At 39.5% G+C, this 279,010-nt stretch overlaps 4 protein-coding genes and 2 pseudogenes across 11 annotated transcripts; 3 read left to right on the forward strand and 3 right to left on the reverse strand.

Moving 5' to 3' along the window:
• The first annotated feature begins 26,257 nt into the window (after window positions 1-26,257).
• Window positions 26,258-84,368, forward strand: KIF2A (kinesin family member 2A). Of its 6 annotated transcripts, none has more exons than XM_074932755.1 (21): window positions 26,258-26,278; window positions 49,401-49,495; window positions 50,772-50,891; window positions 51,332-51,386; window positions 53,397-53,519; window positions 54,108-54,208; window positions 56,502-56,597; window positions 57,372-57,426; window positions 61,273-61,435; window positions 64,788-64,878; window positions 65,047-65,110; window positions 65,534-65,625; window positions 65,866-66,008; window positions 66,728-66,932; window positions 72,215-72,325; window positions 74,119-74,186; window positions 75,865-75,978; window positions 77,079-77,229; window positions 78,847-78,948; window positions 81,199-81,334; window positions 82,839-84,368. In XM_074932755.1, exons 2-21 carry the CDS (start codon window positions 49,418-49,420, stop codon window positions 82,922-82,924), a joined length of 2,154 nt encoding a protein of 717 aa, XP_074788856.1. In that variant the 5' UTR covers window positions 26,258-26,278; window positions 49,401-49,417; the 3' UTR covers window positions 82,925-84,368. The 6 variants fall into 6 exon arrangements, with proteins under 6 accessions (XP_074788856.1, XP_074788855.1, XP_074788853.1 ...); XM_074932754.1 differs by lacking the exon at window positions 26,258-26,278 and adding an exon at window positions 26,895-27,261 and having other exon boundaries at window positions 53,397-53,462; XM_074932752.1 differs by lacking the exon at window positions 26,258-26,278 and adding an exon at window positions 26,896-27,261.
• Window positions 84,369-86,277: 1,909 nt separating this feature from the next.
• Window positions 86,278-92,234, reverse strand: DIMT1 (DIM1 rRNA methyltransferase and ribosome maturation factor). 2 transcript variants are annotated; one of them, XM_074932758.1, is made up of 12 exons: window positions 92,133-92,234; window positions 91,804-91,877; window positions 91,229-91,315; window positions 90,787-90,848; window positions 90,585-90,678; window positions 90,446-90,495; window positions 89,498-89,621; window positions 89,297-89,389; window positions 88,466-88,530; window positions 88,110-88,173; window positions 87,508-87,614; window positions 86,278-86,772 (listed from the first exon to the last, which is right to left on the reverse strand). In XM_074932758.1, the coding sequence occupies exons 1-12, from the start codon at window positions 92,191-92,193 to the stop codon at window positions 86,730-86,732; spliced, it is 924 nt and encodes a 307-aa protein (XP_074788859.1). In that variant the 5' UTR covers window positions 92,194-92,234; the 3' UTR covers window positions 86,278-86,729. The 2 variants fall into 2 exon arrangements, with proteins under 2 accessions (XP_074788859.1, XP_074788860.1); XM_074932759.1 differs by lacking the exon at window positions 91,229-91,315.
• Window positions 92,235-109,012: 16,778 nt separating this feature from the next.
• On the forward strand, window positions 109,013-229,851 carry IPO11 (importin 11). Of its 2 annotated transcripts, XM_074931550.1 has the most exons (32): window positions 109,013-109,153; window positions 109,805-109,880; window positions 119,395-119,476; window positions 119,764-119,907; window positions 134,806-134,906; window positions 140,355-140,427; window positions 143,638-143,841; window positions 148,017-148,149; window positions 149,099-149,157; window positions 149,970-150,018; window positions 151,750-151,820; window positions 153,186-153,378; window positions 154,801-154,953; window positions 155,217-155,260; window positions 156,139-156,229; window positions 157,686-157,733; window positions 158,368-158,473; window positions 162,305-162,431; window positions 163,536-163,569; window positions 163,752-163,792; window positions 164,864-164,980; window positions 166,381-166,494; window positions 170,322-170,437; window positions 171,971-172,047; window positions 184,301-184,380; window positions 184,963-185,043; window positions 187,959-188,054; window positions 190,353-190,466; window positions 191,346-191,467; window positions 211,052-211,147; window positions 214,594-214,678; window positions 229,542-229,851. In XM_074931550.1, the coding sequence occupies exons 4-32, from the start codon at window positions 119,770-119,772 to the stop codon at window positions 229,704-229,706; spliced, it is 2,928 nt and encodes a 975-aa protein (XP_074787651.1). In that variant the 5' UTR covers window positions 109,013-109,153; window positions 109,805-109,880; window positions 119,395-119,476; window positions 119,764-119,769; the 3' UTR covers window positions 229,707-229,851. The 2 variants fall into 2 exon arrangements, with proteins under 2 accessions (XP_074787651.1, XP_074787652.1); XM_074931551.1 differs by lacking the exon at window positions 157,686-157,733.
• On the reverse strand, window positions 121,111-121,845 carry LOC141973178 (uncharacterized; annotated as a pseudogene).
• On the reverse strand, window positions 122,240-123,752 carry LOC141973179 (uncharacterized; annotated as a pseudogene).
• On the forward strand, window positions 202,198-204,239 carry LRRC70 (leucine rich repeat containing 70). Its single transcript, XM_074932877.1, has one exon. The coding sequence runs from the start codon at window positions 202,198-202,200 to the stop codon at window positions 204,121-204,123; it is 1,926 nt and encodes a 641-aa protein (XP_074788978.1). The 3' UTR covers window positions 204,124-204,239.
• Window positions 229,852-279,010: the final 49,159 nt, after the last annotated feature.

Genomic DNA, 279,010 nt, shown 5'->3' on the forward strand with positions numbered 1-279,010 from the left:
AACTATCAGTCTTTGTATTTGTGTAACTGTTATTAACACCTTAAGCACCATTTCTCCATTCCAGAGTCCTGCAGGTTGGTCACTGAGACTTCAGAGCATTTAAGAGAACAGGAATGGATTTTTACTAGCAGCAGAGCACCTGAGGGGCTTGGGAGAGAAAATGTGGCCAGAGGGAATGGGAGCAGCCTTGATTTATTAGTGCATAATGTGTTTAGTCCACTGCCTGGTGGCCTTTAACAGAGTCCCTGGAGTCACAGACAGTCCCTGGAGTAAGTTATTTTTTTAAAAGGCACCATATATTTTCAGTAAAGCTACAAAGCATTGCTGCAGGGCCTCTGGTTCCCTCTTTCCTAGTGCCAGTAGTGATGCTGACCAATAAAGGTGAGAAAGTAAAGTACTTAAGAGAAAATTTAGGACCCTTTTAAACATTATTATACGCCCATATTAAAGATGATGCTACTTTCAAATCAAGCACATGCTTTATTTATATAAAGCTGCAGCATCCCACTGTGGATATCGGCCCATCCCCAGGGAGATGCCCAGTGCCCAGAGAGGGGGCTGCCTCATTGTCCCCCCATCCTGCATAGCTGCTTGGATCAGGGTGGGACAGCCCCCTGCTGCTCATGGGGAAGTCCCCCGCAGGGAGCTACCATACCCTGCAGTGCCCTGTTACAGGCAGAGCACAAGAAAAAAACCCCTTCTGATAACCCACTGGCCATCACTGACCCATGTCCAGCACATCCAGCCCAGCTTTCTAGAAGCTGAGGTATGATGAGGGTCACATGCAGCTCGGTAAGCCCAAGCAAAGTACACTGAAAGGAGAGGAGAACCCGCTCCTCCGGAATGTGCTATACAGAACATCACATTCCCAGCACTGCTGCTAATTCCTGAAGAGCAACTAGACCCTCAGTAGATCAAAGCAACAAACAGGCATGGGGAAAATGCTGCTCAGGAAACAACAAAAAGTCACAGGACCCACATTGTCCTCCATATGCACTTGTCCAGCCCCTTCTCAAAGGAGATTTTATAGCACTCAGAGATAGCCCATGTCAATCTTTCACTGCTATAACTGATGATCTGCAATAAGTTATGCAGTGCCAGGTAATATTTATGGATGAATTAAGAAAACTATGGGCTAATTAAACCACCTATTCACCTCTCTCCATCCATAACTTCGATAACAAGGAAACAGAAAACATCTAGGCTTGGTCCTTTATTATCATTTATCTTGAGCAGAGCCTTTTGCAAAGGATTCAGAAGCACATCCACACATCTTTCAGATTTTTCACTATTGAACAATATTGTCCAATTTAGTGTCACAGGTTTACAGTCTTGTTTAAATGGTGGTAGTACTCTGACAAAGCTTCTGTGAATGTTATAAAATATGGATTTGTTAGAAAAATAAAATAGTTAGCATTCCTTTCTCTTTGCTGACAAATCACAGTAAGAAGGAAGAAGTAAGGATTATATTCTCAAAACTCAGACAGAAATAAATCTCCATGAGAAAATACCAGAAATCTTCAAAAAGATTCCACTTGGGGCATTAAAAAAATCTGACAACCTACAGGGAGTTGCAATGCATATTTTATTTTTGTGCTTCTGAAGAACACCTTTTGTTTAAGATTTTATCGATGTACTGGACCCTTCTGAAAGGCATGGACAACCTCTGAAGGGGTGTTACTCAGCACACCAGAAAGGTTAGTGTCTGATATCAGTACAGAGGCATAAAAGGAGACAGTTACCAGTACTGCCTCCTCAAGCCTACCAAGTATGGCAATTTACCACTTGCAAAACAAGAGAGAACCTCATTGTGGCTTTTCACACTGAGTCAGCATTGGGGAGTGATGTAGGGGAACAGCCTTCTCATGCATCTGCTGGTGCAGTTCAAGGAAGGCAGATGTCATCCACCCTACAGCTGCTGAACTCTGGTGGTGACAGCAGTGACACAGTATGGCCCTGCTCTTGAACCTTTCTTCACTGGAAAGTAGACAGTAATGTTAACAGGCAATGCAGTCCTGCTGTTCCATGCAGTTGTTCTGGACCCTTGTAAGAAGGCATAACCCAACAGGTAGAGCTTTCCTCCCCAGACTCCCTGACCTAAAACCCAAGTTAATTAGGGAAAAGACTTCAACTGACTATACTGCATGCTGAATCACAGGCAGGTATGCTCAGACATCAGGACTTCAACTCTTCTGGACAGGCCTGAACCTGGGAAAGATAAACTGGACATCAGCCTTTCTTAATGATAGGTTCTCTCCCAGTAGATGTACAGAACAACCTCAGAGCCTTACACTGTTACTGCCAGCAGAATGAATACAGCAATGAGTGGGGGAGGAATGACTACAATCTTTTGTCCACATAGGACTAAAAAGACAAGTGTTAAACTCTTAGCTTAATCCTCTTTCTACCACAAAACCAGTCTGTCAGTCACAGTTTTGGAGTCCTTTTACCTTTATGATAAAACAGCAGTTGGTTTTTTGGCTTTTGTAAGAAAAAAATATTTCTGCCCTCTATCCCCTCTCTGGAAATTGTCTTCATTTACAGCAAAAGAGACTCTGATTGTGCCTGTGGTAATAAATGGGGTTTCCTGCATCGTTAATGTCTCCGTCTAAGAGATTACCTCAACAATCAGGTAACAGTTTAGTCCAGGAGAGGCAACAGTAGTACTCACATAGATTAGGCATCACAGATTTCATCTTCATTCCCTTATACTTATGATTTTGGAATTTTTCCATATTAATCCCAAATCTGTACATGTTTTACTTTGAACTCTGTCAGAAGAGAGCACATCAGAAAAAGAGAATAAAAGACATAAGTGAATAATCAACTTCATTAAAAAATTTTTTAAAAAAAGAGAACTGAGGCAAGCTGGAAATAAAACTGTGTGCAGGACCATGTTACTTGAAAAGTCCTAAGAGAGCAAAAACTGTTAATTTGGCAGTAAATCTCAGTGAATCTGAATAGTAAATAAGCTTTAGATAACACTAATTACAAAGATGCTTCAAATGCTACTGCTGCAGCTGCCAAAACACCTCCTATAGCTCTATTCTGTGACATTTTTATCAAGCATTTGAAATGAATAGCATCATTTCAACAGGCTGACTTCAATGTTCATGTGGCTATATTTAAACAGATTTTTGTCAAACCATTCCTGTAGAAAGTCAAGTATACTACAGACTTCTTGAATGAAAAAAAAAATGGAATGTATAACAAAAATCATAATCACAGTAGAAAATAAAGATCTTTTTATTAAAAAATACTTGGTCAGTAAAGATCTACTGACATACATAGGCATATTTTTGAAATTCTTGGTCTGAAGAATATCTGCCAAGTTAAAATATTCTACCTGAATGCATGTGAAACAGAAAAGTCATTGCAAAAATCCATCTGAGCAACTGGGGGCAATTTCAGCCATGGGATAAGCAGGTTCACAGTGCAATGGGCAAAGAACCAGCTGAAGGCAGATCTCAAAGGGTTGTGGTGAATGGGGCTACATCTGGCTGGTGACAGGTGACCAGTGGTGTTCCTCAGGGCTCAATCCTAGGGCCAGTCCTCTTCAATATATTTATCAACGATCTGGATGCAGGAGCTGAATGCACCATGAGCAAGTTGCTGATGATACGGAACTGGGAGGTGCTGTTGACTCTCTTGAGGGACAAGAGGCCTCACAGAGGGATCTAGATAGATTGCAGGATTGGGCATTGATTAGTGGGATGACATTTAACAAGAAAAAATGTCCGATGTTGCACCTAAGATGGAGTAGTGGCAGGCACAAGTATGAACTGGGAGAGGAGTTGCTGGAGAGAGCAGCCCTGCAGAAAGGGATCTGGGGGTGCTGGTGTGACACTAAGCTCAGTGTGAGTCAGCAGTGTGCCCTGGCAGCCAAGAGGGCAAACGGCATCTTGGGGTGCATCCAACCCAGCGGAACCAGCCGGTCAAAAGAGGGGATTATCCCGCTGTATTCAGTGATGGTGCAGCCTCACCCTGAGTGGGCAGTGTGGGCAGTGCTGGGCCCCAGGATTTAAGAAGGATGTGAAGGTCCTTGGGTGTGTCCAGAGGAGGGCAACAAATGTGGTGAAAGGCTGGAAGGCATGTCCTGTGAGGAGTGGCTGAGGACTTTGGGCTTGTCTAGTTTGGAGAGAGGAGGCTGAGTGGTGACCTCGTTGCTCTCTACAGCTTGCTGAAGAGGGGAAGGGGAGAGGGAGGTGCTGACCTCTTCTCCTGGGTATCCACAGATAAGAAGCATGGGAACAGTTCAAAGCTGTGCCAGGAGAGGTTTAGACTGAACACTAGGAAGCATTTCTTTAGCAAGACGGTGGCCAAACTCTGGAACAGCTTCCTAGAGAGGTGGTCAATGTCCCAAGCCTGTCAGTGTTTAAGAGGCATTTGGACAATGCCCGTAATAACATGCTTTAGCTTTTGGTGAACCCTGAAGTGGTCAGACAGTTGGACTAGAGGATCATTGTGGGTCCCTTCCATCTAGTCTAGTCTAGTCTAGTCTAGTCTAGTCTAGTCTATCATTTCATTTCATTTCATTTCATTTCATTTCATTTCATTTCATTTCATTTCATTTCTATTCTCCTCATTCTCCTCATTCTCCTCATTCTCCTCTCCTCTCCTCTCCTCTCCTCTCCTCTCCTCTCCTCTCCTCTCCTCTCCTCTCCTCTCCTCTCCTCTCCTCTCCTCTCCTCTCCATCCATTCAGAGGTTAAATCACCTCTTTATGCATGTGCTTAACAGCAAAGCATGCATACAAATCTGTATTAGAATATAATGCCCTCTTAGAATGCTAACATCTGTAGTTTCTTCCAGTATTCTTTTTCTTGCCATGTCCTGAATGGTTCAGAAATCACATGAATCAAGAAAGATGAAAGTGTATTCCAATGTATTCCTGTCTCAACAGTATTTCAGCAGCCACAGGCTGAGAGAGTTGGGGTTGTTCAGCCTGGAGAAGAGAAGGCTCCAGGAAAACCTTATAGTGGCCTTCCAGTACTTAAAGGGGGCTACAGAAAAGATGGGGAGGGACCTTTATTAGGGGGTGTAGGGATAAGATGAGAAGTAATGGTTTTAAATGGAAATAGGGTAGATTCAGATTAGATCTAAGGAAGAAATTCCCTGTGAGGGTGGTGAGACACTGGCACAGGCTGCCCAGAGAAGCTGTGGCTGCCCCCTCCCTGGCAGTGTCCAAGGCCAGGCTGGACGGGGCTTTGAGCAACCTGGGCTAGGGGAAGGTGTCCCTGCCCAGGGCAGGGGGGTGGAACTGGATGATCTTTAAGGTCCCTTCCAGCCCAAACCATTCTATGGTTCTGTGACTAATAAAATAGTATTTCCAAACTTGAAAGTGATACAGTAGCATTTTTCCAAAAATTAATTATCAAAAGTCATGCATTCCTGACACTAATCTGTCATTGTACTTTCTTTCACTAAGCAGTTACTTGCATCAAAATGCATTGGAATAACTCATTGGTCTCAACCATTTACTGTATGGAGTCCTGCCATGGTCTAAAGAGCACTCTCACTTAAAAGGCTCCAGAATAACGGCAGCACATCCACAAGGGTCTCTCCTTCTCCAGGCACTAATCCCTGAACGTTTCAAAATCTATGGACTGACATTGTGTAACTCCTAATTATCTCTGACGAGGGTAACTGTTCATATTTTTTTCATATCCTACAAAAAGATTAGGTTTTGACTAATATTAAATCTGTTATAAAAATGGAAAACCAACTCAACCACAGTGACATTTTTATTAGACTAATACTTTATTTGATTATTTTTTCATTTGCTAAGAAATTGCTGTGCCAACGGAGTTGTTATCTACAGAGCTTTAGAAAAGAAGTGATAGGGCAGCTTTCAAAGTGTTCTTCCTCCACTTTTATAGGTTCCTTGTTCATTTTTCTTTGTTTACTCTAAATGAAGACAGTAATAAAATAAAGCTTCTCAAAAAATTCTTTATTATATTTAAGCAAAACATTATTTCTGGATTGGAAATTCATGGTATATTAGTTATTTAGCCACAAGTTTTATTAATTATTATGAGACAGCTAACCAGGGGCAGAAAGCAGGAAATGGAACTTTCCAGGCTTCACTTTGAAGATTTTTTTTCCTAATATTGTACAAAACAAATTAGCTTCATTCTAACAGAAACAGAAATAGACTCTTGACTATAGCAATCTCATTGTGCTGTGCTTTCAGGGAAGCTTGTCAGCAGCTGTCTGATCAGCTCTGATCTTGCTTCCCACTGTAAACATCAAAGATGCTTTTTGTGGCTTACCATAAAAATAAGTGTCAGACTCCAGCATGGGGTCTTTTTGGTTGTTGTATTCTGGGGGACAACAAACTGCAGAAATGCTGTCTGCAGAAATGCTAGAAGAGATCCAAACAGTTTCTACAGTTTCAGTTCATCCTCTTCCAACAACTCTCCTTTGCCCCTCTTGTTTCTCTTACAAAAGTTGTATCATTTAGTCTTCTACACAGACAAATTATATGAAAACCTGTATACTGTGTGCCTTGAGTGCCAAACTTAAAATATTTAATATTAGACTTGTCAGCATCAGTCCACCTTTCTTTTTACATACACTAGACCAGATCTTCTACAGATCTGAACAATGCAATGGCTCTATGGATTTTGTGTCAAATTCTGTACTTAGTTACCCTGGTAACATTCACAATGTTAATTCATCAGCATTAGAGAATAAGATTTATGCTGATAAGAACAGAATACTTTCCACAACAAAACACCATTTTTAGAATTTCTGAAAGCCTCAGTTTCCTTGAATGTCTCTTTAGCAAAGAATGATTTTACTCCTATGCTTGATTTAGGCAATAGTCCCAGTCCCTACTGTTGACATTTGATTCAGTCCATAGAGAAGTCAATTAGAAGTCTACTTTAGCTGCAGTAGTATCATATGTCTGTTGAAAGGTCTGCCTGCAGATAATTGTCTAGGATGTGCCCTGCTCTCTCTCCAGTCACGATGAAGACATCAAGGCCCATTACTTATGTGCAGAACCCTTAGAACAATACATAACTAAATATCATTAGATTGTTCTCAAAGTAGTAAAAAAAGCTGTTAGCATCACAGAATATCAAAAGTTTTTTAAGAAGATTCATGGTATATGTAGTCCACAGACCTGCCTCAATCGTGATAAAGGATAGTAAAAAGGAAGTTAAGAAGGGATTATCCTTTTTAAAAACATTCTAATGTGCACTTACATGTAATCAATTTATTATTGTGATACAATTGACACTTGTATTAAAGATTCACATTCTGTGTTCAACAATTGAAATATTATATACTATGTATTATTGTGCTAAACTGTTGAGAAAGTAGTGACTGGCACTTGGCCAATATTTGGTGATTTGTGACAGCAACATACAAATATGAGTGCATTTTACATACACAGTGAATTTGTCAAGTTCATCTGTATTCCCATAAAGCATTTAAAAAGTAAAACCCATAAATAAATGGCATAGATTTTAGGTACTAGTGAGCATAAAGATCTTCAAGATAGACAGAATTCACACATAAAGTGGACAGAGTAGTCAGTGCTGGTTTTGGTGGATTAAAAGTCAATACACCTTTTTAGTACAGCGAGCACTTAAAATAATGTGATCCAGATAATCATGATGTCCCAAAAATATAGATACTCTAAGGGATCCAATGAGTAAGTGTCTCCATGAAAAAGCTTGAACTGAGATCAATCATGCACTGCAGTGAAGGAGCAGTTTAAACACACTCCCTCTGTCCCAGAGAGGATGGCTGTGAGCCAGGGTCACTGCTAAATCCCAGAGTGATGGGGTGCTCTCCAGTGTGCCTGCCAGAAACACCACTGCCGTAACCACCTAGTCCAGGAGGCTCCCCACTCAGCATGCTGTCCTGAGCTGGAAAATTTGTGATGAGCTTCTGAGGTAAGCAGTAAAAATGGGTGGCTAGCACAGGATTTGAGGTGTCACTGTTGGGCCAAGTCCCTCAAAGACTGATATGGCAATGACTAATTTCCAGGCACCAAAAATAATGCCTTCTATTATATACACTTGTAGGGAATTAAACGTTAAAAAGCCCGTACAGCCCATCAACAGGCAAAATAAGGCAAAATGCAAGGGGAAGAAATTAATCTTCTTCTGTACACTTCATGGTATTTTTTCCTATTTTTTTTAACAGTTTTTGATGTTTGGAGTTCCAAAGTACTGCCAAAACTAGTACAATTACACTGTATGAAGATACTGCAGTTACATTCATTATTTCTGATTATAAAAAACAACAACTTTAATCTCAAAACATGTATGAGTGTTGAAGAAAAATCTAGGGCACAAGAATATTCAGAATAAGTTTAAGCTACGAGGCAATGACAGTTTCTTCTTCATCTATGAAAAAAAGGTTTGTTTTCATGTATCCAAGATGATACCATACTGTTCAGCTTTAAAATTCAATATGGTTTTGCTTCTCAAAAAGTGTAAAACTCTCAATTCCTTCCCTAAAATATTAACTAGCAAGTGGACTGTGTTAAGGTTCCCTGAATCATCTCTTGGAAGAAGCCATGTCTTCCTAAATCACATTGCTTCCAAATATATTTGCCAAGTTGCCCAGACTCAGTAGAGGCATTTCATCAGAATTTATCAGTGGTAGATGTTGTCACTTTGGTCAAGCCTACAGTATATTGTAGTTTATATATTTCAAACTTCTAAAACTTTGAACATGGATAATTTTGAAAATTCTGAATTTTTATTTATTTCCTTAAATTACTTAAAAATACATTCTTTACACTTTTCTTCTACATCTCTCACCTATTTTGGCTTCTTATATTAAAGCCATCACTATATCACCTCTCTATTAAACAAAATTTTCTGCTATAAATTGTATGAACAAGGACCCTAATTCTGCTGTACTTCTTACAAATTATTTTTCTTCCTCTTTTTGCCTGTTAATGACACCAAAATGGTATGCAACACAGACATAAATTGTCCTCAATGGCTGCAATTACAGATTTTATACTATTCAGAAGTTAAATCTAAACACTTTTCAGTGTAGAAAGATGATGTTTAAGGAAGGCTGATTACAAATATATTACTGTTTTAAACTGGGTATCTGGAGAACTGAACAAATTAATCCATCTTTCCTTATGCATGGAAATCACTGTTGATTTTAAATATGAAACTGTTGGTATGGTTTGAGTTTATACTGGAGTAAATAGTTGTCATTCAGCTTGATAAAATCCTTCTTGTTTTATATTAAGAGATATGTTGGTTTTTTTTTTTTTTAATTTCAGATAGGTTTTTTGTTTAATAGTGCTTAGACTTTGCCATGCAAGTACTATCAAATTCTTTAAAAGACAGAATTAGCACACTTCAAGGATTAAGTTTGAATTTAAATATTTAGCACTTCTCATAAAACTGACCCAGTTTCAAAAATACTATCAGTAAAATTCCACATATGGCCACAAAGCTGCAATCACTTCCTATGCATGATTATTTATATGATGAGCATTTTCAGATCCTATTTTAGAGAATCCATGAGAAAAACTAGAAACATGTTTCTCCACATACAGCTTTTAGGAACCAGTTTAGGGAATTTGAGAGATGTGAATCACACAGGAAAACTGTCTTTAAAAAGCTTATGAATTCTGAATGATCCTGGGGATTAGACATCTCTATGTGACTGGAATTTCCATTTTCAATGTGGTTTGTGATCCTTTCAAGGACTTAAATTTCAGCGGATTGTGATACGTGGCTCATGTATCACTGTCATCACCATGTATCACTAACTTGGTTAGCAGTTAACCAGGAAGACTCCCATTCCAAAAAAAAGCATCTTTGATGATAGCCTGGCTGAATCTAATAAAAACAATTTTCACTTTGAGTAGCTAGGTTTGAGACTGAAACATTCTCGAATGACAGGAAACAGAAATCATTGCTCTATTCTTTAAAAATGAAGATACTGAAGAACATTACAAAACTGGAGTTTTAAGGAAGTATGTATTATATTATTACTGCTAGGGTCTGGGAACTGAATGGAGCTGCATCACAAGACAGGACAGGATGTCATTCAGAGGGACCTTGACAAGCTCAAGAAGTGGGTCTATGTGAACCTCAGGAGGTTCAACAAGGCCAGGTGCAAGGTCCTGTATGTGTGCTGGGCCAACAGACAACAATCAATCCAGGTTGGGGGATGAGGGTATTGAGAGCAGATGTGTGCAGAAGGACTTGGGGGTACTGGTGGATGAAAAACTGGACATGAGCCAGCAATTCACAGTGCATTCACAGCCCAGAAAGCCAACTGTATCCTGGGCTGCACCAAAAGAAGTGTGGCCAGCAGGTTGAAGGAAGTGGTTCTGTCCCTCTACTATGCTCTGGTAAGACCTCACCAGGAATACTGCATCCAGCTCTGCAGTCCTCAGCACAGGAAAGGAGTGGGGCTGTTGGACCAGGTCCAGAGGAGAACCAGGAAAATGATCAGCGGGATGGAACACCTCTGCTATGAAGAAAGACTAAGGGAGTTGGGGTTGTTCAGCCTGGAGAAAAGTCTCCGGAGAGACCTTATAGCAGTCTTCCATTACCTAAAGGGGGCTACAGGAAAGGCAGAGAGAGGCACTGTAGTGACTACGGTTACCAGGGCCTGTAGTGACAGGACAAGGGGTAATGGTTTTGAACTGAAAGAGGGTATATTTAGGTTAGATATAAGGAAGAAATTCTTCATTGTGAGGGTGGTGAAACACGGGAACAGTTTTCCCAGAGAGGTGGTAGATGCCCCATCTCTGGAAATATTCAAGGCCAGGCTGGACGGGACTTTGAGCAACCTGGTCTAGTGAAGATATTCCTGCTCACGGCAGGCAGGGTTGGACTAGACGACCTTTAAAGGTCCCTTCCAACACAACCATCTATGATTCTATGAAGAGAGGGGAACAGGCAGTGCCACAGCCCCACCAGAACAAGCTTCAATATGCACAGGTCCAGCAAATGGGGACCCAAAGCCACCAGTCTGGTAAGTGCTGCAAAGGGGAGATCAGCTGCAGGTGTGGAAACCTCTGATCTGACCTACAACTTGTATGAGCAGTATGCACAACAGTCACCCCAGCAGGGTTCCTGGAAGAATCATGTTTGAGGATTTAGCAAATCATCGTGTTTCCTTAATTAATGCAAAATTACCTGGACTGACCAATAACAAGGTGGTATGTTATTGAAAGGACAGGTTGCTGGATCTCAGTCACACTTTTTCAGAGAGGGAGAAGGCTCTAAATGTGCATGAAATAATGACAGACTATAATGAGAGCAAAATGAGTGAAGAGCTGCTCCCTGTGCGTGTCACAGAAAAGGACTGGGGTGACTTCTTGATGGCATTTCAGGACACTTTAGAACAAGAGTGAGTCTGCCACACTTCACACTGCAGAGGGGCTTGTAAGCTGAGAGAAGTGGAGCTAAGAACTGAGAAGTAATATGTACTGAATCTCTGATCATTTACTTTCATCTGTTAGGAGCATATCATTAACCTCTAAGTTTTTCAGTTTTATTACTGGTATTCCATAGATAATATGTTCTCTTATCCAATACCAGTGGCTTTATAAGGGTTGATAAATGTTTGTACTGTACTTCGGTTACTTATGATTCTATGAAAATACTAAGTACTAGTACAAATATAAAAGCAGGGGAGCAACATGTGTTATTTTATAATTATTTTTCCTTTACATACTTAAGTCCAGGAAAGTAGTTTGTAAGGAAAATCCTATATATGATAGTAGTCACAATTAAAAGAAGATCAAAGAGTTGAGAGCCCTGAAGTTATTAATTTATTTTTGATACTGTTTCAACAGAACGAGTGAGTAAAGAAAGATGTGAGAAGAGAGATAGAGTCCCTTTAAGACTGTTTTAGAGTATTTCCTAGAAAAGGATACAGTCGATTTTAGGAGTAAATCAGGTACATATAAAGATGGAGTAGTGGCTAAGATAATACCATTCTGATAATTCCCTTCCTTTTCCTTGGGGAAAAAAAGTCAAACTTGCGATTCTTTATTCTTCAGATGACAATAGCTCCTTCTGTTATTATTTCTGCAGTGCTCTTACATACTTCTGTGCAATCTTCTCAGTGATTTTTCCAAATCTGTTCCCGAGCCAGTTGTGCAGGTAAGTTAATGTCCTCTTCATACCTCCTGTTGTGTTAGTAACTGGGCTATGAGGTAAAGGAGAGGCTTGAAGAACAAGACTAGAGACTTTCTTTCAAGGGAGGAGTCACCTTTTCTTTTTTTCTGTTTGGTTGAAATCTACATTTTCTACAGGAAAGTGCCATCACTTGTAAATGCATTCCTGCTGATGCACCCTAGTAGCAGTGAGAGAAATGAAAGCCACAAAGTTCAGATGAGGATTAAGCTATAGGTTTATATCTACAAAGAGTCTGAGAAAAAAATGTCAGAAAAAGCAATTTGTCTGACAGAAATACATTTTTCAGAGAAATCTCTGAAATGTTGACAGAATTGCAATTAAAAGGAAGGATCCTATCTTACCTAAATGATACAATATGGCAATGCTCAGTACAAACTGCTGCAGCTCTTGACAAGAAAGAGATGGAAAATATGAAAAAACTCTCAGGTATCACAGCCTTGAACCAACAGAGTTACTACATTTATCAACTGGGACTAATGAGGTTCCTTAGTACAACACAAGACTGTGATATGTGAGTATTTATCTCAGCGAATAGTGCTGCACTGTACTATTTCAGTTACTGACTGTGCAACGTTGGTTATATCATCACTAGGACAATCACAGTCTTTAACATACAACTTTACATACAATAAGAATTCCACATATCAACTGGTAGATGAAATTCTGTGGTTTCTCAGTGCTTGGGACAAACCCACGTAGCATAAGGTATATGTGAAAATCTGGCCTTCTGCATGTACAAGAATTTTTCTTCTTCCTTGGTGTATTTAGATTTGTGGGACTTCTCATCAGGACTTCTCATGCCTCAGGTTTCCTGGGATACAAGAAACAAATTTGGGCCACAGAAACTAATTTAATAATTAACTTCATTTTTCCAAATGCCAGTTTAGATTAGAAACTGAAGTTTCTTCTTGCAGAAACAGGACAGTAGAGATAACACTAGTGTTAATGGTCTTGTGTTATCTAGCTCCAAGGAGGTCTTGTTGAATGGTGATGTTCTACCTGGGGGCCATAACTCTGTAGAGTCTTCATGTCCTAACACCAGTTAGCATCACTAGTCTAAGTGTCATTGGTAAGTAAAAATCAACTTATTGATGATGTCTTAATTTCCTGTTTTACCCAGGCCTAGTAAGTGAGCACTCTCTTTCCACACAGCAACAATATTTAACTAGGCTTATCTACCAGGCAGCTTCCTGCTTCTGGTGGTGTTGAGCCATCACCTTAGTACAACTTCACAGAATCACAGAATCATCTAGGTTGGAAAAGACCTTTAAGATCACCTAGTCCAACCATCAGCCTAACACTGACTGTTCTCAACTACACCATATCCCTCAGTGCTATGTCAACCCGACTCTTAAACACCTCTAGGGATAGGGACTCCACCACCTCCTTGGGCAGCCCATTTGAAATGCTGGGGTTTCAACCCCAAGCCCCAGATTAAGGTTGACATATGGGTGATTCCCACAGCCCTTCCCAAAGGGGGGGTGAGTTTGCCTTTAGGCTTCCCTCCAGGGTGCAGCAGCCTTGCAGACAGAGCCATTGGGTAAACGAGCCCCGGGTGTCTGCAGTAAGTAAACAAAGGTCCGGTGTCCCACTGAGGGATAAAAGCTGGGACCACTTGCAGGAAGGGGCAGTGTCTGTCTGTGAGGGGGATGCCCTGTGCAGAGTTCCCTGTTGGGGAAGGACCTCCCGCCTCCCTGGGACTGGGCTCCAGTCAGGTCTGGCCTTTGTAAACACAGGCTGTGTAGAGATTCAGTGTGTGGCTTCCTTGGTCTTATGTATTTGGTTGTTGACTTGGTTGTCTCCTGTCCCTTCTATGGGAAACTGCATTTCACCATTTATTCCATCCATTGTTGGTCGTGTGGTGTTGTTATTGGGGTCAGTGGGATTGATGTCGATTACGTATAATCTGACTGACTTGTCTGTACCCCCAGCGCTCACCCATGCACTGACCTTTTTGTATCAAATACAATTCGGTTATTGGTTCATCTTTATACTGGCTGTGTCCTTTATGCTAGGCCTAACAATTGGCAAAACACCATTCCAACACCTAACAACCTGTTCTGCAAAGAAATGCTTCCTAATATCTAGTCTAAACCTTCCCTGGTGCCACTTGAGGCCATTCCCTCTTGTCCTATTGCTTGCTACTTGGTTAAAGAGACTCATCCCCAGCTCTCTGCACCCTCCTTTCAGGTAGCTGTAGAGGGCGATGAGGTCTCCCCTCAGCCTCCTCTTCTCCAGACTAAACACCCCCAGTTCCCTCAGCCGCTCCCCGTACGACCTGTGCTCCAGACCCTGCACCAGCTCCGTTGCCCTTCTCTGGACACGCTCGAGTCATTCAATGTCCTTTTTGTAGTGAGGGGCCCAAAACTGAACACAGGAATCGAGGGGCGGCCTCCCCAGTGCCGAGTACAGGGGTCAGATCCCTTCCCTGTCCCTGCTGGCCACGCTATTGCTGACACAAGCCAGGATGCCATTGGCCTTCTTGGCCCCCTGGGCACACTGCTGGCTCCTGTTCAGCCGGCTGTCAATCAGCACCCCCAGGTCCCTCTCTGACTGGCAGCTCTCCAGCCACTCCTCCCCAAGCCTGTAGCACTGCTGGGGGGGGTACTTGCTTCAATATGTCATTTTGTCACTTATTGGAAATAAGAATTTCCCATAGTCCTACACTGTTATTATCACCATCCTTCAGCATAGCAGGTACTTTGCAGTGACCCAAAGTGTATTCTTTACAAATTATTCCAATGCCAGTGCTTTATGCTTGTGTGTGCGGTGACAGGTCATTATAAAGGATTATTACAAATAAAATATATTTGTGTGAAGAAAGTGAAACTTCATGCAAAAAAGCTGTATGTTGTTGACCATGGGTCTGTCATGGTCACCATCATACTCCAGCATCATTGTTTGCCTCTTGTTTGGTGAACCCTGGGACATTGTGGAACGATGGCTTAATAAAGATGTGACAAGCTATAAGATAGGAACATAATGAAGTTATGAGATTTTTTTTAACTCTGGGCATTTAAAATTAAATATCTAACTACAACCCCTCATTCTCACAGTGTTTAGTGCCCACAGTTGCCTTAGATCTCTAAGAATTAAATACTTAAAAGACATTTTAAAAATTTATAATAATTAATGTAAAAATAATTTTAGTAACAGCTGAGAACAAAATGTTAGAGTTCCTGTAAGCTAACACATGGAAATTAAACACAATTCTCTAATATGTGTGCCAACTTCATGGGTTGTAACCTGCACAGTGGAAGCCTGTACGTCCCTCAATTCATTGTTTCTCACGGTGCTGGGTTTTTTCACTTACTCATTCTTCTCTGAGGATGACCAATTTGCAAAAAACTTCACCTCTTCCTGTAAACCTCTTTTAGAAGGAAGTTGATATAAATAATTTGTAAGTTATGAAGAAAGGAAAGTTACAGGATGGGGATTTTATTCTTCTTGTAACTGGGTCCTGTTGTTTCCCTGTTTGCTTTGTATTGATGGCCATTGTCCTGTGAGCAATAGAAAACAACTTGTCAGGAAAGTCTTGGATATAGGTGTACATGTACTGCATATCCTGGAATTGCCTGGATTTGTCTGGTTTTGTCTCCTGTTTCTCGTTTCCTTAGTTGAGGTTATAACCTCAGAATTAGAAAAGAAAAATGATAGTAACTTTAATAACCTCAGTAATTATCAAGTAACTTTATTTTAGTGCCCCTGAAGGACACTTCAGTGGTTTTGTATATATTTATTCAGAAAAAAAGCCTCATCCTCTTCTGCCAACATGTGGAAAAGCAGGGATTCTTCCTTCAGATGCCTTAGTACAGTCATGCCCAAGTTATCAGGTAAATTGTACGAGTTGTGGTTGAACACACAGTAATAAACTCATCACTAAAACTAGAACAACCATGAAGTTCACATTAAATCTCTTAATTCAGGTGGGAGAGAGGGTTTAGGCAGGAGGAAAAGGATTTGTCATAAGTACAATAGAAATGTAAGGCTGTGAGGATCTGAGAGAGGTCATCTAGCCCATCCACCTTCTCAGAGACAGGGTATATACCGTCTCTAAGAGATACTTAATCTCTTCTTGAATCACCTTCACTGGAGAATTATGACAAATGCCCTGTATAATCTGATCCAGTGCTTAACTACACTTAAACTATGCTTAAACAGAAAGTTTTTTTCTTATACCATACTTCACAGTACTCTTCATGAACATATTGAGCCTGCACTGGCTGCTGCTTTTGCAAGAGCATGACACCAGGTTGCATTCAGAGTGGTTACTGTATAAACTTGGAGAATTTTCAGAGCACTATTATTGCATCCTAGAGTAGTATATTTGAATACCTGAATTCTCATTTGTGGGTCTAACATTCTCTTTATTACATTTGATCTTGATGATGTATTAATTTTCAGGAATTGTAACTTACTTACACACACCCACTATATTAAGAGGCTGCTTGTGCCAGACTAGCCTGCCTGCCAGGCCAGCCGATGCCGTCCAAGTACCCTCATTTCAGCTCCTGTAAGAAGCAGTATAGAACAAAGTTCCTCAAGTTTGGAAAAGCTGCTCTTTGAGGTTACATTTTTGAGGTAATCACAATATTATCACACTTGTATGTCTCTTTGAACTGCTCCCTCCTTTCTAACAGCATGTTAAGAAGAAGAAAGAATGTAACTTTTAAAACAAAATTTTGAAAAAAGAAGTCTTATGGATGAGCTCTTCAAGGCACTCTACAGACTATCTTTATGAGCAAGTGCAAAGGGAATAAAATGAAACTTGGTTATCTTTCACAAGCCTTTCTACTATTTGCCTGAATTTTCATCAATGCTGCACTAAAAAAGAGAAATTTAGTTGTACCTTTGCGAGAGGAAATAAGTAAAGGAATTAGCTTTCTTAGGGAAGTCTTTGGGACTCAGATGTCAGTCTACAGCACTCCACAAGTATAGATCCAGAAGTTCAGTAACCAGGAATTAATATGAATGCATTTCTTTAAGCTAAATGAAGAGAACAACCTCAAAACATTGCCTATCCCCTTTCAGAGCTAAACATAAAAAGAAGGGTTTTTTCCCAATATACTCTCACTCTGTGTGTACTGTTTAGTACAAGTGTAAAAAGTTTAAATATATTTAAATGTATTCCAGTAGTTGGATCCAAAATATTCTACTCTCATTTCTTCCTTCAAGCACTTGATCCAATGAGCTTGGAAACATTTTAATTCCATCATGAACATTAAGGTGAAAGAACTGTACACTAGATTCACAGTGTATTGAGGCACGATGGTATTTCCAAATAATTCCTCTCCCCTCCAGCTGTCTTTGACTGTAGCCATGCCATGAGTTTGAGCCAGGCACCACATCTTCTTCGAAGGTGCCTCTGTCCTCAACTCAATATGGGAGCTTTTGTGCCTCCACCTTCAGAGAGACCCAGGGCTCCTGCCACCTCCTCTGAACAGGAAAGGACTTGCCCAAGCACTGATGCCTGCTGGAGCCCTTCCACACCAAAGTGCAATCTCACTCCATCTGTATTTTGACCCCAACAGATGTCTGTGCCACAGAATCCATTCCAATGCCACTCATTTCTTAGAAATAGGTAGGATTTCACTGTTTATCCATGTCAACTGTCATAAAGAGCCCAGGTTCTTTCAGTGGCCTTTGTACTCATCAAATGTAAAGGAATCCTTGATTTCAAATAAACTTGAAGAGCACTACAGCTGTACCTGTACTGAGGTTAAGATCTACTTTGACAGGGAACTTCTGCAGTAATTTCTGCCAATTATAATATTTCTTTCTCCTTGCTTTGGCCATGTAACAGGTGGTAAGACATTTGCCTAGGGACTGGAAGACAGTGGGGTTATTCAGTTTTATAAGCTTTAGCATTTCTGAAATCCAGGAAAAGGGAACACAGTTTGACTATATCCCTTATTTACTGTATAAAAAAATAAAGTATGTCCTGGCTTAGAATAGAAGACAGGGCATTAATAACTTTTAGCTTTTCTGGTTATTACAATAAGTAATTACCATGTCTGGGATTTTATTTTTTTTTTACTTTAAGCAGAAAACATTAGGTTTGCTGTGCTCATAACTCATAAGAGCTCCATAAACATAAATAGTCTTTGTTATGATACTTTTAAAAATCTTTATTATGATAAATGCAAGCAACTTAATTTGTCAAATGCACAACTGCTCAGAGTAATCTGCATATATCATTTCTGTCTAGTTTCCAAGGTGAATGGATAGGAAATGCAGCCAGATTTGGAAGGGTATAAAAACTAATAAATCTTTTCAATTTTTTTTTTTTGTTATTCTCTGACGTTAATGGAGATAAAAACATGCATTAATCCATTTGTAAGCAAATTTCTTAATTTTTCCAAGGAATCTGTCAAGCAAGAGTAAACATTTAATGTAATCAAATTACCAGACACAATTACATTTTAAGAAAATAATTCTATTTAGTAGTGAATTTATTAATAAAACAACCTTTATTATCTCTTATTGTTTGAGAAGATTTCATGGAAGTTTGCTATATGGAAAAACACAAAGAAGAAAAATGCACCTGACTGCACCAGCTTCTCTCTTGTAGGATGGTAGGGATGAATAGTACAGTTTTAATGACTTTGATCAAAAAAAATTTTCTTGCTATTTTTACTTCTAAAAGTATGCATCGTTATAGTTATAAATGTGCTCCAGTTGCATATGCAGAAGGATGTCTACTCTCAGAGGTCTTAGAAGGAAGCTTGGGATTGCTGCATCATCACATGTATTTCAGATGTTATCTTCCAGCATATGTCAAATCAAATCCTCTGACTGTCTTCTTTTAGAATACCCTTTTACCTTGAATTTAGGTCCTGACTGCCTCATGACAGAAACAGCAAAAAGTTCTCTTTGCAATTTATATGTATGTTGATGAATGGGCATATTCAGGACTGAGTTCCATGTCATCTGGGTGCAGCACCAAGTCTAGTGGCCGCTTGGCTGTTGCCATAGTACTGTGCAATGTAGTTCTAGCTAATTACACAAAAGTTACACTGGGTTTATGAAAGGTCATTAAAAAGGAGTAAAATCATAAACAAGCACATTGACAATCTATGTGAATTCAAATTTCAACATAAAATTTGCTAAAACACTGTGTGTTAAGACAAAAATACCTCAGGGATGACTACCTGGTTTTGCTAGTACCAGGTACTAATGATGAAGAAATATGTAGGAAGCTACAGGATAACTTCTAAAAACAAGTAAAGAAACTATGTGATTTTGACAAAGGCAGATTATGTCTACATGACTTGCTGCAGAAGCCTTACTGATGGGGTATGGACAGGATGCAATTATTAGATGAAGCTAGAAAGCAGATGCATTCCTGCTAAAGTTATTTTCATGGGTAATATGATACAAGATATTTCCTTCTGACAGAAAAGTTACATTGGATAGCAGAAGGATGTACGAAATGTCAATTTATCACTCAGCTGAACAGCCTGACACTGTTTTACTACAAACCCTCTGAGATTTTCCTTGAAGATTTGGAAAGAGGAGAGAAGGGAGAAAAGAAAGAGGAAAGAGGATGATGAAGACTACATATAAATATCCACAGTATATAGTTCTGGGTTTACCTCTAGGCAGCAAGTGGCTTGGACAGAGATTGAGTTTCATCTGCTTTTGCTCTTTTTGTTTTTTCTTTTTTTTTTTTTTTTTTTTTCTGAAGCCGTTTGCTATCTATCAGGAATTCTGCCTGTGTTTCATACAATCAATAGGAAAGCATAACGAAATGTGACCCCTGATATATAGTTGCCTTGGGCCAGACACTCAGCAGCAGCATATGGAATGAATAAGAGCATACGTAATGTATGTGCCAGAGCCAAAATGACCATACCACTGTCTACTACAATAAGCACATCCAGCTTTGCTGTTCTTCAGTGATTCTATCATTTTGTGACTTTTGAACTACTGAGATTTTTCTGGACTGTCATTTTAACTTTAGCTACATGTTATGACTAATCCAGCCAATAAGCACAAGTAGCTACGAATACAGGAAAAAGCAAAAGATGTTGTTACCGTGGCTACAGATGTAGCATTGGAGTGAAGGGCATGATAAGAGGAGAAGAATGTGTGCTTTTCCCTAATGCTTCTCTCATGTCTTCTGCTTTGAAGAGACTGGAATACATTCACATCCTTCTTCACTTTTTGATTCTTTAATTAGTATCTAGCAATGCTCCACTTTTCTGCAAGCAAAAGTTCTTTAGAAGCGCAGCTTATTCTGGAATAATAAAGCAATAACTGAAATAATTTTATTTTTATACTTGCACTTGCTTTGGGGGAAGATTTGCTCAATAACTACTTTTCTCCATGTTTTTAGCTGACCATCCAAACCAGCAGAAGTGTACCAAAAGAGCTGTATGTAGAGGGATGTTCTTCACAACAGCAGAGGTCAGTGAGCCTCACATTTTCTTACTATCTTTGGCTTGACCATGCTGGTTTTATACCAGCCCTTTTGCACACTGCTAGAAGGATTCTTGTAAGACAAGATCTAGAATTACCTTGAGAAGCCACATGGAAATATACTAATAAAAGAAAAGTAGCTAGAATTGTAAAAAATGTACAAACAGCCTTGTTTATGCAGACGAGAGGCTTTTAGAAAACCTGAGCTTCTTAGGAAGCATAAAGTGACCAGAAAAGCCATGATAGGAGTTATCAGTGCTGTGTGTTGACACTAGTGACCAACAGAGAGCAATTACAAACTTTTGCTTAAATTTGGTCTGTTAACAAAACACTGCTGAAGAACAACTTAATGCTTCCAGTTGTCATGATGGCATGAATAACGGTAGCATGCTGACAGCTCTGTTAAGGTGGACATATGACAAGTGTGTTTGAGTTTTACAGCAACAGTTTCAGCACCTGCATTCTCTAATACTGAAAAGCCTACTATGCTTAGACAAATTTGTTTAAACCTAACCATCCATGTCATTTCTAGTATATAATTATTTAATTATAATCCCAAAAGCATTGTTACTCAAATGAGTCATCAGTTCACTTCCTGCAGGTAATGAGCAGAATTTGTAGACATTTAATGTAATGGAATCTAGAATACATTTGTGGAAAACAAGAGGTTAGTTATGAAGCTTTGAGTGCCTGGTTTAAAACATTTTGATTCTCAGATAAGGCAGCTATGCAAATTTATGAATATCACAAGAATTTATTATTCAGAGGTAGTTACATGAAAACCAGATTTTTATATCTAATAAAGCAGTGGGAAATACACTAAAATATTTCATCTCTAAGTAAGGCCGTTCTCCTACTTTTATCACTGATGGCATTGTGTAGGCTATTACTCATGAAGTGCTGTGTCCAGCAGGGGGTAGTTTTAAATAGCGATACAATGTAGCTGAAAAGATCTTTAAAAGGAAAAAAGAGCAGGAAGGGATCTGTGAGACAGCTCAGCTGTTACTGTTTTCGCAAAAGAATCTATCAGTGTAAGTGGGCAACTAGGATCTCAAACTACTTCAGCCACTCTTTGCATATTTACTGTTTCTTCAGTGGAAGAAATCATCTATTATTAATTTTGCAATTCTTTTATGTGCTGCAACAGGTTCTCATGATGACCTGAGAAGCTACAGTACTATGATGGTTCCTTTTAAAAATTGTTTCTATGTAATAGATACGTCGATGATTTTTTTTAATCTTACAACCACATGTTCCTTTAACCTCGCTGTTGACTGCCCTCTGTACATATTCAATACTAGTTGCATTCATGCAACTAGAAAATTATTTCTCAAGTTGAGTTTTAAAAACATTTCATATCAGTATGATTACAAACATGTTCTATTAATCATATTTGTTTACTAGTGCTGTGAAATAGTTCAAATACTTAATAATCAATAACTTTTAAGTTATAGAGGAGGTATTCATGAGTTGGTTTTGACATCAAAATTTAGTGAATTAAGAATTTTATTTAATATGATGATGTCTGTAGGAAATGCAAATAGATGCTCGTGTTTATTGAAAACCAAAGAATTCCTGCCAACAGTTGAAACATAACTGGTGTATGATCATTTTCCACTATTTTTGATATCTTACTAATCCAAAAGCAGCCTAAGTTTTGAACTGAATTCCAAAGACTCAGTAATTTTGTTTGTCTGTATTGTCAAGAGCAGCATGCATAAAAAGTACACATGTACTGCTCTTTGAATTTTGCAGTTATTATTTTAGAAACCATAAATATACTTTCTAAAAAATGGTCAGAGAAAGTCTATGCTAGTGGACCAATAAAATGGAATACTGCATATAATAAAATCTTCCCATACTTCAGTTAAAAAATATATAACTAAACTGTGGACCTCAAAGCTTTTGTTCTTCTATTTAATGCTGGACTGAATATTGTTAATGAAAAATGTGAAGAGACATATATTTAGAATATCAGGTAAGACAGACCTGGTACTCAGGAGCACAGTTTTGCATGCATTTTCTCAAAAAAAAAAACCCAGCACTTGCTTAAAAAGACCCCAATTATTAGAGATATTTATTTGTGTAAGTAAATTTCCTATAATGCTTTGCCATATTTTAAAAATATTTCAACTTATTTACTACTAATGTTGTTCATTTTCTAGGGAAACACAAGAGATTTTCTGGCCATTGCTGACTTGCTCTATGAAAGCCTCCATATATGCTTTATGACAACAACAAAAATCAAAGAGCATAAAACAAAATAATTATTTTGGCTCTTATCTTCATGAGTCAACTTCGAATTTGTATTTAAAGTTTAGAACATTCTTAAACATTCTTAAAAAGCCAAAGCATTTCAAAGATTTCAGGATTAAGTCCAGATTGATAAGTATTTAAGTTCTATTTTATTTTAGAGTAGCACCTGATTTTGTAAATTCTTATGGTTGAGTATATATTTCTAAGATATACCTTTACCTCAGTGAGACCATTTGTGTGAAAAAGTAATTATCTATTTCTGCAACAACAGGACTCAAATAATTTTCCAGAATATTATATATAATTTGTGTCTCAAATTTTTCAGTTTAACCTTTATGGAATAGACGGAGCAAATAGTATGAAAAATAATCACTTTTAATTTAAGTATTTCAAATTATATGCTTTTTCTGCAGATCATAGAATCTGAATGTTTTTATTTTCACATTACATAAAAACATCAGAAAAGGTTTAATCAAACTGATCACAAATATAACAGTTAAACAAGACCAAGCAATGGCTATCCAAGTCTATCTAAAGTACTTCTCCAAAACAAAGTTGAACTATGACAGGTATGTCTATGAGTAGAATTTGTGTAAAAAGAACATTATAAAGTGTTCAGTTCAAGTCACTGAAATGACGTGGAATTTTAGTGAGTAGAAGAAACTTTTTTTTAATTCAAAGTTAGTCCCAGCCTAATTCTTATGTAAGTCAGAAACATTTATTGCATTTTGGTTTTATTGCAAAAATATTTATAGGATAAAGAAAAGTATCTTTAATTCTGCTACAATTAGAAGAGACCTTTTAAAGGCACCAGACTCTTCATGGTATTAATTGCATCAGATCTTTTTTCAAAGAGATATTTCTTCCCAGAGTTTGTCAGTAGTCTAAATGGACAGTGACTAAACTAGAAAGCAAAAGTAGTTTTGCTGGACATACCTTGATACCTTTAATATTACAATTCCACCATAACCATAGTAAGCAATACTTTCCATGAATAATGTGATTAAGACATAAATTTCTCATGAAAAAATTGTTGGGCAAGGATAAGAAAGTAAGACCTAGTTTTTTAAAGCATTAAACTTTCATTTAATTTTTCCTTCACACTTCATTAAAGGGGTGGTTTATACCAGTTAGAGTCAATACAAGTAGCAACCAAGCCATGCAAGGTGGTTGTTGCTGTTTGTTTTAACTTTCTGTCAGTTCCCTCTCTGACTATTTTGTGTGTGTGAATATAGAATCATAGAATGGTTTGGGTCAGAAGAGATCTTAAAGATCATCTAGTTCCAACCCCCTGCCATGGGCAGGGACACCTTCCACTAGCCCAGGTTGCTCAAAGCCCCGTCCAGCCTGGCCTTGGACACTGCCAGGGAGGGGGCAGCCACAGCTTCTCTGGGCAGCCTGTGCCAGTGTCTCACCACACACATCATAAAACATTTCTTCCTTATATCCAATCTAAACCTACCCTCCTTCAGTTTAAAACCATTGCCCTTTGTGTACTGGGTTTGCATGGCAAGGTTTTGGTAGTGGGGGGAGGGCCGCGGGGGTGGTTTCTGTGAGAAGATGCTAGAAGCTTCCCCCATGTCTGATAGAGTCAGTGCCAGCCGGCTCCAAGACAGCTGGACAAGGCCGAGCCCGTCAGTGATAGTGACACCAGTTCTGTGATAACATATTTAAGAAGGGGGAAAAAATACAGTGCAATTGCAGCTGGAGAGAGGAGTGAGAACATGTGAGATGAACAACTCTGCAGACACTGAGGCCACTGAAGAAGGAGGGTGAGGAGTTGCTCCAGGCACCAGAGCAGAGACCCCCCTGCAGCCCCCGGTGCAGCCCCCGGTGAGGCAGGCTGTGCCCCTGCAGCCCATGGAGGTCCACGGTGGAGCAGATCTCCACCTGCAGCCCCTGGGGGACCCCACTCAGAGCAGGTGGATGCCTGACGGAGGCTGTGACCCTGCGGGAAGCCCACACTGGAGCAGGCTCCTGGCGGGACCTGTGGACCTGTGGAGGGAGGAGCCCACGCTGGAGCAGGTTTGCTGACAGGACTTGTGACCCCATGGGGGACCCAGGCTGGAGCAGCCTGTTCCTGAAGGACTGCAGCCTGTGGAAGGGACCCACGCTGGAACAGCTCATGAAAAACTGAAGCCCACAGGAAGGACTTGCGCTGGAGAAGTTTGTAGAGAACTGTCTCCCATGGGAGGGACCCCATGCTGGAGCAGACAAGAGTGAGAGGAGGAAGAAGCGGAAGAGACAATGGGTGATGAACCGACTGCAACCCCCATTCCCCATTCCCCTGTGCTGCTCAGAGGGAGGAGGTAGAGAAATAGGGAGTAAAGTTAAGCCCAGGAAGAAGGGAGAGGTGGGAGGAAAGTGTTTTAAGATAGTGTTTATTTCTTATTATCCTACTTTGATTTGATTGGTAATAAACTAAACTGATTTCCTTAAGTCTGTTTTGCTTGTGATCTCTCCCTGTCTTTATCTTGACCCATGAGTCTTTTGTTATATATTCTCTCCCCTGTCCAGCTGAGAAGGGGAGTGATAGAGCAGTTTTGGTGGGCACCTGGGATCCAGCCTGAGTCAACTCACCACACCTAGTCCTGTCATTGCAGGCCCTGGTAAAAAGTGTCTTTCTTATAAGCTCCCTTTAAGCACTGAAAGGTTGCAATAAGGTCTCCCCAGAGCCTTCTCTTTTCTAGGCTGAACAACCCCAACTCTCTTAGTCTTTCTTCATAGCAGAGGTGCTCCACCCCCGACCATCTTTGTGGCCTCCTCTGGACCTGCTCTAACAGGCCCATGTCTTTCCTGTGCTGGTGGGGTGCAGGTGGGGTCTCACCAGAGACCACTGAGAGCACTGCAAGGTGGGGTCTCACCAGAGCAGAGCAGAGGGGCAGAACCACCTCCCTCGAACTGTTGGCCACACTTCCCTTGATGCAGCCCAGGATACAGTTGGTTTCCAGGGCTGTGAGTGCACATTGCCAGCTTATGTCCAGTTTTTCATCCACCAGTACCCTAAAGTCCTTCTTCACAGGGCTGCACTCTTGGTCGCTCTGTCTGTCTGTCTCTCTCCTCTGTAGGAATTGCCATAATTTCTGGACTCTGACTTGCTGGGTATCATACTGATTTCAATATGAAACTGGCAGTGGAGGCAGGTAGAAGATGTGAGGCAACACTTGTGAAAGGCCAGGTGGGAGGGCACAGCTCTCAGGGGGGTGGCACGGTGTCAGCTGTCATTATGTATTACCTGTTGAAGTATGGATTGGGAGATTATTTTTAATAGACTGGCTTTGCCAGGCAAGAAGAGGCTCAGTGTTTAGGGTATTTATTGTGATGCTACTCAAGGTGACTAGGAAGCTGTGCAAGAAAGGAGAATTTTGGACCGGTGGTGGCTCCGTGTCAGGCAGAAATTGCCCTTGGAGGAGAAATCCAAGTGACAGCGTTTAATGAAATGGCTTGACTGAGGTACAGGAGTCATTACAGGGAAATCAGGAACACGAAGCATGTTTCGTTTTTTATTGAAGCTGTACAAAGGCACGGGCCAGTCGTGTGGCAAAGATGGATGGCTGCTGTTGACAGCACAGCCTTCCCTGGACCTGCGGGCTGCTGGAAGGTCGGGGAGCGCGAGGAGTGCTTCTAAGCTGCTCTGCTTGGCCCACGGCAGCCGTATGAGCAGACAGTAGGTAGATAAACCTAAAACCATCTGGTGCCAAACGGGCGCACGTGTGCGTCTCTCAGTCGGGGACAGGACCAGAGGCAGAGGCTCGCCCAGGCGGCCTGCGGCTGGGACCAGCCTCTCCCGGCCCGGGCCCGGGCCCTGGCGAGCGGGCAGGCGGCAGGGCTGTCAGGAGCGGGGCCACCCATCTTGTGATACCCCGGCTGAGGTGCCGCGAAGGGCGGCCGTGCGGGCACCGCCGCGGGCAGCGCCACCGGGGGCAAGGGCGGGGCGGGGCTCCCAGATGCCGCGGGGGGTGGGCGCCCCGGGCGCCTCCGCGACGGCGGGGACACCCGCCTGGGCCTAGCGCCCCGCTCCGCCGAGGCAGGAGGGGGCGGAGGCGGCGGCGGCGACCGCGGGCGGGCGGCCGGCGACAGCCGCGGCGCCTCCGCCCCCCACCCAGCCCTGGGCCGGCCCTGCCGTGACGCCGCGACGAGAGGCGCAGGCGCAGCAGCCCCCAGCGCCTGTTGTATCCGGCCGGCGCCTTTTCTCTCTTCCCCTCCTCCCTCTCCCCTCTGTCCCTCCCTCCCTCCCTCCTCCTCCCCTCCCTCCCGCACTGCCGGAGCCGTCGCGGTCGGTGCCGGTGCCGGTGCCGCCGCGCAAGCTCCCCGCCTCCCCCCTGCGCCCGGCCGGCAGCGCCTGCGATCCCCCCGGCAGCCCCATGAAGGGATGGCAGCGGCCAACTTCGGCAAGATCCAGATAGGGATCTACGTGGAGATCAAGCGCAGCGATGGTCAGTGGGGCCGTGGCGGCGGGAGGGGCCGGCCCGGCAGAGCGGCCGCAGACCCCGGCCGGGCGCCGCCGCCGCCGCCCCGGAGCGGGGCGCGCGGGGGAGGGGGCTGCGCGCGGGGCCCATTGTGTGCGCGGGGCCGGGGAGTGGCCGGGCCTGGCGCGCGCTGCGGTTGTCGGGGGAGCGCTCGCGCTTGGCGGCGCAGCGCTCGCGCTTGGCGGCGCAGGGCGGTTGCGCGGGGCGCGAGCGGCGGCGGCGGCGGCGGCTGGGGCCGGGGAGGCTGCGGCAGGGCGGCGGCGGCGGGCGGGGCGGGGGGAACGGGGGCGGTGTGCGGGCGGCGGAGAGGCGATGCGGGGGGAGAGGGGCGTGGGCGGGCAGGAGAGCCCGCGGAGCTTTTGACGGGGGGCGGGGATGAGGCGATGGAGGGAGGAAAGGCCTTGAACGTAAAGAAATAACTTCTGGTTGCTCTGGCGTACGAGCCGCGCTCTGAAAAAACGACACGACAGTATGGCTTGGCAGAAATGCCTTTGGACACTTGCGTCCCTTGACACAAATCTCGGTGGTGTTATTTCGCATGTGCTTTATGACTAAAACGTGAGAAGAGCGCTCGGTGTTTGTGCCTGTGGGTTGTTATTTCTCCGTTGGGGATCCAGTGTTTCACATCGTGCCCAGCATCTCCTGGTGGGAAGGATCTTTTGTGCTGTCTAGAAATACACGTGAATAAATGAGGGGTGTGTGTGACAGGTTTAGGGTGCTAACGCTTCAGATTTAGCCGGTAGGAGAGAACTGAAATGGGAAGTTCACTGGCTGAAGCAATGGCAGGTCACTCATGACTTCAGAGAATGTCATCTGTTCTTGGCCTCTGTGAGGTCTGTGAAGCCTGCTAAATCAGGGTGGGGTTCTGCTGGGATTTTCTGGAAATTTTTTTTTTTTTTTTTTTTCCCCCTCCAGGTTTCAGGAACTTGCTAAGGAATAAGCAGATGTTTCTAAGGGAAGAAAGATCTGGAGGTCAAAGACACTGAAGTTAGCATGGTTTTGTCATGAGGCAGGAAACAAGCAGCCAGCAAGCTTTATGCAGCTTGGCTTTCTTGTGTCCCATACTGTAGTTCAACCCTACAATAAAATAATAGTTGGTGTTGGCTGGACACTGGGCTAAACCTAAGCCCTCAATTTGTGCTTAATGGCTTGTCTGTCATGTGAAGAATCTGATAGGTCTGGCAGTTATTTGCATAACTCCTGCAGATCTCTGTCTGGGGTTTCAGAAAACCTCACTGTAGCAACTTGTAAAACTGTTTTTCTGAGGTCTGTGTGAACTTCTAATAAATGTTACTGCTTGGTTTGTATGCCTTTGGAAAATAAGCTGTGAGAATGCTTTGCTGCTTTTTTTTGCACCTTCTGCAGGGTTCTGCTCACATTTAATGTCAGAAGTGAGGACAGTATCTCTTGACTGTAACAATACTTATTTTTGCTACTGTTAGTGGTTTACATATTTTGCTGTATCACACATGCTATGCAGCACATTTAAATATATTTAACGCATGAGTAATATACTATAGGGGGGATGCCTTCACAGCAGTTCCTCAAACTACAGGGTTTTGAGTATTTATGTTAGCTTGGTCCTTGTGTGAGTAACCAGGCTGCAGTGTCATACCAATTAGTGGGTCCTGGTTACTGTGAGGTTTGCTTTCTTTTTATTGGGACAGGTGGAGGTGATGCCCCATTTTGGCTCAGGCTGCTGCAGCTTTGTGTCATTCTCTTCCTATGAAACTGTAGGAGAAACTGTCCTGGTATGTGTCAGGGAGCATTTTGAGAAAGGTATCAAAGGACAGCCAGCACTAGACTGCATTGTCTTTCAGAAGGTAGGTTTCCAACATAAGCTGTGGCTGCACAGGCAATCGAAATTGATCTAGCTACTTCTAACAAGGGGAGCGTCTTGCTGTCTGTGCCTCTGTCAGCTGTGTTGTTCCTACAAACTCTCCCATCCAGTGTGGCCAATGTTATTTTTTTTTTTCTTTTGATGTTTTAATACATTAATAATTTGATTCACTAAACATGATAGAAAACTTTTGGGTGTGCTAGTTAGTGAGTTCCAATAGTTCACAGAAGGATCTGTGACCCAGACAGTATTTGTGTGTAGGAAATGTGTAGCCAGGATGAAGTGAAAGTCTTTACATATGATCTTCTGGTTCAGTAACGGGGAGCTACCTGAATCTGCTCTACCCAGAACTGTGTCCTGGGTAGAATCAGGGCTGTGTATCATACTAGCTACCCTTGCACAATTAAAACTGTTTAAGAAACTGTTGGAGAAAGTGGTGTGTTGGTCTGGGCTTTTTTTCTACGTGTTGTCGGATCTATAGGGAGTCTTTTTTTAAAACTAAATATTATTTTGAGAGGTAGGTATAGTAATTCTTTAAAATGTCCTTATTTACCTATTTGACAAATCCAGAGAAGAATAAAGTTTTACTTTGTTAATGGGGTCATTTGGAAAAGTATGCATTTTTTTTCCCATCCGTTTACCAGTTAATGTTAAACACTTTTCTGAATACAGAGTTTTATTAATTCCAGATAACTCTGTTTTCCTTTAAATAAAATGAAAACCTAACTGAAAAGCATTCTTTTTATGAAACATCAATGTTAACAAGTCATACTTGTTCACTACAACAAAATTGCAAAGACATGCAAAACACAATGAATGTGAGAATGAGATGAGAACATTCTGGAAAGAAAAGTTACATATTCTTTCGTTTTGATGAGTTCTAATTAGTCTTAAGTGTTTCATGAGAGATTTCTTATAGGACTGAATAGAAAATAGATGTTGTACAAATGAAAGGCATTGTTAGAAATCATGGCCAAAACCACATGAAAATCAGTGTTTGGATTAAACCCAACATTTTCAAGGACTGACGTTGCAGAGCTGCTTGCTGTGTATCTGTTTTTTCTCAGTGGGTAAACACTGAAATAAATGTTATCTAGAGTTGCAAGTATTATTTCCAGTTATAATTGGAATAACTAGTTATGTTCATGAAATGTAAGAGCATACTAAGTGGTCAGCTAGTTTGACTTTTTATAATAATTTCTGTTACTGAAATTTACTACTTATTTCTGTCTTGGAAATGGCAAAGAACTACTTGATTTTAGTTGCAAATTTCTAAGAATAGGCTGCATTTCCAGTCTTGAAAAATGTGCCTTATCACATGGAAGCTTAGGGAGGTGGTGAAGGAGTCAGAAGGTACCTTCAAGACCCGTTGTAATGCTCCTGTCCAGAAGATGCTCCTTATTGAGGTCTAAATACGGGCATTTGTCTGCTGGCAAATTCCTTTTACTCAAATAATAATAATAGCCCACTGTTTTATGCATAAACTTATACCTGTATCTGCACTTCTTGTGCATTATCCCATTAATGAGGACAGAGACCTATATAACTGTTTGGAGAAAGGCTGTCTCACATTTTTTCCCCCATAAATTAATTTTTTGCTGAAATAGGATAAATATCTTCTGCCTTGCAGCCCTTTAGTAGGTTGATTGGTGTTTTTACTTTACTTTTTGAGTCCAATTGGGTTCTGTCCACTTCCTCCTCAGGCTCTTACTATTCTCTCTGTCTTTGCAGATCTGAAATACTACTTAGAAAGGCAGAGAAACTAATTATATATTTGCTCATTTTGAAAGCGGGAGCAAGAATACGTATATTCTGATCTCACTGTGTCAGAAATAATGTAACAGGCATGAGGAGAAGAGACATTCGTGTAATTGGAAGGGTGACTCAAGATTTGACTGAGCTAGGAAAGGAAAAATGCTGAATTTTTAGGGATTAACAATCAAATGGTGTAAAAAAGAAAAATCCTAAGATAAGAACAGGAGAGCTGTTAGTGAAGGAAGAAACTTAAAACTCATAAAGGAGAATAGACTAGGTACAGTTGTCATGTGGAACTTGTTACCAGAGGAGATGGAGGCTGGAAGCATAGCAGAATTTTAAGAAGGATGGTAGGAATATCTAGTTTTACATTAAAAATTTAAAAAAACACCATCAGCAACTGTAAAAGGTAGTTTCTGTTCTTCCTAAGTCTGTAGTTTAAATAACTTCTAACTCACGGGAGGTAGGAAGAAATCTTCCCTGTGGCTGTGTTATTTTTAATTGCCTACTTAAGAATTTTCTTCACTTGTCTCTGAAGCATCTGGAACAGGTCACGGTTGAAGATAATCCGCCTAGTCCAAAAACCTACTGGCAGCTCCCCTCTCCTTGGGCTTGCCAAAACATCATGGTAACTGGTTCACCTTCAAACACAAATGAGACTAAATTTTTGTAATGATCAGGGCTGTAATTTTTTTCTTTAAAGCCCAGCTTCTGTGAAATTAATGTTTCTCAGAGTTGAGATGTCTGTAGCACCCTCTGTCCTCTAGGTAATCCTGTGTGATGATCTTGGCCTTTATGTATAACTCTCAATAGCAGCAATGATTTTATAGCAGGTTAGAAAGTATAATGACACTGTAAAAATTCTGTTCAGGTTTGAATAGTCACCCTATTTTACAACCTCTTGAGGATATATTTAAATGGCAAAGTGCCTTTATTCTTTCCTTTGGTGATGTATATCTGTTAGTTCCCTGTGATTAAGACTTTTTTGTTACCCCATTTAAGTCATTTGACTCAATTACCAAATCCCTATGTAAGCCATATGGACACAATATGTCTTTGTCCTTCCACAGTGGCAGATCACACGCAGGGTTTCAAGTCTGCTAATGCTGATCAAGCTGATGGGTCCAACGCTTAGGCTACTTATCCGGTGTAGGTTCTCGTAGTGTTACATTGTTTCTGGGGATTGTTTCTAGAGAAGTGTTGACCAGGAGGATGTGTGAAATTTTCTGTGTCCTTTTTGAAATCACTTTTTAAGCATTCAGCTTTTGTTATGCAGTAAGTGGATTTTTACTGTAAGTCACAGATTCTCATATATTTATGTGGGCCTTCTGTATTTTGTATAAATAGCTTTTGAATGAAAAGAGTTGAGTCCTAATCTTTGTAGAATCTTCTCTTTGTTCCGTAAGTGCGTTTGATACAGTATTACATACTGTCAGTAATGTCTAATGTGGCTGCTAGGATTACACAGCTTGTATTGCATGTTTTTTTCCCCTCTAATCATGTTGGGGGAGTGGGGAATCTATCCTTCATTTCTGTTTGATAGGTAAGTTATTGCACTTTCACCCCACTCTCTACAGTGGCCTGTTGCCTGGGCCCAGTTTCGTTTGTCTTTTGTTCTTATGTCTTTATGAACTGAAGACTTTGCCATGCTGCTAGGGCACCAAGCATGGTTTCCCACCTTGTCAAGGTGGGAAGAGATGATGAATCGTCAGGAAGTGGTCATGCCTGACTGAATAGTAATTCATTGCAAAAGTATCTCTTTTTATTTGATTTAGAAAGTAAATGAGCCTTTTGAGTTCTAATATATTTACTTACCATAGGACAGTGTTGAGAAATGAGTATTTACCAGGTGAGCTCCTTTTCTGGAGAAAAAAATCTGTAGTATATGTGTTGGCTTGACCTGTGGGATGTGCCACTGTGATTTTTTTGTGCTTGAGGCATAAGTAGCGGAATAAATTTGTGTCATTGCTTTGTTCTTAAGTTCTTCCATTGTAAATGTGTACTGCTTATATCATAAAGTGTGTTTGTTCTTTTCAAAAACTTTTTTCCCATCTTACTATCTGTTGGGTTATCTTGTCTTCTTCACTGTACTGTATGACCAGACTCGAACAGGATCAGGAAGAGAATGCTGTGGTGAACCCATGGTGAACTCCAGTATGTAGTGTCACTGTAATTGTTTGCAGTATGTTTAGCTCATAGAGGAAGAGAATTCAGTGACTTTTGAGATGTTAAAGGTTTATGCTAGCTTTTCAGAGTTAAGCTAAATTTCTAATGTAATGCCAAAAGTAGGCTACAGAAGTCTACAGTAAGGACTACCAAGCAGTCTTGACTTTGTCCACTAGGAAGTATGTGTAGTAAACAGAATATATGGCCAAGCATGACGGTGTTTGTAATTTAAATTGAGGAGTTTTTAAGAAGACGTAGGCTTTTAATAGCCAGTTTCTCACTGTGCCTCTGTAGCATAGTTAAAATTATTTGGAAGTGTAAATACTTTCAGCTGTAGGGTAGAAGTTTTTTGTGGAGCTCTAATAGATTTTTTGTTGTATCTGATAATCTATTTCAAAAACATGAACAAACCCTCAGGTATATGAACAATTCTTTTTACTTGCTTGAAAGCTTATGTATGTTTTCCAGTTTTACTGCATGTGTCTTTTCAGAAGTATTTAGGTTTTTGAAGGGAATAGATATGGTTTCTTCTAATGTAATTTAAAAAAAAAAAAATTCTTGCAGTTGTATATTCCAAACTTTTATTGTGACTTGGTATTTGGAGCTTTATTTAAATTGTTCTCAATACTGAACAGAACATAGACACTGATAGAAATGTTCCTGGCTGTACTGTTTGGATCAATTTTCCCTGGGTCTTGCTAGAGATTTTTATACTTATGCAAGACTGCTAGACAGTCATCATAATTAAGTTGGCTACAGTTAATTTTGACTATTGGTATGATTTCATAGCTGTTAAACATTTTAAACTCTGGGCTGCTTTTGTGAGTCCACTGTGTTAGTTTCTAGTTAGATGTGTTGTAGGGAAGTGAAGAAGGGAGAGAGAGGGTGGGGAACCAAAGCTATTGCAATCCAGATGTAGATTGTTTTAAAATGCTGTTAGCTATATCCTCAAACCTGTTCATATTGTGTATGTGTGTACACAGGTATGTGTGCTGTCCCTTCTTTTTGTGTCATTGTTCCTGTCCTTAAAACATTCATAGTTTTATATTGCTGTTAGAGTATTATTTTTTTTATTTCCACCTGAAGAATTAAAAAGCCTATAGTTTCCTATAGTGTTCCCAGTATAGAGATAGTCAGGTGATTGACATGATTTTCCTACACCTTTGGCCTCTGTAGAGGGACACTTTGAATTCTGTAGTAAGTTTAGCTATAAGACAATACTGACTGTGTCTTAAACCCTGGAAATTTGTTTTGTTCTTGTCCTCAGAAGGTATCATGATAAACAGGTCACTTGTGGCTTCAGACATCCATAAACCACTGATTTACTAGGAGTCAGCAAAGTACACCTGCCATGTTACATGCTTTTCTCAAGTAGACCCACCATTGGAGGTAGAACAGGGAGGTAGATGTTCTTTTCTTGTGCCATTCTTCTCCAGGCCTGGTAATTGCTCCTAGGAAACAGAGCAGTCACAGGTAGTAGTTCTCTGGGAGGGTGTTACAAAGATGGCATGCCATTTCGCTGTTACGAAGTGTTCTGTGGAGTTAATTTTGCTGTCTTTGAATTTGGTCATAGCTAAATATGTAAAACTAGATTTTGCATGTTAGACAAAGGGTAATTAAGCTGTGTGAAAAATTACATTAAAATTCCTTTCCTGGAAAAGAGAATGAATTTATCAAGCTTATGCTTATCAGTTTGCTGTTTTGTTTTTTGTTTTTTTTTTTTAATGTGTGTACTGCACTGAGTTATTTACATGAGTAGAACATGCCTAGAAGGCTTTTGATAACTACTATTACAGTCCAAATTCAGTTGTTTCCTGTTGCTAGGAACCCAAGTTAATTTTGGAATTGCTTAGTTAAAAGGAGTAGGTAGAGGTTCTTGAAGATAACTCTAAAACTGTGTGTGTAGCCAAAACTTAAAGTGACATTTTAAATAATGTGAATTATCAGTTAGATTTAGTAATTAAGCCACCTGATTTTTTTTTTTTTTTTTTTTTTTTAAACGAGATCTTGTTTAGCAACACTGAGTCTGATCTTATATTTGACTCTGGAGAAAGAAGAATAAGAGATTTTGCTGCTTAAAGGCTTCAGTATGGTAGAAGAGTTTGTTGGTGGTTTGGTTTTTCGTTTTGTTTTGTTTTTTTTTCTTAATTTGAATAATATCCTTTTAGTATAGCTTATCGTTTTTACCTAGTGGCAGTTCTAGATGCATCAGGTGTAAGATGAATTTAAGTTTCCCAGACTTGTAAAGGGAACAGTTGGCTGTATTCCTTGCCACTTCTGCAATACCAACACTGTAAAACTAACTGTCTGATCCCAAGCAGTAACAAGTGACTTCAGGTAACTTACAGATAACAAAAATCTTTTACTTTGGTTTCATTTTTATGGGTGGGTAGTTGTGCTTTTCACATGTGGAAAGGTTAACCTGCTTACAAGTTATCAGTAATCCCACTGAAAATTTGTCAAGTGCAAGTTTGAGTTTCTCATGGCTCTCATCAGGCACTGACAGCTCTACAATCCTGGGCATCAGAAGTGTGAGTATTTTTGGTCTCTTTTGTTACTTACCGGATAGCATGTTAGGAGTTGCCTTCTATGGATGAACACACTGAATGTGTGATTGGAGGGAGGTGGGCTTTGTTTAAAACTTTTTCTTTAGAAGCAAGGTGGTTGCATACTTGTGGCTTTTTAGAGCTTGGCTCTAGGGTTTTTGTTGCTCAGTACTGCACATTTTGTAGTCAATAAAATGTGTTACTTTATATGTATATAAAATAAGTTTGTACTTCATATGTAGTGGCTGAACTACATATGGACTTTGAGGTGTGTTTCCGACCAATCTATAGAAGTGCTTGCTAGAGATGCAGGCAGGCATAGTGATGCGGTGATGAAGATCTCTGGCTCTAGGAGGAGGGCGGTGGAAATGGATTCAGTCTGAAAAGCACATGCGCACTTAGGTTTTGGAATAATCCAAGTTTCTGCTTTGATTTTGGGTTATGTTTGTATGTTTTTCTATACTTTTATGAATTGAACTTCCTGGTTCATTCTGACATTTTAATAGGATAGAAAATCAGGTGGTGATGAATGAGGTGTCTATAAATCACAGCCTGATGGTTTTTTAAGTTACAATAAGCTTTCATTAAACACAGAGAAGAATTAAAATATTATTTTTCTTGTTGCTTTGTGCTTTTAGAACCTTGTTAAGATAAGGGAAATATACAAGCTATAAACTCATGTGGGAATAAAGGCTTCTGAGTATTAATCAGGAGCAACAGTTAGCAGTTCTGTAATAAATTTATGTTTAGTAAGAATATTTACCATTATATAGTAAAGTAAGGGGAAAAAAAATCAACAACAAAAAAAACCAACACAAAAACCAAAAAACCAAACAGCAAAACACTATTTGACAGAGTGGGTCATGAAGGACAAATGGGTACCATTTGAAAACATCTATAGAAGGTGCTGGTAGAAATTTTTTGTCTGATGCAGTTAGCTATTGTTTCTAGGCAGCTACTGTCAGCTTCTGAGAAAAGTAGAGAAAATAATGAAAAGGAGGTCTCTGCCATTTATTCAAGCAAGAAACAAAATGAGAATGGGGGAAGGGAGGGAGGAGACTGGCCAAGTCATCTCAATCTTTTGGCAGAGGGTATTCACCATGCTACAGGAATCCACCACAGTCTTAAATCCTGTTACTAAAAGAATTTCAGCAACCACTAAATGCCAGTGCTGTTTGAAAGATACAGTGGACTGAATCTAGTTTTTCTCCTACATATCATAACTGTATTGAAATTTATACTGAACACAGAGGGCTTTGATCTGCAAAAGTATTTAGTAAAGTATTCTGGAGAGGGACTTTCAGAAACATTTTAAAAAGATGTTACAGAAGCTGCCTGCAAAATTGTCTTAAAGGACTCCAAGGAATTGCTGACTAAATGTGCAAAAAGGTGTCAAATTATGCTCAATTTTCCAAAACTAAAAAAATACATGTAAGGAGACTTTGGACTATTTCTGCAACTTGTTTACAAGTTGTCAACTCATAGGGAAGATGTGAATGTCATTACCAGGAATTGAATGAAAACCTTCACTTATGCAGTGGCAGTGAAAGAAAAAAGTGATAGAGGACAGAAAAATACTATTGTGGCATACGTTAACATCTTATTCTAATTTGAATAGTTTGCAGCTCTGATTGCTTAATCTTCCTTAAATCTGAGAACTGGAGGGGGTTCATATGGGCCATGAAAGGGGCTGGTGGGCAAGGATATTGGACCAAACCCCACATTATGAAGAGAAGTATAGAAAATTTATTAGCAATTTGGGGGCAAAGGAGCAGAAAGACAGCTCACAAGAATTTTGAAAATGGGTAGATTATTGTTGGTTTGGTTTGGGCTTTTTTTATACTTTGGAAGGTAGATTGCTATCTGAATACATGACAAAATTAAATTTACTTTATGAAAAGCAAATGAAAGCTTTTTTCCTCTTTATAAGACTTTTAGTGACATTGGAGAAGGTGATTTTTTTCTTTAAGAGCTTATGAAGTGTTTCTGCCTATTTGGAGGTTCCTTGAAGTACACTCACGACTACCATAAGTAGTACCCTGGTAGATCACACTGATGGTTAATCTAGCCCAACAGTCGTGATGGAAGCTATTTAGGGAAAGCAGGTCAGCCTTGCCACAGTCCATAGTCTTTGTCTTCCCCTAGTATCCAGAATTGTATCTGGGATATCAGAAGTACAACTCTGCCTAGTCCTACTAAATATCCGTTTATAGACCTATTGTCTGTGAATTTATATTGAATACCTTTCTGATCCAACTTATACTGTTTGCCTCCAAACCTCTTGTGGAATGGAAGCAAAATCAGGAAGTTCCCTGCTTGCTGCATAGAAAAGTACATTGCTACTTTTATGTGCCTGAAGAAACTGTGCCTAGATTTAGTGTTGCAGGATTTGGTGAATAACGATTTCCACTTACTTTGGCCTTTATGGTTGTGAAGTGCAACTAAATCTACCCGCAGTCTTTTCCTCAAGGCGAGCAGTTTCACCCACCTTAGTATCTTCGTTCTCTTTGTCTTCTTGGTTGTCGTTTTCTTTACCTGTTCTAATTCTGCTACATCTTTTTTGAGGTGTGAAGACTAGTACCACAGTACTTGAGATGTGGGTGTACCAGTGTTCTATTTATAGTTTGAAAATGACACTTGCTTTTATGTTTTACTGTCTTTTTTTGTTGTTTCAGCTGCATGTTGAGTTGATGTCTTTAGAGAGATGTGTTAACCTAAGGATATCTCTCTTAATTGAGTTGCAACTTCTAGTTCCAGTTTCAGCATTGTGTGCCCTTAATTTAGATTATTTTTCTCTGAAGGCATTATCTTTCATCTACATTGAAGATCACTGGCCACCTTTTTGTGTACTCCCTTATTTTTGAGAGGCCCTTTTGAAGTCATGGCATCTGACTACTGTTCTGCTGATCGAGGATGCCAGTTAAACTTGGACACCAGAGTGAAAAGAGTGGGCTTACTGTTAATAACTGAAGGATATAACCAAGTAATACAGAAAATAGGCAATAAGAAAAATACAGAATAGTACACTTAATTATTACTACATACAGTTAATACACCTAATTATTACTACACAATGGGAGAATAGTGATTAATAAAGATCCATCACCACTTGCATATGTTACCATCATCCAGACCCGCAGTCGCTGGGCAGCCCCGGCTGCAGGGAGGGTTTGCAGAGCCTGTCCCGGCCAGTGGGAAATCCTACACGGTGCGTCCATCCGTAGGTGAGGCTTCCAAAGTCCCTGTGAGCAAGTCCAGCCTTATATACTAAAAATCAACAAGCCAGAATAACTTGCACCTTTGTTTTGAGGGGAAACATCTGGTTTCACCCTCCTGTTGGATTCCACCCAAAGCGTGGCCAGGGCTCAGAGGGGAGAACCAAGGCCAAACAAAAGAAGCTGGATACACACCCTCACAGCATTTCATCCTCACTACTGGTTACATTTTGTCTAAAGCTATACCTTTCAGTAATGAGCATGCGTATTTCGTTAATGATCAGATACTAATAATTCACACTAATGGTAATAAGATTTTAGTAATTAACAGATGCTAATAATGGATAACTTTAGTTGTGAGGTTCATCTAGAGGTCAATCAGAGTGTAACTGAACACCAAGCTGGAAGATGATGTGCAAGTTTCTAGCTAATGCTTTGGAAGGCCTGTATCATAAAAGAAAACAGTGCTTCACTTTCCCAGTCCCCTCTTTCATTAGTACTTGTATATATGTAATCTTCTGTACAAGGGATTAAAGGGTTTCATGGTTTGGATGGTTGTGATTGTGAATTTACTGTATACCTCATTTTAGTCTAGTGTCCTGGTACTGTGAACATTCTCATTGCATATGTGCTAGTTCACTTCCAGGCTCTCGTCTGGAGTGAACCAGATGACCTTCCCCCAAGGAAACCTCAACTTTCTTGTCTGGTTCTTGAGAAGAGACCTGAACTGCATAATTTGAGCAATCACTGCTTGGAGAGACCTTCTGCTTTTTAGTAATCCTCACACTTTCATATTTGTGTGCATGTCCCTGGGCATGCAGCACATGCTCCTTTTCATGCTCTAAAAGCATCATAGTGGGAGACTGCAATGCAGTCTTCTCACTTTTGTGTAGATGTGCCAGCACAGGCCATGGACAAAATGCAAAGAGCAAATTTATTCTCATTACCCCGTGACCTGGGGGATCTCTGCAGCAACACTTGGGTAGAGGCATGAAAGTGGGGACACAGGCACCATGGAGCTCTATCCTTTCTAGCCAGAAAGAGACGAAGAAAGAGAAGAACTAAGGCCTGCTGCTTTTTCCTGAATATATCCAGGATTTTTGCAAGCGTACTTTTCCACCGTATTTCGATTTTTCCCACAGCAGGGCAGGAATCTTAGAGATGTTCAGTAAGGTGCCTCTGAGCCTCTCACAGGCCTGTGTTATCACAGTGCAGACATTCTACGTGTCAAGCACGCAGAGCTAAGCAACAATTGGTGTGATAGATGTGTTTTTTGGCACCCCAGCTGCAAGTCACTTGAGGATGTTTACAATTCTCCTTGCCAATCTTCTGTTGTATTCCCACAGTAAGTTATGGTGAATAGCCATAAAAAAAATAATTGAGAGGTCTTAGGTCTGTAGGCATCCCACTTGGGATCACAGGGGTGCACCTGTACAAGGATTTCAGTTCAGATCAAGAACGGACTTTGAACATGTATTGTCTGATCATCCCTTATGTCCTCATGCTATGGTTTAGCTTAGTTTGAAAGTGGCCTTGGAGCACCCTAAGTTCCTTTTGTATTAAATTATGTACATGATGCACTTCAACAAGCAATGTTCAGTTTGCAGCACTAGACACTTCCAAAACATGTGGTATAAATGTCTCATCCCCAGCACCACCTGCTTTTTTCTGCAGGGCTGCTCCAGTTGCAGTATGCTACTTGCTACTATAGGCACAGCTGAGGGATCTAGGTTGAACACTAAGTGCTGTAGTTGTGAGTAATGTGCCAGCTGTCTCAGGGCTGTTGTGAACATGAACCAACTTGTATCAGTTGTCTTAGGGTTTCTGTCCATGGTGTAGTCTAGAAAAAAGACACAGGGGTGATCTCCAGGACTTGAGATTTTTCTATTGCAGCATAATACTTGCTGCCTGCTGTTTGAGGATGAGAAGTTTGGTCATGGGTTATGCCATGTTTCAGTAAGAACATGACACAATCTAACTTGACAGCAAGTGGTAGATCCTTGTAGAAGTTGCCTCACCTCCCCATCAAAAAAGGGGCAGACTATTGCAGTTATCTCAGTGACAAAACCGGCATAACTGAATAAAAGGGTTTTAGGTCCTGGAGCAGTTTGTCATCACATTAACATCAATTTCGGAAGTGATTACAGCTCATCCTGCTTGATTTTGCACTAAAACAAGGGAAAAGTAGAAATCTAATGGAAGCATTCTAGGAAAGCACAGTGCCTCAACTAATAGTGGTAGGAAACGGTGGAAGACTATGCTTCTAGTCTCTGCATCCCAAACTGGTGTCCTAGAGGTGGAGCAGGTAAATGAGGTGCTGAATCCTGGAGCTGAGTGTTGAGTACCCTTAACTCTTGGCCCTGATAGGGTGTCAGGATGGGAGAGGCTTTGCACAGCATTACCAGTACCGACCTGTTATGAGGGTTAGCCATAAATTTCTCTGAATTTTGGTAAAATGTTTCATGGAGTATGAAAAATGATTCAGATGAAGTTTAATGTAGAAATGGTTATGTATTTAAGACAGGTGATGACAGCATACCTAATAATTTCTACCTTAGAGTGTGCCTTCTGGGATCAGTTTTAGGACGGGCTGGCTTTTTTTCCCTATCTATTACAGTTACTCATTCCTGGTTGTAACATAGACAGTAACACTGTTTTCAGGGAAACTTCGTTACTATGCTGAGTGGGAGTATCATCTCTGTGGTGATGTGTATCTTGCAGGAAGATTAGGAAGCATGGAGTGAAACAGCTGGGGTAAAATGTACCACAAAGTAAATGTGCCACATTTTGCTATAGATTGGGAGATCATAAACTGTAAATGACAGGAGAAAAACCTTGATATTCTAATTAATCACAAAGTAACTGTAGACTACCAGGGTGAAGACAATGGGAAAAGTGAGTGTGGTTTCAGAATTACTGTTACTTGGCCATGAGTGCTTCTGTGGAAAGCAGTCCTGGAGCTCCTGTGGGATATTGCACCTCGTCTTGATTGACAGTGTTGAAAAAGGAGATACCCGTAAAGACTGCAACAGGTAGAAATAGGCTCACTGCTGTTGTACGGGTGTGTTCGTACAAACCATAAAAGAAAGTACGGAGCGCTAAATGACTACGAATGCATGTAATCTGTAAAAAAGTTTATATCTGTTGACAGTGGGGTGTTAGTGCAGCTTTCTGTGGCTTAATAACATAAAGGTAAAATGTGTTCAGTTTTTTGAAGGGTTTCTAGGGGACTTATGGTAGTATGTATTAGATATGTTTGGACAGGTGTTTCCTTACAAATACCTTTTGTGACTACCTTATGTGTGAAGAACTTACCCCTCCTAAAAATGATAGGATGACTGACATGGTACAGCTGAAATAACTTGCTGATAAATATCTAAATATCAGTGCATCTGTTGCCTGTAGTGATGTGATACTTCTTATTAATTGAGCTGCTTTAGAAACAGGTCTCCTCTCTCTCTGACACTGACACCTACAGAGGCAATATGTAGCTGTAGCTTTTGAATGCTATGGTGGTGAGATGCTCTTGACAACCTTTTATGAAGCCAGTGGGATGACTGCCATTGATGTCACTAGCAACTGAAGCTTCTGAAAGCAAATAAAGAGAAGATATTTTGGGAGGAGATCACTAATGTAAAATAATGCCCTTTGAAATGTGCTTAAAAGAGTATTAGCTCCCCACCCCCAAAAGGAACTGGACCTGCCTTGAAGGGGAGTAAAAGACCAAAGTGTTCCTCTAACTGGGGGAACCACAGGAAACTTGTTTTGAATGTAAAGGGAAATTTTAGAGATCAGCTTGCAAAATGAAAGGTCTGCAGTAATGACAATGTGAAAAGGTTGGAGATTTTACAGTTATTAGAGAAGAAAAAAACCACAACAGCAGTGCTTATATGCAGCTCTAGGCAACTGCTTTAGAGAAGATGCAACAGTATGGATAGTTAACAGGTTCAGTTAAAGTGAGCACAGTGAATTATAATTCAATGGGTTGGAGTGGAGGGGCTTGTTGTTGGTGTTGAATTCAAGGGGAACCAAAAAGTCGCTTGTGTCCAGTTTGCTGTATGAGGGACGTCAAATGTGCTGTTTGTATTCTGAAGTTAAGTACTGCACACATTTCAGGGACATGTCCATACGTTGGGTTTTTTTCCCTCTCATCATTTGTTAGTGGACTGTCAGTAAGAGTTGGTAGCTAGGGATAATTCACAAAAATAAATATTAAAATTTATCTTTAAATAAAATTATTATTTTTTAATATGTAAATCTTGCTTTAGAAAGATGGCAGGTACTGCATATGTTTAAGGACCCGTTTGACAGTGTGGTGACAGTCTAACTAAGATAACAGAAAAGACAATAAGGAAGGCAGGCAAAACCAAAATACATCTCTGTGATTAAGTAAACCAAAACTAAAATGTAACTGTGGTACATACAAAGAAAATAAAAGGCTACTTGCTTGTGGATAAATGAAACTTTAAAACAAAATAAAATCAAGCTTGTTTAATGTTGTGGAGAAAGAAATATCTGTCACTAGTAACTGCTGTTTTTTCCTTGGGGGATTAGCAGCAGGACTTTCTGTGTGATGTGGACCATGACAAGTGCTGGTCGTCTGAAGAGGGATGTCAACACAGTTGGTGGTGCTGGAGACAATGAGCCTGGAATTATCTTTTTCTCTGGGATTTTTTCCTTGAAATTTGGTGTAGGCATTGTTTGATGAGTACAGGATTATTTTTCACCTCCCTGAGCTCTGTGAGAGCAGGAAAGCCTTTGCACCAAAGTCACCAGGATTGGAACCTGTAGTGCAGGAGACAATTTTCTGGACCACAATAAAGCTGGTAAATGATGCTTCTGGATTTGCAGCCTCATGTTTCTCTTAAACATACTTTTTTTGTCTATGTGACTTGGGCTTCGTATTATTCTTGAAAGAGAGTGAAGAAAAGTCTGCTTTTCGTAGTTTTAATTTTTGAATATCAAGTGGCAGAGGGTGCAGGCCATTCCTGTCCAGGTGTCTCGAGATAAGATAACATTCATGTTAGTCCCTCATGAATGTGATTAGGAAAATCATGGCTATTTCACAAATGCCTGTCATAATCCTTGGATAGCTTCTGTTATGTTGGTTACCCTCAGCAAGACTCTGTAGCAGATGTAAAGTTGTAGTATAGTTCACATTCATCTATGAAACATCCACTGCTGATGCACTTAGAAAAACTAAGTGCTTGGCTGACAGACCACTTCCTGAGATAAAATAGCACTCCTTTACTAAAGGAGTGGCAAGTTCAGAGGATGTAACATAAGCTGTGTTTCCTTTACTGAATGTTGGCTCTGTTAACATTGCTATGGCCTGGTCCTGCTAAAAATCATTGCCTGGGTTTGAGCTGACAGGGTTAAACTGTATGATGGTCATAGGATAACACTGCTGGGCAGGGTCCTGTTACTGTTTTTGGGGGAGAAATGAGAGGGTCGTAGTTGAAATGATGAACCTTTCTAAACCCAGAACCTGTGTGTAAATTTTTAGTTACTATGACTCAAAGATACTTCTAAGACTTCACAAAATAGCATGAGATGTGCGAGTACAGTGTTTTGGGGCACATGCACTTCAATTATTTAGAAGGGTGAGGAAGGCTGTGGTCTTCTCTCAGCCTTACTTCTTGAGTCACTTGGGAGAGCACAAAGGGATTTGAGTCACATATCAGCCAGCGCTGTACCCAGACTGTAATTTAGAAAGCACCAGCCCGTCTTTAACACTGATAACTTATGTTTCTGAAAAGTATTAGGAAGATGAAAAGGTCATGGGTTTAGTACTGTGATGACTGCTTCAAAATTGTGGTGGTTTGAAGTTTTGCAGGTAGAAAATGTTTGGTTTGCTTAGAGGTAAGTATTTTAAGTACAGCTTGGTATTTGCGATCAGTTGACACTGCTACCTAGGTTGAGGATTAATTAAAATGTTTGGTTTATTCCTGGTTATTTGCTTTTACTGCTGACTCCTGAACCTTTTTCTGCAACAATAGCTACCCTAAGAACTCCTACAATAGAGAGGCTTTATCTGATATTTCTGCAGGTGTTTATACTTGCTTCCTTTTGTTTGCCAAATGTTTGTCAGATGAATAGGAAGAGAAGGAATGGTGAGCGGATGTTATTTACTTGTATTGATTAGGGTGAGAACATTGTAAGGTGTATTTAAAGTAATTGTAAAGTGTTGACTTCATATATGTTTGTGTTATATTGCTGTATTTGCAGCAGTATTTTCTGCATGGTCTAGCCAGTAGGAGATAAGCCAGATGTCACATGCTGTATGGCAGAATACATTTACACAAATAACAGCCTTTTCAAACAACTTCTCTATTAGTTTTGAGCCCTATAGAAATGTAACAACTTCCCAGAAAAAGTTTTGCCTGTGATGTGAATTCTGATCATGTGAGGAGAGACCAAGTGAAGAGCCGCTGTATCAGCACTGTGTCTCTGCCTTCTTTTGTTATTGAGATACATGTGAAGGTAGTCTTTCCTGGATCACTGAAGTGCTAAGGCTTGGACAACTGGCCCAAGCCAGAGTTGACCTATAGATGAATCCTGTATATTTTATAACTGAAACCCATTGTGCCAGTAGATATTCTACTAAGTTATAACAACCCACTTATGCTGATGTAAAAAGTGCTAAAGCATTGAAATACTGAAGCCTGAGCAACGGGCCCCAAGCCGAAGCTGCTAACTTAGTCTGTAATCATTAACCAAGTATGTAAGGTCCCTAGTGAAAGACGCAGCTTTGATAAAATATAATCAGTAGTGAGGAGAGAATGTATCCAACTTCCCTTGTTTAGCCTTGTTCAAGGCTGAGAAACCAAGTGTCTGGCCTTGTTAGAAACTCCCCTGGTCTCTCCCCCTGAGCCCTGGCCAGGCTTTGGATGGAATGCAACACGAGAATGAAACCAGAAATTTTCCACTCAAAACAAAGGTGCCAGCTATTCTGGCTTGTCGATCTCTGGTATATAAGGCTGGGCTCATTGGCAGCAACTTTGGCAGCCTCACCTACGGATGGACGCACTGTGTAGGATTTCCCACTGCCCGGGACAGGCTCTCCAAATCCTCGCTGTAACCAGGGCTGCCCAGCCACTGCGGGTCTGGATGATGGTAACGGATGCAAGTGGTGATGTATTTTTCTTAATCACTATTCTCCCTCTCGTGTAGTAATGATTTAAGGCATTACCCTGTATTTTCCTGTTTGCTGCTTTAAGTGCACTATTCTGCTTTTTCTTACTGCATGTTTTCTGTATTACACTGTTACATTGGTTATCAATAGTAAAATACACCTGCTCTTTTCACTCTGGTGTCTGAGTTTAATTGGTATCCTTAATCAGCAGAACAATCACTTGTACCTTTTTGTTTGTCATAATTCAGATTTGTGTTTACATGGACATGTTTACATTTCAGATTTTGATACCAACTCTAGAAAGTCCACCAGAAAGGAGGGACATTGCTTTTAACCCCTCTGCAAATTGATTTGGCTCTTATGCTTTAGCATTTGCAGCTTGGTCTTGCTTTATATGCTAGACAAGGTTTATGCCAGCCTAATTGGTTGCTGGCATTCCTGAGTTGCACAGCTGCTGTATTCAGCTGTGTACTAGAAAAATATAATGGAATACTGTTTGTGGAGAGCAAGAGGCAATTGTAAGGATGTAAATGTACTTTCTGGCACTTCAATAACATGTAAACTTCTAGTAACACCAAGAATTTTTAGGATCAAATTGTATGGGTACACTGCCAGTTTAAACATTATAGTATACATTTTATGTTTAAGTTGAGAATATTTGGAAGATGGACATAAGTGGGGGTTTTTTCAGGGTTGTTTTTTTTTTTTTTTTATTCAGCCCTGACTTTCTTGGCCAGGGAATGGATGAAATCTGGCACAGAGATGGAACATTTATTGTGATTCTTTTGTTATGGCATGCTGGCTTACTCTATTTGTGAGAGTGTTCAGTATTTTCTATTCATTCACCAACCTGCTTTGATCTCCTTTCATTTGTTATGGCAAAGATTAAAACTTTTAAAAGTTATTATTCGTTCTCTGTCAAAAGTAATAGAACATGGGAGCAGGTAATAGGACTTGCATGATGGTTCTGTGACTAATACAGTGTCACAGGTTTCAGCTGTGAATAGTGCTCTTAATGTATAAAATTTGGTAACATACTAAACATTATTATAGTATTTTATAGAATATGTTTCACTAAACTTAGGGTTTTCATGTATCATTTTTCTCTTGGTTGTGGATTGACAGCTGGGCCAAGACCTAAAGCAGTAGCAGAAGATTAGACCAATATAAGCTTGAGGAGTCTTCCAGTTCCCACAGTTTTTGTGTCCTTGTGGTCCCAGCATGCTCTCTGTAGAAGTGGCACTGCTAAAGGAAGACAGTGGCTTCTGTTGCTAATTTGCTGATGAAGCAGATAGCTAGTTGAAATAGTTTTACCACGGGGTGTTCTTGCACAAAATTAAGTCCCTAGAGGTTATTAAATGTAGAGAAGTTTGTGAAGAGGTGTACTGAGGACCTTGTGAAAACAAACCCTTGCACAAAAACACTTGTCCAAGGAAATAGGTGTAAGAACATTGTGCTCTGAGTCTGCTTCAGCCCCATCACCAGCAGAATTCGGGCAAGGTCCTGAGGGCAGGACACATACCTGCTCAGTGTCCTTTGGCTGAGGGGAGGGGGTGCGGCAGTGATTCCTGCCCGTGCATCTCCTGGCAGTGCCTCTCTGGGCAATGCAGGCCAGACGGTCTCTGCAGAGCACACAGCTGGGGCGCCCAGGAGAATGGTGCTCAGGAGGCACAAATGGAAGGGCTTGTTCAAGACAAAACACAAGTCAGGGAAATAAAAACTAGTGAATGCTAGAGGAAAGGAACCAAGTGAAGCGAAGGGAGAGGCTTTTTTTTTTTTTTGCTTTTTTTTTTTTTTTAAACAAAAAATACCAAATCTACTTGACCCGTAGTGGTGGAGTGAATCTTAGGCTTTGGGCAAGGACAAGCAGAGAGGTTATAAATGTGCATATGTAATATGTGTTGCCATTGTTGCAGATGTGAAAACACTGGTGCCCAGGAATGCAGGCTGCTTTGTGAGCACACCGAGCTGTATGCTTTGCCTGAATTTCAGGTAGTCTCTTCCTCTGCACATTATACTAAAGTACACAGATTTGGTGTTACCTTTCATGATGGTTCCCTGTAGTCTCTATTCTTGCTTAATTTCAACTAGGTGTAAACATTTAGGCAGCCTTTGAAATTAACAGTATGCATTAATTACTTGGCACTACTTGCACAGTGTACTTTGTTACCTGCACTGTTAATTGAGTTAATTTATGATATCAGTCAAGGTTTTTCTTCTTTTCTGTCCCTAGGAGGCTTAGAATGTATAGAAACAGTAACTTTGGAAAACTGTCTAATTAGGACTGAAATGGCTAAAACAAGTCTGAAACAATCAACAGAGAGGAAAACTGAGTGGATTTGGGGCTGGGAGCTTTAGGAAAGGAGAAGGGAAGGTGCAAGGTGGAGGAGACCCAGACCACAGCAGATGCATAAGGACCATGTGGTGTTTTGACCCAGGTGGGTGCCGGGCAGCAGCAGCAGCACATGCACGGGCTGCTCATGGTTGCTCCTGCCCTGGGAGCTGCATATGGCCCTTGGGCACATGGTGGGTGGTTCAGAGCACGTGAGCAAGAGATTGCTCATTAGTGCTATGGCTTGTTAAAGGAGAGTGTTAGAGGAGAAGTTGCATTGGACTCATGTTTTCTTGGTACTCTCACTGACGTGAAATCAATGTGACACCTGGGTTTTGATCCACTTGTGTTGGTGCATGGCTGCTCTGCTCTTCCAATTGCTCCTTGCTACTGTGCATTGGAAATAGGACATAAAAAACCTGTGGTACGCTACATGTTTAAGAAGAAAAATCCTTATTCATACTGAAAGTTCACTAGTTTTATTGTACTTTATGGGGGCTTGCTGGCTTTGGGTCTTTCACTGGAGAAGCCAAAGCAACGGCACCTTAATTCTTGAGCTCAGCAGTCTGTGTAAGCAGCTGTTTTTAAAATGGTGATTTGTATTACTGTTGCAGGCAGTTTAATTTTAGTTGAATTACCAAATGATTGGGTGCCTATAAGAAATGGGTGTCAGAATACAATTTCAGAGGTCTTCGCTCTTGTGTTGGGACATAAAATGTATCAGCCTAGAAGGTAGACAAACTAGACTTTGTGAAGTGTACCTCAGGAGACTTTACTACCCATGGGAGACTCATGGTATTGGAGTTTTCTTCTCTTAAGAAAAGAGAGTCTAAGTGGTGTAGCTTTCACATGGTGTTTTTTTACTTACCACTCAGTTTTCTGTTCATTGAGCTTTTCATGTGTATGCCAACTGTCCATAAGAGCCTCCACTGGTGGATCAGGTCTGAGCTGCTTTCCAGTGTGTGGCCAGGAATCATCTTCTACTTATCACCTCAATTTATTTTTTTTTAATCCTCTTCTTCCTGCTTCTCTCTGCATGTCTCAATGCAGGGATGAAAATAACTACTGGAAAATTTTCTCACCAGTTAATAAATGATCATTTGTGTTTACTTTCTAGGTCGAATTCACCAAGCTATGGTAACATCCCTCAATGAAGATAATGAAAGTGTAACTGTTGAATGGATTGAAAATGGAGATACTAAAGGCAAAGAGGTAAACTTAATTATTTTAAAACTTTTATCTTTTTAAAAAATACATAGTCTACATTAATGTTACTTTGCAATTTGCACTGGAAACAAAAAGGAGATATAAATCTTAATTTACTTGATGATTTTTGGTTACAGCCTGTTTCGCATGGGAGCTGTTGGGCAAATGCTGGTTTCTGTTATATTAGATTTGACTTGCTGATCTCTGGTTCATAGATTTTTAAATAGTTCTTTTCATCTATTGATTTTGATACAGATTACAAAGGCTGACCTTGTTACCCTCTTTTGACAAGTAGAAAAATCAAATTTTTGAGACGGAGAATGACTGGCAGTTCAGAGAGGAAACTAGTGGGGGAGCTAGATTAGAAATCTTTTTGTGTTTGTATTGATTAATTGAAATGCTAGTTTGATTGTTTATTTATCATTAGCAATAATTTTCCAGCCTTGCTTTCTTTGAGAAACTCTGTGTGTAATGCTTTGCTGTTCCTTCTTCCTTTAAATTTTGAACCATGTTAGCCAGTTTCAGCTGAGATTTAGAGAAGCATCTCAGAAATAATTACACTTCAGTAGTTTTTTGAAAGAACAGGAAAAAGGAAAAAAAAACCCTGTGAAAAAGGCCTTGTGACCTCATGTGCTGAGCTCATCCCTCTGGACATGCAGAATCCATATAGCAGTGAGGTCTTTGAAAGGTCCAGCCAGGGGAAATGGCAGTCAATAGAGAAAAAAGCTGTTTAAGATTTTTAGGAAAACAAGTTTCAATAGATCTGAAGCCAGCTATTTTACATTTTACAGCATTTTGAATGAGGAACACTTAGAAGAAGAAAAACAGCATGATAAATTTAACATGGTTTCAACTGTGCTTTTATTTTTTGGGTGGTTGTAATTTGTCTGTTTCTCTTGCACTGTCTGGGAAATTTCAAATAATTGAGATCTTTTTCTTTTTATGTTACAGAATGTCTTTCATGTTTTTCAGTGACTGTCAAATTACTACAGTAATGCTAACTACTCTGTTTTCATTTAATCACTTGGCAAAATTATGAATATCTATTGGTCATTTTTAACGCATCCTTTTTCTGAAGAGTCTGTTTTCAACTCCTACAAAGACCAAAGCTTATGCTGGTTTTAGTGAACATAAACCAAGATAATTTAGATTTTAGAATTAACAAATTATGGGGTAAAACCACTAAGTGTATTTACTGTTTATTCACAAACATAACAGGCTAAGGGGAGAGGGTAAGTGCTGTTTTAAGACTCATAAATGCTTTTTATATTCTCTTACACAGATTGATTTGGAGAGCATATTTTCACTTAACCCAGATCTTGCACCTGATGAAGATATTGAACCTGGTCCAGAAACAGCACCACCACCTACTCCACCAGCCAAAGTAAACAAAATTGTGAAGGTTGGTAATAGCTATGCAACGTGTTCATGTTAAGCTTGCAGTACTGCTATACATGTTGTTATGCTTGAATTTTTAACTTTAGCTTTTGTGTCTGTGGAGCTATTTGATAACTGTGTTCCTTTCTTTTTCCTACAGTGAGTAGGGGTCTAAGAATTTTTTGAGAATGGGTTAAGCAGAGAGGGAGTTGGGAACTAATATTTACGTAACTGAATATATATCAAGGAAAAACAGAGAAAAGGTTTTGGAGGTTGTTTTGAAACAGTGTATATAATTTGAGTAGTCTTTTCCCTAGCCTCTTCAGGGAGGGATTTGGCAGCAATCACCTCTCTGTATTGCTGATGAAGTGTTATTTTCATTCACTGGAAAGAAGCAGAGGTGGAGCTGCAGTTTAGATTTTCAATAATACAGTGATCAAATAACATAGATTTCTTTCCCTATAGAGTCGACGATATACAGCAGCTGTTAAGAATGATGTCCCTGCCAGAGATAACAGAGGTAAATGTTATCTCTTTCCATTTCAAGGAAGTAAAATATATGGGAACATTTTAACCTCCTGTTCATCTAACATTCCTTAATAGTTCTGCATTTCTCAGTCAGTATGTATGCATGCTACATGTAAAAGACATAGTAGTACATCATTTCTAGAACTAGTTCTATGTGTGTTTAGGAATCAATACTATACAAATAGTATTTATATGCAAGTTTAGGCAATGTAGCATTAGGAAAGTTAAGCTGAATGAACTGAAGGTACATAAAATTGAAGTTAATTAATTATGCTACATTAAACTATGTGTGGACTTTTCCAAGTAAAAGCATCCTCAATTTGCTTTAGTTTAATTGAGCAATATACACTAAGTAGTGCACTTAAAAAACTGAAACCTTAAGAAATTTAACTTAGTTTTGTAACAGTCTGTGTGTAAACACTTATTGAAAGAGTACTTAAGCCCTATGAGTTATTTCTCACCCTACAGTTAACAGCAAAAAATGTACAAAAAATGCTGAAATACCACAGGAGGATAGATGAAAAGCATGTATTGGATGAGTGGAGATGTAATGCATCTCATGGAAAAGAAGTTAGTGCTTATTGTTTCGTTTTCTTTCCTGCGTTAAATTTAGCTAACTTGTATTGATAATGTTGATGATTCTTCTTCCAAACATTAATCTACCATCATTAATGCAGACTAGATTCCAGTCTATCTGTTTAAACTTGAAAAACAAGTGGGCTTGTGTATCTTTGCAAGCACTCTTCAGACTCTTCTGATGGATGATTTGGACCACTTTAGCCTTTCAGCCATTTGTCTCTGGGGGTGTTAAATGAAAATCTCATGAGGAGAGGATAATTTTTTTTTTAACTAATATGGTTTAAGTTTGAGAAATCTCACTGATGGGCTCTCCTCACATCCATACGTGCTGTTGTTTGTAGTTCATGATCTGTTTGGTATGGAATAACCCTGTTACTTGTATTTTAATAGGTCCTCTGCATCTTACTATTCACAGCCTAAGTATTTGTTCTTTGTTGGCCTTGTAATTTAGGTTTTCTCAGCACACTGTCATATTTCCTGTAGTGCATTTGTGCTATAAACTAGATCTCCTATCATATTTGGAATGATCTGAGCATTTGTCTTGTCTGTCCCGTTCAATAACTGTTTACATAGCTGTCTCCATGTTGCACGGTGAGCTGGCCTTTCATTTGGAGTGTCATCTCTGGTTGCTAATCAAAGCTGATACCTTCACTTTCATACTCTTCTGGTAGACTGTTAGGAGCGTGTGCAGGAAATGGGCCAGCTGCAGCAGAGCTGCATGAAGCAACTCTTGGAAAAAACAATTTAAAGCATTCAGGTCTACCAGAGCTGCTTGCCTCTCACCAATCCCACTACATTCACTGGGAACAGTCACTGCATCTTCAGAAATTGTCATCGTTAGCATGTATAGAATCAATGCATAAGTTTAGACATACTGATTGTATTTGTATCTTTCAGTATAGTGTCAACAAGGTTGTTTCTTCCGCTCACAGATTGAGTTGCACTTTTCTGCCTTTCATTTGTATCCCTTTGCTTCTCCAGAGATCGTAGGCTCAACGGGATTTCATAACATCTAGAGAATGTGAAACAGCAGGGCTTCTTTTCTTACTTGTTTTTATTTCTTTTGTGATTATACCCCAAAAATTTCAGCACTTTAAGCTTCAGGACTGCATATGTCAAGTACACGCTTCATTCTGTACACAAAATAAGTTGTACTAATTCTTCAGTAGACTGTTTAAAAATATGCACATGCAGCACTGGTACTTAACAATGTTGTGTTGGTGTATAACACTGGGATAAAAAAGGGTTCATACCAAATGTCTTTATTGATAGACTTCCTACATGTGTGGCTCCTTCTCACCCCCAGTACATTCTTGTGTCTGGAAGGGGACCTCATTTTATCTCATCATAACAAAGCAGGTCAGAGTTGTGTAGTAACGTTACTCTTCCATGTCCAGATGAACTTTGTGCTTTTCCTTTGCAGTGGTTGGTTCTGCACGTGCGCGACCTACTCAGCTTCCTGAGCAGCCTTCTTCCTCTCAACAGAATGGTATTGTTTCAGATATATCTCCAGTTCAAGCTGCAAAAAAGGAATTTGGACCCCCTTGTATGTAAAACATGTACCAAGGATTCATCCATTCTGGGCGTTACATGTACATTCTCTTGGATTATGTTGTCCATAAATGACAAATGGTCTACATGCACAGTTGTTTGTGGGCTTCCTCGAGGAGCTTTTGCAGAGTTGTGACTAAACAAGGGTTCACTTTCATCATACTTGTGCTAGCATTTGAAATTAGTTTTTCCTTTATCATTTTCTAACCATGGCAGTGTGGTTTGGTTTTGTGTGTTTTGGGTTTGGTTTTTTTTGGTTTTGTTTTTTTTAAATTTACCTGGACTTTCTTTTAATTCAAACCAAGAGATCACATGTATCTGTCCAATTATTTTTTGAGGGTCATTGTCCTTATATTTTTGGTCATGTAATTATTGTCCCATTCCCATGACTTTTTTCTAATTCATTATTTTATGAATTTTAGAAATTAAATTGCTGTAATTATTCTATACTAATGCTGATTTGCTTGAAAAGATAGTTGATGTAAATGCATTCTAATAAATTAATATAATCAATGTGTTACAGTGTATATACTAAATCCATGCAACACTGAAAATATTTTAAAATTATATCATTTTCTTTAAGCACGTAGGAAATCTAACTGTGTAAAAGAGGTTGAAAAATTGCAAGAGAAACGTGAAAAAAGAAGGTTACAGCAGCAGGAACTTAGAGAAAAAAGAGCTCAGGTTAGTATTTTTAGCTTGGATGGAAAATGTATGTCATCAAGAGAAGTTTGCAAAATCCTTGTGCTTTTTTCAGTCTTTAATAATTTTTATGAACTGTAATAATGTTGAAATCAAATGTTTTTATCCTGTATGCAAGTCTGAAAAATATTTTGGTGCTTGGGTGTATTGCTTTCATAACTGTTACTTTAGACAGTGACAGTTTTCCCCTCGTTTTCTTCCTACAGTAATAATGGCTTACAATTGCTTATCTTGCCATGTGTTCTTTAATAATCAAGTACTGATGATAGCTATTTCTTAGGAAAAATCAATTGTTGAAAATAATCAAACCTTTGGCTTTTAGATAGGTCTGTTTTTCTACAGGAGATGCTACAACATTGTGATAAATTGTTCTTTATGTTCTTTGATGCTTTGTAGGAATCTGTTTGAGACTCAAGTTCGAACAGTGACTTTTAATTTTTTTTTCTTCAAATCAATCTCTTATTTATAATTTAGCTATGCATCATGCAAGCAGCTTGACAACAAGTTGTTAGAAATATGTGTGAAAGAAGTGAAGTTGTTAATCTTGTGAGAAAAATCTCTTAATATTAAATGACTTTCTGTCACAGTGGTGTAAAAGCTTTACCAAACTAGTAGTGTAATCTTGTTGGCAGCCCTGTGTGTATGTGTTAGTCTGTAAAGAGATACTACCAGTCCACTACTGACATGACAAGTGCCACCACCAAGTAAATAATTCAGGCAATTTACTTCATGGTTTAACAATGTTTCCAGGTTGACCTAAAATCATCTATGTTTAATTAATTTTCTCTAATTTCCATTGATCTACACAAACGCAAAACAATACTATGCTTTTATGTGTGAGGAACGACCTTTTTTTAAAATACTGCAATGTGGTACTACACCTAAAATTTTTTTTTCATCACTCATGTGAAGACTCCCTTTGCATCTGAGTCTTAAACTTCTGTTTGAGTAAGCTGCGTTTGTCTTAATGACCTGTATGTAGCTGTGTTTCATGTTGGTTTGTGTATTCTGTTGTCATTCTTGTGAAATACAGCAATAATTAGCTAAGCACTGTCTTCTAGTGGGCAAGATCTTTAAAAAGACTTTGAAGAATATTAGGCAAATACTTTTTCCACAATAAGCGGTACTCCTTTCTGGATGTTAGAAAGAAATATTTCACCAGGAATATATTTTGTTTGGACCTACTGTCAGCAGTTTTTAGTTCACTGTAGGCAGCGTGAACACCACCAAGGTACAGTCAACGTCTGATTACTGGGACACAGTTTTAGCTGTGTCACAGGTGCAGAGACATGAGCTGGCTCCCTTTCAGCCTGTTAAGCCCAGTGCAGTGCTTTCTGAGAGTGCCTATGCTGTTTTCACAACCAGCTGTGATCCAAAAGGAGTTTTATATCATCTGGGGGGAGCTATGCAAAAATTAATAAGATCTGAGCACCAGAGATGGCTATGTAAGGCATCAAGAGCAAGGTGTGAAAACTGACAGCTGCGGGGACAAGTGACGGAAAGGACGTTGACATTTGATGTTTGACAGATTCTGCAGAGAGCCAGCTCAGCTCACAGGAGACTTGGGCTTAGCAAGGCTTGGAGGGGCTCCATGCATGGCCTCTTATGTGTCCATTCACTCTGGGACTGATGGCTCCAGGTTTAGGGACAGGAGGTCTTCTGAGCCTGGAACTAGCCTACTGTATATCCTTGGGATTGCTTCTGCTTTTTGGGGAGGGGGTCTAGGAGCATTCAGAGAGTTTCCATGGCATCTAAGTAACTCAGGACCAGTAGTAGGATCAGGCTTCTTTAACCATCTTGGATCCAGCAGGGTTGTGTTTAGACTAGCTGGGGTGCCTGTCTTGTCCTCTGCAGTGTGTGTTATACCTGTGTGATGGAGCGTATTCATCTGCCTTATCTCTGATTAAGAAGCATTGACTGTGTATTTTATCTGGTGTTCTGCAGCAGTTTGAAGTTGTTTCCTTGGTGTGCAGATTCAGGCAAAGGTGGGAGTAATTTATCTTTCCTGAGTAGACTGTTAATGAGTCCTCAATTAAGTGTTTTCTATTACATGCCAACCAAAAACATGAAATAGGAAGCATGTAATTGTAAAGCAAATTAGCTACATCAGAATGGGAAAAGGCATTAAGCTTGCGTTTGAGACATATCTGGCATTTTGGAGGAAAAATAAGGTTTCAGTTAATGTGTACTTTTCTTCTCAATATATACGGAAGATGCTGAAGTTAGTCAATTTCAGGAAAACGTGTATTAGAAATTCTGTTGTTTAATTTCCTAGGATGTTGACGCTACAAACCCAAATTATGAAATTATGTGTATGATAAGAGATTTCAGGGGAAGTTTGGATTATAGACCACTGACAACTGCAGATCCTGTAAGTACCCCAGCAACATGGAAATTTTTTATCCTTCTGTATTTTTACAATATGTTTTCAATTTTTTCGATGTATACTTCTATCTGCAAACATGAAAAGTAAGTACTTTAATATATATTAGTATTTATTATATCGTGGGGGTTTTTTTCAGCAATTGGATGATACTGAAATTAGTAGGTATTGAAAATCCTAGGTTGCAAAATCATTAATTATTTTATGTCACTTAAATTTCTTTTTAGTATTGAATCATACCAATATGTACTAAGGAGTCAGTCAGCCTCTGTATTATAAATTCTCCTGGGATGCTAGGGGATGTGCACACAAAACCATTAAGCTTCTCTGAAAAACCCTGTTGAGTGTAAAGATTAATATTTGACCTTTTAAGGTGATATAAGGGCCTTTGGTTTGCAGAGGTCAGAGGAGCAGAATCCTTAAATGATGATGGTTGTCAGATCTCTGTAGAAATTGGTGATTGTGACAATTTCTGTCAACAGTGTTTCTACCCTGTTAGAGCAAGATTTGCTTGTGATATTCCAAGATGTACCTGGTTAGTCTACAGGATTAGATCACTGTCTGCAAGGAGTATTGGTTCTCCCTTTTGGGTTCTTGGCTATTGTGCAGACACAGGGGGCTTTTACATATCCAGATGACTTGCTGTCTTGGAAATTTCTCTTTGTTTAAACGATTGGTTAATTAATTCAAGAACAGAACTAAAATAAAGTAAAATATAACTGGAATTGGGGTATAGTTCACTGAAGATTGTTTCCTTTGTAGATTGATGAGCACAGGATATGTGTTTGTGTACGAAAACGACCACTCAATAGAAAAGGTATGGCCATTGAAGATTTTGCTGAATATTTTCTCTGACAAGTTGATTCTGATATTAGTATTATTTGTGTTAAAGATGTCTAAAAATACTGATCAAAGGTCAGACTGTTATACTAGACAATATGTGTGACAGACCCAGAAAATTCCTAGACTTGTCATAACCCGGGGAGAAAAGTAGTTTAAGTGTCACCATTTTATGGACTGGGAGCTGAGGTAGAGAGACTGCAGTTTTTTTCCAAGGTCATCTAGGATGTATTTAGTTGATCTGGGAATTAATTCTACTGTAACTTCTTCAGTATTCTTACATTGCGTTAGGATCACCATTCTTTTAAACTGTTCTTCAACTGATCTCCTGAGCAGAGAGCTACCCAGTGAAAACTTGCATTACACATTTTTTGTACTGTATTTTTACATTTTCAAATGGTCTTGAATCAGACATCAAGGTAGCAATTCAAATGCCTAAATGCTGATGTTTTATGGCATGTTAGGTGCCCAATGGCATCCTCACAGGGTTAGTGGATTACAAACAAACTGGAGACTTGTATGCCCTGGAGCTGCTGCTCATGGCTGGGCAAGATACCCTAGGGCCTATGAAATGCCACTTAAAAACTGTTAGGTACTGGAATGACTCCCTAGTGGCTTTTTTATGTGTTTACTATTACAACTTTTTTTTTTACTGCCTGCTCATCAGACTGGAGTCTGTATTACAAAAAACACTTTCAGGTTTTCAATTCCAGTTGAATCCCAATCTTTCCATGAAGTTCATTACTTTCAGCAGGAAGTTAAGCGTGCAAACGCTTCTGGATTGCAGCCTGTCTAAATCCAGCATTTAAGTAAGATGACTTTTGTTTTGAAAGATGTTTCTTTTCTTCTCTTTTTATTATATTTCGTTTAGGTAAAGGACTCAAAGAGCATAGCTCTGACTCTGAAATAACATGAGATACATTTCTTATTTTTGTATTGTCAGAAATACCCCCTGAGGATTATCTGGAGCATATCCAGAGGAAAATAGGAGAATTGTATGGGAAAGAGAAAACATATGTTGATACCAATACATAGTTAGTTTTTGTCTTTTTTTTTTTTTTTCTTCCACATTGCTGATTCCCCTACTTTATTTTTTTTGTTACTTTTATTGTTCTCTTATTCCCCATAATTTTTTCTTTTGTTGATCTTGAAATGAATGCGTAATCTAGATGTTGGTTAATTGAAACTATTTTGCACAACCTATTTTGTAAGGTCATTCCATGTATAAATCTGGTAGCAGTTGAATTTCTGTTTCAGCATTGGAGGTTATCTATAATAAAATATGAATTAGAAGTCTGATATATCTGGAGGAAATGTCACCTTCTACCTGTGCTGAAGGTGTAAAAAGAAAAATTACAGTAAATGAAAGCAAGTTGTCATGGGGCATGAGTTAGGATTCAGAAGTAGGATTTGATTTTGTGAAAGTTGCATATCTTAGGTATTAATGATTTGGAGATATTAAAAAAAATAGTTAGGAGGTATTCATAAGAAGATGAGTGTCTAAGTAAAAATGAGGTTGGCACTAAATTTATTTTGCAGTTTTAAGAATAATCTATAGTAAAAAGGTATCCATGAAATAATCTACGCAGGGATGAACCACCAAAATAATCTAGTACCCACATTGTACAGTCTTCTGAAAACACACACTTCATAAGAAACAGTATTTCTTATGCCACATTTTAAAATTGAAGAGTATAAAAGAATCAAAGATATTAGTGTTTAGCCCCCTGAAAAGAAAAAATTTAGTTAGTTAGTTCTGTCAGTCTCACAAACACAGAACTATCACCAAAATCTTTAGGTGTTCTCAGCATCAATTGTTCTGTATGTTGACTTTGCAGGAAGTAGGTGTTCAGATTGACATTTTAAGATGTTATTTCAGTGACATGTATTTATAACTGAGAAATGTATGGTGGGTTTCAGAGACAGTATTCCAAATTTTTGTCAAGCAAGGAATACAGGTTGTCATAACAAATAGCTGGGAGCAATTACATGTCTTATTCCAAACAATTGTTTAAGAAAAAACAGCTTTTGACTACTTAAACTAAAAAAGCTTTTGCTGCACAGGATTGACTGTCATACATCTCTCTTCATCACTGTTCCTTATTTCTTCTCTGTGATTACTGCAGAATACTTAGATTTTATTTCATTGCTGTGCAGTTGAAAAATTTGTTATAGTGACTTGAATGCATATTTCTGTTGGTGTGTAATGTCATACAATGGTAACCTTTGTACTGGTTTTGTACATTGTACTGGTACATTGTACCCTTGATCAGTATGTTAACTGATGAAAAGATTTCTATCTGGTTGTATAAAGCCACATCAAGTTCTTGAACTGTATGCCTTAAGTTTTACATAGAAATGTAAGTAGGACACATTAGTGATCCTGACTGTACACACAAAGGATCTTTATTTTTGTGCATATCATGGATCACTGGGTTCTCTGTTTTGCTGACTCAGATCTAATACAACAATTAGTAGTAAATTGTAGTGCTGTGTAGTAATTATAACCTGGGATTTCGCTGCTGAAATTGCATCTAGATGGCTGTTGTGGTTTAACTCTGGCCAGCAGCTAAGCGCCATGCAGACACTGTCCCAGTGGGATAGGAAAGAGAACTGAAAAAAAGAACAAAACTTCTTGAGTTAGGAACAGTTTAATAAATAAAAAAAAAATTTAAAAATATACTAACAGTAATGAAAAGGAATATAATAAAAGAGAAAGAAAATAAAACCCAAGAAAAGACAAGTGTTGCACAATGCAGTTGCTCGCCATCTGCAGTTCAATGCCTGAGCTGTGATGTGCCCCCCTGCCCACTCCCCCCAGTTTATGTACTGAGCATGACATTCTATGGTACGGAATAGCCCTTTGGTTAGTTCAGGTCACCTGTCCTGGCCGTGCTCCCTCCCAGCTTCCTGTGCACCTGCTTGCTGGCTGAACGTGGGAAACTGAAACATCCTTAACTTAAGACAACTTTTTAACAACTACTTTGCAACAGCTAAAACATTAGCGTGTTACCAACATGATTCTCACACTAAATCCAAAACACAGCACTGTACCAGGAACTAGGAAGAAAATAAAATCTATTACAGCTGAAACCAGGACAGTAACTTTTCTGCATTCCTAGTGATAGGAAGGATCATTAGCTTTTTCTGCTTTCAAGGTAGTTTTTAGTAAGGATTATAATTTAGATAAATGCTATATTAAAGATGTATACTTTAGGTTCCAGGAGGAATACACAAATGAAAAAGTCTGTGTAAATTAAAAGCAAAATAGAAAGCTGTGAACATTTGACTGTAATGTTAAGGATTTGGGGAAAATAAAAAGATACAATTTTAAAATAGAGCTGATTATCATAAGAATATTAATTTCTTTGTTTTTTTCAAGTTTGACAGTCCAAGAAGTATAGGACTTTCAGTATCCAGCTTCTCCAGTAGAGATATTATTTATGAAGACTCAAAGGATATGGCAGTAATCTGTAAAACATATAGAAGCCATGGGGAAAAAGAACTCAAATCCATGCAAAGTGTTATTATAGAATACATGACAAGCTACAATGCTAATGCTGTAATTAATGATCTTAGTTTTCCTTATCAGCTTTGTACAACCTCTCATTTCTAGCAATTGGTAGGACAGGATGACTAGACTTCTGAAATGAAGTCTTTTACTTAGCAGATTACTATCTAGTCATCGGAAGCCCAGATCCATTGCAGTGTTGTTACCTGGAGGAGCTGTGTTATCTGAGATGTTATAAGAGTGTGAACAATGAAAAAATGTAAAAAATAATGATGTTTTGCTAGTTAAATATATATTTCACTTATTTTATAGAAACTTTAATGAAAGACCTTGATGTAATAACAATTCCTAGTAAAGATGTTGTGATGGTACACGAACCAAAACAAAAGGTGGATTTAACAAGGTACCTAGAAAACCAAACTTTTCGTTTTGATTATGCCTTTGATGACACGGCTCCTAATGAAATGGTTTACAGGTATGTGTATATGCTTTATTTTTTTGTGAATCTTTTCTCTCATGTATCTCCTGTGTGAATACATGTGGGCTCACTTTGGTCATAGACTGTTCTTATTCTCTCTGTTACCAGATATGTATATGGCTACCTCAACTTTTTTTGCCTGTTTACTTTTGTTTTAACATCCTGAATTCTTCACCTGCAGTGTCATCTCCTCCGCCCTTGACCTTAGTCCTCCTCTAAGTCCTGCTGCTTTCCAGGCTTTAGTGTTTATTGCCTGCTTCCTCAGCTACTGAATATTTGAACAACTTCATGAGCTCTCCATTTGCCTCAGGGTTATTGTCTTATTAGTTATTGTATGTGCAGCACTTGAGGAACCTGAATCATGGCTTCTGGTCTTCAGGAAACTTGGAAGAAAAGGACAGCCTAACCCCAAAAGAGCTTGCAGTTTGAATATAATATAATTAAGAGATGGAAACAAAGCAGGAGAGGGTGGGGAAATAGTACAAAGAAAGCAAGAGAGGTTATCTTGCTGTATTGTTGAGATAACTGAGCTTGCTTGGCTGCTGGAAGCAATCTGTCTGGGGTAACATGAAGGTGCATGGAGCTAAGTTACCTTGCTCAAAATGCTGAATCTTTCTGATTTAAAACCAACAGCAACAAAGACACACATCTGTTTTCAGACCCAAGGTATTTCAGTCTCCATTTTCTCCTTTATACTTCTGTTTCACTTCCACAGCTGGCACAGAATAATTCACACAGCACTTTTAAAAATGCATTTAGAAGTAGCTCTTGACCTTGTATAAGTCAATAAATGGAGTAGATACAGTGTCAGGCAAGGATAGACACCATGACAGGTCATAATCTTTGTACACAGTCTAAATACTGTGAAGCTTTTTTCAGGGAATATTGGTATTAGAAAATAATTTAATGAAGATAATTTTCCTTATGCTTGTAAAGTGCTTCCTGTAGCCTTAAGGAGTAGTGACAGAGAAATACCTGAATTCTTGTTTTTAATACAACAACTAGGAAGCACAAGCTAGGATCGTGTCCTGATAGATGTTGGACACCAACATCCTGTTGGTGGATAACAGAAAATTCATAGTAAAATAATTACTAAAAGGCCTTGAAAATTAGAATTTCTGTTTTATGCTTGATATAATTTGGAGGAGAAGGGTGACAAAAGGAAAATCTATAGGCTGTTATTTTATGCACACAAAAGACTTCTAAACAGCAAAGCTGTGCGCTTGGAGATCTCTGTCTCTAAAGATTGTCTACTGGTAGCATCTTGTCTTTCTTGATACTGAAGAGCTTCAGGAGAGCAACCTAGCTGGTGAAGTGTGCCTCTTGAAATTGTTCACCTCCTGCTTAACAATCAGTTCTTCTAATCTCCCTCTTTCTTGTTACTGAGCTTTATGAGCATAGCGTTCAAATGTGAGGGATATTTTTGGCATACAGTCTTGTATTTTTGTATTGAGTTTTCTGCAAACAATTTTTATTAGTTACATAATACATTAATGATAATACAGGAAGATCTTGAAACGTGATTGTACTTACACTGACATGGTAAATCTGTAGTCTGTGTAGCAGTACAGACTTTCTCCCTTATATGGCATAATACTGATTATTACTTGAAGGGCAATCTGCTTCAAGGCCAACTGCAATAACAGAAGTAAGAGCAAGATGGCTATTGTCATCTGCTCTCACCAGAACTTAAGGGTCACGGTGGGAGGAAAAAAAAGTGTAGCGAGTTACTCTAGTTTTCTCTTATTACGCTAAAATGATTCAGTGTATTTCTATACTGAAAAATGTTGTTCAGTTTGAGAGAGAAAAGTACATCATCATTGTCATTATTCTTGTTATTACTACTGCTATTATTAATACTATTATTATGTTTAAGCTATATTTTAAGTATTTTTTAATCTGTGAGTCACAACATTAAGTTGCAAGTTTTTGTTAATATTTAAAAGCATGCACTGGTTTGAATGGGTGTGCCTTTTGAGTTTTAAAGGAGAATCAGAGTTTACATTTCTGAAAGATCAAGATTGTAAATAAAGGTTCTAGTAAAAGTAAATTGGACTGTTCTGGCATGGTATCATTTGGAGTCTTATAACACTTTATAAAAACTTTTCTAAATATGTTTGTATTTTGCCTTGCTTTAAAATAGGTATATTAAATCCCTTTTTTATAAATCAAAATAAGGCATTTCAAACTCCGTTAAACAGAGATAATCAGAGTGCTCCTTAGGTGGATGGACTTTATGAAATTTTGTCTTTTATATATATAAAAAGAACAAATATCAAAATATGGAAATATCCTCTTGAAGACAAGGGAGGTATATGTTTAGAAACAGCAAAAAAGAAAGACTGTGTCATCAGGAATCGTCTGGTATATTTTTGATGAAAATTCATGATTCAGTTAAACTTAGATTTTTTGCCTAACCCTTGGCTGCTGAATGGCTTAGTCTTTCCTGTAGTATTTTTTAAGTGATCTTGTGTTTGTTCGAAAGTAGAATGAAAGTAAGTTGTAACACCTCCATGTTTCTGTAAACAATTGTTCCTGTTTCTGTTACTTAAAGGTACTTTATGTGTAAACACCTGGAAAAAGTTTTGAAAGAGATTTTTGCAGAGTCTTTTACCTCTATTGGTAACCCTTCATCAATTTACCCTTTGCTTTTGGAGTTTTTAATGAAATAATGGTGACAAGCAGCTGAAGTAGGAACAATAATTGTGTTTTTTAAAGTAAAAATTAATTCTCTAAAATAGAAAAATGATACTTTGGATAATATTTTTTTTAACACATCAAGTAATACTCACGATAACTAGATATTTCCATTCTGAAGAGCTTTTCTTGAGCCTTTTTTATGTATGTTCTCAAAATACTAATGTGCAGTGAGTGTTGTTTTGGCCACTTGTCTTCTAAATTTAATCTTGGAAGCTGATTTGGGGAGGTAAAAAAAAAACAAACCCAAAAATATAGCAGAATTTTAGTATTGGCAAAGCCTAAGTATTTATCTGCTCTGCCGCTCTACTTCTAATTCTGTGTTCTTTAGGGAGCTCCAAACTCCATGTAGTCAGCTGTGCTTTTTACATTAAAACAAAGGAAATTTTTTTCTTAGGGTTTAAAGGACAATAATACTACAGAATAAATGAAGGCAAGTTCATAGGTTTTATGTGATTGTTTGTGTTGTTTTAATGCCTTAGCTTTAGCTGGTAGTCTCTCCAATTCAGCAATTAATGTAGACATGTCCTGTGGCCTCTCAAACTACGGGACTAGTTTTGTCACTTCTGGCCTTAATATTTACAGCAATCTTGTGGTAGTGGCAACTTAAAGTAATTCAGTGTCTTAAGTACTGTTGTTTTTTGCATTTAAGGTTTACAGCTCGACCGTTAGTGGAGACCATATTTGAAAGGGGAATGGCCACTTGTTTTGCATATGGGCAAACAGGGAGTGGAAAAACCCATGTAAGTATTTCTTCTACATGTCAGCAATACACTACTTCTCATGTATGATACACTTACATAAGTTTTAATAAGGAACAAATACAAATGTTACAGTTCTATGATTTTTACAGTTCTATGATTTTTATAGTGTATTTTTGACCTTGTTTTGTTTTGTTTTTTTAAATTTAGACTATGGGTGGTGACTTTTCAGGAAAGAACCAGGATTGTTCTAAAGGAATATATGCACTTGCAGGTGAGATTTTATTGGTTTGTTGTCTTTTTGTAATCTAGTTGAGATCAATAAATTTTCTGCTCCCTGCCATACAAGCATCAGGGTCTATATATTTTACTTTACAGTGGAGCTTTGGTAACATCAAAAGTAGTTCCTAGATGTGTAGTCTTTGCACAGTAAAGTAAATGTATATATAGATAACTTCAAAAAAATGTAATAAATGTAACAGAAGGTTAATTAAGTTTATAATTTTGGGGTCTTTTGCATCTTTGGATGTAATGTGGCCGTTTAAACTGCAGTGTTTTAGACTTGGTTGACTGACCCTATCTGTTATACATGCAAAATATGAGAGATACTGTAAAAGAGACTGTTATGCATTAATGAGTCTTCACTAAATGCAGATACGTAACGAGATTTCTTTTTATTATGGAAACATATTCACAGCTCGAGATGTCTTTTTAATGCTAAAGAAACCAAACTATAAGAAGTTAGAACTTCAAGTATATGCAACATTTTTTGAGATCTACAGTGGTAAGGTAAGTACCTGATCTTTCTCTGATGAAGGGGGAATTTCTTTCACAAACAAGAATTTGAGCTTGTTACCTAGAAGAATTTTTTCCTCTTTGTACAAAAAGCTTTATTTCAAATAATTCTTTACACTTACCTTCCGATCCTGTTTTTCCATGGAATGCATTGCATATTTTGAAACGGGATTTGAAACAAAACTGTCTTTTAAAGCTCCTCTTTAACTGTTATGTTTTCCCCCCTTCCTTAAGGTTTTTGACTTGTTGAACAGGAAGACAAAATTAAGAGTGTTAGAAGATGGTAAACAGCAAGTCCAGGTAGTGGGATTACAGGAACGGGAAGTCAAATGTGTTGAAGATGTTCTTAAGCTTATTGAAATAGGCAACAGCTGCAGGTACCTCCCACAGCTTACACCAGTTTTTCATTGTACATTAAAGAATCAGAACAAGATTTTTTGGTGGGTCTTTTCATAGTGATGGCTTTTTAATAATCAGTGGTTTTATTGACAATGTTGGTTGCAAATAAGGAATCCACCTGTCTTTTAAATAAAGATGTTTAGAGTTTCTCTGTCTCCTAGAGAGAGATAACTGATTTTTCTACAGGATGTGAACTGAATGCATTATGTAAGCATACTGATTTAAATTCACATCATTTGTAATCTGGAATACTGCCAGATTCTTCAGCTCTGAAAGGCCTTGATATATAGTGACAGAGGTTAAGCATAATTTTTAAATTTTTTTTAAGAATCCAGCTTCATTGTTTTTAAAATTAGCCTTGTGCATAGACTGCTGCTTGATCAGATAAAAATGCCATCAGCATTTTACATGTAATCTTTGATAATCTCAAATCTTTGAAGATCTGATTATTCTTGCTTTTAGAAGGGAGGTAAAATTTTACTAATATTCCATTTCTCCTTGAAGACATGGAAAAAGAGGTACATCCAATTATTAGGGTTGTATCTCTAGTCTTCACAAGAACATTAGATATGCTGTCAACACGTGAGAAAATACAGGACTCTGCCCTGAAAAAACTAATGTTCTGAGGGTAGTGTGTTTCACATGTATGGTCCTTTGCCTGTTCATATGTGCTTCTCTTCTCTCATTTTGTTTAAAGGACATCTGGCCAGACATCTGCAAATGCACACTCATCTCGAAGCCATGCAGTGTTTCAGATTATTCTCAGAAGGAAAGGGAAATTGCACGGTAAATTTTCTCTGATTGATTTGGCTGGCAATGAAAGAGGAGCAGATACTTCCAGCGCAGATAGGCAGACACGGCTGGAAGGTGCGGAAATTAACAAGAGCCTTTTAGCACTCAAGGTAACTGAAATTTTTCCATTGTCTTTGAGGAGGTGGAAGCCTTCTACATACAATAGCAATGACTATTAAAATGAGTTTTTTTGCAGGCTTTGCTTGTCTACCTTGTCTCCTGATGTGACAGGTAAAATAAGGTATTGATTTTTCCTCTAAATGCCTGAAGGAATACTTGGTAACTACCAAGTAGAAACATTGCAGAAACATTGTGCTATCAACTTGCATGAATTTAAAAAAAAAAAACAAAAAAAACATCAACAAAAAGTCCTCAATGGTTGAATTTTTGAAGACTTTTCTGATATATCTGTAAAATGGGAGGACAGATGACTTACTTTAGTACTCAAGGTCTGAAATACTAACTGGAAATACTCTTACTGATCCCAGTATTTTTTTGTTTTCTAATAAAAAATGAAATTATGTTTATTTACTGCTTTTAATTCAGTAAAGCAACCCAACAGCAACATATACAGAAAAAGCTACAAGTAAAAAGTTGGAATCCATTTTTAGCCAATTGTCTGATACAGTCACTTTACAGTTTGTTGTTGTTTCAGTGAGGATAGAGGTAATTTTTCTTCTTAGCTAGAATAGTGCTGTGTTTTGGATTCAGTATGGGACTTGTTATGAGAAGACTGTTGATAATGCATTGATGTTATCAAGGACTTTCCAACTTCCCATGTCCTGCTGGTGTGCAGGTGTACAAGAATCTGGGAGGGAACAGAGCCAGAGCACCAGACCCAAACTGACAAATGGAATAATCCATATCATACAACAATGTGCTCAGAGAAGAGTGGGCCAGGAAATTGGGGATGGGGGTCTCTTCTGGGATCTTTTCCAGAACTGTTAGCCAGGAATGGCCTGGGCATCAGTAGGTGTGTAGTAAGCAATTGCAATGTGCATTGCTTGTTTGTGTATTCTATTATTACTATTATTAACATTATTATTTTAATTTTACTTCAGTTATTAAAGTTTTCATCTCAACCTATGAGTCTCCTTACCTTCACCCCTCCAATCCTCTCTGCCACCCCCTGGGGCAGGGAGGGTGAGCGAGCAGTTGAGTTGTGTTTGACTGCCAGCTGGGTTTAAACCATGACACAGATTTTCATACGTTAAGCCAGGACACATCAGGAGAGTTAAGAAATATTACTTAAATATTCATATGAGCTTTTTTTTTATTGTTTTAAAACTCTTGGAAGGTGTTCAGCCTAAGTAGGGAAAGTAAGGTTTTGGTCTCAACTGGGTAAACTGTAGTTTTGAATGTCTCAGAACTTATCTCTGTTGTTGGTTAGTTTTGCTTAGGTTTGCTACTCTCAGCACCAGCACTGTGGTTTTATATAAAGAATCTGAACCCCAAAATCACTGTGCTTACTTTTTAATTCTCTATATAAACTTGGGAGAATACTTTTATCTATCTATAAGCAGATCTCACAAAACACCATAAAACTGTAATTTACAATGCATCATTACAGAATTGTATGTCATGTTGAAAAATTGCAAGCAACAGTTTCAAAACTGTGGCCTGTTTTGATTTAGCATCAAAGTAAATAATGCAGGCAACACTGTGTTGACATTATCGTTTGTTTCCAAATGTAACTGAATAAAGCTGGTTTGTTCTTGGTTTGTTTTTTTTTTTTTTTTCCCCATATGCTTGTTGATTTTTGTACTGGCTAGTGCCTTCAGTGCAATACTCGTATGACATACTCAGTTCATTTTCATACAACTTGTCTTTTTAATTACAGTGAGAGGTTCTGCCTGCTGAACTAGCAGTTGTGATCTAAATTACATGGGTGTCCTGGTTTCAGCTGGGATAGAGTTAATTTTCTTCCTAGTAGCTGGTGGTTTGGATTTAGAGTGAGAATCATGTTAGTAACACACTGATGTTTTAGCTGTTGCTATGCAGAGTGTCCTAAGTTAGGAATGTTTCTGTTTTCCATGCTTGGCCAGCAAGCAGGTGCACAAGAAGCTGGGAGGGTGCAGGGCCAGGACAGGTGACCAGAACTAGCCAAAGGGCTATTCCATACCACAGAACATCATGCTCAGTATAGAAACTTTGGGGAGTGGACTGGGGGAGGTGGATCACTGCTCGAGCATCGGTCAGCAAGTGATGAGAACTTGCATTGTGCACCATTTGGGGTTTTTTGGGTTTTATATTCTCTCTCTCTTTCTTATTATATTCCTTTCATTGCAATTATTAATAGTAATAAAAATACAATAGTGTTGTTATTGTAATTTATTTAATTTTAGTTATTGAGAGGGACCTGGACAGGCTGGAGAGTGGGCCCATTCAAACCTCATAAAGTTCAGCAAGGCCAAGTGCAAGGTCCTGCACATGGGTCAGGGCAATCCCAAGCATAAATATGGGCTGGGGGATGCGTGGATTGAAAGCAGCTCTGTGGAGAAGGACTTGGGAGTAGTAGTGAATAGAATACTGACTATGAGCCATTAATGTGTGCTCACAGCCCAGGAAACCAACTATATCCTGGGCTGCATCAAGGGAAGTGTGGCCAGCAGGTCAAGGGAGGGGATTCTCTTCCTCTACTCCTCTTTTGTGATACCCCACCTGCAGTGCTGTGTCCAGCTCTGGGGCTGCCGGTAGGACATGGACCTGCTCCAGTGAGTCCAGAGGAGGACACGAAGATGATCAGGGGGCTGGAGCACGTCCCGTATGAGGACAGGCTGAGAGAGTTGGGGTTGTTCAGCCTGGAGAAGAGAAGGCTCCAGGGCAACCTTAGAGTGTCCTTCCAGTACTTGAAGGGGGCTACAGGAAAGATGGGGAGGGACTCTTTGTCAGGGAGTTTACGGATAGGACAAGGAGTAATGGTTTTAAACTGAAAGAGGGCAGATTCAGATGTAGATAGATAAAGATTCTTTACTGTGAGTGTGGTGAGACACTGGAACAGGCTGCCCAGAGCAGCTGTGGCTGCCCCCTCCCTGGCAGTGTCCAAGGCCAGGCTGGACGGGGCTTTGAGCAACCTGGTCTAGTGGAAGGTGTCCCTGCCCATGGCAGGGGGGTTGGAACTAGATGATCTTTAAGGTCCCTTTAAAGTCAAGCCATTCTATGGTTCTATGATTAAACTGTTCTTATCTCAACCCAGAGATTTTACTTTTTTCCAGTTCTCCCCATTCTACTGGGAGGGGGTAGGAGTGAGAGAGCAGCTGTGTGGTGTTTAGCTGCTGGTTGGAATTAAGCCACACAGTGGTGAAGGAGAAATAAAAATAAGTGTAGGTCTTGCAGAGGTGTAAACAGTAGTACAAGAAGATACAAGTTTCTCAATGATATGTTAGTTTTCATTTTTTCCTTTATGCCCAAAAACATTACGCAGCTTTTTCCATTTGTATTCAAGACCCTTGAAATTATTGTCAAGTTCAAATCAAACTCATATGTTTAGAGGACTGGTCTTTGGTGATAATCCAAGATTTGCTGATTGCATCTGTATATCAGTTCTGTCTTAACCCATTCAGATTTTTGGTACAGGAAGTTATTTCTGTAATGTCTCTACATGGAAGTAGTGTTGTCATTTCATTACCTTGTTTTCTGAGCTGTTATGAAAAGCAAAAGTAGTTAAAAGCTCCATTAACTTAGAACCTGGCAGTGTCCTCCTATTTTTCCAATTCTAATTTTTCAGGAGTAAGCAAACTAAGAATCATTATAGTAACTTAAAATATCTTAATTAAACTTGTTGGTTGCCATATCAGTAATTCAACATACACATTTGTTACTGGTTTTAGTTTCTAATGTCACTTGCTGAAAACCTGTTGTCCCTCTTCCTGTCTAATCTGCTTTTCTCCTTATGTAAGTATAGTATTAATGTACAAATTCAAAAAATTCAAGGAATGCACTGCCTTGCTTACCTGTACGTATTGAGTCCTTTTTAGCATTTGCATGTGAAATTCACATTCAACAAGCTTCAGTCTTTCTGTTTATATGAGCTATGTCCATTATATAAAATTCACCTGGTAAGTTTTTTAAATAACCACCCTAGTTAAGGCCAACTTGCCCTTGTGTTTCTTCTGTATTATGGCAGTCTTATGCTGAATTCAGTTCTAGCTCTGTTTTATGGTGTTTCACAGTTGCAGTGCTTTCTTGGATTATCATCCCACATTTTGTATCCTGGCTTTTGAAAGAAGCTGTTTCTAGGAAATTTCAAAAGACCACAAGGATATGGCTGCAGCTGTAGGATTAGCTGAAATACTGTAGAACCATTTATGTAACAAAAAAGCCATTCTGTCTGTTAGTGGTGCTAAAAGCAAAGCTCTAAAGTGAAAAGCTTTTGAAGCATGGTTGTTTGAAGAATTTCTATGTGTAGATGTGTTAAAACTGTACCCAAGGAAGCCATGAATCTGAAGAGGTGTCTGTACACAAAGTATTAAGGCAAATCCAGAAATTGGAATTAATGATCAAAATATGACAACGACAGTGACAACACCACAGAAATGTGAACTTCCTTTGTGTAAGAAGTTATTTAAGCTGAGGTTAGAGCTCTGAGTACACAGAAGTGATGTAGATTAGTGTGATCTTGGTTTGCATTGTTGTGCTTAGTTGCTGCTGAAACTTGTGTAGTAATTTCATAATATTTACATCTGTACAGCATTTCTCACTGGAACTCTCCAACCAATTGCAAATATTAGTTACCCCATACCTCTGTGAGTGAAAGAGGAGATCTTATCCCTGTTTCTCCACATGAAGAATATTTTAAAACAGGGAATGACTTACATTTTCCAAGTGTCTTCCAATACTGAGTACGTCAATAGAGAGCTATGCTTCCTAGGTTTGTGACCTCCGAGTGGAAGCTTTCAGAAAGTTTTTGTTTTCTTCTGAGCTGTAAAGAATGTCAGTGGTAGAGCCAGAATGAAAGCTACTGCTTTTAATTGATAGAGTTAATGTATGTCCCTGTCCCCGCTGCTTCTGCTGGTGGAGGTTGTAGATCATTCAGGCTTTTGCAGCTGATAATCAGAAATAATTGCTAGCCTGGACATTTAACATCAACACTGATTTTTTGTTTGTTTTGGTTTGTTGTTGTTATTGGATACAACAGATGTAAACATTTTGGATGATATTCAGAAAGTTTTTAGGCTCCCAAATCCTTTTTAAGTTCTTACCTCTCAACTGAATTTAATGAGAGGTAAAAGCCTAACACTTCTCAAATCCAGACTTTAATGGTAAATTTTAATGATATTTTAGGGGACAGCAGCATAACTAAGGCATTGATTTTCTGGTTTTGAATTGCATTTATATTATATTTATTCAACCCACGTTAAGGAAAAATGCAGAAACCTGTTTGTTCTTTCAGGAGTGCATTAGAGCCTTAGGCCGAAATAAACCTCATACGCCCTTCAGAGCAAGTAAACTTACTCAGGTGCTAAGAGATTCATTCATAGGAGAAAACTCCCGTACCTGTATGGTAAGTTGATTTGGTTAACTCTTTTAACAATTGCAAGAAGAAAAGACACTGGGAATTTAGGCTTTAATGCTTAAAACTAGTCACTTGCTACTGGGAATGTGTTGGACTTAAGTTTATCCACTACCTGACACTGTATGTGGAGTGAGAGTTTCAGCCGAGATGTTCCAGTTAACTTGCTTCCTTCTCAGTTTTTACTGGCCTTTCTTATTCTAGTTTTCTAGCTAGGCACTTAACTAGAAACGCTCTAGCTTGAGAAGTTTGTTTGTTTGTTTTTAATAATGTCTTAATTATATGAGAGTATTGTTTGTTGACTCAGAGTTTTGGAAAAGGCGGTGTAGACTGGAAGTACAGTGATGAGTTACAATCTCAAAATCACAAAGACAAATTTAAAGTTGGTATCAAAGGCATCAGAATATTCTCTATGCTGTTGAGAAGGGAAGTAATTGGCATAGATAAGATGAATAGTTGTACAAATATGCATTTGCATCAGTCTAAAAAACAGAACTCTTCTGTCAAATGGTGAAAAAGACAGATAAAAGCACTGACGTCCAGTCATTTTATTTGTGCATCATTAACATTGTATAGAAATGCAAACTCTCTGCAGTAGACACTGATTACTAGGCTTGTTTGTGTTGGTTACTTTTCACAGACTCCTTGGAATTATTTATTTTAGAGGCCAGAGAAGTCTGCAGACCACAGCATGAAAACCATGGTGTTAGGACAGCCTAGTCTTCCCTTTAGTTGTTACGTATGGTTCTAATTTGAAAATGGTGGTGAAATATATATTTTTATTAATCTTTTTATTTTCTTTAGCTTTCTGATGAAGAGACAGGGTTGTTTTCTTTCCCACTGAGACATACCCGATCTAGTTGAAGATGTTCCTGCTCACTGGAGCAGGTGACCTTTAAAGGTCCCTTCCAACCCCAACTATTCTGTGATTCTGTAACTTCATAAATCTTATGCAGGATCAAAAACCTAAATCGTGCATCTCTAGCTAGTGTATCCACACTGCTGAAGGAGGTTTGAAAAGTTAACCTCTTGAAAATTACTCTCTGCACATAGAAATATTGTGAATATTTCATGAAGTTCTCACCATCGCCCTTACCTCCTTAAAGTGCTAACAAGCTGTCTTTGTTTTAGTGAAGCTTTTTTATTTAATTATTACTCTTCTCATAGAGTTGTAACATTTTTTACCATTTAAATGTGTGAGAATGCCATAATAAGTTAGTTATCAAGTATTGCTTACAGATAACTTACAATTGAGAAAAAAAAAATCTTTACTTAGGAAAATAATTAAACACATGCTTACCCTTAATATTATTAAGTAGTTTTGGACTGTGACCAAAATAGATCTCTCAAATCAGTACACGGTCTGCTTGAACAGAGAACAGCCTACAAAGATAGATACATACATACATACATACATAAAAATCAGGTATTTTTTTGCAGGATATATTAGATTTACTTTCTACTGAGTTGCATATTTCCCTTTTCAAGGAGTCTTTATTTTCTATAGAGTTTTGCATTTACCAAGATAGTGAGATGGGGGAAACTGACTGAATTTCTATGAATTCTTCGTGTTCCAGGTGTGGTTAAAAAAATTACATTGAAGCTTGCACTTGACATCTGTTTCCTTGAGATGTCATTGTATAAGGACAGCTGTACATAGTAGGCAGTTTTTGTGGAAGATCTCAAATGAAGCTGAAAATGAGATGAAAAAAATTAATTTAAATTCATCTACCCTTTCATCTGTACAAAATGATTTATTAATGTGTGGCTTGTGTTTTTTCCAGATCGCTACAATTTCTCCAGGGATGGCATCATGTGAAAACACTCTAAATACACTGAGATACGCAAATAGGTATGGAAAATGTTATTGCTTATAGCCATGCCAGCTGTTGATCGCTGACATTTGCCAGTGTTGTTATGTATAATTACTTGAACTACTTGAATAATTTTATCATACTTGCATTTCTCAGTAAGATTAAAACCAAATTACTGATCCAGGCTCACATTTAATGTAAATTGTCACTTTTTACAACTGTTATAATAGAATCAATAGAAACTACATTTAAGCCATTATCCAGAGATGGATAATATGGATTGTGAGGAATGTGGGAGATGCCACTTAGTTTTGCCCCTGCTCTGCAGGCACCATCTCTTGCATTTGGGGTAGTCAGTATTTGTAGCGATTCTCTGGGGTGTTAGCTGTAATACCTTTTTTTTTCCCCATTCCTTGGTGCAATTTCATGCAATTGCCAGTCTGTTTCATACATTTATATGAAATTTTTTTACTTCCCAACTTCAGGCAAATATCTGAGATCCCTAAGTAAAGAGTCAGTTAATCCAACAGTGACTTTATGATCACTATAGAGAAATTAGCACCTCCAGAGGTTGATGCAGCACCTCTGTACTGCTCTCTGAAAGTGTTTGTCTCTCTTCATTGAGTGTGAAAGGAGCCTTCTCCTTCTGCAGTTCTCCTTCGTTTAATGTCTTTGGAGACAGGATCATTGGGTCCTGCTTGTCCCTGCAGTCAGACCTGTGACTCAGAGAACCCTCCGAGCTTTGCTGCAGAGAACAAAGGAGGCAGACACGCCTCTGGGCCATCAGAAACCTTAGTTTTGCCAGAAGAGGCTACCATCTAGTGGTCTGCTTGCCCCAGTGAAAGATAGGGCAAAACCATGTCTGCTCCTGCTTGGCTGGGCACCCTGGCCAGTCACTAAGTGGGCACAAAAGACTGCAAGGAAGGCTTACTGCTCACTCCTCTTGATATCCAAATGTCTCTGTGCGTAGATCAAGGGAACTAGTAGCATATCTGCCTGTCTTGGACCAGTCTGTGTGATTTCCTTCCTGGCAAGGAGGAGGCATCTACGCCCCTGCTTACAGTAGCATATAACAAATGATCTGGCACGTTCATCAAGACTCATTATGTCTTTTATCTCTTACATAGAATGCGTGTTGCTGAAGTTACTCCAGAAAAAGACACTATGAAACTAATTAAACACCTATTTCTAGTATAGTTGCACAAACTGTTTCTTCCCCTTGGTGTTGAATTTGTATGTTGTTGATGGAATAAATGCCTGTCACTGTAAAGATGCTTTGTGTGTTTTCTGTAGTATTTTAGTTTCTTCTAGCAATAGATCATTTTCATAGTACAGTTAGTTTTTAGGTGCTGGACACCATTTGTGCAGTGTGGGACAGGGCAGAACAGAATTTTAACATTTTGTAGCTGTAGTGGTTTGATATTTTAAAAGAAGACATTTAGTGGAATTTTGAATGTAGACCAAATTGAAATCTGGAATTACTTTTCTGAAAACACTGCTATTACAGACCCCTGCAAATTAGAAGCACTGGTTGTATTCAGTCTTGTTAGCGATCTGTAACTGTTTGCAGAAGGTTTAAATATGTTAGCACACTTGTGTTTTAATATAAAAATAATTTTAAACTGTTAAAGTAGTACACTAAACAAAGAGTTGTCATTTTAACTGTGTTTATGAAAACATTTTCTTTTAATTTGCTGCTGTATTTTGCTGCTGCAGAGTAAAGGAATTTGGAATTAGTCCTTCGGACATTCCCTTCTCACAGGGTAGTGGCAGTCGCTCAGATCTCTCTCCTTCCTATGAGTATGACGACTTTTCTCCTTCAATCACCAGGTCTACTTCATTCTATACATGGAATCTTTATTTTTTAAGTTTTCTTTCTGGCTATGTAATTTTACGGACCAACCTTTCATTAGTCCCCTTGTCTTGAGTCACACATAGTTTGTTTTTATTTTGTTTGGCAGGTGATGGTTCTGCATGATCTGCAATCATCTTCCCAGTATTCTGTTTACCCTCCTTAAATACCCACACTCCATATCCAGGCTTGCTAAGTTTCCTTCATATATTTTTTTTTTTTAAAATGGTGATGTCACCTTTATACATTTAGTGGACCAGATCTGACAAGTTGTGTTTAGGGTAATTTGAATATCTCTATTTAAAAAAGAAACCGTTTTCATCACTCTGAAGATGAATGAAAAACCGTTTCCATTGTAGTAAATAAGTGCTACTTTTTCCTTTAAAAAAAATAAAGAATATGTTCCAAAACTTGCTATACTTGCAGATTTGGATGTGTATGTTTCATAAACTTGCTTTTAAATGGGCTTTTTTTTTGACAGAATCATTATCAATCTTTTAAACTATTTGCATGCTGCAAGAGTCTAACATTTTAATAAGATATTTTCACTTTAAAAATTATCTTAATTAAAGGATCTATTACTTATCTGAGATACTTGGTTGCAAATTATTATTTTCTACAGAATGGAGAATTTGCTTATAGCAGCTAACGGGGTACTGATTGGCTAACTTCTTTAAAGCACAGTTGAGTGTACAGAAAAAGAAAGATGGTCACATTTAGGGTGCAGAGTGAACTTTTCTCTCAAATACTACTCATTGTTAAGGAGTTGATATTGAGTGTTTGGAGATTTTTGCCCTCATAACTGTTAATTAGTAAGATTTCAATCAGAAAATGCCTCTTGCCAGAAGATGGACTGTGATCCACCTGCTAGTAGTTGAAATTCAATGGTCCATGCTTTTTAGGAGTTGGACTAACATCTTTTTGCCACTGAAAGTACATTAAATTTTTGAAGCTGACATTATCATCTTTGTTAAATGAATTAATTGCATATAAATTAATGAAGGTTTTCTTTTTTTTTTGGTTGTGACTCTTTTGCACAGGAATTTACTAATTTACAAATGACTTTTTCTGCTTGTAGGGTGAAGGAGCTGACGGTCGATCCTAGTGCTGCAGGAGATATCCGTCCCATTGTACACCATGCTTCCAATCAGATAGACGACCTGGAAACACAGTGGGGCGTGGGGAGCTCTCCTCAGAGAGATGATCTCAAACTGCTTTGTGAACAAAATGTGAGTGTTTTACAGCATTACATGGAAAAAGTTGAGGATAAATACAGTAGCAGAACAAATCCAGAGTAGTGTGTATTTATAGCCTGTTGGCAAGATCATTAGCAAGATCATTAAGTAAATACAGCATGCCTCTTCACTTTTTTACTTTATGGTATTGTGTCCGTTTCCATAAAAAAACAAACCCAAACAACCAAAAACATTGAGAGGAGAATGTTTTTCTTGTCTTTATCTCCCTCACTGATTAGGGCTTTTAATGTCTCGGCAGGGTCTGCTCTAGGCTCTGACATTCTTTAGTGTACATTTTTTTCCAGTATGCCTTTATATATATTTAGGCAGTTAGAAGTATCCTGGGATGCTCATCCATTTTACTTAACACTCTTGTGGTTTTGAGCATTATTTTCCCTGCATACAACACCCATTTCAAGGGAGTTGGCCTTTCTTTGCATTTAGATATATGACTACCCATCATTCCTCTTCCCAGCATCCTGATTTTCATGGGGTGGAACCCCAGTTCAGGAGAGAGCCACATCATGTTCCCAGCATGTCTCCCTGGGCTGCAGGAGTGGGGAGCTGAGAGGTATCTTCTAAAGGGCATTTTCCCCTCATTGCTTATTTTTAGCTATAGTCCTGGTTCCTCAAATTTACAACAGGGATTAAAACTGGATTTGTGAAAATGCTGATGAAAGACAGAAGAGAGGAATCCTTACTATCCTAAGGTGGTTTTTTTTTTTGCAAGACTGTCTGCCTTCTTAGAGACCTCTTCATGGTGGCTGCTGTATTTTTCATCTGAGTGACTCCAGTACTATTTTATAAGAACATGCTAGTGATTCCTAGAGCTTCCCACTGGACAGTTCTTCCAACCAGATATTCTTTTATATATTTTTTTTAATTGTTTATATAAAATTAAATTAAGCTTTACAGTATGTTTTTAAGAAGATTTCAAAGGCATTGTATAAGGAACTATACTGTCTTGCTAAATCATTAATTACAGCCTACCTAGTGCTTTTGATTGGAACTACTCACTTCTAAAGAAGCACTTTTTGCCCCAGTTTGTAAATCCACGCTGTACATTCTTCCAGTGTATTAATTGCTATGTATATTTTAGATTTCTCACTTTACTTTTATTCCACTTTTTCCCAAAGGTTTAATTTCATTTTGATTTCATGAAATGTATTGAATGTAACTGCTGTTGTCTTTTTTTGAAAATGATTCTGTCTGTTGTGATACGCACAACAAAAAGCCCTGACAGAAAACCAGAGTTTCCTGTAGGCATTAAAACCTGCTGGAAATTAGCATTCTTCCCTTGTGACAACCTCTTCCCACTATTTTAATTTTTTTTTTTTTAATGTAGAATATTCCATTTTCCGGTATTCACTAGGATTAGTGGCTGGAAATTTTTAGTGAATATGAATTAAATTTAACTCTGAACTTTTTAAATTTATTGCCCTCTCCACTAATTTCTTGAGATTTTCTTGTTGGAAGTACTAAATTCTATTTTTGACAGGTTCTGCTTTATGCGTATTTCTTTTTGTGTTCCTTGATGAGATGGATCACATTCAGTTTATTTTCTGTAGCCACAGTTCTTTCCAGACTAACAAGTGTAACTATTGTTTCTAGGAAGAGGAAGTTTCCCCGCAGTTGTTTACTTTCCATGAAGCTGTGTCACAAATGGTAGAAATGGAAGAGCAAGTAGTAGAAGGCCACAGGGCTGTCTTCCAGGTAAAAGATGGAGCTCTACTTTGTTTTATCCAAATCTAGGAATTAAGGTTTTCCCGCTGTAAGTGCATGTTGAAGAGGCAGGATATCATCTGGTCATTCTGCTGCTGTCGGAGATTTCTAAATTGTTTTATTATGTGAAGCCTATTGTAGCAAACAAATAGGGACAGAGCCCGTAATGATTAATCTTTGTCCCCATGATGAAAGAGAAGCATATTGTGATATCATCCCAGGACTTCAGTAAAATTTTCCTTCTCAACAAACATTACTAAATAGACTGTGTTCATTGTAAGAATAGTTGTTCTCTTTTTACTATTCTTACTGTATTTTCTGTTGTATTCCTTTTCCAGCATTAATGTTTTTTGCCTAGTTGTAGGGAGTTTGTTCAGATGGGTCTTGAAATTTTCAATTTCACTGTCTAACCTATGCCAGTATACCTATGCCAGAGCTGGCAATTAATGGTAATGTCTTTATCAGCACCATTTCTGTTTGGTCACCTCCCTCTAAGGTACTGCAGTACTCCCTCCAAGTATCTCATCAGCATACCCTTTTGTGACATCTCCCTCTGAGATACCAAGATCCAGAATAGACACATACATTTCTAGCTGCCTGTTTACTTCCTTTTTACAGATACATAAAGGTTTTCAATAGCTATTAGTCAGGGTCTGTGAAAGCTATTAGTCAGTATAATGCTGGTCAGTGCCATGGAGCCTTTTACATTCACAAAATAAATTGTAGTAATAAGTATGAGTTACTAGTTCTCAGATAGAAATGTGAGTTGCTTCTGTTCATAACCTCCAGGCAGGCTGTCTGTTTGGCACATCTGCTGCAAGAGAACAGCAGAGCATTAAACCTTTAGGGAGTACACACATCTCCTCAATTTAGGTATCTTAGTGGAACACTGATGTGTGTTTGTAATACAGTAGGATGCTAAACAACACATTTTACAACAGATGTATAGAGATTCAGTTCTTGTGAAAAACATTAGCCCTGAAGTAAAACATGCAGAAGTGTAGTCGTACACCATAGCTGTGTCCTAATGCTTGCAACTTCTGCATTAGTTTAAGCTGTTACTGCCTCTGTGTGTCTGTTTGTCCTTCTGCTGGAGATTACTCTTCCGCCCAGCAGTCACTGGAAGGAAATGTGGCTGAGCCTCAGCTCCCTTTGTTTGCAGCACGGCTTGTTAGTTCATGCTGTGGGTGGAGATGGGCTGCACCAATACAAAGCCTACCAACTGTACCAGGCAGAAGTTGTCTTCTATCAGCTCTCTCCTGGAAGCTGCTGATCAAAACATCCTTTCCTAACAAAAATGTCTGCAATAGATCAAGGGAATGAATCGTGCTCTAGAGGATTTGTCTTCCTTTGTGTCTTGGATGTACAAGTTTATATTAGATGAGATGAATCCTATCCCAGTGTGAGCTCCATCTGTCCTGACCAAACCCCCCTGTACATGGGGTTTGAACTATACTTTCAATATTACTTGGGCTACTGAGCACAGAGGGAAAGAGTTAATTTTAGTACTTCAAGCCCAGCATGCCTAGAACCATCAGCTGCTTTCTTTTTCTAAATCAAAGCATTTCCAATGGGATCAGTTCTCCTGAACACAGCTTTACATGGTTCTGTAAGCTTTAAGCTTTGGTTGCTTTCTTTTTTGCTGCAAGATTTTTTTTTTTTTCTCTTTTCTTTTTTGGTAATTGGAGTGCAATGATGCCCAAGAGGCTGTTATAACCAACCTTTACTCTTACCTATCTGAGGAGTTAGCTCATGCAATAGTGAGCTTAAAATAGCTCTTCTTTTACACAGCTTCTCTCAAAACTGGCTTTCATTATGGACAGAATTATCTTGGCTCCTTGACTGTACTAACGATGCTATGATTATAGTCAGTGGTAACCAGCCCATACTTAAAATTGAAGCCTAACTTCAAAGTTTGATACTCACCTAAGGGGACATAACTATGAAATAAAGTTCTATTCTCTGAGTTTTGTGGCTTTACAACCACCTAATGTTCTGAACTTGAAGAGAACTGGGATAGCTGGAGTTTACCTGTTGCTGATATGACCACTGGAATTAAGAAACCATGTAGACAACATACAATTTTGCTGACATAGGAATAAGGTTTAATTTTAGGATTCCAATGTTACATTGAGGTGATGAGACAGTAGAAGTGTGGTCATCTTGAGAAAAGGTCAAATTCAGCTCTTGTCTTGAAACTTTGCTAATGTATTTATTTGGGGTTTTTAAACTTTTACCTAGGAAACTATTAGATGGCTGGAAGATGAGAAAGCTCTTATTGAGATGACAGAAGAAGTAGACTATGATGTGGATTCTTACGCTACCCAACTTGAAGCAATTCTAGAGCAAAAACTTGACATTCTGACTGAACTCAGAGGTAGTTTGATTTTAATCACTTCTGTACGTATTATTAGCAGTGTGTTTTCATATGTCATGAAGACTTGCAGTAATAATGAGGAAAAAAAAGTGTGGTTATGTTCTTTCTTAAGAGTGGCACTGAGCTCCAAGTAGCTTGGTTGGTAGCTTACTTTTTCTTCAGCAGCCTTTGTCTGAATTTTGTCAGCCTTTCTTTGTTGAAAAACAAACTACAGATCATTCTTAGTGGCCAAATTTGACGACTCCTCTTTTAAAATCAGCTTGTCAGCTTGGTACTGCATGAATTTTTCATTTTAGTTTCTAGAACTATTTGGACTTCAGGAGACATGCTATACTGGTAAAAATTCAAGGGTGGGGTTGGGGGCTGAGGGGTGGGGTGTTTTCCATCTGTGTTGGAAGATTAAGATAAAATCTTACTTTTTATTGTCTGTGTATTTGCTGTAAGTTAGAATACATTAAGTAAATCAGATGTGGCTTGTTTGCCTTGCACCAGTATACTTTAACAAAGAATTGAAGGTATGTGCCTTTGCTTTTTATGAATGATGGCTTCCTCTTCAGAATACAATTTGAGACACCAGCAGTGAAAAAACACATTTTAGGTAAAACTCGGCTCTTTGAAAACTTACTAGATACTGCTTTTGAAACAAGCTACTGGAGGTAAAGGCTATTCAAGAGATCCTTGCATCTTTACAGGCAGCTTGAGACATGTATAGTATTACAGGAGAGAACTGTTAAGTCAAAAATTCTTTCTCCCAGCATCTTCTGTGTTCTGCTCATGGCATGTAATGGTCACTGAATATTTCAGCTTTTATTCCAGTCACTCTGGGAGTGACATCTTCATGCTGCCATTTTGGTTTATTTCTTACCATTCTTGGGCATACCACGGGGGAATGGGGAGGGACAGGAATAGAAAAATGAAAGGATGCCACACTTCGTTTCTCAGGCTTCTCCCATTCTTGGTATAGTTATGATAAAACCAAATGAATGATGCATTTATCTATTTATGGTAACTTACAAAATTTAATCACAAATGCTTTTCACATTCATAGAGCAACAGGGGGAAATAGAATTTACTCTGCAGGTTTTAAAACGTACAGAAGTGACTGATTGTACACTCAATACAATCCTTAGAGACACATAAAATTGTTTGGAAGGCGATGGAAAGGAAAAGGATATATGTAGTGTGTATCTGCCAATACTCTTTAAGTTAGAAGCAGAATTGAAGTGTGAACAGGTTACATGCTGGGAATGCAATTGTGCAGTTTCCAAACCTACCCTGCCTAGAGACAGGGGCAGCATCTGAGAAGGGACTAAGTTGCTAAGCAACTTGCTTGTATGGTGAGTATTGAATTTATGCTTATTTCTATCCTCTTGTGGTTTCTAGTGTCAGCTATTTTTGTTCATTGTGCATTAGGGCTGGGATGTGGAGCATCAGGGCTTAGTTTCAAGATCTGTGTTGAGCACAGACAGGCGTATCAGCACTCATTCTCTCTTTTTCATTAAAGATAAAGTGAAATCTTTCCGGGCAGCTCTACAAGAGGAGGAACAGGCCAGTAAACAGATCAACCCGAAAAGACCACGTGCCCTTTGAAATGGGCTTTTGCTGCTAAAAGAATCCACGAACCCATACTGCTGTAGCACACATTTGTTACAAAACCCAGTGGCCGTAAGAACTCAACTACTTGAAAGTGTAAAAATGTTAGAAATGTCTGTGGAAATGTCCTGTTTCTTATTCCTGAATGGCATTTTCAGTTTTGTGTGAAATGCTCCTATGTCTACAAAATGCTTCTAGACCAGACAGCACAACCATGCGGGTTTGGAAATAGTTGCCATGTTTTCCATAATGAAGTAAAACTGTGGCCATTAACAGGTCACAGTATATCCTTTTAACTCTGTTCAGTTTTTATTACAAAGACCAGCTGTGCTGTTTTAAATTGTGTTTGCGTGCATGCACACCTCACTAGTGGTTGTACATAACTTCTCCTCTACCAACAGCTGTGCTTACCTCTTCCCATTCTGTGCCTTGATGAAGGCTACGTAACCCTAAACATCCTCTTTCTGAAGCACAGTGTTAATAAAACAACATTCCTTATTTGTCAAGATAAATTACTTTTAGTATGTGTACATTTTTAATGTGTTGAGACTTCATTTTTGGTGGCTAGTTTAATCTCACAAGGATGTGCCATATCATTGAGCAGGAACTGCAAGAGCTGTTAAGAGTGGACAAACAGCTGGACACTGCATCCTCCTTATCTAGATTTATTTGACTACCATAAGGAATGGTTATATAATTTTAACATTTTCTCTGTAATAAAAAAAAAAAAAAAAAAAGAAAAAACCAAAAAATACAAATTAGTTGATGTATAATAAAGGGTAATGTTGAAGTACTGAGGAGAATTGTATCTTAGGATAATGCAGATATACAGTATGTGGTATGGTGTGATAATGCTGTAAAAGTAAAGGTACGACCTGACCTCTGCATATGTATAGAATAACTGTCAAAGTTTGGGGATAAAGCTAAATACTTAATGGCCTTTCATATACTGTTCAAATTTGGCTTTTGATGCATGACACACTTACATGTACATTAACAGTAGCTTGCAGTAGTTTAAGTAGCTCTGTTGCTTTAAAAAAAAAAAAAAGTAGCTAATACCTATTTTTCCCTTTGTACAGTGCCAGCACCTGAAAAGTGGGTGAAATTGCATCATTTGAGGATTTTGCACAATATTTCTACCTAGCATTAATAGAAATCCCAGAAATACCTGAATTTTCACAAATGGTGCCATGTGTATCAGCACTTTTTAGGTGGTGGCACTCAAGTTATTTTTGCAAGTCAATATCCAGAAAAGACTGACTTTTCATGTAAGAACTTATTGTCAAATGAAGAACTGTAGACCTCTCTAGGAGTTCTCCCTGTTTCCAGGAGTTCCTATCAGAAGACTTTCCCTTGGAACTGTTCAGAAATTACTTTTAGAATACAAGCCTGTTTGTTTATGCCAGGCCTGGAGGGAAATAAAGGGAAGGCAATGAAAAGAGAGTTAAATGAGCCCAGAATTCTTGTGGTGTTTAATGTTTGTTTCTCCCATAGGAAGGTAGGCTATGGGAAGCTGTTGTCGCATCATGGTTAAAAATAAAAATCCTCCTGTGTGTAAACATGAAAACTGAAACAACAATGTAGATTTTACATAATGTGTTTAATAAATAAAGCTATTAAATGAATTACAGATGAGAAGTTACGTCTATGAAAGCTCTGTTGTGCTTTGGGAAGGGTTTCACTTTGTAAGCACACCAGAGTTACGCTTTTGAAAAGGTTTCTGTTTTCCGACTGAGTATTTCCTTCTGTCATGTAGGTTCCCCAGAGCACTTGTCCTGACTTTAGTTTTGCAGCAGGTCTTTGTAAAGAAACATGACATCTTTCTGAGCCTTTGTTCCAGACTGTCACCCATCACCGTTAAAAGAAAAAATGAATGAAACAGAAGACAGCAGCTTTTGTTAGCAGGTGGTAGTACAGGTTACTGTAGAATACCAGAGGATTTCTCTGAAGCTGCTCTAGAGAAATCTTTCTTTCTAAAAAGCCTCTGATGACTGAGACAGACATCCTACCTGAGAAACAGTGGCTTCCCTACTCTTCCTACATAAAAGCCTAGAGCAACAACCAGGTTGTGGTTTACAGCGGGTGCCGAAGAGGACAGAGGCATTAGTATTTCAGCAGCTTTTTACTAAGCCTTGTAAATGATGTGTCTGTCAGGTAGCAGATGCAAACTGGAATGGTGTCTACTGTGGGGAGACTATTAAGAGAGTCTTTGTGACAGAGCCCCCTGTAAAGGTCGGGTCTACAGAGAGTGAAGGAGAATCAAAATAAACTGCTACAGCTGGTTGCAGCACTGGAATTCCTGTAGCCCATTGTTGTGATGGACTGGAATTACTTGAACAGGACTCAAGACAAGCTTCTCCTCATTTCTGTCTGGTAAAACAAAATCACTGAGGAGGTGTGACTGTGACACAGAACTCCAGCATCTGCTCTTTCTGTAACAGTCTGAGCATATTGCTGTGGCTACTTACATCACTCATAAATTGGTTCTACATAGAGTGAAGCAGCACTGGAATCATTAAATTATAAAATAACTGAGTAACCCAGTTTTCCAAACAACCTCTCAGAATGCCTGCAAATTCAAGTGCATATTTCTGTACATGCTTCTAAATCTATGACTTTTAGAAGACTTGACATTGGATATATATAAAATGAAGTTATAGAGGAGTTTTTTTCTTATTTGCCATTGTCTCTATTTACTGTGGTCTTACTGAAAGTAATATGCTATATATGGAAAAAATGACTTAGGGTAGTTAATACAGAGTCATGCCTTCACCCTTGCATGATGCTACAGTTAGTTAATAGTTACTGTTTTCCCGAATCAGAAGACAGACCAAAGTGGATTTTTCTTTTGACAGCTGCTATGCAGAGTTAATGCAAGCCTCCTTGGGAAAACTCTGCCTTGTCCTTAATAACAAACATACATAATCCAAACTATATTAAGACACTTCTAAGTCTGTCAGGACACAGGCATGCAGTGCTCTAAAACTCACTGAAAGCTTTGATCTATGCTCAAATTTGTTCTTGCCTTGAAGGGTGATGTAGTTTTCTTGTAAGAACAGCTGCCTGAATTTACAGTTGACAGAAAACCCCCTTCTGTCTCTGCTTATGAGGGGTGCCCTTTGGAAGTTTTCTGCTGGTTCCTACAGTGGTCTGATGACAATAAGAAAGGGTTAAAGGAAATTACACTGGTAGTTTCAGGTGCCTCAGTGTTTCTGTATGTTATATCAAGCCCTCAAGATAAGTGCTCTTGTTACTGAGAAACAGTTACTGCGATTTCTCCAAGAGCAGCAGATTACTAACAGACTTGGAATGCAGGTAGCTACCAAAGGACAAATGGAAGAGACTGACAATTCAAATCAAAAGCATTTAAATACTCTTTCATACAAACAAAAATCCCAGACAAATGGAATGACTACAACTTTTGTTGCCCAGACCAAATTTCTGGGTTGTACTGAATATATGTATAAGAATATACTGAGGTGAAGTCCATGATCAGAGAAAAATCAGAGATTTCAATTATGGCTGTATCAGTCCATGTTATTTGGCATATTTAAAAATACACTGAGATATGGAAGTCCAGCACTTCAGTTGTGAAAGAATTTATCACTCTTAAAATACAGAGCAGCAGCTTCTTCACCCACGATCTGTGATAAAATTGCATATAAGCTTTCAATAAGAACCAGAGTACGTATGCTGCATTCTGCTCATTGCTTTTGTGAGAACTCGTCCCATTGCAGCCACTCTGGCTTAGGTAAGACTTTGGTGACAAAATACAAACCACCTTTCATTCTTCTAGTGGAATCTATGAGAAATGGATGCCTTCTGAATTGAAGCCATGCAGCAGTCTGAAAGAGTGAAATATTTGTGTTACCATTTATACTTCAGCTTAAGGCATTTCTGAGACATGCTACTGGCAAAGAACACAGGAAAATAGCATGAAAGCAGCCACCGCTGTTCAACTGCCATAAAGAATTGTTACAGATCTTAAAGTAGAAGTTAGCAAATTTGCCATTTTAGAGATGCAGGTGTATTTTCAGCACAGTTAGTTACACTGCATCCTACCAAGTTTACTACATTTCTGTAAAGGGCAGTAACTCTATGAATTGTCACACTGAGAAACAGCTAGGAATTTTTATCTTAAATTGGGAGAGGATTCATGTTGTCACTCTAATTAACTGACCAAGAGCAGAATATAGTAGTTAATTACTCCAATTTCCAAATCATGCTATAGACTACAGTCTAATCCTCAAGACAAAGAAGGACTATGTAAATCTCCAGGAAAATTACAATTTGATTACTAAAGCCACTTTTAGAGGAGAGATAGAGGGGTCTAGTACACAAACAGCAGAAATAGGGATCTTTAGCTGGTTGTTTCTCAATACTGTAAGCAGCAGTTAAAATATAAAGAGTTTAAGTGTTCATTCATGCTCAGGACTAGAAGCAAGGAGTGCCTGGTTTTGAGAGGAAAACAGTTAGTACTATTCCTCTGTAACCCAGTATTAATCTGTGCTGCACAGGGACAGATGCAGATAGAATTTGAAGAAGCTTAAAAGGAAGATAAATAAAGAGAAAAAAAATACCTAATGAAGTCATCTATATCCATTGAACGAGCTCGTTTTTCAGAGTAACCTGTATTTTTTAGGACTGTCTGTATTTTCTCTGCAATTTTGAAGTTTTCGGGTATTTCCTGTTAATAGAAAATAAGATACAAATTAATTCTCTATTCATAGCATAGAGAAAGGTTCATTTAAATCACTTATTCTTTTCCTGCTTTTAGAATAGTTCTTGTTTGACATGAAGTTGTCTTTTTTCTTGTATGGATTATTGAATTCTTCTGTTCTTGCATCTGAATCTTTGTACCTGAGCTCATTCACTGTAAATGAATCACAAGAGCATTGCTAAGCAGACACAAGTTTTCCTACTAGATTGTCAGATTTACTAGTAAAAGTCCTTGAGACATGTACTGCCAATACAGTACTAACATACTCAACTTTCAGCTTTTTCACTATAATTGACTCTTTTACAATTTTCTCTAAGAGGGAAGTTCCTTCCTCCCTCAAACTCTCTGAGAAAAACTTTTAACATGTTAAGCTTTTCTGTGTTGATTTTTTACTCTTACAAGAAAGTCAGTATGCAGGTCAATACACAGAAACAGAATTTAATATATTAAAAAGGAACTTACTGTATTATGTAAGGAACAATGAATTCGGTAATTATGGTCCAGCAACTGCTCTACAGCACTTGACCTGAAAGAAATACAAGTTTAGAATGAAGACTGATCTTTCACTCATTTTTTTGGCTGGACTGCTTGTTCACCTTCACTATAAGAAACTCTAACGACTACACAGAGCTATTCTTTTTAAACAATTGCCTAGTTTTCTTCTAAAAGAAAAAACTTGTGACCTCAGCATAAATCTTCCATCATGGTTTATCCCAGACTTGTGCTGGCATGCATGTAACACTGCTATGCATTTGCACAGAAGAAATGGCTAACCCTCAAACTTTTGAGAATATTAACCTTTAGCAGAAGTTACTTACTTAAATGCTGCGGAGAGTGTCTTGTTTTTCCTAACAAAGGCTATCCTTACCAGACCATCCCACTCCTGAAATGAAAAATTTGAGAATTTACAGAAAGGAACACACAGCTACTATTAACAAAAACAATCACTACTGACAATTTCACAATATTGAACACAAAGAAACAATCTGTCAGGAAAATACCTTTCTCAACAATACAAAACCAGTCCTGTCTTGGACAAAGCAATACAAATGGAGGAGAAAATACCCCACCCACAAAAACTTTTGAATTGTTCTTTTTCGTGCCTAGACACTACTGGACAGATCTTACGTGCTGAGAAGGCAGGCACTTGAAGAAAATCCAGCTAACCTTGGGCAAGGCTGAAAGGGTCTTGAAGATCAAAGTGGTTTAAAAACTAACTTTAAGAATACTATTATGTAACGTCTGTCTTCTGAGATGATACATACTCATTTGAAAATAAGGCTTCTCATAGATACCTCTTTAAACATAACGCACACAGTCATCAAGCCAGAACAGTCTCTGGGAGATATAAACCATGATGAAAGGGACATTATTACTAGCAACTCTTCCACTGAGATTGGAGATGGTACCTCTATCTTGTCACACACACTGCAAGCAAAGCTGCACCCCAACAGATGGTGGTATGTTCAGGTAACGTCCTAATGCAAGGCGGATCAATAAAGGAATGAGTACTTCGGAATTACATAAATGCCAATGAATAGCTGGTACTTATGAGTGAAAACAGCCCACAGAACTGAGTAATAAGTGAAAAGAAAAATTAGGCATTACTGCTAGTATGTTACGTTGTTATAAGCGTATACGATGCTCACCTGAAAGTTGATAGGTGGTGGTGGGTTCTTTGGCTCTATTCTGACAACACTGGATTCAACTTTGGGAGGAGGCCTGAAGTTGTTCTTTCCAACCTGTTAGTCAGAAGTCAGGCAGCTGTATGAGTAAGCAGCAAATCCTCACATTCCTAAAAACATTCTTCTATCTTTGATAGCTCTGTCAGCTAATGCAGAATAACATACCTTCATCAGATGGTCGACTCGAGCTAGTAACTGAGTATTAATAGAGAGTCTGCAGTATAGTTTAGTTCCTGGTTTTGCAACCAGACGAAGTGCAAATTCCCTTTGAAACATAAGTATTGCACACCTGAGAAAAACAGAAATGAGAAAATGAATTCTAAGTAATCAATTTTTACATCAAAAGCCAACCAACACACTTGGAAAACACAGGATTTGCCTCAATGCTCAGAAATGATGTCTGTCACAAACAAACTCTGCCTTAACTAGCTCATAGTGTGTTACAAAAAAAACCCAACATGAAACTTGGTTAAACCATCTAAATCTCCTTAAAGCTACAACAGAATCTGATTCTTTATACTGCTAACTGGATCAGGATCAAAGAGACAGAAGCTTGTCTAAGTTATGTGCCTGACTAACAAATCATTTTGAGTAATTCTATGATGAGTCCTTCAAACTCTCTATCTCCAAAAACTGACCCGTAATGTCACTAACATTAGCACTTCAGTGAGAGAAATAAAGAACTGCTGACACACTGAACAACATGGAGAAGTACCTGGGCTGTTAATATTTTTAGACCGGACAACAGAAAGTGCCTTGGCTTTGATCCTACCGGTGCCACCATTCCTTTATCAGGTAGGAAGGCATTTGAAATGCTATTATGTCCTACTTATCCCTGGAATAACCATTAAGTTATGAAACGAGTGTGAAGAGGTGCAACTCCTTTTTTTCATCAGCTGGACATTCACTGATGCCAAGACTAAACTTTCTTCTCATGCTTAACAGACTGACATGAACTAATTTCAATGCTCTGGCAGGTTTTAGGTTACAAATTTTGGTCTGGCTCTGATCCATCAAACTGATATTTTAAGAACTAAAAAAAATGGTTTGGGGATATTTTTAAAACAATTTTTTTTTCTATCAGGTCATACAGAGCTCTATTCTTCCACGTACCTGAAAAAAGGTCTATGAAGCAACAACTTGAAAACAAAAGGTGAAGAAATCTGAGGAAAAGAGTACTAGTGTTAGTACAATTTCTGGGCAATTATAATTTAAAAAGAAAGAGGGTTTTGCCATGCTGTTTAGCCCATACCTGGTAAGGCAAGTTAGCCACACACGCATCAAAGAATGGCAAGTCTGTTTTCAAGATATCTCCAACCTTGATCTCCAGTTTGTTTGCCAGACATCTGAGGGAAAATACACTGTGGTTATCGTCAGAGAAGCACATTGCCCAAGTTTTTGCCAAAGCAGCTCTGCTTCTTTAAGCGCTCGCCATTTCTGGAGTTGATACTCACGTGCCCTGGACTCTCTTCTGAAGCTCACCAACAAGTCTAGGGTCAATTTCACAAGCAATAACCTGAAAACAAAGTATATATTTGCAATTTGGTACAACTTCTCCTACTGGGATTATAATTTCAATTATCAAAAAACTTCCATCTCTATTGCTACAGATTTAAATAACTCTTAAAAATTCCCTATCAAACTATGCACCTTCCTTCCTCCAACAAAACATGCAAGCCTTACCATATAAATGGATAACAGCAATATAGCTTGACAAAACCACACAAGATTTACATGAACAGCTAAAAACTCATTGGAATTATGCAAATGTTAAGAAAAATATCCACAGAGTAATTCTGCTTACTGGAATCAAGCAGATTAAGCTCCTTCTGTTAGCCTCAGTCTAAGACACAATGTGGTTAGAGCTTGGGAAGCTGCAAGGAAATGTGCGCTTACTTTTTTGACTTTCTCTAACATCTTTACTGTCAGGTTACCAGTTCCCGGGCCTACTTCCAGAATGACATCTGTGCGTCGCAGGGCAGCCTAAGAACAAATGGTTATTTTTCTAGAACCACTTTTAAATTAATTTTCATTAATTTTCATTAAATTAATTAATTTTAAAGCAAAACGTATGTGCAGCTCAGTAAAACGCTGAGATCAGCTAGCAGAGGCATGTGTCGCTTAGAAAGGGATGAGAGGAAAATACTGAGAACAGGAACGTCTTAAAGCTACTTTATGAAAGATATTTGGCCAAGTACGGAAAAAAAGCAAGCGGCCATATTCTTGAAGAAACAATCAACATCAAGGCAGTAAGTGCTGTACAGAAGGAAGGAAGGTCCCTCCTCGACCAGAGAAAGGCCACAGCCAGGAGAGAGGACCGTGCGTGGGGGCACGGTTCCCAGAGAACTTTCAGGCAGCTCTGCCCGGTGCAGCGGGGCCGATGCTGCGGCGCTGGGCCCTGCCGCCGCTCCCGCTCAGCCGCCGCCGCCGCCCGCCGCCTCCCCAGCGGCGCTCCCCGCTCTGCCAACCACCTTCTCCACGATGCTGTTGACGACGAGGGGGTTCTTCAAGATGTGCTGGCCGGCCCCGGTGTTGAAGAGGATGCCTAGGGCAGAGAGCGCGGCGTTACTCTAGCGGCGAGCGCACGCCGCGGAAACGCGACGACCAGCACTGCGGCCTTCCTCTGCCGCCGGCATTCGCGCCCCCCCCCGGCTCACACCGCGCTCCCCGCCGAACCTGCCCTCACCCGGGCCGCCGCTCCCTGCACCGAGGCGTCCCCCAACCCCGGGAGAGCGCGGGCCGCGGCGGGAGGCAAGCCCGGCCCCGGTCTCCACTAACGCTCAGCGCGGCCCGCACTAACCCGTAGCGCGGCCCTCCCGGCGCTCCTGCCGCGGCCGCTTCCCGGCCCGCGCCTTGGGCATGGCGGCCACCGGCCCGGCCCGGCCCCGCTCCCCGCGCACGTGCCGCCGGGCCGGCGCAGGCGGAGCGCGTCACGGGCGGCGGGCGGGGCGCCGCGGCGGACAGCGCCCCCCCGCGGGCCGGAGGACTGCGCGGGCCGCCCTCCCGCGGCGCCGGGTCGTCACCTGCGGCCGCGGGGTGCGACGCAGTCAGTCAGTCAGTCAGTCAGTCAGTCAGTCAGTCAGTCAGTCAGTCAGTCAGTCAGTCAGTCATCCGGGGGTGCGACGCAGTCAGTCATCCGCGGGGTGTGACGCAGTCATCCGCCGGGACGGGGCGCGGGCGGCGTTTGTGGCCGCTGTGATGGACGGTACACTGCTTGTTCATCAAAATCAGCGAAAAGACAATGGAAAGGTGAACTGTCATATGAATTATTGCACATTATATAGAACTAACAAACATGATAGAATGATATTGTGTAAAAGAGTGAAAGAAAGGGGGAGGGGGGGCAACTAGAGAGCGAAGTGTCTGTACTTTATAAAGCATGAACAAGGACGTCCATAAATCTCCTTACTCAAGACCGGTAACGAGCCTAGACTGATAAGAGCACTGCAAGCTTGTAAAATCATCACATTCCAGGCGAAGGGTGAAAAGTACACTGTGAGGAGGACCTACGGCCTTCCTCCCGAAGACCACCGCCCATGATTTGAAGACCCTGGCCCGTAATTTTCAGCAGCATCTGCGCAAGCGTAAAGGACTGATAAGCTAATTACCATACGAAGCGGGAGTAGGCGGGTTTAGGTAATGTATATGTATAGGCGTATAATGAATATACAATGCTTTGTAGTATAAAATTAAGACAAAATTCCTTGAAAGCAGCGGGCCGTTGTTGGAGCAGGAGACTCTCCGGCTGCCCAGCGCTGTTTTGCTTGTTGCCGCTTGCTAAATAAAGAAATTGGAAACTCTGACTCAGCCAATTTTAAGAAGTCAGTTTATAACAGCCACCAGGGCCCGGTGCTGCAGCAGGGGAGGAGCAGGCCCCGCGGTGGCACCATGCTTGGATGCGGGGGACCATCGGCTCCACCCTGTGGGTGCCATCAGGTGCTTTTTCAGTATTTTTTACTCCCCAAAATAAACAGACACCTGACATGGCATAAAATGATATAGAAATATTTATGTCATACAATTCATGGGTGTGAGAGATTACTTGTAAAAACAGGTCCTGAAAGAAACAGGCCTGTGAGAAACGAAGACTGAGAAAAACAGCCTGAGAAACAGCTAAAGGATAGCGGGGGGTGGGGGGTGGGGGGAGGGGCCCTCTGAGCTAAGGAATGACTCAATCACTCACAGAATCACAGAATCATTCCGGTTGGAAAAGACCCTTGAGATCATCGAGTCCAACCATCAGCCCGACTCTACAAAGTTCTCCCCTACACCACATCCCCCAGCATCTCATCTAAACGACCCTTAAACACATCCAGGGATGGTGACTCCACCACATCCATGGGCAGCCTGTTCCACTGTCTGACCACTCTTTCTGTGAAAAATCTCCCCTGTTGCAGTTTAAAGCCATTCCCTCTTGTCAGTAATTACCTGTGGGAAGAGACCAGCACCAGCCTCTCTACAATGTCCTTTCAGGGAGTTGTAGAGAGTGATAAAGTCTCCCCTCAGCCTTCTCTTCCTCAAGCTGAACAGTCCCAGCTCCTTCAATCTCTCCTCATAGGATTTATTCTCCAGGCCCTTCACCACCTTCGTTGCCCTCCTCTGCACTCGCTCCAGCACCTCGAGATCTCTCTTGTATTGAGGTGCCCGAAGCTGGACACAACACTCCAGGTGTGGCCTCACCAGTGCAGAGCACAGGGGTGTGGGAGAGCTGAGCACGCACACGGCCAATGTGATCAAGCAGTGCCCTTTTATTGTAGCTAAGAAAGCCCTTTTATAACGTTCTCCCGCACACGTGAGTAACATGCAGTACAAGTCCTCAAGACTGGACAGTTAACTTAGCCCGCGCTTTAAACCTTCTCATGGTTGGATAAAAAGTGCCACATCAGCCGTGCCAGGCTTCCTGCCTTGTGGAACTTCCTCTTCCACCCCAACCCCTTCCGGGGGTTGTTTGTCTCATCGAGTTTCTCCCCCCTCATTCAGGGTTACGTCCTTATCACATTCTTGCTCAGGCTGAGGCTCTCATCAGTCTTGTTCTCATGCAGGATTGCTCACATGTCCATTCTCTTGCAGAAAGTCCTCTTGAATCCCAACATATCCCTCTTATTGGTTTTGAGCAATCCGAATTTCTTGCAGGCCCTTTTGTACCAAATGTCTAATACAAGAAACTAAGCATGGCAAAATAACAGCCAGCATGATAACTACAATAATTACAACAATTCCCCTTTGTAACAACTCTTTCAACCATCCTGTGATTCCCAGTGAAGCAAACCATTCTGATAAGTGTGATGTTACAACAGTTAACTTCATCATGTTATCTTTTAGTTTTCTCAGATTCTCATAGATAGGTACCGAATGACCAGATAAATTCATACAGCACATTCCTTCAAACTCTTCACACTCATGCCCTTGTGCTAAAAGCAGAAAATCAATGACAGCCCTATCTTGAAGTACAGCATGTCTAAGGCTCTTGACATCAGTAGTCAAATCACCTATTATTTTTGATGTCAAGTTCAAGTACACAAGCAGCTACTTGATTGCTAAAGCTGCTTGTCCATGCACCCTTTTGCCCTCTATGATTGGTCCTGGTGTGGTGTCCACGCGCAGTTCTCCTGCCAGCAAACATCTTGTTTTCCACAGTCCAGCTTCCTTATCTTCTTGCTCTGCACGCAGTTTCTCAGCCCCTTGGCTTTGCAGTTGTTCTTCACAACAGCTACAGCCTGTTGTTACAGTGAGGCCACTCGGTCTGGGTCGCTCATAACATGTCCGTTGTTTTCTAACCATTCCACAAATCCCTCTTTTTGTTTTTGAGTGATCCAGACCCCTTTTATTGTTCAGTCTGTCATTTTCATAGAATACTTTCACACACAGTTTAACATCATTAAAAGATTACAATGACAATCAAAACTGTTATTCCATATAAAACCAAATCCTTTAACCATCCAGTAATTGGTAATCTTTTAGCTGAATCATTATTAAATACTCTTCCTTCTTCAAGATATAAACTCATTGTGTAAACATCACTACAAAACCAAGTGTCATCTACTGGTACTGCTGAAGGAGTCATGTTTTGCCATCTTAGCTAGACTGATTATATCAACCATGTGTCAGAGGTTGTATAAGGCCGATGCCTCCCACATCTCCACTTTCTTGGTTTTGCAATGGCATCTGCAAGACTTGTTTGAGAGCTGTATCAGTTAAGGGTTAGACAAACTTCAAAAACATAACGTACTTGGAATAGTTCCACAGAAGGCTAAAACAATACAGCAGTTACAATTACTAGTTAAAAAAGTAGGCTAATTTCACTGCCTATAATTAAGGGATATGACTAAATACTACAAAAATAAACAGTAAGAAAAATATTGAGTAGCACACTTACTTAATGGGGTACTAACATTCAGATCCGCAATCGCTGTGGAACCCTGGGTGCAGTGACAATTTAGACTGCCCTTCCTCGCTGTCCTGGTTCAGCTAGGATTGGGTTAAGTTTCCCCAGCAGAGAAGGGGGAAGGGATCTCCAACCAGGTTATTCATACCATGCTGATGTCAGGTCTGGGCGCGGGAACGCGGGAACTTTTTCTTTGGTGGCTTTGGTGACGGGGAGCACACGGCGGGCTTGTTCCGTAACCATTGCGATGTTTCTCTGTATATCTTTTGTCTTGCTTACTGTTATTGCTGTTTATAGTTTTTATCATTGCTACTGTTGCTGTTCAGGTTGTTATTTATCACACTGTTGTACTAAATTTCTTCTTATTTTACCCCGGGGTTTGTGCCTCACTGCCAGCCCGACCGGCTGAGGGTGGGGGAGGGACAACGGCAACGTGGTCTCTGGTCCCGGCAGGGCTTAAACCAGCACAGACTTTTTGGTGCACCAACGTGGGGCACAAATTGGGTTGAAATAAGAATCAAAAAGGGACAGACCCTGACCAGAGTGTGATTGAGCAATCTGTAGGGTGTAATTTTTCTGTTTGTATTTGTATTGTGTAATAAGAAAATGTTTGCAGTGCCGGCCCATTTGCTTGGGTGGTGGGGCTGGATTATTCCTTATATCCACTGTGTGTTCCCAGTGCTGGTGTTTGTTGTCGGTGGAAAATGTATAGAGGGGATTGTTTTGTTATACGGGCTACTGACTGCTTATAATGCCTTTGTATTGCTGTGTGTCAGGGCAGGCCAGTACCTGTTTGTTGCCTGGGCTTTAGTTAGGGGTCTCACCCCCTCTATGGGTGAGCCAGGGGAAGAGATCCTCTCGGCTTTGGGGAGTTTCAGTTATCCTTGGAGCCTGCAGGCCAGTGTGATTGTGGCACAATGCCTTCTGAATGCCTGCCTGATTTCGGTTTTGGCCATGCAGCACTTCTCTAACAATAGCAGTGCCCGGAAACCTGCCCCGAGGTCAGATAATAGTGAGTGGCAAGGGGTGTGGGAAAAGATGGGCAAAGGCCTGAGTCAGTGGGCACCCCCAATGCTTTGGAATTTCACTTCTGAGCAAATGCAGAGCCCTGATAAGCTGATGGAGTGATTAGAAAGGGTGTGTTACCAAGCTGGCAAAACCCAGGAGACACAACTCACTGTGATGTGTTGGGGACCTGCCCATGCCTACCGTGTCCTCTTTAATACCACCCACTGCCCTCAAGGGGGAGAAAAGGCTGCAGAATCTGAGAGTGAAGTTACTGGAACAGTATCTGGACCGGGGGAACAGGCAGAGCCAGTATCAGTCACCTCCACCAGCGCAGTGGCTGAGCCAGAGCCAGCCAGTGCCAGTGTCAGTCGCCCCGATATAGAAAACAAAATATACCAGAAAGTCAGCTCGCATAGGGATGAGGATGAGCCAGGCCCATCATGGGAACAGGAGGAAGGGCCAGAGATGATCATCCGATCTCTATCCCTGAGTGAGCTGCGAGATAGGCAGAGAGATTTCGGCCGCCTGGGAGGAGAGCGGATTTGCACCTGGCTGCTCCGATGCTGGGACAATGGAGCCAGTGCTTTTGAGATGGAGGGGAGAGAGGCCAAGCAGCTGGGATCTTTGGCCAAGGATGCTGGCATTGATAGGGCAATAGGGAAACAGACTCAAACCCTCAGCCTTTGGAAGCGACTCCTGCTCAGTGTAAGGGAGAGGCACCCCTACAAGGATGACATCCTATGTCAGCTAGGCAAATGGACCAACATTGAGAAAGGCATCCAGAACCTCAGGGAACTGGCTGTGTTTGAGATGATCTATGGTGATCAGAATGATGAGCAGTCACCCATGGACCCAGATCAGGCCCCTTGCACACACCTGATGTGGTGAAAGTTCCTGAAGAGCGCACCAGAAGCACACTCGAAAGCATTGGCAATAGTGTCCTGGTGGACAGACACCCACACTCTGACAGTGGATGGAGTGGTTGGGAAGCTCCGGCAATACGAGGGAAATCTCCCTTCATCTCAACATTCCCGGGTCTCAGCTGTGGAGGAACTGTCTCAGAGGGTCCAGAGAGTGGAAGAGGACATGTCCTACATTCCACCTGCACGGGCTGATGTCTCAGCCATTAGAAGTAAACGTTTCCCCACCCAAGAGAAAGGCAGCAGAAGGTACACACCACGAGGCACCCTGTGGTTTTCCCTCCGCGACCATGGAGAAAACATGAGGAGGTGGGATGGACAGCCCACTGCCGCCCTAGCTGCACGAGTAGAGCAGCTGAAAGGGAAAACCATCACAAAAGGGGAGTCCTCCAAGAAGAGCGCAGCTCCAGTGTACAGTCAGAACAGAATGGTGAACGTTATGTCTGACCCTCTTGAGGGGACCAGTAAATCATTCTTGCAAGAAGTGAGTGATGATGAGCAGGAATAGAGGGGCCCTGACTCCAGCCAGGTGGAGGAAAGGGATAATCGGATTTACTGGACAGTGTGGATCCGATGGCCTGGCACGTCAGACCCACAAGAGTATAAGGCTTTGGTGGACACTGGCGCACAGTGCACCCTGATGCCATCGAGCTACCGTGGGGCTGAATCCATCTGCATCTCCGGAGTGACAGGGGGATCCCAACAGCTGACCCTACTGGAAGCTGAAGTGAGCCTGACTGGGAAGGACTGGCATAAGCACCCCATTGTGACTGGCCCAGATGCCCCGTGCATCCTGGGCATAGACTATCTCAGGAGAGGGCACTTCAGAGACCCAGAAGGGTACCGGTGGGCTTTTGGTGTAGCTGCCCTGGAGGAGGTTGAACAGTTGTCCACCTTACCCGGCCTCTCAGAGGATCCCTCAGTGGTGGGGCGGCTTAAGGTTGAGGAGCAGCGAGTGCCGATTGCTACCAGGACGGTGCACCAGCGGCAGTACCGCACCAACCGAGATTCCCTGGTCCCCATCCATCAGCTGATCCATCAACTAGAAAGCCAGAAGGTGATCAGCAAAACTCACTCACCCTTCAACAGCCCTATATGGCCAGTGAGAAAGCCTAATGGCGAGTGGAGGCTAACTGTGGACTCCCGTGGCCTGAATGAAGTTACGCCAGCAATGAGTGCTGCAGTGCCGGACATGCTGGAGCTCCAGTATGAACTGGAGTCGAAGGCAGCCAAGCGGTACGCCACGAATGACATTGCTAACGCGTTCTTCTCCATTCCGATAGCGCCAGAGTGCAGGCCACTGTTTGCGTTCACTTGGAGAGGCATCCAGTACACCTGGAATCGATTGCCCCAGGGGTGGAACCACAGCTCCACCATTTGCCATGGACTGGTCCATACTGCACTGGAGAAAGGTGGGGCTCCAGAACACCTGCAGTACACTGATGACATCATTGTATGGGGGAACACAGCTGAGGAAGTCTTTGAAAAAGGAAAGAAGATAATTGAAATCCTCCTGAAGGCCGGCTTTGACATTAAGCAAAGGAAAGGCAAGGGGCCTGCAATGCAAATTCAATTCCTAGGAATGAAATGGCAAGATGGGCGTCGCCACATCCCAATGGAGGTGATAAACAAGATAACAGCCATGGCCCCACCAACCTCTCAAAAGGAGACTCAGTCTTTCCTGGGCGCTGTGGGGTTCTGGAGGATGCACATCCCGAACTACAGCCTGATTGTGAGCCCTCTCTACCACGTAACCCGTAAGAAGAACGATTTTGAATGGGGCCCTGAGCAACAACAATCCTTTGAACAAATTAAGTGGGAGATTGCCCAAGCAGTAGCCCTCGGGCCAGTCCGGGAAGGGCAGGAGGTTAAGAACATGCTCTACACCGCAGCCGGGGAGAATGGCCCTACCTGGAGCCTCTGGCAGAGAGCATCTGGGGAAACCCGAGGCCGACCTCTGGGCTTTTGGAGCCGGGGATACAAAGGCTCTGAAGCTAATTACACACCAACTGAGAAGGAGATACTGGCAGCGTACGAAGGAGTGCAGGCTGCCTCAGAAGCAGTCGGCACTGAAACACAGCTCCTCCTGGCACCCCGACTGCCGGTGCTGGGGTGGATGTTCAAAGGAAAGGCCTCCTCCACGCATCATGCAACAGATGCCGCGTGGAGTAAATGGGTTGTGTTGATAACACAACGGGCTCGAATAGGGAACCCCAGCCGCCCAGGGATACTAGAGGTGATTACGAACTGGCCAGAGAGCAAAGATTCCGGGATGTCACCAGAACAGGAGGTGACACATGCTAAGGAGGCCCCACCATATAACGAGCTGCCGGATGAGGAGAAGCGATATGCCCTGTTCACTGATGGGTCTTGTCGCATTGTGGGAAAACATCGACGGTGGAAGGCTGCTGTGTGGAGTCCCACACGACGGGTCACTGAAGCTGCTGAGGGACAGGGTGAATCGAGCCAGTCTGCAGAGGTGAAAGCCGTCCAGCTTGCTTTGGATATTGCTGAGCGGGAAAAGTGGCCGAAGCTCTACCTCTACACCGACTTGTGGGCAATTGGGAATACCCTGTGGAAATGGCTGCAGCAATGGAAACAGAACAACTGGCAATGTAAGGGTAAAACCGTCTGGGCTGCTGAAGTATGGCAGGACATTGCTGCCCGTGTGGAAAACCTCGTTGTGAAGGTGCGCCATGTGGATGCCCGTGTACCCAAGAGTCGGGCCACTGATGAACATCGACACAACCAGCAGGCAGACCAAGCTGCTCAGGTTAGAGTGGCTCAGGTGGACTTGGACTGGCAGCCAAAGGTGAACTGTTCATAGCCTGGTGGGCCCACAAGACCTCGGGCCACCAAGGTAGAGATGCAACATACAGGTGGGCTCGGGATCGAGGGGTGGACCTCACCATTGACACCATTGCAGAGATCATCCACGGATGTGAGACGTGTGCTGCAATCAAACATGCCAAGCGGGTGAAGCCCCAGCGAAATGGAGAGCGATGGCGGAAATATAGATATGGAGAGGCCTGGCAGATCGACTACATCACACTGCCACAGACCCGCCACAGGAAGCCCCACGTGCTCACAATGGTGGAAGTAACCCCACGCCACTGCCCGAAACACCATCCTGGGCCTTGAAACCCAAGTCCTGTGGCGACACGGCACCCCAGAGAGAACTGAGTCAGACAACGGGACCCACTTCCGAAACACCCTCATAAATGCCTGGGCAGAAGAACACGGCATCGAGTGGGTCTACCATATCCCCTACCACGCACCAGCCTCTGGGAAGACCGAGCGCTACAATGGACTGTTAAACACCACATTGAAAGCACTGGGAGGTGGGACCTTCAAAGACTGGGACATGCATCTAGCAAAGGCCACCTGGCTAGTCAACACAAGAGGATCTGCCAGTCGAGCTGGCCCGGCTCAGTCGAAACCTCCACGTGCTGTAGATGGGGATAAAGTCCCTGTGGTGCGCATGAGGAATATATTGGGAAAAATGTTCTGGTTTAGTCCTGCGCCAGGCAAAGGTAAAGGCAAACCCATCCACGGGATTGCTTTTGCCCAAGGACCTGGGTGCACCTGGTGGGTGATGCAGGACAATGGAGAGGTCCGATGTGTACCACAGGGGGACTTGATTCTGGGTGAGAACATGCCATGAATTATGCTGTGCCTTTGTTAATTGTTATTTTGTTATTGTTAACTGCTAAATGGCAGCTGGACATGACGCAGCTGGTATAGAACAAAGGGGTGGATTATGTCCTGGTTCAGCTAGCATAGGGTTAAGTTTCCCCAGCAGAGAGGGGGAAGGGATCTCCAGCTGGGTTATTCATACCATGCTGATGTCAGGTCTGGGCGCAGGAGTGCGGGAACATTTTCCTTTGTGGCTTTGGTGGTGGGGAGCACACGGCGGGCTTGTTCCGTAACCATTATGGTATTTCGCTGTGTATCTTTTGTCTTGCTTACTGTTATTGCTGTTTATTGTTGTTATCATTGCCACTGTTGTTGTTCAGATTGTTTATCACACTGCTGTATTAATTTTCTTCTTATTTTACCCCAGGGTTTGTGCCTCACTGCCAGCCCGACCGGCTGAGGGTGGGGGAGGGGCAACGGCAACGTGGTCTCCGGTCCTGGCAGGGCCTAAACCACCACACTCGCAAACTGGAAATCCTGTACGATGTGTCCATCCATAGGTGAGGCATCCAGCATCGCTGCAAGCAGGTCCAGCCTCTAAATCAACAGGCCAAAATAACTGGCAATTTTCTTTCAGCAGGAACATCTGATTTCATCCTCCTGTTGGGTTCCACTCAGAGCCTGGCCAGCACTCAAGGGGGAAAACCAAGGGAGTTTCTAATAAGGTTAAACACTTGAGCTCTTAATTCTTAATATTGCCAAACAAAGAAAGTTGAATACACACATTCTTAGAGCATTTCATCCTTATTAAATAACTACACTTCATCTGAACTACATCTTTCACCAGTGACTAGTAAGCCTATATATTTCATTAAGGATCTGCAATACTGTTAGCATTTTCTCTTAAAAGAATTGGCAGCTGTAGTGTAGTTTGTTCTGTTGCTGTAGCAAACATTACCCAGACATTCTGCTTAAATTATCAGTCGAAGAGAACCCAAACTGTCGGTACAGGGGCACTCACAGCACTCACAGCTGGATCCTGAGTGTTGGCTGCCTCTCACGCCTCAGGTGTGGCTGCACACACCTTGCCAGTAATCACCAGGGACTGTGACCTGTGAAGACACAAGCATAACCTCTTCCCAAGTTATTAAAGGAAATGGTCCTTCCCAGTTACCCCTTTCTAGGTTTTTTTGTTAACACTTGAACTTTGCTTTGGACTTCTTGTTGATCTGGTATCTGTGATGAGAAATGACACAATATTGGTGGCACCTGTGAGACGGGGGAATGTTTAAAAGTTCATGACATATAATGTCTTATTTAGCCTTTCGTGAGGTGTAGATTGGTACCGTGCATCTCCCCCTTTTTTGTTGTTGTAACATACGCTTTAGCTCTCCAGGTATACACTCCACAATGGCCTGACCAGCTGGTGAGTGGGGAATCCAGGTCAGATGCTTGACTCCCCACTGTATGACAGGATGCAAACAGTGCTTCAGAAAAGGTGTTAACAGACACATGTACATATTTTAACATTTGAAATGCAGCTAAGTGAGTGACAACAGATTGCTGTCATTAGAGGAGGTGAGTCCCCAAGGGTCGACACCACTTCCCTGTTGAGGAGATGGAGTCTTTCTGGTATTCAGGGCAAATCACAATGATGTCTTTACATGTAAAAGTCACTATTTATCACTATTCTTTAAAATAACAAACTTAATTGTGTCTGAATTAAATCATTAAGGTGGAAGGACTTTTTCCTTGGCAAGGAGCACTGACCCACCCGCAAGTGACTCTATTTTCCAGGTTAGTTTCAGGATGGGTTTCAGGGTGGGTTGTGCTGCGGTGGTGATTAAGACAAATTTGATCCAATTTGAGTTCTCCATTGAGCCATACAGTCACGACCCCAAAACATAATAGGGGTTTTCCAATATAAATGGATGAATATTTGCTACCCAGTTTTCTGGGCCCCTTACGTGAATGAGATCCTTGCTTTGAATTGCTACAGCATGACCACTAACCCTGAAAAGCATCTGAGTTACCGGAGCTAACAGCCAATCTGCTCACAGATATTACGGTCACATCCACACTAGTATCTAAAATGCCTGTCAGTTCAACAGATTGTTTAGCTTTAGTGAGAGTACATTTTACTAGAAGTCAATCTTGTGTTGCTGTCTGAGCCCAAAATATTTAAGGGGTACCTGCTGATCCAAATCCTGAGTCATTGCGGCTTCTCGGCATACTATTAGGGGGAGCTGCAGTAAAATAAGCAAGCTGAACAATTTTTGACCCTTTTGTTACTGGACACAGGGGTACAGGCCATAATTTTGATTTTCCTCTTCATAACCAGCATCTATGACACATGTAAGATTGTAGATGATCTTTTGACAATATTTCTGTCAGGCAGATGGTACAGAGGTGCACTCTCCCCGCAGAGCATGCACCTAAAGACAACAATTAACACAGAGTTACTGCCTCCCGTTATAGGAGGTATTTCACATGTGACACTTAAAACCCTGAGCCCAAACAGACAGCAGCACCGATGACTCTCTGCAGCTGCAGCTGGGCTGCGTCTCATACACGCAGAACAATCACACAACCACACAAAGAGGCCCCTTACACTTATTACTGACACAACAGAAAACGACAAATACTGCAAACATGAAAACATCATTAAGAATATATAAAGCCATTGCTCCATGACAGCGTCAGCACCTTCTCTGTGAGAACTGCCGCTTTTGTCGGGGGGGGCCGGGCCGTCACTCCGCCGCCGCCAACTCCATACTCCGCGCCCCGACCACTGCTGGACCCTGCAGACTCCTCCGATGACGCCTCATTCTCCTTCCTGACAGCATCAGGTGCCCTTCTGGTGTTCTCAGCTCCCGGCCGCGCAGCTTTCGGTCTAGCCCCTGCTGCCCGCCACGAGCCCGGTTGCGCAATCGATGAACGGATTTTTTCTCTGACCTGACGCGACGGGAGCCGCTAGGGGCGCAGGCGTCGGAGGCGGATTGTCAGACTTAGAAGACGCTTCCATCGCTAAAGTCTCTCGAATTTGTTTCCAGAGTGTGCTATAGCTGCTCACCTCTTCTGCTGACTTTCCTCCATCACTGATCGAATCCCAAAGCTGTTTCCCTATAGATTCCCAGGTAGATATAAGTCCCTTTTCTCAGATCCATCTTAAACCTGCCAGAGTGAACTTACCATATTTTTTCCCCCTCATAGAGAGGATACACTGGAGGAGTTTCACCACTGCCTGTTTGTCCTTGGTACGTGTTAACCCCATTCCTACCCAGCCACCGCCTTTTGGATCTTTTATCTTCTGTCTCTCCCTTTTATCTTTTTCCTTTCACTTTCCCTTTTAAAGTTACAGTGCGCTGATTCTCACCTTCAGACACCGGGGCAGTGCCTGGATATTTCGACCGACTTTCTCCCCCTCAGATTGCACTCTGACGAGTCCCCCTTAGCGAAGACTTTGTGCCAATCTTGAGGCCCCCACCCAGGGACGCCACTTATGGGAGAGCTGAGCACGCACACGACCAATGTGATCAAGCAGTGCCCTTTTATTGTAGCTCAGTAAGCCCTTTTATAACGTTCTCCCGCACACGTGAGTAACATGCAGTACAAGTCCTCAAGACTGGACAGTTAACTTAGCCCGCGCTTTAAACCTTCTTATGGTTGGATAAAAAGTGCCACATCAGCCGTGCCAGGCTTCCTGCCTTGTGGAACTTCCTCTTCCACCCCAACCCCTTCCGGGGGTTGTTTGTCTCATCGAGTTTCTCCCCCCTCATTCAGGGTTACGTCCTTATCGCATTCTTGCTGGGCTGAGGCTCTTATCAGTCTTGTTCTCATGCAGAATTGCTCACATGGCCATTCTCTCGCAGAAAGTCCTCTTGAATCCCAACACAGGGGGACTATCACCTCCCTACTTCTGCTGGTCACACTATTTCTAATACAAGCCGGGATGCCGTTGGCTTTCTTGGCCACCCGGGCACACTGCTGGCTCATGTTCAGCTGCTTGTCAGTGAGAACCCCCAGAGCCTTCTCTTCCACACAGCTCCAGCCACACCTCCCCCAGCCTGTAGCCATGCAGGGGGTTGTTGTGGCCCAAGTGCAGGACCTGGCACTTGGCCTTGTGGAAGCTCATCCCGTTAACATTGGCCACCGATCCAATCTATCCAAGTCTCTCTGCAGAGCCTCCCTGTCCTCATGCAGATCGACACTCTCGCTTACCTTGGTGTCAGCTGCGAACTCACTGATGATACACTCTGTGTCCTTATCAAGATCATCAATAAAGATGTTGAACAGAAATGGTCCAAACAGCGAGCCCTGAGGAACACCACTTGTGACCGGACACCAGCTGGATTTAGTTCCATTGACCACCACTCTCTGGGACCATCCAGCCAGTGCTTGACCCAGCAGATCATTCGCTCATCCAGGCCATGGGCAGTCAATTTTTCTATGAGAATTCTATGAGGAACTGTCAAATGCTTTTCGAAAATCCAGGTAGATAATATGTACAGCTTTTCCCTCATCCAATAGTCAGGTCATCTTGTCATAGAAGGAGATCAGGTTTGTCAGGCAGGACCTGCCTTTCATAAACCCGCTGACTGGGCCTGATCCCCTGGTTGTCCATTATATGACTTTTAATGGCTCTCAAGATGATCTGCTCTGTGACCTTCCCTGGCACCGAGGTCAGACTGACAGATCTGTAGTTTCCTGGATCCTCCTTTCTGCCTCTCTTGTAGATGGGTGCCACATTTGCCACCCTCCAGTCCAATGGGACCTCCCCAGTCAGCCATGACTTCAGGTAAATCATGGACAGTGGCTTGGCGAGCACATCTGCCAACTCTTTCAGCATGCTCGGGTGTAACCCATCCGTTCCCACAGACTTGTGTGCACCCAAGTGGTGCAGCAGGTCTCTGACCACCTCCTCTTTAATGGTGATGACCAAAAGTAATGAAACAATGGTCACAGAGTGGATGGTGTGGATGGTGTGGAGGTGGAAGCTGATACGGCTGCCTGAATAACATAGGATGCAGCTGGAGGAGGGAGTCCTGTGGAGACAGGACAGTTCTGCTACGGTGCACCTGGTTAAGATTCAAGGGTCATCTCTCTGGTGAATAACCTTTGCTTCATTATCCACAAAATGCATATTAAAGTTAATACCCCCGAATATACTAATGAAGATGAACAAGATCATGCTAATTACATCATCCCATGAAAAACCCCTCCCCATACATGGCATACATAGGTATGTGGATCGACCTAGGGGACTGTTATGTATTGGAAATTAAGTATTGGAAAATTGGGTGTTGGAAGCATGAGGAAGGCAAAAGAGCAAAACAGTGAGAAATTTGCGAAGCAGACATTTTCCTTGACACAGAGTGCCCATAATAAACACAGGACCAGATGAATTTTCAGTGATTTGTCTGATGTGGTGCAAAGGAGGAATGCGAAGCGGGGTGCAGACCGCACAGTCCCATTCTTTCACTTCAAGGACAGATTTATCTCCTGTTCTGCTTGGTTCCCTCAAAATATGATTTTTTGCAGCAACCTTCCAAATTTGTGCCTCATCCTCCCTTTTTTCCCCACACAACCCAGCTGCACCCGGTGTACCAAGTCGACCTTGCTTCCCGTCCTCCCTCTTCTTCCCACAAAAGCCAGCTGTACCCCTTGGCACCATGAAACTAATTATGTATTAATGATACAATAATGATTTGACTACAGTCCCACCCACTCACCATACCTACTATGATAAAGACTACCCCCAATTTGTACCTAATTTGGAGGGACGATAATCTGACACCAATCAGAGGGACAGACTGACGGGTTTGTGCTCTCGCTCCCCCCCCCCCCCCCCCCCCCCCCCCCCGAAGGGATGCCTTTTGGTAAGATTTCCTCAGCTACACCAAGTGTATCCCCGGGAACTTAGTCTGTGTGATTGAAATAGTTTTTACTTTGTTTTCTTTTCTTTTGTGCCATGCTATATAGCCAACCAGCACTTTGTGCATTTACCGTAGGCAATGTTAAAGAATCTGTAAATGTTGCATGAAAATAAACCGTATTATTCAGAATCTGACTGCTTCTCCTGAGTGTCTGCTTGGGCTGGGTCAGACTTATAGTCACAGTCCCAACTGGCATACCTATTAAGGGATAAGTCCAGCCGCCCCTACCCCCTCTGATCTCCAAGGATCAGCTAGAACACAAGGGGATTTATGTCTTAGCAAATTTATCTCTTACCCTAAACGCAACAGGGATGGAACCAAGGAAAGTGTGTATAAATAGGGGGGGAACAAGGAGAGGGTGAGTTGGAGAGTGAAGAAGATGGATGCCTCCTTGAACCCTCACTGGTTGGATCGGCGCAGGAACCCAGACCAGTGATTTCTGTTTCTCTGTTCTATCTCACTCCTTTCCTTTTCGCCCTTTTTCTTTACTACCATTAAGTAATGCAAGGTATATTGCTTGCTGTAACTCTTTATATACTTAGCCAATTATAGTATATCCATTGTGGGAAGTTAATAAATGTCAGGACTTTGATACTTGTCTCACCATTGTCCACTCTGTTGGGGATTTATGAATCTAAGTCACTTGTCTCCCTTGTCTGAGCAGGGCACGACAGTGGGGTGGTGATTCTGACCCTCTGTTCTGCTCTGGTGAGACCGCACCTGCAGTCATGTGCCCAGCTCTGGGGCCCCCAACATAAGAAAGACATGGGCCTGCCGGTGTGGGCCATGAAGATGATCAGGGGACTGAAGCACCTCTGAGGACAGGCTGAGAGAGTTGGGGTTGTTCAGCCTGGAGAAGAGAAGGCTCCAGGAAGACCTTATAGCGGCCTTCCAGTACTTAAAGGGGGCTACAGGAAAGATGGGGAGGGACTCTTTATCAGGAATGAGGGGTAATGGTTTCAAACTGACAGAGGGAAGACCCGCTGATCTAAGGAAGAAATTCCCTGTGAGGGTGGTGAGACACTGGCACAGGCTGCCCAGAGCAGCTGTGGCTGCCCCCTCCCTAGCAGTGTCCAAGGCCAGGCTGGACGGGGCTTTGAGCAACCTGGGCTAGTGGAAGGTGTCCCTGCCCAGGGCAGGGGTTGGAACTAGATGGTCTTTAAGGTTGCTTCCAACCCAAACCATGCTATGGTTCTGTGATTTCTACCACAGCCCCTTGACACCCTTCTCTCCGTTGCTCCAACTGCTCAGAATAAGCACGCTGGTAAAACTGTCAGAAGTTTACATTTTCCTCGCCCGTTCCCAGCCACTCGCACACCCAGCTGGCCAGGAGAGAGCTGCTCCCTCGCCTGATGGGAAACGCGAGCAGGGCCCCACGCGGGGCGGCCTGGCAGCGCGGCCATTCCGAAACCGGGAACCGCAGCCAGCGCAGACCGAAGCCTGCCGGAGGGCCTGAGACGAGCGGCCCGGCGTAACCCGGGGGCCGTCATTCGGCGGCCGCGAGCCCCAGCACGCCGCGCCGCGGGGTCCGGCCGGCTCGCCCGCGAGGGCTGGCGGCGGGGCCGTGGGGGGCCGTGGGGGCCCGTGGGGGTCCGTGGGGGTCCGTGGGGGCCCCTCCCGCCCTGCCCCGGCCCGGGGGAGCCGCTGGGGCCCTGCGGTGCCGCGCGCCCCGCCCGCCGCTGGAGCCCCGCCCCCCGCGGTGGGAGGGGCACGCGGCAGCGCGCCGCCGTCTTCCGCCGCCGCAGGGAGAGGCACTTGCGCGTCGCCGGGCGCTGACGTCACGGCGGCGCGCCGTGGAGGTAGCAGCTGGTGCCGGCTCGTGGCGCGAGCTTCGGAACAGGCGGAGGTCTCTCTCGCCGGCAGCCGCGGCCGGGGGCCGCCACCGCCCGGGGCGCTCCTGCCGCCGCGGGCCCTCCCGCCGCCGCGGGCCGCGCCGGTGGGCCCCGGGGGGCGGCTGTGAGCTGCCGCCTCGGCGTGGCTGGGCGGCCTCCCGCCCCTCTCGGCGGGGTGGGCGGGCTGGTGGCGGGACGGGCGCCGCGGAGCTAGTCGGTGCTGGGCCGGGGCGAGCGTCGCGCTGGGCCGGCGGGAGGGAGGGTAGGCCGGGGAGAAAGGGATAAGGCGGCCTCAGCGCGGAGCAAAGCAGCGCTGGGGGGCGGGAGCCCCAGAGCCGCAGCGTAGCGAGCGGTGCTGCTCTTCGCCCCCCGCGTAGGCTGATGGGCCGCCCCTTGCGTTTCTGCCGGCGCTGCCCGGTGCTGTGCCGCGCCAGTGCAGCGTGGCTTCCGCGGTGTGTGTCGTCTTCCGTGCTGGCTGCTGTGGGCCGCCGAGGATAAGGTATCCCAGCTCTGCACTTTCTGTGGTTCGGCAGTGGCGAAGTGCTTTCTCTGAGTCAGAAGAAAAGAACCGTTACTTAATTCCAGCGAGCTCTTTACTGGTTTCTCCGTGAAGCGGTTTTCAACCTGGGTAGAATTGATGAGAAGGCCTCAGAGGAACATGAGCCATGAAGCTGTGTGGTTTATTGACAGAACTTGGCTTTGTAGTAAAGAGCAAGTGTTCACCTATAATAAAGGTGTTTATTTTCTTCCTACAGGTTGAAGAACGGTAGTTGAAGCTTTGCTGCAAAGCAGATCATTCTCTAAATCAAAAGCAGGGTCAGTGCAGCTGCGGTGAGTTATTTCTCTGGTTTGTTACCTTAGAAAACAACGATGTGTAAAATGTAGGAGCATGGTCATAAATACAGTACTGATACTGCTTCCAACTTATGCTTCCATGTACCTTGCTTTCCATGTCTCATACATAAAGTGATGTCTGTAATGTATTTGCTGTGCTTTCAAATTAGCGTTCATAATATACAACTACCTCAGTCTCCACAAATAGTGTGTTCCCTATGGGCTTTAGTTTCTTGAAACTTCCTTTCAACACCAGTTTTTCACCGCTCTTTGCTTTTCTCATCCTTTAATTGTACCATTCTGCAGAAGGGTATTTAGTACCATATGTATAAATGACATAATAAAAACTTTCGTTTCCCGAGATTTACATATTAAATTTTAAAACTGTACCCTCAGAAGCAGATTTTAACTGTGGCTAAGATGAAATGGTTTAAAGCTCTCTTCAGAGTGTGAGGGCAGACTGAAACTTACGTTTCTGTTTTTAGATCTTGCACACTAATTTGTTATCAAGTGTTCTGTCATATCTCTTTGAAAACCTGTTAAAATAAGGTGAGCTAGGAAGAAGTCAAAAGAATGGTATCTGTCTTGTGAGGTTGGTAATCCTGTAAGCTTACTATTAAACCTGAAAAATATTCTTGTGTTGCTTTGGTGTATCTGTTTGTCATCAGTGCTGAACCCTATGACAATTTCTTGTGAGTTAAATCCAAGCAAATTGTTGGAATAGTTTCACTCACTTTTTTGCTACCTCTTTTTTTTTTTTCTCTCTTAGGAGTTTTTACTCAGTTTGGTGCTTTCCATTTAACCTGGAAGGCCACTCTTCTCAATACTTTTCATGTAATCTGGCTTCTTGTAATATTATTGTCAGCCTTGCTCACTGCTGTTCTTTATTCCCGTGTTCCTCCTTGGTCTTTGTTCTATACTCTGTCTTCTGCATGTTGATTTTTCTTTCAGACCCAAGTTTTGGTTTCAGTGTCGCCTCTTTGTAAACATAAATTTGTGGAAGTTCTGTTCCTCTATTTTTGTCAGCAGTAGTGTGTGTGTGGGGGGAAAAAAACCCCGTAACTCTTTCCTACTTAGACATTTTTATTAGTTTTGTTTGCTATGGCTTAAATTGGGGGAAGTATAGACAGCCTTGTTCATTTATGTAAAGAAAAATCTAGGGTTTTTTAAAACATCTTGGTAATAAATATGAGTCATTGTAGTGATTGCAGTCATTAGTGTAGTTAGTGGCTTTAAGTAGCACCTTGAATAGCCAGGATACTGGTAGTACTTTTTGTTTTACTTCTCAGTAGGAATACTAACATATGGCATGATTGATATGGGTATTAAGATGTTAGAAAAGAGACTCATGGGAAAGCTTATGGAAGACTGGAGATTGGCTATAACTTCTAACTGTTCCTGAATTTGACAGTGTTCTTAGAAGCATTGATAATATGTTGTATTAGTATCACTGCGAATGCTAGCATTCTTGTTACTTGTTTCAGAATGGTAACTTTGTTTTTCCTGTTTTCCTGAAAACAGAAGTGCTGGAAAAGACAGTCTTTAAGTTTCTGTTTGAACCTACCAAGGTGCAGTTTGTAGCTTTATTGTTATTTATTATTTAGACAGTCCGCTGATAAGAAGTGTTTCGCTCTGTCCTCTTTGTAAGTGCCCTTTGGGAGTTAGTTTTAAATGTCTACATTCTCTGCTTCCACTTTGAGCAGAGTCCTCAACTTCTCATAGGTAACGCTGTAGAGCCCAGACGATCTTGGTAGCTCTTGTCTCTCTCCAGTTTCTACCCCTTTTTCTTCAGCTGGGGAAGGGGAGAACTATGATGATAGAATTGAAGACAGTATTCTAGAAGCAATCTTGAATGCTGCTGAGTAGAAAAGGATAACAACATGCTTAGACTCTTGCTGCATTGCTCTTAATGCAAATACATACTTGGCTACTTTATTACCAGTGAGAACATACTGTATTTTGAGTGATGTGTTTACCGCTTTGTCTCATTTTGTAGAAACTTAACTGAATACATTCTTGCTCCTCATTACAGTGGAAGAGAATGTATTGAATTCTTAACAAAAGATGACAAAGTACAGGATTAATTGCTTGGATATCAGTGAGTTGTTATGCTGCATTCTCTGAAGTCCAGAAAAAATGAAGTGTGGAGGCATTTACTGATGAAATACTTTGTTTGTTCCCTTGCAGATGTGTAGCAGTTCTTGACTTGTGACTTTTAAAATTTGGATGTATTTCAGTGTTACAGGAAAGGTAACTGGACATTCTTTTGCCTGTATCAAAAGGATTGACTAATCAGGAAAACATTTAAGACTTGAGATGTTCTCTGAAATAAACTGAGTATGCAGATACTTTCTTTGAAAGGGAATTAAAAGAATGAAGAGTAGAACAGAAGTGAGTCTTGGTTTTGCCAGTAAAAGGGGAGGAAGGAGTTAGGGCATGGGAATGGAAGTGCAGCACATGGGGTGGTAATGATGAGCAATTGGTACTGGTACGTGTGGTTTCTGAAAACACCATCTCATTGTGCTGAGGGGTGGTGTTTGTGTTGCTTATCTTCTAGGTGTAACTGAGTCTGTTTTTTTTCCCCTGTCAAGTGAGACTTGAGAATATGCTGTTGTTTCAGTTCTGTGCATATTCAGTGGGATCTTGTAGAGCAGCTTTTCCTTGTTGTGTGCGATTAGGCTCTTTTCCCTCATACAAGAAGAAATTCTGGTGTGGCAATAGAGCCATGTTTGCATTTGCAGCTGTCAATATTGAACATTCTCTAATGGAAGGGATATCTTTTCTTTCCTCCCCAGCCTGCTGTGTGCTACTTAGTTATGACAGCAGTGGGTATGAGCAGCAGAAAGCAACATTCCTGAAATTGCTCAGTGTTTATGGTGAAAACACAGTCTGTGATTAGTAAGTGAAGATGAGAAATGCTGATCTTACCCAGTGATTAAACTTGGAAATTCTGGTCTTTGTGACTTGAAGTGCAGCTTCTGCTTTCCTTGTAAGAAAATGTTCCTTCTAAGGTTGACAGACTTTACCAGCATTTCTATACATGCCTCGTGGCTGTGAAGGTACCCAAAAGACAGCAGCTATTTAATACTTACCTCCTCTGCTCATCTCTAAGACAATCTTGTACAAGTTGTTCAATAGTGAGTTAAGCTCTAGAAGTACCCAGCAGACTGGGGAGAAAATCATTGTCCCTGTGATGTAACCTATCTGTGGTGTGACCCATGTCCCTCTGCCTTTCCTGTGCAACAGCAAAGCTGGATTTGTAGGTGGTGGAAATTGTCTCTATCCCACAATATTAGAGCTGATATTCATGGAACTCTGCTGTTCTGTGGGGTCTAATAGCATCTGTATGTCCTCTGTGTAAATTATGGTATGATTGAGGCCCTAACACATCAGTTTAAAAAAAGAGGGTAGTGGAGGGGGTCACAACAACTTAAGACAGGAAAGATCTGGGTTTAAACTCCTAAAGTAAAGCTATGTTTTATCTGCAGGAATTGATTTCACAAAGGCACCTTTACATGGCAATAATTAAAACTGTGTTTTGGGAGGATCTCATTAAAACAGGAAATGAACTGATGCTCTTGTTGAGTAAATCATCTTTACTGAATGAATGCAAAGGATCAAACTCCCAACAGAAGTCCTGTTGGTGAGAAGGGACTGTAAGGAGAGACTTTGTCAGAGTTGAAATTGCCTGTTAGGACCTGAGCCTGTAATGGCTTAGGACACTCCTGAAAATCCTGTATTCCTCCTTCCTCTCCTAGCCACTTCTGGTGTCTATAGAACAGTGTCCTCAGACGGTTTGACTTTTTGGCGCTTTTTTTGGGTCCACAGCCCCCACTCCGCTTTTGGCCTTTTGGGGGCTATTATGAAGTTGGCTCTGTCATAATATGTAAGTTTGCTTTAAGTTCACTTCACATTGTTTTAAGACAGAGAAACAAAAGGAGGTTGATATAGAGGGGATTAGATCCCAGGAATTTGTGGTTTTGCTTTGAGTAATTAGTTTTACCTGAATGTTCCATAGCTGACAGGAGTGCTGAAGGTATCCTATTGTTTTGTTTTTCTGGATCTGGTAATTGATTACTTTTAATTTTTTCAAATTTAAGAAGATAACTGTTTTTCTTCCCTCTAGTGTTAAGATTGATTTTTGTGAGGAAAGGGGTATAGATAATACCATGGCATTGCATTTGTTTGGGAAGGGAGATCCCTAAATGTGGCTACTCATTCACTCTTACGGTACTGGTAAGCACCCTGCTGCAAAGCCATGTATCTCCTGATAGCTGTCATACTGTTTGTTAAAACTGCAGTTTAGTAAACACCTTAAGCAGTTATAAGCCAGCAGTGCTGCTGAAGAAGCAGTGTATCTGTTGCACAGTGAAGAAGCTGCTTGTGCCTATTCTGCCTGCTTTTTATTATGCCTTCCACTTTTACCTGTCTAGCAGTGTAGTGTAGAAATGGTTGGGGAGTTTGATCCAAAGAAAACTGCACTTTTTCCACTCCCTCCAGCTTCAGGTATTTAAGGGTGAAGTGCTAAGGCTTGGACAAGAGGCCCAAGCCAGAGTTGACCTATAGATGAATTCTGTATATTTTATAACTGAAAACCATTGTGCTCGTAGGTGTTGTACTAAGTTATAACAACGCACTTATGCTGATGTAAAAAGTGCTAAAGCTTTGAAATACTGAAGCCTGAACAACAGGCCCCAAGCTGAAGCTGCTAACTTGTTATGTGATCATTAACAAAGTATGTAAACTGGCTAGTGAAAGATGCAGCCTAGAATATAATCAGTGGTGACGACAAAATGCTGAGAGAATGTATCCAGCTTCCCTTGCTCAGCCTTGTTCAAGGCTGAGAACCCACATATTTGGACTTGTTAGAAACTCCCCTGGTCTCTCCCCCTGAGCCCTGGCCAGGCTTTGGGTGGAATCCAACAGGAGAATGAAACCAGAAATTTTCCACTCAAAACAAAGGTGCCAGCTCTTCTGGCTTGACAATCTCTGGTATATGAGGCTGGACCCGCTCACAGCAACTTTGGCAGCCTCACCTACGGATGGACGCACCGCGTAGGATTTCCCCCTGGCCGGGACAGGCTCTGCAAACCCTCCCTGCAGCCGGGGCTGCCCAGAGACTGCAGGTCTGGATGATGGTAGCATGCAGGTGATGATGTATCTTTCTTAATCACTGTTCTCTCTCTCATGTAGTAATCCTTTGATGCATTACCCTGTATTCTCCTGTTTGTTGCTTTAGGTGAACTATTCTGCCTTTTCTTACTGCATGTCTTCTGTATGATACTGTTACATTATTTGGTTTTCACCAGTAAAATATGCCTACTCTTTTTACTCTGGTGTCCGAATTTAATTGGTATCCTTAATCAGCAACACAAAGGGGTACAGGGATGAGAAGAGGATCGTACTCTGTATTTTGGTGACCATACCTCTTTGTATCAGCTTAACTTTTTTGTACCTAGCTTAAATTGAAAATTTGAGTTTGGTGCAGTAAGTATTGATTTGAAATAGTTTTTTATTTTTCTTAATGAAAAATAAGGATAGTGAAAAATAAGACCAGTGACTTACCAGGAGAGCAGAAACTGTTTAGAGGAATTTCTTAAATGTAAAAGCAATGGACAGCTGCTTGCTCTGTTCTGTATGGGTTCTGATAAGTTTGCAATAGACTTTTCAGAATCCCAGCCATAATGAAGCATTATTGTAAGTTGTGCACCTTGCCATTTGTATTTGCTATATATGTATCAGATGTTTTTCGTTAATTTTTTTGCTATCTAAATCATACAGAATATATGGCTTCCTTAAGTTAATAAATAATGTAAAATATTTTATCTAAAATTGCCCCATCTTCAGGGGGGTGATTTTGTTATTTTGCTTGTGACAGCCTCATCTAGTGTTGCATGAGGACTGTTGTTTATATAGGGTCAAAAAGCAACTGAGCAGCAAATTCATGGAAGACAACCTCTAGAGGGCTGTTAAATTTAAATTCACTTACTAAGAAATCCTTGAACCAGAGTTTTCTGGAGGATATAAGAGCATTATTCAGAAATATCACTAGATGATTGTCCTGATTTGGGCATCTCCTGTGTTTTTTGACAGAGGCAGAACACTGGGTTAAATGAGCTCTTTTTCTGGCCTGCTAAGGTTGGTTTGGTTTTTCTTGGGTGTTTTTTTGCAGTAACCTCTACTCCAATATTTAAATGAAAATACAAACCCCTTAAAGAATGAGAAGTGTTTAAAAAAAGCTTTGCAAATATTTGTCTCTGGGGTTTTTTGTTGTTATTGACTTTAGATCAACCAGCTAGTTATTTTGAAATAATATAACTAACTTCAATAAGTAAGTCTTCTGATGAAAACTGACCTAAGTACATTTTTAGTAGAAGCACTGCTGTTTTGGGGGGACCTTACTTTTCTGCATCAGATTTGAATGTAGCTGAGCAGTAATTTAGCTGACATGATCTTAGTTTTGCAGAGCAAAATCAATTGTTACATGAATGCTCCATAATCCATTTTTTCCTCAAATGAACGTGTCCTTGCAGTGAATCTTTAGCAAATATCTGATTATGTGCTGCAGATTCACTGTTGCTACACATACAGTTGTTCTCCAGATAATGATAAGTCACAGGAAACTGTTCATCCAGAGGCCTAAAATCAGCTTCTCTGAAGTTCTTTGCCATTTTGTACACCGTTTTACACACACGTGCTCTGTCAGCTTACTAATGTTCAGAAATTCTCATTGGTTTTCATCTAATAATAAAACTATAGTCTGCTGGGTTTTTTTAGTTGAGTAGGCACTTTGATATTATACTTTACCAGGTCTTGTTTGATGGTGTAAGATAAGACTATTTCCTTAGACAATAATTTGACTTTTGAATGGAAACAGACAAAATCACTTCATAACATGAAGTATAATTTTGGTCTTGCAGGAACTGAGCTATGATCTCCTCCTTAGTTTGAACTGTACACCTACTACTGTTATGTTTTTTCTCGTATCCTTCTTTCCATCTCTCCCTTTCCTTCACTATCATTTATAGGTGCTCTAAAATTGTTAGCTATACTATGTACTTCAATGCTTTAGTGTTTATACCAGAAAAATATTAATATATCTTTTTATTGCTGTTTTTGTGTGTGCTCGTTTTACTTGTTTTTTTGTGCTGTGAATACAAAGCTCTTATTGTGATCCTTACAAGTTAACTCAGTGTTTTTCAGTGTTGTTATGTTGCTGCTTCCTGGCCAATTTTGGCTGTGCAATGATGAAGCAGCCTAAGGTACTCAAGATGTCAAAAATACCTGCAAAAAAAGAAGGAAATTAAGGATATTGCACCTAAAGACCAGTTTTACTGCCTGTCCTGTCAACAACACTATGTACTAATTTATTATTTCATGATTTCTTTTTAATGGAAAAATTAAGCTAGCAGGACTTTTAGTATAACATCAAAGTCTTGCCTTGACATTGATTCTTTGTGCTGGGCACTATTTCACATAGGGTAAACCAGTACCGGTTGGATTTTGTAGTCTAAATTGGGTCTTGGTTCCGTGGAAATTCATGGTCTCTGGAGAAGTGACCTAAGGATGTTTTAAGTTATGCAAAGCGCTCATAATTGCAGGAATTATTTTAGAGAATCTGCAAACTGATAAAGATTGAAATGACTGACATGAGTAGATATGAAGAAATAGGAAATAGATTGGTTTTGCAGGGTAAGGTGCATTGCCCTTGGCTGGCTGCCAGGTGCCCACTGAGCTCATCTATCACTCCTGGCTTCTCTACCTCCTCTGGAGCAGCACAGGGGGATGCAGACCAGGGGTTATGGTCAGTGCATCTTGTGTTGTCTCTGCTACTCCTTCCTTCTCTCACTCTTCCCTGCTCCAGTGTGGGGTCCCTGCCATGGCAGAGAGTCCTCCACAAACTTCTCCATTGTGAGTCCTTCCCACAGGCTGCAGTTCTTCACAAACTGTTCCAGCGTGGGTCCCTTCCACAGGCTGCAGTCCTTCAGGAACAGGCTGCTCCAGCCTGGGTCCCCCATGGGGTCACAAGTCCTGTCAGCAAACCTGCTCCAGCGTGGGCTCCTCTCTCCACGGGGCCACAGGTCCCGCCAGGAGTCTGCTGCAGCACAAGTTTCCCACAGGGTCACAGCCTCCCTCAGACACCCACTTGATCTGGTCTCCACCTGCAGACCTCCAGGGGCTGCAGGTGGAGATCTGCTCCACCATGGACCCCCATGGGCTGCAGGGGCACAGCCTGCCTCACCATGGGCTGCGCCAGGGGCCCTGGTGCCTGCCCTGGTGCCTGGAGCAACTCCTCACTCCTTCTTCACTGCCCTTGGTGTCTGCAGAGTTGTTTCACATATTCTCACGCTTTTCTGGCTGCAGTTGCACAGGGGTGTTTTTACCTTTTCTTAAATATGTTATCAGAGAGGTGCTATCACTGTCACTGGTGGGCTTGGCCCTGGCCAGTGGTGGGTCTGTCTTGGAGCTGACTGGCATTGGCTTCTAGCAGCTTCTCATAGAAACCACCCCTGTAGGCCCCCAACTACCAAAACCTTGTGATTTAAAACCCAATACACAGGGCAGTTATATAAATTAAAAAGATGTATCACATGGGAAATACAAAGTAGAGGCTGAGTTACTTGTTCTGTTCAATTAATGCTGTAAAGAATTATCTGATATTGTGGTTCATACTTTTGAAAGTATACTTTCTTTAACCTTAGGACCTTTAATTTTTAGTCTTGTTGAGGATGATTGGAGACTTAGAGAACGAGAGTTCTTTGTTTTTTTAATTGTGCAGGGCTGTTGGTGATGTAAAAGGTCTTTTAATCTTGTTGCAGTTTTGTTAAGGTGATTGTTTTCTCAAAAAATTAGAATTTTAAACCTATTTCAGAATAAGATCTTATTTCTCTAGCTTTACCATCACCATAACAATTTTACAACAGTCTTTTTTTTTTGAAGGCTGGGAAAATAAACTGGGTTTCTTAGTGTTAAACAAAAGTAGATCCTCAAGCCTGTTGAAGAGAAACTGTGCTTAGTTGTTTATTTAGAAAACTTAAGTATATAAATATTTAACATGTATCTGTATTACAAAGTTTACATAGCTTACAAACAGGAGTTTTTATGTACAGAAAACTGGTTTTAATTGTCAGACTTCATAGTTGCTTTCATATGTTTTTAATTTGTAATGCTGTTTCTGTGGTAATAAATGTAATGTCATCTGTAAAGCAATGCTTTGTTTTGTCTGTAGAGTGCAAGAGCATATGTATATTGGAAATTAGGCAGTTGGTATTCTTGGTTCGACCCGTTAGCGGTTTTTATGCTAAATAGATAATGAAGGAATACAAATTTATTGAGGAAAATCGAGTTTCATTTAGGACTTCAATTGTGAAACTATCTTCTTTTAATCGATATGAAATGTCTAGATCAACTTGAATTGTGAAATTTAACTACCTGAAATGGATAATTTTCTCTTTTGGTGAAAAACTGAGAAAATACCGAAATGTTAACACTCTGCCTCTGACTCTTTCAGACAGCCCCATGGTTTACTTCATCTACAGCTGAAGACATCACTAGTTGTGTTTTTTCTTAGTTTGCTGTGCTTCACAGGAGAGGTAACTGGTTTAAAATCAAAATATTTCCTGTAATTCCTTAAATCTAGTAAATGTGCTTGTAATGATAGACTTAATGCTTGCTTTCTCTGCTGAGAGATTTCTGAAAGCAAAATAGTTTAATTGGTGTACCTTGACACTGCCTGTGAGTGGGTGTACTGCTATCTTACACAGTGTAGCCTAAAGAAAAGTTAGTGTGGGGTGTTCAGAAAATATGAATGGAACATACCTGTCTATATTTGCTATCTTCTTTTCTTAACATGTTTTTCCTCCTTTTTAAATGTTCTCAGTTTTTCATGGATCTCAACAGTGCTAGCAGTATTGTTTTGCAAGTCTTGACCCAAGCTACTAGTCAAGATACTGCAGTGTTGAAGCCGGCCGAGGAGCAACTGAAGCAGTGGGAGACACAGCCAGGTTTTTATTCAGTCTTACTGGTAAGATACAGTGGACAAGTGCTATTAAGTAAACTTTGGGTAACTTTGAACATGGCTTTCTAGGATACTGTTGAACCATGACCTCTGTCATGAGTCATCATGGTCCAGCTACTAGTATCCTTATGCTGTGCTGTGGTAGGCATTGTCGTCACTGTTTCTCAAAGCAGGATCTCTTCCCAGGCATTCAGGAGAAGGAGAAAATCAACTTTCTAGTTGCCTGAGGGAGTGGACTCCAGTGCTAAACCTGTTGTTGGCCTGGTGTGAATTGTATAGTGGGAGGCCAAGAGGACCCTTGTCAAAGGAATTACCTTTACTACCCCATGAGGCAGGGACACTTGTGTATACCAAGGCAGTAACCATCTTCATTGTGGAGGTGATACACTATGATGTTTCATAGCAGTTCCCTCATGCTTTTCATTTGACTAACTTTGATACCCAGCTGGGATTGTTTGCCTTCTCAGTGGAGAGAGACTCCCAGGGAGGTTAGCTCGCCACACTGGTAGTAAGATTCCTGAAATGAGAAAGGTGAATACTTACAAAAGTACTACAACCATTGATGAAGTAGATACATCAGTATGGTGCAAGGGGATGAAAACATAGTCAAAGAAGGAGACCCAACTGTCTCAGAGAAGACACTTAGAAGTTAACAGTGTTGTTATTCTGATTTCTGTGTATGTTTATAATAGTCTTAACACAGATAAACTGCTTTTCCTACGAACATCTGTCTTCAGTGCATAAGATGAATGATTCAGAGTTGTGGAGTGACATGTTCTAGTTTCTGTAGACACTCCCATTTTGGTTTTTTTTGAAAGTTGAAGGCAAGTTCAGAGATTTAGGGAAAGGGGTAAAAAAAAATGTGACTTGACTTGGCAAATTGGATTTTACCCACTGTCTTTGCTGTAGTGTTTCTGTGGTGATGAATGATCTTGATAAAAACCAGCAGAAATTGCCACTAACTGGGCATTCTTTATTTTCTGGATATTGCTTACAGCTTGGGTTGTAGACAAGTTGAGTACTCACAGTTGTAACTGAAGTTGTGGGTTTTAAATATAAGGGCTAAAACTTCAGTGTTTAAAAGGATCAAATGCTGTCAGTACTGTTAATGTTATTAAAGAGCCCTGTTCAGGGACATATCAGCCTTTCTTCAAGTGTGAAATGTAAACAGTAATCTTCCAAACTAAATAGTAGAGAATCTCTGTTTCATCATAATCCAGATCTTGGTATACAGAACAAGAGTAACCATAAAGCACAACATGCAACAGGGTGCAGCATTTTGTTTAGAATTCCGGTAGCAGTTGGTGACCATCCAAAAAGCATGTCCCACCATTTGTGTTCTTCCTCTCTTTACCCTTTCTAGCACTTGATGTATCTCTTCTGTGTTGTGATGGACAGTAGCTAAAGATTTTTTGTCCATTTTCTTGAACCCTCTTTAAGAGCAGTTTCAGATTCTCATGTTGTAAAAGCTCCTTCACCAGGGTGAGGTTCATTCCTATGAGAACAGGTGACAAATACCAGAATAAAGTATAATTAGATTGTAGTAACTGGTAGGTCATGACAAGAGCAGAATAAAGTCACATCCTTTAATGTTAGTAAAAATTACAAACAAAAGTTAGTGATTACTTACATCTATAGTTGTATTATCCATCAACATAGAATCACAAGAGGTCCTTATAAAAACACACCCTTTACCAATATATGTAAGTACAGTGTTTGAAGTCTCATCTGGATGTATTTCAAAGTGACAAATATTTTGTTCTGTATTGAGATGAGTGTCTTGAGCCTTAATAGTAAAACTTTCACAAATAAACCCCTGTTGTCCACATACAATACATACATCCATATCAACAGTTTGCCATTTGTTCACATTCCACTGGGCCCATGTTCCATCAGATAAAGTATAGCTCCATTATGCTTCAACCCTAGTGCAAGGATTGGATATATAGGGTATACCAAAGCATTGTATATGGTTGTGTTGGTTTAGGCCCTGCTGGGACCCGAGACCATGCTGCCGTTGTCCCTCCCCCACCCTTGGACTGGGCATAGATACAAACCCTGGGGTTGAGATGAGAAAAAATTTAATACAACAATGTAACAAATAGTAAACTGAACAGCACAGTAGCAATAACAACAACAATAAACAGTAATAACAGTAAACAGGACAAAAGATATACAGAGATATACCTCAGAAGACACAGCAGCACTGTCACGTGTGGTCTCAGGGACAAAAGCCACACAGAAACTGTTCCCAAGCTTCGGTGCCGGGACCTGACTTCAGCATGGTATTAAATAACCTGGCTGGAGCTCCCTTCCCACTGCTGGGGGAACTTTAACCCTATCCTAGCTGAATCAGGACAGTGGTTAGTACACAAGCCATGGCCTTACTGTCAGTGGGCTTGTAAGTGAAATTAACCAGATACCACCAGGGTTGGAATTCCCTCTCAAATTCCATTACATTATCCCAAATCATCTTCTGAATTTCAGTAGGTAAGGTACCTTCTTCACCTCCTTATATAATTGCAGCTGATGTGTATTGTATCCATAATTAAGCTTGGATACAACTAAGGGCTAGAGAGACATTATTTTGTGTTGTCCTCACTGCATCTTGTCATGACTTGGACTGGAAGCCCAGATACTCACAATGGTTCTGTGGTCCCCTCAGGTTAAATTAAGGTGAAACAACACCAAACAACTGGTTAAAATGTTTTACTTGCGGTAGAGAACAATTTAAACTTGGAAAAGAACAATAAGCAATGTGGTCTCTTTATAAATCTGTAAGAAAGGAAAGAGGAAAGAAAAGAAAAAGAAAGGAGATAGTCAAAGAAGTCCTGTCGCCACCTGTGGATCCACTGTTGTCTCAGGTCTAGTAATCTTGGATGGTGGGTGCATACACAACAGGTTTTTTTTCTGTTGCCTTTTAAGTTCATCTTCTCAGCTGACTAGCATACTGGACAGAGAGGCAGGTATTCTATGAACTCATTTCCATGAGAGATGGGGAAAAGGGTACTGCTGATATGTTCAGGAGGGATGGGGTACATTAACCCTTTTGTCCAGTTGAGTTGGTGGTCGTGATCTCCCCCTACCACCTTTACCTTTTCCTCAGTTTTTGTTTCTTGGGCAATTATCCAGTCATCAGCTCCATCTGGTGTTGGTTGTTTATCTTTCTTACCACTCTTTTAGCAATTCTTTGAGGCTCTAGCCATAAATTAAAGTGTAGGTCTTAACCTGATATGGTTTTATTCAGTCTACATCTCCTCCCTTCAAGGCTTATCTAAGGAATTTGGCTATACAGCTGCAAGGGAGCAGAGCTGTACACCCTTCAATACTCTCTGTGCTTCTCTGGGCAGATTATTCATTCTGTAAACTAACCACAAAGGCCGCAATTTGTCCTTTGAGTTTTCCTGTGTCGATGAATATTTGAGACATTACTTCCTTCACTTCCTTACACACCTGCATTTAACTGGTGGTTCCTTTAATTTGTTTCTTACCACTGAGGTTATATGTCTGATAATAGCCACTGGCTAACTCCTAGAGCTGAAAGAGAGGGTTGTAAAGGGTGTTTCAGCCCTTTCAGGTTGCTGATTACTGTGACCAATTTATTAGCAAGCACCTCAGCATCTATGCTCTTTAAGACTCCTAGCCATGTTCCCAAGATGCCAGCTACATCTCTTTGGTGGAGAGATGAAAGTCTGTCCATGAAACCAGGCCAACCGTCCTGTGTAGGATGTACTTAATGGGCAACAGGTAGGTTTAACTGTACAAATATTGGTCTGCATTGATAAATCCACTTGTTTGAGAGAGTAGGACGAGCTAAACAGTACTTGCTGTTGACCTGTGGTTTTGATCATGTAAGGACCACCATTGAAGGCATAAGGGGTTAGACCATTAGGAAGTCGTGTTAGTATAAGCTTAGAAATTTTTGAGGGTGTAGTTGACACTATTGTCTAGGTGGGCGTTGTGCTAAGCTTGATTATGTTTATCTTAAATTTAAACGTTAGTCCCAATTTATGATGAGCCCGAGAGCAAACTGCAAGCACAGGTTGTACTAAAGTAAAATTATGCCAGCAATCTAATTTTTTCAGAAGCACATAATTTTTTATTTCCACCTCTTGACCATGTATTATTTACAGAAATCTGAGTTGCTTTCTCATGTGTAGACCCATTTACCATCCAACATCTTATCTAGATGTCTTCTCCTGCCCTTCCCCAAATTTGTGGAACTTTGCCAGAGATGTTATTCGTTCCCAGCCTCATTCATTTTCCAAATACACTTCAGTTCCATCCATAACTGTGGTGGACAGATTAAATTTCCCTTGCTATAGTGTATTTCCATGCTTCCTGTGTGTTTGATGTGAGCCTGAAACCATGGCCACTCTGGGATTCCTTGCCCACAAATCAAATGGGAGTTGTATCAAGATCAAAGAAAATCTCATGTTGATTTTTGAGTCTTCATTTGGAGAAGGTCTTCATCTGCCAAGATGACTGCCCACTAAGGTTCTTTTAGCACTGATGCTGGTTTTACTCTAGTGTAGTGAATCCAGGGCTCAATTCCTTCTACCTTGATTGAAGTATGGGTGATCAGGAGGACTTGGAATGGTCCTTTCCACTTTTAAGAGGTTCATTGTTCCAAGTCTGGATGTGTACTGAATCTAGATGACAGGAATGCACTTGAATGTCTAGGGTCACTGGGGAAGCTAAAACAACAAATCTATGCAGAGATGAGAGTGCTCTCCCCGAAGATGTTGTGTATTCCCTTAAAACATGGTTTCCCATTATATGGCTGTCCCCTGGAAAAACAGTTATTTAGTAGGGCCTTCCATATAGAATTTCATAGGGGATCACCTTTTCTTTGGAATTTGGTTGAATTCTTGTTCTTAAGGCTAAAGGAAGAGCCATTGGCCATTTAAGTGGTATTTCTTGGCAGATTTTACTAATTTGTCTCTTCAGGCTCTGATTCATTCTTTCACCTATTAGGACTTTTGCTACCTCCCTAGCTTTGTTGGTGTGACAGGGAAAAGCTTCAGGCCATCCTGAAAAGATATCAACCAAAACTAGCAAGTACTGAGATCCATCTTGCTGAGGTAGTTCTGAAAAATCTATTTGCCAGTAGTCTCCAAGGCAATTACCTCTTTTTTTTTTTTTTTTTTTTGTCCCTAAAGGTGGTCTTCTATGAATGGGGGTTATTCTGTAAACAGATCTTACACTTGTTTACCACACTCATAATTCCTGTTATACTTATGCTGAGCGCTTGGCTTCTCAAGCTATCTATAATAGCTTCTGTCACCCAGTGTGTTGCACCATGTTTATCCTCTGCTAGCTGCTTCATTACAGCCTGCGATACTATGACTCTAATTAGCTATAGTGACCAATCACCCTTTGGGATTCCAATGAGCTTTTAATATGGCTGCCAACTGATTATCCTGGCGCTGATATTCAGGTGCCCCTTTAGGTAAGTTTGTTTGTCTGGATGCTATAACAACTAGGATGCTTTTGTCTGCTACCTTTTTGGCTGTTTTATCTGCCAATTGATTTCCTGTATTGGCTGGAGTATGTCCAAACTGATGGGCCTTGCAGTGCTTCGTGGCTACCGCTCTCAATAACTAAGCGCTTCCTAGTAATTGCTTGATAACACCCCTGTATTTGATTGGAGATCCCTGTGTTGATATAGTGCTCTTCCCTTCCATATTGCTCCATGGGTATGTACCACTCCAAATGCATATTTGGAGGCTGTCCAGATGTTGACCCTTTTTCCCTTTGGATGGTTCTAACGCCTGTTGTAGTGCTATCAGTTCTGCCTTTTGGGCTGATGTGTTTATGATGAGGGTTGTGCTTCCACAATCTTAGTGTGAGTCACAACTGCGTAGCCAGCTCTTTGTTTTCCTTTGTGCATGTAAGTGCTACCATCTGTAAATAATTCCTCCTCAGGGTCTTCTATTGGAGTGTCTTTTAGGTCTTTTTGACTTGAATAGACCTGTTTGATGGTTTGGAGACAATCATGTTGTAAACTTCTCCAGATGCAGGGTCTAGAAACATTATAGGATTAAGGGCAGTAGTTGTCTTTGGTTCCATGTCTTCTTGCTCTAGGAGGACCACTTGATGCTTTAACATCTTGCTTGGAGACAACCAGTGGACCACCTTGTGTTCCAGTTTGGAAACCATCATGTGAGGCACGTAAATAGTCATTTTCTTTCCCATTGTTAGTTTCTGGGCTTCTTGAATTAGTAAAACAGTGGCAGCCGTGGCCCTTAAACATGCTGGCCATTCTTTTCTGACATTGTCAAACTGTTTAGAAATATATCCCATGGCTGTCTTCCATGATCCCAGTCTCTGAGTTAATACTCCTGGAGCTTAGTGTAGTCTCTCATGTACAAAGAGTTTGAAGGGTTTGGTTAAATCAGTCAGCCCAGGACTGGGGCAGTCATCAAAGCCACCTTTAGGGTTTGAAAGGCAGATCTGCATTCAGGAGTCCACTGCAATATCTCCTTTGATTTTTTGAGTGTTTCATACAATGGCTTCATAGATAGTCCATAATTAGGAATCCACAGCTGGCACCACCTGACCATTCCCAAGAACGCACATTCCCTCACCGATTGTGGTTCTGGTGTTTGGCAAATCGCTTCCTTCCATTCTGTTCACAGGCTCTGCTGTCCTTGTGAAATGGTGAATACCAGATATAGGACCTGGGTCTTCGCTATCTGTGCTTTCTTCTTGGATATCCCCAGCCAGCTTGTCCTAGAAAATTTAGCAGACCAATAGTTACCTGAATGCACTCATTCTGTGAGGGAGTGGCTATCAGAATGTCATCCACATATTGAGGAAGAGTTATATTTTCATTCTCTTTTTTTTTTGTATTTCCAGTTCCTTTGCCAGTTGGTTTCCAAACAAAGTAGGGCTATTTTTGAACCCCTGTGGCAATACAGTCCAAGTGAGTTGTGTCTTCTGGCCTGTACTCAGACTTTCCCATTGGAATGAAAAGTGTATGACTGTCCAGCTCCAGAGGTATGCAGAAGAAAGCATCCTTTAAATCTAAAACTGTGAACCATTTATAACTTTCATCATTGTCAATAGGGTCTAAGGATTAGCTACTATGTGTGTATGTGCTGCACTATCTGATTAAAGGCCCAGAGATCTTGTACCAAACTGTACTCTTCCAAATAGAGCTTCGTTAGCAGCTAAATGGGAGTATTGTAAATTGATTGACATTCTACCAGCAATTTATATTGCATAAACATATTAAATTCTCCAATCCTCTTCTGATTTTAAAGGATATTGCTTCTGCCTTACCAGTTGGGTGTTAGATTTTAGTTGTATTCTTACTGGTTCTGCTGCTCTTAATCTCCCTGGAATTTTGGTGGCTGTGATGGAGTGACTGCATTTTTCACCTCTGCTGGAATCTCCTCCACCTTTGGCTGCTGTAACATAAGAACTTGGGCCTCCAGAGCTTTATTCTCTGGAATATATACCTGTCCATTCTCAAAACTTATTCAGGCATCTAATTTGCTTAGGACATCTCTGCCTAGTACAGGCGTTGGACACTGTGGCATATATAGAAATCGATGTGTTAACCACTTTTTGCCTATTTGGAATTTCAGGGGTTGGAAAAATGGCCTGTTCTCCCTTTTCCCAGTGGTACCAACTACATTAACGCTATCTTGATTAAAAGATCCTCCATAGGTATTTAAGACAGAATATGCAGCTCCAGTGTCTACTAGGAAATCTTTCTTATTTGCCAGCATCACTGTAACTAGGAGTTCAGCTGAGGATTATTCCCCTGGTCCTCTTTGTCTTGTCCAACGTCATTAACCTTGCAGCATGTTTGAGAAAGGTTCCACCCACTCTCTCCCTTCCTGGACATTCCCCTTTCCAGTGTCCTCTTTCCCTGCAGATAGCACACTGGTCCCTAGCCAGTGGCTGGTGCTGGAATGCACCTCTTTCAATCCTGCCCTGGCCTCTCTAACCCTCTCTCTGTGTCTCTTTTCCTGTTAATTAATCTCCTTTCTCAGGATTGAGAAGACAATCACTTCCCTGTTGTTATACTTTCTAAGCTGCTTCCAACAATTTATTAAGGTTTCTAGAATCTTCCCCCTCCAATCTTTGGAGTTTCTTCTGGATAACCAGAGCTGTCTGCCCTACAAACAAGGTAACTAACTGCAGAGCATCTCCTTGCTTCTTAGGATCCAAATTCGTATATCTCTGGGCTGCAGACATTAACTGCAGGGAGAGGGAGACTCATTTTTCACAGTATTACCTGATACAATTTAGACAGATTAATGGCCTTTGGAATAGTATACTTCATGCCAAACATCATTAATCTTTGGTATCTGGTTAATGGTTCTCCTTGAGCCAATTTCTTGGGATTCACAGAATCATCTAGATTGGAAAAGACCTTGATCATCTAGTCCAACCATTAAACTAACACTGACAGTTCCTAACTACACCATATCCCTCAGTGCTATGTCAGCCTGACTCTTAAACACCCCCAGGATGGGGACTCCACCACTGCCCTGGGCAGCACATTCCAACACCTAACAACCCCTTCTGGAAATAAATGCTTCATAATATCCAGCCTAAGCCTTCCCTGGCACAACTTGAGGCTATCACTTATTACTTGATTAAAGAGACTCTGCATCCTCCTTTCAGGTAGCTGTAGAGGGCGATGAGGTCTCCCCTCAGCCTCCTCTTCTCCAGACTAAACACCCCCAGTTCCCTCAGCCGCTCCCCGTACGACCTGTGCTCCAGACCCTGCACCAGCTCCGTTGCCCTTCTCTGGACACGCTCGAGTCATTCAATGTCCTTTTTGTAGTGAGGGGCCCAAAACTGAACACAGGAATCGAGGGGCGGCCTCCCCAGTGCCGAGTACAGGGGTCAGAGCCCTTCCCTGTCCCTGCTGGCCACGCTATTGCTGACACAAGCCAGGATGCCATTGGCCTTCTTGGCCACCTGGGCACACTGCTGGCTCCTGTTCAGCCGGCTGTCAATCAGCACCCCCAGGTCCCTCTCTGACTGGCAGCTCTCCAGCCACTCCTCCCCAAGCCTGTAGCGCTGCTGGGGGTTGTTGTGGCCCAAGGGCAGCCCCCGGCATTTGCCCTTAGTGAAACTCCTCCAGTTGGGCTCAGCCCATGGCTCCAGCCTGTCCAGGTCTCCCTGCAGAGCCTCCCCACCCTCGAGCAGATCAACACTCCCACCCAACCTGGGGTCATCTGCAAACTGACTGAGGGTGCACTCGATCCCCTCGTCTAGATCATCAATGAAGATGTTAAACAGGAGTGGCCCCAAAACCGAGCCCTGGGGGACACCACTCGTGACCGGCCACCAACTGGATTTAACTCCGTTCACCACAACTCTCTGGGCCCGGCCATCCAGACAGTTTTTTACCCAGCAAAGCGTGTGCCCATCCAAGCCACGAGCAGCCAGGTTTGCCAGGAGAATGCTGTGGGAAACAGTGTCAAAGGCCTTGCTGAAGTCAAGGTAGAGAACATCCACAGCCTTTCCCTCACCCAGTAAGCAGGTCACCCTGTTGTAGAAGGAGATCAGGTTTGTCGAGCAGGACCTGCCTTTCATAAACCCGCTGACTGGGCCTGATCATCTGGTTGTCCCACATGTGTTGTATGATGGTACTCAGGATGAGCTGCTCTATCAGCTTCCTGGGCACCGAAGTCAATCTGACAGGCCTGTAATTTTCCAGGTCATCCTTTTGACCCTTTTTATATAAGCGTGTCACATTGGCCAATTTCCAGTCTGTCAGGACCTTCCTGGTCAGCCAGGACTGCTGGTAAATGATGGAAAGTGGCTTGGCGAGCACCCAGCCAGCTCCTTCAGCACCCTCGGGTGTATCCCATCTGGTCCCATAGACCTGTGTGTGTCTGTGTGATGCAGTAGGTCACTGACAATCTCCCCCTATGGATTGGGGGCGTGTTATTCTCCCAGTCTGTCTTCTGTCTGAGGAGGCTGGATTCCCTCAGTACAACTAGTCTTGTTATTAAGACTGAGGCAAAGAACACCTTTTAAGCACCTCAGCCTTTTCCTCATCACTTGTTACCATGTTTCCTCCTGTGTCTAGCAGGGGATGGAGGCTCTCCCTGATCTGTCTTTTGCTGTTGACATACTTACAGAAATGTTTCTTGTTTTCCTTGATGATGAAGCCAGATTAATTTCCAACTGGGCTTTAGACCTCCTCATTTGCACCCTGCACAGCCTCACAGCATCTTTGTAATCATTGTGAGTGGTTAAACCCTTCTTCCAAAGGCCGTAAACTCTCCTTTTCTCCCTGAGTTGCAGCCAAAGTTTCCTGTTCAGCCAGAGTGGTTTTCTCTGTCACCAGCTTCTCTTAGAGCACCTGGGGACAGACAGCCTGCTCCTGAGCCATTAACACTTCCTTCTTAAAGAGTGCCCAGCCTTCCTGGACCCCTATACCCTTCAGGACTGTCTCCCAAGTGATTCTGTCAAGCAGTTGCCTAAACAAGTCAAAATCAGCCCTTTGGAAGTCCAGGATGTCAGTTCTGCTGCCCCCTCTCCTGGCCTCTCTAAGAATAGAGAACTCTATTATTTCATGATCACTGTGCTAGTCAGCCTCCAACTGCCTCATCATCACAGAGAGGAGATCCACCAGGGCACCTTCTCTGGTTGGTTCACTCACCAGTTGCATCAGGAAGTTGTCTCCCACACATTCCAGGAACCTCTGGGACTGGTCCTGCTCTGCTGTGTTGTATTTCCAGCAGATGTCTGGGAAGTTAAAGTCTCCCACAAGAACAAGGGCAAGTGATTGTGAGACTTCTCCTAAGTGCCTACATAATATTTCATCCACCCCTCTGTCATGGTTGGGTGGCCTCTAGTAGACTCCTACTACAACATCTGCCCTGTTGGCCTTGCCCCTGATTCTAATGCAAAGACACTCCATCCTGTCTTCACTATACTTGTGCTTGAAGCAATCATAACAGTCCCAAACATACAGCACCACCCCATGACCTGTCCTTCTTTGTCTGTCCCTCCTAAAGAGCTTGTAGCCATCAACTGGCACACTCCAGTCATGGGAGACATCCCACCATGTTTCTGAAATAGCCATGACATCATAATTTTCCTGTTTCATCATGGCTTCAAGCTCCTCCTGTTTGTTACCCATGCTGTGTGCATTGGTATACATGCACTTCAGATGGGCTGATGTTCTGCCCCCTTCAGGTCTAAAGCTCTCTCATTGAGCCCAGCTAACTCCTTCCCCAAGATCTTTTTTTCCCCTCTGCAGCAGGCGGACCCCATCTGACGACAAAACGTCTGGTGTCCTGTATACTAACCCATGACTGAAAAATCCAAAGCACTGATGGTAACACCAGTCTTGGAACCACAAGTTCTTCTCAGTTTGGTATTCTTTTTCATCCATCCCCACTGCTGAAGAGATGGAGGAGAAAACACTTTTTGTCCCTGAGCCTTTAATCAGTTTCCCCAAGGACCTGAAATCTTTCCTCATTGTTTTAGGCCTTCTCCTGGTAACGTCATTGCCACCTACCTGAAAAACCAAGAGAGAGTAGTGGTTCTTGGAACTCACTAGAGCAGGGAGTTTTGACATGAGGTCCTTGACCCAGGTCCAAGGGAGGCAGCAGACTTCCCTATGAAGCGGATCTACTCTGCATATTGGGCCTTTGACACTGCTCAGAATGGAGTCACCCACTACAGTGACTCTTCGGGAATTCAGAATGACTCTGCTTTGGTGGAGTTTGGTCTTCTTCCTTGTTTGTTTATTTTTCTTCCTCCTTGTCTTCTTCCTTCAAAAGTTTCAGGGCCCCAAATCCATTGTGAAGGGGCACCATGGAGGGTGAGGGAGGTTGGGAGAGGATTTTCCTGCCTCCCTGAGCAGGGACCTGTTTCCAGCCTCCTGTCTCTTTTCTGCCTGGTACCAAGAGGATGAGGGATCGCCTGACTTGTTTGGAATCTCCATTTGCTCCTGTTGCTTCATGGGTGCCAAGGTGCTACTCCACCAATCAATTTCCTTTTGTGCTCCTAATACTTCTTAATTTTTCAACCTTATCTCTGAGTTCTGGCACCAGGCTGAGCAGGTCACCCAGCTGATGGCAGCGCACACGGGTGCTGTCACTGCTGCCCTCCGGCAGGACGGACAGGCTCAGGCACTCCCTGCAGCCCAGGACCTGGACCGCTGCATGTTTGTGTGGCAGCTCCATCTGGGTCGCCACGTTTTTTCTGGTGGTGGTATTGATTCGAAGGGAGACCATGGTGCAGTCTACTCATGGAGGACAAGAAGATGAAACTAGTTCAGATACGTCCTAGACCCAGATGGACTGTGCCATGCCCTGCCCGCGCGAACTGCTGTGCCACGGCCTTCTGCCACGCCATGCCCCATTTGCTTGCCTGTTCCCCCGCTCCCTGGGGGCTGCTCTTGTCTGTGAGGGGCGTGAGGTGCTGTCACTCTGTCTCCACCCACCCTGAGTCCACACTGCCCTTGTTCCTAGCTTGCTCTGCCTGCTTTGAGGGCAGGTGTCTTGAAGCTGTCCCCCTTCTCTGGGTTTCTGCTTTCTCGTCTTGTGTTTTGCCACGGGTTTTTGATGCTTTCAGAAGAGTCCCCTGCTGCTATCCTCTTTGGAGTCCCCGTCCTTAGCAACTTCCAGCAGGGATCCACTGGTGGGAAGTGATCATTTGCAGTCCCTGGTTGGTCATTCCGGGCAGGTATCCTCTCAGCCTCTTCTTTTGCTTTAGCTACTACCATAGTTCTGTCTTCAAGACTTAACAAAGTGTCTAACACCACTTGCATATCATTCCTATCTGGATATTGATGTCCAATTATGGTTTCAAATATTTTCACTACCTTTTCCAGATCTTTTCTGTATGTCCCTGCTAATTTCTTCCACAGTCTCAAGTCATGGAACTTTAACTGTCACTGGCCTATTATTCATTGGCCCTTGCCAAAGAGGAGCTTGTAGGACTTCCCCTTTTTCTGTGTCTTGAAGTTCCATCCCTCTCCTAGTTCTCAGTGCTACAAGACTAATCCCTCCTCCTTCATGAGAAATGGAATAATTTTCTTCTTCTCCCAGTCTCTCTCACCTTAGCAACTGCTGTGCTGTCTGTCCTGGGGCTGATACTACAGGCCAAACAACACCTCTTTAGTTTCTTTTCTTGTTGCTTTTCTAAAGCTAAAACCATAGGGTCACTTGCCAACGTATCATAATCCTTTTGCCGTTCTGGATAATTTTGCAAGGAAACGAACAAATCAACATAAGGCACTTGCTTTTCCTTTCCCTCTGACAAAACAGCAATTGTAATAGAGTATTATACTTTAAGGTCCCATTCTTTTGGCCACTTTTCTTAATCTTCTGAAATGTGAAATGGTTGCTAATGATTACAGTATTCAACTAATTGTTTTCTGGTAAGGGGCTCAGTTCCCACATCCCTCCAATGTTTTAATATACATTTCAAAGTCTTTAAAATACCACTCTCAGACCCCTTAGGTGATTGACTGGACCCCATATTAGAACAAACAAACAAGTCATACGCACAAACACTGCACTATCTAACAAAATCAAAATTACAGTTATGAGCTCAACAGCATCCAATACCCTGGCTGTCACTCCAGCTGCAAGCAAACCTTTGTTCATACAGCTGCCACTCTGTGCAATCCAATACCCTGGCTGTCACTCCATGAAAACAAGTCTTTGTTTTTGTCCAGACCCCCCTTTATATCCCTTATAGCCTGATCCAGCAGAAAAACATTTCACAGGAGTATCTTTGAGTAATGCCATAACAAATCCTAGGGGACTTGCTCTAAATTCACCAGACCAGGGGACGGGAGGATCTTCCTGAAAAACCTTCAGTGGTGGCCAAGTCCTCATGATCTCATGATTCCATCAAGCATCAGAAGCGTTGTCCCTTCTAGGTCACCAAAATTGTCACTGAAATTGGGAAGAAACCTTTTTAACAGCAACATACCATTAAGAAGTAGGCATTCTCTTTATTGCAGTGCTGGATGTACAGGGAATCTCTCTAACTAATGTGCACACCGAATAACAAAGGCACACTTATTATATACAATAAAAAAAAAATTATGTAATTTCTGAGAAGTACCTGCCTATTTTAGGGAATCTAATGCATATGTTAATACATTGTGCAAGCATACTAAAATTTGGGGAAGGGTTGCTGAGGGGCTTCCAGGGGCGTCTTCGGTGGTCTGTGGTGGTCCATAGTGGTTGTTGAAGAGGTGTTTTTCAGTGTCCTTTCCATGAGTTCTCGAGTCCTTCTTTCATATAAGGTCTTATCTTGGCTCATTACTCTGTAAAGTTTCTCAGATTTGTTTTCCTGGTTTCCACAGTTTTCTGCCCTTCCCGGGATGTACACGTGAGAGTTGCAAAAATTGTGTCCTTGGGTGGAATCTTTCCTGAAACCCCTTCCATTCTTGCCCGAGGCCTCTTGCAACACTACTAGGTCACTGTTTTACAGTCAACATTAGTAGTTAGGATGATTCTTGGCACGTATAAAGATAATGAAGAAATCTCCTGGAAACTGGATTCTGAGCAGAATAAGAAATTATTATTCTTTGTGAAGTGCCACAGACTTCTGAGCCATGTCATTAAAGAATGTAACAAGTGGTTGGTCCTAGGAACTATTACCCTTTTATCCCCTGCTCAGCTGGATGAGATTAGAAATACATTTGGCACGTATGTTGGTGTTTTAGTATATCAATTCTTAGGGCTAGTGATAAACATCTTTTTAATCCTTAAAAATTGATGTTTAACACATTGTTTCACTTGTCTGTTAAATGCTGACTAATGCATTTTGTTTATATACACCTGTATATATAGAGGTGTGTGTATTTATACATATGCCAGTGTACGTGTTGATACAATTTCTATCATGTCTGGCATGTGTTGAGTGGTTTATAACTGAATCTTTTTTTAAAAACAGAATATCTTTACAAATCATACCCTGGATGTGAATGTAAGATGGTTAGCTGTGCTGTACTTTAAAAATGGAATTGATCGCTACTGGAGACGGGTTGCCCCACAGTAAGTTCTGATTTTCTTCTACTTAACCTTCTTCAGTAGGTTTTGTTACAACTTGCCAAACTGGAAAACAGTAAATTCCTTGGTTGATAGAAGTTACTTTAGAATTCATGGTGAAACTGTTAAAAATGTTTCAACATTAGGGCTCACTAATGAACCCTTTTGTTTCCATGTTACTTCTTACAACTCTGTTCATATTTTACTTTTGAAAATTAAGTTACAAGGCTGTTTCATATATACCAGACTTGGAAGTGGAGTCATAAGTATTATAATGTGAACATCTGGATTTTCTGGTAGTGGCAAATGTGAAAGGTAGGAATTCCCTTGGAGGGATTATTAGGGCAACATTTCATTTAAACTGATTCATAATTCGTATGGATTGTGTACATGAGAGAAGCAGCAGCTATCATGGTAGCAAGTTCAGATCTTCATTTTTTGTTGTGCTGATAACACATGACAAACATTTCCAAAGAAGCTAGAAATTTAACCAGTACTCTTAAGCACCACATCATTTACTTAATTTATAAATAGTGCCATCATAATTTGTAATACCTGCAGAATTATATACTTCTCAGAGTTCTGTGTGAAGTTATTTCTTTTGCCTTTAAAAAGTAAGTGTAATCTCAAAAAGAGTTTCAATTTTCCTTTACTGTTTTCTAAGAAACTAAGAAGGACCTGGAAGTGTTCAGTTTGTCTCTTAAATGCTAGTCATATAAATAGGTAGGGTGTAAGTTGGAATTCCAGGTCCAGTGTTTTATGGATTTTAAATATTTTTAGTTTAAGCTGGTTCACAAAGTATGTTATAATTTTCATTGTGTTCTTTTTTTGATGTAATGTGTTTTGCCTTACATTATAAGCTTTTCCAAAGGTCTGCCAAAAGAGGGAACGTGAAATTCTGCATCTATAGAACACTTTCGTGTAGACTGCTTCATTACTATGTAAAACACTAAGAGTTTTTGTATGTGTGGATCAGTGTACAATTGTGAAACACCTGCAAGTGTTCAGATTCTCTTTTATGTGAGAGGAAAATACCATCTTTTGCAAGGAAGATGGCATGTATCTTTGACATTTCTGGTTAAAGTGATGAGGTAATGCTGCTTACATTTCTGGTACTTAGCAAGCATTATTTGAAGCAATTAAAATGTATTGTTTCGATATGTTAATGTTTTTAGATAGCTACTAGTAGCATTTCTGGTGAACGAAAACACGGTTCACTTCCTGCAGAAGTAATGACTGCAATTTTACTGTTTGAACTGAGGTAAAAATTGAGTAACAGTCTTTCAATATACTTTTCCTGTTACGAATTTAATGCGACTGGCTATTATTAAAGATTCCGTGGTGTAAATCTGTATTAAATTTTCAGAATAACTCCAGTTCTTCCCCATTTCTAGTTTTTCTGTCACAAATTTAATGCAATTAAAGTATGAAATAAATTTTAAAAACATTGGATGCTGTTAAAGATTCCATGTGGTAAATATTTGTTAAATTTCCACTATGTCCACTTGTTTCTCCATTTTTCATTTTCTTTCTAAACATATCATATGTCACATCCTGTCAGTATTTTGCACTCACCCACCTAGGTCACTTTTCTCTTAGCAGAATATGTTGAGGACATTTCAAGAAATGCTACTTTTAAACTGTAATGTCTCAGTTTATTGTTTTGTGAACCCATCGTATTTTTGATAGCATGATTTTTGAAGGTTTCATTGTACAGGCTGAATTTTTGTTCTTTCAAAATTCTCATCTTTCATCTTGTCTCACATTAGCAGCTGTCCCATGTCCATCATGGGAGTACCTCACAGCTTGTTCTGATCTATTCAGCCTTCTTGAGCAGATGTTGATTTGGAGGTGACTGGTATCTACTGACTTTTGAAGGAAAGGATTGATTTTCATACCTGTGTTTTTCTCAGTGGGATGTAACTCAGGTCTATCTGCTTTGCTCAGCTGTTGATTTTCACAAAATCTAAGGAAAAAAAAAAATCACACCATGGCCGAATGTATTTTAAATTTAACGGATAGTTTGAAGAATTATGAGAATAGGAGGGAGGTTCTTGCAGACAGATTATATATTCATAGTCTTAATTCCTTAGTAATTCACAGTTAAATACAGTTTCTTCTAGAACTATTTGTCTTGAATATTTAGGTACTTGTGGAGAACTTTCAGTCTTCAAGAACTTTCCCAGTAAGTTAAATGCCTCTGTTGTACAAGTGTGCTGAAGTTATTTTCAGCTGAATCAATCAGGACTAGCTTTACCTGTCTGCTGAGCATGGTTTCTCAGCTGCTACTACTGCAAAGCAGGATAATGTTGAAATTGTGAACTCTCTGGGTAAATTCAGTAGTTGAGTGTTTTGTTATGCTAATGTACATAGCAACAGAACAGTGAATACAAACAATTTTTTGGGAAGAAAAAGTGTTCCTTCTGAAATATTTTGCTCTTTGCACATGTTCACTGATGCTTTTTGTCCTGTTCATGCTACTTATTACCTACTTGCCTCGGAATTAAAGCAGCATTTTCCACTGAGGGTGATTTTAGAGATGGGCCTAAGAACTTTTCCCCTCCTGCTTTCTCAGGCTGCTTTACAGATTGCTGTTGAGAAGAACCTAGGGTTGTCATAGCCTCTTTTCAGGCACAGTTTGGCCTATTTTTTAAAATTTGTTGTCAGTCTCCCCCAAAGGTGCTCTCACTTTATGATTTTGTATGTGTGTTTATTTACTTCAGAAATGGCTTTTCTTGATTTTGAGTGTTATTAAGAGTTCCTTTTCTTGAAAGTTTTTTTAATTTGACAGGTAGTTACTCTTAAATTCTGTCTGTTGTGGATTTTGTTCTCTGATTTGCTTACAGTGTTGGCAAGTTTAATAATACTTTGCAGTTCCATGTTTTTATTTGTTTGATAACTATAACTCTTTGGATTTGGGTTTCTGGTTTGCAAAATAATAGTAGTCTTTTTAAAAATACCTTTTAAAGTATTTGGATACATGTTTCCCCATACCACCAACACAAAAAACCATCAGAATCTTTGCAATTGCAAATGGTGAAAGACTACAACATAAATACTTAGAAATTAATCTCTAGAAAGACTTGTTTTAACTTTTTATTTGGTGTAATTCACTGTTGAAGGCGAAGTGTGTTGAATGATACACATTCTTCTTAACCTGGTTTGCGCTATGACTCTCATGTGGGCCTTTCTTACAATGTATGAATGGAGGACAGAGGCAGTGCTGCACGCAGCCGTGCCTGTGCCTGCTGTGGGGGCAACCCAGTGTCGGGGTCCCCTCTCCAGCAGGTGTCACTGCCGCGTTACCTACATGGTAAATCCTCTGGTGAACCGCTAGAGATTTCCATTCCCATCACGTAATGCAGTACACCACTCGTGTCTGCATTGATTTCTTAGATTTTTTTCATTACTTTTTGCCAGCTTTGCTTATCATAAGGTTCTGTATTTGAGGCATTCATCCTCATGAGTCTACTTCTTTTCCTTTGTTTTGTTTGTAATGGCAAAACCTTAATTACAGCAGTTTTATTTATAGTAAGTAAGGAATTGAACACTTGCTGCTCTTGGAGTATACATATGATATGATTAATATAAATATGAAAAACTAATTAAAGCAAGGGGCCTCATGAGTGCACAAACAAGGTAGCCAAAATCATGTAGTATAACAGGCTTTTCTTTTTACAAACCAGGTTTTAGGAGCTTTCTGTTATCCCTGAAAGTGAGTTACTGTAAAAACTACACTTAATTGAGATTAGATTTCTTAATTTTATTAATAATAGCTTTTAAGTTTTAGAAACCACTTATAGTATGTCTGTATGTGTGGAAATGATAAACTGCATTTTTAAATTAAAAAATAAAAAGGACCACAGAGAATTATTTCCCTAAAATGTCATCACGTGGCTTTAGATTAATAGCTGAAATTGTTCCCTGCAGAAAAACTTAAAGTTGTGGAAATCTTTGTAAACTTTACACAAAATGTTGCTGGGCATAATTTAATTTTATGTAAAAAATATCTTAAAGCCTGTCTGCTAGTCATTTAAATGTACCTGAGTGCTATAAATTACTTCTGAAAATAAGACCTAGTGTGCAGTTCTGAGTCACGAGTGAAATAGTAAATTGCTCCCCTTGTGTACTGTACTTAGAATGGTGAGTCTTTGCTTTAAGAAAGAGTGAGTACTTGTTATATACAGAGGGAGGGGGGGAAGTTAAAATATTGTTTTAAATGTTTGATCTTAGGGTAAATCTTACCTCTGTTTTTTATTATTTTGAGATGAATATTTAGTATTTGTCTATATTAGTGTAAAAGCTGTGTTTTAGGGAGCTTTAGGCATCATTTAAAATCTCATTACATTAAAACTACTAGGTTAGTATCTATGCCTTAGGTCAGACAACAGGAAGTGGGTGTGTTGGTGTGTTTAATCTTTTTTATTTCCAGCCCCTAGACTTCATTGAGATGTGATGAGTGCATGCATACTTCTAGATTGTTGCAATGTTAGGTGAAAACTCATCTTAACAACACTGCGTGACAACTTAAGTCTTTGTATGTGCCAGAAACAGCTTTTTATCAGTAAATGAAGGTGCTTTTTTTTTTCCGATTGTGTAATCTATAAGTACCAACAAAGCATTTTTAAAAGCAGTTTGTTTCCTGCCTGCAACTTAAAATTACATGGGTCATATAAAGTCTGTAGTAGTACAGGAGTGATGTATGATATTGTAACTTTTAGTCTTAAACTGATAGAGGTTACTTGAAGTATAAAGATAGCATAAAGTTGCACTTGACTGAAAATTAATCTTTGTAGCTTAGAATTTATCCTTCTTACTAGTTTTCCTTGCATGTTTGAAGATTTAAAGGTATAATTTTCAAAGGATCCATATTTTTAAGGGTAGCTGTGTGACTTGCTTGTAGAAAAGGATTATTGCTTTTGCCAAAAGCTGCCATCTGACACTGTGATTGCCTTGTACGGAGCACCTTTTTGTCATTATACATAGTATACATCGGCAAGGTCATGCTCAAGTCATCAATCCCCACAGTAATAATTGTATAATGATTGTCTAATAACAATCAGTTTATAGCTTGTACAGTTTTCCCTTATTTTCATAGTAAATCTGGGTGCCTTACTCTGAAATTTCTCTTGCCATTTATGTTTACAAAGGTCACATCAAAACCTAAGGTTAAAAAGCCTCATAAATATTTGTCTATTTCACTGTTACAGCTCTCTTTAAATATCTTTGAGATAGTGGAAAGACAAGGGATTTTGTCTTGATAGTTTATCAAACTGAAATACATTAGTTCCAAGAAAATTATGTATAAAAGCAATCTTCATCCAGTCAAACACAGATGCACAAATGGAAATGGTCATTTAGTTTCAGTCTAGTAATAGTGACAAAAAAAATCTAAATATGAATTAATAGCTGTTTTAATCGAAAGTTAAATAATATTCTAATATATTGTGACAGTGCTCTTTCTGAAGAGGAAAAAGCTACATTGCGTGCTGGACTTATCGCCAACTTTAATGAGCCAGTGAATCAGGTTAGTGGTGAATGATTATTACTCTCCCAGAAAATGCTTTTAATGGTATATAATTTGGTTTCTCTCTTTACAAAGTGTTTAGTCATAATAATAAAGTTGGCAATGTTGCCTTCAGACAGATCTTTATGTTGCAGTGAGATTTTTCATAGAATCCAAAATCATAGAATCATTTAGATTAGACACAACACGTTTTTTGTTGGAGTGGCAGTTTATGTTGTCCTTCACTGGTTATGCAACCGCTTGGTGAAATGGCTTAGGGAATGGATGTATCTCAACCCCGCCCCCTGCACCTTCTTTCCTTGAGTGGTTTTTCTTTTTTCAGCTGTCTCTGTTCTCTGATCTGACTCCCAGTATAGCCATACAAGGAAGTGTGGTGGTGTAGCACGAACGAGCTGTTGAAAATGCTGCATAAACCCACCTAAGCAGTATTGCTGTCACATGTCTAATCACAGCATTAATGAATTTAAATAGGCATAATAAAGCTTCAGTATGATAGTGTCTTGTCTTACATACAGTGACTAATTTTAACCTACAGTTTTGATTAAAATAAGAATTTATAAACTGAGTGTAGAGCTAAGGTGAGGGGCTCAGAATATGCATATGCTAGATGATTCAGTCTGCCTTCTGCAAACTTATTCTTGCTCATGTAAGTATGAGATTCTGCAAGGAAGTATTTGCTAATATTTTAAGCTAGGTCTTAAGGAACTTTTCCAAGAAAATACAGAAATTATTTGCATAAGGTAAAACTTAAAAAGAAAAGGTATAGCAAACAAATGATTCTGCAGACAGTTAAGTTTTGACTTTTCAGGATTCCTCGATGGGATTAATGTTATTTGTAGGACTAGAGCAGTGTATCAAAATTAGAGTAATGTAGTCTTTGTAGAAGACCTTTGTGCAATGACAATATTGGGTAGAATTTTTTGTTTTCAAGTGGATTTTTTTTTTAATGCTAGTTGGCGTAGAAAATATCTTTAAATTTATAGTGCAGGTCCAGTTTCAGTGTAAAAAATGAGACCAATTATTACTTATTCCTTGTCATCTTGAACCATAAAGCATGTCATTTATGCTACTACTAAGTAGGTATCAAATTTATCAAATTTTAAATTTGGAAGTCGTTGCATGGTATTTACATTTCTAAAAACCTAATGTTAACTGCATTGTATGTAAAACAATTCAACCTTTTAATAATTTTTCCATATCGCCATTAGCATTTAGTCAGTTTGCCTGCTAAGACAATAGTATGGTATATTTTACAGTTATGAATTCCACTACTGATGAACCTTTTTAACTGACATTTTAAAGACTATCAGCTTTACATATTTTCTTGTGTGTCCTTATATTTTTGGGATGTAGTCTTTTAAGAGGAAGGGCTTTGTGTTAGGCCAGCAGCCTGCTCCTAAATGATTGGTCAAACAATTGTTGTGATATTGAAGTGTGTTTGCAGAGTCCATTTCCCCTTCCTTCTTCCTTGCTCCCCAGTCTGTGTTGTACATATTGTGAGGTTTCCTTTCAGAGGCAGCTGTCCTCAGTCTGCTTGATATGCCTGAGTTTTGATATCTTGTGTTCCTGATGAGTGCTCTTTTCCAGTTGCAGATAGTTCATAACTTCTGCTTGTGCTTTCTGTATCATGAAGGTAGAAAAATTGATCCTTGTATCTATAAAAAGAAAAAACAACCCAAAAATATAAGAATTAGACATAGTTTTGAGATGTGATAATACAGTTTGACTTCTGGGGAGAGGGAGAAGAAAAACAGAACATACTGTATGTTGGGAGCATAATTTCCATGCCCTCTGAAGATACTCACCATATGGGGGGAAGAGAAGAACAAAATACTCCTTGAAATGTATGACAGCAGATCTATTTTCACTTAAAAAGCCAGTCCTCAAGGGAGATGTACTCTTGATATCCCTGGAGAGGTTGCTTCTTGTATCACATATGGAGAAGAGTTTATTTGCTTCCTCCTGCCAATCGACATCACTTGATCCAAAAATAGATTAGACTCTCAGCTCTTTCTTGCTCTTCCTCAATGTCGGTTTCCTGAAGCAGTTTTTCTCCCTAAGCAAGCAGATAGGAATGAATATTGTAGGAAGTTTTGTGTGGTGGTCACAGACTTCAGATGAAACATTGAAGGAAGCCGTAAAGGAGGACATGGCTATTCCCTCTTATGCCTGTAAATTGCTTGGATTCCTTTTGGTAGCATAAGAAGGTAACTTCTTCCCTAAGCTGGAAGTGTGGTGGTGGTTGTAAGGATATGTTGAAGGTGAGAGCATCTTCTTCATTAATTCGATCAAGGACCTTTTCAATGTCAAAAGTGTAAGAACAGGGAAACAAGAATATTAAATTTTGGGATATTTGAGGTAGGGGTTATGAGACACTATACAAAATTTATTGTTTAGGGGAAGGGAGCTGTGGAGTAGCAAAGTGGAGAATGGACAGAAAGAGGGTGTAAAAAGGGCTGGTCATGTGTAAACCACGACTGGTCAGTACCTGTGTCTAAACAAACCCTGCACCCAAACACCACTGTCTGTTCTGTCTTCTGATTGAATCCCTTCACAGTCTTTCTATGTGATTTCACTCTGTTCATTGTGTGTGCCTGCTGCAAGGACTAGGTGCCAGCTACTGGCAAGACTGGTGTGAGTGGGATTTGGTGCCAGCCACCAAAGTCAGGTGGTGGGAGTGGTGTAAGTGCCCCCAGACTGTGGTGTGAGGACCTGGAGTGAGTGTTTCAGCTTCAGACACTGGATGGGACTGTGGCTTACAGACACATGTGCCTGTGGGGATGGAACGTCTCTGTCTAAAAGCTAAAATTCAGGTAGAGCAGAAATAAGGGTAATATGTATTCAGCAGTCTTTGTTTGTAGAAAGTGATAGAAAAAATCACAAAGTAAAAAATGGTTCCCAAATGTTTCTTAATTTGTGTGATTTCTAGAACAAATAAGTTTAGTGGTCTTTATGTAGAATTTAAACAAGGTAGCCAGCTTAGCATTTTATGTAAATATTTACTATAAACATAAAATAGAAGACTTTTTTTCTCCACATCTATTTGTATTCAGCAAACTTGAAATTAGTTTGAGAAAAACCACACAATTCTAGCAATCCATGTTAAGCTTTTTGATTCAAGTTTCATTTGCCTGTTAATTTCTGCATCGTACATTTCCTAAATGATCTTTGACTTTGTGGTATCCATGTTATGTTTTTGCTTTTTTGCAGATAGCAACTCAGATATCTGTACTAATTGCTAAAGTTGCCAGGGTGGACTGCCCAAGGCAATGGCCAGAACTTATACCCACTCTTGTAGAATCTGTGAAGGTCCAGGATGATCTTCGACAACACAGAGCACTACTTACCTTTTATCATGTTACAAAGACCCTGGCATCCAAACGGCTTGCTGCAGATAGGAAACTTTTCTATGATGTAAGTAATGTGATGCAATATAGTAGATCATGCAAACCACATATTGTACGTGCTTGCCACTTCCTGTGGTTAGTTGGCAGTGTATTAACGGCAGGTATGTTGACTTTAATGTCCTGCCTTTGAAATAGAAGTGCTCTTAGTTTGGTGTGTATATGTACAGTATGAAGTAACTGGAAGTCAGTTTCTAGGGAAATGTTTGAGATCTTTATTCATTTTGCATGCAGCTTGAGTGTTGTTATAATAACTTGTGTTAAAAAGCAGAGCATCATCTACAGAACAGTATCTGCATATCAGCCTTATGTTATCATGCCATGCAGCAGATCTGATTGTATATGAATTTGCAGTGGTTTTGGAAGTGTGCTGTGGATTCATAATTCAATATAGTCTTTAAAAAATACTAGGTTTTAAGCTACCATACCACAGTGGTTTTGTTTTTTATCATCAGTGGGAATATGTTTGGGGTTTTTCCAGGTCAGCTTCTTTCTCCAGGTTAATTAAAAGGCAAGATGTGAATGCAAATGCCTAATCTTGTCTCTTGCAGTTTAAATTCTCCAGTTGTAAGAATCCACTGGTTAGAACACAAATTCACCTTTGGCTGCACACCGTTGCATCTCCAATCTCATTTGGAGTTAGGCAGTGGTTTAGTACAGTTAACAATTCAGTGAGTTAAACATCTTTTCCAAACATGTTGCATTTGAATTTAAAAATTTTATTTTATACCACCATTTAAAAGAAAATATTATAGCTCAGATAATGAAGACCATTTCTGAAGGTTTACCATTGTAAGAAAAAGTTTTCTGTCTGTATAATCAAAGTGAAATTTTAACTGTCAGGAGTCTGAGAAACTGAGGGCTGGCTCTTGTAATAGGACAGGACTGAAATGATATGTTGGTAGTTGATGTATGTTTAGAGGAACAGTGTTTTCTCTCTCTGCCATGTATAGATATGGGTGAGTATAATTTCTGTATAGGAAACATTTGTTTATGTTTTGAAATTTATTAGGCTATTATGCATAATCTGGACAATTGAACAATACAGGTTTTGGTATATTCACAAATATTAATTCCAAAGCATTAGAGAGTGAGCAAGAAAATGACTTCTTTTCTAGAGCTCTCCTAAATCAAGATGTTATGTATACGGCCTGGTTATGCATCTGGAAATGCTGTTAATGCTCAAGGATAGAGTGACAAAATCAAAACCAATCCCAAAGCCCCACCTTCACAAAATAGCCACATCTATACCATCTCAGTAGAGAAACAGAAAGGAATTTATAGTTCGTAAGGCCCAGTAACTGTTGTTAAAGTTATCATGTCCAACAGTAGCTTTGCTGTATTTCCACCATCTTGTGTAGTTCAAAAAGAGCTTAGTTACCTTCAGTGATTTTTATGTTTCCAAGAAACTCATTAAATTTGTGTGAACCTTTTTCCTTATGGAATGCCATGTTTCCATTGTGGTATTTTCTCTGTATAGTCTTTTATTTATACAGTGACACAACTTCAGACATGTGAAGAAAAGGCTTATAATATTTTTTTTTTTAGATTTGTAAGCTAGTTCTTTTCAAAAATATAATTGAAATTTCAATTTTAATAAGCATACTATTTAAGCGGGCTTTTTATGCAGAAGTGTTGGTTTTTAACTTGTGGATATGTTCAGTATCAGAAGTTCCTCTATTATCCCCTTTGTGCATGAAAATTTTCAGTGCATTCAGTTTCACTGTGTTGGGAACACCATATATGTTCAGTCTTTTGAACTTTAGGTGGAAAAAGGAAACTTTCTGAGCATCTGGCAGTATAGGGTTCACGTTTATAAGGATTAATTTTTTTAAATAAAGATTAAATTGGATGACTTCTAAGACTGCTTCTTCTGCCTCTTGGGAATTCACGTGTGTTGGCTGGCATGTGACTTCTCTTGAACAGTCAAAAAAACTTTATGGAACAGAGCCATTTGAAGCTAGAAGTTCTAAAAGCTTTTATTTTTGAAATAACTTTCTTTATACTTTCAGGTAAGTAGTTGCTGTTGCAATGTTGTGGGGGTTTTTTAGTGTTTGGAAACACTTGATAGATTTTTGATGTAACATGGTACTTGAAGATTATAAAGTCATGCTTACAGATGAGGCATCCCCTATTGAACTCTCTTATGTGAGGTTTAACATGAAAAATGTTAGGTGTTGTACAGATTGTGATACCCTAACTTTTAAAAACGCAGCTGACTTATAACTTCATTTTTCTGGTGAGTAGTACAATTATGATCATAACTGCATTAACGATCTCCAGGGTAGAATTGGCTGCTTTAGTACAAATAAAAAAATATAGTATCTGGCTATGTGCTATTGGTGACATGCTTATAAACATTATTTTCATGCCTGTTTTCTGGACTTAGTCTATTTAATGGGAGTAGTGGCTCTTGGAAGTAAAACTAGTGAGTTTCATTTTTCCATCTAATAAAAATGGGTTAAAATCTGTAATATTTGGATTTTTTTTTGTAATAGCACATACCCATATAGCACATATTGGAGAAGTGATACCATGAATTTTCTGCGAGTCAGCAAAAATATCAGTTATAGGTTTTAACCCATTTGAGCCTTCCTGTTGCTTGTTTGCCCTGGTTTTAAAAGATTCCTGTTGGATTTTTACAGTTTATCTTCATTGAGGTTTTTTATTGACTGTTCTGATTTCTTTACTGATTTGGTGATTGCTCTCTCTTTGAAACATGGTCATAAATAGGAATCTTGACTAGGAATCCTCATGATCACTGATAGCCTATGAAATTCAACATTAAACGGGTCTGCCATCTTTGCTTTTACTGATACTATTGATCATGAACAGTTTTCATTTATGAAGAAATTTTATATTTATTCTGCAACTTGGGTATCTTCTTACCACCAGCAGCATGCTTTGCCTGTTTTACTGACTACAGTAATTTAAGACATCTAGCCCCATGGCTAGGTCTTTAGGTCCTGCTGTAATACAAATGATAATTGCTAGTTGAATGACTTCAAATGTAAAAGTGTGGTGGGTCCTCCTAATGGATACTGTGTGTATTTGTGGTTCTGTCCCTCCAATTTTTAATAAATCAATTATTTTAAATTTTCTTTTAGTACTAAGGAACACTGATCAGATGACAAACAAATGGGTTTATCCAGAGTATATTCTACCATTAGGACTATTATTACTGCTTGGAATTGTTTAGGTCGGTTTTTATCTGAGGTGTTACTTTTTGCTACTATGATTAGTATTGGTGTAATCTATTTAAGAGTCATCCCCCCAATACCCAAACTCAACCTACAAAACATGCGTAGGTTGAAAGTATTGGTAATAATTCAGTGATGTGCTTTTGCAAATCCACGAACACATTATTGAATTATTAATAGTTTCTGCTGTCTCACCTTTACTCAAAGGCACTAAAGCAACAGGTCATGTGCTTTTAATTCCATTGATGTAACGCATAGCAGAATAAGTAGTTTCGTCCTTAACTATGAATCTGTCAAGTGCTACCATAACTGAATGAGAAAATCTTTATCTTCTGTTTATACTTCAGATATCTTAATCAGGTAAGCACTGTTTGGAATCTGTAACATGAATTGTCTGAGATTTGTTCAGTGCTATCTGATTAGAAATTATTTGTCATTCTGTATTTTAAATTGTTTGATGCAAAAAGTCAGGGTTTGCAGCTGTCAACAAAATAAAGTTAGTTTTAGTGCAGGCATTGTTCAATAGAATTTGTATTAGAGATGTAACTGCTGACTGTGTCCCGGAGTAAGCTGATTCAGATATTAATTATGCTGCTTACCGTTTAAGTCTTGTAGAAAAGGAGGTGATGATGAGAGCTGGTAGTCTTTTGAAGCCTCATACTATACTGCAGACCTGTGGCCATAATGACAATCAGATAAGAAAGGAGGCCTAAACAGTTACCTTTAAAGTAATAGAGTCAGAGACCAAGTAGGAAGGGAAGCATGTGAATCTATCATAATATCAAACTAAGAAAAAATGATTTTGTGGCAAACATCTTTGGATCAGTACAACTCAGTACAAGAAGTAAGCGAGACACTTGCATTACTTGGCATGTGATATACAAGATGGATTAAATACTGAACTGGCCTTTAAAATTTAGGAAGTTGTTATGCTATAGCCAAATTCATGAAATCAGATGGTTGTTGGTCTGTCTTCCTTCTGCAGCTTGCATCAGGTATTTATAGCTTTGCGTGTTCCTTGTGGAATCATCATACCGATACGTTCCTACAGCAAGTTTGTACAGGGGATGAAGCTGCAGCTACAAATTCACTAGAAAGAACCTTGTTGTCGTTGAAAGGTAATAATATAGAAAGATATTAAATATAAGGAATCAAATAAGTTACTGCACAGTGAATGAGTAAGACTTCTTTGGCAAAGAGCATTCTCTAACAAAGCCATTCCCATTAGGAAAACCAGTAATCCTGTCTTATTTTACTTGTACTTTTAGCAAGGCGGAGGATTGTTCAGACAGAAGGAGAATGTACTCTTGTTTCTCAGAATGTACTATTCTGATATGCATTTTGTAAGAAGTCAAAGTCTAGGAGGTGGGAAAGTGGATGGCATAACTGGGTTCTTTTACATGTGTAGTAATTTAGGCTTGCATCTATCTTTCTTTAGGCAATTAACAGAGGAAGCTGAGCTATGAATTTTGTTGTGTTAAGTTCACTTTGTCTTCAGACAAGACGTAGTCTTAGGAGTCAGTTTAAGTCTTAGGTTGATGACGAAGTAGTTATCAGTGGGATGATTATGTATCCTTACTGTACTTTGCTACTTTGAAGAATTGAGATGTTTGGGTGCAGTCCTTGCAATGTAGACGGTACCTGTCTTGAATTGTTTCAGAAGATGCAGCATGTGGCTTCTCTGGGGTTTTGGCAGTGATAAACCTGAGAATTCATAAGATGGTTTATGGGCCCTATTTGACTGTACTTGGCCCTTTTCCTACTGCAGAACCTCTCAGGTTGAAAACTTACAGCTTTTGCAGAATTATTTTTGATTCAGTAATTTTTGCAGTTCTCTTCATTATTTTACATGTAATGTACTGAATTTTAAAGTAATTTCAACAAGGTTAGTTTCGTGTTAGGTATGGTTGAGGCGTCCAAAGGCCTGAATTATTTTTTTATTTTTTTATTTTTTTTTAATATGACAATTGGAAGACAGGCACAGTAACTGTAATTGTAACCATGTTCTGAAATCTGTTGGGACAAGGACTGAGAAATATCTACACAAATAACATATTTTTTCCCTAGTGCTTCGTAAACTGACAGTCCATGGGTTTGTAGAACCTCATTGGAGTGTAGAGGTGATGGTAAGTGACATATATCTGTTTCTAGTTCTGGATTAGAAATCTTTTGTGATGATTTCATGTGTTGTTAGAGCTATGTTTAGAAAACATTGAAAGGCATCCATATGTGTTATGTAAAGAAAGATCAAGAAACACATTCTCAAAGTTGTTCTTGCATCTTTTAAGAACTATCAGATAGACACTAGCTAAATCTTAAACACTGGCAGTAATGGCATGGTTTAAAATAAAAGGTACCCTTTCCAATTTGTTTCGCGTGATAGTGACAGGCCTGTTGCCTACTGAAAGATATCCTATGTGTATTGTCCTCCATAATTTGAAGAGGATGTTTTCATTTAATGATGAATGTAGTGGCATACTTGTCCTATCGAATTCTATTGATAGAATTTGTCTGAGATGAAAGCTTGTAGTATGCAGTCCATCTAGGGGAAGAAAAAACCCAAGCATCTCCCTTAATCCCAAACAGTGCCTGCTTTGCTGCAGAAATGGGATACATACGATCTACATCTAAATTAGGAATTTGAGAACAAGAACTGGATAAGCAGATTATAAAGCATATGTCTATATTTACCTATACCCCCTTCTATTAGAGATGCTGTACTGTTTGTGTGGTGTTAATAAGGTTGGTTTGGATCATCTATGCAGTTTGCTAGCTATCTAATTATTTGTTTCATGAGGAAATTGTCCAAGAAAATTGAGTAGTTCAGTAAAGAGATAAGATGCTTCTGAACTGACTTCAGTTTGACTCAACTTTCTTCTCATAATACAGTGCAACATAAGCTTCATCTGTAGAAGACACATACCTTTATTTTTTTCAGGGTTTTCTACATGCAGTGTTTGAACGACTAAAACAGTTTCTGGAGTGTAGTAAGTATCTGAATATTTTTTCCTTGTATTGGTTGTTAAATATTAGAAGCTGGATGAGAGCATATTATGGTTTAGTGCATCATCAGTAATCATTTAGATGCAAGGTATTTTTATGAGTGCAAAGCTATTACTTTAAATGCTGCTGAAACTGTCAAGGCTTCAGTAAAAATGTCCTTTTACAGCAACAGACTAAAATCTCACCAAAATTATACTTGGCATGATAATGCCAATGAAAATTAAATTTTTAACCATGGATTGATAAAGTATCATTATTAAAGTATATAGATGCTACTAAAACTCAGATAATTTTGAGTTTTCTTCATTGAGAAGGTTTTAGTTTTTTTTCCTTTTCCTGGAGTTTGCCATATATTTTGGTATGTGTCAAATGGGAAATAAAGACCACATTCAGCTGCATGCACTTTGTCAGCTGCATGGAAGAGTAGTAGTCCAAGACAGGCAACCACAGGTTAACACAGTCAACAGAAATATAAGCATAATTGAGAGGTGTTAGTGCTTTTGCAGGGAAGTTACTTGAAGCCAGCAAAAACATGATGTTAGGCAGTATTGCATGTGAACTCACTCCTCTTTTTTTTTTTTTCTCTTGTTTGTACACTTGTAGTAGACCTGGTGCAAACCATTCTTTCGTTTGAAGCCTATCAGGTCATTCTTTTAGGTTTCAATACTTTTTCTAAGAATGGATAACTAAACTGAGTAGAAATAAATCTTTGATTTAGATGAAGATACTTGGCTCAGGAGCGTGTCTTTAGGTGAGACAGGCTGATCTGGGCTCTGAGCCTTGTTTCTAGAAGAAATGGAAACTGCCACTGTGTTCAATGACAAAATAATTTTTTTTCTCTTCTAAAATGCAGGCTTCTTTGCATGTAACTGTTTGCCCCTTCTACTGTACTATAGTCATGCTTTTTCTGACTCATTTTTGGCAAGATAGTTGCCTAGCTTTAATAAACTAAATTGAAGGCCATCCCATCCTAAAGCTTAGTGGTTATTGTAGTCCCCTAGCACATGAAGACTGTGTGGTTTGAATGTCCAAAGATAAGAACTGAACTGCACCTTTGCATTTCCACTTTTCTAATCTATAAGTTGTTTGGCAACATAACTACCTTACAAGATTAGTGTTTACATTTATTATATCGTGGTTTTTGCCTGTATGCCTTCATTATGTCTCTTTTTGTTTTTTTCTTTTTTTATGAAAAAGCTTTATGTTTTTTGTAAATTCAGAATGTTTTCCAGTGTCCATAATGAATTATTTTTAATTAAAATTTTTAAAAAATAATTTTAATGAATTAATTTAAGTTTCTAGAAAAGCACTTAGTATTATGTAGTAATGATGTACCGTAGTTTTAATAAAAGGGCATTTTCATCTTTTTCAATGCTTTTTTACTTGTCTGTGTTAGCATTTGCTTGTATTATTTTAACTGTCTTTTACCACTGCACTGTCTGTAATGATGTCCCAGTTGGTTTATGCAGTCTGTTACAGTGAATTTTACTGCAGCTGAGAGAAATGGTTAAAGAAATTTTTTTTTACTAGTACTCATTACGTTGAATTTGACTTTGAGTTTATTCTGCCATAGAACTGTTTGCTGGCTGCCGTAACTATTGAACTACAGATAAAACAAGTTGTTCTCCATCCAATTTAATCTTTTAAAGCTTAGCTATCCATAAAGAAAAGGAAAATCTGAAAAAATCATAGTTGTTAAATATCTGATTTACCAGGTAGAAGTATAAGAGCAGAAAATGTATGCAGAGATCGTCTAGAAAAGACTATAATTCTGTTCACTAAAGTGGTAAGTAAATTCTCCATTCAGTTACTGAATAGTTTACTGTTCTGGAGGATCAGTCCCCCTTCAGGTATGTATGTCTGTTAAAGCTATTTCAGATCTTTTAAAGAAATGGAAGGTACTGCAACTTAAAACTTCTTTGTTATGAGATATATTTTTAATTTTTTTTAAAGCAAAAGGCATCTGTTTACTCATGCTGACATAAGTTGCAGGAGTGAAGAACACATTTCCATAGCTCAAACAAAATTAAATACATTCCTTAAGTAAATTACTTAGCTAGAGTAAAAAAATTCTGGAAGCTTTGTGAAAACATTTATATCAGCACTGATGAATAAAGAAGATAAACTTTTCATCCTATCTTTTATAAGCAGTTAAATTGGTATTTCTAAGGCCCTGTTAGTTCTGTTGAATAACTAGCCACTTTTAGTTTATTGAGAGAAAATTAACAACTGTCTTACCTTCTGTGAATTTTGTATTAGATAACACATTTTGAGTTGTCAGCTAATTCTGGGAAACCATTAATTGCATATATTATCAGAAGGTAATTTTAGCATTGTCACTTGCTCTGTTTTTAGAAGATAAAAACCCTACAGAATTCTCATTGTTTTCAGATTCTATTTTGGGGCCATGGATCTTATTTAAATATTCAGCCTAATTATCAGAAGTGGGAGGCACCTGTCAGCTTCGCCAAAATTGAACTGAAGGTGCTCTGACCCAACATTTTTAGTCTTTGTCATAGTTCTTCTTACTTAGAACTAACAAGCAAAGTATGTGGGGCATATGCATCTTTTTACTTAGACCTGAATAGAAAATACACTTTAATAGATAATCTACCACCTGTAGAAATCCAGATGCAAGCATTTAGGCTTAGGCATTTTTGTAGTAGTAAAAGGAGATCAGAGAAATTGAGCAGTGCATTCTAGACCACTAGTTGTAAAAGCTAAGCTGAAGATGAAAGTGTACTGCAGTGGAAGAGGAGGAAAAAAAAAAATAATTTCCCTCATGCCTTTTTTACTTAGAGTAATTCCAATAGGGATGAATTATCTGATAAAGTGTTCAGGGTTTTAAGTGTCACTGTTTTATATACTATGTTGCTAACAAGCTGGTCTATTTGAAAATGGGTATTCGTTTTAAGCTTAAAAAAAAAGGTAATTTTGAAAATGAATCAAGAATTTCAGGGCAAAATAATGCTTTATTTAACGATTGATACTGATTTCTTCCTGATTTCCCGTCTGTGTTCAATTCTTTTTTCTAGAATTTTCTATAAATTGGCACTTGGTTTTGGTAAATATTTTATGAAAGCATTTAATAAGACATGGACAAAAATGTTTAGACTTCTTTTTCTTTTTTTTTTACTTCCCTAACTTTTAGCTTTTGGACTTCCTGGATCAACATCCGTTTTCATTCACCCCTTTGATTCAGAGGTCGTTGGAATTTGCTGTAAGCTATGTTTTCACAGAGGCTGGTGAAGGAATTGTATTTGAGCGGTTTATTGTACAGTGCATGAATCTCATTAAGATGATTGTAAAAAATTATGCATACAAGCCATCAAAAAATATTGAAGGTACTGTTATTTACTAAAAACATTTTTTATATCTTAAGAAACATTTTACTAGTTGTTCCCAACAGTAAAACTCCTTTGAGACATTCTTCTGAAGCTCTTAATGCTTTAATAGAAATGTATGCGTCTGTCTCTATATAATTCTTATTTTGATGGTTAAAGTATTAATATACCTAGACACTGGCTTGCTAAAGTAATTTTAAATACACAAGGGGTGTGAATATCTTTTTATTATTGATTGTTTTACTTTTCATTGAACTAATTTTAGAAAGTATTGAAGTGTGGAATTTGGTTTATTTTCATCAAATGGTTTGATGCATCTTTCTCTTGAGGAGCGTTTGATAAAATGGGGTATTTGCTGTTACAAACTAATACTGGTACTCTGAAATACAGAAACACAGTGAATTTGACATGTAGTTGAATATAAAGCAGTTTGTGTTCTGCTTTGTTGGACTGTATTTCATTTTGAATCTTCATACACAGCTGTACCTATGGATAATGAAAAATAGAACTGAGCTATATTAAAAAAACCTTCCACATTTAGTTTGACATTTAGCAATGACTATATAACAATTAGCATTCTCTTTCTAAATCTGAAAAAAGTTTCATGAGCATACTGGTATGTGTTAGAAAGCTTACACAAAACCAGCATTTAAAATTCTTCAAAATATTTGTCTTTCAGTGTTATTCCATAATTCTATAATATGTTAGAATATCATAAATCCACTATTAACAGAAATTTCTGCTTGCAAAACTTCATAGTTGTGTTTGAGTTCTTGAAATAGAAAAGTGGTCACTTGAGACAAGAAGAATACTGCACATTCTGATAAAAGCTATAGCACTTGACTTTTTGAGAAGTGGGTGATTTAAGAAAAAAATTAAAATAGCAAATTTATTTTTCTTAATTTGACTGACATCCAGTGTTTGTCTTGGTTGTATAGCATACGGTGTTTGGTTTTATTACTGCTTTCTTTAACCAATATTAACCCTAAAAAACTCAAATTATTTTTAAGATGATTTGGATAAACTTTTTAATGGGTATATGTGAAACTTTCTTTGAGTCCGTGTGGTTTTAAATTCAGTAATGCTAAGTAAAAAATAAAAGAACAAACCACAACCAAAACCAGCAGGTAAACAGTTTTTCTTTTCGTCTATGTAGTAGGTGAAAAACATTATAAATAGCCTGTGAAGCCCTAACAACACTTTAGTCTAATTGTGCTGTTAGAGAACTTGCTTAAAAGTAAAGGAATTTGGGAGTTTAACTTAAAAAAAGTCCACTTGAAAGTCTGTTATGAAAGTCTGCCATGAAGATGTATTTTTAACTTTTTTTTTTCTGAGGATAAGGATTTCTTTCTAATTTTACTAGACTATTGTTTGATCATTAAGCCACTTAACTGTAATTTGGAATTTTCTGTTTTATTTCAGATAGCAGTCCTGAAACTCTTGAAGCACATAAGATAAAGACAGAGTTTTTCACATATCCAACACTAATGGAAATATGTAGGAGATTAGTCACTCACTATTTCTTGCTGACAAAGGAGGAATTAGCCATGTGGGAAGAGGACCCAGAAGGCTTCAGTAAGAAATACGCTGTGTAGTTGTTTGCAGTTTATTTATATATTGATGTAAGAGTTTCATATCTGCATGGCCTCTATAAATTTCTTACTGCAATATTGGCTGGTTTATTTTCTACAGTCTTGTTACATGGACAAATATTCCCTTTAGAGATAGTTTTCATAACAAGAGATTTCTCAGTAGTCTGATACCCACATATTTAAATACTAAACTATTTGAACCATAGTTGAAATAATATTTTTTTCATTTTCTTCATGAAATAACAGCTGTAGAAGAGACAGGAGGAGATTCTTGGAAGTACAGTCTCAGAGTAAGTATTTAAATTCGAAGTAAAACCATTCAACATTTCTGGATACTTTTCTTGATAGTCTTGATAGAGAGGTGATATTTGGCAGAAAGATAAGCTTGTGGTTTTCAAAAAAAAAATAGTTAAATTTCATTAGAATACATAAATTAACTTTGTTCCATTTTCTAAATTAACTTTGTTCCTTTATCAATGTTCAAACGTGCTGAAATACACTAGAAACTATGCACTTCATGTTTTAGGAGAGAGGGAAAAGGGTTTTCTTCAGCATTTGTATTATGTAGCATCTGGTGCTGATTAAACCCAGTAGAAGTTGTCTCTTCTTTAAACTGGTAATTGATGATACCAATTATGACTGTTAGTAGACATGATGAACGAAGAAAGTTTCAAATGCATCTATTTTTGTTCAAATCCAGAAATACGCTGTTGTAGTAAATCTCCCAGTTATCACTGCTGTGTCTTCCTTTGCAGAGACATCTCAAAGTTTATTTGCTATGTTATATTAATTTTAAAACTAAAAAACCGAACCCTGTGCCTCTAGTGTGTTCCAAATGCAAATGGGTATTCAGTCCAGATGACTCAGAGCTAATTGAAAAAGAAACTGTGACATACCTATAGTGGTCACTGCCTCCTCTACACCAGCTATTTCACTTGACAAGTCCATTGCTCTTCTACTGCAGAACTGGCCAGTAGAGATACAACCATCAAACTCTTGTTAGTTAAACATACTCTATAGTAGGAAGAGTAGTATTTCATATAATACTAATTTTGGTGCAGTGTATTTCATTGTGAATTACGACCTTTGGTGTGAGCTATTCAGCATAAAATGTATTTTAATTGCCTTTATTTTGATAGATTCTAAAACAGATCTTTTAATTTTTCAGCCATGCACAGAAGTTCTTTTTATTGATATTTTCCATGAATATAATCAGACTCTTACCCCTGTGCTTTTAGAAATGGTTCATAGTCTACAAGGTAAGTTCTTTAAAAAATAAAGGAACTCTAAAATGTAGAATTTCCTACATTCACTTTTGTCAAAGTTAAACAATTTTACCTTGTGATATCCAATTTTATATAGTTCATTCACTCTATATTTTTGAAAAGACATGTTAATATTTTAGAATTATTTCTAAACCTACCATAACAAAAATGCATTGTGTAATTAGGAAGAGAAAATTCTAAGGATTCTTTACTTTTCATCACAACTATTTTAGATGACTGATAAAGATTGGGGCATTTCTACCTTCATGAGGTTTTATGTTTTCTTGAAAGTGGTCAAAAAGCATAATAAATTCTGTGGCTTACTGGAAACTAACTGTTCAAATGTTCCAAGGCAGTTTATGGTAATTCTGATATGTCTCTGCAAAAATCCTGGGGAATAAAAACCTTTAAAAGAAAGAGTTGGAGTCGTGCTCTCATTTTGGAGAGTCTAGAGGACTTTTTAAATCTGAAGAATCTGCTTTAAAAATTTAGTGGGTTTCTGTATGAAGATGGAAGTCTTCATTGAGGAATGCTTCAACTTTTCTTTCTATTCTGTGATTCTTTGCACCCAAACTAAATTTTATAGTGGCTATGAAAGATAACAAATGCTAGCTGCTGCCTTGTTTTCCTTGTCATTTCATCTTCGGTCGTTGCCCCAGGTTGTATCTTACCTAACTTAAAATATTTCTATAGTTGAACTTACCAGAATGGATCAGTACATTCTATGAAATAGAAATAAATACTCACTTTCTGAGAGTGGTTTCTGACTTCACAGAATCTCTTCATTAAATGCTTTGTGTACATAAGTTTCAGGATGGCTTGCTGTGATACCGGGAATGGTAAAAGGTTCCTTGTGACAAGGTTTTATTTTGTTTTCCAAGAATTATGGAAGTTAATACTTTCATGCTAAAACGTATACATACTTTTTTTTTTTTTTCCTCCTGAAACCCCTAATAGTCATTTCTGGATGTTTTTAACTTGAGAGTTACTGCTGAAGTATTAGATGATATTAAGAATTCATTAATTCTTAAGATTTTGGAAAATCTTTACTTATACATTATAAGTACACATGCACACGTATATAAAGTATATAGAAACTATGTCTAGGACTCTGCTGGAAATAGGACCACGTGGTTGACAGTCTTAACCCATTTGCAGGTTTTGTGTCTGTTCATTTAAAATACATGCTTCTGACTTGCATGTTGCTGTTAAAAATAAATTTTCAATTCCAAAGAAGCCAGTCAAAAATGGGGTCTGAAAGCTGAGATTTGATTTTGGTATATTCACTGAAGAAAGTATCAAAACAGAAATAACTGAACTTGTGAATTAAACAAAAGTAGTGAAGCAGTCTTCATTCACAGCATACTTACTTAAAGTGTGTTAGTGCAAAGTTGCTTGCATTCTTTGTTTTAGTTATGCTTTTTTTCTTTATTTCATCTTTGTCTTGTAGCATCTACCAACATGGAAGATACCAGTGCTATACTGATTAAAGATGCTGGTAAATTAAATTTTACTTTACCTTTGAAGTTACAGAGCTGCCTTTGTGTATGTGCTTGACTTCTTAAACTTGCAAATTCTTCATATTATTTTTTTAAGACTTTTGGAAAGTAAGACCTCAGTCATCTTTCTACTTTCACTTGATGTCAGTCTGCACTTTTCAAAATGCTTATGTAAAAAAGATGGTGTTTTTTTAGCTCTTTTGTGAAACAAACCGTTAGACAATCTCCCTTACTGTTCTTTCCTCTCTGCAAATAAATGAGCTACAGTGCTTCCATGGAGATACTCTGTCCATTTTACAAGTAAGGAGATTTTATGGCAAAACAGAAGAATTGTCTGAGACCTCTGATGAAACCATTCTTCATATTAGAATAAGACCTTCATTGTTCTTATGGTTTTTAACTATTTTCAAGAGTCTGAGTTTTCTTCTGTAGTACCTTTCTTTTACTAAAATTTCCTCCACAGTTCCCTTCATGGTCTGCTAATATCTTCCTTCAGAAAGATATGCTTTACCTTTGTTTTCTATGTTACGTTCAGATTATAAAAGTTTTTTGAAACTTAAATTAGTCTGATTATATAGTATTAAAAGTTAAACATTTAAGCAAACAATAAGCATAACTATTGTTTTTCCTCAGTGTATAATGCGGTTGGACTGGCTGCTTATGAACTATTTGATAGTGTGGATTTTGATCAGTGGTTTAAAAATCAACTATTAGCAGAACTGCAGGTTTCTCATAACAGGTAAACACCTTGGTTTGTTATGCCTTCATCATTTAAATATGAACTGTTGATATGAATCTGGTAAGATATAATGTCTAATAATTGTGGACTTGAAAAATAAATATTTAAATATATCCATTAAATGAGCAGAGGTATGAAATACATATGGATAACATAGTGTCACAGAAATTCCTGACAGCTTCTGTTTGTTTAAATTACTGTGGTGGATACTTCCAGGGTTCTGTAAAAATATTATGTCTGTCCTTTTATATATTTGAGTTGACTAAACTTCTGCAGGACAACTACTTTTGCCCATTCCAAGAAAGCTGTTTAGACTTCCTGAGACCCCAGAACCCTTTAGGCAGCAAAGTCCAATGAAATCTGTGGAAACAGTCTCTGTAAAACTGTAGCTTAGCCAAAATAGTGATTTGTTGTTCTCTACTAGTTTAAATACAAACCTTCTGTAACAGTCTTCAGTTAATTTTGTCAGTAATAAAGTGGGAAACTAAGGATTTGGGTTGTATTGTAAAGTGTAAATAATTACAGTCTGGTTCTATGTAGAGAGTATTATTTAGCCCATCTGCTGTGGTTTTTCTTTCTCACCAAGGTCCCCTTCACTTGGATGCCCTTCCCATTAGTACCTTTTTTGTTTAGCAGATGTCATAGGGTGTTTTGAAAGATCGTTTTTGGCATCTCAGTACAGATGGAACTGTCCATCTCCACAACTGACAGAGAAGACAGTGTTCTTCCCTGTTCCTCAAACTCACTCTTCTCTCAGGGGAAGGACAGTGACGGCTATTGTATGTCATAATCCTCATCAGATGAGTTCCGAATCACCCTTTGACTCTGGTTAAGGATGTCCTATTTTTCTCATCAGTCATTAGCAGTGACCCTAATGTCCTTAGAAGAATTTTACAAATTTTTCCTTCTATATTTGCAGTTCATCTTACCAGACATAATTGTTATCTGAAATACAAACTAATTTGTTTCCTAATACCTTTAGGAACTACTATAAATTGTAAATGATTTTTGATAATGAGTTACTAGCCACCTTTTTTATTTTCCAATGCCAATTACATTTTCTTTACAAATACGGTTCAACTGCATATAGAATGGAAGAACCTGCTAAACTTACAAATATTAAAATGCTTCTTTTCATTAAAATATAATTTTGTTTTAGATATATAACCTTATTTAAGAGTCGCAGAATAATTGCCACAGTTGTTTACCTGATGTCTCCTAATGTTTTTATTCTTCTTGGTCTTTTTTTTATATGGTCTCAACTTCACCTTGCTATCTGCCAGTGGCCAAATACTCTAATAGTTAGGCTAAATGTCAGAAGAGCAGGAAAGCATGGGTGATCTTGTATATATGATCCTTTGTTGTTGTGCAACACCAGCACAGATCTCTGAATAAAACTGCTGTGGTATTTGTAGCACATGCTGGCTTTGCCATTTTTATGCTATGCACACATGTGGCATCAGTAAAACTGACAGAAGTCTTCTACAGTTGATGTAGTTGAATTCACAGTTGGGAAGACATCTGGCTAATAATTTACTTGGTATTTGTGATATCCCAGAATGAAATTCATGTGGGGCAGAAGCTTGCAGTAGAAATCCAGAAGTTTGAAGCCTTGTTTGCTTGAACTGCTTCTACTGCCAGTATCACTGGAGACCACCATGGCGATAAGGGGGAGCTGGTGTTAGTAGTTTGAGTGAAGTGCTGCTTTAACAACAGCTGCAGGAATACATATGCAGTTCAGATCAAGCATATTGGAGGGTATGATCTGCTGTCCCACAAAATGTCCCATGATGATTAGGACACTTGTTCACAAACTGGTTAATGTTTTGTCAGCAGTGACTGTACTTTGCTGTATTTTGTTTTCTTTGAAAGTTGCATTGTCTGTTGATAGTCTGTCAACCATAGCCATAGCAGTAGGAGAAATATGGGATTAATGAAAAAATATTCTCAAAGATTTTTAGAAACATTTCATTGCCAAATTTATCACTTGCCATAATATTTAGTTTTGTACCAATTAAGGAGAAACTTTTCTGTAGTATGAAAATAGTTTACTGAATACAGTTTTTCACAATAACTCAATCTTAAAACAACTTTTTCTACTGAAAGTATTGATGTGACACTTAAGTACTTTGGTATTAAGTAACATACTTTTGACTTGAATGTCTGAATGCTGTCCAGACCACTTAAAGTTACTGTGCTATCACTATTGCAACAGAAGCTATCTTATTTTGGAATATGGTCACTTTTCCCATGTGAGCTTTAGGTCCAGCAGGCTCAGTTTGGTTATACTTGGTGTGTGCTCTTAGCGTAAAAGCTAGTGATGTTCTAAGAGGTGAGCTTTTTCCAGAAGTACTGAATGTAGAAAAGATAGGACCTCAGAAATGAGCACCTATGAGCAGAAGAATTTCTAGAAACTTCAATCATTTAAAAAAACTTCAAACATGCACTCAGCCCCCCAAAAAACCTCAAAAGCATGCTGTCTTTTCTCTACCAGGGAGAGAAAAAGAATGTAAAGATGCAGGTAGAGTGTAGGGATTGTACACAGATATTGCCAGAGCTGAAAATCATTGCTGTCAGCAGATGGGGATGTACTTACGTTGTGTCATTTAAAACTATTCCATGTGGTAGTGGTTTGAAAACTACCCAATTCCAATCTCAAGAAAAATCTGTTGTTTTTTAATGTTGTGATTTTTACAAGGTTATATTGGGCATGAGTATTCTAAGAATAGAAAAAGTTGTATTATCACAGTTTCTCTAACAAATAGGACAAGTTAGTAAGGCAGAGTCTTAAGTCATGCTTCAGCATGGGTTGTTCATGCTTCAATGACACTCAGTCTCAAGCAACACTGGAATGTTATTCCTCATTAGCTTTGTGTTCCAGTCTAGTGAACTGCTGTATACATGCTACTTCTACAATTTTAATTTTTTTTGAAGGTGTGCTTTGTTAACTCTCATGGTTATGGGAAAGTTTAGTAAATCACATTTATGAAATGTAAAAAAGCCTCAATAATTTCAGTTGAAATTGCTGTCTTGATTGCTTACAAGGCAGAAGTTCATCAAATGAAAAATACGTTTAGGGTAACATGGTAAAATAATTTATTAGTTAAAATTCTGTGAGTAGGGTTCATCTCCCTTAACTTTTCGTGTCTGCAAGTTAAACAGTTAAATCTGAGCTACTCTTCCTCATCATCCTTTACAATCAGTGGCGAAAAGTAGCACCCCTATGGAATGCTTTTCTCAATCATTATGTTAGGCAGTTTAGCTCATTGTTCTGGTTCTTACTTCTTCCCATTGACTCTGTGCTGTTTGATTTGCGCTCCTGTTGCAGCAGTGGTGCAAGATGAGGTAATCTCAGTTCTTTCTGAGAACAGTTTTAAACTGATGACTGATGACATGAAATACTCTGGCAGTTGTAATGCAGTACTTAATCTTGCATTTTTAAATTGTATCTGACCTAAATGTTTGAGCATAAAAGGTGAAAAGCAGTAGATGCCATGATGTCAGTAATGAATATATATATAAGATATATTTTTAGTTTCTTTTATTGGTGTGCTATGTGCAGAATAAACTGTATCTCTAGTGAGACCTTCAAGATTCAGTCATTTAGGATGAAACGTATCTTTTTCAGACTGAGTTGGTGTTTCCTGAGACTTCTAGTGAAGAGTTTTGATGAAAGAATTCTGCACTAAAGTTCTTAAGTTGGTCTTGAAAAAACTAATGGGGAATAATGTTTTCCTAGTGATTTTTAGATTTATTTTTTATCAGAGAATTCTAGAATAGCAAGTATGATGAGTTCACAATTTATTTTTTTTTTCCCTTCTACTTTTAAAGATACAAACCAATACGCCGACGAGTAATTTGGTTGATTGGACAGTGGATTTCTGTAAAATTCAAATCAGACTTGAGACCTGTGTTATATGAGGCAATTCGTAACTTGCTTCAAGATCAGGACTTAGTGGTAAGTAAAAATAAGTAATGTTTTGAATTACACGTTTGTTTTTGTAAACACAGGTGAAACATAAATACCGTACCTTGTGTAAACTTGATTGAAAATTTCATAACATCACACCATACAGTCTGTTGTGCCTTGTAAAAGATAATCTGCTGAGAAGTTGTGGGGGTGTTTAAATGTGGAGATGTTGAACAATAAGGTCAGACATGAAATGAGCCCTTAAAATACTCACTATGTGACGACTTTGGTGGGAAAATGAATGGCAATAGCACCAGTCTGGGTTTTTTTCTAAGAAGAAAGTTGTGAAATGTCTAGAGATAAATAATTTCTAAAGAAATGGAACACCCTAAAATAGGGTTATTCTGTGACTAGTCCCTGCACTATATAGTATTTAAGCATCAACATAGTTATCTGTTAACAAAATGATAAATAGCATTGGTTGCTAAGATGGTTGAGTACAATACTGTGGTTTTCTGCTACAATTTTGGTTTAGCAGGTGAATTTGAATTGAGAAGCTGGTTTTGTGATTTTCATTTGTTTTTATTTTTTAACAGACCCAGCAGTCAACAAATAAATAAGCCTAGCTAGTCTGTTAGTTAAATATTGGCAGTCATAACAGTTATTTCTGTGATTCCAGACAGGAATGTGCTTCTGTGTTGATGTTATGACTTTTCACTTAAAGCTTTCTGAACGTCTAAATGTCTTAACAGTGAAGAAGATGCTGACTTGTTGAGTTTGATTCTGTGCTTTTTGAGTGACAGCAAGCTGTGAGAGAATCCCAAGTAAACTGCTTCTCTATTGCAAGAGTTTTTATCACAGGCTAGATATCTTCTTGTTTAATTCCTTCTTGACCTTCATAAACGTTTTGCCTGAGTAGTTTCTCCAGGTGGTACCACTTTAGTGATGCCAAAGAAAATGTAAAAGGGTACTAAAATGAAGGCAAATGAAAATGTTTGAGTTGAACTAACTGCATTTCTTGTAGGATGACGGAACACATAGAATGATTCAATTGCCAAAACAAGCAACTGGTTTGATACTGTCAGGTATTACATTGATAATCAAAATGTTTAATGAATGTATGCATGATGCTTCTTGACTTTTGTCTTTAAGGTCCGTATTGAGACAGCTACGACACTGAATTTAAATATCCTTTTATTGGCAAAGATGTTTGGTTAGTTCTTAATTCAGGGTTACTGGAAATTAAACCATTTTAAACTTATTACCAAATTCTTCACATTGTAATTTTAGTGCATCCATTTAATATTTGCTTATTTGAGTCTTGTATCCATTTGCAATCTGTATTGTTTTTCCTTAATAGTTTTTTACCTGTAGATGACTTTGAGTTCAGAACTGACCAGTTCTTACCGGTAAGAGCATTTATATGGGCATACTCTAAGCAGATAGATCCATAGAGGAAGACAGGAAAAAACATTTTCCAATGTAATTATAAACCAGGAAAAAATTAATTTCAAATTTTATTTTAAACCACACCATTTAGCAATCTCTGTGTTTGTATTTTTTTGTCTTCATAGGCCAAAATTTGTGAAGACTTATACTGCTTCTGTTAAAGTTGCTAATGTGCAATATATAGACAATCCAAAACCTTTTAGAACTATTACAGCTTGCTAGCATTGTGTTTAGTACTATATATACTGTGTGTTACCAGATGCTAAGTTTCTTCATGCTAAGACAATATGAATAGTCTTTAATGATAACGTCTCCACACCAGTGTGACTTTCCCTTACGTCTGTTTCATGCAGTACTAACCTGCTGTTTCACACAAATATTTGTGTGACTAAAATAGTCCTTAAAAACATAGACCTTCTTGGTCCTATATTTCTCCTTTACAGTGGTCATTACTGTTGTTACTCAGTAAACATAGAAATGTTACTATAAATATAAAGGTTTATTTTAATAACTCAAACTTAGCAGGTGCTCTTATTTGGTTATACTTCTATGTTAATTGCAGCTCTCTTGAGAACAAACAAAACAAATGCAAAGTGCATCTACACTGTAAACACTCAAAGGGTTTAATATATCTTTTTCAGTTCAATATATGTCTTGTCTACTGAACCAAAAGCTGGTAGACTGTACCTCTGCTCTTACCCTAACAGTGCTCTTTCTGGAGAGATGGCCTTCAGCTTTATCATGTTTTAACTGAAGACATATTTAGACTTACCAAAACATGAAATTTACATATGTTCAAACTAATCATTGTTGAACTGTTTTGTAAGAGCATATCTGGTTTTTTTAATCCTGTGTATTCAGTGATTGGTTAGTGTGCATTTTTCCAAATGAAAGAGTAACATTTTGCACACTTCATAAATGTCTTTCAGAGTTCATAGATGCTTTAGAATTGTAAGCATACAGGAAAATCACCAATTCACGTCACCAACTGTATTTCTGATGGTCTAATCTGTATTTTATTTTTCTTTTAGTATCTGGAATCCATGTTTACACTGCTCTTTCAACTACTTCAGGAAGTAACACAATGTGACACCAAAATGCATGTTCTTCACGTTCTGTCTTGTGTGATTGAAAGAGTCAGTATGCAGGTATCTTATAGATTTCAGTGTTAGCTTTGTACTAAGAACACAGAGGAGGACTTGATGATGTTGACTTATAGAAAAAGAGTAAGAAAAAGCCATTTTTTGATAGACTGGTTATTGTTATGGTAGATGCCTGCATTGTTTGCATCGCTTGGTTATCTTTTCACTCTTCAGTTCTCATTTAGCTTTTGTCTAAAATGTTCTTGCTCAGTTATTACTTAATTTACTATGGTTTTTTTGCATTGACTCATCTTTTAGGGTTCAGACTTTCACTGCTTATCATTGCATTTCTTACAGTTTTCTTTTTTTTAATTGTAATTCATTCTAATTGTCTTATATCTGAACAGTATTTTATTAAGTCTTACATATTAAGAGATATTTGAGTGGACAGAATGCTTCACACTGCTAGGGACTGTGCAGTTAAATTTGTAATCTCTTGTTGGCACTGATAGGATTACAATTGCCTGTACAGCACTCCCCTTAACTGCATGAAAAGTTTCAAGTTCACATCACAAATTTTCAGTACTTCCTTCATAGTTTTAAAGTATATTCTTCAGCTTATACATAAACAAATTGAAGGTATTTTTTCAAAATTAAAAAATGAATTGTTGACTGCTTTTGTGTTAGGTTTTTGTGGGTTTCGTGGTATTACTGTATTAAGGACAGAGATAATGCATGGTCTTGAGCTTATCTCCTCTTTCTACAAGTAATCCTCTCTGAGAGCCAAATGAAGGTTTCCTAATTGTCCCTTGTAGGAAAAATCAACATGACAGCAGATTTCCATGCATTTTAGATCAGCTAGAGAAGCAGCAGACAAAAACAAATCGAGAAAGAAACTTTGAGTCTGTTTAGGTTAATTCCTAATTAAGTACTTTAGAAGACAAACAGATTAACCTTTTAGTGTTGTAGAGCATAATAGAAAAAAAAATAGGTTGGGACCAACCTCTAGAGGTTATCTAGTCCAACTCCTGCTCAAAAGATGGATAACTTCAGAGGTTATTCACCCTTTAGTCTTTTTTTACTGGAACTGTTTCTGGTCTTCCTAAAGGATGCTGTTATTTAGGAATCCTGTCTAAATGAAGAATATATTAATATGAAAATATCTCTGGTTATCAAATTAAGTATTTTTTGTGTTGTATTTACTACTTTAGCCTTATTGCCATGTACAAATGTTATTGTAAGTAATATGTTCTTTTCAAACCACTGTGCAGTCAGAAGTTACTTCAGTCACAGAGTGTGGAATATTGTGTTTTAGGAAGAGGAAAGAGAAATAAATTAAAGCAAACTGTATTTTTACCATGACAAAGCAGCTCTTAAAGCAGCCTTTAAATATTTTAGAAATTACTGGGATAAATTAATGGCCTTGTTTCACACATTAAGAAACCAATTTGTTTTCTGAACTTCAGGTACGACCATATGTAGGATGTTTGGTTCAGTATTTACCACTCCTTTGGAAACAGAGTGAGGAACACAATATGCTACGATGTGCCATTCTAACCACCCTAATCCATCTCGTCCAGGTAGGGGGTCAGAATCACATAAATATTGTCAGTATCTCCTACAGTTCATTCTCAGACATGCCTACATGTTCTGTGTGTATATATGTAGATGAAATTAAGGTACGTTTTGGTTTTATAGGCTATTTCTAAATGCTTTTCAGTCTTACAGTAGAGATGGTTCTCTGGTAGTGGAGGTAAGCACGGCTAATGTTAAGAATTTAACTATTTTGTTGCCGGGGGCTTCTTCAGTAAAAGCAGTTCTCTTTAGACAGATTTGCTTCTGTTCTGGAGGGTTTTGGTTTTGTAATCTTGGAATTGAGCTTCCTCTAGTGACTATGTTGGAAAGAGCTTGTTCTGGCTTCCTGTATTTCCCAGCCAGCATTAAGATTATTGGTCTCTTCTTAAAATTGTTGTGTATGGTTCAGACTTGATTCTGCAGTGTAGGCACATCTGTTTCCCTCTTACTTTCCACTCAGTTGCCAGGGATGTGGAATTTCTGTTTTGGTTGCAAACTTTCTGTGAAGATGAGACATTTTTAAATCATAGGCCGAGATACGGGCTACCACCACAAGTTTCACTTTGCCTGTTTTTTTTATATTTACCTTTTAATTCAGGTTAGTGTCAAATGTTTCTTGTTTAATTCGTAACTGTTAAGTTTAATGTTGCTTAAGGGTGGTGTTAGGATTGACTAATTGTGGGTCATCTTGCTTAGAATTCCAACGCTTTTAGTGTTACCACTTTCACCATTACCTTCCTACTGCATAACCTCTGATCCCTATTACATCCTTTGGCAATGCTTTCTGCAACATTTTTGTATAGCATATGGGAAAAAATAGTTCATTTCATCCCTTAAATTTCCTAGATTTTCTGATGTTCTCTTCTGCTTTGTTCATATGTTATGAAACAGAGATAATAGGAGCTCTGAGCTGCCTGCTTTATATGTAATTGATTTATATCACATCCTGTTAGTTGTATTTCAATCTCTTTGTGTTTTTTTTTCTTCTTTTAAGAATTTATCTGCTCATAGTGTTCTTTTTAGCTATATTTGAATATATCCTTTTTAAAGTCCATTTTAAAACAGATTGGTCAGAACTATGAAAATGTCTGTGAGCCAGGGACTACTATCATCTTCTGTTCACGACTGTACTTATAAGTGCAATTAGTAATATTGACAATAGAGGTGAACATAGCAATTCTCAGACCATTGTTTTTCTGTAGATCTTTGGAGATTTTTTTTGTGTGTGTGTTGTTTGGTTCCAGATTTTGCCTTATCATATTAATAGCTATGTTGACCAATATTGTGTTTAAATGGAAGTTGCTGGTAATCTTTAGTCAGATAAATGAGTTTTGATGGTTTAGAATCACAGAATCATTAATGTTAGCAAAGACCCTTAAGGTCGTTGAGTCCAGCCCTTGACCTAGCCCTCTCAAGTCCATCAATAAACCATGGCCCTAAGTGCCTCAACTACATGTCTTTTACCATTTTACACCCATTTTCCTGGGCAGCCTCCTCCAGTGCTTGATAAAAATTTTGGTGAAGAATATTTTCTTAATACCCAGTCTAAACCTCCCCAGCACAACTGGAGGTCATTTCCTCTCATTCTATTACATGTTACTTGGGAGAAGAGACCAAAACCCACCTCACTACAACCTCCCCTCAATCTCCTTTTCTACAGACTAAACAACCCCCGTTCCCTCAGCTGCTCCTCATAAGACTCTTTTCTAGTAGCTTCTCCAGATTTGTTGCTCTTTAGATGCAGTCCAGTCCCTAAGTGTCTTTCTTGTAGTGAGGGGCCCGAAACTGAGCATGGTATTGGAGATGCAGCCTCACCAGTGATGAGTACAGAGGCATAATCACTTCCCTAGTCTGCTTGGCCACACTATTCCTCATATAAGACAGGTTGTTGTTGGCCTTCTTGGCTACCTGGGCACACTGCTGGCTCATGTTTAGCCTGCTGTTGACCAACACCCCCAGGTCCTTTCCCATTGGGCAGCTTTCCAGTCACTCTTCCCCAAGCCTGTAGTGTTTCATGGGGTTGTTGTGACTCAAGTGTGGGACTCGGCACTGTTGAAACTCATACAATTGGCCTCAGCCCATAGATCCAGCCTGTCCAGATTCCTCTGTAGAGCCTTTCTACCCTCAAGCAGATCAATACTCCTGCCCAGCTTGGTGTCACCTGCAACTTACTGAGGTTGCACTTGATCCCTCATCCAGACCATTGATAAAGATATTAAACAGAGCTGACTCCAGTATGGAGTCCTGGAGAACACCGCTTGCGACAGACTGCTGCTGACTGGTTTTAATTCCATTCATCACAGTTCTTTGGGCCTGGCCTGTCAGATCCAGGTGGCACCACCATACTTGGCCTCCACCAGTAGTGATGCCTCAGGGGACCCATGCAGTGTTGGATACACAAACACAAAACACCCAAAGATGATCAGAAGGCTTTTAGTACTTTGGCGTCCCAGTGGGGGTTAAATAATTCAAGGATTAAATAATCCTTGAACTTGAAATATATAACAATATCTGTGCTGTTTACAGTAAAAATGCAAACAGAATGTACTGTGTTCCTGAGAAAAGTTTGACAAATAAAATAATACATGGTTATATTGTCTGAAGGATCCTTGCTATTAAGCACTTCTTTAATACGGATGCTCTTTAATATGCCATCCTACCTACTCCAACCCCTACTATATTTAAAAAAAAAATGTAGTAGGACTTGCGAAGATCAAGAGATGTACTCCTAGGATGTAGGGCACTGTCCATATAGAAACAGACTGTATATGCAGACAATCTTGGAACTTGCAGAAATGCATGACTAAGAAGATAGTATTGTAGAGGTTAACAGTGGAGAAAAAGTGGAAGGGGAATCGCTAGACATTTGAAAGTGGAGTTAGTTCAAACAAAGAGAAAATATATTTTCACAATAAACAAATTATGGAACTTCTTGTTACTGGCCGCTGTGGAGGCCAGAAGTATAGGTGAACACAAAGATTAGACAAATTTATGGACGATTCTTTTCCTTTTAAGACAAGTTTGTTTAAATAATTCCACAAAGAAGCCTTAACTTAGAAACATCAAACAGTTTTAAATTTAACACTTTCCAAATATAGTAATTATGCAAAAGCAGCATTCAACTGGCCTCAGTTCTCTTAAATAGTAATATTACAAATTGGTCAATAGTTCCCAGTTTAAGAATTACATTCCTTTTAGGACTAGTTTTAATTTATGAGTAGTTTTGACAATAGTTACCTGTAATTTTTTTTTTTAATTTGGTTTTTTATTATTAAATGATTACTGAAAAAATTCTTTACATTCTCAAGAAGACATCTTAATCTATGGCTCATGGGTCATTTGAAAAATAAATCACTGTGATTATTCTGTGAATCTTTGTGTAGCAATGAAAACAAACCCTTCTGATTCTTAGAATATCTTAAAAGATTTAGTATGTGGTAGGGTCCAAAGAGTAATAACATTTTATTTAGCAGTTAGCCCTTTAGTATTTAGTATTAGAACTGAGACTTTTCCCAGAGAGAGAATGACTAGTGAATGTTTTTAGGAATGTGTATTGTTTATAATTCTTTCAGACCATTGATAAACTGCTTGTTTCCAAAAATCTTATGTAATTTTCTCAAGACATGTTGAGAGAAAGCTCAGGAGTATCAGACTACTTTGTTGTATGAAATGGATGCAAGCTCAACCTTTGATTTAATTAATGCATGTTTATAATATATAATATTATAGAGAATAGAAAGCAGTAACACAGATCTTTTTCAGCGCTATTCTTGAAAGGCTTGATTTGAGGTTTTTGAAGTATTTTACATTTTTTTAAAATTTACTTTTATAGGGACTGGGAGCAGACAGCAGAAGTCTCTATCCTTTTCTGCTTCCAGTTATTCAGCTAAGTACAGATGTTTCTCAGCCTCCACATGTCTATCTTCTGGAAGATGGTTTAGAGTTGTGGTAAGAATGTTTTTTATCAATTTCTAATTTTAAAAATGTTATTTTTGTATCCTCAGAAGAAAAAAGTCAAGAAAAAACTTTGACTGTATTAAGAATTTAGATGTTCTTGTTACTTTACATCGACATCATCTATATCATACCTTTTCTGTGAAGAGATGAGGTTAGGAAGTTAATAAAAGAAACACAGTTAAAAATAACTGAGTAGGTAACCTATTTTCAGGCAGTTGATACGGTGATAATGAACATTAAGACAAGAAGTCTAGACTCACTATAATGTGCATGCTAACTAAGTTTGACATGCTTGACTTCAGAAGCACGATAACCCAGTGGTTCTCAGAACAGGTTGCTGTAAGTGATGATGAGCTTACAAGGATAAAATGTAGAAGTTATCTTTAAGATCTTAAACTATTTGGTGACTGAACATAAAATAAGAAGTGGCACTATGATCAGTTTGCCATGAGCCCAATTTGTTTCTGGTGCAGCTGACACTCTAGGAGGAAGAAACTGTTAACCTGGACCAAATTCTCTTTCCTGCAGAATAGGAATATATTGAGTTTCTCTTGAAATAGTGAAGTATTCTTTTGATCTAAATTGTAGATGAGCATTTGAATTACAAATACTTAACCTACAAATGATCTGTGCTATGTGCAGCAAAACTAAGATTTCTAATGCTGTTGATGGTGGGGAGCAAGTCAAAGTGCAAGACCTCCACAAAATTTGAGGACTTTTTAGTGTATCAGTTCAGAACATTTATATCTTCTTAATAATACTGATCTTGAGGTTGTTATTCCGATGCCTGTGCATAAGAATGATATTTTAAGATGTCCAAGAGCATCAGAAGAGACTAGATTGCGCTCACAGAGACAGTTGGGACTCTAATGGCTTCTTAAACCAAGATCAGGAGAAGATACTTTACATAATCAGAAATGTTATTTAAATACAGTAATCCTACGTCTAAGACTTAGGAACAAACTGGAATGTGTTGCTGTGGTTTTAAGTTTGAATTTAATTTATAGCTAGTTTTCAAACCTCAGGAATTTTAAATTGTTATAAACAATGCAGACCATATAGTTATGCTTTTATGTATGGTAATTAATGCATCATTTCAGACCTAAAAAAACCCCAGAACAACAGAGATTTGAGCTGGGTGGCACCACAGCTGCTCCTTTGAGGTGTAGACACTACATGTATTGTCCTTACACCATGACTATTCCCTCTGCCCATCTTCTTTGAGTTCCCAGGTTGGGTACTTAGCCACTCTCACTGTTCCATTTTGGCGGTTAAGTTGTCTTTATTAAAATGCGGTAGCATGTTTTTATTTCTTTTCTTATCTTAGCAAGACCCATGCCTATACAGATGGGTTTGTTGTAAGGAATACTGCTGCACTTGAAATAGGCTTCAAGTAATTGTGTAATACATTATTAAAAGACCATATAGATGGTTATTAGAAATTACTAAGTTTTACATCTGTCAAAATGATTGCTTAGTGTTATTCATGGATCATCGGAAATACTTTGCTTCATCTGTTCTTAGGTTAGTTACATTGGAGAATAGTCCATGCCTTACACCTGAGCTCCTGAGCATCTTTCAGAACATGTCTGCCCTTCTTGGTATGTCTTTTATTAATGAATTTCTGGGGGTTTTGCTACTGCTTGTAGTGTTCAAGCATTAAGTAATGCTGCTGTGGCTAAAAGAACTAAGGGAGCTTGTAAAATTGTAACTATTAAAAATGAGGAACAGGCTTTTATTGTTTGACTTTCCCATCTTTTTAAATATTTATTACCCACTTACCATAGTTCTCTTTTTCAGTAAATTGAAGCTGCTTTGTACCCAAAAGATAAGACAAATTTCAGAGGTTTTTTTTAAGTTCCTGAAATTTAACACTAAATGTGCTGAGTTTTAGTGATATTGACTATATGGAATACTTGCCTGTTCTGCTTACAACCAGAATGATGATTTCTAGTCTGAAGAATTGAAGCTTCCATTATTAGCTTTTCTATTATTCACTTAATAGCAATGTAGGATATTTTCGAACTGCCTAAATATGTCTATAAGCATATTGGTCAAACAGCCCTGAAATGAAAAGCCTGAATTGTTGACAAAACCTAAACTTACTAATGAGGATTAAGTTTCACTGCTTAGGAAATACTGATATTTCGGGTGCTTGTGCTTTGTTATTAAAGGGAGTATAAAAATTTTGTGGTTTAATTTTATCATGTAATTATGGTTTTGTTTAATGAAATCTTTAGCTGTCCTTTTGTAGGTTGTGGAGCTAATATAGCAAATACATTAGTTTTTTAGAGGAACGTGTTTATAAAATTAGAGAAGTTCACTTTCTAATTGACTTGGGTTTCGTACTTATTTTATTCTGACTAAAGATCAGTTGAAAGTTACATCACGGGTAGGTGCAAGATGACATCTGTTATTTCTTTGTGTATACTAGATCTCTAATGACAAAACTGTTAAGGAAAGTAGTGTTTTGTAGTGGTTTTGGTATTTAACTCCAGAGCTAGCTTTCAGGTTCCATAGCTGCCACATACTTAGTAAGTGTCTTCATTCATATCTACACTCCTAACCTTCCTCCTTATTCTATGTTAGCAGTAGATAGTATCTGCTACAGGAAGCTTGCAGTATATAAATTGTTGTGATTTACATAGTTGTCGTGCTGCTGAGCTACTTGAGTTAAATTCAGAAATACTTTGTATTTGTGACTTGTTTACATTTGCTACTGCTATTTTCTCCCCACACTGTCCTCCCTAGTCTTCATGTGATACTTTCTAGGGTATTTTGATTGCTGTAGGCCAAAATGGTTTGAGTTTTGCCAGAAGATGGAAGCCATTCTGGTATACCTTTTGTCTGCAATTCCCTTCTGTTTACATCAGGAGAATCAAGCTAGACAGCCTTCATGTGACATTGCTGTGGCACTGTGATGTTGAAATAGAGCTTGAATCCTGGATTAGTGTTAACCTTATTTTAAACTTGGTAGTTATAAAACCAGTACAATACTGCCATTCAGTGCCCCTCAGGCAGATACTTCATTCAGTATACTTGAAGAAGGGATGCTTCACTTAAATCCAGTGCAACAGCACAGTTTAAGCTGCAGCCCCTTGCAGAAGTAAATTCGTTGATCAGTAATGATGAACTGGGCAAGTTAATAACTATTCAGTGTTAGTTTGGTAGTACAGGTTCTCCAGTATACAAGTGGCAGTATTCACCTGAAACTTCTAGCACTTAAGAACAAACAGTTTCTAGCCTTCTCATCATGGTGACATAGCTGTCAGAACAGGGTGTTTTAACTGGGAAGTCTACTGGTTTCCATTGTATAAATGCAAAAATTCATTCAAATTTTGAGATCCTCAAATTTAAAGTTTCAAAACTGCAAAGTCTTGTGGGTCTTCACAGGCTGAGATATGGCAAAATAGAAAATCTTTCCCTGACTGGTTCTTGATTCAGTCTTAAGTTACCAAAGTGCAAGTCAAAGGACAGATAAGTTGAAGGGAAATTCTGAGTAGATGCCTCCCCCACCCTCAGCTGGTCGGGCTGGCAGTGAGGCACAAACCCTGGGTTAAAATAAGAAGAAATTTAATACAACAGTGTGATAAAACAATCTGAACAACAACAGTGGCAATGATAGCAACAATAAACAGCCATAACAGTGAACAAGACAAACGATATACAGAGAAATACCGCAAAATGGTCACGGAACAAAGCCGACGTGTGGTTCCCGCCACCAAAAAGCCAAAGAGAAAGTAAAATCAAAGTTTCCCACCCCTGGACCTGACGCCAGCATGGTATGAATAACCCGGCTGGAGATCCCTTCCCCCTTTCTCTCTGCTGGGGAAACCTAACCCTATCCTAGCTGAACCAGGACATAATCCAACCCTTTATTCTATACCATCTGTGTCATGTCCAGCTACGATTTAGCAGTTAACAATAACATAACAATAATTTACAAAGGCACAGCATAATTTATGGCATGTTCTCACCCAGAATCAAGTCTCCCTGTGGTACGCATCGGACCTCTCCATTGCCCTGCATCACCCAGCACGTACACCCAGGTCCTTGAGCAAAAGCAATCCCGTGGATGGGTTCGCTTTTACCTTTGCTGGTGCAGGACTAATCCAGACCATTTTTCCCAATATATTCCTCGTGCGCACCACAGGGACTTTATCCCCATCTACAGCACGTGGGGGTTTCGACTGAGCCGGTCCAGCTAGACTAGCAGATCCCCTTGTGTTGACTAGCCAGGTGGCCTTTGCTAGATGCATGTCCCAGTCTTTGAAGGTCCCACCTCCCAGTGCTTTCAATGTGGTGTTTAACAGTCCATTGTAGCGCTCGATCTTCCCAGAGGCTGGTGCGTGGTAGGGGATATGGTAGACCCACTCGATGCCGTGTTCTTCTGCCCAGGCATTTATGAGGTTGTTTCAGAAGTAGGTCCTGTTGTCTGACTCAATTCACTCTGGGGTGCCGTGTCGCCACAGGACTTGTGTTTCAAAGCCCAGGATGCTGTTTCGGGCAGTGGCGTGGGGCGTTGGGCAAGTTTCCAGCCGTCCAGTGGTCACCTCCACCATTGTGAGCACGTGGCGCTTCCTGTGGCGGGTCTGTGGCAGTGTGATGTAGTTGATCTGCCAGGCCTCTCCATATCTATATTTCAGCCATCACTCTCCATTTTGCCGGGGCTTCACCCGCTTGGCATGTTTGATTGCAGCACATCTCACATCCGTGGATGATCTCTGCAATGGTGTCAATGGTGAGGTCCACCCCTCGATCTCGAGCCCACCTGTATGTTGCATCTCTACCTTGGTGGCCCGAGGTCTCGTGGGCCCACCGGGCTATGAACAGATCACCTTTGCGCTGCCAGTCCAAGTCCACCTGAGCCACTCTAACCTTAGCAGCTTGGTCTGCCTGCTGGTTGTGTTGATGTTCATCAGTGGCCCGACTCTTGGGTACATGGGCATCCACAATGTGCACCTTCACAACGAGGTTTTCCACACGGGCTGCAATGTCCTGCCACACTTCAGCAGCCCAGATGGTTTTACCCTTACGTTGCCAGTTGCTCTGTTTCCATTGCTGCAGCCATTTCCACAGGGTATTCGCCACTGCCCACAAGTCGGTGTAGAGGTAGAGCCTTGGCCACTTTTCCCGCTCAGCAATATCCAAAGCAAGCTGAACGGCTTTCACCTCTGCAGACTGGCTCGATTCACCCTGTCCCTCAGCAGCTTCAGTGACCCGTCGTGTGGGACTCCACACAGCAGCCTTCCATCGTTGATGTTTTCCCACAATGCGACAAGACCCATCAGTGAACAGGACATATCGCTTCTCCTAATCCGTCAGCTCGTTATATGGTGGGGCCTCCTTAGCACGTGTCACCTCCTGTTCTGGTGACATCCCAGAATCTTTGCTCTCTGGCCAGTTCATAATCACCTCTAGTATTCCTGGGCAGCTGGGGTTCCCTATTCGAGCCCGTTGTGTTATCAACACAGCCCATTTACTCCACGTGGCATCGGTTGCATGATGCGTGGAGGAGGCCTTTCCTTTGAACATCCACCCCAGCACCGGCAGTCGGGGTGCCAGGAGGAGCTGTGTTTCAGTGTCGACCACTTCTGAGGCAGCCCGAACTCCTTCGTACGCTGCCAGTATCTCCTTCTCAGTTGGTGTGTAATTAGCTTCAGAGCCTTTGTATCCCCGGCTCCAAAAGCCCAGAGGTCGGCCTCGGGTTTCCCCAGGTGCTCTCTGCCAGAGGCTCCAGGTAGGGCCATTCTCCCCGGCTGCGGTGTAGAGCATGTTCTTAACCTCTTGCCCTTCCCGGACTGGCCCGAGGGCTACTGCTTGGGCAATCTCCCACTTAATTTGTTCAAAGGATTGTTGTTGCTCAGGGCCCCATTCAAAATCGTTCTTCTTACGGGTTACGTGGTAGAGAGGGCTCACAATCAGGCTGTAGTTCGGGATGTGCATCCTCCAGAACCCCACAGCGCCCAGGTAAGACTGAGTCTCCTTTTGAGAGGTTGGTGGGGCCATGGCTGTTATCTTGTTTAGCACCTCCATTGGGATGTGGCGACGCCCATCTTGCCATTTTATTCCTAGGAACTGAATTTCCTTTGCAGGCCCCTTGACTTTCCTTTGCTTAATGTCAAAGCCGGCCTTCAGGAGGATTTCAATTATCTTCTTCCCTTTCTCAAAGACTTCCTCGGCTGTGTCCCCCCATACAATGATGTCATCAGTGTACTGCAGGTGTTCTGGAGCCCCACCTTTCTCCAGTGCAGTATGGACCAGTCCATGGCAAATGGTGGAGCTGTGGTTCCACCCCTGGGGCAATCGATTCCACGTGTACTGGATGCCTCTCCAAGTGAACGCAAACTGTGGTCTGCACTCTGGCGCTATCGGAATGGAGAAGAACGCGTTAGCAATGTCATTCGTGGTGTACCGCTTGGCTGCCTTCGACTCCAGTTCATACTGGAGCTCCAGCATGTCCGGCACTGCAGCACTCATTGCTGGCGTAACTTCATTCAGGCCACGGTAGTCCACAGGTAGCCTCCACTCGCCATTAGGCTTTCTCACTGGCCATATTGGACTGTTGAAGGGTGAGTGAGTTTTGCTGATCACCTTCTGGCTTTCTAGTTGATGGATCAGCCGATGGATGGGGACCAGGGAATCTCGGTTGGTGCGGTACTGCCGCCGGTGCACCGTCCTGGTAGCAATCGGCACTCGCTGCTCCTCAACCTTAAGCCGCACCCCCACTGAGGGATCCTCTGAGAGGCCGGGTAAGGTGGACAACTGTTCAACCTCCTCCAGGGCAGCTACACCAAAAGCCCACCGGTACCCTTTTGGGTCTCTGAAGTACCCTCTCCTGAGGTAGTCTATGCCCAGGATGCACGGGGCATCTGGGCCAGTCACAATGGGGTGCTTATGCCAGTCCTTCCCAGTCAGGCTCACTTCAGCTTCCAGTAGGGTCAGCTGTTGGGATCTCCCTGTCACTCCGGAGATGCAGATGGATTCAACCCCACTGTAGCTCGATGGCATCAGGGTGCACTGTGCGCCAGTGTCCACCAAAGCCTTATACTCTTGTGGGTCTGACGTGCCAGGCCATCGGATCCACACTGTCCAGTAAACCCGATTATCCCTTTCCTCCACCTGGCTGGAGGCAGGGCCCCTCTAATCCTGCTCATCATCGCTCACTTCTTGTAAGAATGCTTTACTGGTCCCCTCAAGAGGGTCAGACATAACGTTCACCATTCTATTCTGTTTTGGGGATTTCTGACTGTACACTGGAGCTGCGCTCTTCTTGGAGGACTCCCCTTTTGTGATGGTTTTCCCTTTCAGCTGCTCTACTCGTGCAGCTAGGGCGGCAGTGGGCTGTCCATCCCACCTCCTCATGTTTTCTCCATGGTTGCGGAGGAAAAACCACAGGGTGCCTCGTGGTGTGCACCTTCTGCTGCCTTTCTCTTGGGTGGGGAAATGTTTACTTCTAATGGCTGAGACATCAGCCCGTGCAGGTGGAATGTAGGACATGTCCTCTTCCATTTTCTGGGCCCTCTGAGACAGTTCCTCCACAGCTGAGACCAGGGAATGGTGAGATGAAGGGAGATTTCCCTCATATTGCCGGAGCTTCCCAACCACTCCATCCACTGTCAGAGTGTGGGTGTCTGTCCACCAGGACACTATTGCCAATGCTTTCGAGTGTGCTTCTGGTGCGCTCTTCAGGAACTTTCGCCACATCAGGTGTGTGCAAGGGGCCTGATCTGGGTCCATGGGTGACTGCTCATCATTCTGATCACCATAGATCATCTCAAACACAGCCAGTTCCCTGAGGTTCTGGATGCCTTTCTCAATGCTGGTCCATTTGCCTAGCTGACATAGGATGTCATCCTTGTAGGGGTGCCTCTCCCTTACACTGAGCAGGAGTCGCTTCCAAAGGCTGAGGGTGTGAGTCTGCTTCCCTATTTCTCTATCAATGCCAGCATCCTTGGCCAAAGATCCCAGCTGCTTGGCCTCTCTCCCCTCCATTTCAAAAGCACTGGCTCCATTGTCCCAGCATCGGAGCAGCCAGGTGCAAATCTGCTCGCCTCCCAGGCGGCCGAAATCTCTCCGCATATCTCGCAGCTCAGTCAGGGATAGAGATCGGACGATCATCTCTGGCCCTTCCTCCTGTTCCCATGATGGGCCTGGCTCATCCTCATCCCTATGCGAGCTGACTTTCTGGTATATTTTGTTTTCTGTATTGGGGTGACTGACACTGGCACTGGCTGGCTCTCTGGCTCAGTCGCTGTTCTGGTGCAGGTGAATGAAACTGGCTCTGCCTGTTTCCCTGGCCCAGATACTGTACCAGTAACTTCACTCTCAGCTTCTGTGGCCTTTTCTCCCCCTTGAGGGCAGTGGGTGGTATTAAAGAGGACACGATAGGCATGGGCAAATCCCCAACACATTGCAGCAATTTGTGTCTCCTGGGTTTTGCCAGATTGGTAACACACCCTTTCTAATCACTCCATCAGCTTCTCAGGGCTCTGCATTTGCTCAGAAGTGAAATTCCAAAGCATTGGAGGTGCCCACTGACTCAGGCCTTTGCCCATCTTTTCCCACACCCCTTGCCACTCACTATTATCTGACCTCGGGACAGGTTTCCGGGCACTGCTGCTGTTAGAGAAGTGCTGCATGGCCGAAACCAAAATCAGGCAGACATTCAGAAAGCATTGTGCCACAATCACACTGGCCTGCAGGCTCCAGGGATAACTGAAACTCCCCAAAGCCGAGAGGATCTCTTCCCCTGGCTCACCCATAGAGGGGGTGAGACCCCTAACTAAAGCCCAAACGGCAAACAGGTACCGGCCAGCCCCCCCCCCCAGCAATACAAAGGCAGCATTAGCATTCAGTAGCCCGTACAACAACATAAGACCCTTTATACATTTTCCACCGATAACAAACGCCACCACAGGGATCATACACTTGATATAAGTAGTAATCCAGCCCCACCACACAAGCAAGTGGGCCAGCATTGCAAACATTTTCTTATCAAACAAATACAAACAGAAAAATTACACCCAACAGATTGCTCAATCACACTCTGGTCAGGGTCTGTCCCTTTTTATTCTTATTTCAGCCCCACGTTGGTGCGCCCATAAAGGCTGTGTTGGTTTAAGCCCTGCCGGGACCGGAGAGCACGTTGCCGTTGTCCCTCCCCCACCCTCAGCCGGTCGGGCTGGCAGTGAGGCACAAACCCCGGGGTAAAATAAGAAGAAATTTAATACAACAGTGTGATAAACAATCTGAACAACAACAGTGGCAATTATAACAACAATGAACAGCAATAACAGTGAACAAGACAAACGATATACAGAGAAATACCGCAAAATTATCACGGAACAAAGCTGACGTGTGGGTCTCGCCACCAAAAAGCCAAAGAGAAATTAAATTCAAAGTTTCCCGCCCCTGGACCTGACATCAGCGGAGATCCCTTCCCCCTCTCTCTCTGCTGGGGAAACTTAACCCTATCCTAGTTGAACCAGGACAACTAGCAATAAGGTGCTCCAGAAAATTATTTTGTTGAAAATACAATGTAAGAAGTATGAACCTCCTGACCTTTAGTTTCTGAATTTATTCTTACTGAATGGAATTACTCTAATATACAGATAATATAACTTTTTCTGGTGTGTTTTACTACATCAGCACTGAAATCCTTCAGAAAAAGTCTCCTATTAGAGGTCAAAATGGTTGAACTAGAAGAGCTGAAAGGAAAGGAGAGAACTTCATACATAAGAATCTGTAAATTAGGTGTATATAGCAGACCCTGTCCTGGTGAAGCGGAGGAAACAGATGTGACAAGAAGTCATCAAACTAGAGATAGAGAGAATATTTTCTATCATCTTCACAGCCAGATTATAGCTTGAAGTCTTGTATAAATGCTTCTACTTAGAGGTAGTCATATACAGTAATAGGGGACAAAACTTTTGTGGGAATTAAGCAGTGCATGTAGATACAGTGTAGCTTTGATAACTGAGTCTGAAGGTACTGTGGAAAATAATATTGATAACCATGTATGTGAAAGTAGATGGTTTGGTTATGTTTAAGGAGATAATAGGCTGGATTGTGCATTATTCAGGCTGATTATTCATTGTGTTGTAGCTTTTGCTTCATGTTAATTGCCTTTGTGGGCCACTTGACTGTGACTGTACACAATATTTTTTCAGAAAATTCAGGAACTGTGCAGTAATAGGTTGCTGGTTCTGATTCAGGACCCTTAAGAGCTCTTTGAGCATCTAGTATTTTCCATTGGATTTGGGAGATTAGCCTAATCATCAAAGTACAAACTTGATTTATGATTTCCATGTTATAACAGTACATTTTCTTCAGCAAAATGATATAAAACCAAATGAGATATACTGTGGCCTAAATTACGTCTGGTGCTTTTTCAACTGTGCTATGACTATCACTTAATAGAAAGGTGTTGCAGTGTCTTTTTTCCAATTCATGAATGCATGATTAGATGACTGCACATGAATATATCATTTGTTGCACAATTTTTTTTAAGTGCTCTTAGGATGCTTGCAAAGACTTTGTACTGCACAAGCACTTGCTTGTCTGTCAGGGTTTCCTGGCTCACCAGTAATACTTAGAAACCTGAACTTTGAAAGCTTCTATGCTGCCTCCTCTTGTGCTTTCTCCGCTGGAGCCAGTTGTCTTATTGACAAGAATATACCTTCGGTTTTCATTGACTTTCATTCCTAACTTAAATTTACAGCCTGGAGAAGTAATTGTTTGCCATTGCTTCTCCTGCATCTTTTAGGAGATTTATTTTAAAACATGGTTATCTGTTGGCACAGAATTCCAATGTGATGCATAAAAAATTGGTTTGAGATTTAGGGGTTTTTAATGATTCATTTGTTCATACTAGTTTTTCTATTATTTGAACATGCCTTTGCCATGGCCATGTCACAGGCTTGTGGCATATGTCACCATAGGTATATGTCAGTGCAGTGACATCTCTTTAGTTTTTAAACAGTCAACTGAAAGGGGTAAAATATAGAAATGTTTTTTTCTTTTTTAACGACTGAAAGTAATATGTAGTTGTTTCTTCCCAGATATTTGTTCTGAAAAGAGCTTTTCGTCTCCATTTCAGGATACTACTGCTGTTGGCACTGGATGTCAGAGGAGTTGTACAAATCAGTTAGATTTGCCTTTTAAAGTAATTAATGCTATGCTTAAATAAAGATACAGGAGTAGAATGTTGCATTTGATACGAAGGCTTGATTTCACTTGCATAATTGCCCTTCCTTCAAAGGCTGTAGTGCTATCACTGATGTACAATAATCATTCACCGCATACTTATCATATTTGGTTTTCATATCAGTGCTGCTGCTAACATTTAAATTCTATAGAAATATAATTGCCCTGTAGAGGGGGTTGCAGAGGCTCTTTAATCCATCTCTTGGTGCAGCAGATTGAATAATGTGGAATGGAGGCATACATTATTTCTCTGAGGATGGATGCATTTCTGCACTGAGACTGCTTAAAATGGCAGCAGAATCCGATACAACTGCAGGTTGGGAATATGGCCGAAGTCAAAACATATCTGTTTCAAGAAGCATCAGGTTTAGCATGTCTGTGCTGTACTTGTAAAGGTAGTGGTAAAAAGCAGGTTACTGGAACTGGAATAATTCCACTGATTCCCCAAAAAGCTCATATGAGTGCATTAATTCAGAAAGAGATATATTTGATTCAGGAAAGCCTGTCAAGAGAATTGATACATAATTTTTTTTTAAAATCAGTTGAACGTGATCTCTTTTTAGAAAAATGCTCTTATTAAGCATTGAGCTTTACACACAAATGAGTGACTGAAATTCTGTCAGTTCCATGACATCAGTCTTACCTGTTTTTTCATTCTGGCCTAAAATAACTTGCTACTAGTAATTTTTCTACTCATACTTTATTACTTTTGTATCAGATTCTTGTCACAGAATCACAGAATGGAAAGTTATGGAAAACTTGGTAGCACTTCATGTTTATATGACCATTTTTTTACAATTTGTCTACTGCATCTGTGTCTGAAACTTAAAAAAGGGCTGTATGCAGTAAAACAACTGCAGACCTCTAAGGACAATGCAGTAACTTCAAAAAACATGTAACGCTAGTAATAGGCTGCTAAAGGTAATTTACAGATGTAGTGGAATCATTTGATAAGGATATTGGATGGAAAGGTGAAAAATCATCTCTTTTCGAGTCAAGATATGTAAATATTCAAAATAAGTGATAACAAGACATGACCAGTCCAAGCACCGAGATATGAAAGTAGTCATGCATTCAAAGCTTTTCAATGGCCATGTCAAGTAACAGGAACATTAATGTTCTTTCCAATGGGAGGGAAGAGAAGAGAAACTGCTAAAACTCTGTAAAACTTTTCAGATCTTATGGAAAACCAGCCATAGTTTGTCATGTGACATCTTTTGTGTAAGTTCTTCTATATAAGCATCACTGTATGTAAGCCACACCTTCATAAAGGCTGCATTCATGTGTTGATTTAAGCCCTGCCAGGACCGGAGACCCCGTTGCTGTTGCCCCTCCCCCACCCTCAGCCGGTCGGGCTGGCAGTGAGGCATAAACCCCGGGTTAAAATAAGAAGAAATTTAATACAACAGTGTGATAAACAATCTGAACAACAACAGTAGCAATTATAATAACAATAAACAGCAATAACAGTAAACAAGACAAAAGGTGTACAGAGAAATACCGCAATGGTCACAGACAGCTCGCTCGCGTGCTCCCCGCCACCAAGGAAAAAAGGTTCCCGCGCTCCTGCGCCAGGACCTGACATCAGCATGGTATGAATAACCCAGCTGGAGATCCCTTCCCCCTTCTCTGCTGGGGAAACTTAACCCTATCTTGGCTGAACCAGGACAATTCATCTAAGCCACATAAGACATAACAAGTCTTGGCCAGGCGCTGCTGTTAGTTTAAGCTGGTAAGAAATTTTATTTAAAAGTTATATAAAAGTATTTTCCTGTTGACTCTCCAAGATTATTTTATTGGAATATTAATTAAGCATGGTGGAGCAGAAGTCCACTTACTTTACCAAGAATAATCTGTCTCCTAAACTGGTTTTAAGAAAATTTAGCAAGCCCTTTGAGGTTTTTTCAGTTTTCTGTTTTGTTTTCAGACAAAGAGGGCTGTTTGCTTTCTGGGCTAGTATCAGGCTCCATGTGCAACTTCAAAACTTTTTGTTTTGCTGTGAATTGTGTTTGTAGATATTCTGGGGTGATTTTTTTTAAAGATAGTCTTACAGGTGCTGCCTGAGGACGTCTTTTTTTTCCCTCTTCAAACTGCTGCTATATACCATCTTCTGTGTAATTATGTCTCTTAAATGGATATGCTTTCCTTACTGAAATGCTCAAGGTATCGCCTAAAGCTGTGTGTTTCAGTCTAAAGGCTCAGTGCCATTTGTGGCATCTGGGTCAGAAGAGCAGAACTGCAATCTTTGTTTCACTCCTTCCACTCAGCCTTTACTGACTCAAATGTGAGACATAATTTATCTGTAATTGCAGGTCTCTTAAGTACATGTTTCATTTGTTCCATCTTTATCTTAACCCACTATCACATCAAAAACTTGATTTATTTTTTTTAATCAGCATTGGCTTTTGAGGTCACACGATTTCTTGTCCTTCCATTTGAGAACATGAGAGCTGTTATCCCTCTCTTGTCATTGTTTCTGTCAGGGAAACAGAAGCTGAATGGTACTGAATCAAAGATATCTTTTTTTCTATTTGTAGGCATGTGTCACTTAAAAGCTGTGTGAAGAAAAAGACTGGTAGAAGTGAGTCTTTTACCTGTACTTCAGTTTGGTCATGAGATTCTGAATTGTGATTTCCTTTTTTCCAGAGCTGAGTTCAGAAAACTTCACAAATTGCTTTAAGATCATCAATGCTTATATTTTCCTATCATCATCTGAATTTTTACAGGTATGTTACCATTATGTAAAGAATCATATTAACATCTTAGTTGCCTACTGTCAAACTACTTTCTCTCATGTTGGAAGAAACCATACACACAAAGATTTATTTATGTGTATACAACTATATTGTTCTAATGTTAGCTCTTTATGGCACATGGTGGAAACTCAGTCAAATCAGATTTGAGAAAGATTATTATTTAGAATTAATGTTTGGTGGATTGATTTGGTACTTTGATACCTGTAAAGGTCCTATGTGTAGTAATAGGTATTGTAGTTATCCTACCAGATTAAAATTATGATCATAAATTCTAGCAAGAATTGAACTAGAGATATTGTGCCTTGTTCTCACACCCTCATGAGAAAATTCATTGAGATTGATTGTTTAAAAAACCAGCAATATTAAAAAAAAAACCAAATTGCTTAGATTAGATTTTAAATAGTTAAGGAAAGGTGAGCAATTTAACAAACACAGTCTCTGAAGACAAGTTGGGTCTTTGGACATAAATAATCCCTGATATGTTGAGTTTTGAAATATATGCATAGATACAAAATATATTTGCATAATACCTTCTTTTTCATTTAATTACAGATGTATGCTGTTGATTTATGCCGGTCATTTTGTGAAGTTTTGAAGGACACAACTACTGATGGCCAAGTTCAAGTTTTAAAGGTAGAGTGTAATAAAAATAATACCCAGATATTCAGCTCTGTACATCTGTTATTCTTGCTAGTGTTGTCGGGTTAGAGTAATTATTTTCAAGTATGATGAATGTAGAACATGTAAGAAAAAAACTTAGCACACATTGATATTAGAGACAGTGGTGGTTTAAACTACATATTTAAAGTGTGTGTGTATGTATAGAGAGTGTGTATATGCACATGTATTTTTTAAAACAGCCAGATGACCAGTCACTGTATTGTGAAGATAATGTTATGTATAGAAAACCTTGAGAGCATTGAGTTGCAAAACAAGAGGTTTGGGTCAAAGTAATTTGATTTTATCTTTGGCTATCTGTGGACTCATGGAAGGTGTAGAAAGCTTATCAAAATTTTTTGTTTCTTATTGAATTTTAGAATGGAGAAGAGTGCCACAGAATATACTTACACTTTCATCTACAAAATAAAAGGCCAAAATCAATCTGATTAATGAGTTTTAAGAGCTGTACTAATTCAGTTTTCAGCTTGGTTCAGAATTCAGAAAAAACCCACATTATGTGGACAAAAATGCAACATCAAGAAATTATTCAACCCTAAAGTTAAAATCATACTTGTATATTAATAATCTGGGCTCATTTTGAGTCTTTCTAATCAAAATGTATAAAGGTAACTATCTAATTGCTGTACCTAGTCATCCAAATCTGAGTTTTGTCTGTACCCTCTCAACCAGTAGTGATCTCTTTGCCAATATAAACAACAATATTATAGCTACTAATTTTTTTAATATACATTTTTCTCTTTCAGTATTCAATATCAGTAAGAAAAATAATCATACAGTTTAATTTTTAACTGCACATTTGAAAAACTGGCAAGATAAGGGTTAAATAATAAGTCTGCATACATGTGTATTATTATAAAAACTGTTTAGTTCATTTCATGATTAAATGGGCACCAAATGGTGAAGACTCACCTTTTTCTTCATTTCTATATGACTGCTAGGACTTAATAGGTCTAGTGCCATGCTTTTCCAGTCTTTATTGAATGTTGGATGTATGTGCTCTCTACCACATCCGTTGTGTAGCATACCTGCATTTGTACCACAAACAGTTTGCTTTTGCTGTAAGTTGCTATTGTAATGGCAACAACTGTTACAGGTTTTTGGAAGTACTGAAAAAACCTATTTTTGGACAAACTTCAAATGTTACTATGAAAGATATGAAATTCATAAGATTTTGAAATATTAAACATGATACTTTAAATGTACCTTTGAAGAATTTCAGGAAATAAAGTTGGAGTATGCAGTGAAAGATAGCTGAGTAGTAACTAGTGTATTACTCCTTTGTTTCCAGTGGCTTCAGTAACTGGGAACTGTGTTGCTTATAAAAACATGGACTTGAATTCAGTTCATTAATAATTCAATGGAGGGGAAAAAAATTAGATCCCACCTACCTCTGCTTGCAGAATTCCCAGACAGAAAACAACAGAAGTTCTTGTAGTTCCTGCTGAAAGGAATCTAAGGGCTCTAGTTCTGGAATTTAAAATGTCAATTTCTCTCTATCAATATTATTACTTGGAGCCTATAGTTGTGTAAATGTTTGATGCAGCAGCTTTGAACCACATCTCTAAAATGGAATGCTGCTGCTAATATGGTATGGCATCTACTTGGGTCCCAGTGTGGCCTTGCATTATCTGCAAGGTTTGTGCAGTATACTTTGAACACCTTCCTAGTATGCCTACTTGCTTCCAGAGGGATGACTGAGTTATCCAGGTAAGTATTTTTACTAAAAGCAAAATGTTTTGTCAGGTGTCACTATGCTGACTTGTTAAACAATATACCCTTAAGATAAATACTGGAAACAGAAACACCTGGAGAGTTCTCTGAAATATTTTCCTACAGACAGCTTTAGTTGGATTGAAAATAGACATTAGAACAATAAATAAACAGATGAGGTTGAAAAATGCTAATTGGGACTGGTAAGATGATTTATCACAAGATTGTGGAGGCTTGATTTGACTTGATTTTCTGATTATCCACGACAGACCATAAAAGGTTTGAAAAGACTCTGCACAAGGAACAAATTAGTTAGCCAAAACTTTCAATACCCAGGAAAGATGAGTGGGGGGAAAGTTCTGTTCATTTCCATATAACAGTATATTAAAGGTTTAAATTGAGAGGCATTGAAAGGGGTCAACTGCTTAACATCTCTCTTAAGGCAAGAAATACAGGGCATTAAATGAAGCTAGTAGAAACAAAGTTCAAAAAGAAAAAAAGATTTAGGGGAGACTGGACAAGAGCACAGAAGAGTAGGTCCTTGTGGAAGTCCCTCTGAGGTGAAAGTTAGATGGAGACTGAGAAGACTCTTTAATGGATGTACCTTTATGGTACCTTTATATGCTGAATATGTACCAGCATGTAGATGTGTGGTCTCTGCCTTTACACCTAAGAGTGAACAGGCATCAGTCCATTATTCTCACAGTCTCTTCACCTCTTCATCTTGGTACAAGGGGAGACACCAAACAGCTGGCTGAAAGAAAACCTGAAGAACACAGGGAGGAAAAAAAATTACTTCTGAGAACAGCCTTAAACTGCTGGTACTCCTCCCTGCCAAACCACCTCATCAAACTGCTTTTTCTGGAGCCTTATCAAGGTCCTTCCTTCAGCGCACCTTACCAGCTTTGCCAGGGTGAGGAGGTGCTTGACTAATTGGGTTTTACTTGGCATGTCAGTTTTCATCAGGTTAGTTATGCAGATCAGGTTTGCAGAGTGCTTCACTAAACTATACTTTCAGCAGTCCTGGGGTTTGCTGATATTTAAAGGTAAATGTCCTGTCAGCACTTTATAAATAGATCAGTATATGTAGTTTTAAAGCTTCAGTTAAGATTTGTAAATGTACTGTACTAATTGTCTAATTTGGTTTTGTTCTTAAGGTTGTGGAAAATGTTCTGAAAGTGAACCCTGTTTTGGGTCCTCAAATGTTTCAACCCCTTCTGCCATCGATAGTCAGGGGGATTATAGATGGGGAGGTAAGAGTTACTCATTAACTACTCTCTACTTTTCCTCTTGAACAGGAAAGTACCTTCTGTTATCTGGCCCAGCTTTTTCATGTCGATGTTGCATTTTCTCTTGTTTTAAGAGCATTTGGTAGATCTTTGACAGCTGTTTTAAGAGTCTGTAAAGGTAACATGATGCAAGAGTTAAAGCAACATATCTATCACTTATTTTGTCATCTGTTTATTTTAATAAAATAATGTTGTTATGCTGTTCCTTCACTATTAATGCTAATAAGGTGCTGACTGTGTTTAGTTAGATCCTTTGTAGGTGTTGAAGATTTTTGCTGGGGTTTTTTAAACTACAGCTTTTTAAGTGTATCTGCTCCAGAGAAGAACAAACTGGACTAGAAGACTGATTTGACCTTCTTTTTCTAAATGACATATTTAATAAGAAGACCTGATGGATGTCAGACTGTTTTGTGTGAGATAGCCTTAAGATTTTGCTTGCTTAGATGCCTTTCTCTTTGCCTTCAACAAATTTCCATGTTGGCTAAAAAGGAGTAATATTCAATATGCCTTAACTGTGTTCAACCTTGCAGTACTGGCAGAAGGAAAAAACAAACAACTATTATCAGCAGCATCAGTGGGTAGAATTCTCTATGTTTTTTATTTTTTTGCTCAAAACATCTGCTTTTTCCAGTGTTGAAGACTTTCAGATGTCAGTGTTTGGCTCCCATTGAGTTAAATATTTCCAAGATTAAGCCAAGTAATATTATTTGGTACCTTTTGCTGTACAGAACACAAAAAAAGACACTTTAAACAGTCTGTAGTTGTTACAAAACTAGAAAGTGGATTATTAAAATGTCTTCTGATGTAAGACTGTAATAAATTCATTGCTCCCAATTCAAAAAAGTATTAATCTGGATTAATGTTTTCAGGTAAATGTTTGCTTTTTTTCAAGTACAAAATGCTTACTGTTAACGTTGTTAGATTCTGAATTTAATACAAAGAAATCTGTGTCTTCTAAAATTAAAAGTAATAACAAAAGACAATAAACCTAATGAGTTTATGTCCTAGGTTCAGCTAGGATTGGGTTAATTTTCACACCAAGCTGGGAGGGGTCACAGGCAGGACTGGTGATACAAACTAGCCAAGGGATATTGACACCATGTTGACATCATGCTCAGTATCTAACTAGAGAAGCTGGCCAGGGATGGGAGGTAATAGTGGCTCTGAAAGGGGTTGAGTGTGGAGTACAGAGTGGTGAGCTGTTGCATTGTGCATCACTTGCTTTATATATTGGTTTTATTAGTATTGTTATTATTTTCTGTTCTTCTTGTGTTGTTCTATTAAACTGTCCTTATCTCAACCCACAAGGTTTTACTTTTTTCCTTCCAATTCTTCTCCCATCCCATGGAGCAGGGGGGCAGCGGGGAGAGTGAGTGGCTGCGTGGTGCTTTCTTGCCAGCTGGACCTAAACCATGACAGCTTATCCAGTTAATTTTGACACTGTTGCCTACTAGTTGTTGGCAAATACTAGTTATAGGCCTCCAGCATAAGACAGACATGGACCTGCTCAAACAGGACGAGAGGAAGCCATGAGGATGATGGGGGGGCTGGTGCACCTCCCTTACTAGGACGGGCTGAGAGAGTTGGGGTTGTTCAGCCTGGAGAAGAGAAGGCTTTAGGGAGGCCTTACAGTGGCTTCCAGTACTTAAAGGGGCTACAGGAAAGGAGGGGAGGGACTCTATCAGGAAGTGTAGTGATAGGGTGAGAGGTAATTGTTTTACCCTGAAAGAAGGTAGATTCAGATTAGATATGAGGAAGAAATGCTTCACCGTGAGTGTGGTGGAACACTTCACACAGATGTGGCTGCCCCGTCCCTTGGAAGTGTTCCAGGCCAGGTTGGACGGGGCTTTGAGCAACCTGGTGTAGTGGAAGCAGGGGGTTGGAACTAGATGATGTTTAAGGTCCCTTCCAACCCATTCTGATTCTGTGATTCTAAATGTATTACAGCTTCTCTCAGTGAAATAAGTAACAACTACTTCAGAAATACTAAACCCTTCTTAATGTTACTAAAATTGTAAAGAGCAATTTTGAATCACAATCAACTTTAAAAGAATTTTTTGAAAGGGAAAAGAATTGAGATACTCTGGTAATGATTGCTTGCTCAGTCTTTGTCTTCTTACAGGCTTTTAAATTACAATTTATAATCTCAAACTTATTAAAATACATCAATATATGCAAGTATTTTCCATGTGTTTCTGCTCTTCATGTTAAGTATTGTTCTCTTAATTAAACTATGTTGCTTTTGATTTACTTTTGTTTCAGAGATATCCAGTCGTGATGTCTACTTATCTGGGGATCATGGGTCGAATTCTACTACAAAATGCAAAGTTTTTTTCATTACTTTTGAATCAGATGGCATGTGAATTGGGTCAAGAGGTAAGGATTTTTTTCTTGGTATTTCAGCTGGATTCATGTGAAAGTTTTGCATTCTTTTGACCTGAAGGAACTTTTCCCTCTGTTTTCCATTCTTGTTCCTTCCTAGTCCACTGTGTAAAGGGGCCCTTTCTTCCTCTTTGGTCCTTCCCCTGAACATCCTGTAACAAGTTTTGCATGTTCTCATAATTACCTTAAAATATCTCATTAAAAGTTTCTAAATTGTCTTCCTGCTGCATCCCATAATAAGCCACATAAACCATTTTAGTTTGCATGGTATTGCAGGTTGAGATTTTCTTTCCTTATGCTGTCTTGATGGGTCTTGCAGCAGGGATAATGGTCTAATCATTCTCTGTTGAGTTTCTAGGAGTATCGGGTTCAGTGTGCTCCAGTTACACTGATGTGGTTACTGAGATTCTTTTGCTGGAAGTATTCTTCTATGTCTTTAAGTGAAATTTTAGTAATTTTCTTATCCTTAGGTGTAATAATACAGTATTCAAACAGATAAAGACAAGGTGGGGTTTTTTTTCGTTTGTCACCAGTAAAGGTAAAACAGAATAAGTTCACATGTTTTGTATGGATTAGATTCTAATGGGAAAACTAAGCAATTTATGGTTCTGAATGTGCTCTGTCTATGAATTAAATGTATTTCTAACTTCTCAGTTACAATTAATGGTTCTGGGGCTTCAGGGCCTGGAAGCACTTTTATAGAAAATTTTGAAAATACCTGTTGCTTGCTACTTCTGTCAGGTATACATAACTGTATGGTGTCTTTCCCCAGCTGAATAATGTATTCAGTTGGTAGAAAATGTAAAATAAATTTTTTTCTAAATATACTGAAGTACTCGTATATGAAAAGGAACATTGTGTTTCCCATTGCAGTTGGACCAAATTCTTGGTAACGTGATTGAAATGTGGGTTGATCGGATGGATAACATCACTCAACCAGAAAGAAGAAAACTTTCTGCGTTGGCATTGCTTTCACTTTTGCCATCACTGAATAGGTAAGTAAGAATACTTCAAAGGCCCCTAAGATGTTTTTTAAAGTATTTCACAATTTGGCAGATAAATATTCCAATGTAAGTAGTTTTATTGCCTCTTTTTTTGCCAAGAGAAACTTAAAAAGGTAGAATTTTCATGATATGTTATATTACCTTTATTTGGTTTCATAGCAATATAGTAACCTTTCTTGTATTTCATGAAAAATGTCATTTAGTAAAAATAAGGAAAGAGCACTGCAAATTTTATTGCCCATTCTCATATTAATACTGAACTAACTGCTTCTCTTATCTGTGATTAAGTAGTTGCTTTAGTTGGCGTGTCAGCATCTTGGTGTCCCTTCCAAGGAACAATGTTTTTTCAGTTTTCTTTCCTGTTATGGGTAGATCTGAACTTTCATCCTGGTTTTCCCCTCTATGACATTAAACAGAAGAGTTGCTGTGAAAAACTGTGAAACCATTTTTACACTTTAAATTTCTCTAATAAGCAGCTTTTACTGTTTTCCATTCTCTAGCCATCATCATTGTGGAATATACATTCAAAGTGGAAGTTTTTAGTGAAAATGCTGAATAGTGTTACACTGGCTTTTAAATTATCACTGCTTGAATTCATGTGTAACATGTTTAGGTGAGAGTTTAGTCCATACTTACCTTCAGGTTATTTTTGTCTGTTTGAAAGTCAGGAAGACAAGATTGCATGAGTTTACATTTAGTCTGCCAGATTTCAAAGTCTTAGGTATTGTCCAATGGGAATTTAGATGTTGCTCATAAATTCTAAAGCTATATTAGTATCTGTAAAGCTGTAGAATATATAGTCATGACCTAAAAAATGAGGGAACTCTTACGTGTAAAACTTAACAGAGCTTCATTGCTTTTAATGTGCACAGAAGCTTTCATTTTTTTTGTCCCAGATCATCAGGACAAACACCTAGTCAAAGGTGAAGCAAGCAGGTGATTTATGAGGAAGCTTTTGGGTTTTTTAGTAAATGTAACAATGTTATATTACTTATGACTACATTCCAAATGTTCTTAGAGGTGTTACCTAAAAGTTAAGGTGCTAAACTGCCTCTCTTCCAGTTCAGTTTCCTTTAAAGAGAGGAAGGAAAAAAGAAATTGCTTTAGATAACTGTGTTATTTAGAACTACCTTCAACTGCTACAAATTCTCTGCTGTAAAAGTCAATTATTTCTGGCAGTCCTTAACATAATAAAACCTTCTGCAAATGACAGCTTTCTTTTTCAGATACTAAAATCATTTAAGAAAACTGCTTCTCAAATAAAAAGCCTCTCTTTAGTGGACATATTTATGTCAAAGCCATGAATATTTTAGTATATGACTGATAGTTTGAAAGGGCCAAACATACCTTCAGACAGAACGTGTGAAATTGATTCTTTCAAGTGATCCTTCTACTATCAAACAATGTGAGTTGCTCTGGTTTTGTGTTTCATAGGGATTATATTACATATGCCTGCTGCATCTCACATCTGAAACGTCATAAAAATTTTTCAGAAGCAGGCTTCTTGTGCAAGTCCACTTGCAAAGTTTAAACAAAAATATTTTAAATATAAACAGTATTTAAAATATTTGGATTCATGTAAATTTTTTCATGAAAAGCTTAAGTAGTTTTTCCTGTTGGAGTACCTCACTAACCAGGTTTCTGATTAGATATTACTTGGGACATCCAATGCCAGTTCAAGATTTATCAACTGCAGAGACAGAACAGAATTTTGTCTCCTGAGAATGGCCACGAGATGGGCTTGTTTGGGAAGGCCAAAGTGAGCATGAAGTTCTGCCCTTGGCTTAGTTCTGTATGACAGTCAGAGGTGGTACCAGTGGCAAACTCAGATTCTGGTATAAGGAAAACAGGCATCTGCACTGTGTCTAGCACTTCCTGAGAATTTTGCTCATTCTGCGGGTTGCTTCTTCTATAGCTGGAGGAAAATGTGCATCAGGTTATTTTAGAGAGGAAAGGGAGGGAATAGACAAAAGTCTTGGGGGAAAAAGGAAGACAACATGTATTCTCACTCTTCACTCAAAATTGCTTTATGGATAAGATTTTGGGGAAATTATTAAGTAGTTACCTTTTTTATTCTCCCTTTAAACTCTATAGTATTATTTCATTGCTTTTAGATACTTTTCTAGTTAGTGGCCATGTTTATAACTATACGTATGTGGACTTGGGACTTTCTGCTTTTTAGGGGAAGCAGAAGTTTACATCATTTTTCATTTAAAACCAGTATGGCAAAAATAATTACCTTTTTCAAATATAGCACCTTTGCCAGTGTCACAAGTGAAGGATTTTAGAGCAGATAAGATGGGAATTGCTGCAGAGCAGTTGTAGTTCACAGTGGATCTCAGGCCAGTTAGTTGGACTAAGTAGTTTATAAAGTGATAGTTTATTAGTCATGTTATAGCTTTCTTATCTAGGCAGTATCATTCAGAGGTTCATGCAATGACATGTCTAGTACCAATAGTTCCATTGCATTGTCATGTATGCATATAGTCCTTCGATCCAGCATCCTGTTTATCTTCCTACACACAGCTGCACATTGTGTTAGTCTTTAGATGTTCATGTTAAAAAAAAGAACAATAACTGCTTCTTTCCTGATTAGTGTGTTGCAGTACCTTTTCACTTAGCAGTGATTTCCTGGTATTACTTGGGGGTTTTACATAAATGCTACCTAATTATCTGCATTTGCTATCTGACCATTCAACGTTAGTGGTTTTTGTCTGATATATGCATCCATATTTTCCACATTTTTGTACTCTTGTACCTGTTTGCCACTCCGACCTATCCATGTACATTTTCATTCATTTATTAAAAGCTCTTTATACTTCATAAAATAAATCAAAGGCCTTTGTCTTTAAACTGATGTATATAACAGTAGGGTCCGGTAACAAGATAAGGATACACTTAACAGAGTAATGTCTCCAGTTTCAGCACATAAGGGAAGTATGCATGGACACGCAGTAGCTAAAACAGGCTTTTTGAAAAACACGAAAGGATTTGAAGTTTGGTGGAGGAGTGATCTAGGGTGTGCGACATGAGAGGTGATGCCAACCTGGATGAGTACATTACAAATGTCATAATTTCCTAGTCTAGTTAGTCATATTCCTGTCTGTCTGCAATCTTAAAGGCTTGTTTGTGAACCTACAGCTTCAAGATTACTCTTCTAGTACAATACAGTAGATGTAGTTGGGTTTTATTAGATGTGCCCTTGGTCCCAAAGATAGAACCTAGCAAACATGGTCAGGAGCAGTAGCCTAAGTTTTCTTTAGGCCATCATGGAAAGGATGTGGTACCCTCCCACTATCTCAGGTGCTACGTTTTGAGACACACATCTTCAGCATTCTTCGTATTTCCTGACACCAAGGTGGCTAAAATCTCCCCCTTCTTGTACCTATATATATATCTGGAAATCATCAGCTTGCATACTGTGCTTTTGTCACTTTGTATAATGTCAGCATTACAGTGTTTTAGAATGTCCTTATTTTGGGATATTGCAAGCTTTTAATATTTTACTTAGCAAAGTAGATATGTTTTTTAGCCTTCCACTTATGATCTCTGTATCTTGGTAGAACACAAACAATACTGAAAGACACTTAAGAGTGATAAGGGTATTTTAGTCTCTGATAGGAAAAGTGAACAGAATTTGGAAAGATGTGGTGTCAATGATTGGCTTAGATTGGTGCCACATTGAAAGCTAAGCACTCTCCTTTTGCCACTAAGTGTTAACTAATGCCTATCATTCTTGAATTGGAGGTTGCCTGGTTTGCTTTTACTTGCTTTCCAAAATATTCCACTGATTTTGGTACTTGAGGGTAGGCTCATTTTTGGTGGACCTACCAGTGTAGAGTGGTACCACTCCAAAGTAGAGGAGACTCTACTGAGCTTGAAATATGAAGCATTTTAATTGGTCTTGTCTTTCTCCTTTTTAATTTGTGGTACACAAGTAGTATTTCCAGATACCACTGTCAGTTTTTCCCCTTTGAGTCAAATGTGTTTTTCTGGAAAATTATTGTGAGGAAAAGGTTAAGAACATAAGAGGTTCTCCAGGTTGCTCTGTTCCTTTCTAATTGTTATGTAAATGAATGTCTGCTTTCTTTTGCTGTGTATCAAATCTGATATGTCATCCAGTATGAGTTCTGCCAGTTAGATAATTGGTATTCTGTGAGAAAAAGTACTTACAATATGCAATTATAAGTCTTCATTAGGTTATTACAGAATTTGTTTTCTGTCATTTGTTAAAGTTACTTCGTTAGAAATTTAATTTTCCTCTCAAGACATTGTCTATATGTAAAGTTAGGAAATGGCAAGAAAGTGCCTAATAAAATGTCATGTTCTTCAGGGTAGCTTAAAATTTATAAAGTCAAAATTTGTTACATAACTAACTTGTACGTCCTTCTTTCCTTATAGGGATGATAGTCTGAAGCTCTTTCCTTATCTTTCACACCTTTTTTTAATTCCTCTAGTCAAAGGTGTGCTCACCCATGCATCTAATAGAGTATTAGTATTAAAAGGAGCTCTTTAAATTATGATTTTGCAGCTGTTGTCTGTGTTTGGCCTTGATTTTAGTTTTCCTGACGGGTAACAGTTTTAATGCTATGAGTGAAAAATGTGTCTTTGGTCTTAGTCTCCATATCGTAACATGCAGTATGGTGACTTCCTTAATTGTATGTCACATCACAGCATTGGCAAGTAGATGCAGTCTTTAAACTTTCCTTGCTCCCAGTGTCCATTAACAATCAGGGGTAGGAGAAAAATTAATGTGGACTGGTCAGGAACAAATGATCATTTCCTCTAAGACCCATAACGCTTCTTTACAAGTGAAAATGTACCGAGTGATGACAAGGGATTATGTCACTAAATGCAGTTAAACTGCTGCAGAAAACAACCCGCAGTGGTAAGGGATTGATTGCTGCTGACATGCTTTTGTTTGTGGCCTATATAAAGAACCCCAGAATTCTTTCCTAAAACTCTTCTAAATCTAATCTACCCTAAAATTGAATGTTTTAGTTATATAAAAGATAGCAAAAGATGATAACGTACTAAGCAGCTTTTTTCAAACATTTTATCTTTGTCCTTTGTAATGTGAAGTTTACATGTTTGCAAATTGGTTATTGAATAAACAGTGACTAAAGCGTAGCATGTTACTAAAGATGTGTTACAATCTTGTGATTTTTACTAACTTTTAAAAAAGAATTAATACAGATTTGTACCTGGTTTTCCAGCTGACTTTGTTCTGAGCTGTTCTGGTACTTATCCCTCTGCCCTGTACTTTGAAATACGAGACTGCTTGAGAGTAGCTGAGATTTTTGGTGACTTTTCCTAACAGTGCCAGACTATTATGATAACAAAAGTGGTTAACAACACAATTCATGTCATAGAAGAACTTCTGCAAATAATAAGGTTTTTTTAGACCTTAACATTTCATATTCAGACAATTTAATGATAAGGTGAAGGTTTAAAGCAAAACATCAGGTTTTGATATTAAGGAAATACCTAGTGTAAAGAATGTTTGTATTTTTAAGGAAGAAATAGCTTTTTTATTTTGTGTATGGGTATTCTCTATAGTGGTTTTCAGGAAGTCCACTAAATGTTTGTTCCTCTTTTTGAAAATTTTTAGAAGCTATCAGTCACAAGTGCATGCCCATCCCATCTCCTAAACTAGCAGGCAGTGTGCTGCTGAAAGCTGTACAATTGCATTTAGTTTTGAATCAATTTCTGGAATGTGAATTGGTTATTCTGCCTGAAATTTGGGAAATTACTTTGCTTTGAGTTCTTTAAACCTTTTGAATTGCATTCATATTGAGTACATTTCTTACTGCTTTTTTAGTTTGAACAGTTTACTAAATACTGCAGTGAATAGTAAAAGCTGAAACTATATAGTTATTGTCAGCATATCACATCTGTGGGTTTCATTGATGGCCAACCTGTTTTGTTATTTTGTTCACAGATTTATTGCTCACTCCACAGAAGACTATTTTTGTCAGTTTGCATGACAAATGCAGTTTATTGGTGCAATAATTATTTACTGTTAGGTGAGAAATTTGCTCTAGTAGTTTCTTAAAGTGAGCCCTTAGTTTCATAAGAGCTTTCTGTCATATTCTTTTACTAGAGCCTAAAGACAATAAGATTTAGAGAAGGGAAACTTATTTTCTTATCCTCAATGGGAAAAATAATTCTATAGTTTTTCTGTTTCTCAGCATGTTGCAAAACCTTCTTGGTAATTTAATCAATAATAAATGCCAAGTTTAGAAAGGAAAATAAGTTACAAAGACAGCTTCATCATTTTGAAATAGACTTTGTGATGTATGTTTACATATACAAATGTTTAGTACTGTGGGTTTATTAAACAGGAGTGGTTTTGCGTGTTATTAATTTCTGAGACTGTGTCTCTCCTTTGTAACTAACTCTCTTGCTATTACGAGACTGGAATAGCACTCTGTGGAACAGAAATTTTCAGTAACTGAAGCAAGATTTTTACTTAGGCAGGAATATGAAGTAGGAGAAATCTTCAATATGTGAGATTATCTCAAAATTTCTGATTATATGGATGATAATGAGAAAAACAAGGGATTTTGAGGTCTGCTAAGTTAACATTAATAAGGTGTCCACAGCAGATGTTACTGGATATAGGTAAGTGAAATAACATTAAATACTGACGTGTATGCTACCCAAGCAGTATGTTGGTAGCTGAATTATTTTGAATTGTGGTTTTATCTGGAGAATGACATGGGCAGAAATTGGTAGGTATTTGAAATCAAAACAAGAAAGTTGTATCGTAGTCCACCTGTGGAGAATTAAAAGAAGGAAGGAAGACCTGCAAGAAGAGGTACTTGCTAAATATGTGGTGGGAGAGCAAAAGATAGTTTTGCTCTTCTAAGTTCAAAAGAGTAATTACAGTGCTGAAAACTGGTCATCCTCTGTTTTGTAAGCCTTAACGTAGTTTTGCAATGAGTATGAGAATGAAATCCCTCTCCAAAAATAGGCTTTAATACGTTTTAAAGATGGGTAACTTTAGAGCCCGTTTTTGAAGTTGTTACATATTTTTCTGCTATACATAAATTGTAGTTGGATGACTGTTTTATGCTAGCTAATATTCATAACCTGAATTATATTACCTTTAATCTAACGTGGATCAGTGAGAAAATAGAGGTGGTTTGGAAAGCCTGAACTGGATGCAGTGCTTGCATGTTCTTTCAATTACTTTGACCTGTCATTTTATGAACATTTTGACAAATTGCTGTTGCTCAGACTTCATGCTTGTATTGACAAGGAGTCATTGTTGAACTAGATTTTAATATATTTAAAAGTAATTACATTAGTAACTTTATCAATGTTAGCATATTAAGATAAAATTCACTTCAGGATTCAAAAATAATTTTCTGCCATATGAAGCTGTATTCAGATATAAACCTGGCATTTCTATCACTGGACAACAAAATTTGCAGAAAAAAAAACCATACTATTGGAGGTGGCTAAACTTGTTTGAAAGAAATGTTTGGGATTTTCCTCTTTTAAGTGTTTTCCTTACAGTTTTCAACTAGGAATGAATTTCATTGTTTAAGTACAGGACAGTTTGAGAAATGCTGGTCCAAGCTATATGTGTATCCCAGTCTTTTTTATGGTTTTCCCGAGAATTACATCAGCTACATGGAATTTTATTTTGCCTCTTGATCTTAACAGATACTGCTTTCAGATACTTTAACAGTGTGCATTATTAATGAAGCAATACCTGGAAATTATAATCTGATAGGATCTGCAGGCCTCCAGGCGCTGTGTTTACAAAAGTGTAAAACAGGACTTTCTCCACATTTCCTAGTGCAAATTGAAAGGAACTGTGATCTGAACTAAGATTTTTTTTCTTCCTCATTCTGTACATGGGATCAGAGAATTGCAAAGGTCAGCAATGTGAACCACAGTGGCAGCTAGGGTTTGAGCAAAGTTTTTATGAATATTGATAAGGTACCTTTAGTACAAGACCATGGAGACATCCAGCCACTTAATGAGCACCAGCTTTCTTTTTATCTGGTCACTATATTGGTTTCTCTTAATTTCCATGCTGTCTGGTATCACATAGAGCTTCAGCAATTTCTTCAGTCTCTCTGAATAAGTTAATGCTGACATTTCTTAAATAGGAGACCTACTGATATTTGTCTTTTAAAACTTACTTTTTAGATTGGGAGTTGCTTCTTTTAGACCTGTGGGGTTGTTTCACACAGAACATCTTGGAAGAAGTAATTTTTAATGATTTCTTCACCCAAATAAATATCAGCATAAATGGGCTATAGGTGGTGAAGCTTCAGTAGGAGATAATTTCCTGTTTGAAGTAATTTTTCATTTTTGATCAATCTCTTGGTATTATTGGGTAATATTTTTATGTTACTGTTCTCTCCCATATATCCAGGATACTTCTATAATCATGCTGGGAACTGTTCAAAACTATTCAGTGTTTTCCCTTTAAAGAAATGACATACTATTTTATTTTATTTTTGTTTATATCAGTGAATATGTTAAATACCATGAAAAATGTGAAAATAAAGTTAAATATAAAGAACAATTAGTTTTCCTATTGGTTTAATGGTCTCAGAAAAAAGAACCAAATGCAGTTCAAATTCTGGGTTGTAACTGATACAGTCTTTGTCTAAAGTGGCCCATGGATCAGTTTTACTGGTCCTGCTGTTTTCTTATTTTAGACTAGATATTGAGAGGTATGTTCTACTGATTTATTACTTCAGACAAGATATTGTAAGAAGTATTGACTGATAGAAATTAAGGTAGTTAGGTTTTTTTGTTTTTGTCTTTTTTTAAAAACATTCTCCTCCATCGCAAAGTCTAGATAATTTTGGCCAGCTCAGGTTAAAAAACTGAAGTAGTATTTCTCTTGATATGGAATGCATTACAGATTTCAAACAGAAAAAGCCAGTTATATACGGTCAAAAGCATTTTTTTAAAACTTCCAGAAATGTAAGTTTCTTTTGGCAGAATTTGGAAGAAAGCCTCTTCAAGACATGTCCTTGTCTATTCTGCTTCCTTTGTTCAAGTGCTTCATGCATTTTGCCCCTTACGTGAACTTGTGCTTCCTGTGGGAGAGCATTATGGCCAAAGCAACTTGATTCTTCTTGTGTCTCTTCCGTGGCTATGGCTACTGATGGGCTTTGTCATCTTCATTTTGCCGAGGGAAGGTCTTGTTACAATACAGACAATGATTTTATAGTTACATTGCTATTTGTAGGTGTAGTCGCTAATCTGCCATCTCATTTTGTTATTTCCCCTTTCCTCCTTTGATGTGACTGGACTTTGCAGATCTTTAGTCCTTGTGAAGGATAAACTGAGGATGTAATCTCCGGTATTTAAGTGAGTGGGATATTTATAGCACACACATTTGCACTAAGTGTTTATCTGCACAAGGGACATGGCAGGAAACAAATGGTGTGGACCAAAGGTGTGGCTGTCTGAATATACAGTCTGTTGTAGATAAATTGGTTTAAAAAAAAAGTGGTGTAAAGTGAGAGTTAACAAAGTGACTTGATCATGTCTGAAATAGTACTACGCAGCAGTTCAGTACCACATCATGTGTTTCACATCTCAAAGATTTTGTGGGTTTCCCTGGGATTGCTGGCAGGATGTGCCTTGCCAGAGTGCAGGAGGTACTGGGGCTCTGCCCTCCAGACCTCCCAACTTCTCCCTCTCTGCTGGGCTGCTGGAGTGTGTGTGGCAGCAGTGGTTTGGATCTGCAGACAACAGCATAAGCATTGCTACTGATTTAATAAAACATTTTGGATTCTGGCTGAAAGATAAAGGATTTACAGATAATGCAGTAGTGCTGTTACAAATAGGTATGCTTTATTCTAAAAGTTATACCTAACTTAGATAAAACACTTTTGAGCTCTCCTAGTTAAAAACAGTATTTTAAAAACCACAAATCGGCAACTGTTACAAACTAAGATAGTTCTTGGTTTTCTAGAAACAAATCATTCAGATTTCCTTTCCAACAATATTCTGAAGCATAGATAAAATGGCTTCCTGTCTCAGGGTTTCCTGTATCCATGGCAACCTGACTTTAACCACTTCTTTCTTAGTTTCCTGAGCAAACAGTTGCAAATCCTGGGGCAAAATGCGAGTGATCTAGTACACGGCAATACTGCCTTTACAGAGGTTTCACCGATAAGTGTAGTTGGTCAGCTTCTAACTTAGTCCAGTGAACTGCAAAACAGCAAAATAACAGAAATAATGAACTTCAGATTTGGGGTAAGGAATTGTTTGTTTATTTTGAATGTAACTCAGCTTTAGAAAAGTAAAATTCAAATTATAAGTGAGCCTCCAGTGGACAGAAACTTGTTTCCAGTTGGCATTTCTACTTGAATGCTACTGAAGCATTTTCTCGGCATTCTTAACTATAATAAATAGTTAATAAGCAATATTTTGAATTTACTAGAAGCTGTTATTTTGGCAGCTTAGTTACTTTCATGCTGCAACCAGTTAAATATTTTCTGGCTAGGCTGGCATTACATTTGTTTCATTGTTCATTTACTTTGACTATTTTTTCAGTGTAGTTCAAACTTATACTTGGTTTTATTTTTAAATTGCATATTTGACATCAGAGGTGAATATGTAAAATACCAGTCTTGAAAACAATGCTTATATTTTAAAGGCTGTACATGTAGAATCTTCAAACTTTTGAATTAATAATATTTATAAACTTCTTTTTATCTCTACTAGCCAAGTCAGAGATGAGTGAGAAGGCCAAAGACAGGGATATGTGTGGTCTGCAAAGTTCTCCACCCTGTCTGGGAGCATTCCTGCATATCCTTAATTGTTTTCTTTTGTTGCTGCTCCAGAAGGAGGCTCTTGCCTGTCCAGCTGCTTGCCAGCTCTGCACAGGGAGACAAGTTAGCTGCCGTAATTTAGGGCTTTCAAGCATCCCGCAAAACTTCCCCAAAACAACAGTTCTTGTGTACCTCAGTGGCAATAATATATCACGTGTCACTTCGAATGAACTAAGAGGCCTTCAGAAACTTGCTGCGCTCTACATGGATAACTCCAGTATTTCGTATGTACACCCGAAAGCTTTTGTGGAACTCCCCCAACTGTGCTACTTACATCTAAATAACAATAATATTAAGCGCCTGGATCCAGGAATCTTTGAAGGTCTTTCCAATCTTCACTGTTTATACCTTCAGAATAATCAAATAGCTTTTGTTTCCAGAGGATTATTTAGTGATCTCCTTTCTGTTAGATATTTAACACTTCAAAGAAATCGTATCAGTGTTATTGGAAGTGGGACTTTCTTGGGAATGTTAAGTCTCCAAACACTTAATTTAGCCAATAATAAGATTTCACGGATATCAGATTCAGCATTTCATCATCTTGAAAATCTTGCATATTTGTTCCTTGAAGGTAACAACTTAACACTTGTGCCATCGAATGCTATTGGAAGGCTCAAAAAACTTGAAAGACTGTCTTTGTCTCACAATCCCATTGGATCAATACATCCTTTTGCATTTAAAGGACTTAACAAGCTTAGATATCTGTCTTTAAAAAACGTAAAGCTAAAATGTATTTCTGTAAATGTGTTTTTTGGATTAAACAATCTTAGGCAGTTAATCTTAAGTTATAATGATTTAGAAAATATAAATTCCAGCACTTTTACTTTATTGAACAATTTAACGTATCTGCAGCTAGACAGAAACAAAATAACCAGTATTGGCGATGGTACCTTTGAAAAAATGGGACAGTCACTTAAAATACTCAGTCTAGCATTTAATAATATTACAGAGTTACAGCCTGAAGTTCTCAAGCCCTTAGTGTCTTTAACTCATCTACAGGTCAGTTATAATCCTTGGAACTGCAGCTGCAAAATGCTTGGGTTACTTAATTGGCTAGCATCATCACCTATTGCTGTAAAAATTCACTGTCAGAATCCCCTGAGTATGCGTGGTAGACCTTTGCATTACATTAAGTGGACTCAGTTTGCAAACTGCAGTAGCCCTACTGCCAGCCCAGAAACAGCTTGGAGTCTAGGATATGTAGGTGTCCATCACAGCACTACCACTTTGCTGATGGCGTGGCATAAGGGAAACAGGCACAACACATTTGAACACTTTGTCAATGCAGACACGAAATATGTTGCTTTCTGGGAAGGAACTACAGCTACATCTGCTAACTTGTTGCCCTATGAAGAAAATGCTGCTGAAGTTCCATCACGGGCAACTACAGTATTATCAACATTACCAGTGCAAATACCAGTACAGATTATACCTGTTAACAGAACCGTAGAAGGAAAAGTATTCTATCCAACAGATGCTGCTCCTGTATCATTAAAAACATCCCTATTTTGTACACAACAGGTTGAAAAGCTGAATCAGGCTTTTGACATTTTACTAGCCTTTTTCATTCTGGCTTGTGCTGTGATCTTGTTCTTAACTTGTAAAATCATTCAGTTTAGGCAGAAACTAAAGGTAATGGAAAACTCAGGGGAAAAGAGAATAGAATATTATGGGTTTTATCAGCCTGGCAGATACAACATAACTGACCCAGTGCAGTCTCTAACTCGGAATTCAATGGAGCATTCAGAACTGGACCAAATCAGGCTGCTCAAGCGAACAGCATCTGAAAGTCAGGCACAGGTCATATTGTTTGAACATTCGTCACTGTAATTTATCTAATTTGATTTGATGTTAACTTTATTGTGATCTGAAATCTCAAGAAAGCAGGAACCTAATTTTCTAAAAACACATTCACTGATTAAAATGAACTGGTTGATACAATTGTGGAAAATGGTATAATTAGGGTTCTGTATCATGTGCTTCCTCAATGTTTTGAAATGGATTATTTTTTTAAATTAGATGTCATTTAGATCTGACATGGGTAGGTGTATTATCCTCTGTTCCTGTTGTAGGAACCTTTCACCTGTAACTCAAGTATATACGCAGTATAAAGTACACATTTATTTTTGTTTTACAATACTTAATAGCATAAGTTTCTATAGAAATTCCATAGCTAAACTGGAAGCTTGAAGCAAGCAAAATATCAGTTTTTAGCAGACTCATGAAGCTAAGAAACCTGGGGGATGAGAAAAAGAGCAATGCTTATTTATTGTAATATAGTTTCAACTCTGCCTCTATTAATAATCACTGGGGAAAAAAAAAAAACCAAACATACTTATATCTAGCATGTTCATACTCTCAAGGAAAGGAAGAATTTAAGACTATACAATTTTTATTGATACCAATGATATTTTAATATACAAAGTTGTGTATTCTGTCTGTATTAATGAATATATTAAAGTGATTTTTTTCTGTATCTGTATCATTTCATGATAATACCTGAAAATGGAGTTAATATGGAAACTAAATTTCTATTGGATTGAAAAATTGAACATGTTTATTATGTCTAGGGTCATAGAGCTGGTTAGTTACTGTAAATAAATGATATTTTGCCATTTATATAGTGAGGGAGGTTTTGGCTAGATAAGACAAGCTGAAGAAATATGCTACACTTTAAATATGTAGTTCTGGAAGAATTGCTGATGATATTTACGTATTTGCTGTGTATATTTGGAAATGTCAAGTTCAAGTCAAAGTACATTTTCTTAGTGAATACCTAATTTTTAGACTTCATCTTCAGAAGATGGATATTATTTTACTATACAGTTTGCATTTGTTTTAACTTTCAATTTCTATTTTGAATAATGATGTTCTGTGTACATGATTGTCAGGTTATATCTAGTGTGTTGTAGTTTTATTTTCAGCCTGAATTTCTGGTTTTTTTTTCCCTTCTTACTCCAGTAATTTAAACTTTATTCAGGAAGAAGTCATACAAGTATGTTCTAAATATTCCAATCTTGTAAAACTTTCAGCTAGCTGAATGGGACTTACTTTTGTACATATTCTATAGGCCTGTGCCTTAGACTTCAACCACTTGATTTGTAAGCAACACAAGTTACAGTTAGACCGTTTTGCTCAGGGAAAATGAAAAATGTTTTGATAGTCTGTCCTCCATGGGGTCCATTTAAGTTATGTAGAAGTATCTTGCTGTTCCAGGATCCAGCCTGGGGACTGGGGTGTGCTTCAAATGAACCAGAACTGCTCTTAGGGTTCTTGTTCTAGCCTGCCTGCTTTCTGCTGGTGTAACTTGTGTGTGGCCATGTTTTGCTGTTCTCTATTGTCCTGTTTGTTCATTTCCAGGAATCACACATATTATTTGCTGCCTGTATATATATTGACCTTGACTGCACTGCATGGGTGCAAATGTGCAAGGTGCCTCTGTTGTTGATTGTTGTGTCCGTTGAATGTGATAAAATATTAATTTACTGTATTGTAATACTATATATTACTGTAGCTTACTGTATAATAGAATATTATATTAATGTTCTATTTTATAGAACACTTAATTCAACTACTTGGGCAAAAGCTTAAAGTATTTTGGATTGCTTGAGAGAAACAATTTCCTCATAATTTTCTACTTGTAGATCAGATGTTAAATGTAATGGGTAAATGTTTTTTAGGAGGGAAAACATTGATTGTAATTAATGCTTAACTTTTTTTCGGTGGCTAATCCATTACTGTCTCCTTCTCTTCAACCAATTTTTGTTACTTTCAGCCTCTCCTATGTAATTCCTTGTGATAAGTGATGAATTTGTTTCCATTTAATAACAGCTGCTCAATCAGTGATTACACACTAGTAGGTTCTGCAGTTTTATGGGCTGTGTTTCTAAATTTTCAATTTCATATGAATGTATTCAGAAATAATGGCCATTCAGTGGAAACTAGTTAAGTTTTCACTGCTGGAAATGATGCTGTGCCATTATTAGAGGAGTTTTAGGAGTGGGAAAAGGTTGAGGCTGAACAAACCTAGTTCCCGAAGAAATCTTTTAGGGGATAGCTCTGTTTTAGGCTCTGATTTCCACAGCTGCTCTCTACAGAAGAGCACAAGAGGTTCCCTCTGAAGGTGCATCCTTTCAACTGACAAGCTGCTCTAGGAGTTGTTTGCCAGGTATGAGTCTCACCATCTGTACTGATGGAGCATGAAAGAAAATCGATGCTCTCGGCTGTTTGCGCAAGCAAAGAACTGAAGCAGTTGGAAGCCATCATTTGGAGTGGAGTCATTCTCCAATATTCAGCTTGCCCACGGTTTGGATTAGACTAACAAGTAACTGAGAGATTCATTCTGCAGTTCTGGAGGAAATGCCCTTCTTCATTTAGTAGCTTTTGTGTTTAAATGTTCACACTTGGAAACAGATCCTTTCATGTACATGTGTGATTCATATGTCTTGACTCTTAAAAATCATTAAAGAATATGTTAGAAGACTTAGTTGAGTCTGCCCTCATGAAGTGACAGGGCACTTTGGGATCATCAAGCTTATGGTCAGCCATAGGACTCCCTTGCAAATGTTGCCTTAGCTCCTACACTGCTGATTTAGGAGCTCGTTAGCACTATGCAGCTCCTAAGGGGTGTGTGTGTGTAATAATCATTTACACTGCTTGGGGTAAATTCAAAGTAATCTCCATTTGCTCCACACCATCTCTTTCCTTGGCTAATGGGATATGATTAAAGAATTAATAAATCTTTCTCAAATCTACTGTGCACTAGTAAAGATATGAAATTCAGCTTTTCTCTTTTTTGGTGTTTATTGCTTTATCCTGGTAAATGTAGAAAAGCAGAAAAGATTTTCTCCTCTTCCTTTTAATGTCTAAAAAAGTTTGTTTTCTCATGCAGAATTTTTCTTCCCTTTTGGATGGGCTGAGGAAGATGCATAGCAGATACTGGGACTGTTTTATTTAAGTAACCCTAAAAATTTATCCTGGCATATGCTTTAGGATGATGATAAAGCTTTATTTACAGTGGTAGTCTGTGTAACTGTAATCTAAATTCTAAATTTTTGCATAAAACCTTAGAACAAAACCAGCGTTGAATCGATAGCTGAGTGTATTAGAGATGATAAACAGAATGAGAAAAAAAAAATAATACTTTTTTTCAGAACAGATGTGGTCTGGTCTTTTCTTTGAAAGGCTTTTATTGTTTTATCTGTCAAATTATTCAATCTTTGAAATAAAAAAAAAAAAAGTTTGAGATTATTCATGTACAAGCTTCCCTAAGTGTTTGCTACATTTAGTTTTCATTATAGGCAAGGTGAATTTTATTTACAGACAGCATAAAAGATCCTTTTTCTAATAAAAAAAAATAAAGTTAATGTGTTAATTATATCTTTGAAAGTGGGTTCTGGAGTGATTTAGACCTAGACCTTAGATTTAGTTTATAGAAGTTAATATCCTCTAATTCTGGGCCTGTTTGCTAATTTTTGCTGTGTACCAAATGAGGTTTTGTCCTGATAACTTAGGGAAACCAGGTAGTTATAAAACCAGTTATAACCTGATGCCGGTCTTTGTTCCATCGCTCTTCTGAATTACCCGCAATCCAAGGGGGGAGCTGCTTAAATGGTGCCTTCTTCCCAAGTTAACTTTTTAGTATGGACAGTATTAACTGTTCTGTTTTGAAAGTTCATCTAAATACATTGTCCCTGTCTTTTCTCAATTTACTCGTATGACTATAACACAGTTCTTGCAACAAGCAGGCTAGTTTTAGTCTATAAAAACGTATTACACTGATTTGTATGAAAATGAGGCCTAATGCATTTTACAATGCTATTGAACTTTAATTGTGGTTTCTTTTTTCAAAGCACAAAGAGCTTATGCTGTCTTTATTTTTCACCAGCATGTGTCTTGTATTCTAAAAATAGTTGCATTGTTTAATAATGCCATACTTGGTAAACATTTCAGTGAGTCTTTGGTAGGAGGAAACTTCATGTCCCATCTAAAGGCAGAAAGAGGAGGGAGAAAAGAGAAGGTATTTTCTTTACTGAAAGCTTCAGGCAAGAGTTGCCACATTTTGAAACATTTAGCTCTGCCTTCCGGGAAAAAAAAAAAAAAAATCATTGTGAATTTTCCATCTTTCACTGAAGAAAGACATAAAATATCATTTCTCACTTATGCCATAAATTTAAAACATCCTCTGTAAGTAAAGAAATAAATTATTTCTTTATGTGCTTTGGAGTTAACTATCAAGAACTGTACTTTGGGTCTTCAATCACAACCCTCACTGGAAGTATCACAGATCCTTGGAAACAAAAGTTACTAAAATGAGCCTCCCTCTCTACTCCTATCAGTCTGAAGCTTGAAAAAAACCCAGAAAGTTAATGGGCACTATGCCTATAGTATTTATTTACATGTTGGTTAATTAATGTCCCTGAATAGATTGACCATAATTAGTTCTGCACCTGATGAAAAAGTTACGCCTTCAATGGGTCAAACACATTTCCCCTCCCCAGTATAACATTTCTGTGGCCGTTAGGGGGTTCTTCATGCAGCTTCGATGGAAGAAGTGTAACTACCAGGTAATGGATAGCAATCTGTATTATTAATCAAATGGTGCATACATACAGGGCATAGTTTACTTCTCGAAGATGCAAAATGTCTGCATTTGTTCTCTGTTGAATGCCCTGTGTCCTCTATTGGAATGAATCTGAAGACAGCTGTTTCCTTCCTCATGTTGGAAAATATTAACCATATTAATGACATTTTCCTAGAGATGTGTTTCAAAAACAGTATGAGGCAAAAGAGCTTTAATGGGAGGTGTGCTAGGTAGGAATCTCTGAGTCGAGTAAGCAAACCTGCTCTGTCTCCGAGCGCTCCTTCTGCAGGCAATGCTCACTTTCTCAGTGGTGCTGTGTGGTTGGAAGGCTGTTTGCTTGCTGTCTGCAGAACCTCACAGAGATTGTCTCACAACATGTAATACTTCGCTATTTTGGATGAGATGGGGAAGCTTTTAGGCAAGGGTGAAGGTTTCTTTTAAAAGATAATACTTGACAATGATAATAAGAATAAGCCAGACTGACTGAAAATGTAATTTTTCATTTTATGGAATTTAGGAGTTTCAAGTTTCTTTATATGAAGTACAGTTCAGATCCTGGCATTTCATAGTAGCTGAATAAAAAAGGGAACAAAAGTAATCCTTTGGAAATAAAGTTGTCATGAGATGAATCATGATCGTACCAAACAAATTTAAGAAATTTTTTATGCTTACTATTCTAACTTGATATGCATTTTTTCCAAAGCATCCATTGCTATATGGAGTCTGTTCGTGACATACATAAAATTTTGTTGTACATCTGACAAGTTTTTCAAATGCAATAGCTAATGTACAAGGAGCTACAGTTTATCCGGTTTTTCAGTTTTTATCCCAAAGAAGAAAAGAAAATGAAAGAATATTAAGAAATAGATTTGTCTACATTAAAACTGGAAGGACCAAACTAAAATACATGAACTTAATTTTCAGTACCTTTAGACAAATACAGAACATGTCTGCTTCTGTCTAGTAGACAGCAGGAGCATCTTTCTAGGAAAATTAAGCCTAAAATTACAAACAGGTGTAATAAATTGCTTCAGTCAATGCCAGTCCCGGAAAGAGAATTGTAGTTTACAATCACCAGTTAGGCCATTTCTCTTTCTTTGCTGCTTGTAGCTAGAACTCTTGCAGTCTTCTTGAGATGAACATCTTTTCACTTGCGGTATGACTTCACCTTTTGTAGTTCACAGAGTAGGAGTCCATGCACCAAAGGCCCACAACAGTGCATCTCTGGCATTAGACCCACAGCCGCAGGAAATTCAGCAGAAATAGCAGTCCTAGCTGCTTTCCATTAACTAGGAGCTGTGGCACCTTTTTACATCATGGGGTGATCATGTTTCTATGTCCTTACACTACAGGCACATCAATTCTCAAGGCAGGGTCAAGTGTCTAAATGTAAGTGTTTAGTGTCATTTTGGGTGATGGGGAGGTATCCAGTCTGGCCTTAAGCTCATGTTGGTGAAATGTGCTTATGTCTCTTAGGTCCTGAGTGATACCTACCAGCCCTTTGCAGTTGTCTTAAACAGCCTAGTGTTTCAAATGGCAGGATGTGCCTGTGTTTTAAGTAGCGAAAACCTACCTCACCTTTCTCTCTATAGTCAGGGCTGTGGTGTTCATGCAGAACTGGGTGCAGATATTTTTCACCTTGTATGGGGAGTCATTCAGCTGCTTAGGAGGGTGAAAAAACACTCCTAAGTCTGGACAGAGAAAACAATAAGAGAGTCTAGCATATATACCAGCTGCCCCTTGCTCAGGGGTTTGTGTATAGATTTTGCATTGAATAGTGGTGGAAGAAAATGTGTAAATATTTTAGAAACAGAAGCCAGTACTCTGACCTCTCTCCTAGCAGCAGTATGCCCTCCCTGCTCAGTTCTTGGGTCCTGTGCTAATGTATTTTTTCTTTTATTCGATTTACAATTATTTCTAAGTTTTCAACAGTAGCACATGAGGCTTTATTCTATGTAAGAATAACGTTTCTAGAGTATTTTTGAAGCCTTTATGAAATTAAAAAATAAAAATTAGCTGCTTGGTAGCATGCTCAGCTAAGCAGTAAGCAATGAAAATACTGCTCAGTAAATGTGCTCTACAGTTATTGAGCAAATTTCCTGTTTAGTTCATTTAGCTACGTAACTTTCCTGTTCTTTCCCAATGTTATCCAAGATAAATTTTGTTCTTTTCCAGTGTTATCCAAGATAAATTTTGTGGTATCATCAACATTTCAGTGGAAGGGCTGCATGATGTTATGAGTGAAGATCCTGAAACGGAAACGTACAAAGAGTAAGTGGAAAATCTAATTTTTGTGGGTTTAAAAGTAGTAGTACTGTTTTATATATAGTGTTTTGATTGGAAAAATATGTAGGCAGTTGACATACAAGAGTTCTGTTTTCACAGGAGTGAATGTTTTAGTAAGATAGGAAATTTTTGGTCTTAAGAAAAAAGAATTGTAATGATGGGAGGAAGGGCTTAAAATGGCAGTCTTATATTGTTCATTAAGTTAGCTACTAAATGATGTGTTAGAATGTTTGTATGCTTAGATTTGATTTTTGCTTATTTGGCTATTATATGTAAAATTACAATCCCACAGGCTTGTGTGCTTATAGGGTGGTAGCTCACAGTTTCTTTGAGTGTGGCATCTGGAGTCTAACCAAGATCTTTTCCTAAATGCTGCAGCCTCATTAAGTGGACCTAGTGTACAATACTTCATGGCCTGGAGAGCTTGAAAAACCTATCCCACAAGGACAATTCTCTCCCTTCAGTTGTTCCACTTAACACACCTGGTGCTAGAGGCCATACCTCAAGAGAGAGTTTCCAGAGCTGGGAGCAAGAGTTTGTGGCAGGAAGGTGATGCCAGGGGTGCTCAGAGTGCACTGCTGCCCAGCACCACACTCATCTTCTGCAGACTCCCAGGTTACTGTGATACTCCATCAAACCTGGAAAAGTAAAAAAACACTGAATAGTAAGGATTTTTAAGACAGATCTTAATGGTGTTTTTTCTAATGATTACATGGTTTTAGAATGATGGAGAGTTGTAAGACATTAAAAACAGGTGCTCTACAAGATGTACCTACAGACACTATAATAACAGTATTTACTGGATGCTAAGAATCAAGCGTTTTCTAACTTTCAGATAATTACCTGGTGATGGAACAGACTATATCTGAACTAATTACTTGCCTAAGGGGATGTTTGCTGGCACAGAAGCCAGCTGGCACAGAACAGCCTGCATGCAATCTATTAAGTTTTCCTCCACTTAAAACAGGTGGTATGCACACTAGTGTGCTCTGACAATGTCCGTACATGCTGAGCCTGATCTGTGCTCAAGAACTGCTTGCAAAAGTACTTTTTTTTTATTATCTCTCAGTAGAGTTGATGTAACTTCAAAGTCTGGCAAAGTGCTTTGGCACTGTGTTCTATTTACTATCAGAGACAATGTTAGGGTCACTTCTATTTCTAAACATGTTACTTTGCCTGCACTTGTTAAAAACAGTTATCAGAGAAATAAATAAAACTTTGTCCTAATACATTTCATATTTTAAGCTTGAAGGCCTGTAGAACTTGTCACTGTACTTTTCGAAACTCTGGACACTGTTTTTGCTTTATAAAATATAGGCACACTGAACCAAGGACGTATTCCTGTTGACAGATATTGAATGGGCTGTTTGAAAGATTCGGACATTTGTGTTCTACATTTTGACATCATCTGAAAGTAAATAGAATGAGAGCAGTCATCTGGAGTTGTGTGCTATTCTGTCTCTGCAGGTTGAAGAAGAATGATTTAAACATGAACTGGCTCAAAAAAAAAAAAAAAAGTGTACTGTGCTGGCTATCATAGTATCTAATTACTGTAGTGCAGGGACTAAAACATCATATACATGTTTAGCATAGGAAAACCAAAGCTGAAGCAATATAGAACTGCAGCCACTAAAGGATAAAGAAGGGGTAAATATGCACAAGGAAAACCGTACAAAATAAATAATAGTGATGGTTTAAGTGTGAGCTATCCATGAATATATTTAAAATGGAAATGTGAAGAAACCATTGTAGTTAGAGCAATGAAATTTTGGAAGAGCTGTTCCAAATGCAAAAGTGGAGATAAAGGTCTTGCCAGTTTTTAGATGGAATTTTGATCAGATTCTGAAAATTATTACACGATGCCCTGGCTTACAGTACAAAGAGATTACACTCAAGTTTTCCTAGCATTTATATTTTGCATTACAAGAAAGCTTTACAGATTTGAGATTTTCTGGAACAGGGAGCATTCCATTGTTCTAGTCTTGTCTCACCAGTATTCACATTTTTTCAATTTCATCTTTTTTATTCCATCCTCTCCTAGTTTTTTTAATTACTCTCTGGGACCTGAAATTTATCACCATCTGAAAAAGTTAATTCAATCTTATTTGGTAATTTACATATTTTTGTCTCCTTTTAAATAAACCGAGTTGCGAGAGGAGACGTGATTTTCTGTATAATTTTGAAAAAACTTAACTCCTTTGAAAGTGGCTTCTGTGTTAGCATTTGACTCTTCCACCTTCCTGTTTAGCAAGTGTTTCATACAGCTCTAAACACGTTAACAGAAAACTGAATATATAAACAGAGTAAATCTGAACATTTTCACATAAAGTCGCAACTTATTCTCATTTCATAACTTTAAAACAAATTATTCATCTTAGCTACAGGAACATTTCACTTGCTAATGGAACACAGCAATTAAAAATACACAGTAGTACAGGGCTGAAAATCAGCAATAATGTGCACCTGTCCTGGTGCTTCATAATATGTAGATTATGTGCCATGAAACATACTTAATATAGGGCAGCAAGTTGTTGTCACCTGAGTGATTTTTAAAATCCTTTCAGTTTTTAAACAGATTTTTTAGGAAAACTTTGGTAAAGTGGTGGAAAATGTATGTATTCTTTCGATGTAGAGAATGTAAAGTGAATGGAAGGCATGTTTGCTGTAGGATAGTTTTCACCACAGTCTCTATAAAGTCCATTCAAACTGTTTCAAGAGACAAAAGAACCTCTGGAATTTTCTGGTTTTATACTTACTACAAAAATAATAGTTACAATTTGGCTATTACTCATGCATGTTGGTACCTACCAGTTGAGGGTGAAGCAAAACAAAAAATAAGACATTTAAAAGTATTGCTTTACATGCCTAGAAAAAAACTCTTTAAATGACTGCAGAAGCTAGCTCATTTCTGTCTATCTAAAACATGATTGTTTGGTGTCTTGCAGATTTTAGTGTCTAGAACCAATAACAGTGACCATATTAGTTTTCAGATCCTCATTAAAGATCTCACAGGAAAACATGGATGTTATGAGACATCTTTGCTACTTTTACATATGTGCCACTTTGATTTTCATGTTGATAGGATGCAGAGTGCTTGTATGCACTTCCTTGGAAAGACTGAAAAATTCAAGTTAGGACAGTACACTTTTCTGTACTTTTTGAAACCCATATAGTCCATTTTCTGTATGCAGAAATGCATTTTTAAGCCACAACTTAAGTTAAAATGTGGAGGATAACATTGTTATGTGGTGTAGGTGACACAGAACATGCATTCGGTCTTCTTTAGATTCACTGTTCTCAGAAAAAAATTACTTGCTTGCAGATTGCCTGACTTTCATCAAACTCTCTCTTATCTGTCCTGTTTTTAAAAGTGCTTTAAAATAATTTTTAATGATAATGTGTGTTAAAAGTAGTCTTATTTCCATTCTTAGCTGCATGTTGATGTCTCATTTTGAAGAGCTCAAAGTTACAGAAGATGAGGAACCTCCCACAGAACAAGACAAAAGGAAAAAAATGGTAAGTTTTAGATCTGTTATTCAATTACAGAACTGATTATGTGATTCACTTTTGTCAGACTAAATTCTTTGCCTTTGGATTTGGATCATCTGTTGTTCTTGGAAAATTCATCTCTTGAATTAAAAAAAAGAGGAAAATGCTTTGATGACAAACTTTACAGCCACAACACGTAATGCTTCTGCTTTGCTTTGGAGTCTTGGAAAATGTTGCCAAAGTAAAGATCATCTGTTCACAAAATCTGGACATTATAATACTAAAACACTATAAAAAGCACTTAGTGAAAAATGCAGGGAGGTAAGCTTACTGAAATGTTATTGCAGACCAAATTTCTCATATTTAAAACAATCCCAATTATATTGGATTTTGTGTTTTACTTGCACAGCTATTGATCCAAATGCTTGCATAGAACCTTTTTCTAATGGAAAGAACTCTTAATAAGGAGCATTGATTTAGATGAAGATTAGGTATCATGTAATTGTGCTATTTTTGTCCAACCCAGTCTGTGAATGTTTCATAATTTTAACTTACTTTTGCAAGAGATCAGAGAAAATGCTTCTTCACACACAAAACTGCAGTGTACAGATGCTGTGGAATAAAATCGTCTGAACTGCTTGTCATTGAATAATTGCAAAACATGGGATTGGGTGACTGAGTAAATGTGTGTAGCTCTCTTGCGCATTTGGTTTAACTGACCTATGTGTATCCGAAAGAATACTTCTGGACAGTCCTTTAGCACTTTATTTCTTGTAGAAGCAGATAAGAGCTTGGATGGCTTTTGACAGTTTGCATTAATTTTTTTCTTTAAATCACTGGATGCTTTTTGGTTTGTTAGTAGGCTTTTCTTTTAAATATTAATCAATATATGGTTCCTTTATTAAAAAGGAAAATTACACTTAAACTGTTGCATATTCTTCTGCTATTAGCAATGCCTTGAGAGAAATTCCTAGTGTGTTGCAATTTCAGATATAAATGAAATACAGAAATATTATTTTCTATGGTCCTTTGTATTAGTTCTGTAATTCATCTACTCTTAAAAGCATCTCTAGACTGTGTTAAATTAGGTTAAATTTTCTTCCATCTTGTGGGTTTAAATTAAACTCTAGGCATTTATTGCAGAATGATGTTTATTCTTAGCAGTTTTGGATAATCTCTTGACATATATAAGCAGATATGTCTTTATTGATAGGGACTGACGTATCTATATTGATAGGAACAGAGATGTGTTTGGTTTGTTAATCAGATTTAAAAGACAAAGTGAATTTAAATGTACGGTCTTTTCATGGGTTTAGTTTTCTTTGAATATACTCAAATTTATTTTTCCCTGGCTAAAGTTTTAGTAACTTTCTTGCAGAAATTATCTTCATTTTTCAGTTACAGGTTGACTTTAATAGTTTGGACATGTATTTAGGAACCTGTTAGATTTACTATAGACTACCTTCAGCGTAGATATATCAGGAAAAATGTAAAGTAGGGCACGTGATTTATGACCTGTATTATTCTTCCCTCCTAAATTATACAATGCACCAGCATGGTGTTGATGAACACAGCCATAATAAGGACCTGTTCTAGGGTCACATTCAGTCAGTGGCCGTTTGAATAAAGATAAATGGCTGTGCTTTGGTAAGGAGGAGCCAGAACCAATGACATAACAGTGCAGGCTTTGATTTACATGGGCAATACATCTTCCCTTGCATGTCACTTGCCTTTTTCTATCTAATGAATTGCTTGTGATTTGTTCCTCAGATATTCTTTAAACATTCAGCTTAACCACCTTTTCAGTCTTTGTTTCCTTGGAAGAGTTACACAGAGTATGTTGTCATACATGAACTTTGAAGTTTCACTTTCATTTCAGATCTCATAATCTAAGACATAACTATTTCCACAGTTACTGTGTTTTCTAGGTTCCTAAGCATTATGTGAAAATCCTTTTTTCCTTTCAGTACTCTTTTGTAAGAATAGCTTTCTGTTTTACTCTTCTCATTCCTGTATTTAGCTCATTATTGACAATATATTTCAGACTTGAGCCTTCTATAGTCATTTTTTCAGCTAAATTTACTATTCATTGTATTCTTATTTCTAAGTGATTTCTCACAGCTGTTAAAGCAAGCAAACTCTTAGTTGTTTTGTGAATGTCTGCTACAAATTAATTCTCAATCCCAGCTGAAATTGCTTAGTCTAAAGTTTTGTGGATGGTGCAGCAACTGAGACATGACAGTTCTAATGGTTGTTTATTTCAGAATAATACAGGTCATTTCAGTAGGTCACTAGTAGTAGAAGTGTCAAATAATGATTGGGATTGTTAATCATGGCTTTCAAAGCACAGCTAGCTGTTGATTTGAAAAAATGGATTAAAACGAAAACATTACCTGGGCCCATTCCTTCCCACCTATACTGGAAATTTCTTCCTCTCTGTAGGAATATCAGTGCACACACTCAATTCATGTAACATTTAGAACAACTGCAGTAGCAGGTACCTCTGGTGAGATAAAAGTGGGAACAAACATTTGAAGTGAGAAGAGGAAAATCAAGGAGGACCTAAAGGGAGTCCATAATAGATTTAAAGTTTCTAGGCTCCTATCCCACTTCATTCTTGAGGGGTTTCTACCTTCTATATATTCCATTGCTGAATCAGCATCTTGTATCAGGGCTTAGAGCTTAAACCTCATAACACAATAATGAAAAGATAAATGGAATTCTCTCTTTCAAAATAATAATGCTTTGCAACTTCTAAGGCCACTAATTTGAGAGAAGAGATAAACATGGTCCATGCTAAGCATCACTTCCCAGTGTTAGCACAGGGTCTACATATTTTTCTTTGATCTATCTCTTTGTTCTGTCATTGGCACCTCTCTTTATTATTATGCATAGCTCACCATTACTAAAGAGAGCTTTAGCTAGAACAGCGCTTTAAAAGTTTGTGATCATTTTATGTAATTGACAGTTGTAGATAATGCTATATTTTTGCAAATATCTTCAAGAAAATGTAAACAGGTGGAGAGTAATTCATGACATTGAGGTCTATACACTATGTGAAATGCAAGTGACTTATTTTTATGTGCCCTTAATGTATATTTTTAAGAACTCTGGTATCATTATTCAAAAAGGAAGTTAAGCTTTAGCAACTCTTTATTTGAAACTGTGGAGCAGAAAAGTACATTCAATTACAAATCTTATTTAAAGTCTTATTTAAACTTGAATTACTCATGCTGGTGTATGTTTTGGGTGATGCTTATATGTAATATAGGGGTTTTTTTATTTCAACCTAGTATGGGAAGAAACTAGATTGTGATTTTACATCTTCAGGAAAATAAATAAATTAGTTACACTGTAATAAGATAGATGATCAAGTTTTATGTGATAATGTGGTTTACTAGAGGTAATACTTTTACTTCACTGTTTGGGGTATAATTTCTCTTTATGCATTTAATCTATAAATTATCCACAGATCTAATACAAGTCCTACTGAAATCTGTTAAAAAGCTTTGATATTGGGAGCCTTTCATACTGTTTGGCTCCATTTTATAATCACTGTTTAAAGGATACATTCCCTCCTTAAACTATTTTTCCCATCTTTCCCAGAGCATCACAGTCATGAGATACTAACCATCATGGTAAATATGTATAATTTTATGTCCAGCATTCTTGCTTCCTCTTTAGTATCAATGTATCCATACTTAAACTGTAGAGAATCTCTCAAATTCTAGAAATCTTTTCAACAATTCAGCAAAAATTTTCAACAAAAACAGATATGACCGAAACACTTTTCCAAATTTTACCTGTTCTTGCATTCTATTGCCATTCCATTGACTTGTGTCATCTTTTGTAGTGATTAGATCACTTTTTTAGTACAGAATTTTTTTTTTTTTTTTAATGGAAACTGTGATTTTTGACTGTAGTGTTGTCTAAAGAGATCCACCTAACAAGTACTGGTTCAAACAACTAGTAATTCTGCAGAATGCCATTGATGATGGCAAGCAGAGTTTGGAGGGATTAAAAGTGGTTGTTGTGTAAAACCTCTGTACTGCTTTTCTGATTTAAACTGCTCTTTACTACCAGTGAGGTGGAAGATTAGTTTCTTCAATCCAGTCCCAAGGTAAGCACCTGTGTCCAATTTCAAGATTAACTTGTAAAGTAACTAGATTCAAAAGCTAGTCAAAACAGGTTTTCACTGAGCAGCGTAAAGCACATTTCAGTAGTGTGTATTTCTTTGCCAAACTTCTGTTTCCTGTCTGTAGCTTTTTTGACTAAGAAGCTGTTGGAATTTTCTAGTATTTTTTTCTTTTACTGGAAAGTAAGCGTATTTTGCTCTTATGAGAAACAGGAGCATTTCCAATTAAAAAAAATGGCCACGCACCTAGGTACTCAGCATACATACTTCCATTCAAAAATACAGTCCCTGACACGGTGTTTACAGACTTAAGTAGTCAGTGTTAATATTGATATGGTTGTGTTCCATGCTGGACTGATGTTGGATGCTCGGTGCTTAGCAAGCTGGTAACTCAATTTAAGAGGATGGGTTTTCCTTCAAAAAGTAAATAGAATAATCTGAAAACATCTTATGGGTCTTTTCTTAAACAAGATACTATTTCAATTTTTTCATAATGAAAATACAGTGAAAAAAAAAACAACCCAGAGTTTACTGTGCTACCAGACTTAGGATTTTGATTGCTTATTCAGCTAAGATTGCAAATGATTGTCTGATATTGTTGACAAACTAATTATGCCAAGCTATTTCATTTGTTTTGACAGTTCTGAACACAAGTTCTAAAAATGCAGCGTGAAAGGAAAGCAAATATATTGTTGTTGCAGAAAACTCTTTAATTTACTTGAAATATTTTTGACTATCTGAATGAAATCAAATTAGTGTATTAACTCCTGAATTAAGTCTGAAGACTCAAGTGCATTTGGCTTACAGATACTAGATGTGGCTTCTAGCAGCAAGCATTAATCATACTACAAAAGTCCCTACTGGTTCACAGTGCTGCTGCTTTGAACTGTGAGTGATGGGTTTATGCTTGTTACAACAAACTAAGAGTTTTTGCATTAGGTTTGCATGGCAAGGTTTTGATAGTGAAGGGGGCTACAGGTGTGGCTTCTGTGAGAAACTGTTAGAAGCCAATGTCAGCCGGCTCCAAGACCCACCGCTGGTCAAGGCCAAGCCCATCAGTGATGGTGGTAGCACCTCTCTGATGCCATATTTAAGAAAGGGTAAAAAAAATCCCTGCACATCTGCAGCCGGAAGAGAGGAGTGACAATCTGTGAGACGAACAGCTCTGCAGACACCAATGCCAGTGAAGAAGGAGGGTGAGGAGTTGCTCCAGGCACCAGAGCAGAGACCCCCCTGCAGCCCCCGGTGCAGCCCCCGGTGAGGCAGGCTGTGCCCCTGCAGCCCATGGAGGTCCACGGTGGAGCAGATCTCCACCTGCAGCCCCTGGGGGACCCCACTCAGAGCAGGGGGATGCCTGAAGGAGGCTGTGACCCTGCGGGAAGCCCACACTGGAGCAGGCTCCTGGCAGGACCAGTGGCCCCGTGGAGAGAGGAGCCCACGCTGGAGCAGGTTTGCTGACAGGACTTGTGACCCCATGGGGGACCCAGGCTGGAGCAGCCTGTTCCTGAAGGACTGCAGCCTGTGGAAGGGACCCACGCTGGAACAGTTCGTGAAGAACTGCAGCCTGTGAGATGGACTTACAATAGAGAAGTTTGTGGAAGACTGTCTGCTGTGGGAGGGACCCCACACTGGAGCAGGGGAAGAGTGTGAGGAGTCCTCCCCCTGAGGAGGAAGGAGCAGCAGAGACAATGGGTGATGAACTGACCACAAACCCCATTCCCCATCACCCTGTGCCACTGTAGGGGAGGCAGCAGAAAAAAATTGGGAAGAGAAGCTAGGGAAGAAAGGAGGGGTGGAGGAAAATGTCTTTTAAAGATTAGTTTTTATTTCTCACTATCCTACTTTGATGTGACTGGTAATAAACAGTTCCCCAAGTTGAGTCTGTTTTGCCTGTGACAGTAATTGGTGAATGATCTCTCTCTGTCTTTATCTCGACCCACAAGCCTTTCATTATATCTTCTCTCCCTGTCCAGCTGAGAAGGGGGAGTGATAGAGTGGCTTTGGTGGGCACCTGCTGTCCACCCACGGTCAACCCACCATAGTTTAGTAGAATTTTTCACTTATCCCAATAGAACATATATTAGTAAATCTTCAGCAGAAGTGTTTCAGTTACTTTCCTATCTAATGGAAAGAGTACATATAAAGTTCACTAGCTTTACTGAATTTCTATGAAAATGTGGAATTATAATACTTCTGAAATCAAAGTAATTATGTACCGATGTTGCAGTGCATATTGTAGACTATTCCTGTAACTCCCAGCATTGTGCAAATCCAGAAGCTCCGTTAGAATTTAATGTTTTTTATTCCTGTAATGTATTATGTTTTGTCTTCTTCACTTTGGTTGTTTTTTCAAGATTACTTATTTTTTGTGGCATTGCAGAGATGACTCAGAGGATTATTTGGAAACCCATTGTCACCTGCCATGAGGCAGGTGCTAGAAGGTTAGCACCTCTAAGAGATGCTAGAGAACATCTCTATAATTATTATTTTAAGAGGTGATAGAGATAGCTCAGACTTGAGGTTCCAGCAATCTTTGCAAATAAGCAAGTATTCAAAGCCTTCGTTTTCAAAACAATACAGCATTTTTGTTCAGAGTTTGAAAACAATCTTTGGGCTGCTAGAAGAGCATTACACATATACTTGTATTCTAGTAGCTTGTTAAAATTGGGAAAAAATTGGACTTAAGTTGAGATTTTGTCCTGGTTCAGCTAGGATAGGGTTAGGTTTCCCCAGCAGAGAGAGAGGGGGAAGGGATCTCCAGCCGGGTTATTCATACCATGCTGACGTCAGGTCCAGGGGCGGGAAACTGATTTTGCTTTCTTTGGCTTTTTGGTGGCGGGACCCATGCGTCGGCTTTGTTCCTTGACCATTTTGAGGTATTTCTCTGTATATCGTTTGTCTTGTTCACTGTTACGGCTGTTTATTGTTGTTATAATTGCCACTGTTGTTGTTCAGATTGTTTATCACACTGTTGTATTAAATTTCTTCTTATTTTACCCCGGGGTCTGTGCCTCACTGCCAGCCCGACCGGCTGCGGGTGGGGGAGGGACAACGGCAACGTGCTCTCCGGTCCCGGCAGGGCTTAAACCAACACAGCCTTTATGGGCGCACCAACGTGGGGCTGAAATAAGAATAAAAAGGGACAGACCCTGACCAGAGTGTGATTGAGCAATCTGTTGGGTGTAATTTTTCTGTTTGTATTTGTTTGATAAGAAAATGTTTGCAATGCTGGCCCACTTGCTTGTGTGGTGGGGCTGGATTACTCCTTATATCCAGTGTATGATCCCTGTGGTGGCGTTTGTTATCGGTGGAAAATGTATAAAGGGTCTTATGTTGTTGTACGGGCTACTGAATGCTTATGCTGCCTTTGTATTGCTGTGGGGGGGGGCTGGCCGGTACCTGTTTGCCGTTTGGGCTTTAGTTAGGGGTCTCACCCCCTCTATGGGTGAGCTAGGGGAAGAGATCCTCTCGGCTTTGGGGAGTTTCAGTTATCCTTGGAGCCTGCAGGTCAGTGTGATTGTGGCACAATGCCTTCTGAATGTCTGTCTGATTCTGGTTTTGGCCATGCAGCACTTCTCTAACAATAGCAGTGCCCGGAAACCTGCCCCGAGGTCAGATAATAGTGAGTGGCAAGGGGTGTGGGAAAAGATGGGCAAAGGCCTGAGTCAGTGGGCACCCCCAATGCTTTGGAATTTCACTCCTGGACAAATGCAGAGCCCTGATAAGCTGATGGAGTGATTAGAAAGGGTGTGTTACCAATCTGGCAAACCCAGGAGACACAACTCACTGTGATGTGTTGGGGACCTGCCCATGCCTACTGTGTCCCCTTTAATACCACCCACTGCCCTCAAGGGGAAGAAAAGGCCACAGAAGCTGAAACAACATCTGAACCGGGGGCACAGGCAGAGCCAGACTCAGTCGCCTCCACCAGAACAGTGACTGAGCCAGATAGCCAGCTAGTGCCAGTGTCAGTCGCCCCGATACAGAAAACAAAATATACCAGAAAGTCAGTTTGCAGAGTGAGGGATGAGTATGAGCCAGGCCCATCACAGGAACAGGAGGAAGGGCCAGAGCTGATCATCCAGTCACTATCCCTGGCTGAGCTGCGAGATATGCGGAGAGATTTCGGCCGCCTGGGAGGCGAGCAGATTTGCACCTGGCTGCTCTGATGCTGGGACAATGGAGCCAGTGCTTTTGAGATGGAGGAGAGAGACGCCAAGCAGCTGGGATCTTTGGCCAAGGATGCTGGCATTGATAGGGAAATAGGGAAACAGACTCAAACCCTCAGCCTTTGGAAGCGACTCCTGCTCGGTGTAAGGGAGAGGCACCCCTACAAGGATGACATCCTATGTCAGCTAGGCAAATGGGCCAGCATTGAGAAAGGCATCCAGAACCTCAGGGAACTGGCTGTGTTTGAGATGATCTATGGTGATCAGAATGATGAGCAGTCACCCATGGACCCAGATCAGTCCCCTTGCACACACCTGATGTGGCGAAAGTTCCTGAAGAGCGCACCAGAAGCACACTCGAAAGCATTGGCAATAGTGTCCTGGTGGACAGACACCCACACTCTGACAGTGGATGGAGTGGTTGGGAAGCTCCGGCAATACGAGGGAAATCTCCCTTCATCTCAACATTCCTGGGTCTCAGCTGTGGAGAAACTGTCTCAGAGGGTCCAGAGAGTGGAAGAGGACATGTCCTACATTCCACCTGCACGGGCTGATGTCTCAGCCATTAGAAGTAAACATTTCCCCACCCAAGAGAAAGGCAGCAGAAGGTGCACACCACGAGGCACCCTGTGGTTTTTCCTCCGCAACCATGGAGAGAACATGAGGAGGTGGGATGGACAGCCCACTGCCGCCCTAGCTGCACGAGTAGAGCAGCTGAAAGGGAAGACCATCACAAAAGGGGAGTCCTCCAAGAAGAGCGCAGCTCCAGTGTACAGTCAGAAATCCCCAAAACAGAACAGAATGGTGAACGTTATGTCTGACCCTCTTGAGGGGACCAGTAAAGCATTCTTACAAGAAGTGAGCGATGATGAGCAGGATTAGAGGGTCCCTGCCTCCAGCCAGGTGGAGGAAAGGGATAATCGGGTTTACTGGACAGTGTGGATCCGATGGCCTGGCATGTCAGACCCACAAGAGTATAAGGCTTTGGTGGACACTGGCGCACAGTGCACCCTGATGCCATCGAGCTACCGTGAGGCTGAATCCATCTGCATCTCCGGAGTGACAGGGGGATCCCAACAGCTGACCCTACTGGAAGCTGAAGTGAGCCTGACTGGGAAGGACTGGCATAAGCACCCCATTGTGACTGGCCCAGATGCCCCGTGCATCCTGGGCATAGACTATCTCAGGAGAGGGTACTTCAGAGACCCAAAAGGGTACCGGTGGGCTCTTGGTGTAGCTGCCCTGGAGGAGGTTGAACAGTTGTCCACCTTACCCGGCCTCTCAGAGGATCCCTCAGTGGTGGGGCGGCTTAAGGTTGAGGAGCAGCGAGTGCCGATTGCTACCAGGACGGTGCACCGGCGGCAGTACCGCACCAACCGAGATTCCCTGGTCCCCATCCATCAGCTGATCCATCAACTAGAAAGCCAGAAGGTGATCAGCAAAACTCACTCACCCTTCAACAGCCCTATATGGCCAGTGAGAAAGCCTAATGGCGAGTGGAGGCTAACTGTGGACTCCCGTGGCCTGAATGAAGTTACGCCAGCAATGAGTGCTGCAGTGCCGGACATGCTGGAGCTCCAGTATGAACTGGAGTCGAAGGCAGCCAAGCGGTACGCCACGAATGACATTGCTAACGCGTTCTTCTCCATTCCGATAGCGCCAGAGTGCAGGCCACAGTTTGCGTTCACTTGGAGAGGCATCCAGTACACGTGGAATCGATTGCCCCAGGGGTGGAACCACAGCTCCACCATTTGCCATGGACTGGTCCATACTGCACTGGAGAAAGGTGGGGCTCCAGAACACCTGCAGTACACTGATGACATCATTGTATGGGGGAACACAGCTGAGGAAGTCTTTGAAAAAGGAAAGAAGATAATTGAAATCCTCCTGAAGGCCGGCTTTGACATTAAGCAAAGGAAAGTCAAGGGGCCTGCAAGGGAAATTCAATTCCTAGGAATGAAATGGCAAGATGGGCGTCGCCACATCCCAATGGAGGTGCTAAACAAGATAACAGCCATGGCCCCACCAACCTCTCAAAAGGAGACTCAGTCTTTCCTGGGCGCTGTGGGGTTCTGGAGGATGCACATCCCGCTCTACAGCCTGATTGTGAGCCCTCTCTACCACGTAACCCGTAAGAAGAACGATTTTGAATGGGGCCCTGAGCAACAACAATCCTTTGAACAAATTAAGTGGGAGATTGCCCAAGCAGTAGCCCTCGGGCCAGTCCGGGAAGGGCAGGAGGTTAAGAACATGCTCTACACCGCAGCCGGGGAGAATGGCCCTACCTGGAGCCTCTGGCAGAGAGCACCTGGGGAAACCCGAGGCCGACCTCTGGGCTTTTGGAGCCGGGGATACAAAGGCTCTGAAGCTAATTACACACCAACTGAGAAGGAGATACTGGCAGCGTACGAAGGAGTGCAGGCTGCCTCAGAAGCAGTCGGCACTGAAACACAGCTCCTCCTGGCACCCCGACTGCCGGTGCTGGGGTGGATGTTCAAAGGAAAGGCCTCCTCCACGCATCATGCAACAGATGCCGCGTGGAGTAAATGGGTTGTGTTGATAACACAACGGGCTCGAATAGGGAACCCCAGCTGCCCAGGGATACTAGAGGTGATTACGAACTGGCCAGAGAGCAAAGATTCTGGGATGTCACCAGAACAGGAGGTGACACGTGCTAAGGAGGCCCCACCATATAACGAGCTGCCGGATGAGGAGAAGCGATATGCCCTGTTCACTGATGGGTCTTGTCGCATTGTGGGAAAACATCGACAGTGGAAGGCTGCTGTGTGGAGTCCCACACGACGGGTCACTGAAGCTGCTGAGGGACAGGGTGAATCGAGCCAGTCTGCAGAGGTGAAAGCCGTTCAGCTTGCTTTGGATATTGCTGAGCGGGAAAAGTGGCCGAAGCTCTACCTCTACACCGACTTGTGGGCAATTGGGAATACCCTGTGGAAATGGCTGCAGCAATGGAAACAGAGCAACTGGCAACGTAAGGGTAAAACCGTCTGGGCTGCTGAAGTATGGCAGGACATTGCTGCCCGTGTGGAAAACCTCGTTGTGAAGGTGCGCCATGTGGATGCCCGTGTACCCAAGAGTCGGGCCACTGATGAACATTGACACAACCAGCAGGCAGACCAAGCTGCTAAGATTAGAGTGGCTCAGGTGGACTTGGACTGGCAGCCAAAGGTGAACTGTTCATAGGCTGGTGGCCCACGAGACCTCGGGCCACCAAGGTAGAGATGCAACATACAGGTGGGCTCGGGATCGAGGGGTGGACCTCACCATTGACACCATTGCAGAGATCATCCACAGATGTGAGACGTGTGCTGCAATCAAACATGCCAAGTGGGTGAAGCCCCAGCGAAATGGAGAGCGATGGCTGAAATATAGATATGGAGAGGCCTGGCAGATCGACTACATCACACTGCCACAGACCCGCCACAGGAAGCGCCACGTGCTCACAATGGTGGAAGTGACCACTGGATGGCTGGAAGCTTACCCAGCACCCCACGCCACTGCCCGAAACACCATCCTGGGCCTTGAAACCCAAGTCCTGTGGCGACACGGCACCCCAGAGAGAATTGAGTCAGACAATGGGACCCACTTCCGAAACAACCTCATAAATGCCTGGGCAGAAGAACACGGCATCGAGTGGGTCTACCATATCCCCTACCACGCACCAGCCTCTGGGAAGACCGAGCGCTACAATGGACTGTTAAACACCACATTGAAAGCACTGGGAGGTGGGACCTTCAAAGACTGGGACATGCATCTAGCAAAGGCCACCTGGCTAGTCAACACAAGGGGATCTGCTAGTCGAGCTGGCCCGGCTCAGTCGAAACCTCCACGTGCTGTAGATGGGGATAAAGTCCCTGTGGTGCGCATGAGGAATATATTGGGAGAAATGGTCTGGATTAGTCCTGCACCAGCAAAGGTAAAGGCAAACCCATCCACGGGATTGCTTTTGCCCAAGGACCTGGGTGTACCTGGTGGGTGATGCAGGACAATGGAGAGGTCCGATGTGTACCACAGGGGGACTTGAATCTGGGTGAGAACACACCGTGATTTATGCTGTGCCTTTGTTAATTGTTGTTTTGTTATTGTTAACTGCTAAATGACAGCTGGACATGACACAGATGGTCTAGAATAAAGGGGTGGATTATGTCCTGGTTCAGCTAGGATAGGGTTAGGTTTCCCCAGCAGAGAGAGAGGGGGAAGGGATCTCCAGCCAGGTTATTCATACCATGCTGACGTCAGGTCCAGGGGCAGGAAACTTTGAATTTACTTTTTGGCTTTTTGTTGGTGGGACACACGCATCAGCTTTGTTCCGTGACCACTTTGCGGTATTTCTCTGTATATCGTTCGTCTTGTTCACTGTTATTGCTGTTTATTGTTGTTATCACTACCACTGTTGTTCAGATTGTTTTATCACACTGTTGTATTAAATTTCTTCTTATTTTACCCCAGGGTTTGTGCCTCACTGCCAGCCCGACCGGCTGAGGATGGGGGAGGGGCAACAGCAACGTGCTCTCTGGTTCCGGCAGGGCTTAAACCAACACAGATTTATAAGTGAACATTGAGAAATGAGATGTTTATGTACCATTGACTTGTCTGGGGTTTTTCTATTTTATTTTTGGTTCTTTTAGGTATGAGAATAAACTTTATAACATGAAATTTCTGATTAGATGAATTTTTTTTGGCGGAGTAGAAAGAAAAATGACTTGAAGTTGATAAATTTTAAGGGAAATTGTTCTGACTTCCCATTCTAAATCTGAATACTTAAGGGTTTATGGTAGGGTCACATAAATCATACAGTTAACTAAATATGTAATTAGTTGGTTTGTGGGTTAAAAGGTTGTTAAAGAATGGCTTTTTGGTGGTGCTTCCCAAGGTGACTAGTGCTGCATTATCAGGGTCACCTGTAAGTGTCTCAAATTACAGTAATTGGTTAAGAAATGCAGATTCTTTGCTAGTCAAGACAGTCTTTTATTTTATCCTAGATTATGCTAATGCTGTTACAAAAAGTTGTTACTAACTGTGGCAAATCTTGGTTATAGTAGCTGTGGTTTAGAAATTTTGTTAGAAAAGTCTGTTTATATTCTAGAGACCAGCTTACATTTACGGGGAAGAATTATTACAGAATACTAAACTGTTGTTTGCAACTATTCCCCTTTTCAAGAGTGTGATGTTAGAAATAAATAATAAAAAGATCATGTCTTACCTTTGAAATGTAAAATAGCTGGGAAGTAGAAAATGGTGAAGGATCGAAGTCTAAAAAGACAATATTAGGAATACTAAGGGAACGATTGAGAGATTTACAGTATGAAAGGTGAGATGACTGTAATAAGAAAGAACTTGAAAGCACTGATGGAAGAGGCTAAAAAGCAGCCTCCTTTTTCACTGGAGTTGTTCGTAAGAAATAAGACTAACTTCTCTTTTGTGGTAATTACAGTGGTTTTGGATGCTTTACTCCATCTTATATTTATGGCTATCTCAGTGTTTCCCCCTGGTTAAGGTATAATATTGTTTAATAAATAAGTAAACTTAAGATTTAATGTCTTTCACCCCATATTAAAATTCAAATATTTCTTTTTTAGATCATGCCAAAACAACAGTTGTGCAAGTTTAATATGCCTCGTTTCTTTGGAAGTAGCAGTATAGTAGGGTGTTATGAGCTCAGAAGTCTTCTATTTCAGTGGGCTTTAAGATCTATCATCATATTCTTTCCCGACCTTCCAGCATAAATAGTAGTGTTGTTTGATTTTGATACTAAAATGAAGATATTACAGGTCTGCCGTAATTGCCCATTTATTTCAACATTATGCTTCTTTATGATCTGGCAAGTTCCAGGTGTCCCCACCTCCTGTCCCCTTTCATCCAGCCTGATGGACTGAGGGACAAATGCTGCATAACTCTGTGTCCTTAGCCTGATCACACCTGTCTTCTGATACTGAAGTTAAGAGTAGGTCTTCTGTCAGTGTAGCCCCTTCATTTACCTAGCAGTTAACTGTGGAAAATAGTGACAAATGCTCTGTCCCTCCCTGCCCAAAAGAAAACTGCATAATCCAGCTGGACTGATGAGGTTGTATAGGTACTAGTACTGAAGAAGTGTCTATTTTTTTATGCATATGTACAGTTTATTTTAGTTTTTGTTTGTCATATAATTTAAACTAGTTCAACTTTTTCAGTGTTTTGTTTCCTTACTAACAAAATGTCAGTTATATCATGCCATTCATGCCATCTCTAAAGTGCATATCATGGTAAACATCTTACGTGTTTTCTAGGAGTTATGAGAAACTCATTCAGCAGTAATTAACAAAGCAGCTATAAATTATGTTACTTTATAGAAGGGTGAAGTCTTATAGCAGACTCAGTCCATGATTTGAGACTGTTTCAAATAGTTTTAAACTGATACTTGCTTTTGATAATAATTTGATCTTTGCTTTGCAGTCTTCTTCCTCTGTTTCTCAAATAAGTACAAAGCAGAAGATTTCTTTCTTGAGCTGAGGTTATAAAAGAGATAAGTAAGTTGTAGAGTATTTTTTAGTGCTTTATTATATATTTTTCTCTTACATGTTTTCCACAGCTTGCACTGAAGGACCCTGTACACACTGTGTCATTGCAGCAGTTCGTCTATGAGAAGCTAAAGGCACAGCAGGAATTACTGGGAGAACAAGGTTTTCAGGCACTTATGGAAACCGTGGATACAGAAATAGTTGCACAGCTACAAAAATTTTTACAAGGCTTCTAAATAAGCAGAAACAAGATTTTTATGTTCACTTTTCTTTAAGAAAAAAAAAAAAAGAAGGAACTCTAGCCTTCCATCTTGTCTGGAAGAGCCCACTGAAAGCTCAAAATAACTTGTGTTAAATAAAAAATAAGTTTCTGTTGTTGCTATCAAACTAATTTTCGTAATGCTTTATTTTTTCACATTGTACTAAGGGTTTTATCATCAAAGTAACACTTCGGTGATTCCTAACGTGGTATATGCTGTCCTAGATAGTACCAGTTTTTGGTACCATTACTGGCTTTTCGGTTAACAAAGCTGCATCATAAACTGAGAGGTCTGAAGGAACTTAGTAATGTATATTAATGAGAAGTGTCTATTAATCCAGCAGTATAGGTCAGTATCAGGAGCTGCTTGTCTTGATACTGTATATCTGTAACTTCATCCCCTTCCTGTTACCATTTCTTGACTGTACATGCAACCATACAAGCAGAAAGAGTTAGGAAAGCAGGAAGACTGTGAGCGGAAATACTCCTTCATGAGAGGCAGGTAACTACCATTGTAATTGTCTCAGAGAAAAAGAAACTTAGATTGCAAGTCTTAAATTGTATTTCAAGAGGTGTTAGAGAATATCAGTGTGTATCTCTACTTGAAGATGTGGGGTTTAATTTTTATTACCAATTTCTTTATTTCTATTATGAAAAATGTCTTGCTTTCTTGAGTTCCTTCTATCTAGCTTTTAGTTGATATAACACAGAGAAACTCACCAGAGGTATATGAGTAATTAATTTCAATTAATTCCTGGCTCTACCTGGACTACTTAAAATTGCTGTTGTTCAGTATCTCAATTCTTTGTTTTTTTTATCAAAGGCATCAGGTTACTTCATAACTGTTACTGAAAAGTTCAAGCCTAGATGTTCACAACTGAAATAATTATTTGCGAGGTTCACTTTGAGTTTTAGTTATTTATTAGTTAGCTGGACAGCTGCAGGAATGACAGGATAAGGTTGCTTCTTTGTAAAGGTAAAACTTCTTTGACAAGGTAAAGCTGCCATGTCCTTTATACCTTGCAGTTGGGAGAGGGAAGAGAAGCCTCTTTCCCATTTTGAGATTTTTCATTTAGGTTCTGATCTTCCATCTTCAAAGCTGAAGTGAACTTTGCTTCACTGAGGGATGATTAAGATATTAAGACAGATCTTTTTTTTCCAGAGGGGATTAGCTGTTTAAAGACACCTACATGCTTTTGATAATCTTACCACATATAACCAGATGCTTTTAAAAATCTGAGCCTTTTTCTTTACTGACTCTTTGGGCAGGAACTGTTTTTAAAACCTTCCTCTGTTTGCAGAGGAAGCCTGACCATTCCCCCTTCCTCTGGCTTCAGTGGCAGTGGCTGCTGAGGCTCTTGGACCTCTGAATAAAAAACCCTCCCCTTTACCCAGATGTTAGCATCTGTCTGCAGATGTTGTTGGGTAGCTTATTGTTTCTGGCTCCTTACCTTTGCATAGGGAGGTTTGTCAGAAGAACTGTTACAATTTGTCTCTTGTCTCTTATCTGAATGTCATTTCCTTAATTATCCACCACCATCAGTTCTCACAATTAAGAGTTTTGGCTCGTTATGTTTGGCGCTTGCAAGGGAGGACTCAGTGTGCTAATTGTCCCTTTCAGCTGTGACCCGCAGTTACCAGAACCTAGTGACATGTGATTGAAATTGCATTTGTTGCATAGTTCATCTTCAGAGACCCTCAGCTTTTGACTCAGTGTAAAACTAGCACAGATCTGGTCAGCCTTGCTAGCTTTGACCCTGCACAACATAACTTTGTGGCGTACAGAAGAACCTCAGTTCAAGAAGAAATACTTTTCTATCACCATTCTGTAAAATCACTTGCACAATGCCAAATGGTGCTTCCCGATGTTTCAGAGCAGGGGAGATCCTACCTGCTGTAGTCTAGCCCTGGCCAAAGGCTTCTCTCTACATTTAAGCTGCATGGCTAAGCATCCAGGGTCCCTGCGCAGTGTCTTACAGTCAGGTTAAACTTGGCAGCACGACTACATGTGGCTGAGCCAGACCAGATGTTCAAGGCCCCGTTACCTCACATGGTGGAGTGTTAACTGCAGTTTATTTTAGTGCACAGTAACTAATGTTGGCACAGACTTACAGGAATGATGGACGTGCTTTTGGCTAATGGCACGATAACATTATGATTAACTTTGAGTAATGTCTCTGAATAAGTGTACATATTCATTTTCATATGCATTAGGGAACAAATTAAATTTGTCACTAGGTGTTTAGCTTTCCATCTTGGAAGATTTTACTCCAAGGCTTGGACTATAAATGAAAACTATCATCACCATAACTGCTTATATGACAACCACTGTTAGCACATTCCAAAACAAGTGTCTGTGCTCAGCAGCAATCAGTGAAGAGATTTCAGCCTAAAACAGCAGAACTTTATTATAATATCCTTATATATTAAATCCTTATATATAGGATTAAATTTTCACGGGAAGGCTGTGTATTAGGACTGCAGCAAGCTTTACCGCTTTTCATTTTTGTTGAAATTTCTGACTTTGTTTTCTTTCTTCCCCAAGAGGGTAAAATACAACAAATTGCCTGACACGAAAGCAGTAAAATACAGTTTAAAATTCTTGCGAGGAAAGATCTTTAATCCTGTTGCCCTTTGAGCTTTGTTTTTCAAGGCAAAAAATAATTTAAATCGAGATTTTTTTTTTTCTACAACACAACTGAATTTCTAGGACTTACAAATTTTATCAGTTTACGTTTCAGAAGAGGCAATGACTGAGTTGAAGACAAATTTTTTCCATTTCTGGTAAGACTTCAATGTCTTTGAAGGTATGTGGTGAAAGACACTGAGAGGACTAATTCTGTTGCTTCTGTCTTCAAAGAATTAACTTTGGAGTATCAAGGAAATAACTATTTTTAGGCTTTTGGCCTAACTGAAGTGTTAATAACCCATTTAATCTCATTGCATTTTGCTGAATGTTTTTCAGCTTCTAAAGGTAATTTTATGCATGCTATAATTTAATCCTATTAAGTAGCCCACGTGTTTGTCTCATACAAATCAATTGCTGGAATAATTTTACTTCTGGAAATGCTTTCAGGTTAGATAACCTGTAGTATGATAAACTTTAGGTTAGATAGCCTGAAGTTTGATAGCTTAGTATGTTAAAGCTCTAGATTTATGAAGTTAGAAAAAAAAACGTATATAGGTTTGTGCATAAAATGTGCATGTAGGTAGATGTATATTATATATACATGGTGCCAGGAGGTAACAGGCACTTGTGCTTCACTGTGACTGCTCTGTTCCAGCAGGGCCAGTTGCATTGCTGCCCCGGTGGTCAGGCCTGGTAGTTGCTACTGCTACAGAGGTGCTCGCTCTTTACAGCAGGTGCCCTGCTCCCATGGCAGGGCAGGCTTGAGATTCCTGCCATGCTTGAAGTGGGCAGGGGAAGGTGTCTTGCACTGTCACAGTGTTCTGTGCCTTGCCAGGAGAGAGGTTGTGGCCTCCTACCTTCTTGTGTCATTTGTGACCAAGTCTAAGGGTCAGGCCGTTTCCCAATAACCTCCAGTATTGTGGTGGCTTAGGAGAATGCACAGCGTGGTGGTGCCTGAAGGTGCTGCAATGCTGCATGCCATCCCCGGAGCCCTTGTGGCAAAGCTGCTGGAGAAAACTCTGCTGCTTAACAGGTAAGATGAGTGCCCGCAGCATCGCTGATGGATTGGCAGGAGGCATTCTGCTGGCCATGCATCGACTGAGAAGTTCAACCATTCCAGGGAAGCCCCAGAGGATTTGCAGGAGGGAAACCTGGCTCCTGAAGTGGCTCTACTGTCTTGCTGAGGAAGAGCTGTTGCAGTTGCTCTGCAAGATACATTACTTAAGCAAATACTGCCCCAAAGAAAAGGGTGTTGAGAGTTCATCCTTCCTCTTGTGAAGTTGTCTGTTTCCCAAGGTTTGTACCACAGTTTTTGTTTGAAAAGGGACCACTGTATAGTGTGTACTACTTAGCAAAAAAAGCTGCTCGTGAAGATCCTCTTTGTTTTCTTGTTGGTCCCAACAGGTATTCAGACATCTTCCAGGGTACCAGGAGCGATGTCTGAAGTAGAGTCACAGCTTGAAACTGCAAATTGCAACAGATAGGCTTATTTCCTCTGGTTCAGCAATGATAAAATCAATTCTGTAGAGCAGACGTGCTATCAGGTTTACAGTCAATATCATTCAATAATGTTTAGTATGCTTGACTTTTAAAAAATTTTTTATTTAGTTTCAAATGCTTGGATTGCTCCTAAATTGAAGTTCATGGTCGTCTTTGAAATGAACATGCCACATCTTCACTCAGCAAAAGCAGCAGCTTTGTAATTACGTGTTTTCAAAGATCTCCAAACTCATTTAATTGTCTCGCTTCAATGCTGCTGCTTAAACAAAATAAATTATTACTAATTTTAAAGTGTTCGTAATTTCTGTCTTACTGCTAGCTACAATTAATAGTGATGACTAATCATCAGATAATCAGATTTCATTAGTTCTGTAGAAACTTTTCATAAGGTACAACAGGTTGTTCATACCAAGTTTTGCTGATGCTGGGGAAAATGAAATCAAATTAACTGGAGTCAACCTCCTTTAAAAATTTATTGGGGATTGATAAAAAGTGCTTAAAAATGTTACATCCTCTGCTGTCCACACTGACCAGGCACCTTCTTATTAAGCTGAGTGTGTACTACTGCTCTGACTAGTATAGACTACTTTCATCATGAAGGAATTTGTTTTCAAGTTTACACAAAATGGGTGATCAGTTTCCAAAGAGTGGCATAAAAAGAAGCGAAAAGGAGCAAAAGTGAATTTTCTGGAAACAAGCAAATTCCACCATCACTCCTTAAAAGTTGATTATACAGAATAAAATCATCCCACATTGAGGTATGTGTAATTTCATCAGTGGCTGTTGGCAGGTGACAAACCATATCTCCTGGAAGGGAGCTGTGCAAATAATTGACTTTTTCATCCTATTCCTGAAGAAGGGAAAAATGATGGGTTGGCCAAACTGTTTTATTTGACCCAAGGTTTAATGTTTGTTTCTTTAGATTTCTTCACCTGCTTTTAATAAAATACAAACTGATTTTTGAAGTCAAGCTGTCACTTTAAACATGTCAAAAGCCTAGAACACTTACAATAACTATTCTTAGGTAAAACAATCTGCTGAACTTGCATGTTGCTTTAGATTGTAAGAAACCGGTTTTCAGATTTTGCATTTTATTAACCTTTGGAAAGCTTATCCAATTCTATTATGGAATGTAGTGCTAATAAAGGGGCACACTGGTGTTTAAAACAACAACAAAAAATTAGTCATGTTGACTGTGATTGTGGGTTGTCATCACTTCCCACAGTAATTTTAACTGCCTCCTAGCAAGAAAGATTATTAAAGCAGCAATTAAAAATAGAAAATGTTTAAATGAAGTGTTTGACCCAAAAGTTACATTTGTTTTTCCAATATTTGTGCCAGCAAAATCTTTGGTGTTACTCAGGGAAAGTAACAGAATGTTGTGGGACCTGTCTTGCGGTCGGTGGCTGTGATTTAAGCTAAGAATGTTTTGTAAGATGTTCAGGAAACCTATTGAATCAGTCATATGGCGTAGAGAAATATTATCTGTTAACTTACCAACTTGAGAAAATTGGAATTGCTGATAGGTAGATTTTGAACAGAAAAAGTGTAAATGGTTATTTTGCTGCATGGCAGTGTTTCAGAAATACACCATGAATAATTTCTGAAGTTCAAGTATTTTAAATAGTCTTTCTCTCAGTGGGAAATATTCTATTTTTTGTTGTTATAATTTGATTTTCTTTTTGTTAGACAAGGTTGACAGAGGTATCTTGCAGACACTTTTCCCCATTTTTCCAGGATACTCAGAAGACTAAAAAGCAAAAATGTGGGAAGTTGTACATGCATACAGAGCTTATAACTCCTGACCTGTTAATTGAGCTTGCAAGGAGAACTTTAGAACCTAAAAACTTCACTTTGACCCTGACGGTTCACCCACCCAATCTTTAAACATCAAGAGGTGTTGCGGAGAAGCACACAGATGTATACTTGTATATGCAGCAATATGTTTTTGTCTTGTTCAGCTGCTGAAATGTTCTGTCCTGTATTTCCCCACTCTGTACTATTAGAAGTTGCTTTTTGTTTTACTTCTGTAGCAAATGCCTGATGGTTCACTAGCACTTGTGTTTTTCAATTTTTAAATACATAAATTAAATCCTTGTATGCAGGTCACCAAGCACTCTGGTCAGGGATAAAACAGGCAGAAGATTGATTAATCCAACAGCTATGGGTGTAGGAAGCAGTGAGCGTCCTATATTCTCATCTGCCTTCAAGGCTATTTATGCACTTTATTAAGTGATACTGTATTCAGCATGTGTCATTAGTCCCAGGATTCCAAGAGTCCTCTTCTAGTGTTTTGCTGCTAGCCATGCTCATTTGCTGAAGCAATTTGATGTATTGTCTCACTTTTGAATTTAGGCCCAGAGCCCTACAAGCAGAATTGTTCTGCTCTGCAGCAGTTCCTTTCCCTCCTCCACCTCTTGCAATACCTGTGCAGAAATCAAGTTTATTTGTGCCTCTCTCCTGAGGTTCTGCAGGCACAATGTCAAAAGCATGGCTGATGAGAGGAGTTGGACTTTCAGAAAGCTGCAGCACAGAGGCTGGTGAGGAGGCTGGGTGGTCATGCAGTCAGAGATGAAATTCTTATGTCTAAATAACTGAGAGGTAGAAAGCAAGAAGGTGAATAAGCAATTTTCAACCCAGCAAAAGATTAATAGCAAGATGCCACAAGGTTTTGTATTAGCCTGATTCTTACCAAACTTTATTACTGGTTTGGAAGCATTGATGAATAGTGAACTGGCAAAAATTGCCCATGAAATAGGAACTGCAAGGAACATATCTGAGCAGGGTGGTGTACCAGTGCAAAGGCAGATGAAGCTTTGTTGCTGTTTAATACTGATCAGTCTTGCAACAGATGTTTAGAGTCAGCCCTCATGTGTCATGTTTTCCCTGAGGTTGGTGAAATGGAAACCTAGAGGATCCACATGAGGGAGAATTTGAACGCTGCTGGAAATGAGATTTCACAGAATCATTTTGGTTGGAAGGTACCGCTTGAGATCTAGTCCACCCCCCTGCTCAAGCAGGGTCAACTACATCAGGCCACCCAGAACCATGTCTGGTTTTGAGTGTCTCTACAGACAGAGACTCCACAGCCTCTCTGAGCAAATTGTTTCACCACTCTCACCTCAAAAAAAAGAAGTGTTTTCTTGTGTTTAGATCGAATTTCATGTGTTTCAACTTGTGCTGCTGTCTCTTGTCCTATCAGTGGGCACCACTGAGAGAAGTCCATCTCCCTCTTCATTCCCACCCATCAGGTGTTTTTAAATGCTGCTAAGTTCCCTCAAGATTTGAGTCTCTCAGTGTGGAGAGGTTTGGGGGGAAAAGTTGCGGAGTAAATGATGGGCTGGAGAAATCCTCCCTCTAATGCATGTGAAGCAGTGAAACTCAATGACTCTTAAGGTTACTTGGTGTGGAAAAGAAACAGGACTGTTTGTGGGTTAGAACAGACAGCTACTCAGTGGTAGGGTATGGAGACTGGATGGACCCATAGCAACAAGAGGATATGAATTTCCACAGACTGGAGGAGTCTTGCAAAAAATTATGTAAATGAAGAAGTAGAAATATCTGAATCTTGATATTTCAGGAGCAAGACCAGAAGGAGGTAAAGACCTTTTCAGGAAAGGTGATGTGGTATTTTGTTTGGGTTCCTTGTAAAGGGAGGACTTTTGATTTAGGAAAAGGCAGACTGGGGTTTGGAGACTTTCTGCCTTGAAGCCTACAGCTGGCAAATTAATTGTGGAAGAAATTACTTGATCTTGTAGCATTTAAGGTTGAATTTGTTCACAAAGTCTGTGCTGAGGTTGTAGAGCAAAAGAGAATAATTTTGTCCTGTTTTCTTAGGTGAACTTGCACAGTTGGAGACAGATGAACCCTGAATTTTGTTGTTTAGTTTGGAGGTATCTCGTGCACCCTATGCGCATACTTGTGTCACAACACAAATGCAGCAGTGTTGTCTTGGACCATTTGTAAAACAATAAGGAAGATATTTACCTTAGTTTGAGTTGGGAATATTGACTATTTTTTCATGACAGCATAAGCACACCCATGGATCTCACTATCTCTGGAGTTCAAAGCTCTTTAATATGTAAGGATATAAGTGTGAGTTAAACACTGAAGATGTACTGATGTCTTACTGCCCACAGGCATTGAGTAGAATAATCTGGTTTAATTTGCATTTTGTGTAAAATCTGTTTGTAAATAGTAAAATAATGACATAAATATGCTTTAGAAATGTATCAGTGTTATTCTGTTCTGTCACTTTCTCACTGTTTCATAGAATCACAGGATCATTCAGCTTCGAAAAGACCCTTGGGATCATCGAGTCCAACCATCAGCCCGACTCTACAAAGTTCTCCCTCAACATCTCATCTAAACAACCCTTAAACACCATCCAGAGATGGTGACTCCACCACCTCCCTGGGCAGCCTATTCCACTGTCTGACCACTCTTTCTGTGATTTTTTTTTTTCCTAATGTCCAGTCTGAACCTCTCCTGTTGCAGTTTAAAGCCATTCCCTTTTGTTTTATCGCAAATTACCTGTGAGAAGAGACCAGCACCAACCTCTCCGCAATGTCCTTTTAGGTAGTTACAACTCTCTACAGAGAGTGATGAGGTCTCCCCTCAGCCTTCTCTTCCTCAAGCTGAACAGTCCCAGCTCCTTCAATCTCTCCTCATAGGATTTATTCTCCAGGCCCTTCACCACCTTCGTTGCCCTCCTCTGCACTCGCTCCAGCACCTCGAGATCTCTCTCGTATTGAGGTGCCCAAAGCTGGACACAGCACTCCAGGTGTGGCCTCACCAGTGCAGAGCACAGGGGGACTGTCACCTCCCTACTTCTGCTGGTCACACTATTTCTAATACAAGCCAGGATGCCGTTGGCTTTCTTGGCCACCCGGGCACACTGCTGGCTCATGTTCAGCTGCTTGTCAGTGAGAACCCCCAGAGCCTTCCCTTCCAGAAAGTTTCAAAGTAACATGAGTGGTACAGAACACTTGAACCTAGCATACCATCCAGAGGTTGTTCTATTGTTATATTTTATTTTGAACCTTTTTTATCATTTATTGTGAAGGATTCCAGGATGCTGTTTCTGTGTTAGATTGGCATTTTCCTACTCTTTTAACCAAAGAGTAAAAAAGTTGGTTGATTTGTGGGTTTGGGTTTTTTTTTTTTTTGAAGAGCTACCTTGAATGTGTATTTCATAGGCCACTGTTAATATACTTCATTACCTTTACAGACATACAGAATGTTAGCCAAAAGTTGCAGCTAATTAAGAACTGTGGCATTAGAGAATCCTAAGATCTAAGCCCTAGATCTTGGGAAACTCTGATGGACTGGTAGTTAGAAATGGAGGGGAAGATTTTCTTAGGCTTTCAGAAATATTCTACATTTCCTTCGATTGGCACTTGAGAATGATTCTATTCTATATGATGCTTAATTACTTACTGTATTTTTAAACTAGTTCTTTCTGGCCTGGAGATTGGGATGGTAACATATACCTCACAGTGTCACTCCTGCAGATAAATTTTGTCTGAATTGCACACTACTGCCAATGACTCTTTGGCAGAGTTTGAACACAACCAGCTTATGTTCTCTGCTGTGTGGTTTCTCTGTGCAGCTCAGGGTAGGACAGTTTCAACTGCCTGCTTAAAGAAAGCAGGTGAGTACAAGATAACCTCAGCAGGAGCTGAAGAGAAATGGACTGCCTTAGGGAGGAAGAGGATAGAAAAAGTGCATTCTGGAGGAAAAGTATAGTTGAAAAGAAAAAGGAAAGTGATGAGAGTTGACATGGGAACAGAGGCAAGAAGTCAATGATACCAAACTATGAAAATGATAAATACAAAAGGATGTAAGCCAAGAAAAGCGCAGGCAATAGTGTCAGAGTAATAATGTTCTGTTCAGTACGCGGTAGTATGTGTGCATGCACTCACCTGTGTTTCTGACTCTTACCAGGTTTGTTACATTTTTCAGAGCTCCCCCAGTGAAGTAGGCCTTCTGAGCACATTCAGAAGTTTGACACAGCTTCTCTGGTTTTGGAGAAAGAAGCTATTTGGTGCTTGATAGCAGTAGAAATCATGGCATATCGAGTTATCTCTTGGCAGAGTTGGTATGCTGTTTGTATGTGATCCTCCTGTTTAAATAGGAAGTACAATGCATTTGCTTAACCCACCATGAACTCACACCAAAGGTGCGTAGGACTGGAGCTTCAGAGCTTAACAGCAGCAAATCAGTGATAAATTACCAAGTGGTGATAAGAGAATTGTTCCTGATCATTTTCACATGCTCCAAATACAGATATAAAGCCTTATCATAGGCATCACTAGTGAAAAAGTTGGCTTTGAAGTATGGGTTTGATTAAGAAAAAACAAACAAACAAAAAAATCCCAGTAGAATATTTGTCTCGCTCTTCAGAGAATGAGTGCTTTATGTGATTTTTATCTCTGGAGTGTCAGTCTACCAAGAAATTCACTCAAAGTTGCGTTAAGACTTCTTTCAGTAGAAATTATATAGAAATATGTATTATTTCCCCTTGCCCACAGTTATGTTTGCACTTCAAAGTCAATAAAATCTTTCAGTAATAAAATTCCAAGCAAACCTAAATCCAGGCAAGTACAAGGTACTTTGTGTGCAGCTTCCAGGTTAAATTGAAGTTCTAACTCTTCTCAATTTTGCAGTAAATTGGGATAAAATAATTAATACAAGCAGTAAAGCTGTAGAGCCCATAAATAGGATAGATGACCTAAACAGAATTTAAAGTGAAAAAGCTGTGACAGTAATAATCTAAGAAATTGTTAAGAACTGTAGTAGAGGTAAATGATACCTAACCCAGGGCATCCATTCCTCTCCAGTCTGTCTTTTATAATGTGAAATTGCAGACCATATGTCAGGAATAGACATATTATTTGTGCTTGTAGTAAGGCATGGGAGGGTTTGTTTGTCTCCACTGAGTTGTTTTGGGGCCCATACAGCAGAATAATGATAGTTTACTGTGTGGATAGTGTGACCAGTAGAGAACATAGTGAAAAATGTTGCAGAGATCCCAGTCATACCAAGTAGAACCTTAGTAGCGTTTTAAGGCTCCATCCAAGTCGGAGCTGCTGTCCTTGCTCCTGCAGAGATGTTTTGTGTCCTGTGCTTCCAGAACTTGCGCTCTGGGATTCTGCTACCTCCGCCTGCTGCTTTGTGCTTTCCCAGAACCGGGCTTGTGGGTAACAGGCTCTGCAAGAACCAGCTCAGCTCTAGCAAAACTGTTGATCTTTGTTGCTCCAGAGCTGTCTTTGATACAGATGTCTTTGCACTATTGTATCTAGCATTCCCAAGTCAAGAAACGTGGTCAGAAACATCATGTTTGGTTGGGTCTGTGTTAGGGTAGGTTCAAATAAGGCCTGTTAGTTATGGCCCCTCATACCAGCAGTAGTAGTCCTTACCTGTCTGAATTAACCTGGAATTTATAACTTATGCCCAGATTACTTCATATCCAAGCTAATAAGCATTGTCAAACCAAGCTCAGTCAACATCATGGCAGTGTTTCTGTATCTGCTGCCTTCTTAATATGTTGACTGAATGTTCTAATGTATCACTGAAAACAGTTGTCTCAGCAACACTAAAGCCCAGTTAAAAAATACCTCAGTGGGGCTAATTTGTCCACAGCTGGCCTGCACTAATAGCTGTGGAAAGGAAATGGGGTTCTAGATAACATGAAGTGTGGGCCTTTCATTTGTAGTTCACCCAATTCTGCTTGGGCTCATGTCATTTTCAGAAAATGTACTGAAACTTAGAAGTTCTGCTCCATACTGTGGCTGAATGAGTGTAAACTGGATGGGAGGTGTGTGAAGAGCAATTATGATTTATCTCCTAAGGTGGGGGGATCTTACTGGAGCAACACAAACCCTATAGATTGGATGAACAGTGAAAAGAATTAGAAAACTGCTTCATGCTCACTCATACTGGCTCTGTGTGGAGCTCTGACTATACATATCATTTATATAGCTGCAGTCAAGTGTTTTACTCATTGCTTCTGCCCTCAGGACACGGAGGTGTTGACCATTGTATGCTCCTGTTATGCAGCATCAAGGGCTTGATGATGTGTCACTCCATGTGGTGAACTGCAGTGACAGAGGCGGTGGTTAAGGCACTGCACACAGAAACGCTGCAACTTTTTCTTTGGCTCTAGATTCGTCCTGGACCTTGTTACTGTTCCTAGGCACAGTATGTTGTGTTCCTTTGTCATGCTTCACAAGTAAGGGTTGTTACTGTCCTAGTAAAATAACCTAGCTAAAACTATAAGACGCTCCTCTATTTCATTATGCTTCTTGCTTTAGATCATACTAAAATGACAAGCGAAACCGAACAGGTGTGTGCTAACTCAAGAGCTATTAAATGATGTGGCACTAATGATCTCTACCAAAAATACTGGAAGTACCAAGGCAAATTCCTCTGGTTATATTGCTAGAATTTGGAGCAGACTGTAAATTACAGTGTGTCTCAAGGGGTGGCACATGCATCAGACCTGGGTTTAGCTAGTTGCTGTAAAACTTGCTGAAAGCATATATTTGCCTAGTGACACTCTGCATAAGCAGAGAACAACCTCTCTGTAGTAGAGTAACCCTTGAACAAAGCTTCCTACTTAGGTACCTGAAGAACAAAAGCAATATAAAAGGGAAAATGGCAATTTTTAATGGTAGTACACAGGAGGAGAAGGTATTATCCTGTATTGAGTATAATTATTATAACAGATGATAGCACATCCTAACAGTGTGATATGATTTTCTGTCCCTGTAACTAATGAATGGAAAGACACTAGTGTTTCTGAACACAAACTCTTGTTTCTAAATATAGAATGACAATTACACCTGAGAGGTTATTGCTTTTTGATATTCAGGAAGGACAAAAGGGGGTAAATCTATTGGTCTTGCTTACATTAGCAGGTTTTACCAGACCTCTTTATTCATCTCTACAGCTGAATATGGGCAATGCCATTAACACCAAGTATTGTCAATCCATTACATCATGTGTTCCATTGCACTACTGCTGTGATGTTTCTGTACTAATATAGAAGCTGTTAGCAGAGCTGAAGTTCTGCTAATAAAATATTCCTTCAAAACAGCAATGTAGAAACCTATAAATACTTTAATATTTAGTTTAATAAGTTAGTAATTTTTTCATGTATGAGAAAAGTATGTGATGGCAAATTGTCTCACAAAGATTTCATAGGTAGGATTCTGGGTTGGCTCTATTATTAACAAAACAAGTGCTTTTCCTGAGTTCAAACTTTTGAAACAGAGTAGTAGGATGCAGAATATATATACATAGGGTTTGGGGGTTTTTTTACTTTTATTGAGAAGGTCAGATATATTAGTTGCTATAACTTCCAACTATTCAAAATATATCTATCCTGTCATTAGAGATTTCCTGTCTCACTGCATTGCACAATCGCTTTGCACACAGTGTGGAAAAACAAACTATGAAAAATAAGTAAAAGATACTGAGTTGACTTCTCTAGTGGTATGAAATGTTTCAGCACACAATGAGAACGCGGATCTGAGTTTTTCAGAGGAAGATTTCAGCAACTTGCTTACTGGACTGCTTGCAAATGTCAGTCTGCTGTGCATTAATGAGGCAACAAGTAGGTTGAGAAGAAAGATACTGACAGTTCTGGTCATACATTTAAGGTAAATGAGGAGTGTGATGTATAGGAGTAAGTCATTTGTTTCTCTGGGGAAAATATTTATGTCAAAAAGCATCAGGCAGTGTGAATTAAGCTGTTTACCAGCTGCATATTTTTTTTTATATGTGTGCTTAAAAACAATAACCTGAAAATAGGTGGGCATTTTATAGCCTCTGCAGTGTTCAGGGGGCACCTATTTTGTGCAGCCTTACTGATAATGGCATACAGCCTTCATCTAGGCTTTAATTCTACACATGTCACAGATCAAAGAGATGGTGTTTATTAGGCAAGACATTTTAAACCAAATTGCCAACCTTTTTGTCCTGTGAACTTGGGAGTTATGATGACTGGAGAGAAGCTTGTCGCAATGAGTTGTTTTGCATTTTTAAAGAATCATTACTTAGAGAGCTGGGGAAATGTGCGTGTATTCATACAGCTTCAGAACCAGTATGTGGCACGTCTGAAAAGAGCTTTACTTCGTATGGTATTTTTTCCATCATAAGCTTAACAGTATGCAGCATTCAAACAAGAACTGCCTTGGTCTACTTGATTTTTGGCTATGACGCATCTGGCCAGCCTTTTGAAATGCGTTAATAGTTTTAATGTATGCAAATACCTCTGAACTTGCATAATTCTCGACAGAGGCACAGAGTGAGATGAGCCTTGTGAAGTATAAATAGCCCAGAGTAGATATGCATACATCAGAGTTAGTCATCTCAGGTCCTCAGAGAGGGACAGTCTGAAATAATTCAGATAAATCAGATGCAAAGGTAGTAGTTTCTCTGCATTACCAATACAGCAGTGTAGATGTAGATACATTTGCTCCGTGGGGGAATGGACCATTTGTACTTAGAGGAATGTTGAACTAACTTTTTCTATATTTTATAATGTGCAAAAAAGGCTGCAATAGCATTTTTTATAGTTTGTTGCTGCTGATGTCTCTCCCGAAGCTGTTTAAACTGTTTTTTCACATTTCCCTATGGCTGATGAACGCTATGAAATGAAGGATAAAGCCAGGTACCTTCAGTCCCTCTTGACTATATTCCACTGATTTGCGCTGTGGCCCTTAAAATATATGGATACAGTTTTTCATTCCCATTTTTCTATTAATGCTAATCCTACATTTGAAAATCTGTTGTTGTATAGGCAGAAGTAGAACTTGGAATCATTTGTATCTGCCAGGCCTAGAAACATTTGTCAGTAAGGGAAAACTGATAATCAGCTTGTTCCAGGTATGTCTTTTGCTATACGGTTTTCTTAAATCCATCCTTGCTGTGTGTGAATCTTAGTGTTGTTCTTCATAATTGTATCTTACCTCAGAACAGCCCAGTCAGTTTTGGGTTGACCTGCAGTTCTTCCTATGCAGAAACTGGGATTTCCTAGAGCCAGCACCTCTGAAACCTGTGCAAATATTAAGGTACTAATATAGTAACAGCAGGCGCTCACACTGATGAAGCATATTCAACTGCTGAGCCAAACATAAGGCTCAAACAAAACCAGCTTCTGTCAGTATAGAGAGACTTCAGCAGCAACTTTACTTTCGCTGCTTCATTTTCTTTTTCTTTTCTGTTTTCTTTGCTTTGAGTCCTCTTTTTTGCAACGTGTTTTTTTCTGTGAAAAGGAATGAATTTGTATGCTGGTGGTTGGGTTGATGACATAAAGGGTTTTAGGAGAGTTTTAATCTTCTTAACAAAATGGCCTTCATATGTGGCAAGGGTGTTTCTTGATAGGCTTTTAGTGAGAATACAATAGTATTACAGAAGTAATGACATGAAGTGCTTATGGAGATAGATATGAGATATCATCATCATCATGATGCAAGGGTTTGTTGAGAATGCTGTGGTTTGAGTGCTTGTGAACAAAGTCAAGACAGAATTTAAATGTCCTTTTTTTTAAAAAAAAGTTAAGTATTAACTGAAAAACTCCCCTTGAGATGGTGGGAATTTGTCGTCAGATATTTGGGGCAGTATATTAATATAATCCTTAGAAAAGGATAAGCAGAATCTTTGAAGGTTTGGAAGTTCAGCTCCTGTGTTCCTATAGAACCTGTTGATGATTCTTGTCAAGGGCCAATCCTTTAAAAACAGTAAACACTGTGGACTTGTTACCATTTGGTGCTTTTCTATAATAAATGCAGTGTGTGTATGTGCATATGTTGAGTAGGAGGTTCATAGCTGTTCCTCAATTACCTATTATGGACACTCCTATTTTTATAGTATTGCATTTATTTGCTGGAGATATTTCTGCAATTTTCTAAACCACTGTTGGTGCCTTCACCTTATTTTGATGGGTTTTATTATACAGGTTAAAACAGCAGGCAGAGAGCCTTAATGAACTGAATCTTGGTCTCATTTTTGGTTATCAAACCTCAGGAAAATCCTATTCATCATATGCAGTGTCTAGTGAATGACAGTAATGGCCGCATAGGTTATATTACATTCTGAGATTAATTTAGTGATGATGATGATGTTTAAAAAGCTCAGAATAGTCTCATTTGACTAACAGATTTCAGGGATCACTGAGTTTCAAAAGGTACATATAAGGTCTGATGGAACCAGAATCAGCTTTGTTGAACTTAATATTCACACTGAGTAAAAATTGGGATGAGCTGATAAAATACTAAAAAATACAAACAGATAAGTACTGGTGCACTTCTGTATTCACTTTGTAGGGTTGGGTTTCTAGAGTGAGAAAAAGGATGTTAAAATGGAGAGGGAAAAAATGTAGGTGTGCTGCTTTGGTCCAGTTAATGTAGGATAGGAGAAGGCAGATATTTGTGTGTCATGTCTAAGTCAAGACAGTAAAAGAAATTTTTGCTCTTGAAAATTCTGGTGGGATTTCAGTCCTGTTTTGTAAGATAGTTTGGTTGTGTTGAATTTTAGGTAAGCATCTGAACTTTTGGGATCTTCAGCTGGGTGCTTTCTTTAAACCTCTTCAAGCTCACTAAGTAAAATCTTGTGCTTTTCTAAAATATTGCAGCTGAGTGATGAATGTTTGTCTCTTTGACAGACCAGTTTAGGTCAACAGGACTCAGGATTTAGCACTGAAACTTCCAGGAAAGCCACAAAGGCTGCAGAAGAGCTATTTCTCATATTTTTTTCTGAAGCAGGAACTACTTTCAGAGTCTCTTATCTGATGATGTGGGTAACTTTCATTCATGGTTACTGTATTCTCTGTAATGCTTTTGCCTTGAGAAGATTTTATTTTCTTACAATACTTTCTCATACCAAATAATATTTGCTTAAAGCTGCAAGAATTTTTTCTTATGCTCCCTAGAGCCAGAAATATTTCAGTTGGTTGAGTTATGTATATCTCTGTCTGCATATATAGATATATATATAAAATTTTCTTGATTTTAAAAACAATATTCTATGAGTTTAAATGTATAAAATAAATTATTACAGAGATCAAATGATTTTCTACTGTCTGGTTTATTTGATGTCAGAACACAATATGGAAGGAATTTTAGCAACAAGTATCACATGGACCAAGGGTGAATCCACTGTGCTTCCTTGTATTCAGTTGGGCTGCTGGGCTCTGGCCATACTCTGTCAAACCCACTCTGGTTTGCAGCTGGCAAAGAATGGGTAGGTGTGAGACTGCCAGACTAAATCTAGATATTACAGAAATTAGCACTGCAGATGGTACACCTCCTTTTGATACTTTGGCTTCTTTATGTTGAAGAGTGAGCTGTGCATGGGGAGAATGGAGGTAGAAAGTGTCAGGGTGACAAAGCAGTTGTCTAGGAAACAGGTCGTAAAGCTGGAAAGCACAGGGGAAGAGGCAGGCTGATCCTGGTGTACTGTGTGTCCTTCATACCATCACCCTGATTCAGCTGTGAGAGGCAGTGCTTGTCCAAAAATACAGCCTACACAGGACTCTTCCTGCCTTGTTATTACCACAGACAATTTTGATAGTGCTTTAAGATGTGGTTGGGAGGCTGATGTGCTGGGTACATAGGGAGAGAAATTCTGCTTACAGTTAGGTTTCCTATTCACATCCTTATTTCTCAAAGGAAATCTCTTCTGGGGCTGAATCTGCTCCTGTTCCTGTATCCAGGAGTCACTTGCTCCTTATCCCCCCTTTTGCTCCCAAATACATTCTGGCAGTAGGAAGCTGTATGTTGCAAAGATAGGTGTTTTCTCCACACGTCTGACCATTGACACATCTGAAGCTTATGTAATGCTTGAAGAATTTAATTGCAATGAAACTTAAATTCTTTCCCCAAAAAATAAACCTGGAAAACACCCACTCTTATTCCTTCATATCATTGCTTATAGAGAGAGCTAACTAGCAACTCTTGTTAGAGATGAATGATTTTTGTTGATAATGTGAATCTAGTAGTATGATTGTATTCAGCAGTTTGTGGGTTAATTGATACTATATTTCAACTCAAGAAGCAGTGGTTCTTTGCTGTACCCCCTGGTAACAATTCTAATTGTCTTGCTTCCAGAAATCAAGCATCTGCATTCATTAGGCATTTCGAGTGTTATGTTGACTTTTCAGAAGACTCTCTTGAAATGCAAAATTACGCTTAGAATTGTGTCTTTGGCTTTGTCTCAAAATTGCGTCTTTAGTTTTATGAGGATTGGCTCAGATCAAAGCTAGAAATTTCCCACCAGGCATTTCTTAATTTGAAAATATCTACATTTTCTGAACAACAAATTTGTTAGATATTCTAGGTCACTTAAGTTTATTCATTTTGAAGGTACATTTCTGCTGACATACCTTACCATCTTATGTTTCCTATAATATGTGCAGTTTAAGTTATTAATAAGTGAAAGCAAGATTAAATGTATAAACTACAAACCCGAACAAAGTACAGAAAGATCAAAAGTGCCTGAGGAAGTGACACCTTATCTCTTTTCCAAAAAAATAGTTTAAAGGACAGAAGGTATCAGCACAGAAGAATTAATTTCCTCAGAAGAGCTTTATTTTTTTCTTTTTCCCATTCAGTTTGGAAATATGAACTGTAGCAATCATTTTAAAAGATGAAAATGTTATGAGATAATCACTTGTTCTTTCCTTACCATTCTTCAGATAAACTGTGATTATAAGAGACAGCACATAGTTCTCTGCAGATAACGTACAAATAGGCTTTACTGTTCCAAACCATTTCTCCTCAGTGTGTTTCTGACCCTAAAGGTGAGGGAAAAAGCTGCAAGTATAAAAATAGTGAGAGGGAATTGCACAAAGCACTGGCAAAGATACTGAGTTTTCAGGAGAATTAGCTGGGATGAATTGATAGGGCATTATAGTTCTAATCTATGATTTTGAGCTTCTAGCTGCTGTTGATTTGCTTGCAGACTCTGGATGAGGTTTTTTGGTTCAGAGGTCTAGCAATTGTTGACACTTCATTGCTCACAGACTGTTACAAAGCCTCTCTAATAAACAACCAACCATCACAAATTAAAAATGTACTGTCAACACAATTATCTAGCCCTCTGCAAATTACAGGTTCGAATGTCCATGAGAGGAGAAGAGAACAACTTTCCAGGTTTTAATGACAACCCAAAATGCAGAACAAAGCCCCACTCCCCAGGGTTTAATGACAACCCAAAATGCTCTATCACTCACCATAACAAGTGAGGGCTCTCAACCTGGAGGACCTGCTCAGAGTAGTGTCATGACCCAAGGGGAGAGTCCTCAAACACAGTGTGTTGCTCCAGGGGATCAGCTCAGAATGGCTCCCCAGGGGACTCGTTTATACCCAGCTGAATCTGATCTGTAGTCAAAGGCCCAGTGGCCAAAGGCCCCAACTACCATGAAGCCCCAAGAGCAAAGGCAATCCGGAGCTGCTTCACTTCAGCAGCCAAGAGGCCCTATTTTCATTGCAACCTGCCACACAGATAAATGTATTCTTTACCCACCTATCTCAGCAGGATGAGTAAGGGTAGCTTGAATTGATGATTACAAGCACTGCAGATAGATTTCCACATTAGTGGTGACTCTGCACTGTGTTTGGAAAACCAGTAGGATTGGAACGTATGTCTGCAGTAGCTTTTTTTTTTCAGATACACTGATGAGTTTGCAGTTTGCTTTGTGGTGATCAGTTTCCAGTTACAAGAACTAGACTAAAATTAATTTTACATTTAGAGTTAAGCATGATTTGATTACATTGATATCTAACTTCTTGCAAGTGCTAACTGGACTTTTGACCATCTTTTACTGGCAATATATATATATATTTCCAGTGTTACCTGTATTCATGTGTGGACATAAAGATTTCTCAGTTTTCTGTAATTTTTTTACTTTTAGCCAATGATGCTTGCATCATGGATATTACCCTTTATGGCATGTGTGACTAACAGTCTCTTTCCTGGCAAAATGAAGTAGAGGTGTGAGATTCTTTGCTTTATTTTCATTGCCCAGTGGCCTGATATATCTTTGGTCAACAGTTTTGAATCCCATCATTCAGCTGACTTTTTCTCTTGGCCTGTAGGTCTAGAAGAAGGATTTCTACAAGCTTCAGAAACAGAACACTGAAATTAAAAAAAATCAAATGGATGTGATCAGTGGTCAGTTTTGTGTACTCTTTGTGTTAGTAGTTTCTCATATTTTAGCTCTTAGGTTATTCTTTCCTGCATATGTCAATACTCAGTGATATCCAGACTTCACTGTGCAGTGGTACTTACGTTAGTGTGGGTCAAGAATGGATTCATTGTACAAGGCAGGATTTCTGTTGGTTTCTCATCTGCAGCATGTTTTCTGACTTGCACAGTGAGGGAGAAGCAATGAAGCTTTTCCAGCTGAGGGAGCAATAGCACAGCCTGCCCTCTTCCAGGTTCATCCTTAGAGTGATGGTAGTGTCACCACTGCTGTCGTGACCATCTTCACTGGGAGCAGCAGAGCAGGCCCTGGGCACCTTGCTCTTGTTCTGCTGCATCACAACAGAAATGTGATGCTAAGATCTATCAAGTAAATGTTACCTAAGGGGCTGCCAGTGCTTACCATGGGCTTCTGTGTTCCTGCCCTGCTGGCTGCTCCAGAGCTGCTCTGGACACAGTGGTATCCTGCAAACACAAGGACCATGCAAATCTACTCCATGGCTCAGGGAATGACTGTGTTTATGACAGGGTGACTTAGGGTCAGCTCAGTTTGGAGGGCAGGAATTGTTCACAGGTTTGTGATGAGGAATTTTTTTCCAGTGAGTCTGCCAGTTGTCCTCATTCTACCCTCTACAACAGCTTCATTGACTCCACCCATACTTCTTTGCCATGGTGCCTTTTTCTCCGTTAATGAACTTGACATAGAAAAGAAAGAGGTTGACCTGTTAGTCTATGCTTTTAATAGTGCTCTTAAATTTAGAGTGAGTCCTGGAGCAGCACAGCCCTAAGCAACCCTTCTGGAGATCTTGCCTCTGTGGTGAGGAACCCATTTCTTCAAACAACACTAATAGGTTCTATGTGTGGGTAGACTATGATATATGTTACTGGGCAGCCCTTATTGGCATAAGTTCATTTGCATTAGCAGGACTGATTGTATATTTGCCAGTGCAAAACACAAATACGAATCAGACTTGAGGCAAGTGAACTAAAGTGGTTAATTAGGCTGAGTGGATGTTATTATGACTTATTAGATAGAAATAGTTTTGAAAGTATTTTTTATTTGTAGTTTTACAATCAATTTTGCTGATATGGGAAAAAAATTATAATTTAAGAAAATGGATAATGTACATGAGGGCTAATCCGTACAGTATATCTAAGGAGATAAATTTGTCCTGATAATTGTCAGCATTACTTCAGCTGTGATGAAGAAAAGGGTACTTACAAATTCTCTCACCATTTACTAAAACTATTGAGTCTTAATATGTCTGTCTTAATTCTGGAATTTTATTAGTAATGCTTCATTATTTTCCAGTTGTGTTTGGAGAGTTTTCTCCAAGGATTGATTCAACACAGTTACTGTCCTTTTTTAAAGCAGGACCCAGCTCAGGCTTGGCTCTGTTGGGAATATATAAAAGGGAGAAGATGCTTGTCAGGAGCAGGTGGCACTGGGGACTAACCTGCTGCCTTGAGGGAAGAGGCAGGGGGACGTGGAAGGGTTGAAAGCCTGTACCTGGAGAGGATGGTGTTAGCTCTACCTTGGCTACTGCTGTTCTTAAAGTCCTGTGTCAGCCCCTTGGGACCATGAAGATTCCATATAATAATCTAAAATTATTTGCATTCAGGCCAGGGTTAATAGAGTGTGCAAAAGAAAGTCCTTATTTTGCAGCTGGCTAAGCTTTTTACACTCTACCCTCAAGACTATCTCAAATGAACAATAGCGTATTCCACACTGTACACATAAATCCCCAGTATTACCAAAATATAAATGTTTTCCTTGAGAATTTCTCTCCAAAGGCTGTGAGGTCTGTGAAATGAGCAAGGAAGAGAGAAGAAACAAATGATACAGCCAGGAGTTACTCATCTGCAAGATATTAAACCCATTTCCAACACCATTCTTTAGAGATTCATTGAACAAGCTCTATAGGTACATGAACTGGAAGATTTTAAATTCTGTTAACTTCTTAGATTTTGAGCTGCATATTTTATCCCCTTTTGCAGATTCCACTTTCTGTGATTCCTGTTAAGGAAAGTCAGGTGTCTTCTGTTCTTCAGCTAACGGCAAACCTACCAGCTGCTTTTCTTCCTTCTGAAACTTGAAGATGTAGAAGTAAAGTTTAGTAATATCAGTGTTTGGACATGTAGACCAAGAGCTTATCTAACTTACGATAATGAAGACAAAAATCTGAAAATGATGCTTCCAAATGGGAAAACATCAATTGTGCAACTCTTCAGTAAACATTATGGTGCATGAACATTTGTCTGGGGCCTTAAAATTTATTAAACAAAAAAGAAAAAATAAAAATAAAAAGTTTTCAAACCAGGATAAAAGAAGTTTTGCAGAAAAGAGAAGTGAAAATGCTTTCATCATGGGCTGAAGTTTGCCCAGATAGTCAGCCAAAGATTCGGGTGGTTTGCTGCTGCAGTACCAAATGAAAATTTGGCCTGACAGTCATCTTCTCATTTTCAAAGTGCCAGTTTTTTTCCTCCAACTGTGCTCTACAGCCACTGAGGGGACTGTAGATTTACTGTTTCTCTTATAATCCTACTTGCTTATACACCTTTTTGGTGTTATAAAATATAACAAAAGTAAATATACATATATAACAAAAGTAAATATACATACTATACTCCTATGTTATTGATCCCCTTGCTAACTGTAGATAAAAGTGGTGCTAAGAAGCATTGGGCTAGGAGATGACTGAGTTTGACACCCTCCTACATACAGCCAGTAGAGGTGGTCTTCCTCAGCTTTTTTGCCCACTTTCATGAGAAGAATTCCTATACAGCTGCTGCCAGAGCCATGACTGGCAACCAGCACAGCAGTGTTAATGCAGTACAGCAGCTGAAGTCCTGTCCTTGGCATGGATAACCTGCCAGTGGTGATAAAGGTGATTGTGTTTGTAGTTAGTTGTGATTGTGCTTAAAATAAATGTTAAAGACTATGTCCACTTGTCTTGAGTTACTCTGCACAGGCATCTTCACTGCAAGTTCTAATACAGACTGAGCAGCCTTCTATTTCAAAACTGTGCCATGTAGAAACTGATTAAAAATGTCACCGCTTCATATATTTAATTTAAAGTTCTTGCTAATCACACTGGACCTTCATTACATTTTGAGTTTTTGAAATGCAGCTCTTGTTTTCCCTGCTCTTAACCTTCCATCAAACACATAATCTCTGGTATAAGTAGATTTATTAGCAGTTGCTGAAACTTCACCTTTAAGAGATAAAATTATCAGTAGGTAAATTAATTTTCATAGCTTCTGTCATTGAATCATTAATAGGAAGACCTGTTGGCTTGGCAGAGCTTGCAAGACCATCTGTCTTTTTGTACATAACTTCAGCTACATGCTTTTCTGTAGTAAGAAATCAGTAAGCCAGCTCTGCCAGTATGTACTTTAATTTTTGTTTGAATATTGAATAGGATAAGTCAGCTGTAGACAGAAGTGATGTTCACCCAAACTTTTGTAATGATTAGTTAATAAGAAAGGGTGATGTTAAATCTGTCTTCACAAGCTGTTCACTGGTTCTGTGCTTGCTTCCTGTACCTATTCATCAGCAATGCCATCTCAAGCTATGTATGTGTTGAAATTAAAACATCAAGGCCAAGTTATTAGGTACAGCTTAGCTACAAGCAACATTATTAACATATAGCATTGTGAAACAGTGCTGCGTGTACTGGACAGAAATGTCTAAAGAGGAATTTAATGATAAATACCCCTTTTCTGGTTATACATCAAGGAAAGACCTAGTATGTAGAGAATTAAGCATGTCATAAGTCCTGCTGGCCGAAGTTGTGTTGGAAGATTATCAACAAAAATCAGCATAGATTACTTCTAAAATTTTTTTGTCTTTTACACTGCATATAGATTGCATTTGAATGATATATAGATAACTCCTTTCCCCATCTTTTTACATTTGTAAGCCTCAAGTAAAAAGCTGTTTTTCACAGGAACTGAAACACTCCTAGTAATCATGCCACCAGTTATCATCATGGCTCAGGATAATAAGCAAGGAGGCAGATGAGAAGGCAAAACAAGGTAAGTAAATGATCCATATTTTGTACCTCCACCTCCAGAGCCCTGTGTAAAATGAAACAAATCAGATAAATTTATGTATACACATAAAACTCTGTATGAGGTGGTTATGAACAGTGTGTTCTGTGCTTCAATTTTATACAGCAGCAGTGGCACTTGAAATGAAAGCAGGTTCTAAAAATAAATGTCAGGGAGACCTTGAAAAACAAATCAAATTACAAGGGTGCCACTCAGTCACTTTGCTATTATTGGGGAACTTTGCCTATGTGGAAAATGGTGGATTTCATACAGTTGTCTTAAAATAAAACCAGCTTGCATGACCTGATCCCAGATGATGCTGTAAAATGTTTTGCATGCAGACTACTGGTCAGATATCCCTAAAAGAGCAGAATGCGAGAACTTTAACACTCTGTGAGAGCTCTCGGACAGGCAAGTGTTATTAGCTCATCATTCTGAACTTACTACTGTTGGGTGATGAGGTGGACCGGACATTCCTGCCAGTATTTGTAAGGTTTGTGATCCACGGTGGGTTACTGAGAACCATTTTGCACATGCCTCATCTCCTGCATATGGAAATGAGCTGAGAGAGAGTAGATGCCACACAGAAATTTTCATGTGTTTCATTTTTATCTGATCCTGAAAGCTGTAGGAGGAAAGAGTCACAGGTAGGAGATGAGAATGGTTTGATGATTTGTGAGGAAGTAGAACATCTATTCCCAACTATACAACTGCTTCTGTCCTTTCAACTGGTGTTTGGCTGGTCAGTGAGAGGATTTGTGGCAGAGCAATCCATTGTCCTGTGTTCCCCACAGTGTCACAGTGCTCAACAGGAATTACTATTGCTTTAAGCTCATATAACATTTCTTTGATGGTGAAAGGTTGCCAACTTGTGCTGGAGCAGTGTAGGGTAACGTGGCTGTTCTGCAGCTGGTGCAGGGACAGGAGAAAGGCCAGGAGCAGCAGCAGCAGACATGGCTGCAGAGATTCCTGTCTCTGGATGAACATGTACATTTCTATTCCAGTAGAGTTGTCACATGTCTGAAAACATCCTCGTACCTCATCCTGGTGACTATACACATAATGCTTCAGATGTCTTCAGGTTCTCCTGAGAGCACCTTTTGAAAGACAGGCATGACTTCTGTCCCCTCATAAGGCTGAAAAGCTGCAGTCCAGTCACTCAGAGACAGCAACCAAGTACTGGGACACAGATCTGGGTACAGTGTGCTTCTTCATTGGAACAAGGGAAGCCCACATACTGACTCATATTCTTCTTGCACCTATAGTACGTGTGATGTATAACTTGAAATATTATATAATCAGTACTTTAAAAATAGGTTATAAATGTACTATTTCTTCAATTTGGGGTACACTGCAGATAAAGACAAGATGAAACTATGAAAATCAACTTTATTTTCTATTTCATAAGACTTTTCTTTCTCATTGTGGTAAACATTTGCTAGCCTTCTTCCTAGTAGAATTTTCTGTCAACCTACTTTTCCTTTCCTGAACTAATCTTACAGTCTTTTTCATCAGGCTCTCCTTTAGCAAATCAGTCTCTCACTCTCTCTAGCACCTGGAAAATAGGGTCTTTCATAGCCACTATGTTCTGACTTTTCTGAAGTTGTGAAAGAGGTGTTTGAACTCTAGCAGTGGTTTATTTTCCTTTTCTGTTGCTCTTCAACATGCTTATTGGATGCAGTCAAGTGGGGTGGCATTGTACTGCTTATAGATAAAATGCATTTGATACTAAAGATAATGAAAAATTCTCCTATTTTCTCCATGTTTATCCTTTAATTGGAGATTAAAATGCCACGGAGAGAGGCTTTGCACTACTGGGCGATGGTTCAAACGCTGGAGCTCTGAAGAGTTAGAAAGTAAATGTTTTCCCCTACTCAATTTTTGTTTCATTGTGGGTGTACCTTTCTACTATTGTTATTTTGTTTTAATGGGTTTTAAAGAGTGTGTACCTACTGATTCACAGAAAAAGACTCTACAACTCCAACAGAGTTATAAAGCAGGTATGTTTACTCTGGCATGAGGGTGGAAGGGGATTTCTCCACAAAGCTTGCACACCCCCAGCACATTTTACCAAAAACTTATAGAGTGTGGATATCCATATTCACTGGATTACATAACACAAACATACATCTGCATGAGTAAGGCTGGGTTAGCTCTAGAGGCTGGTGTCAGCAGTTTATGTTTTTGCACCTGCGCATTGCCTCCTGGTGGATGTCTTCAGGGGTCTTTGGGAGGAAGGCTCACAGTCTTTCTCCCCGTTTTTTCCCCAGAGCATGTGCAGATTCTCTTGGCCAATTTCTTGAATAACAAGAGTGTTTTTCAGCCGGTTTACTCATTCTATCTTGTCTAAGAGAACCAATAGAACTTCCACCATCCATATGTTACTGATTTTATTAACAACTGAAATTAAATTGTGTTTGATTTTAATATGTGTAAAATTAAGAGATATTTTAGTAAAAATCATTTTACATTTATTGTATTTTGAATCTAGCAACACACTGCTACTCTAAAATTCCCTGTACAGCCCTGTATCAAGGCCGAAGGGATTGGTCATAATTGTTTAATGGGAACGGTTAGAACCTAGGTAATGAAACACGAGGTAATTTGTAAACTGATTTATAATACATGTATAGGACTACAAGAATGCAAGTAGTTGTCAAGGTCCAGGATTAATGGGAACTGAGGGAAGGAACCGTAACAGCTTGCAGGTACCTGCCAAGAAAACCGTGTCCTTAAGCAGAAGGTAATTCTGGCAGGGGGAGATCGCAACCACTGACTCATGGACCACCTACTCACATTACACCCCAGAGCCATTTCTAGACATTTCTAACCTTTACTACGCAGATTCGGAAGTAGGAGGAGAATATGTTAATGATTTCTTGGAAGTTGTGTGCTTATGTATGAAGACTTAATGAATAGGTATGAGTCAGTTCTATATAAGGTGTGTGATTCTGGTGCTCGGCACATGTTGTCGGTGAGAGCACTCCCCTACACGTCCGGCCATCAATAAAGAAGTGTCTGCTTATCTGCATCACATTGGTGTCGATAAGTTATTTTTATCCTGGATTTCGGTGACACATACATGGCTATCTTTACTCATTACCAAGATTCCAACTAGTTAGAGCACACCTGTTCCCCAAGGACAAAACCATAATATTTTTCTGAACATTACAGTTCTTGGTAGATTTTCACAGTGAACTGCTTTGTTTTATGAACAGAGTAGTCCTTGGTAAAATTCCACAGAACAATCTGAGCAAGCAGGATTCTTAGCAATATTGAAAAATACTATAAGTAATACTATGACTTGCTATAAGTAAGTAAATAAGTCTCAAAACAAGTAATCATTTCTCTGTATCACTACATGTAGATTTATGACATTAAAAATCCCAGTTCCAGACCTATGCTAACTGAACATACCAGCAAATTGTTGTAGGATCACTTATGAAAAATTCAGTGTGGGAGTTACAGGTAAAATATCTACTTTGAAGGACAATTAACCCTATAAATAATTTGCTAAGTAGCCGCTTTGATGGGCTTGGCCACTTCCTCAAGGTGAGTCAAAGGAGAAAGCTATTTTTCTGTTTTCATGTGCATGCCAGTAGAAGATTAAAAATCAGAATAGAAAATAGTTTTAAAGTGCAAGTATTTTCCAATTAATCTTTCAGAATTAGAAATTACCAATAATATATAAAATTCTCAGAAGCTGAAATTTCTAGACCTTTGAGAACTAGAAGAATAGAGGAGGGGAACAGGAACATTGGCTTCTCTGCAAAGACTTCCATGTAGTTTTAAAGCCAGGTATTTTAAGGTATTAGTACATAAGAAATCATCTTTAAACAAAAAGCTTGTCTTGAGGCACAGGTATGTATTCCTCAACCTTTGCTGAGCAGCAGCAGAACTTTAAATTTTAAATAGCTTTTCATCTTGACTGCTTGTAGATTTGTTGTATTTGTTGTTGTTTATAATTTTAAACTACTCCAGTTCGGTATTTGTTTTTGTTCTGCTGCTGTGGTTTCCAGAGCTGGAGCTGCTTCTATAATGTACAAGAGATATGTTTCTTTTACTTTTGAAAAACCCATTTTTGTAGGAAAATATGCATTTTGGAAATTGCTTCCTTGTTTAAGACCTTTCTTATCAGAAATGTGTTATGACAGAAAATTTATATCGAATAGTTATCCTTATTGTATTACTCTGTCCAGTAATATTTTTAATCTTAAAACAATCCTCTTGTTGTTGCAGAGTAGTGTTGTAAACAGGGAATAGTTCCCATAGGCTTATGTTTTCAAAATATGTTGTCTTTTGTAATAAAGTTTGAATTTGAGATGAGCAGAGATGTCAGAAGTTCCTGGTGGTTTTCAAGAAATCCTCTGACATGGGTGGGTGGCAGGCAGGTAGGACAGCTATGGAAGTGTAGCTGTCTTAGGCACAACAAAAGCAGCTTTTAGCAGAAGAAACCCTAAATCTGAGTTTCCTCACTGAAAAAATGAGATGAGATGTTTTATAAGGGGAAAGAAGATCAAAGGGAAAACTGAGGAGTCAAGAACTCTTATTCAAATTCCTACCACAGATTTAATAAGGTCAGTTAGATTAGTTCAAAAACAACAACAAAAACCCAGGAAGCACCTGGGATAAGTCATTTCAGACCTATGGTTGCTTTCTTAATTTTAACAGAGATGTTTTGAACTCTGAAAGATTTTAAATGCACAGCTTTTAAAAGCTAAACAGCACAAAATAGGTGGGTTTTCAGTTGGAAAGTTGCTGTGTCACCGGAAAAATCCAGATGTATCATTTTATATACAAGGTAAGTGCATTTTTTTCAAAGGCTTCTTACTGCTCTCTGCATTTGCATTGCTGGCACCACTAGCTCCAGGTGTTCTCATCTGCTGCTCCCTTGATTTCTGTTTTGATTTCTATCCTGTGAAAGCTTGCTCTCTTACTCCTAGTTCCCTCAATTCTAAAGACTTGTGTAAGAATTATAAAGCACTGTGTTTTCTTTATATAAGATTTATGTAAGACTTATAAAGAATTACAAAGAATGTATAGTCTTATTGGAACAATAAGGTTACAGGGGGAATTAGCTGTTACTGGGTCTCTGATGTAGTACCTCTAGACTGCAACACAGAAATATGGTGGAATTACAGTTGCTTATTCTTAGAGATAAATACAGATTGCTTGGAAGCACTATGATTTATTTTTTTCTTTAGTGCTAGTGCAAAGGCAAATTCTATGGGGTCAAAGGCCACTATCAGAGAAGCATGCAGATTTGACATATGGTTTCCATTTACTGGTGCGCAAAGGCCTTCTTGTTCAAAACTATTTTTCGCATTCCCAGGACAAGAATGTATCACAGCCATTTGAATTTGGATACTGCTTACTAAATAATTTATTTCTACTTATTCATTCATTCCCAGCACCAGACTCTTGATTATAGCCATTGTAGTGGGGCAATTTGTTTTTATTATAGATGGCTATAGTGTATGTCCAGGCAGTCAGCTGAAGGTGGTTGGCTTTTTATTGAAAACGAAATAAAATTACAGAGCTGCACTATTTATGAAGGCCTCTAAAAGTTTGGTCTCGGCAGAGGATGTTCAGAAGTATATAGCTCTAGAGAGATGATTAACATAGTAATCAGAGGTTGATGCTGTTAAGATTGTGAAAAAAAGAGAAAGATTTATTGCTTCTGGTTTAGTGTTTTGCCAGAAATATAGATGCTTTTTCCATAGAGATATTTCTCTTTGAGCTCTCTGAATTAAAAGAAAAATATAGATAAAGTAAGAAAATATAACTGTCCTGAAGAACTGAGTTAAACAATTCAAATTAAAAGGGTTTCTTGGAGAAGGGAACACTTAAGTAATGTCAGCATGCAGGATTAATGAATTATGCCAGTGTTATAGTACTTAGTTAAAGTTTCCATCATTGTTTAATTTCAAAATTGTAAATGTTCTAAATCAGCATATAGAAGTTTACAGCAAAGTAGGTCCCATCTTGGTTCTCCTTCTTCCAGTTCTTTACAGTCAGTCAGGCCATTGATCTCATCTTTTTTATTAGTAGAAAACCAAAATTTCAGAACCACTGTATTCACTGTCAACTGTATCAGACAAAGATGTGCGCAATACTTCTTTGTTATGACATTTCATTTGCAGAGAGTTTGGGATCTTTTTCATGATTTTGAGTAGCAGTGTTTTCCTGTCTTATTCCACCTTTGAATGACTTATCTTTATAATAAAAAATAATTAAAACAAATAGTTACTTAGAGGGGAAAAAATAGCAAGGCATAGTTTTATTTTCTCTATGGGAATATTGGTTTTGTTCAGAAACTCACATTTCTTCTTCAGTTAAGAAACCTTATTTGTAGAAATAAGCTGATTTTTAGCTGGATGCCTAAACCAAAGAATTGTGATTGATAAAGAAGTGGTGAAATTTTATGTTCAGTTGTCCAGAAGTTTAATAATGGCCAGTGAGTGCTTAAGACTCTGACAATGAGTGTGTCATTTAAATTACTAAATAACAGGTTATAATGAGGAATCTTTGTTTGATAATAGGTAATAAAGCTTATTGTGATATCCTGTGACTGGAACATTTGGCAAATACCAGCTTTCTTGTGTATCTGCTTTCACAGGGACATTGTAAGATGACTTATCTGAGGAAGTAGGTCTGTCAGCATACATGGAAATTCATGCTGTATATTTGTGGGAGAGCTGAGCATGCACACGACCAATGTGATCAAGCAGTGCCCTTTTATTGTAGCTAAGTAAGCCCTTTTATAACGTTCTCCCGCACACGTGAGTAACATGCAGTACATGTCCTCAAGACTGGACAGTTAACTTAGCCCAACATTTAAACCTTCTTATGGTTGGATAAAAAGTGCCACATCAGCCGTGCCAGGCTTCCTGCCTTGTGGAACTTCCTCTTCCACCCCAACCCCTTCCGGGGGTTGTTTGTCTCATCGAGTTTCTCCCCCTTCATTCAGGGTTACGTCCTTATCGCATTCTTGCTCAGGCTGAGGCTCTTATCAGTCTTGTTCTCATGCAGGATTGCTCACATGGCCATTCTCTCGCAGAAAGCCCTCTAGAATCCCAACATATATTGAAGTATCTATGTACCTTGGCAGCTCTTTACTAAAAATGTTAGTAAAAATCTGGGGTTTGTATCACTGCTTGAGTTCTGCAAAGGTGGATATGTAATGCTACAACTTATGTCACATCTGGCTGTGGTTCTTGGCCTCTGACAATACCACTGAGACTTTTCGTGCTGAGAGAGTCTTTTTTTTCCAATGATCACGTAAAGACATTTGTCTGTGTCTAGAGGAACAAGCCAGTGTCTGTATATTGTTCAAATCCCGTTTCAGTCTTGCAGAATGAATGTATTAGTAGTATTGTTACTGTAAGGAACTGAAGGAAGAAATGCCTCAAACATTCATCTACACAGAAAACCTCAAGGACAAGCTGTGGCCTTTGGATTAGTCTAAGGATTAACACTCAAGGAAGCGGAAGTGTATTGAAGGATGCACTCCCTCGCAGTGGCATTGACAAACTCCTTAGATAAGCTTTAAAGAGGGAGACATGGACTGAGCAGAAACCCTATTGTGCAAACCAGATACCAAGCTTGCCTTGCTAATGACTTGCTAATGACTAATGGGTCTTCACCATTTGAGTGGTAACAAGAACTGATAAGAGGTCATAATTTCTGGGATGACTGATAAGATCTCTGGAAACAGGAAAAACCAAAGCTGGGCAACGACCACTGACCACCAACTCAACTGGAACCTATGCTCTACCTTTTTCCTCGTCTCTCATGAAAATGAATTTCTGGAATACCTGCCCCTCCTCATCTAGTATGCTAATCAGCTAATAAGATGAACTTAAAAAGAAAACAGAAACTTTGTTGTGTGTGCACTCATCACCCAGGACTACTGGACCTGAGACAACGCTGGATCCAGGGGTGGTGATCTGGATTTATTTGACCCTTTCCCTTTCCCTTTCCCTTTCCCTTTCCCTTTCCCTTTCCCTTTCCCTTTCCCTTTCCCTTTCCCTTTCCCTTTCCCTTTCCCTTTCCCTTTCCTTTTCCCTTTCCCTTTCCCTTTCCCTCTTATAGATTTATAAGAGACCACATTGTATGTTATCCTTTTCCAGATTTCCATTGTTCTCTACTGCGAGTAAAACATTTTAACTGGTCCTTTGGTGTCATTTTACCTTAATTTAACCTGAGGGGATCACAGAACCTTTCAGTTCTCTGGGCTTCCAGTCTGGGTCATGCAGTTACACATAATGATGCTCTAAACTTGCTCCCAGAATTTTTCTCAGGCTAAGTAAAGTTGGCTTTGAGTGCAAAGTCAAAGTGAGCAGTGATATCTAAACTTGCTTGGAACTGAGCCAGATGGCAGAGATACAGCAGAGCCTATAATCCAGACTGCTCTTCTGCCATTTATTTAAATTGTGTAAATAGATGGTGGTTTTAAGAGATGAAAGCTATTCATCCCACTAGGTATCAAATAAAATGCAAAAAAATCAGTTTGAGCACCAAGCCTTACAATACAGATCATAGTATTTTGTGTGTAAAGTGTACCCTGGCAAAGGTCCACAGCAACCTTTGAGACGATGTATAGTGAATGGTGCAGCCACAGTGGTATGTACTGTGCTGCATTGTATAGGAGAATTTCATAATTATTTCCCAAGAAAATTGCTACGCTTTCTTGTAGAAGGTGAATGGAATGGGCTTTGTTGGAATCATTGAGTTTTCAAATCTCTGGAAAGGAGTCAAAAACTGTGTAAGTATCTTTAGGCAATGTTTGTTTCTCATTTATGGAGAAGCAAAAGCTTAGGGTATAAATTGCCTTGTACAGCACATGTAGATGGTAACACTTGAATCAGTGTTTCTCTTGCTCTAGTGTTACCATCTACATAGTGTTACTGTCTAGTGTTGGATATCATCTTTGGACAGTGCTGGCCTGTATTGAAAGTAGTGCAGCTGAGGGAAACACCTGAGAAATATAGTTTGACTGAGGATGGCAAAATCTTCCTCCAGGGAGGTTCAGAAGAAACTCTTACAAGAATGCAACCTGCATCCAAATAGGTATCCACTTAAATTGAGGCCAGAGAGGTTTCTTTCCCAGACGGCATTATGGTGAAGTAATTCCTTTATTTTCCATGAGGAGGTACAGTGCATTGGTCTCACTGGCTTTCTGTCTTTGTTCACACACTCAAGGAATGAACACTTGCCATAGTAGTCTCATGAAAAAATAAATCTTTTGTTGCTGTTTTTTTTAATGTTTCTTGAAAAACGTTCCCCTTCTTTTTCTGTACAACCTTTTGACGTGGCTTGATTTATGGCTGTGTTACACTATTGGAAAATACTTTATCACAGAATCGTCTAGGTTGGAAAAGACCTTGAAGATCATCTAGCCCAAAAATTAACCTAACACTGATGGTTCCCAACTACACCATATCCCTAAGCACTGTGTTGACCCTACTCTTAAACACCTCCAGGGATGGGAACTCCACCATCTCCCTGGGCAGCCCATTCCAACACCTAACAACCCCTTCTGGAAAGAAATGCTTCCTAGTATCCAGCCTAAACCTTCCCTGGAGCAACTTCAGGTCATTACCTCTTGTCCTATTGCTTGCTACTTGGTTAAAGAGGCTCATCCCCAGCTCTCTGCACCCTCCTTTCAGGGAGCTGTAGAGGGCGATGAGGTCTCTCCCTCTCCCACAACCTGTGCTCCAGACCCTGCACCAGCTCCGTTGCCCTTCTCTGGACACGCTCGAGTCATTCAATGTCCTTTGTGTAGTGAGGGGCCCAAAACTGAACACAGGAATCGAGGGGCGGCCTCCCCAGTGCCGAGTACAGGGGTCAGATCCCTTCCCTGTCCCTGCTGGCCACGCTATTGCTGACACAAGCCAGGATGCCACTGGCCTTCTTGGCCACCTGGGCACACTGCTGGCTCCTGTTCAGCCGGCTGTCAATCAACACCCCCAGGTCCCTCTCTGACTGGCAGCTCTCCAGCCACTCCTCCCCAAGCCTGTAGCGCTGCTGGGGGTTGTTGTGGCCCAAGGGCAGCCCCCGGCATTTGCCCTTAGTGAAACTCCTCCAGTTGGCCTCAGCCAATCGCTCCAGCCTGTCCAGGTCTCTGATTATTTTAGATTATGTTTTCTGATTTTAAATTATGTTTTTTTTATGCACAAGTCTCATCTTTCATGGTTAGTGCAAAGTTGGCAATGTAACCATGTGCCAGAGGTTAGGAAGACCTTTAATTACCTATGTAATTAAAATAGTTAAAACCATCTTTTGCAGTAAGAATGTCCACTAAATATCAGTGCAGAATATACAATACTCTATAAAAGTAGTTAAACGATACTGCAGTTTAAAGGTAGCTCTGAAACATATCTATCTGAAAATTATAGTGGCTAATGTTAACAAGAATTATAATACATACAGTAAATATCGAAGCTTTAAAAAAAGAATGTTTCTTCATTATTGAATAAATTTTTTCATAAAATGGGTTCTCCATATCTAGTTCATCTATGAACATCAATGCTTTTACTTCATTACTGTTGCACTACAAAAGCTGTTAACAGAAAGCAGGTGAGTCTATGGAAATGTATCAGTTGTGTGATAAACGCTCATTGCATTTTGAGAATACATACTGCTGGTAGAATAAAATGTAATTATTCTAGAATTTTATTTATTTGCTTGTTTTATTGTATCATGCTCTACCCTCCTTCATTTCAAGGATGATCTGCAAGGAAAAAAGTAATTGGTGTGACATAATTTCCAGATTCTTTTTGATTTGTAGAGGAAAAATAAATGTTCTTGACAATAAAAGTTCTGGGTTATTTTCTTTGTCTGAAATTCACATTCTGCCTGGCTGGAAGATGCCGGTTCTTGAAGAACGCTTGAAATTATGACAAGAATTAAATAAAACTTGAACAACTTTTCGGGTAAAGCTTCTTCAGAATTGAAACTATTTAATACTCTCATGTAAAAAATGTCAGGAAGAAAGAAAGATTAACTCAAACAAAAATAAAATCTGAGGCATTCCATAATTGTAGAAAACCTACTGCCAAACCTAAGTGAAACATCATTCTGGGGAGGCTTCTAAGAGTTAGAGGCTTGTATTGAAATCAGTAGGCCAAGGTGCAAGTCAAAGTCAAGAGAAGAGATGTGAACACTACTGAAAAATTCCTTACAGATCATTTGAACATTCAAATGTTTTGTTGTGGAAAAAAAGAGCTCCATAACATATGGCTTCCAGTTCAGAAGGAAAGACAGAAAATAAAAATTAATTTATTAATATACAGTTTTTATTTGTGGTACAGGCTCTTCAGAAAATGATACATAATTATTTTAAAACTTGTGAGGGTTGCTTCTGGCCCTAGTTTCACAGGTGCAGCTCTTAAGTGAGGACAAGATTTTTTCCATTCTTCCAAATCAGGGATTTGATCCCAAGTGCAAAGAACATTTGAGTTGGCTCACTGACTCTAAGTGAGATGATACAAATACATAAATATAATACATAGATAATTATACCAAATTAAACACAAGCCAACAGAACTCACAGAATGGAACTTCAAATGAAGTGCTTCATCCAAGGATGATTATATGTAGGAGATTTTTTACAATTTGTTGGTGTCATGATTCATGTCACTAAGAAAAATGAGAAGATGTCGGTGCCCTTCACATGAAGATAATGAAAAGATTATTTCATTGTATATGGATCATTTCATTGTTTGGTAGTATTATAAAAAGACTGGCTTTCTTGAAAAATTATCATTGGCATTTCATTGTCTTATGATCTATGCACTGAATAGAAATCTCTTCACGGGCTAGTACTCTTCATGAAGGTCATATATATATGGTTGTTGACTATATGAAAGAAGATTATACTAATAATGGGGTATAAAAAAGAACATGAACAACCTTAGTTGGTACATGACCTCTTGATGGGAAAAGCACTGTTAGATAAGTGATTTGTCACCACTGAAATATAACTCAGGAAAATATAAAAAGTAAAACCTCAGTATTTCTTCATCCTGGAAATCTGTATGATTAAATCCTCAAAGAATTGAGCCCCCTAAGCCAGCAACTTTGGTTTCCAAGGACTGTAAAACCATTTTCTTTGAAAGTAGTTATTGAAGAGTAAAAATTCATGATGAAGTATTAAATTATTGCTCATTTTCCTGTAATTTATTTCAAATTAGGTGTAATTATATCCCTTCAAGATTTAGTTAAAAAAAAATTAAATCTTATCTGACTGCTGGGCTGAGAGCAGGTACATCCGGGCTGAGATGAGTGAGAAAACTAAGAAATATGCTTTATGGTTCTCTTTTGAGTTTTGCAATTTTATTCATACTTGATTTATTCTATTTATTTTAATTTGAGATCAAATGCTAAATCAATCACTCTGCAGAATGTAATATGATAACAACCCAAAGAAGCATAGATATGTAGTAGAATTTATAGAGGAGTGCAGCCACGCTGCACTCTACTGTAGTTTGCTCGCCCCTTGTGAAATGTATGCTGAAAAGGTGCATGTTTTATTTTATGCAGTAGCTGCACATACAGTATATATTGTTAGATCTGAGACATGAAGCAGTGTGGTGGAATGGGGTTCTGCTCAGCGGAGTTTACCTACAGCCCCGAAGAAAGCTCCCTAGAGATAGTCATTACTTTGGAGTGAGCGTAAACTCATTGATTCTTGGGGGACATTTTTTTTAAAAAAAAAAGTCCACTAATCATTAATAAGCATTATCTTCCCAAGGAGTCTATCCTCACTGATGTTCTTTAAGGCCATTTTGCACCTGGGTAATTGAGTAAGGAGAAGATATGAACTGTGTGCTGAGGAAGCAAGAGGGCTGTCTGGGTGGTGAAGAGCAGGCACTGCTAGCTGAAAGGCTTCTGAGATCAGTGGAGTGCTGAAGAGGTCAGGGAGTCAGGGATAATTTGCACTCCAGAAAACAATTTGCCTGTTCCTTTTTCTAAAACAAAGTTAAGAAGCCTCATTTAACATATCTTAAGTGATACAAATATGTAGAAATTCAAAAAAACCTGTACTTTTCCACAGATCTCCATGTGTTTGCTTTTAAAATAAATTACTATTGTAGCTTTCAGTGAAGGTCCTCAGGAGAAGATAAACACAATTAGGTTCCAAAACTTTTTACCAGGAACTAACTCTAAACTTAAAAAAAGTGATAATTTCCTTGAAGTTTCCCTCCTAAATGCTGAGTATGTTCTAGCTTTTCCTGTGGTCATGATACTTGAAGGACTTGTATATATGAATTCTGAGAGAAATTGAATTTTATTTATCATTATATTTATCATATTAAGAATCACCATGCATAAATATGTACAAATGTTTCATGTACATCTTTCATGCTTCACTTGCACCATGGTTTGGGCAGATTATGACTAATCAGAAGCTGTTTAGGAGAGCAAGGAGCCCTCTCTACCTACTAAATGTAAACATGCCTGTAAAATATAACGTCTGAAATTATTTAATATCAAGCTACCTAGTTACCGTTTGTACAGAGTATTGCTTGTAGACTTTATATCAATTTTCAAATTCTCACAGCTGAGCTTTAAATTCCTGGAAATATTAATGGACAGTTATCATTAGAACACTGTGCATGTTGCCATACTTATATTGATGTCAAGATTGCACTAAATCCCTATATACAGGTATTACAATCCTGAAATAGTTGATGTTAAATTTCTCAGCAGTCAGCACCAGTCCTGTCTTACCAACAAGCGCACTTGGAATGATGGCTAATGCCTTGAAAGGGCACATGGCATGAATAGTAATGAACCCACATTAAAAAACAGAGACAATCTTGTAGCAAGTCATACCACAGGTTCTGATGTCCTCTAAATTGTTGTCTTGGTACATGATCATTATTCATTTTTATCTAGTATGGCATGAGCAATAAGTATATAGTGCTCATGATGAAAATTTGTTTATAAATACAGTGAAGAAGGAGGAAGCGCAGTTTCTGCTTCACTGTCCTGTCAGTATGGCTCATTTATTTTCAAAGTATTAAAATAATAACTTTCAAGGGCACATTGCAAAGCCTAGATTTATAGAAAGTTGAGGATAAGGGACAGCTGAGTGTGCTTAGGTTGGGGGCCAGTAGTTTTCAAGGGTTTTTTCAGTCAACCTATCTTGCTTTGCTGTTTTTAAGGGGAGGAAGGGGTAAGGGCTATCAGGAGACTGTAGGTTATCACTATGCTGAAAAGCCAGTGGATGCTAATATTTCCCAAAATTATTGTAGAACAAAATAACATTTTAACACTCATTACTGGTTCAAGTTTCTTAAGATTTTTATTTTATATTTTATTATAATATTTAACATTATATGTTATCATTATTTATCATATAAGAGCTATCATTTTCTTATTCTGATAGTGCAGATTACTCAGTTCCTATATAAGGCTGACACTTTAGATTGAAGTATCATCTAGCAGTGGAATAGTGCAGGACTCTCAACTCCCACCTTTTCCAATATGCCCTTTTGAAGGAATGCCTCAAAGTAATTCAGTCTACATTCATCTGCAGTTTTAACTAAATGTTTTACAGTTTTCTATGCTATCTTTTAAGAGTTTCTTGATGTTACTGTGAACTGTTGGGAAGGAGTGAGATCAAAGATTTATACAGATCCTTTCTCTCAACAACAGTATCTGCTTTGGCTTACTCTACAGTAATTCCCGCTAAATTGAGATACTGAGATTTGATTCAACTAGTGGTCAGTTGACATATACCAGAGAAAAAAACTAACTTAGAATCATAGAATCACAGAACCATCTAGGTTGGAAAGGACCCTGGAGATCATCTAGTCCAACCGTTCGCCTAGCACAGTTCCCACCTACAGCATATCCGTAAACTCTAAATCGACCCTACTCTTGAACACCTCCAGGGATGGGGACTCCACCACCTCCCTGGGCAGCCCATTCCAACACCTAACAACCCCTTCTGGAAAGAAATGCTTCCTAATATCTAGTCTGAACTTTCCCTGGTGCAACTTGAGAGGCCATTCCCTCTTGTCCTATCACTTGTTACTTGGTTAAAGAGACTCATCCCCAGCTCTCTGCACCCTCCTTTCAGGGAGCTGTAGAGGGCGATGAGGTCTCCCCTCAGCCTCCTCTTCTCCAGACTAAACACCCCCAGTTCCCTCAGCTGCTCCTCGTCCGACCTGTGCTCCAGACCCTGCACCAGCTCCATTCCCCTTCTCTGGACACGCTCGAGTCATTCAATGTCCTTTTTGTAGTGAGGGGCCCAAAACTGAACACAGGAATCGAGGGGCGGCCTCACCAGTGCCGAGTACAGGGGTCAGATCCCTTCCCTGTCCCTGCTGGCCACGCTATTGCTGACACAAGCCAGGATGCCATTGGCCTTCTTGGCCACCTGGGCACACTGCTGGCTCCTGTTCAGCCGGCTGTCAATCAGCACCCCCAGGTCCCTCTCTGACTGGCAGCTCTCCAGCCACTCCTCCCCAAGCCTGTAGCGCTGCTGGGGGTTGTTGTGGCCCAAGGGCAGCCCCCGGCATTTGCCCTTAGTGAAACTCCTCCAGTTGGCCTCAGCCCATGGCTCCAGCCTGTCCAGGTCTCTCTGCAGAGCCTCCCCACCCTCGAGCAGATCAACACTCCCACCCAACCTGGTGTCATCTGCAAACTGACTGAGGGTGCACTCGATCCCCTCGTCCAGATCATCAATGAAGATGTTAAACAGGAGTGGCCCCAAAACCGAGCCCTGGGGGACACCACTCGTGACCGGCCGCCAACTGGATTTAACTCCGTTCACCACAACTCTCTGGGCCCGGCCATCCAGACAGTTTTTAACCCAGAGAAGTGTGCGATTGTCCAAACCTCGAGCAGCCATTTTTTCCAGGAGAATGCTGTAGGAAACAGTGTCAAAAGCCTTGCTAAAGTCAAGGTAAATTACATCCACAGCCTTTCCCTCATCCAGCAAGCAGGTCACCCTTTCATAAAAGGAGATCAGGTTTGTCAGGCAGGACCTGCCTTTCATAAACCCGCTGACTGGGCCTGATCATCTGGTTGTCCCTCATGTGTTGTTTCTGTGTTCAGCGTAAATGTGATGTAGGATTAAAAGATTGGAGTAAAGATTTAAGAACAAGCTTTAGGGAGCTGTTGGGAATTAAGTTCAGTATTTGGTCTGTGTTCTCCTTTTTATTGTGGAAATAAGACATTATTTTTTAAAAAAGTAAAAATTTATTCAAATAGATCAATGCATTATAGATGAAAGAAATGCTGCCACTTTAGAGCATCACTTCTCAAAGCATTTGTCTTATTTTGTTCACAGATCTCTTCCTATACATGTATAAAAGAATTATTAATGATTTGGGGTGTTCTGGCTTTTATCTAATGTTGGTAGAAAAGTATCTTGCTGAGAAATGATGCTCGAGTTGTGTTCCTCTGGGAGTGCAGATCTGAAGGAAGTAAAATGGGGTGGCTGGGAGAAAGACTGGTAATACAACTACAGTGAAGGGACGGCTAAGGACACACTTGGTGGGTGTCATTGATGCTGGAGCTATGCCTTTACTTCTTACTAGAAGTCCCAGGGCAATTAAAAATGGAGAGAGCCTGAGAGGCAGTGATATGGTGCCCAGGAGTCCTGGGCTCCTTCTCCTCTTGCTGTTTGTATTGCCTTTTCCTGAAATCCAGCCTCCCTCCCAGTCTGATCACTGAGCAACTCGGTACTGTTTGCCCTCCTGGGCTGAGAATTGTGGTATTCTGGGGCAAGGGCAGATGCTGTAATATTAATGGAAGGCACTTTACATGCTTCTTTCCACATTAAGGTAAAGAGATGTATATATGGAATCTTTCTTTATCAGATGCTAATGTCTCATTAATTTTGTTTTGTTTTGCCCCAAATGATGGCCACTATTTGCTTTGTGCTGATTAAAGGAAATGATTTGAAGTACTTGTCCTAATGAGGGCAACAGTCATTATTTTAAGTGTATTTTTCTGTTTAATTCATAAACCCCAATGAAAGATAATTAAATGATCAGGCATTTAAAATAAAAATAATTTCTTGGAAAAGTGGCTTATCAGTGAAATCAGAGCATTAGGGGCTCCTTTTGGCAATAAAACCACAAGTCCAAACCATTATGACATCACTGGTGATAGTGAAAATGCTCCACCATCCCCCACCACCCTCCTCATTCCCTCTTTTTGGCAATGTTTAGATAATAAATTTGGAATTAAAGCCCTTGAGTACCTAAGCGAAAAATTAGCCATAAATAGTTCCTGGTTTGACTTATAACAATTTTATATGAATTGCCGAATGTTTTACTAAAGTCTTTTGTTCTTGTTTTATAAGCATTGGGATTTGTCTTGATATTGGGGAAAAATGGGACATGAACAAATTAGAGATACAGGTATAATACCGACATATGTAAAATTGATACAAACAAATAAATACAGGTTTTGAAACAGAAGCTGTTGTATGTAGCAAATTGGAAGCTGATTAACCTATTGCTAATGATGACCTTGTGAGCAACATATCATTGATCTTTCCAAAACTGGTATTCAAATAATAACATGGGAAATAAGTTGCTATGAAAGTGAAGTATATTTCAGAAAAGCAAAGCGGAATGTTTATTCTGATTCTTTGTTGATCCACAGAGTGAAATAGTGACATAATTTTGTAGGAATCATTTAGTGTGCTTACAGATGTTTTGCAGGAAGAAAAGGTAGAATAAGAAAACATGGATGGTTTTCAAGTGAGACTACAGACACAGGGAGTACTGTCTGGGGAGAAAGCTGCCCCTTGAACTTCTGGGTTTGTGCCAATGCCAACATAGAGCTGTGTTTATCATTGTAGAAGTTTCATAGTTCAGGTGCAAATATTTTAACAAGCCACTGTAAATATTGCTGGGTTTAGTGATGCTTTTCCAGATAAAGATCAGTATGCAGATTAAGGAAAGCAACAAAAATTTAATTATTATGAAGAAACGTCATTATTATGAAGAAACAAGTGTTTTGTAGAACACCACACTATCCTTCACAGATTTTTTCCTGCACTATGGATACTCTTTTCTGTTTGTTTCTGTAGGGCTTTTTTCAAGGCTCAACCCCTTGAAAGTTTTGTCTGACTTAACACCTTAGGGTTTGGTTTGAGAAAATGTAGAAGAAAACCCAACAACACAAGAAATAATCAAGATGTAAAAGAAATTTATTATAGACAAAAATTAAATCTTGCATATTCCAGCACAGAGAACTGGATTGAATGTGGCTTCTGGAGAACAAGAGAGGAGGAATGCTGAGACCATCTGATTTAATTGTTCCTGTCCAAAAGCTGTGCAGGACTGTTTCGGTAGTGCTGCTTGAAAAACATGAGCTCTCAGATATGTCAGTTCATCCTTCTGTGTCACATTTTAGCACAATTATAAGAGTAGTCATTCTGCAGTTTTTCAACATGCAGACAGCACATACATTAGCTCTCCATGTAGTAATACTTCTTGTCATGGCTTTTGGCTGAAGAGCAACAGCCTGGTCCTAATTCTAACTTTCTTTCTAAAGGCCAAACAAATAGTGCACAGAACCCAAAGATTCGTGTGCACTCTGAGCTGAACAGTTGGATGTGTTCTGGTGTTGTGCACCTGGTTAATATTCTGTGGAGAAGACATTTTAAACAGCTATGCCATCAGCTAAATGGAAGGAATCAAAGCTCTTTTGTTCCACACAGATAAATTCTTGGTGGAAAAAAATGTAACATGTTTTGCTGCATACTTCTCTCCTTTGAAATGAAATTACCAGTGAAAAAAAATATTCAAAAGCTTTCAGTTGTTCATTTACAAAATAACAAATCTTTCTGGTAGTGTCTCAGACAGCCTGGTAAAGAGTGATGCCTAAAAATTAGCTTTGTGCCCATTCAGGATACAGTATGATAAGCTGTTGAACTGATGTGTGTGAATGAAAGGCTCAGGATCTCCAAAGCTTTGTTAGTATGTGATTAATTCATAGAAATTCTTCCCAGTAGACTGTAGAATTGTACATGGCATGTGGTATCTTCTGGAAATGTACAAAATATAATCTATTCTTCCTTTTTATTTTCCAGTTAGAAAATCATAGAACTGAAATCTTCTTGGACTTCTCTTGTTTCTTGTTTTGTCAGATACTTATCAGGACAATGAGGTCTTCTGGTGTTCTCACCAGGTAGGCAAGAGCTTGATGGATGTGCAACTCTGTTATTGTTTTCCTTCAGCTGCATCCTGAGTACAGATGTTCCAAGCTGTCAGGAGGTGATGGACTGTTATAACCACTTCAAAGGAAAACATGAGCCAGATTTGTCCAGGGGGCACCTTAACGCTCTGTTTCCCAACCATTAGTAGTCTTTACCTCCCTGAGGTGGTATGAACCCGAACAGGATTGGAATCACACCAAAAACTGAGAAGCACAGCAAGTAGAGAGCCAGGGGCAGGGGGGTAGAATTGCACCACCCCATGTTTATATACATATATATGAAGATTCCATGAAAGAATCATTGCTGTCAGGCCCAGCGACATCAGTAGAACAGTACAAGGGAGCAAGTTGCACTCTGTGTCCTTCTAGTGACTATGTAACGTTTCAGGTCTGTCATCTCAGTGGATCTAGTAGTGTGTGGCAAAGAGTGAGATGGTGGGAAAAGTTTTTTTCAGAAGCATGTGTTGTCTGTGCTGCATAGATCCTGGAAACATCTTCTATTCTGTGATGAAGGGATGTGCAAGCATGTATGGGATAGGCAGTCCAGTCTTCTGACCTTAACATGGGAAAGTGTTCAGGTGGAGAGTATAGATAGTTGTGTGTAACATACTTCCATTAAAAAGTTTTAAAGCAGGCTTAATCTTACAGAAAGTAGGTAACATTAGAGTACTGTCTGTGTAAAATTAAAGTGAAATCTCAGATAGATTTGGATTGCATTTGTTCTTTTCCTTGCATTGGTGAATTTAGCATGCCATTTGGATGAAGGGGTGAGAAAACGCAGGAGCTTGAGTGTTACTACTGGTGGAAAACCTTTCTTTCAATGTTAGCTGAAGATGCCAGGAGTTTTAAATTAATTTCTATGGTAATCCATAGCCTAATCTCCTTACTGAAAATGTTTTCTTGCCCTTCTCTCATAAAATATAAAGCTAGAAAAGACTGTGCTCATGTGGTTTGATCTCCCATATTGACAGAGTATCTTGCCTAAATTCCTATTTGAGCTGGAGTAATTTCTTCAGAAAGCTAGTGTTGAAAGATTTAATTGTTCACAGATTCCACTGCAACCTTTGGAAGGTTTTTGCAATCATCATCAGTTGAAATGAGGTAAGCTACTTTTGCCTATTTCAAATACAATGTGATTTATCCCTGGCTTTGCTATCTTTTTCGTTCTGACAGAGTGCAGCTGCTACCATGTTTCACAAAGCAAAAATGGACTTTTTGATGTTCCTTGGATTTCACCAATTAATAGCAGTGAAAATGGGAGTTAAAAGCTTTTGATGTCAACATAATGTCCCTGGAGAGCAACACAACCTTGAGCATGTGGTATCCACAGCAGGCTGGATCATAGGGAAGTCAGGAAACTGCATCTGATTCCAGGTTTATGCTTGCATCAATCTCATGTTCAGCTTCAGGGGATGGAGAGTCACACCAGCCCATGGTGAAGATGGAAATGAATAGTCCTCATCTGAGAGGAGGGGGACAAAACCATAGAAACCATAGAAACAAAGTAAAACCCAAATATTTGGAAACAGATGCTACTGCTCAAATTGTAGGGAGAAGTGTGGCAAGTCTTCTGGGTTCTGCATAATGCTGACATGTAGGGTTCCTGCCATCACTGAATTGACCAGTTCTTCTGTAGCATCATCCAAAGCGTGATCATTCCCAGGGCATTTAATGATAGCTGAACCAAAGAAAATGGTATGAGAATAATCATCTGGAAAGAGGAAATAAATACAAATGCCATCTCTGCCAGAGGTCTTGTGCAAGTATTAAAAAAACAAGCAAACAAAAAAAAAACCAACCCAAAAAACCTCGTAGAATCATTTACGTTGTAAAAGACCTTTATGATCATCAACTGTTAACCTAGTCCTGTCAAGCCCATCACTAAACCGTGGTCCTAAGTGCCACATCTATATGTCTTTTAAATATGATACCTCCAGGGATGGTGACTCAACCACTTCCCTGGGCAGCCTGTTCCAATATTTGACAACCATTTCAGTGAAGGAATTTTTCCTAATACTCAATCTAAACCTCCCTTGATGCAACTTGAGGCCATTTCCTTTTGTCCTATCACTTGTCCTTGGGAGAAAAGACCAACAACCAACTTGCTACAACCTCCATTCAGGTAGTTATAGAGAGGGATAAGGTCTCCTCTGAGCCTCCTTTTCTCCAGGCTAAACAACACTGGTTGCCTCAGCTGCTGTATAGTTAGAACTGGCTCCTGCTGTGGCCAAAGACATCAAATGTTTCCCTCTGCCGTCGCCTTAGTGGGTCTCTGCTGTCTGGACAGCTGTCAGTCAGGTTGAGGATGTGTTGGCCTTTATCAACCCTGAAACAGGCTGATTCTCATCCTTTCTTAATTGCCATATTCTGTTTACTTTTTTCCTTCAGGTCTTCATATAATTCATGTTTTTTTCTCTTCAGTCCTGGTGTTACTATTACTGACTTAAGTTCTGTGTTGTGGGTTTTTTTGTTTTTGGTTTTGTTTTTTTTTTTTTTTTTTTTTTTAATATTTCTTTTTAATATTTCTTATCTTGCCTGGTTTTAGCTTTATTATACTCTGCCACAGCTCAAAAACTGTTTTTTCAATAAAGCTAAACCAGCAATGCACAGCTGTGCTGTAGTGATCTGGACCCTAGGTGACAGTAGCTGAAGCCCAGATTAGAGGTTACAGTGACATAACAATAGTTAATAGTTACTTGAATTATTTTTAGAAGCCCCTCAGGTAAACTTTCCTGAAAACTAAGAAAAATTATAAAACGCACTATTATAAAAAAATGATAAAAGGCACTATTCCTTAGTGGTTTTGTTGTATGTTTTATGCACAGTAATGCATATGAAGTAATGCATTAAAAAAAATCTGGATCTTAACATGAGCAGTGCACTAGCAAACATATCAACTATCAAAATTTAATTAATGATTTAGATAAACCCTCTGACATGCAATTCCACTGCAGTTCTACTCTGATTTATTAATGTGTGCTTTTGGGGGGGGCGCTCAGCATTTCACTGCTCAGGTGAAATATGGCTAGTACTTGGGAACAATATTTCTGAAGATTAGGATTTGAGATTTCAAACCAGAAAAATCAATACTTGAACTGGAAAGGTGGAGTTCAAAACAAAAAATCTCAGCTCCCTCCTTATGATATGATCTCTTGGGATTTTAGAAATTACTTGTGCACAGAATTGATTACAGCCAGAATAATAAAACGGAGTTTTCATGAATATTTTTATTTAAGTGTTTACATAAATCATTCCAGCCTTATTCACTCCTCCTTGTGGTATTTGTGAGAAATTTTGTGTATTGGAAATATTTGTAGATAGCAAATATCAGAATAAATTTTGCTGCAAACAGTGGAAATCCTTTTAAGCATGCACAATCAGCCAATTTGAATTATGAATTAATTGTCCCATGTCCTCTATATCACATGGGATTTATAGAATATATAGATCACCTGTATATATGATATAAAAGTATCATATGATTGAAACAATGTGTAAGCTAGCTGATAAACATTTCCATCTTCCATAAATTTCCAAGCAAAGAAAGTAAGGCTTCAAAGCAAGTTTAGGAAGTGACAGCCTTCATATGTGTTTGTCAATCTTACTGGCTAAGTGTATGTTTCTGTAGGATCAGTGTGTACATGTTTGACATACATATTTACTTGCCGTTGGTACATGATGCTAAGGAATATGCTGCATCTCGGAAAGTTGTAGCCAAAGGAAGGAAATAATTTGCGTTGGTATAAGTCTGAAATGCAGCAGAATGGAAGACAGTGCAGACATGTACCTCTGGAGAAAAAAATTGTGACTATTTCTGCAATTTGATGGGTTCCAAAACCAGTGCAGCTGCAATGATTTTCGATTAAATGAAATATGGAGTGAAACTCTGAATTACTTCAGCTGGGCCAAGCTCTCAACTGTTACCGATATTTTTACCTTGACTATAATCTGTTCAAAGCAGGGCACATTGTATTTCCTCTTATTATGGATGAGTGGAATGCACCTCACTCAGAAGAGAGAAGGAGCAATATGTTTTATTGAGGTAAAATAATAATTTGACAGAGTTCAGTAAGTTCAATGGCATTTAACAAAGTTTAACAGTGGTTTGACAATGCTCAGTAAGTTTGATGGCAAAGTTCACCTTATTAATTACTGCATGGAAGAAACATACAAAGAAAAATTTTAATTCACTCCCTTAGAGAGGCATTCTGTGTTATGTTCCCTGTTGATTCTTGGTATAGAATATAGACTATATCTTCTTGCTACACCAAACTCTGCTTAAGTTGAGCCAGGAAGAAATCCTGATAGAGTTTCTATACTTGGACCAAAAGTTCTAGTTTAAATCTAGTTAATCTAATGGGATTAAGTGGAGTACAGAGTACATATAGCTACAGCAGGTAGCTGTGCAGTCAGGATGAAAAACAGCAACAAAAAAGCTTATGCCAGCTAGGTGGCATTTTAACTGCTTTGGTTTGCAGCTATTGAAGCTCCTAATTTTCATAATGAGAGTAGGCTTCATCAATAAGGATGCTCTGATATTTTAGCATACTTCCTGATGCTGAGCTAATTAGGTTAAAATAAGACAGGTCTTCAACAAAAATAGATTTATTTAGCAGGGATAATAAAGTCACTTCAAAGAAAATGTGCAGATTTACTCATGTTCATAAAGATTTGCTGCTCCCTGCATGCATCAGTGTGAGTGTAGCACTTTCCTCACTGAGCTATATTGCTTCAGAGGTGTGTGGTGATATAGGTGTCTAATAGCCATGTAAGTGCTCTGCACTCCAGAACAAACAGAATTTGCATAGAACATGGCCCTCTGCCTGCTACCTGTGAGAGATGTGCTTTCCAGAATTAAGGATGGTGGATGTTTCTACCTCCTAGAATTCTGTACCATACTTAAGTTCAAGATATTTAATTGCTTTAACTTGTTCATGAATACTGTATGCTTAGCAGAATTAGTTTACAGCATAACACTGAAAGGAAGGACTTGTCAGACTTGGATAAAAGCAATTAGCCATCTACAAAGCAGCATAATTTTGTGAATACAGATTGAGCTATATTTCAGTTTCATAAACACTGAAGAACCTATATTCAATACAATATCATTCATTTACTATGCATCAAAGAGATTTCAGTTATCCTTCTATGAAGAGTACTGTTGGTGCAAAGACACAGAATTTAATAAAATTTCTGAAGCAGACAGTCTTTAATTCTCTGGATAAGTAACAAGATATATTTTCTTGGAGATTATAGATTCCTAATTATAAATACAATGCTATGAATGGTTAGTGAACCATTATTTTTTTAACAATGGGTGACTGTTAAATAAATGAAAGGTAGTTACTTTCCTTAAGAGTTAAGAGGAGAATCTAAAAAATGCTCTTAATTATTTTAAAAATTGAAAACCAGTACAAATATAAGGCTGGCTTGTTAATGAGGAATATAATGTGGAGTTTCTGAACTGAATTTTAAAATTATAACACTTAATTTGTATCAGTGTTTGCAGGATACCCAATTACAGAGTTAAAATAGTATAGGTTTCATCAGTAGTGTATTCCTCTTTGTGTTCAGAGCTTGCTTAATTTCTGTGGCTGTGGGATAGCACTCAAGAAGACCACTGAGAATGGAAATGAATCAGAACGTGCCGAACATCTTGCATGGTCATAGGATGTAATTCCATCTGGACTTGTTGT

Source organism: Athene noctua, chromosome Z, assembly GCF_965140245.1.
Source record: "Athene noctua chromosome Z, bAthNoc1.hap1.1, whole genome shotgun sequence".
In the NCBI taxonomy this organism is placed as follows: Eukaryota; Metazoa; Chordata; class Aves; order Strigiformes; family Strigidae; genus Athene; species Athene noctua.

Coding starts and splice junctions, on each gene's coding strand:
- KIF2A (XM_074932752.1), top strand. CDS start 27,198: ATGGCAGCGGCCAACTTCGGCAAGATCCAGATAGGGATCTACGTGGAG. Junction 51,387..53,396: donor CCCTGCCAGAGATAACAGAG/GTAAATGTTATC, acceptor TTTCCTTTGCAG/TGGTTGGTTCTGCACGTGCG. Junction 72,326..74,118: donor AAAACTCCCGTACCTGTATG/GTAAGTTGATTT, acceptor TGTTTTTTCCAG/ATCGCTACAATTTCTCCAGG.
- IPO11 (XM_074931550.1), top strand. CDS start 119,770: ATGGATCTCAACAGTGCTAGCAGTATTGTTTTGCAAGTCTTGACCCAA. Junction 158,474..162,304: donor CTGCAGGTTTCTCATAACAG/GTAAACACCTTG, acceptor CTACTTTTAAAG/ATACAAACCAATACGCCGAC. Junction 214,679..229,541: donor AAGACAAAAGGAAAAAAATG/GTAAGTTTTAGA, acceptor TGTTTTCCACAG/CTTGCACTGAAGGACCCTGT.
- DIMT1 (XM_074932758.1), bottom strand. CDS start 92,193: ATGCCCAAGGCGCGGGCCGGGAAGCGGCCGCGGCAGGAGCGCCGGGAG. Junction 91,316..91,803: donor TCAACAGCATCGTGGAGAAG/GTGGTTGGCAGA, acceptor ATTTGTTCTTAG/GCTGCCCTGCGACGCACAGA. Junction 87,615..88,109: donor ATTGTTCCTTACATAATACA/GTAAGTTCCTTT, acceptor TTCTATTAACAG/GAAATACCCGAAAACTTCAA.
- LRRC70 (XM_074932877.1), top strand. CDS start 202,198: ATGAGTGAGAAGGCCAAAGACAGGGATATGTGTGGTCTGCAAAGTTCT.